Raw genomic sequence first — 288,358 nt, 5'->3', positions numbered from 1 at the left:
TTCAAATAGCAACATCAGGGTTTTTTTACCCTTACACCAGTGTAGTGTGGTCAAAGCAACCGGATGCAACTTTCTCTGTGTATTCAATACTTATCATCACAATGTATGTATCATTTTCAATTATTTGTGTTCTTTCTTTTTTTATCCTGTGCCCCTTTCCTCTGTTTCCCCTGGCTGTTATTGAGAGCAATACAGGGTTAAGCCTCTGTCCCAGCGCAGACGTCTTATATTCCACTGTTTGTTGTATCTGCAATATACTGTTAGGTCATTAGGAGCTACCAGTAGCATGTGACTATTGCCACCCAGACATTTACCCACAAAGTCTAATTGTCCTAAAAAAACATATTTGTATGTACTTAGATATTAGTTTAAAAAAAACATGTATTAATGATATATACTTTACATTGCCTACATATCTTGCCGGTAAATTACAATTCAATAGATGCCAGTGAGTTGTTCTAATGTTTTCCATGACCCATTTAGTCATTATATCCAATTTATTGATGATTATTTATCAAAAACAACAGCAGTTAACACTTCAATATCATCAAAATACGGATTATTTTGGTTAAAAATAAAGTGAAATGTGACTGCAGTGCCCTGCTTTTATTCATTTCTCCCCTCATCCCTACTGTTACTACCTTGCTACAAGACTAGGTGCATAGCCTTTATAGAAACAGCTGATGTCAGCACTGTGAAACAGGGTGTTGACCATCTCTGAGCATCTGTTGAAATGGAGGAAACCAACACTACCACAGTTTCAGCAAACCACAGCCTGTCCCAGCTACCTAAAAGACCCTTATCTCAAAATGAGGGTCAGCTCAGGGGTCAAAAGAAGGGAACAGGTCCGTATTGTCAGGTTGATTAGGACTTGTTCTCTTTCACAAAACCCTGTCCCCAGCAGCCCCCTCGCCTCATCCCGGGCCTGGGTGGAATGCAGGGGAATCTGATGGCAGACAGGAAGTCCTTATTGTACTAGTGCAGAGATCCCGGAGCCAGACAGCAAACGGGAGCGATGTCATCCCTGGCCGGGCCATGCATATCTTTGTGCTTGTCCACCGCGTAACAATGACGTAAATAAACACTGTTACCCCCACCGGTCTTCAACTGTCATTTCAATTAGGCAGAGTAGTGATCGAAAGCCACTGCCTGTGTTTTTCCCAGCCATGCCGTTACCTCTGACCCCTGCGGCTCGTGCCTGAGGTGATTTTCTTTATTAGTCCATGGGGTCAGTATTTAGCCCCATAGCCATCAGTAGCTGGCTTAAATCTGCAGAGTCAACACTCTGCCTTCCTGGCTGTTAGCTGCATTAGCACACTGAAGCCCAACATCCCTCCCACTCCCACTCCCCAAACATCCTCCCTAAGGCCAGATAACATCTCTGTCCTGTGCATTCATGAGCCTGCCAAAAGCCCCTGCTCTGAAGCTGGGGTTCTGCACATGTTGATGCATAGAGGCTTTCTAGGAAGTCCATTCAATTAAAATATGCAACACTAGACACAATTTCTACCAACAGTAACTTGTTTAAAGTTGGGAAAGATAAGAAAATGCTATGGTTAGCTTGTAAAAAAGTGATTGACTGTTTGAAACTGGTCTGACTCTCTGGTTTTTCTGATTGATTTTCTTACCTTGAATTGTTTATTTGATACTCACACTAAGAGGTCAACAGCTTGCCTAGATTCAATAATCTGTCTCATAGTAGTTGTTCCCCCTAAAATGGGCCATATAATATTGGAGGTCTTGACTTTATGAAACCCACAGTTCTAACTAGAACTGAGGCGAAGAAGTTAACAGAACTGTGTGACCAAATGATATTTTCCAGGAAACCAAGCCTTTGGAAATGAAACAGTAAATGTTTTGTTACTGTCAATAAATCATGACATTGTTTAATTAGCATCCTCTAAATTCTCATTCATTGTGGTCTGCCTCTGAGATGTTTCCCTCGTTGGCTTTTACTCACATATTTCCCAAGATATTCCACCCATCAATTTTGCCACGGATTGAAAGATAGAGGCAAACGGTAATTACACAGGAGGGATATCTGGTGAGGAATAAAATGGGCCATTGTGATAATCCTCTCGAAGGGATTTACTATCGCTATCAGATAGAGAAACAGCCATTTGCTTATCGGGCTTCTTCCTCATTACACACATTTTTCTTTTACAAGAACCTGATTACAACTCCTGTTGCAGATAAAACTCTAAATCTATCATTTAAACAAAACAACTCTCACCAAACCGTCTGCTGCTTTACGACAACGTCCTAAAACACTGTTTAAATAACGTTCCTCCCCCTCTCTTCTGATCCTGGGCTTCACCTGAACCTAATCTCACGGGGCATCTCCGCTATACAAAACCCTGTCAACCTGAGTAAGACGATGCCTTGTTGGTGGTGGTCTCTAAAGACCAGTGGGGACAATGGATCAAATACAAACCCAGATGCTTTGAACCATTGTTGTAACTCTCTCTCCCTCCATTGCTCATGCCCACGATGACCCTCTGCTTCTGATATCTCGCTTACGATCTGCCTGAGTGAAAGTGCCTTATTCTAGAAGAGGAGGAAATGAATTGGCCTATCTCGACTACCTGTGACCTAGATAGCGGTTAATACTTAAGGTATACATGTTGCTTTAAAAGCTCTCGTAGTGGCTAAGTAGTGTTTTTAATCAGATAAAATCGACTTGGAATTTCCCTACATCCATCCGTCTGCAGGGTCATAAAACAAACGCACTTCGGAAACCATGGGTGTGTAAGTAGATCACATTCGCTCCGAAGGAGAGAGCGGGATTTGGGAATAACAGATGACATGACACAGGATTACATGTAATCTAAATGATTATCAGTTACAATGTAGGAAAAAGCCTATACATTTCAAATTCTTGTCATGCATGTCTTTTGTAGGTCAATTGTCTTTCCCCCCCCGCCTTTACTCGCCCATCAAAAATGAGCAGTGAAACATAAGTCATCCACAAAGCGCTTAAACACAATTGTGCCCAGGAGGGAGGCTTGGCCAATATCATTGCAATATTTAACAATAACAGCCTCATAACTGCATGGTTGCAAAAAAGTCATAACAATTTCATTATGCATTTTCAGAAATAAGCCATGCACTGACAAACGGTTTGAAAAGAAAGGCGGGTGTCTGGATATTGCAGAGCGCTGCCAGCTTTCATGAATAACACAATAAAACAGTCAAACAGCGCTACAGAAATCTTTCAGGTTTCCAAATGTTTGAAAAATGGGACTTTCTTTCGCAAGAGGAATCCCGAGGAATCTGATCCTTGGAAATCAATCTCTGTCTGTGTGATAAAGACACTGATGACAGAGGAGTTGATCACTAGCCTAGGGTGGGGTCCATGCATATTTGTCTGCAGTTCTACAGTAAATGCTGCTGTCTCCACCCAAACTCAAACCACTCCACAGACTTGTCTCTCTTCCCGAGCTGTCTGCAGACATCAAGTCTAACATATTGTACACTCCGCTTTCACCTTCATTCCATCAAGCATTTCCATAAGACAGGGCTAGAGGAGCCTTGGCTAATGAGGACACAACATGTATGTAATCAGTTTGAGGGAAAAAAGGGGATTTCTGTAAAACTCGCTGGCAGAGGCTGCTCATGATACAGGCTTGTCCGTTCCTGCCAGCTGGCACAGGCGCCCTGGCAAAACCATGCCTGTTGGTTAATGGATCATAAAGGTTTGCTGGGAGCCGCTTCACAGCTCGAGTTGATTTAGCAATGTAACACAACCCCATTAGTGCAGCTTTTCTGTGTAAGCAAGCATGGCATTCAGACTCCGTGCACCATGCAGGCTCTTTGCAGCAAAACACAGACTTATAGTAAATCATCAGGTCCGAGCAACTTGCACAAAAATGCAACTACACGTTTCATCAAAAGAAATGATACAGCTTATCACATAATAACCGTAAAATGATTGGCATGGCCGAGGCAATTATTCTCAACTGTTTCATGTTAAATTGTAGGAGCAATTTCCTAACCATTCTGTCCACAAAAAACAATCTATTAAATGCAAATGTGATGCCAGTGTTTGAATCTTATTATAAGGAGAAGTCCTCTGCCTCCTTGTAAAAAATGGCTGCATTGTTTGTGATTCATATTGTAGCACTCTACACACATTCTTGATTTAAAGGTCAATAAGAAGGTTTACTCTTACCTTTTATGCAAAAAGCCCCCAGAGCATCATGATTCCACTAGTGAGCAGTTAAACTGAAGACATTATTCCACGCTCACTTTCTCTGTTTGAAGATACGTGACACACTGTAGACAGTGCTTTGGCATGAGGACAAGCCTGGCTGGCTGACAGAAAGGGATTAAACAGTATTAAGAGTGTCCAGATGCAGGGCCACACGCACACTCGTTCAATCTAATACTTCGACATACTGGCACACTGCACTGGAGGATAAACAATGATCAAAACCATTATCATTCTCTCATCACTCAGAACCAATAACAATCGTTCTACTGTTTCATATAAATGTTTGAACATTGGATCTTTGCAAATCAAAGTGTTTAAATAGAGATAGTTAGATGCTAGCTACTGGAGCTAACAGTTGTCTGTTTTCACACATGCGCTTTGTTATGACTCACTGTCAGTAGATCTGTTGTTCAAAGCTGATTAGAGACTGGCAGATGGACCCCATGCTTATGTCACAAGCCCCCCCTCCCCCAACCCCTCCACAGTAGGATACACATCTGGGTCATGGGATTTGGTGAGTACAGTATTTGTTTTTCAAATGTCTGCATCATGCAATTATTAGTATCATTGCAGATTAATCAAAGCCTGACATAAGGACACCTATACGATTATTTTCTCCCCTCTGTGGCCCATTACAATTTCTACATTTCCTCTGAGGTCACTGTAAGAAAGCAGAGTTTATGAACCTGTAGTGCAGTCATAAAGGCCATAAATGCCCCAGCCGCAGCCCTTGGGCCGGCTCTGCTCCCTGGACGGCTCCCCTGGAAGTCTCCTGTGACCCCTCAGTCTTTCCATAACTCTGCTGAGTGATTGCGGTGGTCAATTAACACTTTATGAATTGCTCCCGGCGGAGAGAACGGTCACATCCGTAACAGCAAGAAACCAAAGCCGCGGGTTCACTCCGAGTTCTGCAATTATAGCACAGTGGACCTGGTACAATGAAAAATGGGTTGAGGGCCCAAAACACCATAATAGCAGCTATTGTACTGGCGGTCACACAGCCATTCAAGTGCAATATTCAGGAAGGCCATTTCATTACATCCAATATAGAGCCTCAATCATGTGTAACATTTGCAGTTTGAATGGGCTCGCTATCATATCCATCATCAGCGGCTGCATTGAAGGCTAATGGAGCTCCTTTCTTCCGGCTCACTCTTTTGGCTTAATTTAGTCGTTTTTAATCAAGACAGGCCTTTGAGTGATTATTGTTGTGCTGAACCAGTGTGCTTACACCAATATGTTTCCTGAAGATTAGAAGGGGGAAAAAAGAGTTTGTTATGCTGGAGGAAAGGAATCAGTCAAAATGAGGTTGTTGCAAATAATTTGTTTAATTTTCACATCCTGTGGTGGGCAACAATGGTTTGCCCTACCAAAGACTGTAACAACAGAAATTAGGATGGAAAACCATCTGCTAGCTTTGATTTTGGGGCTCGACACCATTTTAACAAGTTTAACTCCTTCATGGCTGATTATCAAAATAAAAAACATAACTTCCTATCAGTGTTGTACTCTATGTATAGTGCTAATCTAAGGGTCCTACACTAGGATAACATATGCAACTATACTGTATGACAACAATGCAATTCAAAATTAACTTTTCTGTCTGTCGCACAAATGGCCAGTGAATGTTCCAAATTTGACAAGCCACTCAATAGCCGTAGTCAGATTTTGGCTTGTGTCTGATAAAGACACAAGATTCATCTTATTTTTTAAAACACTCTTTTTCTTTTAAGAAATGCTTACGCATGATCATATAAAAATCTACACATTGAGTGTGCTTACAAATTATTTTATATAATGTATCCTCTGATCACTTCTAAATGGCAACATTCAAAGCCTTTCCCCTTTGCCTAGCTGTCCTCTCTGTAAAGTGGGACTGTTTTACAGATTGACAGTTTTGGAGAGTAACAATATTTTGAAAAACACTACCCCCAAGTTCTGACATTGGAAAGGTGTGAGCCTAAACAGATTCAGACCCTGATTGACAGTCGGACAAGTACTTTTGAAGCACTGAGGCATGTCTCATGCTCATCTGTCCATCATGACCCATCACACGTAAACGGGTGACACTTTTATGAATGCATACATGGGGAAGTCTACAGAAGAAGTTTGAGGTTGACTCAGCAGCTGCAGGAAGCAGAGGAAGCCCCGAAAGGGAAGTGATGCAGTGGACATAACCACATTGATGATTCACAAAAGCTATAAAAAAAATACCCAAATATTTCATCATCCCTGAGAAATAGTTTTTATTCAACTGTGGACATTTTTCTCTAATGGTTTTTGCCACTCCTTGTGATGACTTTACAAAAAAGAATGAACTCTTCCAATTAAGAAACATGCGTCTAATAGAAAAAGTTTAATATTGGCTGTACTTTGAAGTTGAATGAATGTTATTTTGGATTCTGACGTTTAGTTTATTATGCCAACAGCACATGAAAACAATGAGCAACCTCCATCTTTCATTAAATGCACAGCTTTTCTTCCCTCAGCTCCAAATGCTCATTACTCTTAAATTACATCATTTGCGGTCACACTTAGGGGTGTGTGTTGTCGGCTGAACACATGTACTTTATTTACAGATGTTGTGACTTGGAGTGTGGAAAATAGGTGGTCAGTATACCCCCACAAACCCCTTAATTTGCACTTAGTCGGCCTTGTTTTTTATGACTCTGCGAACAATTATGTATACAAGGAACATCCCATAAAAGACATTTTTATAAACATTTTATGACTGCAGACAATCTTTTTCCCCAGCACAAAGAAGTTCAAAGATGTAAACACATGACTTAATCATCTATATTTTATCTGGGGTGTTAAGATATACACCATGCAAGGTGCTTGGCATGAAATCAAGAGCTAAGACTTGCGTTATTCTGACATTTAGTTCAGTGTTTTTTGGCCGGTCAAAAAGTTGTCCAGCTTTGCAGATCCCAGCTGTGGCTTTTGGTGCCTTGTAAAATGTTTTTATGTCTAGACATCACACCGAAATAGAAACAATGAATGGATTTAGCTGAGAATCAACGCTGTCCTTCCCACAGGATCAGTGTACTTTCTCATGAGAGGGAAAATCACTCTCCCGTTATTTCTGTTATTTGACCTCACAGTTCAATAGACCTGTCAGCTGCAATAGTAATGTTGATACAGCAATGAGAACGGGTGAGATAACAATGATATCTGATCTATATATGAAGGCGTGCATGGGACACTGAACTGAGGATAATAGAGTCATTCTAAACACTCATGTTTAGGCAAAGTAAAAGCTGACATAAACTGAAAATAAAATCGTCATATTATTAACTGAAAATATGCCTGTGACTATTAAGCATTGTGGTATTTGGTATAAGCAAATCATTATGTTGAGTTGCCACTTTTTTTTTTTACTTGTATGTAATATTTGCCCCTTAAAAAACATGAGAAATGAGCAGACTTGGATATGCATTCTCTTTTGCCCTTAGATTAAAAGCAAGTACATGCTGGAAAACCTTTTTATTTTATTGGCCCTTCGATGGTCTATTTCTTTTAACTGCTGACACAATGTTTGCCCAAATGCCTTTGCCTTTTGAAAAGAATATAAATAAGTGTTATATTAGTCTGCAAATTATATTTCCAGTGGGCTTTTTCTTGCTAAAATGTATATGAAAGGTGCTTGCCCAGGGAGCTTATGAGTCAGGGTTCAGGAATCCCCTCATTCACTAACTCTAATGCACAGTGACAAACAGCGAGGATGGATCGGGATCTCCAAACATTCTCCACAGGCTTCATAGCACAATCAATTTATCACAGGCCTGGTAGAGCAGTGCCAAGGCTTTTAACTGCAACACAAGACGCGGGCCGCGCTGCTAACAGGGGGAGAGCATAAAGATTGATGGCCAGATGAAGCTCTATTATGACTAACCCCACTTGGTGGTTTTCGGATGGTGCCGCCGGGCTGCTTCAGGAGTGCCAGTGGTGCTGGTGGAGCAGCGGGGCCCTGCCAGTGAGAGTGACAGGGAAGAGTGGCACAGCTACATACTGTGGATGTTTTGTGGAGTCTGAATGCTGTGATGTGCATTGTGTTGATGTGCAGTCAATAGACAGTGGCGCGGATCTGGCAGTGTTCCACACTAACAAACACCAGCTTGAGGAGAACAGATAGTCTCCACTCTTATTCTGAGTAATGTCTGCCTCTCATTCATTTGGGTGGCGCATGAAAAGTTTTCAGACACCAAGGCCATGCCAGGGGTGACATCACACCACATTTTCTGCTCATATGAGGCAGTCTGCAGCGGGATGTTAAGAAGGGTGACATGACAAAACCACCTCTGCTTACCAACGTGTACGTGTCAACGCCCTTTAAATGTGTGCGGTGGGAGAGCGTGTGTGCCAGCGTGTGCCTGCCATTACTTGTGCCAGATTGAACGTGTTTATGATCATGTGTGTTCGCCGTTTGATGATGGTGCACGTCTGTAAAGTCGTTTTTCCTCTACAGCGAAGTTAAATGGGGTAGGGGAGAATTGCTTGAATAAAAAATAGATTTATTGGACCACTGAGACATTATTCTATTTTCTCTGAACTTTTTTAAGGAGGTAGGATAACTCATATTTCTGAAACCTACGTCCAAGAGGGAGCCGTTGATTACTAGCCTCATGCCTTATGTGCTGGCAAATTACATACATTCTACATTTGAGGATAAGATTTCCCCTATTGAGGATAAATTCCTGCCCACTTTTAAGTTGGAATTAGCTGGCTTGTGATTGCCTCACATTTAGCCTTACAGTCTTGATTCAATTAAAAGACAAATGTGTACCTTGTTCAACTTCACATGCCTTGTGACTGGCTACCCAATTCATCTTGTTAGAAATGAAGAACGCTCTAGGCCATTAAGGCATACTATTATATCCTTATCGTTTTTTAAGGCCCTTGTATGTTTACTTAACTCTCTATTGGCAGTGAATGTGATTATTCACTTTTATGTTCCATCCTATGTAAGTCCAATTTTGCTCAGGCAACTCCGCAGAGTAATTTATATTTCAGCGCTGACTGCAGATAAAGACAAGAGCCTTTGTGTCTGTGACAGATGGAATGTAACCAGGAATTAACCGAGCTTCAAATGGCCTAATACAGCTAAATAATTACCCACGATGATTGCAGTTTGTTTAAGCACAAGATAGAGAGTGCTTCAGAGGTCTCATGTTACAAAACACTGTTTTGCATCACGTGTCCTTGTTCAGATCATCACTTAGGCTAGACTTGTGGTAGTCTCTGCGGTGGATATATGGAAACATAAAACAGGCATCACACCTCCGACTTCCCCCCGTGCAATCAGGACTTGTCTCTGTGGTCTTCACGGTGGTTGACTTTCAAGTTCATTGTTTTAAATGCCCCTCCTCACTGCACATCATTTAGTTATTAGACTGAGGAAGGAGAAAGTCATGTGGGAAGAGAGAGGATGGGGAAGGAGGAGTATGTTAGCAAGTTTTTTTCCCCCTCAACATAGCCTCTCTTCCTTGCCTTTCTGCAGCATTCCCTTTTCTTCACTCGGCAGTCTCTAACAGAAGAGGGCTTCAAGGAGAGGCTAGTTGCAGTCAGACAGGGATGGGCCTGAAAGAGGCGTATTGTGAGGTCACATTCTTCCCAAAGGCGGACAGGAGCCAAGTCAGTAGCAGGCGGAATTACCCCCATGAATCATGCCCATTGTGATGCCTACCCAGGATGAGAACATGGAAAGGAATTAGGTATGGCAGGGCCTTATCGGCTTCCCATTCGGAACCGGTGGCTCGCTCGGTGCAAAAGCCGGACAGCCTTTCCCATCCCTGCTCATGTAGAGTGTCCGCGAATGTGGAATTCCTCCACTGCCATGTGTTGTTACTTAAGGGTGTGCTACAGCCAAGTTACTGCGCACTTTTCCATCCACGCCCGTCCTCCTGTCTGTGCACTTCCTTCCCTCCCATTTACCCAGAGATCTTTGTGGTAGGTCCTGGAGTTCAGGCAATATTAGGTTGCACCTCTTAAAACATGTCAGGCTTTGTGGGGAAAATTAAAGAATGGAAAAATGATGAAATGTAACATTTTGCTAAGGGCTTTTTGACATTCAAGGGAGAAGATGAGACGGATGGAAACACATTTGAAAACTTTTATCATACTAGGTTTATTTTCCATGTACAGTCCCATTTGTTTCCTCTTAAACAGCTCTCTGCAGAGTCCATGCTGAGTGGTATGTCTTGGGTGGCATCTTTGGTTTGAAGTTGTCTCGCCAGTAAATTGAGAAAGACGTGAGAAACACAATGTTTTTACAGCACTATTTCAGGGGATTTAATATATAATTATTTCACATCAACTTTCCATTGGAAACCATTCATAAGTTGCTGTGTTCAAAGACCATAAATCCCCCTTGACTCTGCTTTTTGTGTCTTCTTCCATGATATGGCAAATTAAGTGAATTTCATGGTGAACAAAGAAATGTGTTTGTCATTTTTGTGTGAAAATGAAAGGGATTGAGTAATGTAATATAAAACACTCCAGAGCGAAGGCATGCATTCTCACTTAAAATAACCCTCTGGTGATTTGAATAAAGAAAAAGCCAACGGAGGATAAATGAGTGCTGCATGATAAACTGTGCTATGCAGCTATCGGGCCCAACATGACTTCAGCTGAAGGTTTTAGCCCTCCAGGACTTAGTGATGGATGGTAAACAATCGTGAACTGTACTGAGGCTCGTATGAATGAGGTAATAGCAGTGAGACAGGAAAATGGACTGTGGCAGGAAGTCTCAAGTCAGCATTTTTAAACTGTCTATGAGGACGTAAGAGAAAAAAATAAAATAAATGTTGCCGGTCGAATCTAGCTATCCCATATCAGTTTATGGGGTTGTGTGTGTGAAATGTCCATCAACGCCAGGCAGGACAGGACAGGGTGTGTGCAGGAGTCACCCCCTCCACCCCCTTCACCAGCCCCCCCTCCTCCTCCTCCTCCTCAGCGCTCTCTGCCTGGGAAGGGCAAGGCGGGTGGGGCTGGCAAAGCTGTGAGGGCCCCCATACCTCATAAGGGCATGACACAAGCACTGACTGCATACATCCGGGGACTGAAGTCTTTGTCATAACAAAGCTCACCACAAAATAAAATAAACACATGTGAGGGAGAAAGGAGAGGGTTGGGAGAGATAAGGACGGGCGGGAGCAGGTAGGAGGGGAAAAAGTGGAGAGAAAAGTTGTTCGAGACCAAAAAAAATGGGAATGCTGGAGAAAGGTGGCACATGAAACAAAACGACAAGCCCCCCCAAGTTGATTACTATTGAGTAAGCCCCGAGTCCATTAGCCCAAATAGCATCCAGGTGCTGCTGTGGCTATGGTGGCTTTTTTTCACTGGGGTGTAAACGACCTGCTCCTTTTCATGCTCCAACACGGGAGGCCGGGAAACAGGCCAGACAAGCGCCATGTCTCCTTGGGCTATTCCTCTCTCCTTCTCTCCTCCATCACCTGAGTCCCATCAGGGGTCCCGCTGCTCCTTCAGCCTGGTTATCTGCTGCCTTTGACATCACCCGAGAAACATTGTAGCTCTCTGATCTGTGTGTGTGTTGAATGTGGGTGTCTTCTCTCCCTGGGCGAGACCTCCCTCCATTAACCGTTACAGTTCCCTTCCCACAACTGAGCCGGGGGGCCCCCCGATCTCGCACTGAAACACGCTTTCTTTTTCACGACTTTAATGAGCAATAGGAGAATGAGAGGGAGAAAGAATGTTTGGCAGAAAAAAAGGTGGAGGGATTCAAAACAGCCACAGAGGATTTATTTGACAGAGGGAGAAAGGAGAGAGAGAGAGGGAGAGTCAAGAGGCATTCTGGATGTGGAGACAAATATGTGCACATGGAGCCACATTACACCCATGTTACCTCTCATTACCTCCAGATAAGCAGCACTACACCACAGCTGGCTGCTGTCTCTCAGTAATGACCACTATAGTACAAATGTGTGGCTGTAGCCAAACCCAGGCTCTTTGGCTATTAGGCTGCACTCTGCATCCTCTGGGTCTGTGTTTCACAACTGAGCAACAAGCCTAAGTGTCATTATATCCCACTTGAGGCTGCTAGTCACTCAGGTCATAAAGTCCCCTTTGTTCTTATTTTCAAATTGTGAAGTTAACGAAACTGGATTACAGTAATCTGGTTACAAAATATAACAAGTAAAATCCATTAGAGGCAGAATCACTTGTATTTGCCAAATACACAATTACAAGCAATGTGACACACACACACACGCACGCACGCACGCACACACACACACACACACACATAAAGTAGTACACCATTAGTTTCAAGAGTGAAGTGCAGTTTATACAGTAATATGTAAAGTATTTTGATTTAAAAATTGTAATGTATAACCTGTTTGTGAGGAAGCATAAAAAAGTATACTTACACTCTTTCATTTAATAAACATAATAAATGTTGAGGTATTTACAGTTACAGTTTGTTACATACTGAGTAACAGTCAGTTCTCAATTATTTGTAAGAAAAATAAAAACATCATAATTCCCCATAACATGTTTGCATTTGAACAGTCTTACAATATACAAATGATTTCTTAGTCTTTGTAGAAATGTCCGTCTTTCCATCTTATGGATCTGATGATTTCTAGTCAAATATTTCTTGTAGCTTGAATATCCTGCACAGTCAACATATCAGAATACCTTTGTTACATGCAATACAATACATATAATAACAATTTATATGTATGATGGGCCATACAGTAGATGATCATATCATCATAATAGGTCATGTTTTAAGATAAGGGATTAAGTGTCCTTGTCAAAACTGCTCTTCCAATATGTTCATATGATATTCTTCAGCAGTTGGAGGCACTTCATTGTGATACAATTGTTTCTTCTGAGCTCTTTAAGGAAAGTTGAGTTTAAAAGGTCATTTTGTTGCCCTTAAAAACAGCAGTTGACAAAACAATCTCACCTCAAGCTCAACATAGTAGCTGTTATATAGCTTTGGCTGTCTTTTCATGGTTCATGAACATAGTCAGAAGAAAAACTTAAATCTGATCTCTTTTTGCGTGTTCTTGAACTTGTATGTCACCACTAAGTAAAAGGCAGACAAAAGGCAGTAAATAGATGGCTGCTGCGTGCTCTATACTCTTGCGTGTGGACTCAGGTGACTGTATATTGTATGGAGGTGCTCAATCACCCCAGCCTTCACCATTGCCCTCATGTCTCCAGTATTTTTTCCCGGGTATGTGTTTTACATGTCAAAACAAGAAGTTCAATACTTGCAGGTAATGGTCTTGCAAGCCACCTATCCCTATTACTGAGTATTTGCACTGTGAGCTGCTGCTTTGTGTCCCCTATTTACCCCTCTTCCTCTCAGCAGCGCTTCACCTCCGGGTCGCCCTTGGTTGTAAAACAGTTTGGGTTGTGGTGTCATCCTGTGTCAACTCCCTATGAGGATGTCTGTAAAGCATTCACTCAGCGAGGATACAAGCAGTTACACAAGGCTGCATTGGGGACAAACCAGGCAGAAAATCCACTCACCTCTGGGGTGAACATTAGATGTGGTATGTTGACATGATATGGGAATGGGTAGTGCTTGAGGTGAGGAGGCCTTGTCGGAAGACACAGCCCACAGTCCCAAGGATCTCAGCCTTATAACACCATGACAAGGGAACAAAGCCAGAGCTCTGATCCTTAAGCTCCATAATGACTGGCTACATGTCATCCATAGGGACTGATCTCATTCAAGTTTGCAGTGTTTGGGTCTGTGATCCTCATGCTCTCCACTGCTCTCTATAGTACGGCTGAGTACAATATAAAGCATTGTGGAAGAGTGTCTGGAAACCATCCAGCTTCATTATTGCTACAATACAGATATGTGAAGGAGGGTGCGTCTAGATTTGTGAACACATTGAGTGAAATACGCAAGCACAGTGTTACTGTATGTGGAGAGCACACAGGTGAATGGAAAGTTGTGTGTGTAAATAACATATTTGTTTGTTAATAACTGTGTTTGTACATGCCACTGCTTCAAAGTAGGGCTGCTCGATTATGGAAAAAATCATAATCTCGATTATTTGGGTCAATAATTGATATCACGATTATTAAAAACGATTATCCGTTTACTTTGAAAACATCCATTTATTGAAAAAAGGGTTAGTAGACAGTATGTTTTTAACAGTTGATTACCCTGAACTTTAAGTATAATTCAACTGAAAAACCAATTTAATTTTTTTTTAATTTAAAATAAAAAAATATATATTTTATAATAATATTTTATTTCGATTATGTTGTTTTCATAATCGTTGCAAGCCAAAATCGTAATTGTGATTCAAATACGATTAATTGAGCAGCCCTACTTCAAAGTTGTGTTTGTTTATGGTATTTATCTTCTACTGGAAGCCACCAGGTTTCAACACTGAATAAATGTTATTTATGGTCACTTTGACAGATGCTCATACAGGAACTGTGCACACAGAAGCCAAATTCAAGTACTTGGCATAAACATACCAAGAGGATAAATCCTAGTTCAAAAAGCTGCTTCACAGAGAGAGGATTTTTCTTTTGCAGGGAATAAGAAACATGGCTTGGACTATTTTAAGGAACACTTAATATTTCGCTTTGTACAGACAGTTTGTGAATGAGCAGTGTGTTTAAAACATGCAGTAATGGGAAAAGCAGTCCGAAAGTTGAAAAATACAGTATGTGCGGTGGCAATCAAACACCCCCGTAATTTTCAGGGTTTCAGTGCCCTGGTTAAATATAATGGCTTGAACATAAATGTTTCCATCATCAGGGCTTGTTCCGCCAACCTGCTGCCAATGATGCATTGATTCAGTGGAAAATCAAGCATGCAGTGACAGGTCAAAAATGATTGCTGATCAACTACTGCCAAAACCAAGAGTCACAACTGGCATGGCAATATCACCCCAGGGATGGGACTGAGTAACAGATGATCATCATATAGTGTGATTAATTTCCTTTTGAATATTGAGTCATATTTTCAGTGCTTAACTTGAGACGTCGGCATTTTTCGAGAAGGGCCATTTGCTTTCACAAGACAAGATTTCATCATAGATGCATCTTGATGGGAATTTGTACATGCTCATGTTTAGGCAAAGTAACACCTACGCAAGTGGATTTTTGCTGTATGAGTTACCAATTACATTTTGTTGGCTCTTCTGGCCATTGTATGCCCTGCTCTGATGCACTCTGGTCTACTTCAATGCTCTACTCTTGTATTAACCCATTTTATTATACTGTTTTATGTTTGATTTGTAAACCACACAGTTACCATGGTAATGGTGAGGCTGTATAGTTAAAGCCTTATTTGTTTGCTGGATGGTTTCCTCGCCCAAACTGCTTCACTGCGTTGGGTTGGACTTACATGTTTGGTGGTTCACTGCGTTTTGGAAACATTTCATTTCTGACCCAGTACTCTGCTCTAAAGTGTGAGCTAAATTGCCACATTAAAAACAACATACTGTAGCTTGTGTGGCAGTGTCATTAAAGAGGTTTTCGGCGTTCGAGTGGATTCCAATTACTTTCAAAAAGTTCAAAATTGCCTAGCCTTGAGCACATGGCAATAATAGCTACAGTACTGTAATGTACTACATTGATGCATGCTTTTAGTACCAGGTCACCTATAATTAAATCCATGTGTGCCATCCTGCTCTGTGTTTTTTTAAGAAAATGTAAGACAAGGTATCAGGTCATGTCACTGAAAGATATGCTGCAATCCATGACAGAGCATATTCACCGATGGATTTACACAGTGAAAGAAAATGCATTGTCCTGTTTAACTGCTCTGGAAGACTACAACATCATTAGCTTGAGGTTCCCAAACAAAATACAGGGCATTTTTACAGCGGGACTTTCTGAATAAATCAGCTCTCACGGAGTTCTCAATCTAAGTAGGTTTTACTTGTCCTCTTTGATCTCTGCAGAGCACCTGCATCCGATGTCTCAGGGAAAATCCTTTAAAAGTCAGAGGCATGTTTATGTGGCTGCCACAGAGACCTGCTTTCTCATCACTTTATTATCAAGTCTTTTAATTCTGTAAGGAACCAGACTGTAGCTCCTGAGTGGCACAAAAGCATAAGGAAATACCTAAAGACATAATAATCATTAAATGATTAAAACAGGAAAGCGGGCATTGAGTCATCTCATGTGTATTCAGTGTAAGTGCTGCAACTCTCAGGAGGCACCTGTGTTCCATCAGGATTCCATTAGAGTCTAAAAAGATCACATCCAGGATCCTGCTAACATCCTGTTTCTATTGTGTGTGTGTGTGTGTGTGTGTGTGTGTGTGTGTGTGTGTGTGTGTGTGTGTGTGTGTGTGTGTGTGCGTGTGCGCGTGTGCGTGTGTGTGTGTGTGTGTGTCGCAGTCCATGTGTACTGTCAATGTGTGGAAGGGTGGAGGGAGGTGAGGGGGGCTACTAGGCTAAGTTGTTTTGTTTTAATCAGTTTCGCCTGTAATCACACTACCCAGAGTTGGCTGGCGATGAGACTGGAGATGGGCCCGATGCGGGTAAAATGACTTCCTGTCTCTCGCTCTGCCTCCCACTCTCTCCCTCTCCGTCCGCTGACTCATAGCTGGGGAGCGGCCGTGCATGTGAGTGTGAAGACGAGGGGAAGTGAGCTCACTCGTGGGCCGACCTGGTCCTCTTGGGGCCAAATCACTGCCCACTAATTAACCGCAGGGCGACCCATCAGGGAAGTCACCACGGCACTGAGCTTTTGGAGTGAGCGGTCACTATATGCAATGTTGCAGTGCTTCCTAACAGGAAGATAGGACTGTGCACGTGTTGATCCTGTCAATCATCTAACTCGTGCAGCAGGCTTCTCTGTTCCACACTTTGAGTGACATCAGTTATTTTCTTTGAGCTTCGACCTCAATGATCTGGTGGCTTGGACCATGTTGCCCCATGTTGCCATGACAGTGTGTACCTTGTGTTGTGTAATGCATTCCAGATGGATAGGTAAAGCCAAACATACTACATTACACCAGCGTCTGGTAGAATAATCCCCCATCAGCCCCAAAATGCTTTCATTGGATTCAGAAAGGAAGTGATGATCACGATTTACAACAATCTGCTTTGATTTCTGGAAATCTAGACCACCACCTTGTGTTGGCTGGCTGTGACTTATAAACTGGCAGGATCAGCCTCTGGATTGGGGCTAATAGTCTGAAGGAAAGCCAAGCCCACCCACACCTGACAACCCAGTGTAATATCTAATAAAAAGGGAGGCACTGAGTGAACAGGGATTTGCTTTTCTGATTTTTACTCACTCTTGAAAATCAGGATAACCTTTGTACTCACCGCAGAGCAAGAGAGCTATTTTTGCTCTAACAATAGTAAACAATGTATGGCGGTCTGGCGCAAAAGGCTGACAGTTTCCAGGACATTCAATCCAACAAGGAGGCAGAGATGATTAATGAGGTCAAGTCAATAGAATAATCTTATTTCAGCATAGTTGTTGAAGAAGACCTTAAATAAACTCTCTTCAAGATTGCATTGCAGATGTGTAGTTACTGTACTCAAATGGAACTTGAATAGAGGGTTTTTCAGCTTGGTTTTAGGACTAATGTATCGTTAAATGTAATAATTGCTGTGTCGCCAGGCATGATCTTTTCCTCATTTCAGTTTTATATTTAGTATATTTAGTCATAGACTATTACTCCTAATTCAGTTTGGGATGCAGCAACAGCTTTCTTCCTGTCTGAAATGATGAATGAAAAGTCTGCAGCAAAATACAAATTCTCTCCAAAGGATCATGGGTGTCTGTTTAGATAAATGTAAAAACATTTTGTGTCTCTCGTTACTGGTTTCTTTTTCATTTTGGACCACACATGAGGTGAATTGATATATTGACAGTGTCGTAGGAAAATTATTAGTCTGACCTATTCATTTTAAGTCATGCTTTAATAAAGACATATCAAATAGACACGTAATCTATACTAATGTCTCCATAATCCCTTTGGACCTTCCTCTGAGCACTTGAAAATAGACTCATTGTTTAACTATCTGTTACAACACCGCTTGAGAAAAAACACGTATTGAGAGCCGTATGACAACTATTGACGGGAAGTGCATTAAGCCTTTGCATCATGGGATGTGTAATCAGTTGAGCAGTTGGCATGGCACTATGTTGATGTAATATGGCAGTCATTATCTTGCACAGTCCCTGCCAAAGGAGGAATACCCTCTCGAATGTCAAGTCGGATCAGCCCTGTGGAAAGCCGCACTACAAGAGCCAATTTGTCACATTTGCTGCATGTGGCACCCCACCAGCTCCACTAACATACATTATTGCCCCGATTGTCCCTCATTAAGAGAGCAATAAAGTGAACCTACTCCCTACAATCCCACTAATCATACAGATATTGCATTTTATAATTCAATTGTTGGCCGGAGCCTTGATTCCATTTTTGGCCTGCGCCACATTGACTACGACTTTCTGAATAAAGGAGACACTTTAATTGCCAAGAAAAATAAATGTACAGGAATTTGTGTTGGCACTATTAGTGCAGAAGTATAGACAATAAACAAAGTTTAACAGAACATACTGACAGACATACAGTAGAATAAGGACCTCACAGACTGTGTGCAGGGATATGGAAGACATATTGTAGAAACCACACATAAAAAACGTTTTAAAAAATAATACTTTTCAGTATAAACTGTCTGCACTAGAGTTTGTTTTTCATTTGTAGGTTCCTTTGAATAGAGATGGCATGACCTTCTTCCATGTGTGCCGGTTTCAAACCCCTCTGCAATACAAAACATTGTGTACATTGTTTTCTTTGACATGAAGTAGCTAACCCTTTGCCATATGGATACTTTTTCCATTGTAAACCATACCTCCTCTTATTTCAATTTCTCATCTTTGTGTTCTAAACAACTTCAATGTTCTGTTTTGTGTGTGTGTGTTTTTGTTCTGGCGCGGGGTGCTGGTGATTATGCCGTCCCGTGTCGAACAATGCTATTATTGCATTGGCATGTGAGAATATAACTGGTCTTCTATACCCAGAGGGCAGGGATGGAATGACTCCTAAAAGCATCCGGAACATACCTTTCTGTTGTGATTGGGCTGAGATTAAACTACTGAGGCTACAAACTCAAATGTGGACCACATATGAATTAATGCAAACTGCAACCATATGAAGCTGATGGCAGACAAATGAAAGAAAGGGAAAATAGACAATGACTGCAAGGTCTATTGTAATTAGAAGCAGTGGGCTTGCTGGAAATACCCCACTGAAATGATGAGATAGATTTTGTCTCCGTCTGCACACACACATCTATAAGTACGCACTTAGGCTTGTGCAAACGTACATGCACGTGCTTGTATGTGCATGCAAAGAGCTCCGGAGGATTTACTTTTCCTGGCATGACTAACATACTAATACTTTTATACACTGAAGAGAAAAAAGAGCTTGTAGTCAGGCTTGTTTGCCAATAGCTGTTGCAATACTTTCTCTCATGCAGAGTGAACATTTGGGGTTTGGAATATGAATCCACAGTCTTACATATATACACTAAGTAGGCAAGCCAGAAACCTTTTCTGCAAAACCACCTCTGCATTTCTGGTCCTATTCACTGAACAGCTTTAAGTGCTAATGCATGTTCTGTGGAAAAACAGTTGGAGGTTGTTTTTTTATATATATGGCAAAACTGCTTGGATTAATTGAAATCAAATTCAGTTATGTGTCTCCTGTGAATACTTCAAAAGCCTGTGCTCTGTTAGACTACATTTACCATAATTCCTCCCATAACATACATATCTAAATCATCTCAATTGTGGATCATTTTCACTACTAAGATAAGGAAAGGAAAGAGTATGGGAAAGCAGAACATGGGTTGTAAGGAAAGCATGTTTCTGGGGGAGAGCCCAGCCTTGATTCGCCTTCAGAAAATAATAAACCAAGCCATTTTGGTGCTCTTGCTCAGGTTTGTACATACAGCTTAGCTTTCAGTCTGCTTTCAATATTGTTCCTCAGCTGCTGGCAAGCAACAACACACACCTGGGTAAACACACTATGCTGTAGCTCTTGTCCTGTTCGCTCTCTGTGTAACCCATGAAGATCATTGGCCGTTGCTGGGGCCTCGGTTTGTCTTCATGCTGCTCACTGTCAGGCCCGCGGGGCTCGGCTGCGACCGCAGATCAATCTCACCTCGCCAGCACTGTCCATCCAGACACCAGGGGGACGCCTAGTTGAAAAAATCCCACCCAAAATCCCCCCAAATCCTCCGGCTGCAGAGCAAGCAGGACTCGCAGCCGTGTGCATTACCTCAGGAGGCTGACATAGCCCAGCCCCTCCGCTCTGGACTGCCGCGCTCGTTTACAACCAGAACTTTGATTGTATCAGCTCTGGTGATGTCAGCCTGCTAACAGCTTTCTGCCAGTCTCTCCAAACTCTCCCTCTCACTCTGTATGTCAGTCCCGCCAGCAGATTAATCCAAGGCTCCCCACCTCACACTCATCACTCTGCCTACAACTGGCACAACCTCATTCTGCCAAGCGCAGGATATAGGCTATTAACGTCACACCTGACTGACATTTACATTGTGCAAGCTGCCCTAACCCACTCCAACATTTCTATCTGGTTCAGCAATTTATTTCACAGTATTGAAAAAGCCTGCTCCTGAGCTGACCTTCCCTCAATTCCAGAATGGGCCTCCAGATGCTGGTGACTTAACCCCTCGCCTGTAAAACAAGAGTAAGAAAAACACCCTGGTTATGATGACTATATTGGTGGCCCTGTTCTCCCAGGGAGCAGAGGCTTGGCTGAGGCTCTGTGTGACTAGAGAGGGCCAGTGGGTATTAGTGGTTACTGTAAAGTTTTTTTGGGAGTAATTTAGTTAGGTATCAGACCAGAACGCCTCCGCTGACCCTTTACTCTGTCGTACCCCTTGCGGTCCCCCCCTTAGACTGGGGAACTCCATGTTAGGGGTTTGTAGATCTCACCGTTATTTATTTATGAGTGTTTAAATGCCACAGCACCCTGGCAAGGACTTTAATGGAGGTGAGACACTCCCATGTCGCACTACTCCCCTCAGTAAAGTTTTACAGCGTCCAACCACACTCTCCAGAGAGGCCAGGGGAAAGTGACGCCATAGCCTAGGAAAATACGCTGTACTCATGCCTGGCCTGACACTCTGGTCCAGTAGAGTCGGGGGCTGTGACGTATACTGAAACTGTGAAAGTGTGGTTTTGGGTTTTTCTTTCAAATTGATCCAGAAGTTACTGTCGTCAAATATCACACTTTAAAAGCAGTAATAAGCCACTAAAGTCCAGTCAAAACAAAGGATTGTGCCACATTGTATAACAATTATCACAACATAATGTCCCTCATGTAGCGTTGCCCTCTCGAATGCTCTAATCAGCCCACAAGCTGTCAGGCTTCAGCACCACTGCGGCTAATGGATCCGTACTTTATCACATTGATTCTCCCTGTAAAGCCAGCCCCTCTGTCAACCCACCCACCTTTCTCCCTTTCCTCATATGGCCTTGATGAGATCCAGACTCTGTGTGGAAGCATATTAAAGTGGCCCAACAGTGTCAGCAGGAGAGCTAAATGGAAGGTAGTGAAATCTTTTGAACCTCTGTTACATTATAACAGTTCTAAACACATCCAGCTGGGTCCAAAGTTCAGGGAAGACATAAAAGCAGCATTGCACGTTACCTTGGAGGATGATAATAGCCGAGCACGACTAAAACTACTGAGACAGTCCACAATCAAAGGGCTCAGAGGAAGGACTCCCCGCACTTCTTACTGGCTGCTAATGGCCTGTGTGTCAGAGACAACCTATCTGACAGTCGTTATATCTCCTATAACAAACACTCCATGCGTTTTAAAGACAGGGAACTTTTTTGGTGTTAGTGATTAAACTCCATTAACTTTGGGTTAATTAAAAATACAAAAGACTTAGAATAGCAGTAATTACCCGGTACCAGCCTGGTGGGTCACCCTTTAAGCAAGTTACAGCACACTGATCTTGATGGGAGGTGGCTCATATCGTGACTTCATGGCTGCCAGATTTGTTTTACAGGAGTTGAACTGCTGGCATCGACAATATTGCTGATTCTGTCTATATTACAGAGGAGATGAGCTGGACAGACATCGCAGAGCGAGGCCAGACAGCATACAACATGTGTGTGTATGTGTGTGTGTGTTCCTTGAGCTATGTGTCGGCTGTGGGCTCCTCTGTGGCGTTTCAACCGCACACGATAAATATGAGCTTGTGGCGAGGCCGTGGTGCCCCAGGAATGCTCACATGTGGTGGAGCGGCTCTCACCACCATTGACAAGAGAGTTAGATGGCTTTTGGTCATCAAGATTCCTGGTGTGGGGAAAGCTACATAGGAGGCCATTCGACTTCAAGACATGAGGCCGTGGTTGCAGATGCCAGTTTCCTTTCTGGCTCAAGTCTCTTACTAAAGCGTGTTATTTGTTTACTCCAGACTCTGACGAAGCAACCAATCACACTATTGTTGAAAAATGTACTTAATCACTACTTAGCAGCATCTGAAACAAACATGGAAGGGCATGGTCGACGGCAATGTTTCCCAGATCAAGTGTAATTCTGTGAAGGTCTTTCTATATTTATTTGAACAACTTAGAAATGCTCTCACAGCCTCCGTGGGGCCAAAGCTAACTTCAGCACTGCTAGTTTGGCCGACAATCTTGGAATTGGCCAAAAACTGAACAAGCAAGAGGTTTAGGAATCTGTGCAAGATGCCAAACTAAATATGAGCCACGATAAGATCATTCTTATCTTTAAGGACATTCATCAATAAACGTTTACAAGAACAAGCCATACTAACCACACCCATAGACACATAATGCCCAGCAGCAATATGTGCACACTCCTCAGTACTTGGCTGTCTTGTGGTATTTTGATGTAGCTGCACATGACATGACCTGTCCCTCCCAAGCCATAACAGACTTTAACATGTCCAAACGTATCTAATCCATCAAACTGAGTCAGAAGCAGAGAGCAATATCTATGATTTGTAAATTGATGAACAGCAGAAACTGTTTTAGAGCAGCCTCCCTAACAAAAAGAAAAACATTCATCCTGATTGATGTCGCAGTGATTGGGCTGTTATTATAATATCAATAGTCTAGAAAGATAGAGCCAAAGTAATTTGTTACCCTAAGCAATTGTGCCAAAATATTTCTGTGGATCTATTATTCATACTGTAACATTCTCAAAATGAGGACTGTTCCTAAAATAGCTTTTTCAAACAGAGCTCATTAGACGCAGGCAGAAATTATACCCTACAAGGGATTTGAAAATTGTTTCACGAGCAACAACAAGAAAACAATCCCTAAAGTGATTTAATTTGGGTCAATTATACTGCGGTCAAGCTATTCAATTCATTTTCTACCAAACATCAGTAGAATTAAGTAGAAGTCAGTGTAAATCATGGGACTATGAAATGCTCTCCTTCCACACATCCGTCATCGGAGACCAATCTGTTGTCTCCCATAACTTTATGGCTGACAAGGGTCATTCGCCCTGAGGCCCTGACGGAGACTATATCCTCTCTCTGGACAGATGCAGTGGCATAAGGGGGGCCCGGATGCCCCCCTCTCCTCCTGCTGACCTCTCCCTCTCTTCCAGAGTCTGAGAAAGGGTCTCGAGGTTGAGAAGGTCCTGGGGACTGGACACATTGCGGCATTAATTACACACTCAGTTACCATTGAGCCTAATGTTTGCCCCCCTCCCTCCCTGGGGTTAACTCCTTCCTGACAAGCAGGGAAAGTAATGGGGCCTCTGTGGCTCGTTTGCCAGCAGTCAGCCAAGACAGCTCCTCCATGTCCTCTTCCGCAGCCCTGTTCTCACTAACTGACAGCAGCTAAATGCTTCAGTCCCGCGTCGCTTTGCACGGGGATCCCATGCAGGGAGGCGGAGACGGAGATAATGGGAGGTGTGAGGCGGTGGGTGACAGGCGGGACACTTCATCCCATCAAAGGCTTTCTATGCTGATTGTCTTGTGCAAACAAAGAGGCATTTTTGGAGCGTCATCTGTCAGAGTCTTCTGCTTCCGACATCCTCAGTGCGCCCGCGACTGCAATTGGCTGAGACGGCACCGAAAGAAGAAAGAGATCGTGCATAGACAGGATATCCCCCCTGGTTAACAGTAAAGTAAACACAGTAGAAAGGGACAGAAGGAAGTCTACCTCTGTCACACAGACTCGAGGTGAGATGCTTGCAGATGTCCTTGGATGTATTAAAGATGAGTTCCTGATCATTTGCAGGGCTGGCGTTCTCCTCTGAAGCGCTGCTGGCTGTAACTTTAATCACAAGTGTCTCTGCCTATTTCTGAAGTAAACTGAATTCTGTTGACAGGGGCTGTAGTCTGTAATCTGATAGGAGAGTACTTACAATATCAAGGCTTGTGTTTCGTTTGATTAATTCATAGCCTACAGGGTCTGTGAGATAGAAGGAGAGCGCAGCATGAGATCATGACCCTGGAATTCTAAACAATAACCATCTGTGGTGAACCGTGTTGAGCTCAATTCGACTCTTGCTTTTCCTCTCTCACTTCCTTTTTCTTTTCCTCCCTTGCAAGATAACACGTTCAAACACACCCACACACGGAACACACACACACTCACACACCTGCAACAACCCTTTTGCATACAACCAACCAACAAAGTACCAGAAATATGTCATGACATGCACACTGTTGAAAATAGCACACTTTAGAGCCTGAGGCACATATCACCATAACACCTGAGCTAAAACAGAGCGCCTGTGAAAACTCACAACTGCGTGCACAAGCCTCTGCCTGAGTTATCCTAAAAGAGAGTTGAGGACAAAAATGCTCCTGATTCACATTCCCTTTTAGAGTATCATGTAATTTAACAGTTACTTAAATATAATTAGCTTGGCACAGTTGCTTTACCTTACAAGCTGTAAGTGTTAACAGCAAAGGAAAATAATCCCAAGTTCCATGCTGGATTGAAGGAATTAGTCCACGGAACTGCGCTGCATAAACAGTGCTGCTATGTTCGACATGCTTCACTTTGACAGATTAAAAGAGGGATTGTCTGAGTTAAAAGCTTTAAAGAAATGCTTTCCTTTACTCCACAAAAAAGAAAACAACATCCCTGTAAATGTCAGAGCTCTTCCAGCATCTCTTTCATTGTTGAGAAAAAAGTGACATGGTTTGTTCTCTTTCAGCCGGTTGCCACAGGCCCGAGAAAAGATAGATGAAGTGTTACTTTGTGGACTATTTTTAACTTTTCCAAGCCAATGTTCAGACGTCCCATCTGGACAGGGTCAGGGGCAAGGCAGCGCAAGTTTCTTACCATTAGTTACAGTAACAGACACCGAGAGCTCTCCTCAGCGGTCAGAAAACAACACGTTACTTGTTTATGTGCTATGGCATGGCGGAGATGATGAGTGCAGCCTGTCTAACAGTTTGCCAGAGGTGATGCGTGACTGTTTATTAAGAACAAGTGTTACACAAAGAGGATGGTTTCAACAATTCATACAGCCTTTTCTGAACACAAGAATGTACTATAGTTGAGCTATTAGAGAATACATCTAGCATGTTTCTCTGTTTAATAGTAATATATTTGAAAGGGAGTCATGGTCTTGTAAATGATACACGGTGTTGAGCTGTAGTGTACTTCAATATGTGTCTTGAGGGCACAGTTGAATGCCTGTGCTCTAAGTCAGGTACATTAAAAGGTATATTACTTTGTACAGGATCATGTTAGTCTGTGAGAGGGGGGCAGTTAAGCTGGGTTTGGGTTATTTGGAAATGCACGTCTATGTGAAACAGGAAGTCCCTCAAATCATTTCTTAAAGAAAACAAACATACAGTTACATATGTAGAGTTGGATGATGCATATTTTAAAGTGTGCCACTGTGTTTGAAAATGCCTTTGGAAAATATATTTGGAAAGATTGGTAACGCTTTAGGAACATGTTTTCTTTCTCTTTTTCCCTTGATTAGGTCACATTTTTGTAAAGTTCTTACATATTTTACAAAATCAAGATTTCCGTTCATAGTTGTATCGTGATGTATTTGACTTGTAAAATACCATCTATAGTCATGGGAATCTAAATATGCAACCTAATCATTCAGATTTATTTTTTTTACAATTCGTTTTTTCTCTCCCAGCCAGATTTCTAAAATTACACAACCTGCAATCGGCGTCCTCAGGCTGTGCTTTAACCTTTGACTGAACAGGATGAATGACCTGTGACGGATGGCCTTTCCAGAGAAGGACCTTCTAGCTATCAGCCTGGAATCTCGTAATGTTTATGCTTTGAGAGGTGTGTCAGGATGAGAGTGTTCGGCTGAGATTCTTTGAGAGAAAGGGAGGTACACACTACTTCACGGCTCGAGTTGAATGTCAAGTGTAGATACGCTGCAGAACAATGCAGCAACAACACTGTGTCAAATGAAAAATGTCCTCCTGTCTACATCTGGAGAACAAGCAGAGCTCTATTACACCATATTTCCACTTTGTTTTTTCCTAAGACTAACCACAAATGGCCCACAAATAACTATACATTGCCCATAATGTATTTTATCAGCAGAGGACTCACTTCATACCCCTATTTTTGACTTTATAGTGAGAAAGGGTGTTCCCTTGATTATGGTTATACAGCGAACAATAACTGGAGTTAAGTTTCCCTCTGTGCCCTGTGAGTTTCAAATAGCGTGTCCACCACAGAGAGGGCCCAAGGTTTTCAATTACACTCTCAAAGTGGTCCCTGATCGCTCCCCCTGTCACAGGTGGTGGGATGTAAGTGTAGGGGCGAAACCTGGTGTTCCATTTAAGAAATATGTGGGAAAAAGTGACTCTGAGCCCTATTTGTTTGGAATGTTTTATGGTTACAGATGTAAACCCTACTACTGCGCCAACGTCCCTCCAAACTAACACTGTCTCTGCTCGGCTTCTAACCACTAATTACAGCAACACAAGAGGGACTAATTAACACATAGCATAAGCAAAGAATACACTTGGCTGTCATTATATTGCACTTCACACATTCAAATGTAAATATAGAACTGCAAAGACTGATGCTAATTTTCATGATGTTTACACGTTAAAAGTTAATAGTAATCTCACCTAAACTGGATTCTAAACACTTTCCCTGTCAGTTTCTCTCCCCCTGAGGTTGGCTTCTGCCCGGGTGGGCCCATATTGCTTTGGGGGGTCTTGAGGTACACAATATCATTAAGTCCCACCCACCTTCACTCATCTGTATTACATGTGTTCTTTTCTGGGGGAGGGGCTCAGCCACCAAAGTAGAACACAAACGTTTGTCTCAAGAAGTGTGTTGTGAGAAAAAGAGTAAGAGACAAAGAGAGACAGCATTGTGTCTGAACTCCTAAACCAGAGAACCACGGTGCTTCACCAGAGGAATCTTAAGGGGAAGCCCACACAGCAGGAACAACAGTACAGTACAGCATGATGGGAAAACATCCACAGATTGATTTTCCTCAGATATAACCCAGAGAAAAAAGAAGCAAAACAGCTGACGTGCATATCATGCTCCAATCTGGCCGGCTCCCTTTAAGATATGTCATGTGTTTAGCTTTATCCTGTGGTTCTGCCTGGTGGTCAGGCGGAGTGTCTCCCGGGGCCCCAAGTCCCTCACCAGGACTTTGAAGCAAACTGCAAGCTTTACCTTTGGACTAGCAAAGGTCAACGGAAAGAGACGAGATCATCCATTTGGCTGAAAGATTGTTCCCATACTTCATCTCCAAGCCGTGATACTTTAAACAACATGAGGGGATGCGTGAAGACTTCGATGTGCCGTGTGGGGCCACAAACAGTGACCATCTACTCAATGAACATTCTTATTTGTGGGCAAGTCATGCTAGTTGTTTCATCCAGTTTCTAGTCTTTATGCTAAGCTAAGCTAATTTGTCAAAGAGTAAACGCGTGATCGAATTAAGCATATTTTCCAAAATGGTAACTTGGTAAATCAGGTAAGTAGACAAAGTAGATAATTTATCGTGGGGTTATAGTCATCATAAAATGTACCCCATCACATCACTCCTGTTCTGAAGTCTTTACACTGGCTTCCTGTGTGTCAAAGAATTGATTTCAAAATACTGCTGCTGGTTTATAAAGCACTGAATGGTTTAGGCCCAAAATACATTTCTGACCTCCTGCTAAATTATGAACCATCCAGATCTCTCAGGTCTTCAGGGACTGGTCAGCTTTCTGTCCCCAGAGTCAGAACTAAACATGGTAAAGCAGCGTTCAGTTTTTATTCATGTACTTTTTCTTTGAATGTTTCTTTTATTATCTTTTCTTTTTAATGACTGCTTTTAAATGCCTTTGTCTGAATGTCTTTCATTTTTGTAAAGCACCTTGAATTGCCTTGTGTTGAAAGGTGCTATATAAATAAACTTGCCTTGCCTTACCCCGTTTGGAGGTACAAGTGTGATCTTATACATTTGTGTTCAGGGATAACCCTAAAAATCTCACTTCTTTGGCTTTGGTCAGATGAGCAGAGGAGAGCATTACATCTGAGAAAAATGTCTCTGAAACTGACCTCTTAAAAGGCAGCAGTACCCTTTGACCCCTTCCATCCTTCCTCACAGGAACACACTTCTAGACACACGGAAAAACACACACTTCTTACCCTCACAAGTAGTTAGAATTCATTAGAAATTGGAAATTAAATCAGCGGTTTCAGTTTGTCATCGTTTAGCAGAAGGCCAACCACACAGGCAGAGTGGTGTGTAACGCCTTTTAGCAAAAAGCAGTTTGAAATGGAAATACTGTTGTGGCCGTCCTCCCCACCCTACTATCATTTGTCTTTACCAAACCCGCCCAGAAATAAAATCACTACATGCAAGGGGATTTTCAATAATTTGTTCTCCCTCCTTGCTCTCTTACACTTCTTTCTTGCAAGTGGAAAAGCAGCACGCTTTGCGGAATTCAGTCGCCCACGCACTCTGTCAGGACACTTGATTCCAATTAGATATTTTTCTTTGCTTTCTTGTTCTAGCCTGTCTGGGCCTCCTGCTTTTATCCCTCCCTCTGCCCTCCCCACTAACTCCCTCACTGTTGAACTCTCCCCTCCTCTCTCTCCCATTTCCTCGCTCGTGTCCTCATTCTCTCAATCTCTATCACAATATGTAGTTGTGTGAACCACAGTGCCCTGCTTGGCTTTCATGTATTCACTCATACACAGATTTCTCACAGTTCGACATCCTGTGACTGATTTTAAACTTTGACACAGTCACATACAACACATCGGGGCTATAAAACACTGTGGCCGAACTATAACAGCAGACACAACCCAACATATCCATAATGATAAAGCAGGCAGTTAGAGGAAGCTTTAGAAGTTAGCAAACCACTTTTGTTTTCCCTCCTTGGCAGTGAATATTTATTAACCTATGGATACATTTGATTACAGTGTGAGGTCAACTTCATGCTGTGAAGGTCCTCCCACACATTCACTAATGACAGCCTAGCCATGGAGTGCATACAATACATTTCACCCAGAGTGCAGTAGCCACATGTAATTCCTCATCTAAATTACTGTAATTAAAACATTCCTCCACTCTTTATATGTTATTTCTTTCTTCATGTGCTGTTGTTTCTTGTTTCAGCTCTCTTTTAATCCCCAAAAATCAAATACAGGCTATCAATCTCACGGTAGATGAGATTTGCATACTGTGTTGTGAAATCCTTGCGACATTTATAGTTCTTCTGACTCATGCAGACTACACAGAGCCCGGAAAGAAAGATCTCTCTGTGTTGTTATTATTAGCTTAAGAAAGAAAGACGGTAACCTATGTGCAAAGAGAAGAGGGTTAGCACACCGAAAGGCCGCCGTTGCTGACGTTGAGTCCATTCTTCTTTTGTTGTGGGCCACAGACAGAAGATAAAGAGTGCACCTCTTCACGTCTAATTGTATCCAAGCAGGGGGTTCCTCTGCAGCGTCCACCCCTTCACCAACGACGGAGGTCTCAAGTTTCTGCTCCATGTTGAAGTTTCCAAGAGTCCATCTATTGTATTTGTCAGACACATTTATCATGTAGTTGTTCAACTCTGGAAAAATCTGTGTTACGGTTTTCATGGCTAACCACAATAAAATAGAGTTATAAGAATATCCAGCAGATTTGATATTTGAGTTGTTTCATTAGAGTGTGGGGATGGAAAGCTTGCAATTGAATTTGTTATTGAGCTGGAAAGGTTGTGTTTCTTTTTATGCAATTGCTTGATGGTGGGCTAAATGAATTTCTATTGGAAAAGCTGAGCTTTAGAGTCACCTCTGGTCGCCCACCTTCAATTAGCCGTAATTCTGGATGGGATTATGTTACTGATGGGCCAGCTGAGGTAGGGAGCTCTAATTAGGCCTCATACTCAGGGGAGAGATTAGTTCTGAGATTGCGTGAGGGGGGAGGTACATGCCCGCTTGTTTATCCATCACCTTCAGTTGAACATACAGACTGCAGAATAGCCTGCGTAGAGCAATAACAGCTACACTTGGCTGCAGGCATCGTGCACTGCCTTCAGCAATGAAAAGGACTTACTGCTCACTTGGGGCCAAACCATTCATCACAGGGAGAAGAGGTACGGATGGAAACTTACCCCCTGGTCAAGGAGAGAATATATTCAGTAAATCAGAAAATCATCAGATTGCCTCCAAACCCCAAACAGATCCACCTCATCCGGAAGATAATATCTAATGTTGTGCACGGGCTGGATGTAGATAGCAGATGGACCTGCAGATGCACCTCTAATATGTACTTTCCAGATGACAAGCTTTACCCACAGATTTAAAAAAAACTTCCAATTACACTTTAAGCAACGTCTGCTCAGCAAAGTTAGTTAGAGAGATGGAAAGAGATATCAAACCAATGAATTTCAATCGAAGATAGTACAAAAAGATTCTGTGGACAGATTGATGCTGAAACCATGCATGGCAGAAAATGCAGTGGAAATAAAAGACAGTTGTGTTATATGAAATATTTAGCAGATTTATCTTTTCTTTCAATTTGCTAATCAAATATGAAATTCATTACCAAATAAAACTAGGTATGGTCAAGTAATAATGTTCACTGTTAAATATAAATGTTGTCCTGCATCCCTTTATGCAAATATCTGAAGCTAGGGAGGAAATAAGAATGTTTCCAAGGCCCTCTGTGAAATCTTTCAGACTTTAGGAAGTGCCAGCAGGTTGGAGTTGAATCACTGAATATCATTTAATCTAGATTCGGAACATGTGCTCTTAGCAAACCGCTTATTTAAATGTGTCTGCCTTAACAATCCTGTCCCGCTGCATTTCAAGGAACCGGGACAATAAGTTGCACTGACAGACGTGTCATCAGAGAAAGTTTGGACCACACAGAATCTTCCTTCGTGACTCTTCAAGGACGGAGCCATGCAGGCATGAAAGATCTACAACTGGACTAGAAGCCTAGCCTTGCATCCTGCCTTTTAAAAGTACTCGCTCTCCTTGAGTGTCTCCAGAGTGGGACAGATGCAACAAGGCAAGGCGACCCCTTGGAGGGGTCAAGGAAAAAACACAGGGACGCTCGGAGGGGGAGTGTTGACCTTACTGGAGGTATCTATCATTCACTGAAGATGTTGGCACCTCAGCAGACATATGCACATGCCTGAACATGCACACAGGAATCACCCGTACACACAATTGTCTATCCGCTTTTCATGACAGGAGGTCTCTAATGAATGTGGTACTCAGAAGACCCTTGAGAGGAAGCAAGGCCGCTCTCACTCCTACCTCTGACTCTGCAGGGCACAGAGAGGCCTCGCAAGTCTGCATTTCACAAGATAACCAGATTGAAAAGAGGTCTCCAGACAAGTGTGGTCTGTCAGGGGCTAAAGGGCCATTTGAATGTTTCCATGTTGCTGTCTGACGAAGAGGCGGAAGGTCGGCTCTGAAGGAGTGCTTGTTCACGGCCAGTACAGTCACTGGTACAGTGATGGGGCCTTTCGACTCGACAATACCCACATTATCCCTCTCTCTCTTTATCTGCCTCTACTGATGTGCGCCAGGCACTCTATCTTGATACCCAACACACCCTGTCAGCGTGTTATGGTCCCACTCAAGTGACTGTATAAATTCAGATTATAGAAGAATTATTCTGGTCTGTCTGGCAATTAAATACGCTCATGTGTGGCTTGCCAGGGCAACCGGCCAAGCTCTCATCGGCACCAGTCCCAGTCCGATCTAATTCTACCAAGCGCCTCCCTTTGTCTGTGGTAATGCACTTTTATCAGAAGGGAATGTGTCTCATAGGACTGAAATATCTCTTTCCACTCACGCTTCCTGAAACCTTCAGTTCAACAGCAAAGGATTTGAGGATCTCTGGATGTGTGGCTGTGTTGGTAAATTCAAACAAGATGAGTCTGTGTCACAGTCATCTGAAGTTTGTTTGATATCCAATTCATTTAATTGTTATTTAATACTCACACTGGCTTATTCCCATGAGAGAAAAAACATTCCTCATCTTGAGTCCTCCGTTGCAGAACTGGATAGTGTAATGAGCGGCTGGCGGTGGATAAAAAGCAGTAAAAATCCATTAGACGGCCAAGTGGATATTTTAACATGGTGCAGGTTACCCGTGGTTTCTGGGTGTGTAGGAGATACATGTTTATTTTGGAGTAGAGCGACAGTGAACACTAGTGCGATGGCCCAGACTTCAGGGACAGGAGACATCACGTCAGAGCTCTCTACACCACAGTGGAAGCCACAAACGAAGGCTCGCTCCACACAACATGCTCGTAACGCACACACACTCATACAACATCACCTTCAGAGGGGACCCACCACCCTGCAGCAGCCTGGCACCTCGCCAGCCGAGAGAGGAGAGAAGGTTTTAAATGCAGAGCCGTGGCTTCACCTCATCCAAAACGCAGAGACCACTTAAAACACATTCTTGCCGCTTTTTAACAAAGCGACTCAACAAAGCTCAACAGCTGAGGTCTTCTAAACTCTGAGAGCAGTTGAACTGGTTGGGTTAGGGCTGCAGAAGGCTGATACAGTATGGGGGGTTGTGGGATTGAATTATTACTTTAACCACAGGAAGTAGATGAAACATAATACCTTCTAACTCCACCAAACCTCTCGTTGAGCTGGGTGTTCCTGAACAGGTCTTAACTTTTATCGTACTTTATGTTTTACCAGACACCATGATTTATCACTGTCATCTCATTACTAAGGCTCGCAAAGAATCATGAGATGAGGAAATATTGAGAGCCACTTATAATAAGTAGTACACTTTGATTACAAAGATAGAAGCGGTCCCTTTGGCACAAAATGTCCTTTACCTTAGAATTGAAAAGGTAAGCAAAACATTGATGTCCATGACAAGTACAAGCTTGTCACAATTGGATCTGTCTGTACTCACCTTGCAGCTATATACATTGACACACCTATAGATAAACATCATGATTCACAAGCTTTAATAGGAGTGCTTCTTTTGCACGTGATATTTAGCGTTGCTTTGTAATAATGAACGGTTTAGAAAGGCATCCATTTCACAATGAAAGAATAGAGGATCATGCTCTGTAATACCACAGATTAACAGTTACCTTGGGAAAGCTATGTGGAGTCTTATTAATAAGCAGATTGTTCTTGTTAAGAAGTGTTCACATGCATGGTAACATTTTCTGGTTAATAATAAACAACAGTCGATGCTGATGATGGTCTTAGTTTTGCTTGTTTTTGGTTATAAACCAAATTATTTCAGCGCCAGAGAAAGAAATCCCCAGAACATCAAAATCTGAAAATGTGTCTCATGGACATCTGTACAACATTTTATAGCAATCTAAAGAGTAGTCAAAGTACAGTACCAATCAAAAGTTTGGACACACCTTCTCATTCAATGGTTTTTGTTTATTTTAATTTTGTTCTACTTTGTAGATTAATACTGAAGATATCAAAACTATGAAAGAACACATATGGAATTATCTAGTAAACATAAAAGTGCTAAAATATACAGAATATGATTTATATTTTATATTCTTCAAAGTAGCCCCCTTTTGCCTTGATGACAGCTTTGCACACTCTTGGCTTCTCTCAGTCAGCTTCATGAGGTTGTCACCTGGAATGGTTTTGAATTAACACGTGTGCCTTGTCAAGAGTCCATTTGTGGAATTACTTCCCTTCTTAATGTGTTTGAGACCATCAGTTGTGTTGTGCAGAGGTAGGGTTAGTGCACAGTGGAGAGCCCTATTTGACTACTGTTGTAATCCATAATATGGCAAGAACCACTCAACTCAGTGAGAAACAACCGTCCATCATTACTTTAAGAAATTATTATTATTAATTAAACAGTCGATCGATCTACAATGTCGAAAATTATTAAAATAAATAAAACCTTTGAATGAGAAGGTGTGTCCAAACGTTTGGTAATGTAGTTCTGAAGATATGTGACTTTAAATTAAAAGTTTCAACTTTATGGTGGTGCTAGATTGTATCAAATATATCTATCAGCATGTTTTCCACTGTGGACCATGAATCTCTGGCAATCCATCCATTAGGTTTTATGATATATTTTAGTTGTGTTCAAGAGTTGGACGATGTACCAACACTGCCATCCCTAGAACCATGCCCCTAGTTAAACATAAGACACAATAACTCTAAACAGCATCTTGTTGTGTTTCTTTTGCTGTGATTAAGATTTTAGTTTCAATCTAAAGAGCTATTCATTTTGGCCAAAAGACACATCAATGCAACATTTCTCCCAGGAACACTTTGAATAAAACTGAATTATACACAGCTCGTTGAGCTTAAGAAATGTTTTTATTCCTCTGCCGATGCATGACGACTTCAGAATAAATGAATCCAAGGTACACACAGTTAAACGAAGTTGAGACAACCAATGATTGTAATTATAGATGGAAGCGTGAATCATGAAGGACTTAAATAGGACATTCCAGTGAAACACCTCGATGGGCACTTTTGTTTTACTTCCCTATAAAACATCTGGTCTCACTTTGCAGTTGATTATTATAAAGAGTCACATGTAGCGTCAAGTATTAGGTCGCATGAGGACACATCAGAGCACAGCACATCATCTCCATCCTGTTATGGAAACCAATATAATGATTTAAGGTGAACAATGGGATGAATTAGCCTCTGCTATTGCCCGCATTAACTCAAGCTGCATTAAGTTCATGAAAGAGAAAGCATAAGAACGATTCTACCTTGATGTTTGAATAAAATGATTAACTGAGGTCGCTATCTTGAATGAAAAGGAAGAGGGAGAAAGTCCCTCTGGTTAATCTGACAGAGGTGGTTATTATGAGGAGGACAGATAACACAGTGGAGCATGTGGAAAGAATCACAATCACAGACCTTAACACACGCAAGAGCAGGCACACAAACTTCCTGTCACAAACACTTGTTCCACACATGCGCTATGAAATTCAACCCATCCAAACACGTCCATTGACACCAGCCCTACTATGTCCTGTTTTACCCCAGAACTCCCCTCTTGCATAAACAAACTCTCAACTCTTGCTGTAAGATGCCTTGTAACATTACTGTATGGTCATTTGCACACACACACACACACACACACACACACACACACACACACACACACACACACACACACACACACACACACACACACACACACACACACACACACACACACGTGAACACACTGGCCTCCCTTCGTCCTGCACTAGAGCATGGTCAGGCCAAAGCTCACTTTTCAAGAGGGGATGCTTTGAGTTCCAGAGGGGTGCACATGAAAGAGCAGCAGAATATAAAGGAGTGCCCAAGGATACACTGCAGCGCTCAATGTGAGGACAATTTAGCCCTGATGGAAAACCCGGATCAAAGGCCTGGCCTCCATAATTGCACATTCCCCAACAAACACTGTGCCATTTGAAGAGTGGGCCAGACCTCCGGACTCCTGAGACCTGTTCCTGTGCACAGACACAGGCAGCCCCATTCCTTTCACCTTGCTATGTTCTCTATCTCAATGTCTCGCTAAAAGATTAGAGAAATGCTTTCATTCCAAAAGTGCTCACGATTTCTCTTTTGAATGTCAAGATACTGCCCGAGGCTAAGCCAAACAGCCCTCACATTTTCTCTCTCTCTTAAAGGTCGCCAAGTCATTGTTACCGGCATGATGAGTCATTGTTCATAATGACAGCTCCAATACTTACAGATTCATTAGATACTTTTTTTTTGTAGTACTATCTCTTTGCTCTTTTGTGAGTGTACAACGTTAAGTTGTAGTGTGCTACTGTAGCATTACTAATAAGGACACCTAAGTGTTTTGGTTATATAAGAAGCTCACAAATTAATGACTGCACCCCTCTACTGAGAATCTAAAATGAGTTCCTGCTTCACAGACTAATGATATTAGGATGATCTGTTTAAACTCGTGGGTTTATCTTATAAGAGAATCTGTTGTCTGGTGTATATGGCTCTCTGTGTACTTGCCTGTAGGAGATGTGGGACAGGAAATTGTTTTAAAACTAAATGTTACTAACTCCCCTGAGCCCTGCCCGCGGGTTTATTTTCTCCTGCATGCAGGTTCAACCACCAGAATGCAGTTACAGAGCTTGTAAATCTTGGATATCTTCACTGTGCTGCAGGTGGGAGCACTGTGGCTATTGTGGAATGTCTTGGCTCTGTTGGAGGAGTATCAGTAAAAAAAAACAACAACTATCTGTTAGAGTTGTAAGTATTACAAATGAACATGGGTAATCTTAAACAAAAAAAGGACTTATGCTTCTGAGTCTGTATTCCGTCCACTTCGATGTCCACTTTATTTTGTATGTAAAATCCTTATCTTGTAAACCATTGGCTTTTTATGACCACAGCTCATAAACTGGTGGATAAGAGAATGACCAAGGTGTTGTTTGTGTTCTGGTTGTCCTACTACTGTATGCTGTTTTGTTCTGTCACCATCCATTGCAATCTATGCACTGATGTTTTCACTAAATCTCTTCAAACTGCACAGACAGCGGCAGAAAACCAACGTGGTTGAGCAGACACTGACGTTTCTGTCCACGAGAGCCTGTGAGTGCTTACTATAGGACTTCTGATGGTTTTATGTTGCGTCTAGACTTTAATAAGTGGTTGTGTTTTCCTGAAAGCACACCCCAAATCTCCCCTGAAAGTCCTATGGCGATGCTTTAGTAATAAAATACTACATGCACGTGTTGTTGAGCCGGACTCAAATAAACATGCCCCTAGTGTGGCAAACCTACAGAAAGTGCCTAGTCATCAGAATTAATATCTCTGTGTGTGTGTGTGTGTGTGTGTGTGTGTGTGTGTGTGTGTGTGTGTGTGTGTGTGTGTGTGTGTGGTGTGTGTGTGTGTGTGTGTGTGTGTGTGTGTGTGTGTGTGTGTGTGTGTGTGTGTGTGTGTGTGTGTGTGTGTACATTCTTTGAAGAGGTTTTTATGAAGTAGACGTAACATATGGAAAAAAGACATCATAGCAAAAAAATTACTTAATTCAAAACTTTGAATCTTTTTAGTTCATTTTTGGAGCATGGGGATTCATAAGAAAACCTTCTTATAATCTTGAGCAACTGAACTGCAACCTCTGATATATTGTTTTGAAACTTAACTGTAAAGAAGAACTGATACATTCCTCCTCTTTCAGATGAAAAGCTTAATTATTAATAATAAATAAGCAGCTTTGGAAGCATATTCATATATTTCTATATACAGTGAAAAGTGGTAAAACATGTTTTTTTCTAAAAACAGGCACTGAAAAATTGAGATAAATACCTCAGAAATAGTTGCGGCATACTGTAAGCTCACAGTTAAAAAATAAATAACGCTACGGCCTACTGACAGTAGTTTATTGGGGCCATTATGATCTCGACAGACAAACATCGACCATCTGTGGCTCACCTGTGACCCGGTCCTATTATACCTTCTAACCAGATGCAACATCAGATAGCCCCTCTCCCGAGACTCTGTGAATGTATAGATCCAAGTCCCCCTCTCAGGGCTGACCTATCATTAACCTGGGGGGATTTTCTTGAGCTGTCAATGAAAAGTATTTGAGCGAGTCAGATTGAATTTCCCCTTTTCGGACATTAAAGCTCAAAGCAATCTTGTGGAGAAGGAAGGTCAAATAAAACAATTTGAAATCAAGAGCTGGTTTGAAAATGTTTCAAACAAACGTTGAGATAAAGATGAAACATTATGATCATTTCATGGCACTTTGAGAAGAAAAGAAAGAAAAGGCAACCGAGCCCGACCACGTTGTATTCCTTCTTGGCTTCGGTAAACCTGTTGAGGTGCTAATAACAAGATGCAGACTGTCCACAGACTCGGTTTTGACAAGTCCACAGTCTCCATTTCACTCAGAGGGTAAGTCACTGTGGAGATGAAAGTGTGGAGGGAAGAAGGAAGGCCTTTGGTGTTAATCAGGTGCTGATTGGCAGCTTGGGAGCCTTTAAGAGTTAGGAGAACCTGTAGAGAAAAGAGTTATTATCCCTTAACACCACCGCATTTCCTCCTCATTGTTGTCAGTGTCAGCACTGAGAACAGGTGAAAGACGTAATTATATCTTAGTTTCTTAGAAAGAAAATATGCTCCCGTTTCTTTAAATTCTCATCTGGTGCTAAGAAATGTGTATATTTGTATTCATGGTTTGTTGCGACTCATGTACTTCAGTCAAAAGTACTTTGAGCCTCTTTTATTAGTGGAAATGTGCCTGATCTATTGGTTATGACTTTGAACAGACATGGAAGTCGACAAAGATTGCAGTTGCTCAGCCCCTTCTGTGGTTTAACCGCACAATGGAATATAGAAACTGCTGAAGTTACAGGAAACTATGAAAACAAAAGAGAAGCTGTTAATGATTCAGAAGATATTGGAATAATACAAAGGATTATTAAGAAATAGTTGGCATTAGTGTGGACTCACTAGCTTTCATTTTGCAAGTGGAATATTAATTTAAACTTAAAGGAATGTGCAAAAGTGACACTCATCTTAGATGGCGTGTTGCTTAAATCAGCATTTGTAGGATATACATGACATAAGCACAGGCGTTGACAGCGTGTTTCCTATGAGTACCGGCCCCTACATGTCAGTCAACCATTGCCATGAGAAACGCCCACTCAGAAGCTTGAAGCATATGCTATTTCAAAAAAATGTATTCTCAAAATCTTTTTTTTACCAGCCTAAACCTAAGGACTAAATCTAAACAAAACTTAACTCCAATTAATATGTTCGTGAGATCTTTTAGGAAATGGGAAACAAGTTGGCTAATTGGAGGGGTGGTCGGGGTTAAACACTTCCCTCAACGTTTCAATTTGTCACTCCACACCGCTGTATGCTGGGACTAAAGCCCGGACCCAAACGTGGGAGTCCATCTGGGCCTTACCAAGGACACTCATCTGTAGACACCCCCGAGAGGCTGCCGCTGCCCCCTCAGGAGAAACACACGAACCAGCTGTGTGCAACACACACCCAATCCATCACCTCCGTCTTCACCCTGCTCACTGATGCCTTTTGAATTCATCATGCCATTACTATAGTAAAGTCTCAAGTAAAAATGTGACTTCTCAATCAAAAACCCCACTCTCTGCAACTAACACATTTTCTTAATAAAAGCTGTTCCATTTTCGTCTAAACTAATGTCATTCATGATGGACTGCCAGCAGAGAATTCTCCTCTTTATGCTGTTGGGGCCTCACACTGATTGAAGTCTCGCTCTTGTAGCTAAAGTCTGTCTGTTTAACCCCAGGCCCTTGCAGGATATGGCCTGAATTACATGCACGCACCGCACTGCTTAGATTGTAATCTTTTGATAATATACAGCCAATTTCCACCCTGTTATACACAGCTGATTGGTGCAGAGTTGGTAAAGCAATCGAGCCTTCCCTCAGTATCGTACTACTTTATGAAAAATATGTGACAAGTCCCAGTGGTACAGTATAAACAATTAATTCTCATTAAGATGCTCTACATATTTTTCTCCCACCCATTCCTTTGTCTCACAGAGTAATCATTGTTTGTTTTTTGATTAGGCAACACAGTCCTTTGTATACACAATTATACATTTGTCAATTACAGTTTGATTAGTTTTCCATTTAGATGTTGTAAGAAAGCAATGAAGATGGCTGAGGAGGGAGGGGGCTGTTACATATTTGCTGCTGTCTTTCAACACTGAATGAGGGGTGTTTTCTGTCTTTGGCAGTTTGCTTAACCACTTATATGATTGGATTGCTCATTAATTCACATTCTGTCACATCCCAGCGTTAATCATTTTTTAACCGAGCCTTTAAACTGCCATCCTCAACATCTGTCTGATGATTTAATGCTGACATATTACACAGTGAGTTGTTTTTCTGCCACTGATATATTCTGATGCTTTGATGCAATGAAGCGTTGTAATTCATTTTAAACCAAATTATTGCTCTGCGTCATATTAAACTTGATATGGCAAGACCCGGGTACATTCTGTTAGTGTCTGTCAGTCCACAAAAGTATGTATTGCCCATTGGAACAGAGTGTGTTTTGAATTACCAAAACTGGTAAAATAATGTACCGAAGCAGCCATAGCAAAGTCCTCCATTTGTAGGAAACACAATGAAAAGCCAGACTGCAAAATATCCAAGATTCTTATCATTATTATCATTAGCTATCCCCTCCCCCCTCCAACCGCAAAGCACAACTTATCTTGATAAGCTGTCAACTTTGAATTAGCATTCAGCATGAGTCTGAGGTAGAGAAATGTCAATCTTTGCTGTTTTTGTGCTTCCCACTGCTTTCTGCCTTTGTTATTGTGCTACGATTTCCAAACTCTGCGGCCACTAGCCTCAATAGCCACAACCCAGCTGACTGCTGGTCACCACACCTATAGGAAACACACCCACAGGACATGCTTTATGCCCCAACATATTGAAAACATTATCCACATCCATGTTGGGTAAACAAATATTTGACTGGCCAAAAGAATCCATTGACTGATGTAAACATTCAAAGGCTCTTGCAACACAACTCCCACTGACTTTGCTGGTGAAACAAGAGAGTGAAGGTCTCTGAAGAAATATTTGTTTTTACAAGTTTACCTTTTCTTTAATATGCAAATATTATTTCCACAAGCTCTTACCTATATAAAGGTGTCAGCAATAAATCAACAAACAAGTCTTTACTCAACTCATCCGATTTTTTGCAAGTTCACTCTTCTTTAATATGCAAACTTTTTCTCCTCACTCCAAGACTAGCAATTCCAGACATGTTTTCTAACACAGATTTTAAAAAGCTCATAAAACATGTGGAAAATCACTCCGTTTTATGGCCGACAGGGGAGTTGAAATGAACACACACAGTCAACGAGGCACAGCACGTTAATGTCAACTTCGTCTCCTGAAAATTACGTTCATAATCAACCTATTTGCTTGGCCATTTTGTAGGAAATATGCCGTGATAACATGTTTTATTGTCAATTCAAATTCTCTATGGTTTAGGAATGTTACACTTCCCGCATTGGGAAAAACATAGCCAATGAACATAAATTAAATGGTGAATACATGTCTTCGCACAGATATTTGGCAATGGTTGATAATGGTTTGTAAAGGCTGTTCATTTGCGCTAAAACGTGTGTTCCAGCTTTTAGACCAGTATGGTTTGACACAGTGGAAGGACGTAGGCCAGCTGTGGTTCTGATCCAGCCGTACACTTGTGTGGGTCCAGACAGATCAGTGTGAGGGAGGGTTTGCTGCTGTGAGGCTGCTCCACCTAATCCCAGGCTGCATTACTCAACCAGTCCAGTCCAACAGCTCACAGACGCGGGGACTTCCCCTTCCCTCCAAAGACGTAGAGGAATACTGTATTGCCTCATGCACCACTGAGGTAATATCATTACTTCAGCGCAGTCTAACCTGAATATCGTCTGAAGTGTCCAAGAGTATATGCAAACACCAATTTATCCTCAGAAATGTAAAAGCAAGGACATTTGCGCAACCCTTGGATTATTATTGCATCTAAATAGATCTCACGGTGCTCTGTAGCAAGGTTTTCTCTGCTTGTAACTTTAGTCGGCTGAGAGTTTTTCTACAAAGCATTACCTTGACTCACGCCAAGAGTATCGAACAATGCTTTTAGTCATATTCATGTTTTACCGATAGATATAAATCAAACCTTCTTAAGGGGAAGTCCATCACATGGATGTACAGCCGCTCCATGAGGTATAGTCTCTTGAATGCAACTCTAAACTGCAAACCAAATGACTGCTATCCACTGTTTCTGGCATCGTTTCAACACCTTCAGGCTGTGGAGGGGTGTCGGTTCTAAATGGCCCAGAACACTGTGGGTAACAATGTTCATATCTGTTGCAACACGGCTCATAAAACCCACCACCTCTCATCAAATGCAGTTCACAGGAGCATAATTGTGTGTAAGTGCGGTTCTATTTTAATCCTGTGTAGTAAGAGGTGAGATGTCTGAACAGTCGGATATATAATCCTTTCCATTAAGAAACTTTCAAATCGGATGTTACTGTGTGTAATAAGCACATCAGTAATTCCTCTTCAGTAGCATAATTAGGGGAAGAGACTGTGTAAGAGAGTACAAACTGGATCTGCACTGACATATTTCCCTCGATAGATCAATATGAACTTGAAGCAAAGCGTCGGGTCTATCTCTGAAAACAAACAGGGCCATATATTTCACTTGGAATAACAGAGATCAGCTGTATCAACACTGGTCCTCCTACTGCAGCCAGCCACCTCAAGTGAGAAACCATCGAGTCTGAGAACCGTCCTCTGAGTGCGTTTCAGAAGACATCAGGCAAAACCATTGCCATTCAGTTGAGTTGGACAACTGTGGTTCAACAACTAACATCAACTCAATACTGCTCTCAAAAAATGTTTTGACATAACAAAAGAATCCACAGACAGATACAGCTGAAGAGCACTTAGGGCTGTAATGATTGGATGGCAGCATTATGTTCCCCTCAAAAATAATCTGACTGCTGTTTGCACTGGCACAGCTGTTTGCATTGCCTTTGTTCAGCTGTCTGTGCACTCCCTCCCCTTTTTCCCAGTTTGATAACATAATACTCTGAGTATGTTTCTAAAGGGTAATAAAATGAGAGGGAGCCGCTATCTGCTCTTTGATTGAGCAACAGCAGATTTAAACACATCCCGTGAACCTGGAACGTTTTACCGTCCAGTGTTTTCCCTCTTTCATACATCCTGAAGAGGGTGCAGCAAGTTGAAAGGCTGAAATTATTTTTCTTTTTATGGCAGAATCCACCCTCAAAGAGACTCAGATTGGTTCTGCCTTTGATGTTGAACATTTGTCATTTAATAAACAGTAAATAATACACTGCAATCCTAAAAGCTACAATTGTCATCTGTGATGCCTTTAAGAAACACCAAATAAACCTTCAAATACATTTTGTTGGGTCCGCAATGCCGCCAAGATAATAATTAGCAACATAAGTGCACAACAGAGGCATTGATATAATAAACATGTGTGCACACTGTTCACGTCCAACATATTTCACAATCTCAGTAGCTGTTATTGTGTCTTATTGCTACCTTCAATGCCCTAAAAGTGTACAAAAAACGGTGGCAGTAACATGCTTTTTTCTGTAGGCAACATTATGATTTTGCAACCCAACTTCACATAAAGAATATTCAACCCTTCAACTGAGTAAGCTAGATCCTTATCGTTACTATCATTACTACTCCCCCTTCCACCCCAACACACCACTTATCTTGATGAGCTGTCAACTTGGAATCAGCAGCGACTGTGAGGCCGGGGGTAGAGGCATGCTAATCTTTGCTTCTCATTTTTTTTTTCTTCGTACTGCTTTCTGCATTTGTTATTGTCTTAACATTTCCAAACATTGTAGCCTCAAAAGCCACAACCCAGCTGTCTGCTGGTCGCCACACCTACAGTATAGGAAACCCACCCACAGGACGTGCTTTATGCCTCAAAATATTGGAAATATTATCCACATCCGCGTGTTTGGTAAACAAATATTTCACTGGCCAAAATATCCATCAGCTATACTGTTTGGGAGTTACAGAAGAGCATTTCCAAACTTTCTCTAACTCTGGGAAATCGTGACAATCTGTTGCTGTTTCCCACATGTCTATGTGACTTTTAATGAATTAAGTGACACTGACAAATGATTTCATACTCCCATTAGGGGTTGTTGATTCTACAGAACTTAAATGTATGCCTGCAGAATGTATTTCCTTTATTTCACCTTCAATACCTGGTCCTGGCTACTAAAGCATTATTCACTGTTTAATAATAATGTTTAGGCACTCATGGTCAAAATTAAATAAAGAAACGCCCAATGCTGATTGAAAGCGTGAGTAACCTTGAACTTTGGTGTTTTCGGTGTCTAAAATAAACAACACATGGGTTAAAGGACCCGAGGATACAAGTGCCATTATTTGTACCACCTCCCTACACATTTTGTGCAATATGAAAACATCACTCCTCCTGCATTGTAAAAACATATTGAATGTAGTACAAGTTCAGCAGAGTGAATTATAGTTTACTTTCTGAGACAGAGCTGCTTACTGATGTGCTGTCCGGTGTGAATGGAGGAGATGAAGCTGATAGAAAAAAATTGCTTTTTATTTCATAGAAGGTCAAAGTTTTGTGACCCAGTGATCCACCTTTGACCTCACCAAATCACTGCCATTGTCAAGACTGCGTGCCATCAGTGAAGCTGCTGCTACATGTGTTGATTGATGATAATGGATTATATATTAGGGACTTGTTTGTAGCTTTGGTGTTGAGTTATTATTATACAAACATGTATAGTAACACATACAGAAAAAAAGGCACAAAAGCGGGAAATGTGGTAGCTGATACTCATACAAGCATGACGGTGTGCATAGTCACAAACCTGCAGGCTATAGTCTGGGGGGACTGTGTTTTGTTTCAATCATCAAAGCTATTGGGTTTAGGGTCTCCTCTCTGTGCCTATCACTCAGCAACACTCATGGCCACTCAGCCCCTGAAATGTTACTCCGGGCTGCTGAGAGGAGCGGGCGGTGGGGCTGAAGAAACGTCTCCCTGGCCTTGCTCTGCACGGCCGGGGGTCACTCTGCCATTCTTCTGTTACACAAAAGACTTCTTCAAGTGCCTGTGTGACAATGGCCTTTAGATCACTGGAGCGTAATGATTGCTGGTTAACGTGAATGCACTCCATATTAATTGAGCCAGAATTAATATGATGTTTCTGGGTTTTTTTTATGAGTTGGCAAGGAAACCTTTTACAAGTTGACCATGAGTAAATGTTCACGTTGTCCTTCGTTCATTAATTGTCTTTGCATAGCAGACATTATTGCGGTGGATGACGGGACATACTGGTGACAGACTGGGACTCGTTCTGAGCCTGTTAATGAGCACAACATCTCACTTTCAACCCCAAAGAGCTAACATAATGTCACTCGCTAGCTGCTCATAATGAAGTGCACGAACCACAAGTCCACAATAGCAGTGGAGCATGATTTCACAAGACAAGCCTTTAACTTAGCACAAAGGAATGTCAGATGTGCTGACACAAAAGATCTCCTTTTTTCCCTCCCTTGATTTACATAGAGCATAATGCACTAAGGGAGATGAGACTCACGAGCATTTGCGCACCACATGAAAACACTCTGGGATTCTGATTAGGTCAGAATGAAAAACATTATCAAATGAAAATAATTAAAACAAGGTTTGGAGTCTATGGTTTCCAGACTGTTTTTGTTTAGCCATCATCATAAACAGAGTTAGCTGTGTCTGTCAGTGAATTAAGAAAACACTGGGCCCCTTCTGCTGTGCCGACCTCGATTCACAGATCCTGTGAGACGTGCCAGCGGTTCGCTCTCATTCAGCACAAGTGGACTCAGCCAGTGACAGACAGGCACCTTCATGTCAAAACACTGTCTGCTGCTGCCAGCCTATAGGCAGCCCCAGATAACACAGCAAGGCCCAGTAACACTCACCCTAAACATCACTAACATATTTTTGTATACAGCATGCTCTTCTGTATGACAACATATGCAACACATTAGAAGAGCAGTGTGTCTTATCATTGTAAGGCAGCAGCCAACAGTCATATATTACTTCTTTTACATGCTTTGGCTCCCTCTGATCTACAGCCGTTATTCTTGAGCTCCTCTCTCCAAAAGTCATTCCATTCCCATGTGCCGCCTTATCACGTTTTTGCGTTTTCCCATCAATAATTAAATAGGATTTTTTTTTTGTCTCTTTTCCTCTTGTGCTGCTAATTGTAACACTTTGCTTGTGTGTTTTGGACCATTTAGTATGGAGCACCCACAAGAGGAAAGAGCCAAGCAGAGATGCCAGTATGTTGCAAACCGACACCTCTTCAAAGGGCCGCGGGTCTGCCAAGCATGCAGAGGTATCCTCTTTCTGACCCGAGTTCAAAAGGCAAGACTCGCTCTCACACTTTAAGCTGATTGGATGTTTAGCTTGACAACGCTATAAAGGAATATATAGCAACATGTTTTAGAATTTTTAAAACGTTTACGCGTCTGACCAAATTCAAGATACATTTATAGAGCACAACACTGGAGTACATTTCCAGTCTTAATTTATTGTGTTGTACCTGTCTACTCTGAAGGCAGCCAAATGAATGCACCACTTTTCCTGGGTGTGTATTTATTCCTACTTTAAGCACTAGAATGCTCTTCGGTACAGGAAGAAGGAAATTATGAGCGTAGACATTCACATTTCTCTCTCTTCGTGGTGTCTTGGATGCAGTGCTGTTGTGCACAGTATTTCCCTGCCTTCACAGGATTTAGGAAAGATTATGTGGCCAACATGTTCAGCTACGCTACCTTGTCATTTTTCATCTCAAACAGTGACAGTTGAACTCATTTTAAGGTCAGCAAAAAAAAGAATTCACAAAATATACATAGAATTTTAAAAAGATTACTCAAACTAGAAGAACTTATGAATATGTATATGTCTTTACCCAGTTATGTTAACATATAATTAGCTCGTTAACTCTATGACTTTGGAATTGTACTTGAATAAGTAACTTATAACCTTGGACTCACTGTAGGTTTAGCTCAGCCAATAACATTGCTAAGAATAAGCAACACCAAGAAATGGCAGTAATGCAGTACTCCAGATAGTCTAACCAGATAGTTATCTGTTATTTTCCCACAGCAACAACATAAGCAGCCTGCAGACTACAACCCGATCAGACAAACTGATCATTTGGAAACAAATATTACACATTAGTACAGTATGTTGTCTGTATTACACCCACACATGCATTGCCTACATGCTATTTATCATTATGCTGTGTGGAAAATATTGCTTTCACTGACAGCTTTATGACTACTTCACACAGCATTTTAAGAGTCATGGCCAATAAAAAAAAGAGATGGCAATAAAACCCTCCTGTTGCCTATTAAGCTTTAGTGAAATTTAACCATACTGAGGTTTACCATTGATCGAGTGTCACAGCTCCTATTGTACAGGCTAAACAGAAGCATAACATTTCTTTGTCTTCACAAACTATCTGAAAAAGATCTAATTTGTCTATATAGTACTAAGATAAAAGGTCTAAGTCTGTCAGCTTGTGCAGTTTCATAACTTGGCAGAGGCTGCACATTACTCAATTGCAAGTTTGTTTAATGTTAAGTTTGTTGCCTGCCTGGACATACTGTTTAAAATAAAGTGCTTCCTTAATGGCCTGAGTAGTTTTATCAATACATTGGAAAAATAGCACTTAGTGGGGAAACACCAAGGTACACACTGAGCTTAAGATAGGATCCAACAAAGCATTAGTAAATCCAGTTTTGTGCAAAATAATCAATATGTTTTTTATTAACAATGGATCCCATGTTTGTTAAAGGTGTTACTTGTTGTAACAAACCCACTCCATATCAAGATATAATTGACAAATTAGGATTTTATTGTGGAAAGGTTTGTGTTAAATACACTTAGGATCCACATGCAGCAACAGTTTGCATATTTCTACCAGTACACTTGTACATTGTGTGTCAGAGCTTTTAAACTAGCAGCACATTCACAATGGGAATGAAAGTAGGCTCATTAGTTTAACATTAACAGGTATTTGACATGCTCCAGTGAAGTGGGCCGTCGTATATTCAGCTCTGCCATGGCTCTTGTAATGGAGCTGTTCCCACATTTTTCCATGTTCTTTGTGACTGCTCCACTTCTCCTGCAGCGCAGCCAGACACACGTATATAAACAAACTGAATATTGTCCTTCCCTTGTTAGTTGACACTGTATAATCTAATTGTCAGTATATTGACTCACTAACTGTTAGCATTGGGTCTTAGCCCAGCACTTTATCTATGACTAGAAATATGTTTATTGTTACATAAGATTAACAGAGTACACTTGGACTAAATTGTAATTAATTACTGTGAGGAAAAGTGCAAAGTAAACATTCTGACAGGCTTCTTCTATTGCATTTAAATCTCATATTGGTCACATTTTAACTTCCTAACACCACGTATTACTTTTTAATGCCTTACATCCAGTTTCCTGAAATAACATTGTGGCTTTCAAGCTGCGAACATACAAAAACAACATCAATTTGAACCGCCTTAGGAGTGAGAAGATTGAACATGAAAACATACATCAGCTATAGCGAATGCCTGTTCTATCTCAGGACTCATTCCTGGTGTGTGATCACATGTTCTGTATGGTGTGTGTGCATTTGTGTGTGTGTGTCTGTGGGAGAGCCGTTGGGTTTTGTTTACTTTAGAGGAAAGTGAAATGCCGGGGTCGCCTATATTAAAACTGACAGGCCCATTTGGAAGCAATCATCAAATGTGTCATGGAAAAAGTGCTACGTCATGCTGCAAGGGATGTCAAGACTTTGCCAGCATCAATATTTTCCTTCAAGGCTGGCAATGGAGGTCGTTTTGACTGGGCTCATGTACATCAAGTTCCTCTGGACGTGTCTGCAGGTTTTCTCAGCAATAGGAGGAATAATTGTCTCTCTCTTTCCCCCTACACACGATCTAAAGTGCTACATAATCGACAAGCAGAGACAAAAGATAGGAAGAGTTTTATCAGTGTCACCTCCTCCAGATAGGAAGTTCAGGTAATTAGCTGCAGTCACCTAAAGCACAGCCAATATCCTGTTTGAAGAGAGCACTGTTCTGACTCACTGATCCTAGGGGAAACACACACACAGGCCCTCCGAACTCTGAGGGGACCACCTTGGATGGTGTGATGGGTAAAGGATCTAATCTTCCTGCCTGAATAGGTGCATCCTCCCACCTGAGACGTTGTCATGTTGATCAATGATTTAAGCCGTAAACATTCCTTGGCATAACAGCTTGTTATTTTTTCCACTGCAGCGGCAAATCTAATCGAACACACTCTGACTCTCCACAGTGAAGCAACTGTGCAATGACATATCAGGCACTCACACACAAATACCTTAATCACATGATCACAAGGGTCAGCTCAGCAGTATGAGACCTGGTATTGTCAGCCAGGTGGAAATGCTAGGCTGGTGAGTAGTAAATACTAGCCTAAGCAGGGATAATCTGATTTGTCTCACTGACTGTGGCCCTCTGGCCTCCACTCCCCTCTCAGGATCAAACACCTCTGGGCATTATGGATGTGCGAGGACACACACAGTATGATGATCCATTAACAGGTTATTAACGGAGCATGCTGATCCGATCCCCTGTAGTTCCCCAGTGCCATTGACATACTCTATGAGCAAGCAAAAAAAAAGACAACTAGAATAAACTTCACATAAATGACTCACCTGCAGCATCAAGCACAGTTTGAAACAAATGACATAAAAACCAATGCTCTCAACCTAACCCTCTATAATCCAATTTGAACTGAACCTCCACATAGCAGCTGGGCTCTAACCGCATCGAGGTACTCACCACAAACACACTCAGACATCAAAATACCATCACCTCACAGGACAGGCTCTCGAATAAACTTTGAAAATAACAAAGTGGCCACCTTTAACAGTGGAAAATAATATTTATCTGACCGCCGATTGCTGATACCATCTGTAACACGTTCTGTAAAAGCGGCTCCCATAAACACACCATGTAAACACTGATTCTTTTAACTGGGACGGACACTAAACTACACAGAGATCCTCCCTTTCTGTCCTCTTCAGATGTGCTTCTTCACCTCGCACATTTTTCACTCACACGCAGAAAGTCTGACTTTACTGGGTGAATCCACTAATTTAATTTAACTATTTATGCCTCCACGAGTCTAGGTTTTCCACAATGATTTTGCAGCTGTGTATTAAATTATTTTTGGAGATTTGGGCCGTTGATCGTCATAGCAGTACCACAACACCAGATGGATGAGTCAAACATTAATAGGATATGTTATGCATTCAACTTTCAACTTCAAGTAATTGTGTTGACAGTACATTCCTACATTCACTTGGGAGTGGCATACGTGGTGAAGATGGAGTTTCAATGGACGACTTTAATAGCAGCATAACTTACAGTGGTGGAAGATGGATTTTTTTTTGTACCAACAATACATTGCAAAAATACTTGATAACTAAAATATCTTTTTAAAATCCTAATCAAGTAAAAGTATGCCTAAGCAGCCTTTTACTGTTGTAGCCAGTCCTGTTGGAGCCAGTTTTAACTGCTGTATATACAATAAGTTAGCTTAATCCACTTACCTACATGGCACCACTGAATTACTGTAAAGGACTTTAGACCACTAAGCAGATCCCCTCAAGAAATGTTTCGTAACATCTTAAAATGCTTTAAATAATTAAATTACCCTGATAACAATTCTTAATTCTCATCAAAGATGATTTAAATACTGCTGGACGCTATTTGTACTACTTTACTTTCCACATCAAACTTTCTTTCTCCTTCTTTATGTAATCCCTACTCCTACATCATCCTGCACAGTGAAGCTCAAACATCTACTGTATAAGTAAAAAAAAGAAAAACACATGTTTGCGTTGAAGGACTTGCTCCACATTGTGTTCACCCTCAACAGTCTCGTGTAGAAGCATATGAAGAGGTGTGACTGTTGACATTCACGTCACTTTCCCCGCGTCGTGATGCTGAAATGTGAATCTGCCTTTACACTGTCAGGCGGTACTTTCCTATTTCTCACTGTTGACTGTCCACAATGAGATACCTTGTTGATGCAACATAGCCAACTCACTTTTGCATAAAATAATTCAAGAGAAAAGATATTTGGTTCTGTGTCTTTGAGAGCCAGCCGATGTCATGAAAATAAATGGAATAACATGTAAGTAAAAGGCTGGTAGTTGTAAATCTTTTTAGGAGAGAGTGCACCATAGATGTTAGTAAAGGTAGAGGGGGAAGGGAATGCTCACTAAGCACCTAATCCACCACATTCTTGTTAGGGGTCCGAGTCTGAATTCAGGCTTCAATGCCATGCACTGCGATAGGAGGGGTTGCAAAAGGCTGAGGTAATTGGATTGGAATACGGCATTGAGTGTCAGACAACAAAAGATATCCATCTCTCTCATGGCTGTTCAGCTCTTTTGTTCCTGGCTGGAATTTATTTGGTCATTCACTCTCCTCTTCCAAGCCCGGCGAGGACAGAAGAACAGGGGCAGGCCACCAGGACGGGCTCTGTCTGGTGGTCTCGTATGCGGGCCAGTGGAGTCACAGCGCCTGTGCAGCCGCCGTGTGAGGATGTGTGAACCACGGATCCCCCAAAGCCCAGGGGTCATTTGTGTGATCATTACCATAATCACATTAAGGCTGCAGGAGATTAGCACCATGGCCTCAGAGGAGAAACCCTGTCTGTGCTCCATGACTACGACAGACCATGCTTACAGGGAACACTGACCATGGTGCATAGATACCTATAGCTGTAAAATGGACGGGCAAGCTGGTATTCCAATGGAAGAGCTGGTTAAAGCAAGGAGGCAACCTTCATGGCTGTACAAAATGGAAACATCTGTTTAAAAAAGCAAATGTTTTGAATGATGTATGTAATTTTTGGTTAATGTCTAAACATGGGAAAATACTTTATGAATAGTCAATTTGAAATGTATCTTTATATGTATTTATTATTATTTGTTTTTACCCACTAAGTCATTATATGCGCAATCATTACTGAGGTCAACCGACAATACGATATTGTCCAGATGTTTAAAAATACCTGAATATCTGATTTTCTCCATATCGCCCAATATACGTATATCGCATGGTTACTTTTCACTGACATTTAGTAACACCACCACTGTTTCCCACCACTGTCGTCATCACAACACAAGCATCACCTCTGGGCAGGTCACGGGGGCACATCCCCCCCCTCAAACCATCTACAATCTCTAGACTCAATTTTGTCTTTTGCGATCAAGGAAAAGAAAGCTCCCTAGGGTTAAAAACTTCCCAATTAACCCTAATTACCCAGAGAGAGCATTTCAATGAGGCCTGTAACCTGAGATGTGTATCAGTTGAGCGCCGGGAGGAAGTCATACCTTTCATCTTGAAGTTCACCCAAAGAAAAGGTGACATTGTAATATTGAACGCATTGATTTAACACGCTGGAAATAACACTTACAAACTTCCCTTTTTTGAATAAAAATACATTTTAGCCCAACAATACTTCACCTACTACTACTAATGCCTTGTGTCATTTGAAAACCAATTCTTAATGACAAATGGGGCTTTCCCTGCAGAAGCTAACGTACAAATCTTCGAAGCATCTCAAATAAAAAGATAAGCTATTTCACTCTTTGGTGCCTTTGGTGAAAACAATTAACTAGACCTTGGTTCCTTGTATGTTTTCTAACACAAATCCAGAGAAAATACCAGACCTTTCTGCTTATCAGTTCCAAACGCAGCTATAAACAGCTATAAAGTGTGATGGTGAAACATTACGTAGTTACTGATTGATTCGCTCCTCTCTCTGCAATGCTACAGTTCCCAACTGTGTTTCCTAGATTGTGACCCATTGCATGACCTGTGTAATTGGTCCACACAAACCAGTAACCACAGGGGCAGAGGGGGTTCCCATCCTCTCATATAAGTGTTTGTGTGTGTGTGGCTATGTGTGTGTGTTTTAATGTGTAGTCACTGATCCAGTTCACAGATTACCTTCTTGCAGAGGTACACCTGGTCGCTATTGCCCTTCGACACCAAAAGGATACTGGGGAAATAATATCTTTGTATATCATATCCATGTTCAAGCAGTAGATCTGGTCAGCATCGGTTTCAATCAGACTAATATCCATCCTGAAATACATTTTGTGTGGCTATAAACTACAAGTTGATTATTTGAAACATTAAGTCATTTATTACTTGATGTAGAGTGGCAAAAAAAAAGCAAAAAAGCTGCAGGTCTGCCACTCTGGGGCACTGTTGTGATAATAACATGTTAAAACGTTCAGAATGAATTCAAATTGAAAAAATGTTTGTCAAGTATCTGAAACTACGCTGAAAATGTGCAGTTATTTAAAAAAAAAAAAATGGAATTCAATGGTCTTCATCCAAGGCTTGCATTTCATGAGGAAATATTTCAAACATACCATGCATTTAACAAAATGCCCTTGACTCAGCCACCGGCCTTGATGCAATCTTATTCTGCAGTCCACATGATTTCACATTACGTTACCTAATGTCTCAAATGTAGGGGAGAGTAAAACCAGCTAAAGTCAGTCTACCCACCTTTTAAATTGACATAAATCTCACAGAGGTAAAACAAATAGTGTATGTGGGGAGTATGCAACTAATGCAGCCATGATGTAGGAAGATAAAGGGTCAATTGATGCTTTTCTGAAAATCTAATTCATTTATTTAGGTTTGTGGTCGAGATGAATTGTGATTATCAATATGACTGCAGGTCATAGTTAATTTCTTTCTTTTTTTCCCACCACCTTACTGCCAAAGAGTGTATGATTATGCTCATGATGTGAGAGGGGCGGGCTCACTGGGCCCTGCTCATGAATATGGAGGCTCGCAGCTCGGGAACCTCCCTCCCTGCTGAACTTGTGTAGCCAGCTCCAGCTCGGGCCAGCAGTCAGTCAGTCAGTCAGTCAGTCAGCAGTGGGCTCGGCTGCCGCATGGCCACTGTGTTAAACTTTCTTCAACAACAAGGGCAAAGTGTCGGATAACGAAGAAGAGTAGACTCACGGAGTGGTTCAGGGACATACGAGGAAGAGGTCTTCTATGAACCGGGAACCTGTGCTCCGCTGACCAAAGTGTTGTTTCCCACTCGTGCATGTTTAAACCAGAGGAGAGCTCTGGTGCCGTGTGTCGGCCAGACGACTACTAACAAGCGAGTGGCAACAGCAGTCCGGAGGCATGATTTTGAGACGGGGCTCAGTCGTTGCTGCCTTTTTACTCTGCTTTCTGGCCAAGGTATGTGGACTTCTTCAGGGTAAAACAGCGGGAAGGGTCACTCAGTTCAGTTGTTTGCATATACTTTGATTGTCGCCTTTTTATGCGCACGGCTATGCTAACATTACATGTCACCATGTCTCATGCAAAGTTAGCTTGCTGCAAGTGCAAATGTCTGGTAACTATCGGCAGAACGTCCCGTTTTGAATCACAATTTGTTTTTTAAAATAATGGGGTCAAAGTTTTCCATTGCACTCACTCTTCTGTCCTCAACAGGTGTCAGAAGGATTGGGACAATTCGAGTTGCAAATCTTATCGATGCACAATGCAAACGGAGAGCTGCTGAACGGCATGTGTTGTGATGGCACACGGACCACGGCGGATAGAAAATGCACACGGGACCAGTGCAATACGTTTTTCAGAGTTTGCCTGAAGGAATACCAGTCCAGAGTTTCTGTTGCAGGGCCCTGCAGCTTCGGAATGGGATCTACGCCTGTCCTCGGAGGAAATACCTTTTCTTTCAAGAGTTCTGTCAGGAATGACAAATCCAGGATTGTTTTGGCCTTCAGTTTTGCCTGGCCGGTGAGTTGGAGACTTTAAAAACACTTCTGAATTTCCTGACGTGCTTCTTTCTCTCCCATTTCTTCTTCTTGGAGAGAACATGTTTGTTTGCAGGGCAGTTATGTGCAATTACTGTCCGTCACTCATTCTCACTCTCCCGAAAAGTGGATTTCTTTGGTAGTTAGCTCTCTGTGAATTATCCTTTTGAGGAAAGACCCCCCTGGTCTCCTCATTATCTGCGCCAATTAACCAGGTGCAGGTATTTTTCGCAATTTGGCCTAGGCCTGTCTGTGTTATGGTGTTTAAAGAACTTTGCATGTTGAATCATCATAAAACCTAAAGTGGTCACAATCCATGGGGAATTCTAAAAAAGATGGTCTAATTATGACCCAAGGTTAAAAACCATCAAATATTTCAAGATAATCTATTTTAGTTTATTGCCTCCACCATGGATGTGGTTGGATTCTTCTTTGTACAATGTATTCTTGAAATGTTCCTCGTAAATGTTTTTTTTACTTGTCTGGCTTGAGTTCAACAAGTAAAAAGTTGAGGTATAAAGGTGGGTTAGCTGCATTCTCCCAGAATTCCCTGGCAGCTGCTCATGTTGCACAGTTCAGTAACTCCAGAGTGAAAGCCCACTTTCTGGTTTCCTCAAGTGTCAGCTCTTCTTCATAGAGTAAATAAATGGGCCTGACAGGCCTGTGGGAGAGTTGTAGCTCTGTGCAAGATATGATTTGCCATGCTGGAGCACATTTCGATGTAGTGAAAAAAGTAGGACTGTTCACAGACTGACTGGCCCCACAGCTTGGCCCGCAAACTCCTTCTCTGTGCCTGATGGGTGAAAGGCACAGTCCACTGGTATGTGTGTGTCCAATTACATCAAGGCTATTTTTACCACAATCTTGATGGAAGTTCTTGTCATTTCAAGCGGTGATTGCCTCACACTGCACAGATAAGTGATAGAACTGGAAAATCTCATGTGAAAGACTTTTGAGTACAACATTTTTACAAGTGTGTTACCTTTGGGGTAGAATGGATCATTGAGATTTGTGTGTTTTCCTTATGTTAAAGCCAGTTAAACAATGTTCTCAGCAGGGTAGCATGCCATTTGATATGGTCTGTATTTTTTATTTGCTCTCCACTTAGACACTGGCGCCTCGCACCTTTTTTAAAAGACAAAGGTTTCTGTTTATGTTCACGCCATGGCATTACTAACTTGGCAAGAACCCTCAGTTCCAGATTAGTTTCATCTTACTGGTTATAAACCCTTTCCTTTAGAAAACGGCACTTGTTGACATTGAAATGGAACCTGTGCCATTTCATGTTTAAGCACTCTGCTTGCTTTGCTCATTTATTTTTATATATTGGTGATAAAAAGTAAACTATGGCCTACATGACTTAGACCTTATGGCTGATGTCCTTGTCATTAAAGTCATACATCCATTGATTTAGGTAGAAAATGATTATATGTGGTGTAGTCAATGTATCATTTAAGAAATGTCGTGTCTATATACATTAATTGTATTCAACTCTATTGGAGAAAACTGTTTTTGGAGCAGCTAGGTTGAGATTTGGAAAATAACAGAGCGGCTCGTTAGATTCTCTCATCCTTCACTTCAAGTGCTTTACTTCAGTGCACATTAACAATTGTCAGGTTAGGTATGATATCACTCTTTGTCCTTTTCATCAGTTGATTGGCTGTTGTGGACAGATGGCAGTGTGGTGCAATTGGGTTGTTGGGTACTCCGAGTTCATGAAGCTTTTTCCCCCCCTTCATCCTCTCTTGTGAGCTGCATGAAGTTGGCCTCTTGTCCAGGCCAAGGGCTTTGTTTAAGTCACGCTCGGTTGGACCCCAGGCATTTCATCCCTTTAACCTTGCCACCCACAGTAACTGCTGCACTTAATGAGGCTACACACATGTGCTTAGATCAGGTAGAGCCAGGCATCTGTCTGAGTGCTGTTGGCTGAACATCCTTAACATTAGCACATCGTTGTTTTAGTGCCCTGTATGGATTCGCCAATGTCTGCTCTGTGCTTTTATTCCACAGAGAAGTGAGGTCCCTCACAGTGTATCAAGCAGGGACAATGGTGTGCCCTCAGTGACTACAGTGAGGATTATAGAGCATAATAGAGGCAGTGCAGCTGTAATGCCAGTGCAGGGCAAGCAACAGGAAGCAGATGTAGTAGACTCAGCAGTGATGAAGTTTGCTCTCGGAGCAAACTGTGACCGTGCCGCTGTGGCCACCTCAGCAGATTTGCCCATGTTGCACCTATACAAGAATGGAAGACATAAGTTAGACTGAACTTTTATTAGCACTTATTTGCTCACGTCCCAACTATAGTGTATATTCTTACTCTCTAATATAAGTAATATCTTGCCTTACATCTCAAGCCCTAGTTGATCTGGCACCCCGCATTCTGCTCAAATTTGATTTAATTATTCCCCTCATTTAATAGCTAATTTTTCCTTCATCTTTCATGATGCTGGCATATTTTGTCAGAACTGAGACATACAGGCATCACTGTGATTGATTTGTTGACAAGCCGGAGCCATCTGAGAACTGGGAAGAGGTGAGTCTCAGAACAATAGTCAGCACAGCCTGGAGGGTAAGCGCTGCCGGCTGCTGTTTGGGTAATGACATGTTTGTTTTATATAGTCTGCTCTGATGTGGCAGTTAAGTGCAAATTACTCAAGTGAAAGAGGGAAGAGAAACGTGTTCTTTCTCTTCTTTTTTTTTTTCTCCCTCCTACCTAACCCCATCTTTCACTTTAGGACTTTCTCAGTGAACTTGCAGTATTGTGTTAGTGTGAAGTTACATAATGCCCTCTGAAGCTTTGCTGCTTATCGAAGTTGTTTCACGCTGTATGGGAGCGTGACATCCAATGAAAATGCCTTTTTTAATTGGAGTTTACCTGTGCCTTGTTTTTGTTTCCATTAATGGCCAGTGACCATTGCAAAAGATGGATGACTGGCTGTTTGTTTAGTTAAATGCTTTATATTGACTTTTATTCCTAGGGTTCATTGGTTTGGATCTTGTTCGCCTTGTGAGAGATGCTAAATCTGTTTGCATCTGTTTCTTTTGGCAAAAGTTGAGATTCTTTCCTCTGGGTGAGGTTGTATCGTGTCCCCGGGGTTAACGAACCTCTACAGGTTATTTAATAAGCTGTTGATTGTACGGTCTCTCTGCAACTCTTGTTTTGATGAAAATCTTTTTGCAAAACAATGCATTCCTTCCTTCCCACCCATTCCATCAGTGCAGTCATTGGCTTTGAATGTGATTATGATAGCTGTCTTTTCATGACTGGGTTTTATGTGAAACAAGGGTGTGTTACCTAGCAGTCCCAAATCATTGGTTACAGTAGATCTCAGTCTGATGCTATTGAAGTGATTGACTCAGGGAAACTGATACAGAAGGTCAACATCCCTTTGACTGGACTGTTGACATTTCCTGTGTGCTGAGTGTAGGCTCAGACCAGTCTAATCTGTTGTGCCATGCCTTTTTTTTTTTTTTTTAGACCTTTGGCTTATGCCTGTTTTTCCGTGAGCCATGCCTCACTTTGTATTTTGTTAGATTACCTTGCAATGGTTCATCAAATGGCTCCATTTTCATTGTAGGGCAGGATGAGAGGCCTGTGTGTGTGTGTGTGTGTGTGTGTGTGTGTGTGTGTGTGTGTGTGTGTGTGTGTGTGTGTGTGTGTGGTGTGTGTGTGTGTGTGTGTGTGTGTGGTGTGTGTGTGTGTGTGTGTGTGTGTGTGTGTGTGTGTGTGTGTGTGTGTGTGTGTGTGTGTGTGTGTGTGTGTGTGTGTGTGTGTGTGTGTGTGTGTGTGTGTGTGTGTGTGTGTGGTGTGTGTGTGTGTGGTGTGTGTGTGTGTGTGTGTGTGTGTGTGTGTGTGTGTGTGTGTGTGTGTGTGTGTGTGTGTGTGTGTGTGTGTGTTCCCCTACTGAGAGGATCCAGTAGTGTTCTCTGGCAAGTCATTGTGTTTCAAACTGGAGTGATCTTTATCTCTTATGTTACTTATCTGTTGGACAGTGCCTGCTTGGCCAGGAAAGATAAGAAGACATATGGCCGCACTTATTGCACTTGGACGTATGTGTGTGTGTGTGCGCTCTGTAGTTCAAAGAGAAATTGTGAGTCAGCTGGGTGCCTGGGAAAAGTGAACCTGGCAGTGGCAGACAGTTCAAAGCTGATAACCGCAGAGAAGTTATGGAGTGTTAGTGAATGAGAAGTTGGGCAGTATCTCACTGTTATTTGGTCTGGAACCAAATATCTCAATAATGGCAATGCTACTTGTTAGATCAAACCACTAAAACATTATTGTTTCATTGATAAGCCTGGGGATGTTCAGATGTAGTTTACTTAATGCGAACACCAATTTTCAGACGATAAGAGAATTGAAAACATTGTTATCTAATGCCACAGGGTTATAGGGTTTTGATTTGATTGGGTTGTCAATCATGTTATTGTGGTACTAACACGTCATCAGTGTGTGGTGATGATGATGCTGCAACAGCTTCCATGTTGAGACAAGTCCAAATCATGCAGTTTTTGGGTGTGTTATGTTGTTGGACTGCTCTGTAAAGGAATCAGCCAATAACCCATTAAAATGTGTGCCTCTTGACAGCAGTTCACCACAAAGTGATTTAAGGATTTTACTTCCACCCGTCAGAATGTGAAGTTTCTTTGTGTAGCAGGTGAATCAGGCTTGTTTTACTTTTCAGTTGGCAGGGATACATTGTTGCTAATGCCTGTAAGCTGATAACATATTGATCAAATATGCTTGTATTGTTTGAGAGGTTACTGAAGGGTCACTGAAGGGACTTAACTGTAGTAGATTACAAATTCTAGTCAAGTTTTGTATCACTTCTCCTACTTCTCAGGTTAGTCACAACCACCCCAATTCAATGTTGCAATAATGACTAATATTAAAAGGTTGAGGGTGTCAGACAATATACTTCAGACAGTTCAGTGTCGTTGTGATGCATTTCAGTTCCCGTTCGAAGGATGAACTCACAATGCGCCCAATGCGTCATATGTGGGATTTGTTTTGGGTAGCTTTCTCAAATACATTTTTCCCATCCCCAATTAATTCAAAGATGTAGGTGGACATGCAGGTGGGAGTGCAAGTACTTTAAGGATGCATTCAAGTACAGTTATACAGACGGAGAAAATGGCCACAATATGAAATTAACACCAAAGATATTTTGCAACAGATTGTTTAAAACATGAGGTGAACACCGACTCTTGTTCGGGGTGTTGTTATAACTAGCTTTAGGTTGGTGGTAGGTATCACATTACCTCTGACCAGTGTTTCCGCCAGACCAGGGCTGAGAGGGCGTCCTTTTTCCTTTTCGTCATTTCAAGCGATAAAAACTCGATCTTCTCTCGAATTATTTTATTTTTCTACCTATCAAATGACGGCAAGACGCCCCCCTGGCGGAAACGCTGCCTCACTCACTTGAGTTCTGTGTCAAGTGATTGCAGCCAATTGTGAGTCAGGATATACCGTAAAGTCTGCGTTGCTGATGAGCACTGCATTTCAAATAATAGCTGCCCTTTTGATTGCAGTGAAACTCTGGCACATGATCAGACAAATGTCTCCTGGTAAGATTGAAAGTTGAATGGCTTACAAAACAAGGTAAAGCCATGGAAATCGGTCCAGAAGTGAGTCATACCTTGTTCTTTTTTTCTCCCTTTGGAAAGTGAACAGGGGGTTTCCTTCAAGCAAAGGTTTGTTTGCCATGAAGTCACTGCAGCAAAGAGGGCCATAGTAGCAATGCAGAATTTCTGAAATGCCTTCAGGCAGCGCTGCTAGGGGCGAGCATGTGTGTGAATATAACAAGTAGGTGTTTTCTAGTGGATGCTTGAGCACTTAAGTGGATTACACTTTCTCACAATCGCATACTTTCTCTCTGACTCTGTCATGCGCGTTCACAGGCACATTGTTCGCTCTCTCAAGACTGTGGCACAGGGCAGCGCGAATGTGTAAGCTGATATTGGTGTGAGCGCTACCGACCCTGAATCGGACAAAGCGTTTTTGGGAGTGCTGAAATCAAGACAGGCCCTGCAGAGTGTAGCACTCATTCAGTCTCTCTCTCGGTGCCTGTCCTCCCCACCATCAGTCACAAACACCTTTTATGTCAATTCATTCTTGACTTAATTCTTGCAGACAACAGTTTGCTTTAGCACTTTAGACTTCATTTTTTTTTTTTACACCAATCATAGCACAGGTCACTATAGTTTTATAAAACAGAACTGACTTGGACATCATCAACTGACTATAAAAATGTGAAATCCTGTTTCTATTGGGAGCAATGTTATCATTTCCAATGTACCATTTTATCCCCTTTTTTATTTGGACTTATAATAGCAATTGGTCCAGTGCAGCGCTGTTATATCTGGCTGGTTTCAAGTGCATCAGACAGACGCACCCTCCTGCTGGGTGGATGTCCAGTTCAACCAGACCCCACTGCCCATTTGTCTCATCCTAATCGTTAAGATGCAGAGACCTCTGCACCACCGCCAGCTTATCCTCTCTTAATCAGATCAACAGGACCATTGTGATAAGCTAATAGTTAGCAGTTTGCTTCTGTCCTGGGTCCTGTTGTAAGCTAACTCAATGAGAGGGAGAAGTAAGCTTCATTAGCAAGGCTGGTGAGGTCGTTAGAAACTTGGAAAAGTAAATTGGTGGTAAAGGCTCTACACTGTTCTGTGGCTCTCTTCACAATACCCGTCTGACATAATTATCACGTTATCTTGAAAGGGGAATGTTTATACTCATTCATAATACAATGATTGCTTTATGATCCTGCTCTTGGCTAACACTCCTTGTTTCTCCCTTTGTCTTCCAGAGGTCCTACACTTTGATAGTGGAAGCCTTGGACTTAAAAAATGAAACCGGTGGTGAGTATTTGTCCTTGTCTGGCATCTCCATCTTGCCTTCCCCTCTTTTTTCTGTCTTCCCCCCCGCTACCCTCATGGCAACGTCTGGGAGGAGTCGTGTTGAAGGTCGGAGAAGGAAGTTTATTCTTCCTGAACCCCCTGGCCTCTTCCACATGGTCCACTGGGTGTGCGTGTGTGTCTGTGTTAGGACAGTGTGTTGACAGCTGCCTGTAAGGCGGGAGAGCAGGACAGGGAAGCGAGGGGGAAGAGGAGGAAGAAGAAGAAGCGGGGACCGGGCAAACCGGGGGTAGTGAGGTGGGGGTGCAGACAGAGAGAAGCAAGTGTGGCGAAGTAGAGGAGGGGAGGAGAACCGAGGGGACCACGCTAACCCCCTATGAAAATGTTTTCATTTGGCCGATGACTGATGGCAGGTGCTGCCAGCCAGGGTCGGGGTCACACTGTGTTTCACGCCTCAGTGACAGTGAGACTGAGTTCATCCGGCCGCCCAGCACGGCGCTGGGACTAGCCTACAGTCACAATGCGTGGGGGGGGTGGCAAGGCCTCAGAGTTATCCTGCCTTGTGGGTTAAAGTTACCTTACCTGGGTTGCACGCTGAGCTCACAGCGGAAGACTTTACAGTGTAGTACTCGAACACCGTGGGTGTTCTTCCCATGAACTGAAGTGGTGTTAACATGCTGAATCCAAATTCTGGATGGCGGGTTTGGTTTTCTGTCGTTAACTGTGCTGGGATTCCTGCTGGTTAGCGGTCAGATTGGCGACAGCGCAGTGATCCCAGCTGAGGGAGGGCCCTCTCCCATGCTTGTTTATGCAGGTCCGTTCGAGGTCAACAAGGTTTCGGTCTTTTCTGCTGTATTTGCCGCTCCCCAGAGAGCTATTAGGGCATTGGTGTGAAAAGCCCCCTGAATGTACACAGTCAATGCTGGTTAAGCCCCTCTGAGCTCCACTGGGCTAGCTCGCAGCTCCGATAGCTTCATATGTTGTGACCATCCTAACTGATGTTTGAATGCAGACTGATTCATAAACACCGTTAATAGTTTCATTTAAGTTTTAAAGTGATTTTTCTTTGTTTCCCTTTTTGTCCAGATTACTTTTCTATGACTTTATATCCAGTGTGTGAGAAAATAAGTCCCCTTTTTACAGCTTAAACATTTAGATTTTCTCGATATTAAATTGAATATGATGCTCAAACACGACCGCTCTAAGCTTTATAAAGAGCGTCTGATTTATGTTTAGCTCCGTGCCAGGCAGCAGGTAGTAAGGATGTGTGACTCCTGACACTGCAGGTCAGCAGTCGGTAGAGAAATGCCTCACAGCTGAGCTCTGGATTCCAGACCACTGTGAAATGTTACTGGGCAATGTGATTCTAGTATGCCCCCAAGCCCCTGATACACACCACAGCACAGTAAATAAATGACAGCGAACCGTCCTGCACTGCATTGCATCATACTACACAGAGAAGCGACTCACCCGGCGGTCAGCCACCTCTGCTCATGTGAGGGCAGTAAATAACGGCTTTGACATATTTTTCATTCTCTCCCAGGTGGAAGATTTAGATATCTAGTAGCGAGTGCTCCCTGTGTGAGTGAATGAGAGGTGTTAAGGCGCAGGTCTTGTATGTATGTGTACAGTGTAGTGTCTGGAGTCTAGGCTAAGCATGTTTGCTCAGTTTGAGTGTGTTTACTCTGTGTGTGAGGCTCATTACAGCCCTGGGCTCCCAGGTCAGTCCTTGCCCGTTTGAAAGGGCCGTGACCTCCTCATGTTTGACAGGAAAATAAGTCTCTTTCTGGGTCAGGTCTGTGTGTTTTTAAGTCGCCTTTGGTTGTTGCACAATCACAACATAACCTGGGCCTTTGCTCCCTGTTTGAAGTTTAGCTGGATACTTTTAAGAGTGTAAAAAAGAGTTGACTAAAGTCCTTTTTGACTGCTGTTGAGTACACGAATGAATGTGATGGGGGGGGGGGGGGGAAAAGTGCTGATGGCACTCTGGCAGGCGTCCCAGCAGTGACTGTGGCATCAGTGTCCTCGCGCTGTAATTTATGGCGGCTGCGGTTCTGTCTTAGCCTGAGCCGATGCAGAGGACAGCATCTGAGACCAGTAATATCCTCAAGCTGTAAACCTGAGAATCAGAAACCCAACCATGGAGAGTTGGAGAGGGAGCGTGAGAAAAAAGCAGTTAAGAGTGCTCATTACAGGCAGCCTTTCCCTTTTTTCTGTATTTCCTCCTTGTACTTTTCTTCCTCTCCAGCACACATAGTTGGTTTAATTACATATAATCTGCTATCTCGGAGATCTTCTGCAATTTGTGTCCGAATTTTTGGGTTCCCACTTCCCACTATATGATCACGCATAACATTGCAACTCCCAAATGCATAAAGTAGAATGCTGCATTCCACTATCCTGTCCCTGGCTCAAACATTTGATGACTATTAACATAGCTGAGGAAAGCATTTAATGATGTTATGCTAATCATGTCTCAATGGATGTTTTAGGTGCAGATGGGAAGTTGATAGAGAAAGCCTCTCATTCAGGCATGATCAACCCCAGCCCGCATTGGCAAAAGCTGACTCACAACGGCCATGTGGCCCAGTTTGAGTACCAGATCCGGGTCAGCTGTGACGAGCACTACTACGGCTTCGGCTGCAACAAGTTCTGTCGGCCGAGGGATGAGTTCTTCGGGCATTACACATGCGACTACAATGGAAACAAGACATGTCTGGAAGGCTGGTCCGGACCTGACTGCAACACAGGTAAGAAGTGATGAAATGTCAGCATGATGAGATGGGTGGGTGAGGGTGACATCACTTCAAAATGGAAATGCTGATCAGACCAGCAGCTTGAGACAGTCAGATTGGTATTTATGACTCTGAATGGGTCTTCTTAAACTATCAGCCAGACTGTAATCTGTGAATCATGCCGATACACTGTCTGCTGTGTGGTTTGCATTGAATGGAAGCCTTTGTTTCTGAACTCTCACATCATTTCTCTTTCCTCTTCCAATCAAATAAAGCTTTTCATTGCCCGTATGACCAGGAATAAACTTCTATCCCTAGGAAATCAGCCTGGACTGCAGTCTATTCCTCAATAAATATTTTACTGTGTTACATGGCAGAGCATGCCTCGTTGTTTGTCGACAGCAATATGTGTTCTCTCATGTTGAGATGTGATAGTGTAGTAATTAAATAATTTACTGCTATAATTTATATGTGCTTTAAAATGGAGCTACATTTGAACCTAGTTCACCTCAGAACTAAACATGGAGAAGCAGCATTCAGTTATTATGCTCCAAATATCTGGAACAAACTCCCAGAAACCTGCAGGTCCGCTGCAACTCTTACTACTTTTAAATCCAGGCTGAAGACTTTTCTTTTTGCCGCTGCTTTTAATTGAACTATTCACATCTTAAACTGCACTGTAACTTTTAACTTTTATCCATGTATTTTTTCTTTTAATGTTTATTTTATTATCTTTTCTTTTTAATGACTGATTTTAAATGCCATTTTCATAATGTCTTCCATTTTTGTAAAGCACTTTGAATTGCCTTGTGTTGAAAGGTGCTATATAAATAAACTTGCCTTGCCTTGCCTAGTTACCAGACAGTACTTTTTTTTTTTTCCTCCTCTAGCTATATGTCGACAAGGCTGCAGCACTGAACATGGATCATGTAAGGAGCCAGGTGGATGCAAGTAAGTGACCAAGGCCGTTTTGTATGATTTATTAGTCTGTTATCAAGGATTTATTGCTTTTGTACTGTATAAAATGTCAAACACGGTTGATTTGACTTCTTACGGAGGCCGCTGCCAGAGGCCTGTGGTGTGGATCAATCCGATGTGTAGGGATTGTGTCCAAGCACCAGTTCAGTCATGGCATGGATCTTTCCCTGTACGTGCTCTGTTTTCTAGCCAAGAGACTATCAGTACCAGGGCTTTAACAGAGATGCTGGCTGAGCTACTTGTAAATCTCTCGTGGAGCTTTGGACCGGAGCTGCCAGTCAGAGAAAAGGGAGAGGCTCAACTGCCAAGTCTCCATGTTGGAAATGTAATGTGTTTCCCTCTAATGAGGCGAGTGTTATCAGGCAAATCGCATGTAACGTTCGGATGAGCGTTAAAGTGTATTGTTTGTGTAGCTAATGGCTTTCCTAATGCTGTTTATGCACACAGCCAGAGGAAAAACCCGGCGCAGATGGATATCAGAGCTGGGGCATTGTGTGCAGTTGTATCTCATCCTGGCGGAGGCCCTGCTCTGCCCTAACTCTTCCCACAGTTCAGGCATTGGCTGCTTTCTTAGTTGTCTGATTTGGCCATAAATCAAGCACAAGGACGATCAGGTTTGATCGTATTGTGCGAGCAGTGATGTTGTTTTTCCCAAGCTTTTGACATCATCAGGTTTCTTGTAAATGCTTGTGTGGCCACCGGCAGAACAAGAGAGTTGAATTGCTTTAGTCTCTCTGCACAGGTGTGGCTATATTTAAAGCTCTGGGTTTAACTCTGTTTATGTTCCGCGTGCCAAAAAACTCTCCAAGCAAGCTCTTCTACTGTTGTAGTCAGTGAGCAGTTTCCCATCGTTACGCTGCTGCACAGCGTTAAACAAAAGCTCAACACAACAACATGAGCTGCAGGCGAGGGCAGTCACCTTGTCGCTAAGTGCCACTGCTAATTACGCTCCATGGGAACTTAATTTAGTCTGGTGTATTTATTTATACCTCAGATTTGAATATTTCTATGACAGTAATAACAGTGCACCTGTGGACTAAGATTTATGGCTTAAAAATCATTAACTGCTCAACAACAACACTCTGTTTTCATGTCAGGAGTTAAAACAGTTATATGCGTCAGCAGAGCGAGACAATGTAATTTCACTCCCCAGTATTTTGTCTGCGTAATAACTGTAAATGATTTGGGATCCTGCTGGGGAATCCTGCTCTGCTTCTCATGGAGAGGATTAGCACACTTTTAAGAATAGCCTCTTTAATCACAGGCCGAGGTTTACTTAACCACCGCGTTTATTTTTACAGTCCGTCCGTTTCTCGGGCTAATCAGCGCGCCGCTCCCCCCAGAGGGACAAGGTTTCCTGTCGCTAGGCTCCACAGCAGCAACTGTATCGCCACCTCGCCACCTTTTAAAAAAAGACACTTATCAGTCAGGCTGGATTGCCTTCTTAATTATGGAGCCCAGGAAGAAAAGGGCAGCGTTATCAGTGTAATTATGGACCTGGACATTTCAGTGGTCAGAAGGCTGAGCTCCCCCTCCTCGTCCTTGGGGCACGAGCTTGACTCCTGACTCATGGGAACCAGGATGAGCAGCAGCGAAAGCAGCCGAACACTCCTCTCTGTCTCTACTGCCAAGCCACAGGCAGGGTGTTGTTAAAGGGAGCGTCTGGCCGCATGCTAATGTTAGCTGTGCTACAGGTCCCATTGGAACTGTAATTTAGTGTGTTTTTTCTTTTCTGTTTGGTAAAATTATAAATGCTCTTCTGTTTTCTTGTCCCCAAGTATTGTTTCAAAGCTGTTGCATAAACACCCTGCTACTTGGGATTTATTTATGGTCTTTTAAGACACAGCACAGTTGTTGTGAGGGCAAGCATAGTGGCCCTTTGTTTGTTTCATTTGTGCAGCGCCATGTTGCATCCACTATTGTGGTGTTCATTAAATTCAGATTATTACTGTATTGCTTTGAGTCATTTTAAATAAACAGAACAATAAGCTATTCATATTTTCAGACACCATAAGGGATTATTTGACCTCACTGTGATTGTTGTGAATTTTCCTGAATGTTCTGCATGTTTTTTCTTCTGGCGTGTGTGTCTGTATGTGCTTATGTTTTTTTGTTTGACTTAATATCACACTTCTGAGGCTAATGAAATGACTCTGTGTCTTGCAGGTGTCTGTATGGCTGGCAGGGCCAGTACTGTGACAAGTGCATCCCCCACCCCGGCTGTGTACACGGCACCTGTGTAGAGCCGTGGCAGTGCCTGTGCGACACCAACTGGGGCGGCCACCTTTGCGATAAAGGTTAATTCCCATCTATCATTTCAGTTGCAGGTCACCGTAAGAGCAGCCCATGTTGTGTAAAAACAAACTAAAGGTGTGGTTACCTCTCCCTTTTCAGATCTGAACTATTGTGGCACTCACCAGCCATGCATGAATGGAGGGACGTGTATCAACACAGGGCCTGACAAGTACCAGTGTACCTGTGTTGAAGGCTACTCTGGGGCAAACTGTGAGAGAGGTGAGTGTCAATTTGAGTCTTTTTATTGCTAGCAAGCTTTGGCATTAGCTTTTTAAGAGACTAGAAAACTCACCCCGTTTACTTGTCTCTCGTAATGAGAGAGAGAGAGCTCTGTTAGGAGAATTAGGACAACAATGTCATCATGGAGAATCTGATCAAAAGATACTCCAAAGTTGCATGGACATTTGGGAACCAATCTTTGTAGAGGTTGGTAAGTGGACTCAAAGTCAGAATGTCCTGTCCTCCGCTGCTTAGATTTTTCTTTGTATTTTGGCAAAAAACTGATAAACAGACTCCAAGATTCACCTAAACCCCCTTATTTTCGGTGTTGCTTATTAAACGATACACTTGTGCAACCCAAGTTTAAATAGAAGATTGAATCTCATGGGGTCTCATCCTTATGCTTGCAGTTAGAGTAAGTGGGTAGGTTCTGGGCTTTCTTAGCTTGCAGACAAAAGGTCAGAGGTGCCTTGAGTTTGTAATCAGAGGAGGTGGTAACTCGGCAATAATCTTGTTTCCACTCCAGCATGAGTGGCCCCCAAGTCAGGTAATCCACCGGTTTGATCTTCAGGGGCCGGTCATCCCTCTGCTCCTCAGGCCCTCCAGACAGATGGGTGTGGTGCTAAGGTTCAGCTGCTGCAAACACTTACCATGGAGATGATGGTTTTTCCTCATTAAATCTGAGCCTCGCGGGGTGCTGACAGCTTAACTGCGGAGATGTCAGGAAACCGTGCCCTTCGTAACAGGAGGTCCTCAGAGCAGGGGATACGTCAGCCTATTGTAACATAGAGGCCCCCGGGTGCAGGGCCGCATCCTCACCCCTCCCCACGGCATACCACTGATCACCTCCAACTGCCTAGTTATTCTCAGAGTGAATCATTCATTTTTGATTCATTTGGGACCCACTCATCCTTAACTCGTCCATAAAGGAGAAACTCCAGGGGCAGATCCTCCCCCCCCCCTCTCTCCCCGCGCCCCCTCCCGCCACTCTCTCATCTTGTGCCCCTTCTCAGAAGAAGAATGGCGGGGAGTCAGAGGGAAGTCACGGTGCGTTGGTCGGGTCAACTTAGCATGAAAGATGATTTCCTGGTGGTGTGTTCTGCCGGGCGGGTAATGAGAGTGAGATGGGGGGGGGGGGATTTTTGAGCGCGCTTTTGGGCCAGGGGGGGAGGCAAGGAGTTAGGTGATGGGTGAGGGAAGTCGACCCCTGGGTGTGTTCTGCTGACAGCGGGCAGAGGCGTGCACTTTTCCAGGAATGAGTCAGAAGCTGAATGGATTTTTGCATCTGATTTATTTTTCTTTTGAATATAGTACACCATATGATGTCAGAGTGAATTGGTGTCATGGCAGCTACAACATCAGAAAAACATCAATTTAAATATCAGCTTATCGGCCAGAAAGGATAAAATCACACATATATCAAATAGTGGATTTTCTATCTTTTTTTAAGTGATTGGCAGGAGTGATTTCAAAATGTTTCTCTTTCTAGCGGAACATGCCTGTCTATCCAATCCATGCTCTAACGGAGGGAGCTGTTCAGAGACCAGTCAAGGCTACGAATGTCAGTGTGCACCAGGCTGGAGCGGCCCCTCCTGCACCACCAGTAAGATTCCACTCAACCTGCAGCCATTAAGTGTCAGTACCCTCATCAAAAAAGGAATCGCGTTGAATAACCACAAGTGACTTCCTCTTTTTAGATGTTGACGACTGCTCTCCAAACCCCTGCAATCACGCGGGAACGTGCCAGGATCAGGTGAACGGTTTCAAGTGTCACTGTCCTTCACAGTGGTCGGGGAAGACGTGTCTGATAGGTGAGCCTCTTTTCCTCCTTCCACCACGCCACACCTGTCAACTGCACATGCAAATGCCACTAACCCCTTCTCTCCCTCTGTAGATGCCAACGAATGCGACAGCAAGCCCTGTGTCAATGCCAACTCGTGCCGCAACCTGATTGGTGGATACTTCTGCGAGTGCGTCCCTGGTTGGACGGGGCAGAACTGCGACACCAGTGAGTTGAAGGCTGTCTGCTGCACCTGTCCAGCTCCTTTTTTAAATGTATTGAATGATTTAGTCTGTCGAGTGTGGCCTTTTCCTGCAGTGTAAATGAGTGTGCTATAATGTTATAAGCCCTGTGTGTGCGTGCTGTGGTGACAATCCCAGGACCAGTTTCACTTGGCAGCAGGCAGGATTGCTCAATACTCTGTGTTGCATGGATTCTGCACACCACTATTCAACTCTCTCTCGCTCTGCCAATGTTTTCAAAGGCCTCTAGCATGGGAGACATAAAGCACAGACTTGTTTTCAAAGACAGACAATTCTCTCAAGCTGTTCAAGTATTAATCCTCATATTTGTTTTCCCGTGCAGACATTAACGACTGCAAGGACCAGTGCCAGAATGGGGGAACTTGCAAGGTACGTGTCGCGTCAAAAAGCATTATTAGCTTTATCTGGCATCGCTACTTCGTTTGCCAGCTTGTTTGTTTGCTTTATTGCGTTTCTTTGTCGAAAACCAGGGACATTTACAGCGGTTGCATAAATAGCTGCTGTAAACGGTGCTCTCCAAAACCGACAGTGGAATTGCTGTGGAATTCCTCTATGAAATCAAATCTGAGGGGAGTGGGTTCAGAGGGGTTTCTAAGGGAGGGACACACAAGGTCCTTGACCACACTGGCTAGAATTACCATAAACATTATTGTGTTGAGCCCGTGCCAGGAAAATGTGTTGAAATGATTGCTGAGCTGTGATAATGTCCCCTCAAAAGTTGGCGCAGCCCCCCCTCTCAGCTATAGCTATTCATTTTGTTCCCTGGTTTAACAGTTATTGTTTGCACCCCGCCCTGTCAAAGCACTTCATCAAGTGTGTGCCTGCATTAGGTTAACCCTTGTGTCTCTCTTGCTCTCTCAGGACTTGGTTAACGGCTATCGTTGCGCGTGCCCCCCTGGCTTCGCCGGCGATCATTGTGAGAGGGACATCGACGAGTGTGCGAGCGCGCCGTGTCTGAACGGCGGCCGCTGTCAGGACGAAGTCAACGGCTTCCAGTGCCTGTGTCTGGCAGGCTTCTCAGGAAACCTCTGCCAGGTAATACACAACTCCCACCACTATCATACCTGCTATCGTTTAGCATCTTAAGCCTTCTCGGCCCCCTATCTGCCAGCATTGCTGTATCTTTGGGTTCGTTTTCCTGCCCCACCCTCTTAAATGGCCGTTGTTCCACAATCCTCCTTTTTTAAAAGGGAGTGCTTTGTTGAAGCTGCTCCTGGCTACAGCGGGATACATTCCTCAGTGCTGAAGCCCAGACTCAGAGGACGGCTCCTATGTCTCTGCCTTGTTTTTCCCCTTCCTCCAAGTGCTGTGCGTGTGTTGTTTCCTGGCACAGCCTGCAGGGAGGATGCTGTGGGTTTTGCTCTGTTCAGTGTAGCAGAAACCATGTGAGCTATCAGGTTCACCACTCTCTATTCCATACCTTTTTGCCATAGCTGGATATCGATTACTGCTCGCCCAACCCGTGTCAGAACGGAGCGCCCTGCTTCAACCTGGCCACAGACTACTACTGCTCCTGCCCCGAGGACTACGAGGGCAAGAACTGCTCCCACCTCAAAGACCACTGTCGCACCACCACGTGTAAAGGTACGTCTCCTGCCTGCAGTAACCACAACCTTTTCACGCGTTGTCTTCTTCCAGAACATTTCTGTAAGTTGATCTGCATAAACTGCTGTAGTAAGATGCTGACTAAGGCCAGGTCTTCAGCATTTGTCAAAAAATGTCCCATGAGCGCAAAACCTATACATCAGTCTTAAGCATTGCAGGTTTTTTGGCCTAGATGAGAAGGTTTTTTTGTGTAACCCCCCTCCATCTTCTCAGCAAAGCTTTTCCAATGATTCTCCCCTCCTCTGAGTTCTTTGAGAATCTGGCAAAAGGCTGATAGCACTGTGTGTGTTCTTGGTAATGACTTGGTGGGCTACTTTTTTTTTTCTCATTGAGTGTGCACAACTTTTTTGTGTGTGCATGTGTGTAATTGAGTGGACCAACCACGGAGTCAGATACCAGACGGTGAGATTCTCTTTGCTCTTGGCAAGAATTAAGTGATTACAGGAGAGAAAATCCACCCGCTCCTCTAACCTGATCAGACAGGGGGAAAGGAAGGGATTTCAGCGCAGAGTGAAACAGATCACTCTGAATTGCTTATGAAAGCATAACAGCTTATGGCTGTTTCTCCCGTCATGAATTCTTTTCACATTCTCACTGATACAGTTTTTCTCAGGGGATTTTAAGGCCTGTACTTGTAGATATTTCCTAATCTTGTAATCTCTCATGCTCACTCCTGCTTTCTTTGTCACTTTTTGGCTCTCATCTCCATTTTTTATGATGGACTCAGATCAGATGGATGCTCTCATGTGAATATCAGCAATAAAATACATTCTTATCACTTGGAAGACATAAACCCTATTTTATGATTTGGAACAAGTTTCTGTTCAAACATGGTATGTCAGCTGTTTTACTGTCTCTTCTCTTCGCAGTGATTGACAGCTGCACCGTGTCCGTGCCGTCTAACAGCACGCCGGGAGGGGAGCGTTACATTTCATCTAATGTGTGTGGACCTCACGGGCGCTGCCGGAGCCAGGCCGCGGGCCAGTTCAGCTGCGAGTGCCAAGAGGGCTTCAGAGGCACCTACTGCCACGAGAGTAAGACCAGACCCCACACACTCACAGTGCAGAACACAAGGCACCACCGATTGTGCTATATCAGATTGACCTCACACTCACAATCTCACATTTGTCTTGTTTATTTCAGACATCAACGACTGCGAGAGTAACCCATGTCGCAACGGAGGCACCTGCATCGACAAAGTCAGCGTGTACCAGTGCATCTGCGGCGACGGTTGGGAAGGCGACCACTGCGAGATCAGTGAGTAGTACTGCTCGTGCCGTGCCCTCCACACAAACACACCTCCTTCATGGGACCGTGCAATCCATGCTTCAACATAAAAACTGTGTTTGAAATGCCGCCCATTAATCACACTCCCGCCCATTGTCTCCACCAGACATCGATGACTGCAGCACCAACCCCTGTCATAATGGAGGGACATGTCGAGACCTGGTGACTGATTTCTTTTGCGAATGCAAGAATGGCTGGAAGGGAAAGACCTGCCACTCCCGTAAGAGCACTCTTTTTGTTCTTTTTTTGTGTGTGTTCTTTCTTCCACACCCGTGTAGTCTGCCTGTGCAGGCTCTTGGTATGTGCTTATGGCTGTATGTAATTACTCAATCTTCTATACCGTGTGTGTTCTTTCTGAACGTATTTGAGTGCACAGCTAAAGCGATGGTTGTAAATGATCCCCTCAGGTGAAAGCCAGTGCGATGAAGCCACATGTAACAACGGTGGCACCTGCCATGACGAGGGCGACACGTTCCAGTGCAAGTGTTCCCCAGGGTGGGAGGGTACCACATGTAACATAGGTGAGTCACCACTTGGTTTACATTTTCATATTAAGACACACACACACACACACACACACACACGTAAGACTGCTTTGTGGGAGAGCTCCGTCTTGTCTCCAATATTAATCAGATCTGTCCGATCCCCAAGGTCTACAAACAGTTTTTATCCCTTCACTCTGTCAACACTCCCTCCCATCTTTTGCTTGCACATTTCTCCCCTCTCCCGTGAGTGCTGACAGACATCCGCTTAAAATTCCCTGATTGCAGAGACAATACACTTCAAAGTCCTGGAATGCAGATTCCCTCAGAGAAAACGGAAACCCCACAGTACAAAAAGCCAAACCAACATCAGACATTTGTGTTTTCTTAAGGTTCATGATCACTGATTTCACTGATAACATCTTTTTAAAAGTAAGAGGAAACTGACAAAACAACTTTCTCTCTCTCAGCCAAAAACTCAAGTTGCCTTCCCAACCCGTGTGAGAATGGAGGAACCTGCGTGGTGACTGGGGAATCGTTCGCCTGCGTCTGCAAGGAAGGCTGGGAGGGCCCCACGTGCACCCAGAGTGAGTACTCTTTAAAGTGTGCATGGGACAAAGGTGGACAGTTATTGCTATTAAATGATGATAAACCTCCTGCTACCTAGTCAAGGCAAACCTGCATCTGATTAAACCCCACTCCCATCCCCTCTTGATCTGTACCTTTTTTGTTTCTTTTTTATCTCTCTCCTCTCTCTGGCTGCTGCCGGCCAAGAGAGGAGAAAGATTTGGAAAGTGGAGACAGATGTTTCTCCCCCCTCTCCTCCCCCTCCTCGTCTAACACACACCCGTCTCTCCCCTCTCGTCGTTGCATTCCTGTCCAAAACAGTGACATGTCGGCTTGTTCTACAGCCTTCCTTTCCCTGTCCTCGTACGCATGTTCTCTAAAACATAAATTCCCCCGACTTTTGTAAGGGAGGGAGAACTGGGCGGGAATATCGGTGTGAATGTGTGTGGTGTAAAGGGGGGGGGGGGGGGCTAGAATGTACTTTTGAGTGTGAGAGTGGATTGTTTGCTCCGATGGTAATAAGGCAGAGTAATCAGGCGCTGCGGAGTCCAGCCCAACACGCAGGCTCAGACGTGCTCTTAGCTGTCATGTGCGCTGAACACTCATACACACATGAGAAAAAACACACACACTCACTGCTTTCTGTCTCTCTCTCCCTCCCTATTTTCTCAGATACCAACGACTGCAGTCCCCACCCATGGTAAGTGGAAGCCAAACATTTCCTGTAGATTTAGACAGATGTAAACAGGGAGCTCCTCCTGCGTGGTAGATTCTCACCTGCAGGCTTTCTCTCTCTCTCGCTGAGAAACTGGCATACACCCTTCCCTGTCCTTCCTGAGAAGCAATCAGCTATCTCTGTTTCTGGAACTCCCTGCCAGGACTCTTTTTATAACCACATACCACTGGAGCTCACTCCCAAACACATGCACATGTCAAAGACAAAGTCTGATTGCATCAATTACCTTTTGAGAGATCATTATAGTCGAGTGATGAGAACATTCCAGCCCAGAAATGTGTTGATGCAAAATGAGTGTCGATTGATGTTAGTCTGTAAAACAAATCCAGATTAAAAAACTGACGCCCCATTGCCTCCTTTTTTTCTCTCTGCAGCTACAACAGCGGGACCTGTGTGGACGGGGATAACTGGTACCGCTGCGAGTGTGCTGCAGGCTTCGCTGGTCCAGACTGCCGGATCAGTAAGTATTAGCCCGGCTTCCCTACCCATCCCTGATCCCCAATAAGTTAGAGCAGGCCCGGGACCATCACAGCCGCTCCAAATGGAAGGTCTAGCCGGCCAATTATCTGTGCGTTGGGCTGCAGGCCAGACCGAGCCATTTTGGTGTCCCTCCACCGGGCTCTGCTGCTGTCCCCGGGGGAAACCGGCTTAGCGGGCCAACAGCTAATCAGCCATGCTCTCTGACACTGATTACACAGATTGTTTTCCCTCTTAAAGGCTTTCAGATGGCCACATTCTTTCCCATTGCAAACCCTTTGTTCTGCTAAGTCCAGCCCTCAGCTCCTGCATACCTGCTAATGATGCTGCCTTTTTAATAAAGCTGCATGGGGCAACAAAAAAACCGTCCAGGACTGATTCAAAGCATGTTTGCTTGTTTTTTTATGAACTGCCGTGTATGTGTACGCACTGTTCAAATGACACATGACCTCCAGGAATTAGATTTGTGTGCCGACTGCTTAACCTAATATTTGTGCGCTGTCTGGCTGTTCTCTTTATTCCCAAACAGAGCCACTTCTTACCTCTCGCTCTTCCCCTCCTGTGACAGATATTAATGAGTGCCAGTCCTCTCCCTGTGCCTTTGGCTCCAACTGTGTGGATGAGATCAACGGCTATCGCTGCCTGTGTCCCCCGGACAGGACGGGACCCCACTGTCATGAAGGTACAAGTCTTCACGACACAATAAAGGACAAATTACACACATCACAAACACCTTCCCAGATCTAATACTGTGATTCTTTTTAACAGAGACGAAAAAACATTGCTCTGTTAATGGACGTGTCGTCCTCGATGGTCTCGGATGGGACGAAGACTGCAACACCTGCCACTGTTCGAACGGGAAAGTTGTGTGCACAAAGGTAGGTCTCTCCCTATGTGAAATAATGTAAAAGTGAAGTATTTGGTATAAATGGTTGCGTGGGTGGATGTATCTCAGGCTCTTCTGTCTTCAGAGATCTCAGGTAGGGCCTACAACAACACTGTGTGTCACAGGGTGGAGCTGGCGTGGGAATATCACATTCTGTACAGAGATGATGCCATTGTGTTTTGAAAGCAACACAATGGCAGTGTTGGAAATACTGGTGTCAGGTGCCAGCTCTGAATTTCCCAAAGTCTCACCGGGTGAAGATTGGGTGATATACAGTAGAGGCCCGAAGTAGTGCTATCATTATCACGCTCATTTAACTGCCAGATTAACAATGGCGCCTCACTGACACTGCTCCCTTCAGGAGAGAAATGCATCATGGGGTGAACACGATCTGGGGATGTGAGATACAAACTTCCATGGTAAATATAGTCTGATATGGGAACACAGTGACGTGTGGGTTTTACCGCACTTTAGCGGATTACAGAAGCGTATCCCTTGACATGAATGGGAGAGAAATTAATCTTTACAGAGCCATTTGATCTGTGACTGGGAACAACTGTAAACTCCAACCTGGGATTTCATCTCTGGTGTTCAATATTTATTTAGATATTAGATATATTTGTATTAATTCAGTGGTAAACAGATTAAACCACGACAACGATATTATTGGAAAATGGAAATGATGGAATTATGCTATTTGTCATTTTCATCTTTAACTAATTATGCATTTTGTCTTTTATCTTGGCAAATTAATTCCACTGTTTGGGGAGGGAGACGAAGTAAAAACTGAAAGAAACTGAGATTATTAAAGAGGTGCTGGATTTTTTTTAATTATCGTCAATACTATTAATATCCCAACGCTCCTGCTACAGACCTTGCAATCCCTAGAGCCACACCACTAGCTGGGATTAAAGAAACGGTATCATCAGCCCTATAGCCTTATATTTGTTGAATTATAAGGAAAAAGTCTTAACATAGTTTCCCTGTGTTTCTCTCCAGATGTCATGTGGCCCTATGTCCTGCCACATAGGGGCCAAAGGTCGCGGCGGGTGTCCCTCCGGTCGGAGCTGCGTCCCCATCAGGGAGGACCACTGCTTTGTGAAGCCCTGCGTCGGCCTGGGGGAGTGCTGGCGCTCCAACCCTCCCCCACGTCCCACCGAATGCCACCCCAGCTCCAGTTACCAGGACAACAGCTGCGCCAACATCACCTTCACCTTCAACAAGGAGACCATGCCTCAAGTGAGTTACCTAGGCACCAGGGAGGGAGAAATTGAATTGTAGGGGTTTTGGGGTCATTTTTCATGCCCCCCCCCGTCCCCCCGTCCCCCGTCCCCCTCACCACCACCTCTATAACATGAATGGGAGCAGCAAACTGTGAAAGATCAGGTTTTCAAAAGTGCTCAACCATCCCTCCTGGGCAAAAGGATTTCTCGTCTAAGACTCCTGAACAATCGGGCCATGTATTTAAATTCGCTCCAGGAAGAAAAAATGCCGGGATATTTCCTTCTTTTTTGTCCCCTTTCTTTTTGTTGACTGCATCCAAGTTCCTGAGAATCAGGCATTCACGACTTCATGCCAATCCACTCTTAACCCTGACCGCACTGCGAGATTAATTTCAGGATCAGATGGATTTGAGCTAAACAGGACCACTGGCGACTCTGTCACCACACAGCATCATCACTCGCCAGCTGCCTAACAAGCATGACAGCAGACAGTGACAAGCATATGAGCCTGTGGTCTTTAATCTAAATGAGGTGGATCCCCACCATGTTGACCCCACTGCCAAAAGTGCAGGCCGAGCTCTTTCTTCTCTTCTTGTATTTGTTTCCATTTGTGTTGTAACATTTGCTTTACTTCTTCTCCATGTCCAGAGCCTGACCGTGGAGGATGTGTGTAAGCAGCTGAGGCGCCTGTACGTGGTGAAGAATTTCTCCTTGGAGCATTCTGTGTCCATAACCTGTGACCCCTCATTCTCAGCCAGCAACGAAATCCACGTCTGCATCGTAAGTACCTCCTCCCACTCCCTGTCTGCCATATGCCTGCCTGCCTCTATTAATGTATGCTCAGAAAAATCCCCTTTGATTTATAGCCTGCAGCGTGCATTCTTAGCAGCATTAATGGGATAGTTTGTGGATTTAGGTTGGGTTGTTTTGTGTCCGGTGAACACAATTAATGAAAAATAGAACATAAACCTAAAGCCACAGATTTTAAATGTTACTTTCTTTTTCACTCTTCTAGGCTATGGAGGACCATCGGTTGGACAGTAGTCCTATTAAAGAGCTCACAGACAGGATAATCGACCTGGTTAGCAAGGGCAACGGGAACAACAACAACAACACCATCATCGCCGCCATCATAGAAGTGCGTGTGCCAAGCCCCAGCAAAACGGGTAAGAACCGCCTCCAAACTCTGGCTGTTTCCCAGACTTTCACTCGGTGTGTGGGAGCATTCTGTTTTTTAATGATAAGATCAGATGAGATAGAGCCAAGGCCCTTAAATGACAGTGATGCCTAGTACCAAAGAAAAGTCATGCACGTGTGAAAAGTAATTCCTAATCCTCCCACATACGTTGGTCGGCCAGGTCCTGCCATCTCATGGCAGTTGTACGGGAGCTTAAAAAGATTTTGGTCAGAATGGAAGAGCAGAGCTGCCAGGCTACGTGGTTTTAGATTGTCTCACTGCGACTGGCTGGACTCGTAGTAAGACCCCCGCATGTGTCCACCATTCATCAACACAGTGACAGCAGACTGCCGCCACAGCCAAATAGAAGCAGCCTCCTTCCTTGTCCAGGGCTCAGAGGTCAGGTTGCACTGGCAAAGCATGCTAACTATTTAGCAAGCTTGACATTGCAATACAATAAAACCTTTTGTGTATTGTTTAACTGGGACTCCTTTCACTCTTTATATTTGGGGCATCTCTTTGACCGGTCTTCTTCTCTTCCCTCAGACTACCTAGTGCCCCTCCTCAGCTCCGTCTTCATTGTCATCTGGGTCCTCGTCCTCGTCTCTGTGTTGCTGTGGTGCATGCGGCGCCGGCGGAAACAGAGCAACCACAACGGGCCGCCGGCCACCAGCGCCGAGGACAACACGACCAACAACGTGAGGGAGCAGCTCAACCAGATCAAGAACCCTATAGAGAAGCACTCGGGCCTCACGGTGGCAATCAAAGACTACGAAAACAAGAACTCCGTCATTGCCAAAATAAGGACAAATCATCCCGAGGGGAATGAGGACGACAAGGAGAGGCACTTACAGAAGGGCCGCTTCGCCAAACAGCCAGCATACACACTGGTGGAGCGGGACGAGAAGACGCCGGTTTCCAACTCCACATCCAAAAACCCTAATTGGACTAATAAACAGGACAACAGAGACTTGGAGACAGCAAACAGCATAAACAGGATGGACTACATTGTATAGCAGACAGCTGTGTTGCTGTGCAACCAAGCCTTATGCCTTCACACCCCGGTGGTGGGTGAGACGGGGGAGCTTTGGCATGTGTAGTTAGCAAACTGTCGTGTCAGTCGTGACCCCACAGTATTTTCAGATATTCCCCGTGTTAATTTAAGTTTTGACAAGCTGGCTTACACTGGCAGTGACAGTTGCTTTGGTTGGCTGGAAACACAAGGCACTGGTATACATTTCACTGTAGAACTAGCTGCAAGTGTCCTCCTCTGCATTTCAGTTCCCTTGTTGTTATTTTAGTGGACACATGTTAGGGGTTCCTGGTGTAATTGTTGTACAATGACTAAAACGACCCGACATGTTTAATTCTAGAGATAATTATTTTTAGTATGTTTTTGAATTATTTTTAGTTCTGTTTGGAGAAAGTGCCTTTTCAGCTTTTAGACTTCAGCAACTGTCAAATGAGAAAAAATATCAACTTTATTATTTATTTTTATTTTTTGGGGGGGAGGGAGGGGAAGGTTTCAATGTCAGCAGTTGCTGCCAATATGAAGAATTGATGTCGATTTAGAACATGTAGATATGTACATTTTTTTATTAATCATTGTGTATATTTGATTTATTAACTTAATAATCAAGAGCCTTAAGATATCATTCCTTTTTATTTATATGTTCTGTCTAGTTTGAAGGTTTTGATAGCTGTGGAAGTCTACCATTTCTTTCAATGACTTCATTTTTCAACGCATTTTATAAAAAAAGCCACATTTCAAAGAAGACAAAGGATGGGCACGTTTGGCCTGAAACACTTTTATTGTCGTTTTTCCACACATTTGACATTTCATTACTTGTTGCCAGGACCTTGATTGAAGGCAGTGAGGTTAGGACAACGACAGATCAGCTGCTGCGAGGGATGGACATGGTGGCAGACATATTGCTTGCCACTAATGGATAAACACTTAAGGGAACAAAAGTCCTTCTGCAGCTTCAGTTTAAACCATCGAAACATTTCAAAGGCAAGTCACGTCATTATGACACGCCACTATTCCCATCTGCTTTAGTCAGCGTAATATCAAAAGCTAGACAGAGTACTTGAAGAGTAGGGGAGGGGCCGGGGGGGGGGGGGCAGCAATGGGAACACTGTAGAATCCAATAGAATACACTGCCTCTGCTTTGTTTCTGTGCAAATTAGTTTATTTTCTTTTTTTAAATGAGGCTCTTAAAGACAAACATGTTTTATCTCATTTGTTAACCCTTTGAGATCATGGCAACATTTTGTTCTATTTTTGACTTTGTGTTATGAACTTGAGAATAATGTGTTGATCTGGCAATATATTTTTGAAAGTCATATTTATTAAATATTTTGTATGAAAAGAGAATTAAAGTTGTCTTTTGTTCTGGAGCGCGAGTGAAGAGTCTGTCTGTGATGCATCAAGACAAACATGTCAGAGCATATGAGAGCTTTCTCATGCCGCTGCCGTGGGAACCGCTGCCGGAGACGCATCGGAGACTCTGTCCAAATGTGTTTACAGCTAATTATGTTGGAGCAAGTCATGCTCGCATTAGGTCGATCCTGGAGACAAAAATACCCCAGCTCCTCATGCTCCTCATACAATGTGGCCCTTGTTGGTGTGGTTAGAGCAGCGGACTTAACTAAAACCTTTTTAAACTAGCAGGCCTGTGAAGTCAAACTGATTCCATTTTTCTGCAGAATCGCTTTTAAAAGGATTAAATCTAAAGTGAGAGATTATCAACACCTCTAGAGAACAACGTTAAACCATGTAAGGAGTTAAAACAGACGGGTCACTTTCACTAATCCACCATGTTGTCTGTCTTGATAAGAACAGATTTGGCTCTTGAGAAAGAACTCATCTCAGGTTACACCCCCTGATCCAGAGAAACACTGGTTTGTTAGGAACATCACTGCGGATCAGCCAGTCTGCACAGGGTGGGAAGGAAAGAACGTGCAGAAATCTTCATGTTGTTTCTCGCTGCTTCCAGTAAAGTAGTGACTTGTTTGCATATTTATTTAACGCAAAATGTCTTTCCAGGAAACTCCAAATAAATCAGGATTAAGGGGTGTTGACAGCAGCTAAAAATGTAACCTGCATTACCAGAGATGACCTGCTACTCCCAAATAAAACCACTAATATTACTAATATACCCACACTTATTTGGTTCAATATAAAAGCTACATAATACCCTCACATTTAGAGATACATTTCAGGTGCTTAGCAACTAATAACTGTAAATTGTGTATGAATGCAATCTAACTACATAAGTGATTTTTGAGAATGAGGTGATGAAATAAATCTGGAAACAGCCATCCATCACAGCAGAGCTTCAGCGGGGAAAGTGGACAGTTTTCAGACACGTAGGAGCCAGCGTTCGAGACGGAGAGCCATGACGTACTGCATGGCTCCTGCCTGTCTGAAATCCCCAATCTTTAACACAAAACCAAATCTAAACTCCAATTAAAGGTTTTTTTGACTTTCATTTGCAAGCCTTACTTGACCACCACTACTTATGGGTGGAGAGAAAAAAGTCTGTTTCAAGTATTTGACAAAGTGTAACTCAAATGCTCATGTAACAAATGCCTTAATGTCTTCAGCATTTGTGTGTGTGTGTGTGTGTGTGCGCGCACGAAACCAATATGTATTGTGGTGAAAATGTGACACGTGTACAAATGCACATCATGTGAGGTAAACATGTAGCCTGACACAATATCATCTCTATCTCCGTGGCGTCAGGCATCTTTACTGTATTCGTCCCCGTCCCCCTCAGGACCTCTTCAGTCGCCGTAATCTCGAGGTTCTGGGCACATTTTCATTCCCCTCCGCTGCGAGTGTGGATCTGGAACTAATAGAGGAGCACGAGGATGCAGGCTTGACAGATAGGCCCCTCAGACTTGCGGCCAGCCTGTTTTGGTTTGTCTGTGCCGTGTTATTGCTTGTGAGGGGGGGCCTCTGGGCCCGTTTCCCTGGAGTAAGCAGCTCTACTTCCACTGTGGTTTTGGTGCGCCCGGAGACTGGGAAAGCCTTGGACTCTGCGTTGGCTTCGGCAGGAGGAAGGGGCGGCAGCAGAGGAGGAAGGTCATGCCTGGATGTTTGTGTGGAGCACTCGTGAGGAGTTGTGGCTGGAGGTCTTTCAAGGCACGTCCTCTTGGCCCTCTGTGGGTGAGGGTCTTCCCCTGAGTCGCTTGGCTTGCTCCTCTTGCTCTTTCTCGTCTCCTGACTGATTTCAGAGGCTCCGGTTGGGTTAATGCCGTCTGGAGGACTGTTCCCGGTCTGCTGATCCTGGGTCAGGCCCCGGTCTTGAGTTGTCCCAATCTGAGCCTCAGCTTCATTTAAGGCACTGGGGCAAGGCACCATGTGGTCTGCCTCTGGGAGGGTCTTCTGACCACAGCTGGTCTCTTTTGGGCTTGATTCTGAGTCTCCAGCTTTAATCTCCCCTCTTGGGTTTTGGGGACAGTCTCCCTGGTCAACCTGCTGTCCCCCCCCCGCACTGGAAGCATGGAGCTCTCGCTGGACACCAGCTTGTTTGGCTCTGAGGAATGAAAGGACAAGAGGATATTAAAGTGTCCTCTCTGACTGCCGGGGTTGGAAAGTTTTGCATTAGATCATACTCACATCTTTTGAAGCACAGTCTTCTTTGTTTTCGTGGGGATGTTTGAAGGCTCTAGGGTTTCTCCCACTCTGGAAAAATACTCCGAGTGGCTTTGTTCGCTCAGCTCAGTCTAGAGAGGACAAACAGAAACGGTGTAAACAGAAAATATTATTCCTGGCATCCCCTGGAAATGTTTGGCTCCACAGCTGACTGCTGTCATCATCTGGGATTGTCGGACATACAAAAACATTCACTCACTGCTGTAAAACTATAATAATTACAATTAACAAAAATAATCCAATATCATAAACAGATATTTCATATAAATCGATCCTCTTCTGACTGAATTCCAAATAGTGCGGCCACTTTAGTTCTTGACCTATGATACAGTACAACAGGAATGTTTTCTGTGATGCCTTTAAAGACACTTCGTAACCGCCCAGCTGGCACAAATAATTAGCCCCCACGTAACACTGTCCAAAGAAACCACCTTCAAGGCTTTGGGAAATAATCACTGGCTTGTCGTGGAGTGACGTGTGTTTCATGGTCTGCTGTCTGTGTTTGGAATGATGCTCTCAGCCTGAGGCAGGGTTACAAAACGGTGAAACCATTTTGAAAGGTTAAAACATCGATCACAGAAAGGATGATGGAATTGAGACGTTTAAAAGTAAAAAGCCACTATGAGGACAGAAAATCAAAAAGTAGGGAACATTGCCTTGTGGTTAGTAGACTGTAGCAGCACTTTGAGTTGCAGGTTCAAAGTTCAATACACCCACTTACGGAGGGGACCCTCTGAGGCAGAACAGAGAACTGGCCAGAGATTGCATCTCACTAACGTGTGCCCTCAACAGGTCGCTAATGAAGGTTAATCACAGGTCCTCTCCTTGGCTGACCCAGAACAGACTCTGGTTTTATGAGGGAACGAGAGAGGCTGGTGGGAAATTGAGCAGAACTTAAAGGCTGAGAGCACGCACATTTATTATGAAATAATTGCATTAAAATTGGAGGGAGAATATCAGAGTAGATTTGGTTTGGACTACATTTGTTTAACTTGGATAAGCAGCATACAGCTGAAAGGCGAAATGATCAGAGTGACACTTGATAAACTATCTCCATCAGACTGCAATAAGGCACAGCAGTGCTTCGAGCTAAGTGTTGAATTAGGACTGGGCAATATATCGATTTCATATTGATATCTCGATGTGAGACTAGATAAGTAAGTGTTTTCCTGGTTTTAAAGACTTCATCAGAGCAAAGTTATGTACATATTAGATTTTTTAACAAAAGCTCATTGTGTATATAAACTGCATGTTATGCAACTACTAATAGTCAATCCTACAAAATCGATCGAGTCATCTTTTCAAAGGTATTGTGATATTTGTTACTACTACTACCTAGTCCCAATTGACAATGCTTTATGCTGATGTTTAGCAGGCATGATATTTACCATGTTTAACAAATGCTAATCAGCAATAGGCACCTGTTATTTTTAAGGCTGATAGAAATGCAATTGTTGCAGGTATTTGGTCATAAACCAAAGTAATGGACACATTTGGACATGATGATCACATTAGCTGATAAATAAAGTGATAACCACAGCTATCACAATTCATCCTGAGGGAGGAATGAACTCATGAGCATGTTTCAAGGCAATCTATCCCATAGTTGTCGAGATATTTCACTCTATAACACAAATGTGAACCTCATTGTGAAGCTAGAGAAAGCAAGGGGATGAGATAAGTCAGTACAATCCATCCTCTTGGAACCACGAATGTCTTTGAGCCAATCCATACAGTTTGAGGTATTTCACTTGAATGAAAGATTTGACCTGCTGGTGCACTTGATGAAAGGTCAGTCATTACGATTCATCCTCTCATCACTATGGATGCCCGCACCAAATTAAATAACAATCCTTCAGTAGTTGTTAAAATATTTCAGTATGGGCCTGACAGACAGATTGCCGTCCATGGAGCGGGGCTAAAAAGACTCAGTCGACTTTTGCATTGGGAAAATACAACCAAAAACTTCTGTCTGATTCTACCAAGGTTATGTTCACTATGTTTATGTAATATCAGCCATTCTTTCAAATCATTACTATTCCATAAACTGGTTGGTAAAATGATCAATGTGCACTAGTCTGTACGTCGAGGGAATTTGGCAAACTCTGTCCTCCACCAGCTGCCTTAAAAAAATCCTTAATGTCTACTTCCTCATGTCACGATACCAATGACAACGAGGAAGTAGTAATCGTCCCAAGCTGTACGGGCAGGCTGGGGCGTTGTGGCTTTGCTCGGGGTGTTGAGACGTAGCTACACTCTGGTCTGTGGTGCGGCGGATGGAATAAGAGGCCAGAGGGAGGGAGGAGGGGGAGTGGATAAGGAGGCTGGGCAACAGGGAGGTAGGCGGGGACGAGAAAGAACAGGGGACAAGATACTACAGAAGGAATTAGAGAAAGGGAGAGTTTATAGGGGAGTGCAACAAAAGGAGAGGCACCCCCAGGAGTCATATCGTCTGACCCCAACAGTCTCTCCAGCATGCCCACAAACTCAAGAATCCTCTCACAGGAAGTCCTCCACAGGCTGCTCTTTGTGCAGAGACAGAGTGTGCTACAGAGTGTGGGCAGAGCCTCTTTACGCTCCCTTATATCCAAATGCAGCTCGCCTTGGATTTGGGACAGTGACACATAAAAACGTGCCTTTGCTTGCGTGCACACACACCCACCCCGACAACAATTGTGAGAAAGACGTGGGTGCCATCATTTGCATTGCAAGGCCTTGATATGTATTTCCGTCGGTTTAATATGAATAAATGCCGTTTGAAAATGAACTTGAAAGAAAAATCAACAAAAACCAAGGGGAGGTTCTCTGGGAAAGTTCTGTGCCTGTTCTGTTCCTGTCGGCACGACTTCAAACGAGCAGAGAGAGAAAGACAGAGAGAGAGGACAGAGTGATGGAGAGGAAGAAGCATGAAGAGAGGAAGAGGTGGGTTAGACATGGAAGGAGAAAGATGAAAAGCGAGACAGAGAGAAATGATGCATGAATTATTATCACCAGGGGTCGGATATTCTGTGTATAGCAACTACAGAAGAAAGTAGAGGGATTAAATATGGAGAGAAGGAGGGAGGAGAGAGGGGGAGTAATCCGGTGCATGAACAACATTATAATTATCACAAGCTCTGTGGATAAAACAGTAAGTATTGTGTGGGAACCGAGGTGGCCTAATCTGGTACGGAATGATGCAGACTCCCAATAGCTGGAGCGCGGCCCGTGAAAAGGGAGGGGGAGGGATGGTGGTAAATAACAACTTCTACCACCACTTCTCCCTCAGCAACCAGGGTGTAACCCCCCCGACCGCCAGCCCGTCTGCTCGCCCCCACACGAGGCTGCAAAACACTCGTGATGCAACACATAGAGCGGACCGACGATGCCCCCCCCCCCCCCCCGGCCCCGGAGCCTCCAGAACAACACGGCTCCACCACGGGAGCTGCAGCGAGACGGCACATCTGGATGTCAGATCAGACGGAGATAAGCCTGGCAAAAAGGGCAAGGGGGGGGCAGGGAGAGTGAATCATTAGGTTTTAAAAAGGATACCAGGACTGATTCTCAGAGCTCTCCCCAACTCTGGACGACTCCTGGAAACAACTTCAAAAAGATAACCGGCTACAGGCTCCATAAAACACAGGGAATGAACAGTTTCTCCTCAACCATCCAAGATAAGGAGGAACACAGATCGGACGATTAAGCTGGCTATCTTCTAAGGCAGCTGCACTTGAAAGTAATGACCTGATATGGCTAAATAGTCTAAAATACTTCACTGCTGCATAGGATGACAAAACCCCTCTTGGTATCCAAAGACATCACTTATTCGGTATCTTAAGCTACTCTGACATACATAGAGGTTCGCTCTGTATAATCAGTAAAGACTTTTTTCAGCTTGACAACCGTGCATTTTTTTACTTTATCCAATGGGTTTTGCAAAGAGGTCCCGCTGTTCAAATGTCAAACATGGGAACTACCAGAGGAAAAAAACAAGATCAAAAGTCAGAAAGCAGCTCAGCATGAAAAGGTCCGATGAACCATCAACTCACATTTGCTTGTGATCTGCCACAGGGGATTGTTTGTTTTTGGATTACTCTAATGTGTGTGTGTCTGATCTCACCCAACACACACAAAGCCAGCGAGATGCCTTCCTATAAAGGCAGTTATTCACTCGTCTGTCAAGAATATGATTCTCACCACTTGAAATGTTTGAATCCCTAAAGGAATCGAGATGTAAAAACGGAATTCTTCCTTTCACAGAAAAGCCTCTGCACAGCTGTATGATGGCACAACTAAGTATACAAAATCCTTAAACTGGCACCAAGAAACAACAACACTATTGAACTTCCGGGGACGATATACCTCCTGCAGAGATGTTCGTGAATCCCCCCCCCCCCCCCTCCTCCCACCCTGCTCCCACTGAGGGAAACATGCCCTGTTTGTCTAAGCTCACCACATCTTCCCTGAAACAAAGTCAACAAACATGCATGAGCACATACTTGACTAAAAAAAGAGCACGGTTCTTATCCCTGTACAATGACAGACGTTTTTTGGATCCACCCATGTTTAAGGATTAAGACAAGCTGTTAACTCTTCAATTAATCAATCAATGAAAGCAGCCTAAGACAGGGAGGAATGAAGGGACTGTGTAAAGAGATCCCAGCCGTGTGTTGGGCCTTGAGAAGAGAGACAGTGGAGGCTTGGGAACGCTCTGCTGCTAGCTGTTGAAGAACAGAGACGTGCTGAGGTCATGAGTAAACACACAGGCTCGTCCACGGCTCAGAAGAGGGGGGGACTGGAAACACATCTGCTCTGCCTTTGATCCAAACTTCTGCGGCACAGCACGCCACTCACCTCGGCTGCCCACTCTGTGCCTGACTACAAAACATCGGCCACAATCCTAAACACTAGCTCTTCCTTCCCATGCTGCCCTCCTCGCTGTTGGTGCTGACTCACAATAGGAGCAAGATTATTATGAGGGATTAGAATCTTAACATGTCAAGAAGAAGACAAACGTTGTCTATGAGATTTTGTTTGCTTCCCATGAAAATATAGTTGTTTTAAAAAGGCCCTACCTCTGCAGAGGAACAGTGAGTTCTAGGTGTAGGATGTTTAAGTGTTATAGTAATCTCTTAATATTTTAAATAACAATTACTGGCAACACTGTATGAGGTGACTCAACATCTCCAGACATGATAGTCATGAATTACAGGTGTACACATGCTTAAACTGAAGTGCGTCCAACAATTTCTTCAACTTTCCAACCTGACATTCACACCGTCTTCATCGTGATTGGCCAGGTGCCTGAAGTTTAGAAAATAAACAGGGATTGAATTCTTCTCTTAAACAGTTTTTTGTTTTGTTTCATTGTTTATACAACTAATTCTTTAATTTGTTCTTGTGTGCTTAGTGTAGCACTGTAAATGCCTTCCAGTACAGACTGTCAGAGAACTGTTCACACCAGGTTCAGGTGTGGCAGTTTGGAACAGCTTTACATGTTCATGCCTTCAGACGAGGTTGTGCGACATGTCGCAAGAACGAGCTTGTTCCGAGCATACCTCAAGCTGAACTTGATCACTTGGGGCAGCAAAAACAATTGACATACTATCAATATTTAAATTGATGTTTAGCATTTTAGCAAGTTAGCAATCTTAAACGTGATTCCCCTTTTAGATCTGTTGCTTTTCCCACAAGCTCCTGCTACTACATGTTCGAATAAGATAACCTGCTAGTCACTAAATGTGTCTGTTTGGTGCTTGGTGTGTATGTTTGGTGTGGTTATCAGAGCTTTTTGTTGAATAAAGATGCCTGAGCCTGCTGGACATGTTGTTGATGAGAGCTGTGAGATTTAATCTAAAAGTAAAGTTGATGTCAAACCAAACAGATGAGCTAACACTTTGTAGAGTTGTTGGGAACGGCACATTTGGGTGAAAATTGTCACTATGAGCAAGCCCATTCACATTTATTGAGATGTGGTTAATCAGCACACAATATTTACATTTTTTGTATTTTGGTTTTGACTCTAAGTTTTGGAAATCTATAATACATCTTCCCCCCCCTACGCTAATGGAAATGACTAAATATCACCATTTCCTCTTCTAACAGATCCACCGCTGAAAACATGACTAATAACAGCCCACAGGACTACAGTATGATGAAGTGTGTGACTGAGATGTTGGTTTTGACAGGACAAAGGGTCATCCATCATGTCACCTTGGTTCCCTCACAACATAACCCCCTGACCCTATGAGAAGTGCTAATTTCATGAGGCTACATTTCCACTGTGGTTAAGGATTTTTGTTCAGCAAGTCACACAAAATGAATCCTCACAACAAAACCGAAACACAGCTAAATACAGGGAATGCGGCATATTTTTGGGACTAGCAGGTTAGTGCTGTCAGAAGTTGTGGAATAAAATGTATTTTTTTACACATTGACACTTTGACATAGAACTCCAAAGGCTCCATTATTTTTAGATGGCAACATTATTAAGCCTTACATCAGTCGTGACCATAGACTGTATATATAAAGGTCGTGACTCACTGCATACATTCTTCTTTTTTTTTTACTTTCTTGGCAACACTGAAAATGCCAAGACTGAAGTTTCTGACAAATTGGAACGGAGCAAACGATGTAAACAAATGATTGTTTTTGTCATGTGAAAACCGTTCGCCCTGCTGTCTGGTATCTTTCCCTTTACAAACCACATTCGAAGCTGGGCTAGTGAGAGCTCCACCACAGGACTCCCACCCTCCAATTCCCTCTGCTCGTACTGTATGAGCCCGGAGAACCACATCCTGAGGAGAGGAACGCAATCGACAGCAATGCCTCCTTGAACTGGAAAATTGGTTACACAATCTGAACTTTTCACTGACGACTGCTGCTCCACTAAAAATATTACAATCACTGCTTTCATTGGAAGCCAAACTGTGGATAGTGCAGAGACCTATCAAAGGGAAACAATAGCAAAAGAAAAACAGCAGGCCGCTGATCATGGGATGTGATGGGAGAGATGTCTGTCCTTGATGTGAGTGCCAAGGTGAGAGGCTCCTCCACCATTTCCCATAATAATCCTGGGAGTTTGAGATCAAGTGAGCACTGGCCAAAGGAGAGTTGTCCATAATATGAATGGACCAAAAGGAACTCATGTACAATAAAAGGTCTTATGACAGTACATCAAAATATATACAGTGTGAATTCCTACATGAAAATGACCAACTGAACCCACCTTCATCTGAAACTAATCGATCAAGGCACATGAGAGTCAACTGCACACAATCACATGACCTGAATCTACTGTAAAAATGTACATTTATTTAAAAATGAAGAGTGTTTACTCGAGCCATGAGTGATATGCTTTAAAACGGGTTAAATCATGTGTTAATGATGCACTATATTTAGTGTATATCAAACTATGTGTTTAAAAACGTCCTGTGGTTAAAGGGTAGACAAAATTCAGATTTCTTTAAAATATAAATTACATGTTCTGACAATGTAAACATTGACTGCATTTTGCAACAATGAGGTTGGATAAAAGTTGTAGATCTGTCTTGATTTTCCCAAGAGCTAAATTAGTTTTGGCTATATTTTTGACGACCCATTAATGTTGAGGTTTGCAACAACCCACATTTGCGCTTGACAAAAAAAACAACCCAAATTGTACTGCTCGGGTGAATTGGCAGAATTTGAGAGCAGTGACTTTTTGAAGAAGTGATGACTCTGCATCGTTGGACCCCACCTCACTTTTTCCATCCCCCTGCCATCATCTCCTTCCTCCGCACTATAGCCCCCCCCCCCTCCCTCCACGCCTCACGTAACGAGGATCAGCAGCACATGTTAAATAGAGAGCACAATTTGGCAACACATCCCTATAATAACACACAGGCCCATGCAGGACTTTTCGCCAGGCGACTGGAAGAGGAAATAGAGGAGTATAAACAGCACTCACCGCGGCCAGGCTCGGGTTTCCATGGTGCGCTGAGGTATCCTCCGGGCAGCTCACACACACTACATAGCGTTCAGGAAACACACGCATATCTGAAGGCAGGCAAAGAAACAACACAGACCATGCTAGTTAATAACATGGGCTCACCTCTAATTATGAGTCAAAGTCAGACGGAGGGAATTGTGGTGAAGGTTTAAATGTACATCTACAAACACCAAGTATTCAGCTCAGACCAAGGAGAGAATGGCAGCTCAGAGATAACTGTTGAGCTTTATTAGCCGCGTAAGCAGCATGAAATATCACAAAATGTTATGTTAACAACGGCTCTTGGGAGTTATAAGACTATTCCATCGGCTTCAAAGGCAGAGACCATTTACATCAACAATACTATTACACGCAGTATATCATGATAATAAATCAAACTGTCCGTAAGCAATCCAGAACGTTTGTAACATTACTCTGTCTTCTGCATCACCATGTGTTTCTCGCGGGCTCAATAAAAAAGAATATTGACAAAAAAGTAACTTCCTGCTAGAACAAATAACAGGAGCGTTGGCACAATCTTACAATATTCTCCATTTGCATTCTTGATCCACAGAGCTTACCACCCTCTGTTCAAAGAGTTTACAGCTGTGGGGTATTAGTCCGTAAAAGCTCATATTCCTCCTCAGTGGCCATTATTTAATACATTGGTCTTGTTTCACTTGTGTGGATCAGCCGTTAATAAACACAGCCAAGACACAAACGTTGGTTAATAAGCAGGCTATAAACTTGCATACAAACACCTGTATAATGTAAACACAACTGGTGTGCAGTATTTGAAAAGGATGACTTTGTTGGTGGGAGGTTTGGATGTCAATTATTACTATAACTTGCCAGATTACCAAACAAAAAATAGTAGGAACAAATCTTGGCCTCTGAAGATGAATTCCATGTCCACTATCAGGCCACACATCTACACATGTAAACTGTAAAATAAATATTTGAAAGACCTACAACTCTCAGAAAAAGACATTTACTGAGCAAATGTGTGCTCAGAGGATATTCCACAAGCATTTCTTTAGACTTACACTAGTGAAAGTTTAGAAAGTACTCAATTGATATCTCATAAAACAACAGGCAGATTGCCACGACATTTACTAAGAATATTATGTCCCCGAATGGAATAAATGACCTTCTGGCTGCTCCCCTAATGGACAGCTTGGGACAGATTTTGCTCAACTAAGAGTAGAAACATTGTTGGAATGTTTGTGTTGTAGGGTGAAATAAAAAAAAGTAGTTAATCAGAAAATACCACTGCATTCTGACCGGCTAATTATAGTATTAGATTGTGTTTTAACCAAGTAGTCTTCCTAACCTGATTCAAAGCATACCATTTTGCCATGTATAACTATCAGAATAAAACCTTTTTAACCATCTGTATAATATATGATGGCCTGACCACTCTGTACAGCTAACTCAGAGGACTGAATTACACAACCTTTGACCCCAGGAGACGGGATCTAATTCGATGCGTAACGGACCTGCTGAGAGAAGCCGTCATCTCAGTCTGCAGCAGGTCAGTGCTGCCTCAACATTCAGGCCCCCAGGGAACAGATATTAACTTTACTGACAGGAAGGGAGCCATGTTGGTCCCATGAAAAGGTGGCCAAGGGTCACAGGCACTAGATGGGCCATGCAGATAGATTCTCACTGCCCTCCATAGACAGCCCTCCAATCGTTCTCTCTCTCCCACTCTCAGTAGCCTCTCGAGGGAACCACTTAATGGCTGCCTGTTCTCAACAACACCCCGAGCAGGTAGGGACAGGACATAAAAACAAGTGAGGGGGAGAAAAATCAACATGTAAACCACTGATGACTTACTCGTTCTGTGGGAAATGTGGCTGAGTATGTGCCTTTGAGACGTCTATTTCTGATTCATATAACTGGGAGTTGATACTTTAAAACATGGAACATGTAGGTTACATACCCCCATAGAGCTGCTTCACGATACATCTGAGGTTGAAGTGCCGTTTCAGAAAATTTGCAACCAGGTGGAAACTTTTTCCTATAAAAAAACAAAACAGAAACACAGTTAAGAGTAAAAACTAGCAGAAAGACACATTAGAAAAACTCCTGTGCATGTGACAGTGTTTCCAAGGCTTAAATATAAAGTAGTTTAAGGAGTAAATCAAAGGACACACTATGTAAATATTTGAATTCCGATTGAAAGCACTTTATATGATGAGATTGGGCTCTTGGGCTGCAAAAATGTCAGACTCAAACTTAGGTCAACACTTCAGGGATAAAGCAGTTCTACTGCTTTAACACAAAAACCTATGCTCATTATTACACATTATTGTACTATAAACTCTATATACTTAAAGGTCCCATGACATGCTTTTCCGGTTATTACCCGTCCCCTTGTGTGTTATGTAGCTTTTTATGCATGTAAACGGTCTGCAAAGTCACAAACCCTCAAAGTACACCCTGTAGTGAGTAAAACTCTAACACAGAAAAGACCTGTCTATGCTGCCCCAGAACGCCTCGTTGGAGATTTTTCTTTTTCCATTTTCACTGTGTCTCGCTGTCTCGCAGACCCCACGCAGCAACCAGGAAACGACACCAGTAATACAGCTCACTCTGTCCGCTCCTCGAGCCTCAAAGGGCGGAGCAGCGAGCCCCGCAACGTCCCGCCAACACGGCACCCAGACCCCACGCAGCATTCTCATCTGTTTGTCATTACTGGTGTCACTTTCTGGTTGCTAACAAACGCCATTGTAACACATAAACACTGATGTTCAGCTGTAACGGTGGTGGACTCATCAGAACAGAGTGGGCGAGCTGACCAATCAGAGCACAGTGGGGGGCAGGAGCTCCAACAAGCCGTTTAGGACAGAGAGTGAATACACATGCTATACAGAGATGCTGTATGAGAAAACCAATGTGATTTTGGAACATTGAACAATGTAAATCTATTCTAGTAGACCTCAACAATGGAATTATGATCAGTAGAAATGGCCATGTCATGGGACCTTTAAAATATGTTCTTCTAATGTCCTGCCAATCTTAATCTCATGCTCAATCTAAGGGCCATACTTTTGAAGCATCTGACTCATCCCTACAGTAAGAAAATATTTACTCTGTGTTAATCCAGCTGACCTCCCAGTTTGGGACAAACAGAGAAACCACCTCTGCTCCATTTGTCATGGAATGTTTGTCATGGTATGTAAGAAGTGCGAGGCAGAATCACAGGCCTGTTGCCTCATCTGGTAAGGATTTGTTGATTTAAAGCGAGGGTCGAGCAAACACGCTATGCAGTTGTTCCTTGTAAACAGAACAACAGTTCTGGGAAACTGACAGTGGCTGCCTACCCTTTTGTACCTTCTTGGTACCATTTCCTTCTTCTCCTTAAAATAATTGTAATGTTTTATCCTCTTTGATTCGAGCATTACTGCTCTCGTGTTTATTTGTCTGGCTTTGTTATGTAGCTGTTGCTGTGTGGAAACCTCCCTAAGTGCTAACTATGGGGATTTTCGGTATTTTAAGGTCAATTAAAGGATTACACATCTTCCATAGTTAGAGAAAAATCCTGACCTCCTGCACTCGAGGCTCTTTCAGAACTCCCTGGATAATGTCAAATATGAACTGTCATTGAGCAAAAAACGAGGCTTTGAAAGGCTGACATTTTGTAATTGGGGAGGTTTTCACCCGTCTGCAAAAACACTGACAGAAACTCGTAAATAAAATGACAAATACTGTATGTCCCACACGTATTGTTACTGTACAACACTCAGGGCAGACTGCAGGGTAACAGCGTTGTGTGAGGGGGTCTTCATTAACATTCCTCCTGGCCCGCTGGCTGATGTCATCTCAGCACCAATTCAAAGCATTTCATTATCGTCTTCAAAAAGAAACCGTCTTGGGATTCTTTGGATAATGACATGTAATTACAGAGACAGTGTGTCACAAAACTGCCACAGGTATACGCTGGACAGTGATTTAACGGCCCACCATGGCTTTCTTTTTCATAGTGTTTGTGGATGAATCAGGAACTAGGATCATTTCACTAGCAAACACATCTTAGAGTAGCGAATAAAACAATAATACATAAATGAATACATCAGTAATTCGATTCAACAAACCGAGCTCCATCTTTCAAGTAGGAATAAATCCTTATAATTAAAGTTAATACCAGTTGAAATAAAACTAAATCGAGAGATCAAAGTGCCTTTGAAATATGGATACCGGTTTGTTACTATGATACTAAGCAATTACGATCAATATTTTTCCAAAACTATTAAATTCAATTGGAACCTAGGTGACAGGCTACACCTATGGGAACACATCTGATCCTCAAAAGCTCTTAAGTAAAGATTCAGCCTTCAGCTAAATCCACAAGTTGGACAGCTTAGTCAAGATGTGTGAACATATAAAGTCCCTCAAGAGACGGAACAAAATCTAATCCATCAAATTAAAGGTCAGTGTTAGATTCCTTCTCTGCTCCATTATTTTTCATTCTAGCAAAAATAATCAGGGACTGATTTATACGCCAGGGCACGCCAAGTCAAAGCATTCACTCAGCTTTGAAGAGACAAATAAGTAATGAGACATATTTTGGTGAATAATAGATATTTATAGGAATCATTGATTGTACATTTCCGTTATCAGGATAATCGTGACTATTCGAACATGGCAGTGAAGTTGATACAGTTCAAGATAATTGCATAGCAAGAATAGAGACAGAGTTCTGACTTAGCTTTAAATGGGCCGTATTATATTTTGTTGGGTTTACCCTTTCCTGTAGTGTGTTGTGTTTTTGTGGTCTGCAAAGGCTGACATCCTAAACACCCCCCCCCCCGCCTGAAACGCCTCGATTGTAGTCCTTTGTTTACTTCTGTAAAAGCATGACATCAATATGTAACACTCCAGCTTATAGTGGCTAACGCTCCAACACATTGTACGTGACAGGCTAAGGGGCGGGAACTCTGTTAGCAGTTGACCAATCAAGACAGAGCTGGCCAGCTGACCAATCAGAGCAGACTGGGCTCTGGTTTCAGACAGAGGGTGAAAAGAGGTGCTGCAGCACAGGCAGTATGAGACAAATAAAGAGCTTTTTGAACATTAAAGCATGGAAACATGTCCCAGAGGCATAAACATTTATGAACCTGAAAATTAGCATAATAGGGCCCCTTTAATTTCAGCGGGTTCATCAATGTATAATTGATAGTAGTTGTCTTTTTGTCCATAGAGCAAATAAACATAAAACATACCACTAAAACAGTATTTGGGTTGCAAATATTTTGCATAAGCCGCTGACATATTGGTTATTTTACTAGTGGAGGTCTTCCAGACTTCTTATGCAGACGTCTTTAGTTTTTGTTTGTTTGGGGGGCTTTGGGGGCTTAAGTCAGATCTTCGGCAAGTAAAAAATATGTTGGATTGAAATCAGTAGATTTACATGGCCAAACAACCAAAAGATGAGTCATTCTTGTGGACTATACAGTACAAAGTGGACGTTTTGAACCAGGAGACACATGGTTGTCGTTTGTTTGATTCATGTGTATAAATGCTATTGGAGTAGCTCTCACTAAATTGTCTTTAGAGTTAGGGTCTTTGGAAGTCTGTCCCTTAATAAGTGATGTTCACAAATTATGTAGGATAAGTCAACAAGCTTTAAATAGAATGGTTAATTGATCCCAAAGGAAAATTGCATAAACACGCTGTATGCTATGCTGAACATGTTTGTAGTTAACAATAGCAGCATTCCTTTATTGGAAAGAACTTCAGATATTCTATTATTCTTAAAATAGGGAAGCAGTCCTCATCTATCGCCAGTTCTGGATGTCTAACCAGAGAGGAATGCAGATCTGAATCTCTGTTGTGTTTTCTCTGCCCATTCTTGGTTCAGAAGGGAAGCATCATTCATTGAACAATCATGGCTTTCTATATTTTCAGAAGCTTAGATCTTTGTTCCTTAGACTCTTTGACTTCATGTTTGGCTTTACAAGTATTCCCCTTGGTTTCCCTGGTGGGCCAAGCTAGCCAATTCCCAGGACAAGTCTGACAGGGACGTCTGGACACAGAGTTGGGAACCAGTGCAACGCCATGGCCCGAGACATCAGCTGTTGCTCCAACTTAATAACGTCCTGCACAGCGCAGAGTTGCTCTTGGCCCTCTGCCCGGGTCCTCTCGTGCTAAGCTTGCATTCATGTTTCTCTCTCACAAACAGTTTGCTAGTGCCTCCTCTGGGAATGAGTGGCCCCTTTCTGTGGCAACTGTGGCCCACAGTGGTGCAATACTCAAATCTGCAGAGTGGAGACTTTAAAGGATTTCTTTTGTACTTCCTGCAAGAGAAGATGGCCATGCTTAATTGTTTTGAAACCCGATGAACAACAATATTATGACAAGGTCAAATCAAACAGTAAACAAGCCAGCACGCCATGTTTTCAGAAATGTGGTAGATAATATCGAAACCACTTGTATTGAGATAGTTATACCATCTTGTAATATACCACAGAACAACTGCGGAAAAAAGACAGACTCCACAGTGCTGGTGCCAAGGCTAGAATACTGTACTATCGAGACACACACACACATATGCACACACACATCCCTGCAGCTTTCACCGCTTCCTGGGAAAACAATGAGAGGAAAGAAAAGTCAACAAACCAAAAGGCATCCAGAGTGACGAGGACTGTAAAAGGGAACAGAAAGGGGTGAGAAACTCTCAGAGCAGGGTCAAAGGTAAGCCCCCATGGAACAGACTTCATTAACTTCAGTTATATCCTGAGGAGATCATTAAAAACAGCCATAGCAAACACAGCCTTCTTCTTCTCGCCATCCGCATTCCAACAGCCCATGCTGTTGTGACTCCTGCAGGACTCCATGAGAATTTCAGGAGATCATTAAACGTTCTGTCCGTGCATTAGGCTGACCACAGCTAGTTTATCAATTACTCACTCCATGTTAGCTATCATTTATGGAAGACATGTGCTTATTACATGCCCCCAAGGTGAACAAAGAATCTAAAAATGGCTGCAAGGACAGGTGATTTGGAAGTCATTTAAATAGTGAGGATTTCGCAAAAACGTATGTGTCCTGGAAGTAATGGGCATAGGACAGGAGAATGAGATTTGGTTTGTAACCATCCAAGTTTTTTTTAGAGTATGTGAAAGGGTGTTTCAACAGTTAAGGAAACCCATTTATTTGCCGTGCATGATGGGACTTTTTACATCAATATAATCATGGCACAGCGGCATGACCAAATATGGAGGGAAAGATAATAACATGTCTAAAACTAACTTAAATTAAACTAAATTAATACAAAATGCTAAATAAGATGGTTCAAATGGATGTTTATGTGCATAGGGAAAAGTTACTCTAATGTTTCCACCAAAGAAAAAATAACTCTTCAGGCTGCAACTACTATCAATTGTGCACCATCTTATTAATACACTTAAATTCTGCCAAAACTGCTTCAAAGAGGGCAATGAGAAGGAAATACATCTGAGTATCCACTAGCTTCATGTAAAAGCAGGTTTTACAGTAACCTGGTTATTGCAGTGCATGTAAAGACCTTCTCGGTTTTCCAGCGGTAACCTGATTCCTCCTATTAACCACGTTTTTAGCATGCATGTAAATGTAGTGGCTGTGTGTCAGGCGAACTGCAATTCCCACGCAAACCCCTTTATGAACAGGAGTTGAATCAGCAGGACAGTCAGACATCAGTGCCTGAAAATCCTGCTCTTTTGACATCTCCGCTTTGATGTGGACCCCCTCCCTCTGTCCTCAAGTGTGGGTGGAGAGTCGGGGCTTAGAGCGAGAGAGAGAGGTGGAGTGGAGGAGGATGAGAGAGCTTGAGGAAGTTACCCATATGCAAGTGGGGGCTTTCCTGGAAGGACATCACTCTCTGTGTGTAACTGTAACTACGGCCGTAGCGGAGCACTGTGCCTTATCATCCTGCACAACGTCCACCTGAAACAATATTTGCACATGAGTGTTCAATTTAACACTTGGGTGACCCCTTCATCGCAGTTACAAAATACGCCGCAGCATGGTAGCTCAGGCCAACCCATAATGCAGCATGTGACTAAAGTGGTGGGGAGCATTTTGGAGCACAGAGCAATTATCGAGGGAAAGAATCCATTTCTCAGAAACATAATCTGATGAGAGAGATGCAGTCACAATACAAAATGTCATATTTAATCATCATTATATCTTAATTAGCCCAAGAGGCCACAAATCTCTATAAGTGCTGCCACTGTTTATATTTAAGAGCATTCAGAATGAGGAGGATGCAAACTGCTTATTTTAAAATGTGCTCCTCTAGTTTAATGTTGTGCAGATCAGTTTTTGGACTGCACTGTGACTTTAAAATCCAAGATCAGGGTCTCATTGGAACCAGGCTGCTGGGCTTTTGCAAATCTGCTAGCCTATGTTTATAACTCCAAATAGGTGAACTAGGCACACATGGCAATTCTATCTGAGGTTTTGCTACCGGGGACTGATGATACAAAGCAGGTAAGGCCATGCAAATAAAAGATGTGTTGAATTGACTTGAGTTCTGCAAGGCAATAGATCTTGTGCGAGCAAAGGCCCTGAACAAATAAAACTGTGTTGCTTTTGTTAAATGCTATTTTAGGGTGACCTTTTCCTGACCACACAAGGCATATACGGTATGGCAGCAGTCCTATAACATCTGTCCACAGGAAAAACCACAAAGCTCATAGGAGCACATGACATGGGTCCATTCCTCTAAAGTGGAAGCAAAGAGCAGAGGGGAAACAACGACATCCACTGAAACCTTTAAGTAATTGCTAGAACTAGGCATTCTGGTCATGCAGAACACACAGCATGAGTTCAAGAAAGTGTGTGCCATCTCCCGACCAGAATGTGGTGAATGGGAACAGTCACTTGAATGTGATCCGTGCTCAGGCTCAGACTCAGGCCCTAATTATATGGGAAAAGAGTGTGGTGTGACAGCTATGGCTGGGATTGCGGTTGTGTCCTAGGAGAGTGCAGCTGACCCTGCGGAGAGGGAGAAGGAGAGAAAGAAGGAAACATTCGAAGGCGACAAGAGAAGAGCTGAGCAGAGTGGACAAGGAAGGCACCGATGGCACCGGCTAGGAGAGGAGGGAGTGATAGAGGTGCGAAAATGCCAAGGACAAAGAAAAAGAGCGAAAGTGTGATTGTAGTGTGCAATAATAGGGAAGGGGAGGTTAACATTGGAGTCAGACTGTGCAATGTATTGCTGCTGAGTAAGGCCAGGGGCTTACAGGAAGGATTTAAAGAGCCACAGCAACACCACAAAGCACCAGGAGAAAGGGGGTTGCCCAGCAGGGGCCAGGGGAGGGAGGGCGAGCAGGGAGAGGGGCAGACTGGCTGGAGTGGCTACTCTGATCAGGATCCATTTCCAGCCTGGGCCTTGGAATTCCTTTGTTCCTGTCACAGGTCTCCGTTTCCCCCTCGCCTTAATCCCAGCCTGCCTCACGCCCAGTAACACAGAGCGGGGCAGGTAACTCTGCCACATGCATGCCTCTCTATTTACAGAGCAGACCCCACATAACAGCCCCTCACAGAAATAGTAATGGCTGTGGAAGCACTGAGGAGACACAAGGTGGGTTAATACAGGTTATCACTTTAAAAGTATTTTCTGCGTCTTCAGAAAGTGATGGAACTGTTGCAGTGCGAGCCCAAAAGGATGACATGTTTCACCGAAAAACACCGATACAACTGTTTTTCTAACACTCACAATTTGACTAAATAGCTCTTCAAAATGTGATAAACTGTTTGGGCCTTCAAAGAGCCCGAGAAGTCAAACAAAGCACAACCTATGACATGGCGGTGCAAAAATTAACCATCTTCCTTTTAGTCTCTACTCATCCTCCGCATTCTTCACTGGGAGGGAGATGGTCATTCGTAAACACATTCTCCAACCGTAAAGCTATCCAGCAACACTTGTGCTTTTTCCCGCATTGGCTGTGGCCAGGCTGCCTTAAGCCCCCTTCATAGGGCTGCCAAGAGGAGTCAGTGGTACACTGTGCAGCACTCGCAAAGCCCTCTCCCACGGCTATTAGTGACCATTCATCTGGGGAGCCTGGGAAAATGCCTCTCCAGCCTGCCGTGGCCATGGGGAAAGAGGCTGGCAGGTGTTCCCTCCCCCTAAGCCCTGGCACCTGTGCAGGGAGAGGAAGAAGGAACCAGCTCTGCCATGGGGTAAAATGGACTCAAGGTGCCACTTTGCCAGGACTCCTCTAACTCCGACTGGTAGGAAGCGCTTCAAACTCCCGGGCTACGATATACCCGAGCGTGGCCTGGCTTGGAGGGTTCAATGCGGCTGAATCGATAATAATAGTAAACGCAAGACATCTGGTAATGTGCTTTGGCAGTTTTAAATCGCATGTTAACTAAATCCGTGTAAAATGGGCCTTCTCAGTTTACACTCTACACACATACACCAATATATACACCATTAAATAAAAAAAAATCTATATCCCCTTGAGGTAAAACAATACTAGTACAAGAGCAAACGGAAATCAAGCACACAATCTAATCTACAGTGAGTATATCGGTAATGTCTGACAAATACTTGCTTGCGCAGTATGTACAGTGTTGTGCCATGTCTGAAGTAAATTCTTTCTGGCTTCTTTTTCTGCTGAGCAGTGGCATCTCTAGGAGGACAACTGTGACACTCGTGCACCAGCTTCCTTCCTCGAATATCATTTTAAATGACAAAAATGTATTCCTCAAAGCACAGAGAACCTATTATCCACTCATTTTCAATCTGTAATTACCCTGAGAAATGTGGGTGTGTTCAACACGGTCTACCAGGGAGAATGCGACAGGCCTCTCCCAAGCTCTCCTTCCCTGGGCTTCTAAAGTCTAGCATGTCCATTTCTGCCTGTCCAGAGCCAAGATGTTTGGTGGGAAAAGTTCCCCCTGTTCATCTCTCTGAAAACATAAATAAATCACATCACTATGAGCTAATCATGAAGTCTCAAGTAGCCTGGGTATAAAAAAAGAGGGGGGGCTGGGATTTGACAGTTGGAAATTGGCCTCTGCAGCTGAGATAAGAAAAAAAGGATGGATTTATGTTGGGCAGAAGACGTGAGATAAGCCCCACTCTGACATGTTCAGTGGGTGCAATACACACAGACACATATGCACCCACACACATACATAAATACAATAACCCATAGAGATAACTCGGATACAAGCATTTGCACTGAAGGGCCTTGGAATGCAAAAAGCTGTTGATGGCTCATTTGAAGTGCCAACAGCTGAGGCTGTTACGCTTCTCTTACTGCTGTCTGTTGGCGGAAGCCCCTGTGATTTCACACTGGCACCAGCTCAAACACCGCCTCATACAGGACCCACAATCCCCCTCCCATACCATCCCACACATAGCACCACACACCATCCGCCTATTCTTGGCCCAGACATCAGTGCCACCACGCCTGACACCTTTCTCTATGTGTAACAACATGCATGAGCACATGATCCAGCACATACACATGTCCCACTTCAGGGTCTCTAGCCTAATTCTGCTCTCAAATGTCATAATGTTGCACACAGATGTTAAAAAAGGTCTTCTGCTGAAACAGATACATGCAGAAAACCCGCTTCCACTTCCCGCTATGGACGGGGCTAAAAGTTCTGTTAGGATTAGCATGTTAGCGTTTGACCTGCCTGCAGAAAGGACGACCCCAATACTTAATACCTACCCTGAGGTTTGCTGGGCTTCCCTCCCTAAGCCTATAGTCTATCCTTCCCTTTTTATGGCTCCTGCCTGCCTGCTAACTTCTCACAGTCACAGTCTCCACCTTTACTGCTCTGCCGCCTCCCTCACATGGGACAATGAAAATACCAAGAATGTGATTACACTCACTTAAGACCTTTAATAGGACTAGAGCACATGAACTGTGTGGGCCTGTTTGAGGCGCGATACCTTTTCATGTTCTGAGGGGGGGGGGGGAATTCTACAGTATGGTATGGAGTCATGTTCCACTGGTTACATTCTTTTTGGCAACGCTGCAAGGAGCTTAATCATTTTTACATGCATATTTCCTGCTGAAATACTGATAGTCCCCTTGTTCACACAGGGAAATGAATGTGTGTGCATAAGTGTGTGTGTGTGTGTGTGTGTGTGTGTAGCCTCAGCCTGTGATCTCCATCATTACAGATGTCTGTCTCTCCTCAGTCTGTCATGGGAAATATGACACATGCTATTCTGTAACCGTACACTGTCAGCCTGTTCACACCTAGCCCAGGGGGAGGATATATCTCTCCAACGCACTGTCGCTCCTTTTGATTCTCAATGTTCCTGGCGAGTATCAGCGCCTCTGTGCATGTAAGCATCCACATGCATGCTACAAGTATGCAAATGCTGCCTGTGACGACAATACTTTCAATTTAAAAAAACAACAAAAGTCGAATAATGTACGCATGCATCTGTGTTTGAAAACAAATGCACATGTGAACGCAGGGTTTGAGTGGGTGGGGAGTAGCGTGAGAGGCAGAGCTGCAGCCACGGGAGAAACTTTATGGAGCCAACTGCCCTGTAATCCCACTCTCTCTGCCCTGCTGAGTGAGCGTGGTTTAACTGCCCTTAACTGCTACCTGTGACAAACCTGTCTGCCTTACAACCACGCAGCCGGGGGTTCCTCTGAAGCAGGGCTTACAGTGCTTCAAAGGCATGTGCGTGGGTGGCTGAAGGAATGTACTTGCATTGGATAAATAGGGATGAATTGAATTGGCCTAGTCATATTGAAACATCATTTATATGGGAACATATGTGTCAGGGCAACTGTTTTTAGGTGTCAGGCTAACCACGAGTACAGATAAACACAGGTGTGCCAACCCCCACGAAGGGTTACAAACATTAGCCATTTTTAATGGACTTACATTATGTGCTTAAGTTAAACAGTGCTGCACAATATAAGAACTCATATCAGCTCTCACCTCCTGGTCACACCCTGGGCGTAGAAAGCCACCGTGTCCCAACTAGTTCTGTTGTCTTTTCTCCCACACTTTTAAAAAAAGGTAGCCATGACATTACTTTTTAATGTGCTTTATAACTCCATTCCCATCCTTCTCAGGGCTCAGTGGCTCACACCCATGCACGCAGCGATATCTCTGCTCTGAGGGCCAAGTGAATAAATAATGGATTGAGTTCAAAGCCAAAGTAAAGCATTTTTCCTATTCAAGACTTGATGATAGACACACCTAAGACATGGCAAGGGAAGACAAAGATGACTGCATTCCTGAGATGTGAGCAACAGGGAAATCAAAACATTGCTCTCATTACATAATAACAATTCAGACTCACTTACCAGTAAACACATGAAGAAGCAATGTCACTCATATTATGGATTGTTAAAAGGCAATAATAAGCATATGTAATACTGGATTATTTTGCTCTGGGGCAGTGTATTGAGGGTCAAAAGACGGTGTTTTACCTTTTACCAAAAAGGCTGGAGCAGATGGCAGCTCCTTTTTCTGTTTGGGCTGTCTTCTGTGGTGGAGGGACTCTGCGTACTGCTTCACCCTGCGGTCCACAGCATCTCGTACCAGGGCTGTAACTTCCTACAGTGTGAAGATATTTCATCTTTCTCAACTTACAACACAGAAGTTCTTTTGTTTGACTTTACAAGTTAGATTTATGAAATGCAAAGGCAGACAACAGGAGAGTAGGAGTCTCATTTTGAAGGTCGGTAAGGTAATTCAACAAGTGGCGATGAGAACAATTATGCGACAATGAAAACCACTAACAAGATCAGACAGAAGGCTCAGAGTCATTTTAGTTTCCACGCTGCTGCAGACTTTTGAAAAGGCCCCAAGCAGAACAGAAGCCTTACATTCACGCACACACTTTATTCACACGCACGCCCTTCTGCCTGTGTCTGTACCTCGATGTGGTGCGCAGTAAACCAGCTGGTGTCCTCAAGGCCGGCCAGGGGCAGAACGTGGAGATCCACCAGCACAGCAAAGTTCCCACACTGTAACACAAAGAGGAAGGACAGCCACAGGTTGCTGAGGGGCATTGAGCTTACAGACAACAAAGGAAATCAGAGTGCGGGTGATTGACAGCGAGACAAACCACAACGACCCCCCAATGTCCTCAAACATCGCCCCAGGCCTCTCACCGCACTGCCCTCCCTCCAGTTCCTCTGTCTAGCCATCTCTTTACCAATCTCTTTACAAGTAAACGATGGCCCTGTCTGTCTAATCATATTTCTCCTCTTTAAGCGTATATTCTTGTTCTGTAGGCTTTACCAATAAAGCCACTGCCTCACGTCCCATAAGGCTGCACAAAAAAGTCTGACGATGTACCACATCAATTAGGATTATCCAACTATGTATCCAAGTGGTTGTAAAACCCCACAATCTAACCTAAAGCACTTCTGCACTACCATTTCTGAGTGCTGTAGAAAGCTGAGTAGAGGGGCTGCAGAGTGGATTCCTGAAGCGCTACGTCACCGTGTCAATGACAATAAGCTACAAGGGACATGGAGGCCAGAAATGCCGCGGCTGGTTAAGTTGCCGTTACATCTTTCTCAGGCTAGCCTGATTATGGTTTACACACGAGTGCAAAAGCTGCCCGCTGCAGAGAGCAAATGGATGTGGGTCTCGTGTGAACTTCGCCTCTGCCTGGACAAGGAAGTAATGGATGGACTGAGACCACCCACAACCTGACACAGAGGAGCAACAACTGCCCAAAGACCCACAGTGGTCATGCAGCAAATAAGCATCGAACTGAATGGGGTAGCAAAAACAAAGTAATATAAAGACAAAACCAGACACAGATTTCAAGCTCTGCAGCGCAGAACTGGCAGAGAGTGTGTACAAACAGAAGAGGTTATTCATTTAGTAACAGGGGATACATATGCACACTCAAAGCTTTGTTTTGGGCCAGGCGATTCCCACTGGGTGAAAGTATTGCAGACAGAATGACTAAACTTCACAAACCAGACTGAGGGATGTTCTTACAGCCCCGCTCGGTGGATGACGCGGGAGAAAGAATGAACAGGGTGTGTGCGGGAAGGCCCCGCTACTTAGGTCCTAATTCTAGACACAAGCCTACACTTCACTACTCCATCCAGCTGCCCCCTCCTCTTAAAAGGATTCAGGTTAGCTCCTTCGTCAAAGAAGAAGATTGAGGGTGCTTTATTGACTACATCTGATCCAATTACATTAAATGTCTGAATAACGCCTCTGAGCAAATCAAGCTCACAATTGTTTTTAGCATTTTCCTTTCTCAGGGACTTTTTTCCCAGTAATAATTGAAGTGAAGCTGCTTCCTTACTTCTCCTAACAGGTTAACCAGAGGAGAGGGCGCCCCCATATGACTGATCAGGGAACTCGATTCAATTTCAGTCATAGCTTGCACTATTTTACACGGTTCTTTTGCAAGATATGGCAAGTCCTAAAGCCCTGATGTGTTCCAACTTGTTCTTAAGTATGTCTAATTGGCACCGGTGTCACCTAGACTAATGGGAAAATGAAGTTATTATAATTCCCTTAGAAATGCAATGCATTCATCTGTGATACTGGCTCATATCTTTAAATATGTCCAAACATCAGGATGTGATAGTCCCAAATACAAAACTGTTAAATACTTAATATTCTCTGTACAAACGGAAATATAAACTAAAGTCTCTATAAAAAAGAAAAATGCTTTCACAAAGACAAAAATGCCATGGACCAGAACAGAGCCCCCCTTATGTGCAAGCTCGTCTTGTATAAAATGTATGCATGTTGCCTGTCAGAATGAGCTCGTCCCCACAGATCTTCAGCTCTTTGTCTCACAGCGGCCCACGGATGACTGGTGGCTTCAGCTCACTGCCTTCAACAAGCACCAGTGTGTGGGAAAGCCTAGCAACAGAGGGTCAGACCTTGTCAATCAAAACACAGGGAGCGACTAACGGGTGAGCCCCACCCTGGTGTCTTGGGGTTGGACTTGACACACGTTGGAGGGGTCCTGGAATCCTGATCGCAGTCTTTGACTTTGGAGACTGAAGGAAGGCCTTTGGGATGAGGAAAGCAACGCTGCCACTATGCATGAGTTAGCAATTTAATATAGTAGTATAATGGCCTTACAATCAATCTTGTGAAACTTAAATATTGACTATGTGTCAGAGAAATTGTAAATGACTTCAATGGAAATGTTGAGGTTTTAGTTAAATGTTTGTGGCATTGGACTGCTCTGTAATATAGATTTTTCAAATATTTTGACCCCTGCACGTATGTTAATCCTTATAGGGGCCACAAGATCACATGGCTCACAAGCTAATGTGGGCTCAAAAGAGCGACACAAGGTTCATTTGATGACTATCATGGAAAGAAGAGCGCAGTGTAGGGAGTGCAGCACTGATGGAGACGCGGCAGGGTGAATCCCCTCAACTGGTTTCTAAACTTCTGATTGAGTCTATGTTTTGGGCAAGAAGCCAGACATCTAGCAAGCGTTAGACTAACTTCCTTTTATCACATTAGAGCAGCAGACAAGACCCAACTGGGAACTGTGACTTTAATGATAAACATTGGTCTGTCCCCCACACAAAAACAGCATGTGATTCCCTGGGTTTCTCAGAAATGGGGGATTTTTTGTCAGGAAAGCAGCAAACTAATGCAATAAGCCTAATAAGAGCAAAATAATTTGCTCATGGAATCTGGCCCGAATTTCCTGCAGAAGTGTCAAGCTCTGAGTCAAGGCTCCACTGTTGAGGTGCAGCTATCAGAGCCTTTACAAAGGGAGGTTGTGTTGAGTGTGGCAGATAAGACAAAAAAAGACGCAGAATCTAATTTAACACAAAAGCTCCGACTACAATCACATCATGTGGTCTAAATGTGTCCAAAGAGTGACCAGTGGATCTCTAAGATGAACTCTGCCATGAACTATGACCCCCGCTACGGCCCCTCTTTGGTGAGATCACTGCGAAGGGCCTAATACTTTGTGAGATAATGCAGTAATCTGGACCACAAGAACCTTGTCTTCCTTGAGAAAGGTTATTTGAAAGTGCCTGAAAAGATCCAGTGAAAGAGTGAAATACAGCGGGATTAGCAACTTCAAAAACGGTCTGTCTGCAAATCCCACCATCATTGCCTTTCTCTACAACACCATCTTTAAAGAACAATCAGCAGAACCCTGAAGGATTAATTAACCTTACATGTTTGTTTATAAAATTCATGAGCGCTCTTATTTTGTGTCATTTGAAGCAATACTCTGTGCAACTGTTGGAAAGACAGGTTTGATAAAGGGCCAAATTCTAGAGGAAGTTAGTCCTTTCATACACACTAAAGTGGGCCAGCAGTGCTTTGTTCCCTGTCTTGCTTTTTAGAGAGATGAACAGAGGCTGAAAGCTGAATGAGAGGCGGCAAGGAGTGCTACTTAATACCAAATCCTTTATTGTGCCATCTTTTGTGCGCTGTCACACGGTGAATGAATAGGACGGAATCTTCCTGCAGGCTAAGCTCAACTTCTCTATCCTAATTCTCCCCACTGCCAATCTGATAGTCATGAGCTGTGAGGAGGAAAAAGGGAAATCATTAGAAGACCCAAGCTGCTCACAGGTCAACATCAGAAAATTCCTTCATATTTTCTGTCTGCAAATAAACACTCAAACCCATCGACAGCTCCTTTTGGTTTTTGGAGCTCTGGTCTATATCACTCTCAGTTCCCAAAACACTCTCTACCTTCCCTTATCTCTCTCCCAGACCCGGCTCTTCATCCTCCCGTCTGTTCTGCTCCATGTTGGGCACGGGGCCCAAACCCTGCGAGCAGCTTCACCCGCCTCCCCACCTCGCTGCCCTTTGCCATTACTATCGCGCTGTATAAGAACCAGACCTTCTCGGACTGCACTTAGCTCAGAGGCTAACACTAACCAGCCGCAGATGTTTACATTGGGAGAGAAGGGGCAGCAGATGCGGTCTCACTCAATAAAACTTGCATCTCTCCCTTTGTCTCTCTCTTTTTCTGACGTTCTCTCCCTTTTTCTGCAAGTCTGCAAAGAGCCCAGGGGAGCTCTTTAGATCTGTGGGTGTGACAATCTTGCTCTCCGGCTTTATTTGTCTCATTCCCAGCACTCTCGCTTTGCTGTGAGTCACCTGGGTTTCCCCTTTTGATATAAAAAAAAGAAAAAGACAGTTCACTTTCCAATTTTTCCAACTGCCAGATACTGAGCGGTGAAGCTTGAGACTTGATTATTTTAAAAGCGAAGGTTATTTACAGATAGTTTCGGGAAGTGTTTTGTCTGCCAAGCTGCCTTTATTCAGGTGAATGTTAGCACACCTGAGTCCTCTTTATTTGAAAATAAAAAGAGACACAACCCAGGAGAGGAATTCCGGCAGCAAGAACAGACAGGAATATCTCCAGGTAACACACAGCAAACAAAACTCAGGAAGACACACCCTTAAGAAATTGATAGATTGAGAGAAATAGCAGGCTGAGAAGTGTTTGGCCTCATTATGAAAAATGAATTATGTACAGCAATGTAGGGCAGTGCTGAGATGAAAGGGAGTTTCTTTTTTAAATCCTTGTCACATTCTTTTGTGAAAGATTCCCCAAGTTGGAAAGTGTCAAAATGTTTCTGCGATGATTTTGTACAGAGGCAGGATGTGTGGTCCGATATGAGCTCATCTACAGAGTGACAACAACACTAAACAGCACGTAAACCTCTGACATTAAACTGCTCTGTGATACCTCCATTTTTATATTCTTAAAAACACTTTTGTCTCAACCTACTGCATTAGATGGTTAGAAAGTCAGCAGTGCATATTGCTAATAGAAGGCAGATTGCAGGGCTCTGCTTCAGTAATGTCCTGGCAGACAGCGAGCGCTTCAGTGGATCAGGGCTTTAGCCTGTAGGCCCTTTTCGGGAGGTCTGAGAAGTGGCAGGTCACTATATCGTCTAAGCCTACTTAAGAAGGAGCATACCACCACCTCCTGCAGTTTCACAGACCAGGGAGAGAGCTGCTTTGAAAACATTCTAGGAAAAAGAATCAAAAAACACACTGCTTAACATCCGACTAAACATGGCATGGCGAATCCAAGAACATAACCCATAACTGCTCCAACGATACTTGCTCTCTGTGCAAGCCAGATAACAACGATTTCAATATGAGCAAAACAAATCTCTGTGCAGTTTTATTTGATTAAAAAACATGGTGGTATTGGTGTTTGTTCTGCGATAGAGGAGCTTAGGGTAGCGTCTTGAATGCTTTTGTTTTAGACTGATCCCTACTTGTTTGTGGTCAGTTGGTTAAGCGTGGTCGAGGCTGTGTGCATTTTCTCAGGCAGAGTAACACAACAGTATCATTATGTGCCCAGTGGGAAGGAACCCTCCGTGAACCTCAGGGGGTTTTACTCTCCCACAACCAGCTGAGGGGGGTGGTGGGGCAGCCTGTATGCAGGCATGCATATGAAACAAATAAAGGGAGTGAATGCAATATCTGGTCAACTAGGCACACATGGCATTACGGAGGATGTTAGAGATCAGTGCAAATGTCTGCAGCCCTCATCCAAAACTCTCAATAAATGAAACATCAACAAAAGAGAGACCAGCGGCTTTTCCTGCACTTAACAAAAACATCTGATGTGCATTATTCCTGACAGAGCCTCAGACTGAGGATGAACAGCTTGGCTTTTTAATAGAATGAGGTTCCTCTGCTCTGCATGGCTGGTCCATTAACAAAACGCACTGAGGGAGGCAGTCAGTTGAGATTCGCAAAAGGTGACCAGAAACTCTGAATAACGTGTTCTAAACGGATGAATAACAACATCAGAATGTGGAGGCCACACAGTTATACCGTGTATCTGTACTTCCCTCTAGTGGCCAAAGAATTGGCTACTGAGAAGATCAAAACAAAGAATAATGGCAACATGCAAGGCGTTGGAAAAAAATAATGTTAATGTTAGAGAAGCACGCAATTATCCCTGTGTTTCATTTTCCCCGACTGCACAACAGCTGGTTTAAAATAGACCATAATAGCTTACACCACTTTAGAACAAGTGTCTGTAGTTATTTATAGTATAGTAATTCCAACTAAAAATGTTGTTTGTGACTGCTGGCAAAACAAGCTGGAAAGCTTTAATCAAATGCACGTTCATTTTTGTTTTTCTTGTGTGCATTTTGTGGAGAAACTTTATGTTATCCCACGAGTTATTATGAAACTATGTGATCCATGAAAATATCTTAAATGCTTCTTTGCTTAGAAATAACAGATTTCCAAATATGAAATAAGAAATATACATGTTCCCAAGATACTAAAGAATATGATTCACTTGTGCTTATAACATAAAAATAAAAACTTCTCAACTTGAAAGTTATACAGAACTTCAAACTCAAAAAAATAAATGTTAAGTCAAACACAGCAGGCTCAAAAAACAAATGTAAAGCATTGCATTTTATACAGTATATTACTTAAAGACAACACTACAGCACAAGCGATTGTATGCTGAATATATTTGTTTCACTTACCTTAATAACAAATTTGAGGGGAGCCATTGCAGTGAACACAGCAGCCAGCTTGTTACACCTGAAACAAGTGTATAAAGCCATACATTACACATAGTAGCCTAAAAACAACACAACATACAATACTGGTAGGCTGGTTTTAGTACATTCCTCAATAGAAAATAATTGTAACTGCATGATCATAGACAGACACTCATGGTATGTTGGTACTCCACAATCAACCTACCTTACTTCACACTCTACACTGAAAAAACTGTAACGTTGACTTTAATTAAATGTAAATGATGTCCACAGATTTCACAGAACTGAATTAAGTTAGTTGAAAGCAATATTATTAAGTTTAAATAAAAAAATATGAATATTATTGCTTTCAACTTAACTATTACAGTTCTGTGAAATCTGTTAACATAATACATTTAATTAAAGTCAACGTTTCAGTTGTTTCAGTGTATGATGTAATTCATGTTTTGCAAAGATAACTTGTAGGTTTGTTATAATAGTAACTACAGCATGATAAGGGTTCTCTAAAACACAATACACTGCCATGTTTCTAACAGTAACCTAAACAGGTTGCTTATTTTAATTAATTGAAGCTTTTATGTAAAGCTTAAGTGTCCTTATTTGTTGGATAATAAGGACACATATGATAATGTACATATAAGCACATTAACATAACAATCAACATAATCATTTTGTATTAAATAATGCATCCCATATATCCTGATATTTGAAGTTTAATAAAAAAGGCACATAGTTCCTTTTTTTATTTAACAAATTATCTCAGACGTGTTCATATCTTTCCTGTCTTGTTATTTACCATATTTATCATCAAGTATGCGCATTATCCAGCCATCAGTTCAAACCAGTCAGTTGTGAATAATATTTCCAGCAGCAGTGATAGCCAGATTCTGCTTTAGATAGTTCTAGTGTTAAGGATAATCTCCCAGTAGACAACATTGGGGACATGCTGGTGAGGATCTATAAAACAATTCACCAAATATTCAAAAAATCTCTTTCCAGAAAGGAAAAATCCAGAATATTAGCAATTATTAGCTAACACTGCTGGTTTACATTTTTTACCTTCATTTTTCTAATATTATTTATTTATACCTTAAGTTAGAATACAAAGTTTCGTCCAATTTATCTGAGCTAAAGCACTTAAGCCTCAGAATGATTGGAAGTTACAGGGTTAGTTAGTGGAAACGTAACGTAAAGATCTATAGAGTTAATTCACTCCGTACGGTCGCACAGCTGCAATACAAGAACAATCATTATTTACGTTACTAAGTAACACCTTAATGCTTCCAACCAATGCTAGTATTAACAAGTGTAAAGTTAATGCAAAAACAAAGATGGAATCAAACACATTTCCTTGGTAATACATTCTGTAAATTAATCAAAATTAGGAAAAGATCATTTTCATACCGCCACCAATTTTGAATGTTTGTCAAACGATGATGACGTCACACCATCGTTTGTGGTCCAACTACTGCAAAGCCAGTCGGACTTGGACCTTGACTTTTGGTTATGAATACACCGTGAAATGTAAGTAAGGTAGCAAGGCAACTATATGTTCTCTTTTATAAAGTAGTTTAGTGTAAATGTATAAAGTTAAGGTTTATGTTCTGCGGTGTAAACAATTTCCAAACTGACGGGAGAATGCGACTAGGACCCTTTTAGGACCCCACGCTCTGTGCGCTACCATGGTAACAAGTTGCGTATTGAGAGGGCCTGTATGAAACTTTTGATTCTAGATTGTCAAACGTGTATCTGAATAGTATTTTCTTTTACATATTATAGTCCCTTTATCATGTAATACACATTTGATATTGCTTTAGTGTGCTATATAAAAGGTGTATTTCCTAATGTGTCTAGTTTAGGGCAGGCAATACAAATAGCTTCACTATACCGAAGCAAATGTGATTCTGTAATATTACGTTGTCGAGGATGTTCATAATGTTAGCCTGCTCTGATTGAGAATTTGCAGCTAGGTCATGTCTCGACTCTCCAAGAAATCTCCATCTCTGTGTACGGATCTACCTCTGGACAACGCGGATATTTGTAAAAAGCTTGATTTGCTGAGGCAGCTCCTGAGATCTTGTTTTGGTCCGACAGGTAGACTAAAACAAGTCCACAACAACATCGGGGGGCACGTAGTAACCACCTCAACCTCCTCAGTTCTCCTTCCAGCCATTTCCTCCTCACAGCCTTTTATCAATCTGATAAAAACCTCCATTCTCAACCACGTTTCTCGTTTCAGTGACTGTGGTTTGTTCGCTGCCATTCTTTGTTTGTCTCTTATTGAGCAGGCAAAGCAGTCTGGTCTCAGAGGAAATGTGGCCATCAGAGTGAACAATCACTTGCTGGGTCTGTGCACCAGTTATCTACAAGGAGAAGACTGTGGTTGTAAAGTGAAGCTCGACTTCTGCAGCAGCCAGAGCTTGATCACATTGGCCCGCAGTGTTATCTCCAGCAAACCAACATGTGTGCTAACAGAGCCAGAGACCCTTCACATCAGCAGGTTGGCTGTACAGGCTTTTTTGCTGACTGTTCCCTGCAGCAGCCCAGGTATAGTCAGTCTTGGCAAAATAGTGACTGTGTCTGTTGAAGGCCATGGTGTGCTCAACTCAGCAGTGTTTCCAGGTTTATTGCTGGACATGCCTGATGTCTTTACTATAGATAAAGTAGAGAACCTGCCTTCAGATGCACTGCGCGTGGTGTTGTTCAGTGCTTCCCTTGCTGGGGACCTTTCTGAACTGGGAGATGGGATAATCGAGGTGCATCCAGGTGTAGACACTGACTCACAGATACTGGATCAGCTCCTGGAGCTCGGCAAACAGGTGGTTAAAGATGAGGTGAAGCTTTTTGTGTGCCAGAAGGTCATTCACCCAGTTCTGCAGCAATACCTGAGGAGTCATGGTAGCATAGTGATAGAAAGACTGGGAATCACTCTCATGGAGCCCCTTACTCAGCTCACAGGTAGGTGCCATACTTTATTTGAAAGGAATATCATTTTTAGAGCTGAAACTATTTGTAGAAAAACACATTTATAGTCATAATATATATTCAATAGATGGATGCTTTAATTAAGCACTTGAACAAGTAGATGCATTATTTTATATGCGTATTTGAAAATATTTTATCTAAATTTGAAACTTCTTAAATGCTACTTAATGTTATGAGATTCCTGCATTCCTTCGGGTGTGAAATTGTGGATGAACATATGTAAAGTGTACTGTCCAGGCAGGTATATATTCTACTGTTACTTTGGAGTGTTTGAGGTCCTCTTTACATTTTGTCCACTTTAACCAACAGGGGCTCAACCCGTGGCCACATTGCACACCACCATCCCAGCCAAGGCCTACGGGAGGGTGAGGGATCTAAGGATCAGGACATTTGGATCCAAGACAATGCTGCATTTACATCCTCCTGGAGAGTGTGCGATCTGCACAATGATCCTCTGCCACAGGAACGAGACCATGCTCAGTGAGCTGAAGGTAAGATACAGTGAGAAGTATGGATTGTAGAGAGAGAGAGAACTTTTCAGTCATTAACGCACAAGAATAGCAAACCAACTGTCTGTTATATTACTCCTAACATCAGATGGATCTCACGCCCACTAAGACTTGCAATCTCCTCTAGATATTATTCCGTAAATCAAAAATATGATTTATCCAATACAGCCCCATAAAGCCCATTGATGTGGAGTGTTTTCCTACCACAGCCAGGGGGAATGATTGAATTCTTCCACAGCACTATTGTGAAAAGCATCCATCAACTAGGAGCATAGATTATTTTTATAGGGTAATTTAAAAACAAATAATAATTGCATTTACGACATTGGCTTGGAATAATAATATGGTAATAACAATACAATTTGTCTATATAGCACTTATTAAAACCATCATTACAAAGTGTTTTACAGCGACCACATAAAACACAACAATAAAATGCAAAATACTGTCGTAAAATACTAAAAGAAACAGGGAAAGGAAGAGCAAACGAAAAACCAACGGATGATAACACAAACAGTGTTACTCAATAATTCAGAATAAAACATAAACCTAAAAATGGTAAGAAAGCGTTTCAATAAAAATAGGTATTTGAAAGAAAATATGTCTATTAATATGAAGCAAGTTTAACCAATGAACTGATGTGTTAATTTCCATGCGTCTGTCAAAGGTGGTGTGCCAGAAAACAGAGCATGTGTTGAGGCTCACCCTCAGAGAACCATCTGCTTTACTTGGGGGTGGGTGTACAGAGACCCACTTAGCTGCTTACATCAGACACAAGGTAAGAACCAAACTTGTATTTAATCTAATTACAAATTGTCACTGAGTTCTGATTCAAACATGTCTTGATAATTACATATTTTCATCTCAGAGCATGAATGAAATCCCAGAGACAGTATCTGCGCTAGGCTGCTCACAGACGGAGTGTCTCCTCGGCGTGGAGGGATTCTGTCGCTCTCTGGAGGCTGTTGCCGCGGCGCTGGAGCACGATGGTGGGAGTTCTTTAATGGATCTGACTCATGCCCACCACTGGTCTCACCCTGCAGATGTCCTGACAGAACACATGGGGGATAGCTTGGGCTCCTGTGGCTGTGGACTTGTGGAAAGTAGCCCAAATCAGAAGTGGACTTATTTCAACTCTAAATACCCACAGTTCTCACCTGCACCTCTGTCTGAAGACGCTTCTGTGCAGCCACATGTGCTTGACTCCTTCACGGCTAAACTCAATGCATTGCAAGTTGCTGTAGAAACTGCTAATCTTGCACTGGATGTGCGATATCTAATTCAGGATGTGAACTAGCAGAACAAGTATATTATCCATTGTGCAATTCTGGTTTCTGATGATCATGAGGAATGAATGGTGTTTTATATTTAAATATATATATATATACATTGTGAGTGACACTAGATGTAAGCATTGCCTTGAGTGAAAATCTGATTGAAACCAGGCATCAGTTAATGTGTTGCATCATCTGTGGACTTTTTATCCTACTTGTCAGCAATATCAATAATAAACACTGATTTCTACTATTAATGTGAAACGAAAACGGTAATGATTCTGGATTTTCGTAAGAACGCAGCCCCACACGTCCCCATCACCCTGTGTGACTCTTCAGTCGGTCTTATTGTTGCATCAGGTGAAGAAGTACAAACTGCCAAAGTAATTGATGGTGAACTCCAACACTGCCATCAAGTCCATTCTCATCTATTTCATTATAGTTTGTCAGTGTTATTGTATTTCCTTTTTTGTTTATTTATATTTCCTGTTTACATTTCTTCTCCTTTTTTAAAATGTTTTTTAAATGGTTCTATATTTGCTCCTATCTTAAAAATGTCTTCCTCTTACTGTTTATTTATGGACCATTATACCAAAGCAAATTACTTGTATTTGAAAGATACTTGGCAATAAAACTGATCCTGGTTAGTTTAAGCTGACACATACATTTGCCTTATTTCTATACATAGCATATGATATGCAATACTATCTGGTGTTTTTTTTTTTATTATTTAGATGGAGGTACAATGTGTTCATTTTACTATTCCCTCAACCATCTGGCTCTCTCTGGTGGTGACTTTTCTAACTGTCTCCACACTAAATGGACACACGAAACATAGTGAATATCTACATGAGAAGTAGTATATGTAGCACAGCACTGTAAATGTACTATCATCCAACGTTAAAAACTGCAGTTTACACGCTAACTAACCCTCAACACTTTATCTGCTGTAGAGCTATCAATAGAAGACTGAAGAGGCTACTAATCCATTGCGACTTCGGATAGATAATAAAAAATAAAATGCATGGAAAGGTTAGTACTGTAAATACTTGAAGAACAAGACACCAGAGCAGAAATGCTTTTCAGTACATTTTACTTGTTTTGTAACATGAATCCAAGGCCTTATCTGAAGAGCCTTTTGGGATGCTTTGTCAGTGGAACCTGAGATCAAAAAACTCCACGTAGGGAGTACTTAAGTAGTATATTTTAGGTTGGTGACGTGTAAGATCCCATTCTCTAAGCAAGAAAAACCATTATACAAAAAAACATTCCTAAAAGACAAACAAATATCCATAAACAGAAAATAAACAGTGTTGAGGTTCAGCCTTTTGTCTCTACGGGAATGAGGTGAGTTGGAGAACAGAAACAACACTCCCTGCTGGAGAAAAAAGATAACAGCTGGTGCCATTTTAGACCAACAGATGGGGGGGGGGGCAGGTCACACGCACTCCTGGAGTGCCAAGCGGGTTATCTGGAGATATTGTTGGGCACGAGGCAGGGGTACATGTAGAAGAACAAAAAACTCAAAGTACACCTACTACAATAAGACTAAAAGTGAGAATACACTTTATATGTTTACAACAGTGATAAAAGGCACAATAGCACAGTGTGTCATGCTTTACTAGTTTCCCTTAAATTAGCGTCAGAAGTTAAGTGAGTGAGCATTTCATCTTTCAGTCTGTGCCCACTTGGTTCAACAAGACATTGTAGCTTAATGCGTCAGAGATAATCAAATATCCATATCATATTGTCATTAAAGCCTATATTGGCTCTGGATCATGAGGTTTTTGCATTCAGAATATGTATGCGAAAATATTTGAGCATTTTATATTAAAAAGGAAACATATTTTCTTTTTTTGTTAATAATTGTTATCATTTTGTAAATTAAATATATTTTTTTTATCTAGGAGCAATGTGTGTCTCTTTCTAGGTTATGTTAAACCTTGTAGCAAAGTATGCTAATGCTATGCTATGCGCTAATCTTGAAACTGGGCCACCCATTGCTCGTCATAGCCAACCTTGTCTATGTGATGCTGGAAAGCAAACATAAATAAGGATGGCTTATATATTCTCAATAACGTTTGGCATTCTTAGATCAAAACGTTTTAACAAAGAGTTGTAAATGAATACCAAATGAACCGATCTTTTACATTTTCAAACTATTCAAGCAGATCATCGAGTCCTTAACCACTTTGGTCGGGGTAAAGCATAAGTGTAGCTGCTCTCACAGAATGGCATGTGTAACAAAGGACATTTTCTAGATACCTAGCTAAAAAATAAAACTAACACTTGAGTCTTCTGACAGTTCAATAACAACAGAGATTCAAGGTGGCAGTGTAAACAAAGAGTAGAGGTGTCAGTGTGTCTTAGATTAGATTTCTGTAGCACAACTGGAGTCTGGCCCCTGAAAAACATATCTATAATGCTACAGGTATAGAATTGGAATCTGGAAGCAGTGTTGCACACAATAATTTATTGGGCAAGCCATATACGAGCCTAAGTAACAACACTGCTTTTGTTCAAATCTACACACTACTCGAGTAAATACGTTCACGTCTAATGAAAATATAAAAGGTAGGGAGAAATAAAAGGAATAAAATATGAGTAAAGAAAAAAATTATAAAAGAGTAATAAATGTTTTTGGTTTGTACAGTAGGGAGTTAGCAAAATTTGGTGGGTGCAGCCCTTTGTTAAAAACTACAACATATGTTAAGGATTGGTAGTAATTACCAATGAAGTGTCATGTGTCTTGCAGCAGTCAGTCAAAACACCCATTTATTTTTTATCCGGCAAAATTGCAATATGCTCTGTTAAGATCTGCCGTTTTATTTTCATTCCTTTCTGGAGGCAAATTACATATGCACAGATCGAGAGCCAAAATGTAAAGATTGCATTATTACAACTCACTTCGAAACCCAAGTAAGATTTCCCCTTCCCAACGCTAACTCTGAGCCAAAATATTACGCTCTCTCCCATTTCCACCAACCAATTTGGCCTACATAATCTCAAAACTGCACTTCAAGGAGATAGGCGGAGGAGAGGGAGAGACAGAGAAAGAAGACTGTATTGGCTTTGAGTGTCTAGGTCCTTCCTGCAAAGGGGTGGGCGTAACTGGGGTTGGGGTGAGAGGGAGGGTATCTGGGTCAGATTATGGCGATAGATAGTAAGGGGCAGGGCGACAACGCTGCGGTGGCCCCTGCAGAAGTCGACCTCAATGAGCGATGAGGGCCCCGGCAGCGTAACTCACGGAGCTGTCCTGCCAGTTCCTGCACTCGCTGGATTGGGCGTAGTTCAGGAAAGAGAAGTTCATTTCCGAGCCAGACTTCCTCAGCTCAGCAACAGCCTGCAAAACAGCAACATTAGCACGTCAGGCAATAAGGATACAATGCGTCATTCTCTTGATAAACAATCATTTCGTTATTTAACAGTTCTCCAGGGCCAAATGACTGATAACTAACGCACTGACCCAAATATTTATTGTCCAATCCTTTCAAGATTTGATTCAAATACCTACATAATGTTAAATAGTGATACACCTGTTAAGGCTCTTCTTCTGTGGTACTTACATTTAGAAGCACTCCAATCGGGTGCCGCCCACAGATGGTGTTCCGGTACTTCTTCAAGTAGTTGGTGAAAGACATTGGATCCAGCGTTTCTATAATGCCCATCCCCTTCACAAGCACAGAAAAAAGGTCATCTTTTGATTTGTTTTGTTGTTAATGAATCATGTATACAATACTGTATCATTTTTGTTCTGTGTGCTGTGTGTTCAAGAAAACACACTTCATGATCGAGAGAAAACAAAACAGAAGTCTATGTCCATGTACCTTCTGACCTTCTGTGTAATGACTTTTTTTATTTGTAATCATCACATTTGAATTGAATATGGCTTAGTGGTTACCATTTTATCAAGATGCTCAATGGACCTGTGGATCTCTCCTTGAGATTCATCATAGTATGTGTAGCGGAACCGTTGACCTAAAAAAACAAACATAGTATCAGGAGAGACATGTCACAGCTATGACATTTAGGCAGAATTATCTTCAGATGACAAACCATACTCCTTTAAATGCAGAATAATATATGATAATATAAAATGAATGTATATTTCAGTGCTTAAATTTGTCGGCACCTACCCCAGTGGCAGAAGTCTGATGAGATAATGAAAAGGTTGGAAGGGTCTGCCAGGTACTTGCTGAGCAGTTTCCCATATTCCTGCTCCTTGGATTCACTCAGGGCTCCCACGAGCACAGGCACGATGCTAAACTCATCTTTGTGGCTGCAACATCACAATATTGAATTAAAAACTTGTCAACAATATCTGCACCTCACTGTCAAAGGTCTCTCCCATGGCCATGGGTAGAAATCAAATCTGCATTAATACAGGTTTATTTTTCATCCATTATTGAGACTAATGACAAAATTCTAATCATTTTGCAACTACTGCTTTAGTAAACCAAGAAAATGCCTCCTGCCAGCCCTGACAGAAGGCTGTATCAATTATGCACATCACACTTTCCAGGTGTCCCTGAACCAATGTGATTCTGAATGCCAGTACGTTTTGAATGACAATGAAAGAATGAACAGAACTACACAATGGTCTCAGTCTTTCGACTGATCCAGGTGACACAAACATGACAAAATATGCTGCAATGCGCTAGCAAAGACAAGAAAGGAGACTGCAGGCAAGTTAACATGGATGTAAATAATGCAAGATTTAAAAACTGGCTTTGCAAATATGACAGCTAATTAGGGCAATTGTAGGCACAAAAAAACAATTACAGAGTCACACAAGGAGGGTGATATTCTGGGGGAAAAAACTATAAATGTACCACTTCTTTTTGTAATTCTGCAAGGGGAAAAAAACACCAAGACTAGTAGAAAAAAAGAAATATTCTCTTAAGTTATAAAGGGAAAACAATTAAGTTAATTTCCAAAAGTTGGATCCATCTCATCATTCTACAGATTCAGACGGTATATAGGGATGGCATACGCCCACATAAGTGAAGAGGTGTAACAGTATGGAACATTATGGACAAAATCATTTTATCCAAATTAATATGTTGTTTTTTTCTAAATGGGCCTAATTCACAGTCATGTATTTTCAAAGTCTCCGTAATTATTCTTGATTGTACCTACAATGGCCCAAATTACACCTTAGTATAGCAAATGATTTAGGAGGAAGTAAATGCATTCAAATCATTTGTTAGAGCTCAAGAATACACCCAATGTGTTTTGTTGAGAAACACTGAATGTAAATGTAAAAGTGTTTGTTTAAGAAAAAAACGTGACCCTTGTCTCTGCAAATGCAGTGTCGATTATTTGGTTTCAATGAATGCCACTCCTATGTGCATTACCTCTCCATGGCTTTAGCAGTGTAAGGCAAGTGCATTTCAATACTGTGCTCATCTTCATCTGTCTGCAGACTCATCCGCTCAAACAACCCAGTTTTCCAGAGGTCAGCATAAACTGTAAAACAGAGGTGAGTTTCACTTTAATTTGTGCATGTTATAACGACCATGTCTACTGATCAAGTCATTGTTTTGAGCCGCACACAAAATTACCTCAGGTATAAGAGTCTAGCTTAAAAAAAAACGGATTATTGAAACCCTTTATCTTAATAGTGAGGGAACTGCCTGGATGATCAAAAAAGATGTTCACCTCCAAAGGTCTGCACTTTGCTCAGGTCAGCTTGACTACATTCTACACTTGACAAACCTGAACTGTGTCTATTCTTCCTACTACATGACCTTATAAATACCTTCCTATATAATGAACCTGTTAGCATGTGTTAAAATCTGAGGTTGAGCAACAAACACGCACACAAAAAACAGTCACAGTTACAAATTCATGAGTGAAAACGTTGAATACCCTTCTGGTCGATTCTCAGGTCATAGAGAGGTGTTCTATAGATCTCTGCCGGTGACAGGGCACAGCGGGAGAGGGGCACATGGTGTGAAGGTCCCAGGATGAACACCCTACGACTGAAGGGCAACAGGATTTTATCTCACTCACTCTATTCACAAAAGGCACACCACCAGCACTATATTTTCTTCTGTCTAAACTCAAATCTGTTCACTCTTCCGAGGGAAATGTAAGATAAGACAAAGCCTTTTTTAAATGCAAGGAGAAAAAGAGATGAAAACCGAATGACTTACGTAACAGAGGGATCAACCTGCTTGTAGGCATATGCTGCACAAGCACCACAGTAGGTATACCCTGCATGCCTGCAAAGAAAAGCATGTACAATTCAAAGAAGACATCAAAGATTTATTTTTGACATATGTTATTCAATGTTTGCTTACGGTGCTATGATGGCTCTAGCAGGTCTGGTGGAGGACTCTGCTTTAGACAGCCAGCCTTCTAGTTGTGCATTCAACTGGGATCCTGAAAAGGTAGAAAATACAAAATAATTGTATTTCAGACCAATAAAAAATAACTACATTTAAGGGACAGCATCAAAAACAAAAATTGTATACAATCAAAATGAGATTTTATTGACAGAGTAAAGATGAAGGGATAGCTCCCTGGGAAATTAAGGTAATATGTCACAGTAATAATCCCTGATGGATAAAAGTGTTGCAAAAGTGGTTGGTGTGATATTTAAAAAACAAGTGTTATTTTATTGTTAGTGGAAAACTGTAGAACATTGCAATCATACACTGGACCCTTAAGGAAATTGTAGTCAAAAAGCATAAGTTAATGTGTTCTTGCACAGTTAAACAACAAAAATAAGCTTGTCAACACTCTCTACTGGAAAACACTACAATTGTTAGTCTATAGAAGGTTTCATGTTATTACAACATGAATTAGTCATAGCTTACTAACGTATATAACTAAATCTGCAGGAAAAACCAACAACTACTATCATTGTTTTGTATAAATCGAAAAAAGATAGTTGTGATGTGGGAAGATAATGTTATCTATGTTTTCAGATGTATTGTATGGAAATATCATTGTTCATTTGTAACAGAAACATATGTACGAAACATCTGTCGAATACTGTTATTACAAACAATGCAGTACCGCAAGCTTAAAAGGGATAAACAGGCAGACTTTCGACGTCAAATACCTATAAACAAGCAGATAGCTAGTGAAATGGGGGAAGGGGTGCAACATGAACCTTCAATTTTCTGCCCTGCCCTTCCAAGTCCTTTGTTTCACAACAGCGAACATTTTGCTCCCAAATTCAGAGTAAGAGACTAACCAGACCACAATACCAGAAGCTCAAGTTAAATTGTAGCTATTTCGGGGAATCTCTTACTATAACCAGATGGCAGCTAGGCCAGGAAGTTCTGCAAAATTAGCCAAGTTAGCTTTTGTTATGTAGAGAATATTTAATTTATTGTCAAAATGCTGAACAGCTGATGTGTCTGATTGTTTTGGAAGATTTCCATCGACCATCCGAGGAGGAGAAGTGCTGAATAGGCTTAAACCAACCGTGCACTAAACGGGATAACAGAGAAGGGGCAGTCAATAGCAGCTAATGTTAGCTACTCGACTTTTCATCAAATGGATTAGCGTTACATTTATTACATTAACAGTCATCGTCTGCTGTGACAAGCGTTTCATTAGACAGTTTTTGATCTTAAGATAATGAAGGCAATGCAAAATAGAGCCGACAAAACCAATAAACCATACTACCATGAAAAAAAAAAAAAAAAAAAAGCTAGCACACAGCCTGCTAACACGGACGGTGCTTTATTGACAGTTACCCGATGCAGAGTACCAGCTCCCGGCGTGACTTGCTTCTCTGCACACCACTCGGTTCGACATCTTGGTTCCCAAGCTGCCTATCTTGGTTTGCTTAACTTTTGTCAGGCGAAAAAAAGTGAAATTGCAAAAGCCGATGTCTACTAACCAAGAGGAAAAACAATGCCAGCTAGCAGACTTGCTTGTAAAGACAAAGGGCAGTTCGACTGGAAAGACAGCTAGCTGGCTAACAAGCTCAGTTTCCGTCAGCTGGCCGTGGTGTTGTAACCGGTTGATAAGTTTGCCGGAGAGAGCAGCTAACGTCACCTTTTAGACAGTCTGTCGTTATTATTATGCAAACCGAAAAGGCACGAAATACAAAACCTGTATATTGTGCAAATATTGTACAGCCAGAAAAGCAGTGACAGAAAAAGCGGCTGTCACAGACGGAATCAGAGGATTCCTTGTTTGTCTGTGTGAAGCCAGGTGAGGGGCGTCGCTGAAACTGTTATGGCAGTGACGTCAGAATATCTTGATTGGTTAATATATTATGCAACAGACAGTGATTGGTGAAAAAACAAAGAGGCGTAGCCGTTACTAAGATGGATGTTTGGTTACGAAATTGCACTGCCCGTAAAGTGAGCGGGTCCAGTGGTATTGTACCCGTTCACCTCACAGGCATTGAGGCATTTATTATGTGCGGAATGCTTTGTTTTTGATGTGGTCCTACCAATAAAGATCCTTTGTATTGTATTGTATTGCATTAGTATTGTATTATAATGTATGTATGTTTGTATACTATTGCAGGACTGTGAACCGTGTATCAATTAAAATACTCCCTTTAAAGGTTATGAAATGCATTTAAATAACGACTGCAGAGAGAGGCTTTCATATCCTCTCAGAGTTTTGAGCAATTATTACGGTAGTAGGCTAGTTATTTGCGATAAGAGGTTAAATGTGTATTTAGTTTCCATTTTTCATATAGTAATTCCTGTAAATTACTTTGGAAATGGTAGTTTTATTATGTATCCAGTAGGAGGCGGTAATGCAACGTCTGGATGCCAATCGCCTCAAAAAAACAAAAAGAAGGAGAAGAAGACATCTAGGTACACAAGGGAAAGCGGAAGTTAGGTTTGGATATGTTTTTGTTGCAATGAGACCGATGAGCATTGGACTTACTGGTACATATGTTGCATATGGCTTGTTTTATAAAACCAAGACTTCGGATTGACCGAATTATAAATGCTATTTGACCCTGCCCTCATTTAAAAGTGGCTAACGTGGAGTTACAACTGGCGAGAACGTGATAGTGATATCGGCCAAAACAATGGCAAGTAAAAGCAAAGACAGCGGCGAAGTTATTAAAAACTACCATAAACAGGCGTTTGAGTATGTATCGAAGGCATTGAGGATCGACGAAGATGATTCAGGTCTGTTCAGTGTGTATGAGTTATTGTGTGATGTGTTGTGTCATGTGACAGCTTGTAACAAAACAACCGCTTTCTGTTATGACAGGAGCGAAAGAGGAGGCTGTGCAGTGGTACAAAAAGGGGATTTCTGAGCTTGAAAGGGGGATTGCTGTAGAGATCACGGGACAGGGTGTGTTAAAACAAACATAACTCTCAGATGTCCACAGTGTGCAGTGTTGACATGATTTAGCATTATATTCCCATGTGTTTTCAGCAGGAGAGCAATATGACAGAGCAAAGAGACTTCAAGATAAAATGGTCACAAATCTCAACATGGCAAAAGAAAGGCTCACTCTGTTAGGTAAGCTCTATTGTTCTTGTTGACATCCTAAATTCTTGACTTACTTTTTTTTTAGCAAATTGATTTGGTTATCTGAGCTGATACTGAAGTTCAATGCTGTTCTTGCTTCACAGAAGCAACAATGGCATCTAAAAGGAGGAGCGATCCACTGAAGTTCTCCAATCATGGTCTTCCACAACCAAATCCTGTGCCTAAAAGCCAGCCTGCAGTGCGAGGTAACATCAGACCCTCCACTGTAGTTCGCCCACCATCCAGACCCACCGATCCAAAGGTTTCAAATTACATTTAGTCGTCGAGTTGTGTGTTACTTCAATACGTCTAATTCTGATGAAGTGTGTAATGTTGTTGTCCCTTCAAAGGTGACCCCACGGGTGGGAAGACATCAAAATGGAAAACCCACAACTGTGAAGCAGCCGGCAAAAAGGGATATGAAAAACTTCAAAAATGTTGACAGCAAACTGGCGTCCCTAATCATGAATGAAATTGTTGAAAGGTATTTGCAAGCAATGATAGAACAACACCTGCCATTTCAGCTGTCCGTATAAAATGTCCTCCTAAAAAAGCTTTCTGTGTTCATTGCAGTGCGGCATCAGTATCTTTTAAAGACATTGCAGGACAGGTACTGGCCAAGCAAGCACTCCAAGAGATTGTCATCCTCCCTGCCTTAAGACCAGAGGTGATCACTTGTGAAAATGTATCCTCTGCTTACACTGATCCTAATCATTTGAGATTTACTAACAACGCTTTGTCACATTTTGCCATCTAGCTCTTTACTGGCCTGAGATCTCCGGCACGTGGTTTGCTTTTATTCGGCCCACCTGGAAATGGGAAAACAATGCTGGTAAGCACTCGATTAGAAGCTGTGTTATAATGATATGTTGTTGATGGTGTTGCCTCGGTTTTATCAGATAAATCACTGCCTTTTGCTTCCTCTCACAAGGCCAAAGCAGTCGCAGCAGAGTCAAACGCCACATTCTTCAACATCAGCGCTGCCAGTCTGACCTCTAAATATGTAAGAAAGCTCAATATGCCTGGAGTACGTTTCCAGACTTACCTTAATGCAGCCTAGGATTTATTTTAACCTTTTCTTTCCTCACCATTACAGGTGGGAGAGGGTGAGAAGCTTGTTCGAGCCCTGTTTGCAGTTGCCAGAGAATTGCAGCCCTCTGTCATCTTTATTGGTTTGTATTAGTCTATTTATTGACCAAATGTGCTCCGGGTTATCCCCCCCCATCTGCTGGTCATAAATAAACCTCTATTTTTGTTTTTCCATTCAGATGAAATTGACAGCTTGCTGAGTGAAAGGAGGGAGGGAGAACACGAAGCGTCTCGTCGCTTAAAAACAGAGTTCCTCGTTCAGTTTGATGGGGTAAGAGCCACATGTCAAAGTGAACCGGCTCCAGAGAGTTTCCAGTGGAGTTAAGCAAAACAGTGCTTCTCTGTTTCAGGTGCAGTCAGGAGGGGACGACAGGGTGCTCGTAATGGGAGCGACCAACAGGCCTCAGGAGCTCGATGAAGCAGTGCTGAGGTAAATGATGAAACTCCACACCCTGCTCAATTATTCAGTTTTCATCGGTTACAAGCTCAATAACAATATTCCTCTTGTGTAAATATTACAGGCGCTTTGCAAAAAGGGTTTATGTGGCATTGCCGGATGCAGAGGTAAACACATTTGAACATTCATCACAGTTCATTACTATGATCAGTGTCATCTTTAATATTGCAACATATTTGAAAGTGAATGAACTTATAGGATTTAACTGTCGTCCCTCTAGACAAGATTAACACTGCTGGAGAACCTTTTGGCAAAGCATGGGAATCCACTGAGCAAAACTGAGCTGTCCAATCTCGCAAAGTGAGTTTTTCATATTACCGTACCCTTGCAACCTTTCATTTATGTGTGTCCATGTGCATTCATGTATTCAAAATTCCTGGATTTGTAACGTGACAGAAAGAGCGACGGATATTCAGGAAGTGATCTCACGTCATTAGCCAAAGACGCTGCGCTCGGACCGATTAGAGGTAACGCGTTGCATATTTGTACTGCTCATATATATTTCAGGCTCTACATCAACTCGGATTCTATTTCATGTATAATTATCTTCTCTTACAGAGTTGGGACCAGACGAAGTCCGAAGAATGGCTGCTAGTGAGGTAATGATACAGTTCTCACAACACAAAAGACGTTTCTGAAGTGTCATTATGTAGCAGTATTTATAGTAATTATATATTGCTTGTATCCACAGATGCGTAACATCAAACTCAAAGACTTTGAGGACTCCCTGAAGCGCATTAAGCCCAGTGTTAGCCCGGGGACTCTTGGCATGTACGCCAAATGGAACAAGGATTTTGGGGACACGACAGCTTTTTGAACTTTCTTTTGGTTTTCACTTGTTTGAAAAACTGTTAATAAAATAGCAGTTGATTGCGCAAGGGTACAAAACATCATAAATGAACTTATAAACAACAATTAAACTCTTTGCAGGGGGATAAATCTATAATGTGTAAATATTATGACATTTGGAAACCCTTCCTGTTTTATGGGAACACTTTGCTAGCAGGTTTCTGTACTTTGTCCTTAAACACTCTACACGCTAGAACTTGAAATTTCATTATTTATTCCCAAGAATGTCCTGCAAAGTTACAAGTGGTCTTTCTCTTGCCTCAGGAGGGCAGCAACTTACTGTAAACCCTGATATAACTACCGATTTAAATAATGTTACCCCCCCCCCCCCATTAGTAACATGATGTACATCATATTGTACATACATGTTGATGGTTTAATCTCTCCGTGCACACTCATGAGTGATAACAGTCGAGGGAAGATTTGGGGTGCATTTGTAATATAACTTTTCTTTCCACTTGCACTTATAGTTTGAAGAGAAAAATAAATAAATTGTATTTGAAAGTATGAGACCCTAAGGAATCAGAGTTATGGCAACGGCTTCCTGCTTTCCCCATGCATCAATAAATTCATTTGTGGAAATATCCTCGGCTTTATTATTTCATTTTATTTCCTTCTTGCTCTGTTTTTATTTCCCATCTCTCCATTCGAATACATTTTCTTCTACACATCCTCTCACCTGAAGGTAGATGGTGCTGCCGCTCCACCTGTTACACGACTCCTTCCTTTTGCTCAGCTTGCATCTATAGGCAGTCGATATTTTGCCTGCAACCACAGGTTTGTGGAATGCAGTAAACTTCTATGAATGAAAATAAACTCCATGTTCTGCTGTGTTGAAGAACACACCGTCCAGCATGAGTGTTGGATTTGATTTAGTGTGAAGTTTGCGTCAGATAGTTAACACTTGTAGAAGCGCCTGCATGTTGTGTTCATGTACTTACATGTAAGTGCTTCGGAGAAAATCTCAGGGTTGACAAGTGAAGCTACATTATGCTGCACTGATTAATAAGAAGACTGAAGTTTGGATGGGTTACCAGCTGGTATTGCATGGCTGAGTAAATGCTTGTGGTCAGTCATGGAGATTTTATTTCAGTGCACTCCAAACCTTTCCACTGAAAAACTCAACTTCAATCCCACCTCTCTCCCAAAGGCCCTTCCTATGGTCAGCCGGTGGTGTTGCCTGTGGTTAATGTGGCACGGCAGCTGCATCATCCCTCCCTGCAGATGTTTACAGACTGCAAATGCAAACTATTTCTGCGATTAATAAAACACATCTCTGAGTTTTATTTCCACACAATTAGACGGAATTAAAAAAAAAGGGGGGTTAACATTCAAACCACTGCTGCAACCACACCTACGACTATTTCTTTCCTCAGGGGAAAGATGTTAGGTGGAGTGGGTTTTTAAAACTTGTCATGACTGAAGAGCTTCTTTCACGATGCCAAACAGGAATTGAGAGTGTTAGGGATTATGGTTTAGTCATCACCTTTTCCCCCCTCCGTTTACTCTTCCCTGAGAACATCCTGCACAGTAAACAAATGGTCTTTATGAGAGACTTGTTGCATGAACTTTCATCATTTTATTCTCACAGCTTCCATGTCGGGATATGAAATCAATGCCTGCAGGTGGTAGAATGAGTTTATCACCTCATATCAACATTCTTACAAGTTATTACTTTTAATATCACCTGTAATTACAGTAAAGAGCAGTTATATGTACAAGACAGAATTTCATATTTCAAGCTGACAGAAGACAGAGCATTATTGGTGGTTTTAAACCTTGGAGATGATTGACAGCTTCCCTTTTTGGGTGCGTGTCAGAGGCCCACACCTCCACAGTGGCTCATTGATGCTTCGACCACGACATCCACTCAAGGGAAAACAGAATAGGTGATCATTTGATACCTCCAGTGAAATAGCCCACCCTGTAGAGAGTAGAATAATAGTCAACACAGTGAGGACCTCTGACTGACTGAGCAAACAGTAAGAGTGTTTCTTCAAGTGGCCCATTATGAAAACAGCATGTGGATGGGAGGGTTTTGTTATAGTGAATGCATGTGTCTCACTTCAATGCTGCTGGGATCTTTACGTTTATGTAGGTAGCAATTAGAAACAGGACATGTACTATCAATGGTCCTGCCTTACAGTAATATATGATTGAATACAGTACGCTGGCTGTGTGCAGCAGCATTGTCGGAGAAGGGCTTTGAGCTTGGCTCTTTTTTAAGAAAAGCCTGGTTGTAAATTGTTGAGCTGCTGGAAAGGTACTTCCTTCAACATTTTGGATTTGGCCCCTTTATCACCCTTATTTTGAAGATGTGGTTGAGGGCTCACAGTGGAAAGCCTTCAGGGCTGAGTGTGTCCACTCTCCAGCACTGGCTGCTACTGTTCCCCCGGCCTCAAAACACCCAATACATAACTTTATTTACCATGCAAGTGTTATCTTTCTCCCTCAGGGGAAGCTACATGCCGAGTCTAATCTTGTATCCAATGGCAACATCTGTCTTTTATGAGCAAATTCATTTAATTTAGCTCTCTGTTTATTTATGGTGGGTGTGTTGGTGAGTGTGTGAAAGTGGAATAAATGGGCTGCATAAATATGAACATATATGTGAAAATGGGTATATTTATACTAGGTCAGCCTTAGCCTGGGGCAATAAGGAAACTGTGCAATCAAGATCATGTGAAGTTGACACTTTGGATGGAATGGATATTTTAACATTTTGGGAAATTTGATTATTCACTTTCTTGCATAGATTTTCCTTACTTCTTAAGATTGTAGCCCTGAGAATATATCATCATGGGTGGTTTTTACCAGAGTGACATATGTGTAAACCTAAATGATGGTTAGATATGACACATGGGAGCATTGGGAATAGCTTCAATAAGGGGACATATATAACAATTGTGAAAGAATGTCATCCACAAAATGTAGCAAAGCTAAAATGAGAGGAGTTTGTTTTTGCTGCCTGATTTGTGTTCATGGAAAGTGTTTAGAGTAACCAATGTTCACTCTCGCAGAGGGATAGGTCTGTGGTAAGGTCTGAAATAGCTAGTCTTACACTATCTAATTTGGGATGCTGGCACCTTTTTACTAGAAAAAAAGCCTGTGGAAAATAAACTTTTTATAAAGTGTTGTAGCAATTTATGGAGATGATTGATCCATAGTGAAAGGAGATTATTTTCAGTCACTCAGACTGTTGTGATAAAAAGAAAACTCAGAATGTATCAGTGTCTGCATGCTTTAGTTTAGAGTGAACCCAGTTAAGCTCATGTTTTATTTTCTCTTCCACTGCAGCCTGCAGCCACAAAGCTGTAAAGCTTTAAAGTGTGAGGTGGACAGAGTAGAGCGAACGCTCTGTCTTGCCCGCACATGACCCTAAAAGCCATTAATTTCAGAGAGGTGATCAGGAGCCAAACTTTTGTCTTTGACTTCAAAGAAAGTATGCAGATGTTTGAGACTTCATATCAGTCAGTGCAGCTTGTCAACACAAAAAAAACGATGTTTGTTATTACTCTCACATCCAGGTGGCCATCCAAACAAATAAGTGATGACGTTAGTGTGGACAAACACCCTTGCCAGATGATGCTCAGGATACATATTGGCCTTGGACCGAGGTGGACATGTTGGGACGTGGGGTTAGACGCAGGGAGGGCGGGGAGACGATGCTGAGGGGAAGGGTGCACTCACTGTCAAGGTTAGCTGCAGGCTGCCCTGCGGTGCATTCCTTCAGCTCGTGTGCAGCCAAAACACTTGATGAAAAGTGAAAGTGCAGAGAGGACTGAGCATTTTCAAAAGAAAAATGCCCTTTCTGACAGTCATTCTGCTTTTCTTACTCCCTCTTGTCCTCCCCTTTTTATCCCTTTGTTGCCCTTCCCTCGGGTCATTCATGTGAGGACAGAGTCAGCTGCACCTCTGACCCTGGTCAGGTTCACTGTGCAGCAACCAGCCCATTCCCATATCATAATGTATAAGTTAGTATCAACTACCTACCATCAGAGTCAATCATTTAAAATCACTTTTTGTATCTGAAGATTATCATTGTATATCATGTTGTACTAAAGGGAGTATTACAATATAATATTATGGCAAATGGCTTTTATTGACAGTAATGAACTTCAAAGGTGCTCCTAGTGAACTCACACAGGACAGTGTTACTTTATCACCTTTTTACAGCTACAACCACTTGAAGCACAAGAAAGCCTGTGTGCTTTTTGGGTGAATATTGGTATCTGAGCCTATAATGTGAAGTTGGTCAGTCATAGGTTGTGGCAAATGTCACTCCCTATCAATTCTTGTTTAACTTCATTTACAGTCCATTATATTATTTGAGTGTTGACATTTTGAATGTTAATATGTCTACTATTACCCTAAAAAGTTCCACAATTGGATGAAAATGTAGTATCAATTGCACTTCTTTCTGCTAAGAAACACAATGTGCCACATTTAATAGATGCAAGAATTTCCAATGCATTACTCTACAAAACTATAGATTATGGGTGAGTATCCAACATTTCAGATTACTGCTTAGATTCGACTAATATATGAAATATATTAAATACTTAAAAAGACTTAAAAACAAGTACATTTATGTAACTTCAGGTAGATCTCAGTCTCAAAAGTGACCCCTGCCATAGGTTAAACTGTTGAGAGTCCATTATTATAGAGGGAGTAATGAATGAGTGAACAAGGGGGTGATTATGGTGACACAGCCATAAACTACGCTTGAACATGAGTCTACAGCCATGCTAATAGCTCTGTCCGGCTGTAGCCCTGTTTCACACTGTGGTTCCTTAAGCAAAATGCATATTTAAACATGCTAACAAGCTCACAATGCCAACATGCTAAGCATTAATGTTTAGCACGAATAATGTTTACCATGTTTGCCATGTTAGTTTAGTTTGTCAGCATGCTAACGTATGCTAATTAGCACAAAACACGTAAGCCTACAGCTGATGCTGATATGATGATTGACATGAGAAGTCAGAGGACTATCATAATCATTATAATTCATCATGAAGGAACCTTAAATGCCTTGAAAATTAGTTGCCTAAATATTTCACTCAAAACCAAAAGTTTGAACCTTGTGATGGGGTAATAGGAAAAGTCAGGGGATGACCAAAGTATTTATGAGTCGTCTTCTTGGGGCCATTGATGCTTTCAGGAAAAAGTGATGGACCACCAATATTTGCCAACCTTAAAAAATAAGCTATAAAATAGCTATACTCTAGCACAACACAAAATTGACTGAGTGAACTCAGAGAAGGTTGTTTTTTCTTCCTCGTGATAAATTAATATCTTAATAATCTTAATTACTTTAAAAACAGGATCATAAAGCACGCAAGCCCTTTTGTATGGGTTTTGTTTTGTTTGTGCAAAGATTAAAGCAATTAAATGAAGGCCTTTTGGATATCATTTGCTTTGGCAGGTATTGAGATCAAAACACACATTCCTGTGTTGGCATTAGTGAAAGAGCCAAAAAGGACTGTAGCAGAGTCAGAGATGTGCAGATCTGAACATGTTGGCATGCCTACTGTAAGTCTCCTTAAGCGATCTTAATAAATCTTTGAAATAAAAGTTATTTATAGATACGAAATATGACAGTATGAACAAAACCAAAGAGCAAAAAAACCACAACATATCTCTGTAGATCCTCAGACTTTTTAATGTGTACACTCCCTTACTATAGAAGCCACTTTTTATGTCATGTATACCTGTTTAAAATGATGTATTCAGCATACTGTGTTCTTAAGCATTTGGTCACACATTAGTGGCCATTTGTGCTGGACATCACAATCCATCAAAGACGTCCTGTTGAAACGAGCCCATGGAGAGGTTTGGTTTCATCAGGATGTTTTAAAACGGGCAGTCTGGCCTCGTGCCCGGGATCAGGCCTGGAGCTCTTTCATCTCCCTGTATCCTACAGCATCTCACACTGTCTCACAACACAGCAGACACATCACACATCTTGTGGTATTTTTAATTCTTTACTTTGTGGTACACCGTGACACTGTGGCTCTGTGGTGGTAATTTAAAATGATAAGATTGATATATTCATACTAACATATTTAGATTTGGTTTGTGGGACTAACTCTGTAGTTTGTGTTACCAGAAATGGCTGCCATGATACAAAACAAAAGTCTTGAGGTGTCTGCTTGGTGATGGATGTTCTGCTATCACAATGTCTTTCACTGTGATTCTAAATTGGACTTTGTGGCAGAGTCACCCCCCCCCCCCCTACACATTTACATTACATACAGGGTGTTCGGGGCTAACAATAGTGTGGAAATTGTAGGTCCTGTGCACCCGTCTGGGCCTTCTGTGTGTGTGTGTGTGTGTGTGTGTGTGTGTGTGTGTGTGTGTGTGTGTGTGTGTGTGTGTGTGTGTGTGTGTGTGTGTGTGTGTGTGTGTGTGTGTGTGTGTGTGTGTGTGTGTGTGTGTGTGTGACTTTTGTGTTTCTGCCCCTGCCATTCCCGCACAAGGTTGCAACATTGTTGATAAATTCAAGCACGGACACCTGTCTGCTCTCACATTCCTCGATTGTGTCTTGCGGGAACCAATCTTTATTTTTTTCACACTCTATCCAAGCTGCAAATTTGGGGCAAGACACAATAAATAAAGCTTTGCCAGTTTGGGTCCTCATCACAACTGATCAAGATGGCCAAAATATTCTCTGCTCAGAGGGCCTTGCAAATTATTCTGGCAGAGAGAGAACCATTTCATGATAAAAGGGCAAATATTAACCATATTTGCCGTTTATATTGCTTGTAATTGAGATGAAGTAAACATCTGTTGAGTATCTTAACATAAAATAGTTTGATTGTGTTGAATTGAAGCCCAAAAAGGCAGCGGGTCCACCAGACCCACGAACACTGGCTGAGTAACAAAAATATGAACACCATACAAGGGTTAAACTGATGCCACCTCATATGGAACAGGAAGAAAACCTGGAGCTAGTAAATGACTGCAGTGATCATTAGATGTTTTAGGTGGGGATTTTGATATATCATAGGGTAGCGCAACACCAAGGGTTATAAAGTTTAATGTGTACCATTGCAGCATCCTGTGTAAATCACTATATAATTAAAGTAAAGTGTGAATTAACCTCCGCAATGTGCCCAGTGGTACTACTGATAACTGGCATCATCTTGCATATAGCCACCCAAGCCTGGCAGCCACAGAGCTTGTTCCCACAGTGTGAGGTGTATTTAAACACCTTGAAAGAGCATTAATAAGCAAGGAAGAGCAATTGCGTCAAACCTGGCAGTTTCCTGTGATTATGAGGCTATTCAGAAGCATTGAACCACAATTTCTTAATTTGAATAGCGTTGTTTGTAGTAAACAACTAACTGAGAATTATTATCTGAATGTAGTTCATTGTGCTTTATAATTTTTTTAAGTTACTTGCCTTTTATTTAATATTCAGGACGGATCATTGTGCCTTTAAAGGTGATGATATGTCCTTGCTGCGTTCACAACTTGTTTCTGCTGCCCTCAAATGGCCAAATAATAATTTTTTGAAGCAACTATATCGACCCAAGATCTAGCACTCTTTAATATGTGTCATGCTGGCAGGAAAGGATTAAGTTACTAACTGCGATCACATTGCTAACTTGGCTGATGTAACACCAGGAGGCGTCGTTTACGGTACATATGCCACATGGATCCTCAAAAGATGAGCACATTTTATATATCTTCCTCACTTGGATTTATGGCTTATAAGACATTTGAAGTCAATTTCAAAACTAATTGTTATGAGAAACGGTTTAGCAGATTTGAATTGAGATAGTGAAGATCAGAGGAGTAAATATCTGATCGGTTGTCTCATCTGTTCTATCAGAAACAGACACTGTTAATATACAATACCATGTGGTTGCTATTTTAAGTGGAAGCCCAGATCTTGCCAGGTGTTCTACAGCTGGGCATTGAACGCTTAAGTGAGGCACCATTCAAACCGTCTGGTATGTGTCCAGGTGGTCAGGGAAGCATGTCCTCTAAAGTGAGACTATAGGTTCTTGAAGGTTTCATCTTAAAACATTTAGAAATGAACTAACTGAAAATAATTTGGATCCCTACATCTACAATGTACTCCACACAACAATACATATTTGTCAGCATACACATTAGTTACCTGTCCCCAGTGCACCTCATCTGTAAACATTTTATAATAGATCATTATTGAATAAGCTGTGTATTTCAGAACAGGGCCGAACTTAATCTGTTCAACATCCTGTGTTCCTGTAAATACCCGCCTAACCCTCTCCTCCTTTGTCTCTAACTTTATAGCTCTTCTTTCTCCCACAATCTTACCTCATCTCCTTCGTCTCTGTGGGGTCCTGAGAGGGTCGGATGCACCCATAGTGTCCAACACTATTACTGCGATGACCTATTTTCTCAGCATGGATCAGTAGACCTTCGTGTGATCAATAAAACTCCAAATGTATTGGGTTTTCCATGACGCAATACAATGGCCCCATAGTTTGCCTGTTCTCAAATGTATTTGTTTCTAGCCACTGTAAATAGAAGTTTAATACCTTGGAAAATGCACTTATTCACTGTTTTATTATTTCTTGCCAAGAGCTAATGAGAAGATTGATAGCACTCTCATGTCTCATGAGTGATGTGGATCTTGTCATCTTACCTCCAGCAACACAGTGAGCAAACATGTTTGATTTTGCAAATGACATGTAGTCATAAATTCAAACTATTTCAGGAGCATTTCGCTGCCTTCCATCCCCTGCTGGTGAATACTTTGTGACCCTAAATGCGAGAAATAACCATTGTTTTAATAAATTGACTTTCTAACAACACGAAAAGGGTGATTCACTTGGTTCGTTTATATTTATACAATTGACTCCACCAATGCCAAATATCCAATCGTGCAATTTGAATGAAAGGTAAACTTCATTTGTTTATCTGCACTGTGACTCTGATCTTGGATACTTGGCCAATGCTACAACCTTTCACAACGTTTTATAAAAACTTGCATCAGGAGTTTTTCTTTTCTCGTGCTGATAGACAAAAAGACAAAGGGAATTAAAAACAGGACTTCCTTGGCGGAGGCAACTACTTCTGGAAAATTCAGTAATTGATATCCAAAGACCCTTTAACAGCCAGCGCCACCATTTGGTAGAGCACATTTTGTGTCTTGATATCTTGTTGAACTTTTTTTTTTTAAGTTTTACTCCATCTGATTCAGCCAGCTCTACCATTTGGTTGACATGTTATGCACAAAACAACCTCTAGATGTCGCTGTGGTTCGAACAGAATGCCCTTCAGCTAGCTTCCACTGAGAAAGTTGGCATGCTAAAAATCACTGCTGAAGAAATCACTCTTTTTGGTCAACTTTTGTAAGGTAACCATGTCATTTTTGACATATTTTAGTGTCAGAGCACTGACTGAACATAATTAGATAACTTGATGCACAAAAAAAGTTTTAACAAGGGTGTGGCCTTTTATGGTAAACTAGCAATATGACTTTTTCAGAGTTTCAGAGATGTTTTCCAATAAAATATGGTAAATAAATAGCTAGATTCATGGTAATAATACTAAATCTAGTTCTGCCTTATGAGTCTCAGAGTGAAAGAGTGATAATAATGTATATAGCACCTATCATGCATGAAATGCAGCCCAAAGTTGCACACAGATGAGCAAGTTAGGCCAACACAGGATATAGACATTTGCTGTTAGGCCAGTGGTTTCTTGATAGGCCAATTCAGCATATACAGTAAGATGAGCAAGTCTTTTATTTATTATGAAAAACACTTAACATTACTTTTTTCCATTTTTACTTTTTTACAATTATAATTTATTATCTTTTATGAATATATCTGGTTGTATATATTGCTCATTTTCCATAAAAGAAAAACATGTATTTGAGTTTGTGTTTTATTTGAGTTTGATGCATACAAATACTGTACTGTATATGATGATTGTTGAAAATGCACTTTTACCATAAAAGACCAGCTCGACCAATTGGTAGAGGCTCATAAAAACAAAACTGTGTGGTCAGTAAAAAAAAAAAATTGTTTGTGGTTATTTGTGTCCCATTTGATAAAGAAATGCAAACAAATAATTTGTCCATAGCTTTTTTCTTGGTCTGGTAGTTAAAGGGTTAAAGGGGCCTTGAAGGGGCCACATTCACCAAGCGGTCAGCAGGTCAGTCTAAAAACAGTTTTGCTCCTTCTTAAGTAGGCTCGAACAGGCAGGTGTCATGGTTCATCAGAGTGTCATCTTTAAGAATAACAAGTTCTTGCTGAGGGAGAGGATAAGGGTCTGGCCCACCAGCCTCCTGTCACACAGGGGTCAACTCAGCGACCCTAATGGTGGTTCAGGACAACTGAGAACATCCATGTTGTTAACGGGGTCACGCTTTTTTAAGGAGATTTGAAATGCTTGTTTGATGCGACTTTGATCCTGACTGACAGTTTCAAGATTGTTTACGCCTTTCTGCCATCCACAGAGGCGCCAATGTGTTACAACACATCAAGTTGGGGGACAGGTGGGCTCCAAAGAGATCCACGGTGTGATAGGTTGTCAGTTTCTGGAGGCTCCTGCAGACGTAGCTCCTCAGTGGAGGTCACTAATCTCCTCAATCCCCAGAAGGCCAGAGGACGGTCTCCAGAGTCCAGTCTCTGGGCACAAACCTTTCACTCAGACCTTGGTCTGAGTGAAAGGTTAACTGGGGGCTAATTCAAGAGAAAACCAAACTTTCTCAGAGCAACGATCTGCATTTATGGAAGCAGAAGCCACAGTCAGTCAGACATCAAACCGTCCATATCCCGGAAGTACAGTTTTATTTGCAGATTTATATTTCCAATATATCCCCTCGTGTCAAAACTGATGTGCAGACCCCTTCGGGAATGGGGTGTATTCAACCCTCAATGAGCCCTACTTACATAAGTTACCTGCTTAAACAAACAGACTCTGGAGGAGAAATTGCAAACTCGACGCAGTGCCCAAGTAAATGTTTGCATGTGGTTCAGAGCCAAAGATTTTGAGCCACAAAACCAATCCACACATCGCTCCACTGGGCTTGACACAGAGCCTGTGTTCAGTTTTAAATGCATACTGAACCATTCATCTATTATTTCCCCACGGATTTTATTATGGGGTATTGTGCAAAAAGCATATCAGGCAACAGTTTAGCCCCTTTTCTCCTGAATATAGTTTTGTAGATAAATCCAACAATACAAAGTGTTATTTTCCTGTGTTAAAGTTCAACAGGACAGCAAAACAAAAGCTCTGTAAGAGGAAGCGCTATTTAAAAATATATATATTTGAAGCAGCAACTTCTGCTAATGCCTTGTAGGGCAGAAAACTGTTTTGGTGCAGGGGGAAGAGTTAGTGAGAAACACAGAACACTCTTTGTACCTGTGGTAACTGCATAAACTGTGTGCTTCACTGAGGGGTTTCACAAACTTTTGACTAAACTAGCAAATCACAAATCTCAAAGCTCTACCATGAATCTCTAGGATGGGGTCACACCTTTCCAGGTCTTACCTCACGTGCAAAGCCTAATATCCATATTATTCAAATTATTCTTACTTAATAACTCAAAGAAATGTAGACTTTCTAGGGTAACATGAAGAGTTGTGAAAGACTAACAAGTGTGCCCATTTCTAAAAACGGATATTACTCCTAAGAGATTCAAGCACTTATAAGAAGGAGGTGTGGACATGCTGTGGGCAGGCAGAAGTGGTTTATATGGTTTTGTTACTGGACCTATGCCATCTTCACCTGTAGGCCAGCTTGATGTTTCTTTCAATGGGTTGTTCTATATCTGAGAATATGCCGAAAGGGAAAAGAGAAATATTTTAAAAATGTTCCATTCAATCATCTATTTTTGCATTCAGATTTGATCTGATATTAAGTCACAGGTCCTAAAAAGGGCTACATTTAAACGAAGCTCCTTTAGCAAACTTTCTCACCAATTTGCTCTTGACAACTGGAGGCCATGTTGGCCAAAATCTTTAAATAGCTATGCAGAAAAAGGAAGTATAGATTTTGTTATACTGCTGTGAGGACATAGACCAAAAAATGACAGGCAAGCCATTTACCTCCATATTGTGGGGAGCCTTCATACAAGCAGTCCCTGTGCCCCTCCTGTAGTGACATGGAGAGAGAAAGTGTGTAGACCTTTTAGGCAGATCCTGTATTGGGTCTCTTGACCTGGTGTATGTCCTCTGTGAAGAGAGGCTTTGTTGCACTCAGACAGCTCGTAGCCTTTAACACACACCTCCATAATAGTATCTGTGTCTGTGATTTTCCGTTTGGAAAATTGTGAGCTTTTAACCTCACATTCAGGCTCTGCTCGACACACAGAGGGAGAGGGAGAGTAATGATCATAAGCCTAATGATACAGTGGTCCACTGTGGCTGCACTGGGATTGCCAAGCTACACACACACACACACACACACACACACACACACACACACACACACACACACACACACACACACACACACACACACACACACACACACACACACACACACACACACACACACACACACACACACACACACACACACACACACACACACACACACACACACAGTTATGCTGATCTTGAGGTCTCCCTCTGACATACTAACACCTGAGCATTGTACACTGACTGTACAGTAAGTGTCACAGCTCAGGCTGTTTGTCAGAACAGGGCATTAATGTCTCAACTATGAACTCATTGCAAGATCCTGCCTTCAGAAACTTGTCTTATGTCTTTTGTTGACTGTCAGTTTTGTTGTCCTTAGCACCTGACTGCAGGTTCCTCCTTGGTCTTTGACCTGCTAGCTTAGCAGCAGCGTAATCTTAGCAGCAGCTGTCCTCCACACTGACAGCACGAGACGTGCCGCTCTCTTTCAGCCAGACAGTCTAATCTCCTCACTTTCTCTGTAAGAGGATGGCCTTCTTACAGCCATAGGTGTGATGATCAATTGTTTGTTTAAGGTATACTTCAAAACATCCCTTCACCAACTCTCACTCACTCAAATTTTTTCCAGTCATATGCTCACCAAAACATTTCATTTTTGAATTTTAAAAAGACATCTGCATAAACACTCTCATGCTTGCGCAGGTCATCCAGACGACTTTAAACGAGTTAGACTTGTTTAAGAAAGCGATATTTTAGTGGAAATGTGTGGTGGTGGTGAGCATACGACCAGATAACGGACATTTCAATTGAACTGCAGAGACAGTTTTAAAAAGATCTTTCGAAATAGTTTAGCAGTTGTTTGTCTCGGCCCTCTCATACTTAAATTCCTCCGGGCTTTTCTTGTCCCATAGAGGCATGCAAGAATAATTCAAAGACACACGTGTGTAATTGATATTTAAATGATAATTTTTGGGTCAAGTATGGAACAATGATCCTTCCTTAAACAACAAAACTTGTTATGCAGTTAAAGGTAGGGTAGGTAAGTTTGAGAAACCGGCTCGAGATCACTAGAATTTGAAAATACACAACCGGAGAAAATCTGCCACTTCCTTATAGAGCCCCTCCTCCAACACACACGAACGCGCACATGACCAATGAGGGCACGAGATAAGTTTGTGCACAGATGGAAGGCTGACAGGCAGGTAGGCCATCCAGTTATTTTAGCCGGGCCGGCTAAAATGATTGGTCGTGCTTTTTACAGTTCTACGGCTTCCACAGATGACATTTTTTTATGGATTTTTTGTCAAAGCACTGAAGATATTCATTGCTATCGGGATGTTAAGAGCATTCCATGGAATATAACAAAAAGTGTATCTCGAGCCGGTTTCTCAAACTTACCTACCCTACCTTTAAGACTAGCACTAGAATATCTGGCTGCGAGTGACTACGTTGTGCTGTGAGGTTTCTGAACGATGCCTATACCGCAGCCGTTATCACATTATCCACTTGAACAAGAAGACTCACACCACAGAGGCATCAGAAAACCTTGCGCTCTCTGGGCTGCAAACACAGGGATCACTGCAGAGCTGAAGCTATGTCGTGGGGCGTCTTTAGGTGGAGGTGGGGCCGAGCAATGACTGTGTTCAGTGTTTGCTGCTGGACGGGTGACAGTTGGGGTCAGAGGTTTACTTTCCCTCAGCTCCGTCACTCTCCCCGGACTGGCTTTCGAAAGGCTCAAAGAAGAGGTTTGATGAGGAGGACTCGGAAGCACCGAGGCATCTGGCAGCAGCGCCCTTCCCTCCACATCCTGAGGGCCAGCAGAGCTGCTCTGTGGCGGCTAGAGGAGGAAAACAAGGTGCACACTGTGATCTAAACACAGGCCGAGGGGGGGCGGTTTAGGTTACCCCTTCGCTAGGTGTGTTGCCACAGAGCAGCTCACTGTGAAGAGCAGCAAGGTGGAGGAGGGGAGATGTGGTGCAATTGTAAGTTTATACATAACAAAGGGTTTTAATCAATAAAATAGGAACATGTGTTAGTGAAATCCCCAAACTCTCTTAATAAATATTGTTTCTGATGGTTGTACTGAAAGTGGGTTCCAGATGCTCTCACACTAACATCAGAGCTCAGGGAATTTGTCAGGGCCCACATTAGCTCACACTGACTTCATTACTCGTATGATTCTTCTGGCCTCAGTGTACATTAAGATAAATGTGCTTTACATTATAGTTAAGTAAAGTCTCGCTGGCATGACAAAAGTCATCGTCTGTATGACCCTTTTCTTAATGGCGGTGATTAGTGAAAACTAGAACATGTCTCTGGAGAGGAGGTGTCAGTTAGTAATCATTGGCGCAACTCATTTTCAAAGAACAAAGGGATTTCTCTGAATGGGTAAGATGCTGTTAATTGCTGCCAGACTATACAGCTTGTAAAACATTGCTCTTACACACTAGCTCCAGACAATATGAAGTGACAAGATGTTTCCCCATGTCGTTCCGTAGGGCCCTATTTGAACAAACAGTATTGGCAAAGTTTGGAATAGACATTTTGGGAAATACGCTTATTGGCTTTCTTGCAAATAGTTGGATGAGAAGACTGATATCACTAAAATATCTGTACAGTAATTATGAAGCTGTTTTCTAGCTAAGCTAAACAAATGGGCTGTTGGCAATGGCTTTATATTTTCATATCCTTTCAAATAATTTGAGGAACCAAAGCATATCAATACAAAAGAAAAAGGGCACTCAAATAAACACAGAGTATAAATGGTCATGTAGTTATAGCCAAACACCACCTCAATCTCAAGGTTGAAAGGAATTCCACCATTATCACTATGTGTTCAAAGACACTCCACGTACAATATTGTATGTATAGTTTCTAGCCCTAAGCACATTACGTTATACACACACTACAACTTCTAACTAAACGGGAGAGGGCTCGTCCGGGATTTGAACCCGGGACCTCTCGCACCCTAAGCGAGAATCATACCCCTAGAGTCCTAGACCAACAAGCCACATATAGATATGCTGTGCACTCAGATACTTTGGTTTGGCAGTTGTGAGCAGTAGCGAGGTGGTTTCCAAAGTGAAAAAGAATGCTCATACCCAGACTGTTATCCGGATCTACTCCAAAATGTATTGGATTCTTTTTTGGCCCATGCTTTACCCTTCCACCAAGTTTCATGAAAACCTACCCAGTATTTTTCCCTTCTGTCAGACAGACAAACAAACCAGCGAAACCAAACCTAAACATAAAACCGTTGGCTGAGATAATTAGTGCTGAATAAACTGAGCTAAACTAAAATGAGAATATATGCTACAAATTATGTAATCATTCACTGTGAGTTGTTTAGTTAGAAATACAGATTAGAATACAAAAGTTTAGTTTTCTCCATTTCAGAATGATACTAATGGATTGGGCTGATTGTTTGACATATTGTATAACATTAATCCTTATTCTGTTTGGATGTCTTCAAGTTCAATCACCATCTTTTGAGTTGGCTGCTAAACAAGACTGCAATCAGATAGATTTTTATTTTTTCAGCAAGAAAATTAACAGTTTACAAAAATCAGCAATGGCAAAGGAGGCAATTTGAATTTAGAATAATAGTTCAGCATTAGTAGGTGTAGCCTCCACTGATGGCCTTTAAGTGTCTTTGTGTGAGATGAGTCTATAGGACTTTAATAAATTAAAATAAATGAAACCCCTACAGAAGCAATTTCCATTAGTAGAACAGCTGACCAGACATTTCCCTGTTGGCTTGGATTTTCACCCAAAATCTCTGCTTAGTTGCTAATAAATAGAGAGGATTACAGGTGCAATCATTTGGACAGTGAGTGGTGAGGTATTAGCGACCGGGATAAGCTGGATTTAAAATGAAATAACCGGGCAGGCCTACTGTAACACAGTTGTATATAGAGCAGAGGGGAGCAGAGCTACTGGAGAGGACAGCAAGGATCCATGCCTTGCCATCAAAACAGAGGCCATGGAAATTACATTGAAGGGTTTTCCTATGAAGGTGGTAAATATTCCTTGGAGGAATAATAACCTCAGTACTATGAATACAGAGCCACCCCTGTCCGAACAAGGAGAAACTATCATTGGAATATATCTGTTAGTGTTGGGTAAGTCAAACATCATACACTGAATTTAATGTGACTTGAAATGTCTTTTTTTGCATACTCATTCAAATGCAAATCAAAAACATTGCAAGCACCCTAGATTAATGTCTATGAAGCTGATATGTGAAGTAATGACAAACTTCTTGAAATATATCCTCTTAGTTTCAAATTGTTCTGCCTTCCATAACTCTGTAGTGCAAGAAAAAACCCAAAATAGTTGTATCCTTTTAACCCCTCAGGACAAACACTAGCAAGAAAGAGTAACACAAGAGTCCAAACAAAAACAACTGTTGTTCCTCATGTTTCCAAGAGTCCCGCTGTCACAGACAGTCTGGCACTGTCCACGTCCACTAATGCAGGCCAGGGATTTTGTGTTATTTAGACTGAGCTATAAAAAGAAATGCAATTATCTTTGGTTCTTGCCACTTTTACTAAAATACAGAATAGTCATGCTTTCTGAATCTCTGTTCCATATCTACTTTAAGTTATCCTACTCCACTAAGTTAGACTTTTTTGACTGTACTTCAGAATCATCTTTAATGGTCAGGTATGTGTACATATGCAAGAACTTTTTGTAGTCAACGTACTTTCACAGAAATAGACATAAAAGCTAGGTCAAGGAGAACAAAGCTGGCACTTTCTTATACTCCATTGTTACCATACTCTCCAGCATTATACTATTCCATAATATACAGTACTATAACATACAATAATACTATAATATATAATATAAAACAACACACTATACAACACTTTAACATAATATACTCACCACATTGCATGATTAAATTGAATTGTATTATTGTGTCATGCATATAACTAGGTTGTGCTGATCCTGACACCCAGCCCATGCCTGCCTGAATTGCCAGAATGGGAGCAAATCTTTGATGCATCAAACATCGTGTAGCTCTTTTCTGTATGCTGTCTACAATTTTACATTCTTTCAAGCACCATATCACTGCAGCATTGGTTACTCACTACACCCTAAGACACTGTACACTCTCTACTTTGTTCTACTTTACTTAAGTATACAATGAAATTATGTGGTCCTTTACTAAACTATAATACTATACTATACTATAATGTACTATACTATATTATAGTATACTGCACACTACTATACTACAGTATCCTATACTATCCTATACTATCCTATACTATTCTATACAATACCATCCTATACTATACTATAGTATACTGTACACTACTATTCTATCCTATACTACACTGTAACATACTATACTATACTATACTATACAATACAATACTATACTTTATAAGAATAAACTATAAAGGACTGCACTATACCACAATATACTATACTATAATGTACACTACCATACTATACTATAAAGGAGTAAACTATATAGGACTATACTAAACTATAGGAATAAACTATATAGGACTAAACTATATAGCACTATACTATTCTATACTATAAAATACACTTTTTTTATATTATAAACTAGTATCTCATGATCTTTAAAAAAACGTTTACTATTCCAAGTACTAAAATGTACTATACTATACTAAACAGTTTAGTGATGTTTGTACACTCCAATACATTTCACAAATATATTACTTTAAAGTAGTATTATAGTAACTGTACCAAACAATATGTGTGCCAAAATATTCACTGACATGCTGTTTGTTTGTCTGTCTGTAGGATGGCTGTCCTGGTTTGGAAACAGTTTAGTGATGTTTGTCCTGTACAGGCAGCGGGCCTCACTACAGTCCACCGACTTCCTCACCTTAAATCTTGCCATCTCTGATGCCAGCATCTCCATATTCGGCTACTCCAGAGGGATCCTACAAATATTCAATGTCTTTAGGGACGATGGGTATTTGATCACCTGGATCTGGACGTGCCAGGTAAAAGCAACACCAACACAACACTTAATTTAAACGGGTTACATTGAAAATAATCACTTCATATTTATATGCTATAAATATATCTTCCACCAAATCTTTAATCATAATGCAATTTGCAGCATTAACACCAATCAGAAACCTTGATTTGAAATGACTTGAAAGTAATGACTATGCAGAGTTCTAAAAAACAAATGCATCTGCTTTCTTGGGCAAATCCCAATTAATAAAGTTCATTAAAATAATCTGTGCTAGTCTTACAGTAAAGTGAGTATGTGAGTTTGTGTGTCTGTGAGTGCAAAGGATTATGCTAGTAGCCATGTGGGCTGGAGGTTAAATCTGTAATAAGATTACCGCTACGGGGGCCTTTAAATGGGGAAACTCTTCAAGCAGCATGGCACCTGTCAACAACCAAACAGGAAATAAATAAGAGACATGATTGCTGGGTTAAATCAAATGTTCTTATATTGCTGGATTTTGACTTATCATTTGTATTAAATGAATGAAAGAGTTGTCCTCAAATGCTAAGAATGTCTATGTTCCTTCCACCCACAGCCTCAGCTTGAAATTAAATAGTTGTCATACTTTAGCCTGGAATTCATTCCAGGGTATTTTTCTTGCTCAAGGCTGGCTGTGGAAACGTTGATATCCGTGAGTGAACGAAAACAAGCTGCTGCAACCAAAACACTTTGAGTCCCAGGAGTGTAAACCCCCGAAATCTGATAGAGAGACATATTTTTTAATTGTGGTCTGCTGCTCTTATGAGCTTCAGTAGAGCCATTGAGATGATCTCATCTCTCAGGCATCCAATATCAGGTTTTCAGGTGGAAAATAAATATTGGCATAGCAGCGGCAGTACGCCCCTCTTATTTCACCTTCCCCTGGGAGAGGTGGGCTAAGAGAGAGCGAGAGTCAGAAGTAAATAGGTAAGAGGGGACAGAAATAGAGGAGGGTAGGAACAGAAAGGTGAAGGAGACAGGCATGTGAGAAGCATTAGCAGATTACTGCATGGAGCATGATGGGACATGAACGGTTGCAAGCTAGGCCAGATCCCTATGGGACAGAACGTTATTGAATATGATAGAGCCTTATAGGGCGCTTTGAAGTTGCAAAGGGGATACAGGGAAAGGATTGTCGAAACAATTTACAAGGTGAACAAAAATACTTTGAATTTAAGTCATTACTTTTCTTATGTTTGTTTCAAATTAACATCTTTTCTCATGAGCCAGGGCAGAAACACTAGACTGTGAGTTTATCAGAGAAGATCAAATCACATAAGTTCGAGAAGCCACCGTCCTTATGTCCCAGTCCTTCATTATTGTAAAAATAGGGAAGGTGCTGAATGACAATCATGCTGGACCAGACGTTTGCAGTCCAGTAATCTGGCGAATGTGAGGGGTGAACAAACGTGATGACTGACAGTAATAGGATTAGCACTAAGGAAGATCAAGAGAGTAATCAGAGACCTTAACTGATCCATGTCACCTGAAAATGGCACAATAGGGAGCCGGTTGTTGCACAGTTGGAGCCAGACTGAAACAAAGTCGCATAATTCCCTTTAAGGAGAGCTGTGATTAAAAGATAATCATCCCTAACAATGGACTGATGCTTAGAAAAGCTTCATTGTTGAATGCATTAAGCAGTCATTGAACTGACGGCTCACATCAGAGGAAATGCTCCAGGTCTGCAGCATATTTTTCAAAAAGCAGGAAGTGCCCTTGAGCTGCAGCGTCCCTATCTGATTAAGTCGAAAGCTAAATAAATTCAACAGACAAAGATGTGAAACAATTAGGCATGCAATGGATCCACACCCCGAGGCTTCGAGGAGCACTCAAAGACATTTCAGAGATGTCATGATTCACCAAGCCCTCTCGCTGTGTCTCCTCCAGGTAGATGGCTTCTTTACCCTACTCTTCGGCCTTGCAAGCATCAACACCTTGACCGTTATCAGCGTCACCAGATACATCAAGGGATGCCACCCAAACAAAGGTCAGATTTACCCTCCTTGAATTTAAGTGAGAGTATATAAACAAAGCTTAAGGCCGGAGTCTCTGCCCACTTCACATTCCTGCAGTTCTTATCTGACAGAAAAGTGTGTTTTTTGCTGCTAATGAAGCCTCATTACCGACTTCAGCTGTGGAAATTACTACCACTTGTCTCAAGCAATTTCATTTACATTTCGCAAACGTATCATTAAGTTATCTTGAGGTGGCATTTTCTATTTTCGGGTGTAACTGATGCTGAAGAATGTCTTAATTATATGGAAATTAGGTTTAGCAACTGCCTCTGTTGTGAGAAAATGAGTTTTTACTGTGTGACTGTGACTGTTCGTAAAACACAACAATATAAAACCTTTGTATATTGGTATCACATTACATGTTTTATATGCTAGAGTACAGCTGCATCTACTGCAAACAGCAACAGATAAGGATACAAATCTGAAAATCAGATAAAAACAACTTAATTTTAGGTCGAAATGAAAGGAGGCCAGGTAAACTAGAAAGGATCTTAGAAACAACATGAGGTAATTCAGCCTAACAAAGATGAGTAACCCATGGCAACAAAGTACATTGCCAATCCTAAAGATTATATCCCTGGCCAATCCCGTCACAAACTGTACTGCACTTTTCATGTGTTATATTGAGATTAGATATGGGAACGCTGCACAGACATATATTTTCTTTCTTCTCCTGAACACAACGCTATGTGTACTTTGTCAACAGAGGTTCTTTTCAGTCGCAGATGTTTGCAAAGGCTGTTAATATAAGAAAAGGCAGCATTGTTCAAATAAATGTCACACTCTTCACATTCATAACAAGTCAAGAATGCTGCATCTTGAAGTGCCTCTCACTCTGTCCTGTTTTCTAACCTTTTCCAACTCCTACAATCTGTTCCATAACGTGGGAATATTATATTGTAATGTTCCTGTTGTATTTTTGGCAGCTTACTGTATCAGTGTGAACACCATTGCCGTATCGCTGATCTGCATTTGGACCGGAGCGATGTTTTGGTCTGCTGCTCCACTGCTAGGCTGGGGCAACTACACAGGTCTGTTCTCACACACTATCACAATGGAAGAAATGAGAATTCAACTTTTGAAAGCTTGGATGTGACCTTGGTGTCTTGTTCTTCTTAGATCAAGGATACGGTACCTGTGAGGTGGACTGGGCCAAAGCCAATTACTCCACCATCCACAAATCCTACATCATCTCCATCCTCATCTTCTGCTTTTTCATCCCTGTGATGATAATGCTCTTCTGCTACACCTCCATTATCAACACAGTGAAAAACACCAACGCCATGACCGCAGATGGTTTCCTTACATCCCACCAAAGGAAGGTGGAGAGAGATGTCACAAGGGTAAGGGGAAAACAAGTTGATATCTGTATTTTATTGGAGGGAATTGATTCGAAAAGTAAAATAAGACTCTTTAAAGAGCTCTTTAAAAGGGCCCTTTCTGTAATACAGCTCCTCTCACGTTATACTTACAATTATTCCCTCATGTTCCTCTCCAGATTTCCATTGTGATCTGCACAGCTTTCATCATGGCCTGGTCCCCATATGCAGTCGTGTCTATGTGGTCAGCCTGGGGCTTCCATGTGCCAAGCACAACCAGCATCATGACACGTCTCTTTGCCAAGTCTGCCAGCTTCTACAACCCGCTCATCTACTTTGGCATGAGCTCCAAGTTTCGCAATGACATCTCTGTGCTGCTGCCCTGCACACGGGAACGCAGGGAGGTGGTGCGCCTGCAGCATTTTAAAAACTTCAAACCTAATGCTGAGGCCCCGCCCCCAGCTGCATTACTTCCTGTCCAGAATCCGGAGGCAAAATACGCCGCAGCCATTCCTGAAAGTGACTCAGGGGTCAACAGCCCTCCCCACACGCCTCCATTTGTCATCACCAATGACCTGCCCTCACACATCGAAACATCAGAGTACTGGTGTGACAGGCTCTGAAGACATTTCACCAAATGCTTGGGGAGATTAAGAATACTTTTATATATTTGTTTCTTACCCGTGTTAACAGAATGTACTTGTAATCTGTGTTAATAAATTATTTTCTGAATCTCAAGTGGGATTTCACACTTGTTGAAGCAAGGGTTTTCATTTCCAGCTCTTACAATGGCTTTATTTTGCCAAAGCATCAAGGTAAGATTAAACACTACAATACAACAATAGTAATATTAGCAATAACACAACATACTGCAGATAAAATACAACAAAATGAAGACTGTCCAAATATGTGTGTGTGTACGTTTTTGACATACTGTCCGGTTGCAGTGCAGCTAAATATACTAAATGTCCATCTCCTTATACGATCTTTTGTTTCTGTTTGAAATTAACATGACATTTCTTTAAGGTTTTCCATTCTGATATTATTATATTTGTCACATTTCCACCTGTTTTACAGTGACCACAGAGTCTTCCCTCTGCCGGTAGCCGGGCCTTCTTGCGATTGTTGTTTTATTCAATCCACATTGGTAACAGCTATGTATAAATCGGACATAAAACTGATTTACCTGAACGAAGTACTCCACCCCACAAAAAAAAGTGCAGCCAGTAATGTAGTGAAACAGATGCAGGATAACATCTGGAAACATTGAACTGTACTCACTGTAGTAGCTTCAGAATCATTCCCTGATAGATGCCATAGGCTACTACACTTTGTCCCCTGTAGAAATGTAATTTAACATTTCCATTCACTGAATCATCATATCAAAGGGATGTCTTTGGAGTGTCTAAAAACAAAAAAACTCAAACTCTACTTTTCTATGGGTGTGGTGAATTTTATAAAAATGTTCTGCCTTCAAGCTTTCAATACCCTGTTTAAACAAAACTGAGTTGCCCTGAAATAGCAGCAGTTTTTTTTTTCAATCAACATCAACCGGCAATTATCTACTTGAGCCATGAAGGTTTAATCTTTAAAAAGTTCCTGAGGTGGTTTCTGTGAATACACGCACAATGAGCTCTTTTACAACAGCTCTTAAGACCTTTAAATCAAAATGCCAATCAGCTTCTGCATAACCATCCATATAATGCATAACTGCTGCAGCCTTAGTGCAAATCTGCATAAAGCAACAGGCTCACCCTGCATAGACCACAGCAGCAGAAAAAAGCCCCAAACTCCAGACTCAGAGTAAAGTGATTTAAAGAGTCTGTTTCTCAAACAGGTGTTAATTAGCTGCTTGCTGGAGGAGGGGTGATGACTCTCATTTCATTTCATTTCAAACCTTTATTTAACCAGATTGGTCCCATTGAGATCATAGATATCTTTTTCAAGGGAGACCTGCAGCATATAGGTTCCACATGAAACATAAAACAATAAAGGACATCATACATTATAAGACTCTGATGAGAGTTTATACCCTGCTTTTACTTTATTTATTTCTCAGTCAGAAGATTTTTGCAGAACAGTAAATCAGAAGCTCATTCTTCCCCCCTTACATAAGAGTCACCATGCAGCTTACAGCCGAATTAAGCAAATTCTTTCCTTGGGCATGCTAAAACTTTGTATTTAGCCTACGTGGTAGATTCTCCTGTTTAAACACCATGTCAACCGAACAAAAGGATGCTGGCACCTCTGTGCCGCGGAGTGCCAAGTCTCTGCATCCTCTCGTGATGGCCCCGGGACACTGATCTGCTTCTGCCTGGGTGAAGAGCTGGGTGCCTGAAGTGGGACGGGCAAAGAGGGGAAGCTCTGGCCCCGTCCCGTCCTCCACTTTTAATGAGCTCTCCGATCATGCAGGAGTAAAAGTCCAGGTGGAACAGTTCAGCGCTCGCTCACACGCCTGCTGGTCCTAATTTGCTTTTTCAATGAACGCGTAAAAGGAAAAGTGCGCAGGGAATTACTTTACGCCTTCAGGACTATTTTATCTTCCCAGGTAAGTTAACCTTTATTGCTTTACAGAGATGAGAACTTTTAACAGAAAGCTACAATTATTTTCCATATGAACAGGGGAGTTTGTGTTTGCTGCGTGGCGTGAATTAATTTAATTATTATTTAAAAAATCGCGCGTAATTGATATGCATTGCGTCTAATGACATCTTATGTTTGGATAATCAAGTCTGTAAGGAATGTTAAACAACACCACACGGATTACTTGCGTATTTAGTTCATCCTTTTTTTGAAAAACAATTTATGACTCTGTTCAGCCGGGCTTGTGGGGTTTGACAGGCTGCCCAAGCGTGCTTAAAGTCAGTGCTTGTTACTCTCTGTTTATTTGTCTTAACCTTTTTTTAGTAAACACCTCTTCCTCTTTACTCAAGTGGGGGTTTTAGCTGAATGAATTCAGCCATTTCATGGTCATTCATACTGTAGCAGCCTACTATAAAATATGTGTAAAATGATCCAGCTATTATGTATTTACATTTCTATCCGGCTGGCCCAAGCCTTTATTTTGAAATGACTCATTTTGCAAGTATTATAATCAACAAACCCCAAGAGTGCGCTCTTCAGATTTTATTTTTATTTCTTGCACATTATGTTTGACATTTCTCTTTGTATTCCTTCTGACATGTCTGATTAAGCACAGGTGGTCTTGATACATCATGTCCAGCAGCAGACAGGCTGTGGCTTGCACTCAAGCCTGTGCCAAGAATTAAAGTAATTCAGCCTGTTCTGTGCTTAATAAACAAATATTGTCCCAGCAGCAGCCCACAAGTCCACAGAGATGACTTTGTAGAGACATGTTGGTTAGTTGGCTTGTTGCTACAACACTTGGCACACCTAATATGCTTACAGTACACTTTTGACACCTGTGAATGCTGGGATTGAACACTCCCTGGCACTAGGTGTGTGTAAATACTGTCTCATGCCATCACTCAGAAACACTGTGAAACCAAGTTGTTGGCGGGTCATGATACTCAAATAAGCCCCAGTCCCCTTGTTGCCTTCAGACCGGCCAACACAGGCTGGGAGTGCTGCTAAAACAGGAACAGATTTAAATACAGTCCATGTGTTTGGCATGGAGCTGTGTGGCCCTAAAGTTCACTGTAAAGGTGCATTATCAGGGCTTATCAAAAACACTTTTAAGACATGTGTGTGGTCTGCCCAAGCTTTGAGAACCCATTGTGAGCCGGCGTTTTTAATGGCTACCGTACATCCTGTTTGCATTAAAGCCATTGTATACCTGTTATACAGCTGCCAGGTGTGATTTTCATCCTGCATCATTATTTGCCTGCAGGAGCTGAAAATGCAATTTTCACTGCAACGGCTTGGCCTTGTAATCTTAGTGTTTTCTGCATGTAATCCACATTGTAGAATGTTATTTTGCAGTGAATTGCGCTTTAATTCCTCAAAATATGTGACCCGTCTGAGCTCCTGGGTTTGAAAGGGACTGAGGCCCCTAGACAGAAGCTTTCATCTCTTGCAGTGGCTTGGGAAATTACTTTGCTTACTTTTTGGATGGCTTCTCATAGTTTGTTTGATGTGTGTCCCCGCCTAGCACAAAGGAGATCTGCAGTAGATCTGTTTGGTGAAAGGCCAGCAGAAGCTGTGCTCAACCAACGCCTTATCTGAAGTTCAGGACAGGTGTATGCAAGATATACAACCCGACACAATATGTAACCCACCCTGTTGGTGATTTATGGGGGTGGTAAGCGGTGGTCTGAAAGCCCTCACATGCAGTCTCCAAAGCTGTCTGAGCAGATCTCGTGCTTTATTAGTTGTTTATATCCTTTAGTTGAACTTGTGTTAGTGTGTGTGTGTGTGTGTGTGTGTGTGTGTGTGTGTGTGTGTGTGTGTGTGTGTGTGTGTGTGTGTGTGTGTGTGTGTGTGTGTGTGTGTGTGTGTGTGTGTGTGTGGGTGTGTGTGTGTGTGTGTGTGTGTGTGTGTGTGTGTGTGTGTGTGTGTGTGTGTGTGTGTGTGTGTGTGTGTGTGTGTGTGTGTGTGTGTGTGTGTGTGAGATTGTGTCTCCCCAGGATCTATTATCTACTCTGTACAGGAAACTCCCTGCGGTGTTTGTCAAAGGATATCATTTGCCCCACGTTTCACTGTTTGGAGAAGGAGGCATTTAGAGGCTCACACTGAGAACACACATTAAGAGGTCTCAAATCATTGTCATTTTTTCATTTTGTCCTACAATGATGTCATCAAAGGACTTTTCAAAGGAACAAGTCACTGAACAGAAATCTTCTTTAGGAGCAGCTCTACATTGGGGAAGAGGTGTTGACGGTCTAGGTTTCGGCGCAGGTGTATGACAGACCAGTTTTGTATTTTTCATTTTCCAGTGAAGCGCGCTGACTCACCTCTATGCTGCAGGTCTGTCTCCTTAACTGTAGATGAAGCATATCTGTCCCAGCTTGTTCCCGGCCTCAGCTATCTTTCCCCGCGAGGACAAATTGTAGTCCTGACTGTGCAGCAAGGTTCCATCTGCCTGTCAAAGCACAACACTGTGGAAAAATCATGTCAGTGCTCATGAATGTCAGATAAAAATGTAGAGCTGCATCAGGGAAATTCCTATCACTGCCAACTGCAGCTGGATTCATTTGAATTTAACATGATATGTTATGTTACCTCATTACACTGCTCACTCATGTTTACTTCAAACCAATGAAATGAAAATCCAGCACTAAATGCGTTTGGGCGACAGTTGGTGATTCACGCTCGAGTTTTGAATGTATTTTTCAGTATTTATGGAAATGCACTTATTCACTTTCTTGCAGAGAGTAAAATAAAGAGATTAATATTAAGCTGAGTTACAGCTACAGTTACAATAGTAAAAGCAGCCAACAGCTAACCTGGCTGCGTCTCAAGGTTATAAATCATAAAGGTTAATACTTTTAAAAAAAACGTGTTTTAATTAGTATACAAAGTGTAAACCCAACATGTTGTAGTATTATGAGGGTTACATCGCAGAATTTCTTGGCTAGAAATGGTGAATTCCTGAGGTCCTGTAGTTTGCAGTAAGTCAAGGGTAAACTCTAGTCACTCTCATCTTTATCTCTTTATCCTTGGCCTATGTTAAAATAAAACCGGTCTACATTTGTTGGCACATGGCTAATTCAAATGCAGAATGACGTCACTTGACCTGCCTAATGCTTTTTATGGCAAAAGCATGAACCAAACTCTGCCTCTGATTGGCTACTACTTCTTGGCTTAGTTATTTGTGTTAGTTAAGTTTGGGTATGAGGACTAAGATTAGTTAGGATTAGAGTCAAAATATCAGAATGCCAATTTAAAGCAGAGTAGGGTGCGGAATTACCTATGCCATATGCCAAAAATGTTGCTAGCAAGATCCAATATGGTGGTTAGCCATGCAGTAATGTTTGTTGCTGTGGGACTTAATGTTTCCGGAGAACATAGACGTAGGTCATGACTCACGTAGGTCATTGGGCCAGGCCAAGTGACAGCTCAGCACTTAAAACTTACTATTTTACATCTCAGAACTATTAAAATTAGATATAAAGTTTTTTTTTGTAAGAATAAGAGAAGCAGTTCCCAGTCTTGCTAGGCTAATTGGTTGCTAGCTTTAGCTTTATTTTTAGCATTCAGACAGTGTTTTGCAGAATTGAATATTGAAAAATTATAAAATGTTTCTGTCAAAGCCTACTTTGTGCTCTAATGAGTGATTGACTGATATTATTTGATGAATTACATATGGGAATACTATGTACAACTCTGAACTCGAGTAGATACAATCATCATGGATACAAAAAATCAATAAAGCCAATGACGTTTTGCCTTTAAAAAAATAAAAATCGTACTTATCTAGGCATAACTTTGCTAGAGTGACAGGTGAATCTTAACACTGCGTTTTCCGCAGTAATACTTTGTTTTGCTAACAGTTTGAACTGCATCACAGCTGACCCTGCTTCAGAGGTCGCTGTATGATTACATGTTCACCACTTGATCAGATTGAACCTGCCGGTGTGTGGCGGCAGTGACAGACGGGAGGTTCAGCATTCCTCTTGTACCACCGAGCGTCAGTCATCACTTCTCCAAGGGGAGCTCCATCCCATCACTGTGGTGCGGAGCATGGACTGGTGTTCTAATGATAGTTAATCTGCCAGCCAGTGTAAGACTTTCTCTGACCCTGTGTCTTTGTTCAGACTATCTGTTGTATCACTATTATTACTACAACATTCCAACTCCTGTTTTTGCCTTCTAATTTCATCATACCTTTTGATTTGGAATGACAGACCTTTTCTGTGTCTGCTGTAAACATACTGTAGTTCAGACTGGGACCCAGCTTCATGTGGTTGTTAGAGTCAAACAAAGAAGCCATCTGATTGAACACAGCTCTCCATTCCTTATACATTAAATTGGGTCTGTGTGTGCTCTCTAATTGAGTCTGACTCCATAGATAGAGATCTTGCTTACTGCTTTGTCTCAGCCCAGATGTTCGCTGTGAAGCTTCTGACTGGCAAATACTTTCAGCCTTTTGTAACCCAGATAATTAGAACAAGAGGTTTTGCTGAAATATAATCCATATTTGATTTATGTGAGTTACAATAAATGTTTTCAAAATTCTTTACGGATGCTGGATGACTCATTCAGCTCTGTGTGTAGTTACAGTCTGAAGTCTGTCTGCTATATATCAACAAATCTCTGGAAAGTATACCACAGTGGCACAAGTTGACTCTGTCTAGTTTCCAGCTGACACTACAACGCTTTCACATTCAGACATGTTGAGCAAAGTGTCAAAAGTTACTTTTAGTGAGAAAGCAGGAAATGAGTTTGAGGGGTGAACAGTGAAATTCTGCAGCTTCTCCTCTCTCTCCAAGGTTGGGAGGTTAGAAGAGGACATCTGGTAGACCTGCTGAACCGGCACACCACCCATCATGATCAGAGCATCCCTCACTGCCATCTGCCTGGGTGAGCAACCTGGCTCTCTCTCTGCAGGAGTACAGCTGGTTTTGAATGTATCATCCTCCATTATAATGTTTCATATTTCCCAAAAAACTCCCTTATCTTTCCGCACATTCACATCATCAAACAGCACCACCCCCTGAGAGGTCTTGTGTGTACAGTAAACACACAGATAATTATGATACTTTGTCTGCTATTATGTGAAACTCCCTCTGCCTCACCCGCAGCGCTCCTGCTGTCCTGTGCTTGCTGGGCCAAGCCTAACGGATCAAAGAACAAGAAGCCAAAGCAAGGTAGACATGATCAACAAGTATTCCTGTAATCTCCGTCAGTGCCAGTGTTATTGTCTCCACTGCTGTCTCTTTACTAACTAACTAATTCTTCAAATAACTTCAATGTATTATAGACATACAGTAACTATCCCATAATTCAAATAAATGATGAACAAAGTGTTACAAATTTAAATCTCCAAATGTCTGACTTAAAAATCTCAGAGAATATTCTATTTTTCTTGTTGATTAACCGCTCTACACTTTTCCTAAACGTACAAATTAACTCAATTTATTATCCTGAATATTACTTTCCTCACCTGAAAAAAAAATCTATATTTGTTTCCTACAATGGCCCAATAGACCTTTATATGGTTCATATTTTAGCTTGAAGAATTATTTGATTACCAACACAGTGTCAGATATGCTTCTGGCAATTCAATAATCAATGAATTGACCAATTATTTTAGATCTAATTACATTTTGGTCAAAACAATCGTATATGTTACCTCAACAATTATGACCCATCTTATAGTTTGTCCTCAACCATCTTCTTCTACTTCCTCCACAGTTGTTCCAGACATAGAGTGCGATGTCAGAGCGGGAAAGATCAATCTCCCAGAGTTCATAGCCAAATGTCCTGCTCACTGTAAGGAGACAAAGCAGCAAGTCTATGGGACCGGCGTGTTCGCCTCCATCTCCAGCATCTGCAATGCAGCCATCCACAGGTTAACAGCAGATTTATAATAGTGAAGCAATAAAGATACCTTTATGTTTTTTGTTACATCTGATAACTAGTTTTGTGTCTACAGTGGCGTCATCACTAACACAGGAGGGAAGGTGATAGTGAGGAAGATGGCCGGGCAGAACCTCTACAAAGGCAGCAACTCCAATGGGGTTCGCTCTCTGTCTCTACCTAAGTGGAGGGAGTCGTTCGTGGTCTCAGGTATTATTGGTGAAGCAAACAATGTCAAACACATTTCTTTTTCACTCAAACCCACAGCTGACTTGATTGTGTTTCAGTGGGGAAGCCCAAGAAAGGAGTGATCTACCCATCTACTCTGGACTACGTGCCCTCAAGACCGACCTACGTGAAAACAAGTGAGAGAAGGGTTATTTTTACACTTGCAACAAGATTCTCTTACAAGAATAGGTGCAAAACATTTCGCTTGTTATTGAGTGGATTAATTGTTCGCTGGTGTTTTACAATGACATTTTTAATAGGACAAAGTTAATCTCTTAAGGGAACTTGACAAGATTTCTGTATCGGCAGAGTTTGAAGTATGAGTTGTACTGACCAATAAAATATGAGCAGGCTTTGGTTGCATGCATGTGAACAGTCTGTGTGTAGTCAAAAAGGGCACAATGCATAGGCAGAAATGCAATTTGGAAACCTTTCTGTTAGGGCTGTGCAATTAATCGTATTTTAATCGCAATTACGATTTTGGCCTGCCACAATTACGAAAACAACATCATCGAAAAAAACGATTATTTTGCATTTGCGTATTTTATTTATTTTTGTATTGGTTTTTCAGTTGAATTATACGTTCAGGGTAATCAACAGTTAAAAAGATACTGTTCAAATTATTATTTGTATTTGTTTTAAAGTTCAATAAATGGATGTTTTCAAAGTCAATGAATAATCGTATTTAATAATCGTGATATCAATTATTGACAAAAATAATCGTGATTATGATTTTTGCCATAATCGCACAGCCCTACTATCTGTCATGCAATGATTTAGCTTCACGTGGCAAAATATGTCTAGATATGTTTGTTAAAACTAAGAGAAATATAGATAAAATGTCTGAGGGTTTCTAGATTAGATTTAGATGACATATAACCACTATGAAGTGTCAAACGACATTTAAAATATTTCACTTTTCAAACAGTTTTTGCCCAGTTTTGAACACGATTATGTCTTAGATTTAAAATAAGTGCGTTCCGGAGAGCAAAGTTTATGACGCAGACATCCCTGCTTTCGAGTCTGACATGTTGAACTTCGCTCTTGTTGAATGAGTAGTTGGAGTCCATTGAAAAATGTCAAGAATGCTTTACGACAAAGTTGTGACTGTCCTCCTCCCTATCCATCAGTCTTGTACAGGACCGCCTTCATAATCTATAGTCTCCTTTCAGGTCAAAAGGAGGCCAAATCGCCTGCGGTCACCACAGTGCTTCCTACAACAACAACACCTGAACCCACCACAACTACAACACCTGAACCCACCACCACCACTCTGGCTCCCACCACCACCACAACTGTGCCTCCACCACCACCCACTACTTCCAAGCCTCGGGCTGCTGTCCATAAAGTCAGGGATGCAGGTGATTTAACTGCACTTACATCATTGTTTTAACGCTTTTTGTTGCATACATACATGTACAAAAAGTGAATTCATTCACCTAAATCAATGGATCTATGTATGCTATGTGCAGGATTGTGTATTTACTTGGATGCAGGATGCTGTTAATGATCCAATAATACCGGTCCGCACAGACGATCCACTGCAGCAGCGCCCCGCCTAGCTGACGTCTCCCTAACATTAGCTGCTTGTAGCTAGAAATGCTTGTTTGCAAGAACAAGCTTTCATTTGTGTGAAAGTGAATGATGAAGACAAATGATTGCAGCGGGTAATTACAAGTCACAACTGCAATCATGACAAATTGCAGCTGGTCTGTAAAAGTAGCACGCTGCAGCTCCGTTGCTTGACTGACTTCACTGTACACTTGATCATTGGAGCCTTCATTGCTCTTATTATATTAAAACATTATCAGAGAGTAATCACTGCGAGTCATCCGCCCTGTTTTGGATAGAAATGCGGCTAAAGAGAGCAGACAATACTGCAATATCTTAAGGTATGTGTGTAAATTAGATGGGCGGTGTGCCAGACAACCTCCCGACCGTCTCTTTCTCCTTCATTTTCTGTAACATTATCTCTCTGCTCTCCATTATTGGGACCCCATTTGTCTTTGTTCTATCCAGGCAGCAGTCACCCATACCTTGCCTCTGTGGCAACCGCAGGTTCAAGTAAGTGGAGCAAAGCACAGAAGGGTGGCACGGGGTGTTGTAAGGGTTGTTTATTTACACTGGGATGTATGCCGAAATATGTGTTATCTCATGAAGCATGCAGTCATCGGGGAATAGTGTAATCTTAAAAGTGCACTTAAACTTTAGCTAAATCACTTTAGCTTTCTTTTGTCAAGACATGTATTGCAGCACAGATGGGACACACCTTTTTTTAGTGATCATCTTTTTCAGGGGAAAACTAAATGTCTTATATAAGCTAATAATGAGGATATTAATTATCATCCCGATAATGGAAAATGACCACGATGAACTGAGTGCAAGCTTTTTTTTATTTTGATCCGCAATTTATCCAATATCGTCCCATCCCTATTGTGTACTAAGGGTATCAGTGGTCTTGCTTTCAAAACAAGTTTGTCATTATCTAAGGTCCAACTTGTGTATTTAAAATTGGAAATCGTTTCAGTTGACTTTCAAGCCATAAAAGTGTAAACAGGCCTGGGTGATAAAGATATGCTTAACCCTAAACTATGTTGTATTTACATTACAATTGTGTTGTCTAAATTCGCCCATGCTCATCACTGGGATAGGACAGTCACAGAATGCTCAAGGAAAGATTCCCAGCCAAGGTATGTTGATACTCACTTCTCTTGGAAAGTCCTTTACACCAGCTATAATACTTGAACTAAACCGTGGCATTTCTCCAAAGTATTCAGAGGAGCTGCCTATCCCAATAGATTCCCACAACGTACCAGTGCAGGTAAAAACAACTTTAATCATCATGATGTGTCTTTTTTCATTCTACCTTCACCAGGGATTGTCTTCACTCCACTCCTCCAGTGGCTCTTTGCTCTATCTTTGTGCTGATATCTGTAAACCCTGCATGGCATCTCTGTTCTGTATTTAAACAGATGCTTTTAAATACTTGTACTAGTCTTTTAACCCTGGGCTGGACCAGATGTTCAGAAGAAGCCCAACTTCCATTCTAATTATATTAAGGTTCATGTAATAAGGGTAAAACAGCTCTCAAGATTCTTTTTAAGATGCTAAGTAACATTATTATCTTTTGATAATGTTAAAAAGCATTTAAAACCTATTATAACTGTTTATTGTTCAATTATAAATCATTGATAAGCACTTAAAGACTGCTTAAGAACATTAATACAATGAAATACAAGTTTCATATAATAGTTAATAATAGCAATACAAACACATGTATTACCTTATGTGATTATTACACCTTTACTTATTTATTTTTTAATTATGCATTTATTAGCAGTTAACCATGCACTTATTCAACTGTGCTTTTTGCAACTACCCAACTAAAACACTAGATGTGGTAAGATAGATAAATGTGAATATAAATATTACATATAAATACAATAGTTTTGCTATGAAGCACAATGTTCGCTATAGTCAATAAATGTGTTTGTAATGCTTTGTAATGCATAATAATGTTACAAGGCATAATTACCTTATTACAAGGAACCTTATGTAAAGCATTACCCTGTTCTGTTGTGTTTCAAAGTCGAGATGTTTAACCTTTACCATGTTCAATAGCAATGCGCATAGAAAAGTAAGAATGTGTTTTCATGTTGTCTCGTAACACAGTTGTCTCACCCTCTCGGCCCCAGGTCTGCGCAGACCAGACGCAGGTTCAGCTATCAGGAGACAACCCTCCTCTCCAGTTGGCCCAGGTCTGCCTCTTCATTAACACACACACACACACACACACACACACACACACACACACACACACACACACACACACACACACACACACACACACACACACACACACACACACACACACACACACACACACACACACACACACACACACACACACACACACACACACACACATTCAACAAGACATGGCGGGAATGTGGGCCAAGGGCAGCACAGGGGACAGATGTCTTTTTGCGAACAAGAATCCAGGAGACGTGGGCCGCTGTAAGTCTGACCCTCGTATCCACACCCATAAGCCCCTGTGATCTTCACCCCGGGGTCAACACTAATCCACTCCATCAGGCATCTCAGCTAACATTCCTTCCACGATAACTGCTGTTCTCTGTCATCGGGTACATCCTCTTATACGTGTTTTCATTTTCCAAGATGAAAAGAGGCAAATGAAGGCCTGTAAACGCACCCAGCATATATCCTTTCGTTTTTGATATCATGCTGCGAGAAAATGCTTTCACTTGAAGAGAAACAGCTGTGCTGCATTTGTGGATGGAGCCACCCGAACTGAAGTTTTCTTCTGCCCCCCCCCCCTCTCCCTTCTTTTCCTCTTTTATTCTATCTGCCTGTTTTTCATTGCTACAAACAGCTTTTAACAGGGTTCAGCCGGCTCCACCCGAGCGGACTCCAACCATGAGCCAGTCAAACCCCGGTAAGTCTCTCCAGACGCTGAGCGGGAGTTCACGCAATGCACCATTAGACACACTCACTGATATAAAGTATCAAGAGGTTTGATCAAACAGGGAAACACCTAGAACAACAAAACCTCAGACAAAATATTGCATAAAGCAGCACTAATGTTTTCCCTCTGCGATGCTGTGGTTCAATGGGCGGCCCATGGACGGATTTATGAGGGGTACTACCAAGGACAGGTCCTGTGGGCCGCCTTGCAAAGTATCACTGAAAGAGAAAGAGACATGCACAAAACAGGAAGTTACTAAAAATGACCACAAAGAGACACAAGTCAGATGTTTTATCACTGTCCTGATTTCATCCTGTGTCGAATCCCCACTGTCCTGAGCAAACGCTTCAATAAAACAACAATGAGAATGGTGATCTGTCAGTACAGTAATAACATCTTATGACAGATCCCATCTGGAATGGTCTTTTCCCTTAGCTTTTTAAAGCCTGCAGAGAGGAAGAGAGAGGTGAAAGCAGCAGCATCCAGTGGCCCGGTGCTTCTCCCAGAGAGGCACATGAACCCATCCACCGTGCTGCAGGATCTGGATCCTCTCTCCAGCCTGTCAGGAATAGAAAGCTCTAGACGGTCAAACCAGCCTGGGTTTGGCTCCCTGAAGAATGCTCTTCTGTTTTGGCTTCTGTGGAATGCAAAACCATAGATCCCTAAAATTAGATGGAGCCATATCCGTTTAAATTGTGCTTGATTGTATGATATGATTCCTAAAATGCAGTGTGAGCTGTTTTAAGCCGGGCATCATTGTCTGTTTATGCTGAGAGAGAGTGTCTGACCGGTGCACAGAGCAGCTATTCAGATAGGTAGCTTGTGGATAACTAGTGATACTTTATTTAACCCCTTAGGGAAATTCTTTAAGCTCAAGGTCAGAAGTCAGAGGTAAGGATCAGCTACACAGCGCCCCTGGAGCCAGAAGGGATTCAGACTCTTTCTCAAGGACACTCCAGCAGGGTGGATGTTTGCCGGCTTTGGAGTTTATGAGTTTAACGGTTTACTCCCGAGTCGATTTGCCAACCGGCTGCTCTACACAGATGTTTGCATTTATTGCTTAGCATTCTGGATACATTACGACGCAGTTAAGACTCACACTTGTAATGAGATATGCCCACTTGACAGCCAAAATAATTAATGAAAAAACCTCTGTAAAACATCTCAAGACTCTGGTTGTTGGTGTTAAAATGCAACACTTTCCATGACCCCGTGTTTATAAATTGTTATAAAAATGCACTGTATAATTATAGTAAAAAGCATTAAAAAAAAATGATAATGCTTTATAACAAAATGATTACAAATGATGACACATTTTATTATTACTTATAAGGTTAAGTATTACGGCTGTTACCTCATTGTCATTGTTATGCCTTCACACAGCGATGGCCATGGTGGGGGAATTATGTTTTTGGGTTGTACCTACGTCACATTCAAATAATTGCGGCCTTTACATTTTGGCACAAACAAAACAAAAGACAAAGGTGAGAAGTTAAGATCACAGCAACCTCACAAAACACATTTTTGTTTAAATTTCACGTTGTATACACTAGGACCATTTCACACTAATGTCTAACACGATAAAACGTTTTGGACAGACATGGTTGTAAAGTGCAACCTCGCTGGTTGTTTGAGGCCTACAGCCTCACAATAGTAATGCTAGTTTTTTGCAATATTTACAGTGGATTCTTTACAGTAGGTGAATTGAACTAAACATTTACATTTCTGAAATGACAATGAGCGTTATGAATATTGCTTATAACTGAGCAACAACCTGAGGTGAGGGTCAGTATCCCGATCCCAGGGCCGCCCCTCCCTACAGGCCGATCACGCAGATTGCGTGGGGCCTCACCTCGCGGAGGGGGCCTCATCTTGCGGAGGGTTCTTCATTTTGCGGAGGGAGCATCATCTGAAGCGCAAATGGGGCGCACCTACAGTGTAAGCGCGCCACAGTTTCATCGCTGCGAGGCTCCACTAGCACCATCCCGTCCCGTCGACGCTCGCGACACAGAGGGCCTCATCATATAACTTTGCGTGGGGCCACAAGTTGGCCAGGGGCGGCCCTGCCCGATCCTCCTCTGAACTTCTGACCGCAGTGACCACTGAAGTGGCCATGATCAGAAGAGATTTAAACTCAATCCTTTTAAAGCACCTGTTTCATTAGAAAAAACAACACCACTGTCTGCTGTAGAGCGCTCAGCCTTTGACCAGCCACAGATTAGGCTAATCTCTGCGTCCCCACTATCTACACTGTCCCTAGTTTGACACCAACTTTAGAATAATACTCCCACGCTTCGCTGGGCTCTTTCTAGCTGCTATTGGATGGGAACCTCAGAACCCAGGCCGTGTGTTTGTGTAAGGTACCCATCCACCGCAGGGAGGGGTTTACTGAAGTGTGTGTCATGGCTCGGCCAGTTTAGATAGATGCATGCAGTGTTTTTGTTTCGCTCAGCGGTTAGGGCTTCTAGTGTTCAATCATATTTGATTAATCTCAGGCCATGCAAGAGTCAGGTCAAGTATACTCCCTGATGCTTTTGCCATGTAACAATTGTGTCTGTCGACCAATTGTCATGCCAAAAGCAGCAGGTACAAAACTGAAAAATTAGAAACACATGGGGCTTCCTGTGTCTTTCAGGAAGAGTATGTCTTCACTAAAACATCCTTTAGCCGCTCAGTCACTGTCTGTCTAAGGGACTAATGTATGATTAGTGTCTGACTCAAGGCTGAACATCTTGTGCATACCCCACGAATAACGTTAGTGGAGGTCACAAGTATGCTCCTCCTTGCTGCTTGTCCTACAGTTTTCTAATCTTCCTCTGCACAGCTTTTCCCAAAAGGGATTGGGCACCTCCCTCCTTTCCTCGTCCTGATTGGTTCCCTGCAGCTCGACGACCAGCAGGTACCAAATACAAAATAGATCATCCTTCTTTGAACATTTCATTTGTTTATTCTTATACAAATGTAAACGTTTTATTTCTTTTTAAACTGACTAAAGTAATGGTATGGCTGCAATCTTTAAGATTAACTTAGGTTTTAATTTATGAATCTGGTGCTAACTATGTGGCCTTTGAAAATTGATTGATAAAGCTCCCAATAAAGTCAAGAACAATTTTGGAAGAATTTGTATTGTCTCACAGCCTACTCTATGGTGAGTAGGCTGTGAAATAAACTGGAATCGAGCTACTTTAAGTCAATTGTATTCAGACAATAGCCAATGGGTACTGATCATTTTGGCCAATGTGTTTAGCCTCTTTTGCTCTCCACACAACCTGCTCCACATGGACTGTTTCAATGTATGCAACCCAAAGCCTACTAAAATGTTATAGGGTTATACTACTCAGACTACAGAGGGCAACCAGAACGACCAACGCTACCAAAATATTGTCCTTTGTACATGCTAGCTACTCTTTCTAAATGCTACCGTCAGCATGCTAACATGTTCACAACATGAATGTATTAAGAAAAAGAGAAGATTTTCTCATTGTAATACATCCATCTTTTACAAGGACATTGCTAACATGTAGGTAAAATGTTAACCATGTTCACCATACCAGTTTACCATGCTAACATTTGCTAAAACGCACTAAATACAATGCAGCAGAGGCTAATTGGTGTATCATTAGTGTTACCATTGTAGTTGCTGATACCAGCACCTTCTCTGCTGTACATTCAGATGTTAGTTATGCAGCTCCAGACTCAGGATACACATGGAGTGAGACGGATACACCTGAGATTACAGGTAAGATCAAGTCTAACATTACGGTTTGATGTGTAGCCTACTGCCCCCCTTCATAGTGGCAGGCCACTACACCTTGTAACCGTTTATGTTGCATGTGCAAACATGGCATGCTAGTGTGACTGATAGAGGGAGGTATCTGCTGACCATGTATGTGTTGAATTGGCTCCAGCTGTAAGTACATGCAATGTGTCTCTCAGGACATTGTGTTTGCCATCTGCCTGCCATATGAGAGATTCCTGTGAAGTGTGGAAAATAAGATCATAGGGCAGGTTTATTCTTAGTGCATGTGAGAATGAGACGCTGTGAGTGATAATTCTGCACAAAGCCGATGTTTTCAATGGTATGGGATTGGTTGGGGAAACTATGACCAATCTCAACCATGGAAATGTGTGCTTTTCCCTCTGAAGTTTTTTGTGGGAATACTAACGGGTTTCACAACATCCTCCTCTAGCTCGGGATCACAGGCCTGATTTCTCAGAATATGAACGCTGGTTTTATAACTTTGGACCGTACCGTAAGTGTTTTTCTATTCTAATTTGGAACTAACAATTCTTTGGGTTCAGGTTTTTACATTGTTATATGTTTGGATGGTGTTTTTCTAAGTCTCTCTCATCATGTTCCATTTTATTTTTCTCAGGACTTCTACATAAGCCATGTGAGAAAAACACAAATTCTGGGGATCCATTTTTATCAGTCAGATCTAAATGGTTTTCTCACCTGTTTATGACTTAAAAACAGGTGAAAAAAAGGTTTTGTCATAATAATCGTTGTAGTTTCCAGAATTAATCTTCCATCTCAAAATAAATAGGGGGTACAACCAGATGATCTAGATCATTTTTTGGCCACAATGGGCTAAAGTGAGCAATGTACGTATATGTGTATTAACAATTGTGTGCAACACTCCCACCCCCACCTGTTTCACAGATTATATATTTTTACCCATTCTTAAGTCATAACCAAAGGTGAAAATGATTTACATCAGACTTGGAAAATGGATCACCAGATTGTTTTTCTCTCACTTGCTTCTCATTACTTCGATATATGTATTTGTTGTTCCATTTAGTGTTTATATAAAATGTCTTCTGTTATTGCCTTTTTTACTCATCTAACTGTCACAGGAGCAAGAAAGTGAATTATGTAATGCAAAATGCAAAAACTATTCCTTTAAGTTCTTAGAAAGGTAAGCACATTTGATTTGTTTTTAGTCACAGTCTTAACACTACAAAACGTGAAACCACTTACAATATGGCACATTGACAAGACACAAGAAAGCATGCAGAAAGCCCTCACTTTCAGATTATAGGCCATGGTTCCATCTGTTTGATGATACAGCAGACGTCCAAATCTAAATAAGTAGAAGGGACATGGTTTTGGAAAACTGAGTGGCACCACAATCCAACCAAATGAAACCTGGGGCTGATAGGCGCAGGCTGTAACACTTTGGTGTGTTTACATGTGTTTGTTTCACAGTCTGTCAGCACTAACATAACATGTCTTTACTTTTAGTGCCTCGCACCCCAGAATCAGATGGCAACCGTAGAGTGCCATTGGATACAACCCATACTAGAGGTGAGCATTGGTTAATGTGGCGTCAAAACAGCTGTTTGTATCCAGGAAAAATTGTATAACTCATGTTGTATCTATAAAGCAATACTAATTCCTAACTGCTGCTGCTATAGCCTTCTAATAATGAGTAGAGCTTTAAAAAAAATTCAATATTTTCCATTTCATGGGAAATAAATCAACTTTTTTCTGTAGCTATCATGGTGAGTGTTTTTGTGGTAGAGTGCTAATGCTGAGCTTCTATGATATCATCTGTGCAGTGGAGCCAGTGGATGCCTGGAAGCCTGATGCTAATCCTTATGAATCAGGTGAGATAGCTTGCACTTTTCCCCCAAAAGAGTCATCTTGCCAGTAAATACTCGTTTGGACTGTAAGTACAAACCAAACCGAGGCTATCCAAGGAAATATAGGTTTCTGCACAGCCTGTAATTTAAAGGTTTTGGATTTGGAGTCAATGGCACGGTTGCTTGAGGATAAAACCAGTTCCTGTTTGGCATAACTCTTGCCACCGCAAATACTGGATAACTTTTGGGTTCTCTCAAAAGAGAATGGCTGCAATTTTGCCGCATTCAATGAAAATGCAACAAACAAACCTTCATGCTAATTCTGCAAAAGCTTTGTATTGCAAAAGAAAAGATCAAAAAGTAGATCACTGCTTTTAAAATGTGTGTTTCTTGGATTTGCAGGCTTTACCGTGAGGGAACAGGAACCTGTACCTAGAGCACCTGAGCCTGTGCCTGTGTCACAAGGAGATCCAGGTATGTACCTCAAATTATTATTCTGCCACCAGTGGTAAAAAATGTCACAAGGTGCCTCTAATGTCTGTCACATTGACTGTTTTGCTAGCGTTGCTTTTGCGTCCAAGTTTCAAATGTCAAACATTTACCTAAAAGGAAAAGTATTACCAAACACAATATTGTGTTTACTGTTGCAACCCTGAGATGTGTCCTCTTTTCGTAGATTGTAAAGTGGACCTGGTCTTCCTGATGGATGGAAGCTGGAGTATTGGGAAGAGGCGCTTTAAGATCCAGAAGGACTTCCTGTCTGAGGTGGCTCAGACCATCAACGTGGGTGTGGCCGGACCCATGATGGGCCTCATCCAATACGGGTAACCTCACTGTTCCTGTTGTGATGCTATCGGCCATTTTTTCGTTAAGAAAACATTATGCTAATGATTTTTCTTTGTCTAAAGGGATGACCCTGTGACAGAGATCAGTCTGAAGTCTTACTCCAACTCCAGAGAGGTGAAGTCTGCCATAGCAAAGATTGGGCAGAAGGGAGGCCTCTCCAATGTAGGTGAGCGACCCGCTGCTGGCTGCCAGATACATTAAATGCCTATAAACTAAAGTGTGAAAGTGAAAAGAGGCTCAATTATCGCATGGTTAACAAGCGAGGTACACTTTCACATGCAAGGATATAATTAAATCTAAATCTGCTGCAAGACACTGCTGGGTAAATTATAGTCCTTCTTCCTGTAAGTCGTGTTTCCCCCCCCGCTCTGACCAGAAAGCAGTTGGTTTTACCAGCACATAGGGGTCAGTTTTAAGAGGAAACGTGCTGTTTTTCTGCCGGGTTAGTGCGTCAGCATGCATCCAATACCACATGTGTCTTTATGACTTGCTAAATGTTGCATTGACGTACAATAGTGTTGTTTGTGTTTGCCCAAAAGTGCTCTCTAATCATACAACAGTGCGAGTGGTTGTAAAAGCTTCTCCCCAATAGTGCCTCTCCTGTTTTGCCATCGTTTAGACCACCAAGACTAAATGATAGGATATCACTATTTTTGTGACGGTATACCGTTAAAGCTATGCAATTGTACCTAATCTACTTTGTAAAGTCTTTATGTGGCATGCAGCAGAGTCTGCCCATATTGGTTAGGAGAGAACTAGATCTTCCAAAAATCTCAGTCCACTAAATCTATATAATAAGCACTTTGAAAGGTCTATATTTATTTTTCAAAATGTGTCAATTTTATTTACTTTCATACTCAGTAATCTATATGTTTTTAGTTTTTTTTACCTCTTTAGCTTGTCTTCTCCCAAATACATTTCTTTATTTTAAACACTATAGACAGTTGCATGATCTAACGTGTCCATGCTGCCCCCTGGTGCACCGACAGGAAAGGCCCTCTCCTACATCAACAAGCACTTCTTCAGTGATGCCAACGGAAACCGTGGAGGGGCTCCTAATGTGGCTGTGGTGCTGGTGGATGGCTGGCCCACAGACAAGGTGGAGGAGGCGTCTCGGCTCGCTCGGGAGTCTGGCATCAACATATTTTTTGTCACCATCGAGGGGGCGGATGATAATGAGAAACAAAACCTGGTTGAGACCAACTTTGTTGACAAGGTGGAGTATTTTCATACAGGTATGTCAGTGCTTTATAGGGGACATATCCTGAAAACTCACTTTTCCAGTGCTTGTACACGTAAAGTTGCTTTTATAGAGTGCCTACCGACCCACAATGTGCGAAAACGAGGGTTTAAACAAGCCAATCAGATTTGGCTCAACTTGGCTTTACCCAAACTTGAGAACTACCTTTGTAAAGTTCTGGCATATTTTTCCCGGATGTTTTCGGGAGGCAAGCTTAAAGGGACAGGTGCTAAAACAGAGCGTTTCGGACAGAGGGTGAATACAGGTATATTCAGACAGCCACTATTAGAAAAATAATAAAAATGTTTTTTTTGAACAGTTAGGAATATAAACATGTTCTAGTAGAAACCCATAATACAAGTATGAACCATAATATGTCCTCTTTAATAACAAAGTGTGGCCTTCATCCAACAGGCTGTGTGTCGGACAAACGGCTTCTACTCCCTGCCTGTGTCCAGCTGGTTTGCTCTGAGGAAGGCCGTGCAGCCCCTGGTGAAGAGAGTGTGTGACACCGACCGCCTACTGTGCAGTAAAACTTGCCTCAATGCCAATGATATTGCCTTTGTGATCGACGGCTCCAGCAGCGTGGGAACCGGCAACTTCCGCACAGTGCTTCAGTTTGTGGCCAACATCACACGGGAGTTTGAGATCTCTGACACCGACACGCGGGTCGGGGCTGTGCAGTACACGTACGAGCAGAGGCTGGAGTTTGGTTTCGGCCAGTACAACAACAAGGTCGAGCTACTGAACGCCATCAAACGCGTCGACTACTGGAGCGGCGGGACCAGCACCGGCGCTGCCATCACCTTCGCCGCAGATCAGCTTTTCAGCAAATCCAAACCCAACAAACGCAAGATCATGATTGTCATTACAGATGGGCGCTCCTACGATGATGTCAGGGCGCCTTCACTGGCTGTCCATAGCCAAGGTGAGAGGTCAACCAAAATACAATCTGAAAAAGAAGGAGATTTTAGGGAAATAAGATCAGGTCACGAAGTGTTTATGTCCTTCCATCTATGAAACATTTTTTAAGTGCACTGAACAAAAATGTAAAAGCATGATAAGAATAATTAAATCAGTTTTTTCCCAATTAAAGGGACATTAACCCCAAATACATTTTCCTCTAACTTCTGCTTGTATTTTTATGTCTACATTTGTTTTGCCAAGTTTGTGTTGTCAGGTGGTTGATGGCCATGTGGATATCTGCCTGGATATATTCTCTCAAATACAATGAGGAACTATTGTTTCTCTGTGAACAGGGATACAGTTTGCGGGTTACACTTTGGAGGAAATAGGCTTCAACCCAGTATAAACAATATAATTATCCAAAACGTACTTTCCTCTGGTGTGTGTCAGTCCACAGTGAGGTGTCAAACAGTGTGGGTTTGATGTGACAAACACATGTGAGGCCTGTGTGTGTAACCTGCTGTCCCTCCCTGTGATCTAGGTGTGATTGCATACTCCATCGGCATCGCCTGGGCAGCCCACGATGAGCTGGAGTACATCGCCACAGACCCCGACAAGGAGCACTCCTTCTTCGTGGACGAGTTCGACAACCTCTACAAATTTGTTCCCAAGATCATCAACAACATCTGCCAGGAGTTCAACTCCCAGCCTAGAAACTGAGGATGCACGGGTGGAGGGGAGGAGGAGTACAGACGGACATCTTGATCCTGGGCCGTCTTAACGGAACACTGATAGTAAATGTACTCACTCTGGTGCCCAGATGGCGGTGCTGGATTGGCTGCAGCGCCCCCATATTTAAACAGGGAGGTGATTCGAAATTTAGGTGAGGATTGTGGACAAAAAACAAATCTCAAAGTGAAATACTATTCGGTCCCAAATATACAGATGGTGCTAATGGTAAAGGGTTTACATTAACAGTGACATCTCATGCACACTGTGGTACCATTTGTTCTCTGTTGGTGTTGTAAAGAGACCAGAGTATTCCTATTCATTTTATCCACAAACTTAAAGAGTCATCCTTTATAAATGGTTTATAAGTTGTAACTAGGGGTTTACCAAGAATGGCACTTGAAGATCGCCGACAAGGCCATTCTAACAAGTTTCATAAATATAGGGCAAGTCGTTTTTCCGTAATCCTACTAACTGTGTTGCTAAGATAAACTAAGCAACACACAAACAACCAAAACCTGACAGAGGTAGTAAATCATTGAATTAGAAGGCACTAATCAGAAACAATTTAGGGTTGTGACATTTCCCCTTACAGGCACTGGTGTTTATCCTCCTCTGGCACGATTATGTATTTATAGTTCTTGTGTACACCTCTCTAATGCATAGTTACACCTCAGACATACGGTGGCCGACAGGTCCCAACGGCCCAAAACATTTCCATTAGAAGAAACACGCTGCAGTTTCAAAAACGATGCACTGTTACTGGAAACGTACTAAAATGCATGTTTTATTGTCTTATCTTAACAATGTAATTGCATGATTCCTTCCGATACTATTGCAGATCAGTTGCTAGCTAGCTAACTTAGCTAACCTAGTCATTTCAATAATAATGGCAAAACACTTACAATTATGAAACAGACTAACTTTGCCAACAGTGACAGTGGGCCAACTTTATAATCCCCGAACATCAACAAGCGTCACACGCTGTATGCTTCACTTTTTAGTGTCCCTGTTTCCGTTGTGTTTTGCTTCGTTTTTCATTTGCAACGTTTTGTTAAAGGTCACCTAGTATGCAAAATCCACTTTTTCATGTCTTTTATACATAAACATGTGTCTCCTCTGTGGAAAGAGATTCTGAAAGTTTCAGGAAAAAAGATTCGCTCACTTTTTGTCCTGGTCCATCTTTATAAAAACCTGTCTGAAAATGAGCTGATCAGATATTGGCCACTTTATGATGTCATTGGCTTGTGTAACCATTAGCCAATCACCACCAAGGTAACCCCCACCTTATCACCTGAATCTCCTCACCAGCACCATTGTGTTTCTTTTTAACCAAATATCTCTCAGAGGGGCATGGGGAGTGGCACCTTATTTTCATCTAAAGTAAAAGACAGAGAATCAGCACTTTTGAAACAGGGCTGAAACAGAGGGGATTATGGGATGCGACAATGCATGATCTGTTTGGTATTTGGAGCCAAACACTTCAGAGACATGTTTTCTATATATCTGAGACCTATAATATATAGTTGAAAAACAGTATAATAGGGGACCTTTAATGCAGCACTTTTAGTAAACCCTGCGCATGTTTCGTCAATTTGGTGAATGTTTTCTGAATGCTGCGCATATGTTGTCATATTGTAAAAGATGTTTCTTCCTTTGCATGTGTTTTGGCACATTTGTATTTTTTTATTTGCATCGTTTTTTGAAAGTGCAGTGTGTTTCTCCTTATGCAAGTGTTTGGCGCGTTTGCACCTGTTCGGCCACCGTACTGCTCTTCTGGAAAAGAGCTGCGGAGCATCAAGCATAACATTCATTTGTTAGCAACCAGTGTTTGTAACGACAAGCTTGTTAAAGCATGTAGCATGCTAGGAGAACATACTGTATTTTGGCAAGCCAAAATTGAAAGTCCGCCAGTACACCAGCACCTTTATAAGAAGGAGCCTTATTATAAACTGGTACCACCACAATGATAAACAAACATTAAGTTAACTTACTAGGACATGGTGCTTACAGAGAAATATAGATTTAAAGCTTGCCTAGCACTTCCTCTTATGGCTTAACATTCTTCATAAACTTCATAATATGGTGCTTTTTAAACAATTCTCTGTTAAGAGGATCAACTTTCTTAGAATTGGTGCATTTTAATCTTCCTAATAGGAGAGATTTGATAATGGGGACATAGTTAAAGTTCCTCTCAAAGACTATGGTGCTGATATTGCTGTTGGTATGAGTGTTAGTTGAATTGAGGCTTATGTGAAAGTCAGAAAAATCAACAACACGGAACAAGGACTTGTGTGAGAAGTGAGGAACGAGGAGATTGTATATCTTTGTATAGGTGATCTCTGGAATGACCCATTCGTCTCCTCGCTTCTGTTTTTAACAGTGTGGTAGCTTCTAACTTCGCAGGCATTTCTCCGTTTTGTTGAAAGAGTATTTATGATTTTCTTCCCGTTATGTCCTGTTTGTACATAAGCATATTAAAAGCCTTTCGCTAATAATGTTCATAATTGATCAATATTTTTTTTTGTTGCAATTTTTAATAAAATAAAGAAAATGAAGAGAATGTAAAGTGGCTGTTTTTCATGTTTCTTCTTGGATGTTATTATTGTCAAAATCGCACTCCTTTCGTATTTTTAACTAAATCAGAACACACAAAAATACACATGATTTAAAAAGCAAAGTGATTAACACTTATCGTTATCTCTCATGTCAATGCGAAGATTTGTCCCCAATTCCACTTGGAAATCTTAGGGAAAAAGTAAACTGTTATAACTGAAGCAGTAGCCCCAGAATCACTGAGCTTCTAAGTTTTCTTATGTATCAGTAATCCAGTGTGTGTGTGTTCGTCCATAGATATACAGCAAATAGAAGCTGCTAATGACTAATTCGGTATAAGTTCAATTAGTCAAAATGTATCAAAAAACAGGATCAAGCTGTATCTCATAACGAAACACACAGAATCCATTGAACGTTTGCCAAATGACCAACATCAGAGCCCAGTAAACATTTTACAGCAGGTTTTATTTTGAACATACTTTCATATACAAACCAGTGACTGAGAAAATGGCTCATTTGAAGCTGCACTCTACACGTACAACATCTTGATTGACTTGTCTTTTTTTAAACCCAGGATAGCTTTGTCCTCCAGTAAACTAGAGACATTTCTTTGTCTTCCCTCAGTGTTGGATGGTGAACTCATTATTTCCAAGTAGTCCCACAGTACTGCACTAATTTCTGCTAAACATTGGACTACTGTAAATATCCGGACATGATACATCACATTGTAGTCGAGCATGTCCGCACAATTGGGGAAAACTACATACAGTACAAGCCATTCAATTCACACAAGAGCAAACTGGCCAAAATTAGTTAGTTATTCCTAAAATGGACATCTAGAAGTTTGAATTGTAATTATTTAACCAAGATGGTTTACTTTGGACACATATGCTTGCAATCTTACTTCTGAAGTGTACAGTTACTTGAATCTAACAAACAGGCATTATATTTAATGGTCTGTATCACTCTACCAGCTTTGAAATGCACAAAATTGATTCCCCAACCACACTTATCAAAAAGGAGCACTCAAACTCACGCTGCACAGTAAATTTTAAGACTGAATATATATTTTTGTTTATTATAAGCATTTGTAATTTTACATCCAATGTTAAAATTGACAACATTGTGACCATCCAGCTCCGTTTCTCCGCCGTCCCCTCCCTCCCTGTTCCCCAAAACAAGCTTGTTAAAATAACATTTTTCAAGACCTTTTTAAAGCAAAGGCACATTTGTCAATACGTGTTTTTAAAAAGGAAAAAATAAAGGCAGGCCAGCAAGCAGAGTCAGTCTGGGAAGCAGAGAAGAAGAAGAAGAAGAAGAAGTGAGAGGCTGCCACGACAGCTCCAGTGAGCCTTCAGTACCCCACATTTCTGGAACAACACAACACAAAACCTGACTTGGAGTAAAAGAGCCCGGACCTGGTATGTGAGAGGGTTGAGGGGTCAGGGGGATTTGGGATGAGCGTGAAGTCACGGGGCAGAAGACCGGCTTGAAACCTAATTTATCCACTCCTCGCTCTAACACTTGTCCTGAGCCTGCTAGTTACAGAGGTGAGTCTGTCTGAGGAGGGGGGGTGCTGTGGCGGGTCACACCCAGGCCTGCCTGGATGGTAGAGGGTGGGGGGGGGGGGTCAAGAGAGCAGATTTCCTCCTGACTGCCCTCCCTGCCGACCCTCGTCATGGAGAGTCACGGTCCGTTTTGAGGCTACATAGTCTGCCAGTGGGACAAGAAACCAGTGGGCTGTGAGAGGTGGGACTGGACCCCTGCCTGAAGGTCCTCCCCCCCCCTGTGTCTCTATTGGTCCCTGATCATGGGAGGCTGAGTCCGAGAGCGGGGCTGCAGGGGGACACGCAGCTCCGCGTCATACGAACACTTTGGCGAGAGCGTCGGCCCCGGCGCTGGCGATGTAGCATTTAGTTGGATGGAACGCCACGTCGTGGATCGACTCGTCAAACTTCTTTCTGTGAGCCGTGAACTCCTGGATGCAGGTTTTACTATCCAGGTTCCACAGACGGATAGAGCAGTCATGACCTGCGAAACGACATGACCAGTTATATAACATTCATTTGTTTTCTCTATGGATGAGTGTTAAACTGATTACAAGAGATCAGACTGTAAAAGTATAGACATTTTTATAAAGGCACACTCCGGATCCACTTTACATTATAGTGACTGAATCATCTCTGTTTATTCAGCAGGTAGGTAAAAAATGATATACAAAGTGTAACATCAATCAATCAATCAATAGGATACGGCTGTAATAGGCCTAAGGCCTTTTAGTTGCTCATAAATAAGTAGATCACTGTTCTTTATATACTATGTATACATATAACATGTATATGTTCTGGTACTTACTGCCTGACATGAGGTACAGTCCGTTGGGGTCTACAGCTAAGCTTGTGACAGCGTCCAGGTGAGCCACCATGGAGTGAATCATTTTCCCACTGTTGTTGTCAAAGAACTTGATGTGTCTGTCCTCCTCCGCGGTGATGGTGATGGGAAGAGTCGGGTGGCTGAGGACCTTATTGATCTGACAGGGAGTGCCTGGTGGAAACAGATAAGCACGTTAGACGTCACACAGCAGGAGAGGGAACTCAGGGGGGGGGCAGTCCATCTGGATGAGATCAGTAGCTGAAACTGTCTGAAAGCATTATCTCCAAAGGCCATCTGATCAGTCTCATATTTATATAACCGATTTATATTTTTTTGCTGGTCAAATACATTATTCATATGACGCATACGCAGCATTGGTGTGTTCAAGTCAACGTTTTGAAGAACATTTATATAGCCAATGTTATCTCATGAAACATTACAATTTTCCATGAGATAAAAGTCACAAAGATGTTTGGGTATTCTGTACATTTTTTTTCTTAAAAAAAAGTTATAATGGACAGGTCAATAATGTTGGGAATCGCAATGCATTTCGAGTAAAGTGAGTAAAACTACAAATACAATAAACATTGTTATATTATGCACAATTAGGTCTTACTGTATTATCTTTTTTGGTCAAAACACAGAAACACATTTTAGGTCAGTAGATGTGTCTGCTTATGATTTCCTTTCCTATAGCTGCCACTAGATGTTACTCAAGAGCCATATTTTCTGACTCTACTTCCTCTTCATTGCTGAATTCAACACGTGGTATATAGTTTATAGTATAGGGTGTTTTTTATTATTATTGTAAGATTAGAAACCAATGTAAAATGGTACTGATCGAGGTCTAAATGCTGCAGCCTTTAACTTGGCAAACCTACCCGGCTCCAAGTTGGACTCGAGACTGAGGACCAGCTGGCGGGTCTCCATGTTGAAGAGTCCGATCTCTCCGTTAGTGAAGGATGAGACCAGGTGGGCCGGGTCACTGGATACCAGGTCTACTGAGGAGGGGATCCCCAGCTCTGGGACACAGAAAGACAGATACATTAATGTTGACTATTCAACTTAAGCGAACATTAGGAAAAATAAGGTCATAATACACGTTTGAAGTACTTTTGTCTTCGTTGAATACTGCGAGGGCGGGGGAGGTGGTGTTGGCGTCCCACAGTCTCACAGTCCCGTCTGCAGAGCAGGAGAGGAGGCGCTGGTGTGCGCTGCTGTACACCAGACCCCACACGGAGTCGGTGTGTCCGCACAGCGCCCCCCGCAGCATGGACGGGTCTGAGGCAGAGAGACAGTCAGTGACAGTGATCAGATTGATCAATCCTCTGATTCAAACCAAACACACGGCGCTGTTACCGTAGGAGTCGTAGGGGTCGATGTTGGGGTTGGGGGTGTTCCAGCACTGAATAGTCCCGTCCACCCCTCCGCTGAAACACTGCTCCCCTGTGCTGCTCATCACCACACTCAGCACAGCCCCCCTGTGGTTTCAAATGATAATCAATTAGCAAAACGACTCTTCTAATGCTTTGATGGATAAACATGTATTTTATGTATGCGCAGTGTTTTTACCTGTGAGCCCTGAAAGTGTAGATTGGTTCCACATCTAAAGATGCACTCCTGCGGACAAACAATGTGTTCATTAATGGAACAGAAAGAACATGAAAAACAACAATGCCAGCTTTAAAAGAATAATGTTTAACGTTGTTGCAGTAAAATTGATTTTTTTAAAAGACTAGCTTTACGGCGTATCTTTTATTGAGGTGTGTTCTTAAATTACCCTTAAATGTTTTCAAAAATGTTCAAACTCTGGGAAATTCTATTCAAGGTAACCGTCCATTTCAATTGGTCCCCTTACATGACGTCCTATCCCCCCTTTATGCATGCGACAGCAATGTGGTTGTCTTTCAGAAAGTGTCATAAATGTACTTCTTTATCGAATTGAAAACTACACTTTTAAAAAAGGTACGATCTTGTTACATTTAAATAATAATAATTATAACTATATACGTATTTATATATAAAGCTAGGAGCCTATTCTAGCAGTCTGCCTAACAGTGTAGGATTTAGACTGATTTCTAACATGAAACTACTATCTAGTATCTTTTACTAGTTTAATGCAAAGTGTCTTTGCTTTGGAGACCTCTGTAGATATTCGGCTCCCGTCGAAAATCCTCTGAACAATTAAAAAAGAAGAAATCCTATGTGTCCTACAATGATGAGAAAAAAACATAGTGTGTGTCGAAGATCAGATTCAAAATGAAAGTTGGTGAATTATTTCAAGACATCACTGCTTGTTCAATTTCCTGCTATTGTATCATGCTGTTTCATTGAACTAATACCCCTGAAACAACATCAGACTGTGTGTGGGCAGCAGAGCTGTGACTTGATGTAATGAGTCTTGTGTCAGTTCTTTGTCACATGGGGACCGTTTCCTCCAGCTGAATGGTGTCATAGAGCAGATACAAAGACAAGCTTTCCTCCTTATGGGACTGTAGAGTTTCCCTCTAATGATGTTCTCTCTGCTGCTGCAGGTTTAAAGACACTGAATCAAACACACTGATGCTGAGTACGAGTGTCTCTAACTGAGCTGATGAGGAAGGAATGGACAGATACTGTAGATTTCAAGCTGTGTGTTGTCTTCTCCACCAACAGCAGGAATCACTAAATGGTTGTATTCAACTTGTGTGCTTACTTTTTGGCAGGAGCGGTCTTTTGAAGGTTCCACATCTTGAGTGTGTGATCCTCGGAGGCGGTGACCAGGACGGGCTCCACCGGGTGAAAGGCCAGAGCGCGAATCCCGTCAAAATGGCTCCGCAGAGTGAATTTGGGGTTCCATGTTTTTCTCATGGCATCTTTATTGTTGCCAATCTGAGAGGGAGAGATCAAATCAGGAACCCAACAACAAATTATATGTGTTTTTATTTATAATGAGAACTCCTAAAATAATCCATAGCTGCACATTTTTGTCAATGTGATATAGCTTTTCAGCCTTTGGCCATATTATATAACACAAAAATTGAACATAACATTTTCTTTACAAATTTAGATGAAAGGAAGGCATTTCCCAAAAAGTGATTTCCTGAAGTCTTATGTAGAAGGTGATCTTTCGATTACAAAGATTTCATAAAAAATACAAGACATTTTTATGTGACAGCTTTTATAGCTACACTCATACTACACTCAATATTCCAAATAAGTGTTTTGCTTAATGTTTTTGTGTATTGAATGTGTAAGCCTTAAAATGGACATTGCACTAATACTTGACTTCCCTGCCGCTGTCTATAAAAATAGCAGTTTGACACACAGATGGAACGTTTTCAGCATGTGATGTGACTTCGCAAATTTTCCACAGGTCACAGGCAAGAGGTGGGACAGCTGTTTTACATGAGAACATAAACATACATTGTTTTTCCCCAGATAAATTGTCTATTGGCTCTTAACTCCATTCTGCCTCTTCCTACTCACATCGTACGCCAGACTGTCGGCCTCGTTGGCCACGGTGAGTCCAGCCAGCTCCCCCAGGCCCAGCTCGCTCTCCATGGCCTCGTCTGCGCCCATAATGAAGGACTTCCCCGAGGTGGGCGGGAAGGTCAGCGCCTCAACTGGGGAAAGAACAAACGAATAAATACATAAACCATTGCTGATAAGACTGATGGAGGGGATTTAAGCACATCTTACAAAAACATAACACTTAATCACAAAACGTTCTTTCTGGAGTACCTTCATCCGGTCGGTTCCCCTCATGCTCGTTGAACCGGACCGCGTTGGGTCGGGATTGGGGGCTGGATGGTGGGGGCTGCATGTGGGACAGGTCCTCGGCATCCCTCAGGTTAGCCAGCATGTCCTGCAGCTTGGACCGGTTTGGTCCTGTTTAACGAAGCAGGTCAACAGTGTTAGCAAACAGACACACAGTGATGGAGAGCGGAGAGAGAGCGAAAAAAAAATATGAAAACAATACAATATTTCATTACAAAGCTGTGAGTGCAAGCTGAAAAAGAAAATGAATATGGGAGGAAAAGAAGCACTGCAAGGGAAGAAAACAACTTCATAAATGATAGTTTGTAAAAGAAGAGAAAATGAAGGAGTCAGCACCAGAGTTCTTGTTAGATGAGTGGAAAAGGTAGAAAAAGTGTTGAGATATGTTTATCTTCAAGTGTGGCAGAAGCATTTAGTGACATAAGTCTTTCTGGGCCTTTAGAATCAAACCTGAGGCAATGAAATACAGTATACCAAAAGAACAACTGCTCAAAAAACTCACACATGAAAGTGATAAAAGTACCAACACGGTGTGAAGATCAAAAATAGACTCCTGCCTACACCAGAGGAGGAGAAAGCCAGGTGTAAAAAGGTGGTGTTGAGATTAAATACAAAAGTGAGATGAACCGAGGTATTGGATCTCATGATTCAATCATAGTTAAATAAAAAGAACAAAAACCCCGAAATGCAGAGCTTGGTGTGAAATCTAAGAGCTCTCTAACTGAATGAGGCTGAAGTGAGGCTTCATTCTGAGCGCAGTAGTATTCAGCCGAGTGACTTCACGGAGAAAAAGCTTGTAATTGCCATCAAATTACAACAGCAGAAACATTACTGTCGTATCAACATGGCTGACAGATGAAGATGAATATGGTGTATTATTATGATTTGAGGACATACTGATGTAGGAAACAGATGATTGTGGAGATTAGCTCTAGCCCAGATTAGGGCTGAACGATTAATCGTTTTTAAATCGAAATCGCGATTTTAAATGATGCAATAAAAAAAATCGCAAAGCCTGCGATATTTTTTTCTTTTTTCTTTTGTGTCAGTCATCCACACCAATCAGAAGTGCTGTGCTCCACATGTACGAGCCATTGTTAACCAATCAGAAGTGGCCCATGATAGAAGGTGATAGACAGATTGATCCAATCACCTGCCAAGTATTTTTGAAAGTGCCTGCCCTTTTCCAAATGGCTTCCAATGGAGCTTTCCTCGATGGTTTGGTGAAACAAACCACCTGAGTCAGGTTAGTAATGCTCCATCACATGTATTACATCTATTACAGGGTGAATCTTAAACTGAAGCTTGACTTTAAAGCAACCCAACGGAAGTTTCATGTAAGTTTAGTTCTTTCACTCGTAGCTCGGGCTGTGGGGGTGCTAGAGACGGGAGCACGTTGATACGACCTTCCTAGCCGGAGATATGGCCGCATTTTACAATAAACTTCTGTTGGGTCGCTTAAAAACAAAATCGCAAATCGAATCGCAATCGCAATATCTGTCAGAAAAACCGCAATTAGATTATTTCCCCAAATCGTGCAGCCCTAGCCCAGATAAGACAGGGATGGACATGTCAGCATGACTAACTCACATAAATGTCTGACATTTGACAGCGTGAAGAAGATGATGAATAGAAAACAAAACAATTAAACAGGACAGAGAATCATGCATCAGGGGGTTTGGGTAGGGACATAAAGGGTGACAGATTTTGTACATTCACAAGAAGACAGAGGGGACATTCAGTGTGAAATGATAGACAAAAGGACAGAGCAATGCTGAGTAGAAGGCATAATAAGGAGCAGCTCAAGAAGGAGATGAGAATAAAGCAGCCAAGATGTTTTTGTTTTTGATTCGAGGCTTTTTTGGCTGAAAGTCTACAGAGAGAGGAGGAGGAGGGAGGCAGCGGCGCCCCACAGGACTTACTCTTCACCCCCTTTTTCCCCTTGCGCTCCTTTCTGTACTCCTCCTTGAGTTTGGTTATCATGCCCGGGTCCACGTCCCAGGCCTCAGAAATGGGACCTTGCTCGTCCTTCTCTACACAGGGGGAACAAAACCAGACCGAGAGGCTGTTGAGGAACTGCTCTGGTCGAGGCCCGAGTGGAGGGGCCGGGGGGTGAGGTGCAGAGACCTTTTCTGTAAGCAGGCCACTACCACCTCAGTTATATCAGACTCATAACTATTTAGTGTAATCTTTTTACTTTTTTCTTTAGTGCTTGGAGGGAAGTGGATGTCATGTTTAGAATTCTTTCATTTGAACATGTCATGATATATCTAAGGAATTGTAGGGGAAACATACAATTATCTGTTATTTCTCTGCTTTAATTCCCCTTTTTTGGTCAAATACCAAAAGACTAAATATAGGGCTGATGGCATTTTCAATCCCAGTTGAAAACTAAACCGTTGGCATCACCCTTTAAAATATCCTATCAGTTAAGTCCCAGATTCCCTACTCTCCTCTGTCAAGTCTCCATTGTAATCCCCAACTTCCCCATAAGTCATCACACCCAAATTGAGTAATTATGTCCAATCATAAAATCCTCAGTGTGAAATCTTTGTGAAACCAAATTGTTGTACACAACTGAAATGCTCAAACCCACGTTCAAATACAAAGAAACTCCTCTGCATGACATCAACCCCATTTTGTGGCTTTGGGTCTAAGGACCAATGAGACTCAAAGTGAATCATGTTGATTTGCTGACAGGGGAGTGGAAGAGACATAGTGGTCACGGGCTGGCTATGGGAACACACAGTGGAAGAGATCACAAACTATGGGTTAAACAGAGACACATCAAAACATCATGATTTATGACCACAGCATGATATGTGAATGACAGGAACTCCATGAACAGTCACCAAACTATAAAAAGAAGAAGAGAATTAGCAAGGAATGTATAACTAGGAATAGGAACTATAACTAAACCTGTGATAGTGCTTTTCATAGGATCCCAACTCTCCTCTTTCATTGAAAGACTCCTGACTCACCCCAGTCTGTTCCGTCCCCGTTGCCTCTGGACTCCGGTGAGGTGTCCATCTCGTCAGGACTGGACAGGAAGTCAAAGCCCTTCATAGCCTCCTCTGTGTCAGGGTCCTCGCTCGTGTCCATACTGGCCGGCGTTATTGACGACGTGGGCTTCTTTCTCAGGATCTTGGGGAAATAATAATGCTTACCGTTATTAAAAGCATAGCAACAATTCCTGAGTGCACAAGTTGAGGGCAGACCGTTTCCTTACCGTCCTGGACTCCACATTAGGCCTGTCCCTCCCGTCGCTGTCCTCATCATCATCATCATCGCTGAACTCTGCTGCAGCATTCTCGATGAACTTGAAGGCCTCCAGGACAGCGCTGGTGTCAGAGAGCTCAGCTTTCCTGTGGAGGAACAATAATGCATACAATCAGAATAATATGCTACAGTGATAATACAAAGTAGTTACATATGAACTGATTCACCCAATCAGTCTTAAGTGCAACACACATGTAGCAAACATTGGTATGTGGAACTTTATGGCCACGGTGCGACTTTGGGCTGTCCTTAACAAAACTTCAAAATCAATCAAAAAATGTGGACTTCAAAAACGACAGAAGACACAAAAACTCATGTTCGATTTGAGGCTTCACAACCTCCACAGTGACTCAGCATGATGATCAATGCTTGTTTAAAGTTTCACTACATTTAAGACATGAGCCACACTATGTTGAATATGATGGACTTGTAACTATTGTTGTAGTAGCCGAGTCTATAGATAGCTTTAGGGGAGCGTACTTACCCTCTGCCGCCCTTTGTTGATGCGTCTGTCCCGTTGACTAAAGGCTCAGTACTGGTCCGTTCCCCCGTCCTCCCGCCTCCGTCCCCGGCTAGTCCTAGCAGCGCTCGGACCCGCTGGGACTTCACATCTAAGATGGTGTCTGTGTAGCCCACCTCCTGCAGGTACCTGGAACAAGGTTAATGAACTTGGTTACCAATGCTATAGCCCAGATTATTGTGAAATGAATACAAGCATATCTATGTAAAGTGTGGAGAAGAAGTTTGGATGAGAAGATGCAAAAACATTGAAGTTAGTCTTTCATAATGCTGCAATAGCCAATAAATTAACAATTTGATAACAATAATGAATACTTTATTTACTCTGAAGACAACAACATGGTTAGAGATGAGGAATAGTCGAGTACTTGTGACTGTCTAAAGTGTTATGTCCTCTGGCAGTAGTCTAGCTGATGGTATCAGCTTTTTTGTAGTATTACAGTATTACACCGATGTAATATACAGAAGCTCTAAATTTGAGCGGGCATCTGACTGAAAGGGAACGGTGTCTCAGCACATAATTGATCTGTCCCTTGACACAGAATCGAGAATGAATTGGCTGCATCATCAGCCGGCATGTTAGGGCAGATGATGTGTGAGGCTGCCCGATGGCGTCTGGTTTATTTACACACACTGACTGTAGAGTTGGCTGACATGATAACTAAACTTCCCTTAGCCTGCTGGGTATACCAGAGAAAACAAAACACAGAGCATGTAATGACAGCTGCAGCCCATGTGGGGGAGCTCATACACATTCTTTTTGGGCCATAGCACTTCTGACCCAGTAGTATAATTAATGAAAGCCTAGTCCAACACAAATGAGAATCCTTTTGCAGAGAAATGTATCTTGGGGTCTTGATACAGGTCATTTGCAGAGCAGGGATTACATTTTCTGGGTCGAGGACTGTTTCAGAAAGATCAAAGCATGTGCTCTTACTGTCTGAGGAGCTGACGGCCTTGTTTCCAGGACAGCTGATTGTTGAGCGATCCAGAAGACTCATTCTCGTTGGTTTCATCTGCAGATGAGGAGGACACAAATCAGGGCTCCACAAACAGCACGGCCTTTCACATCATTTCCACTCTGTAAACACGACCAAAACATCCCTGCCTCGCAGCATCCTTGCAACTACACTCAGCACGGGTGCTATTAACAAGTCAACAGTGGACTAGAGTTAAGGGGAAGAGGATCTTGAGTCATTTTTGATGTGTCTGTGAATCAATACAAAAATAATGAAACATTTTCGAAACACTTGGGCAGTATAAGGAGTATTTACATTGTTGCCCATTCACCTATTTTGTTCTTTATTGGATTTGGACCATAGTTATCATCAGTCAACATGTGCAAAATAAATTGCTATCCTTAATCCATGTATTTACATCCCAGTTGATAAATATTGCCGAGCTTAAGCTGTGTACACAGCACTGGCAGTAAAGACAGAGAAAAGTCTCATTAGCAACGGCTTTCTCTTAATGCTACAACAAGATATTGGATATTTATTGATGCATTCTGACACCTTCAAAATGGCTGTTCCAACTACATCCCATGACATACTGCGAAGAGCAACGATGTGTGTGTGCGCCTGCAGCGACCAGAACAACAACACAGTGTTTATGACAGACTACGGCCCTGACTAAGCAACGGTGGGATTCAAAGCTCTCTTTGATATTAAACAGCATCAGCGCTCTTTCTGCAAGTCTGCTGGGAATTTTGCAATGGGCAGAGAGACGTGTTAATAAGATTTAGACAGTGTGTGTGTGTGTGTGTGTGTGTGTGTGTGTGTGTGTGTGTGTGTGTGTCGAGGATGTTGACTTGGCGGGGCAGAAACGAGGGTGACTCAAAAAGTGGGTCATGCCCAATTCAGGAGGGCGAGGATCGGGCAGGTGCATCACCAACACCTCCCACCCCTCGTCTCACCCCTCTTCCCTCCCCTCCGCCTAACACCTCTCCCCTTCATCAACACTTCAAGGGCTCGTGTGCTTTGAACAGCCCTCCTCTCATGAATAGAGATGAGGGGAGAGGAGAGGAAATGTCGCAATTCGACTTAATGATGGCACTTGAACATGCAAGGCCAATTCAACTACGATAATATAACAAGGATCAGGTAGCGCAGTGACACAGGGACAATACCGAGGCAAAACTGGGTACTGCAAAGGAAAGAGGGAACACTTAAAAGTGAGAGAAGCATTTCAGACATTCTAAGTCCTTTTTTAAAGTATTTTAACCTTCATGTTATCTGCGTGCTTTCTTACTTGCATGAGGTGGTGAGGGTTTAGCTTTTGTTTTGTATTTCGTTTCTAAGATGATGAACAGGCATTAAGATTGACTCAGCTTACAACAATCTCAGCACAAGATCAATTTTGTAGCAGTCCAGAAGCCTTTTAATGGCTTTAGGATCAAGTTTCTAATATATCCAAGCACTTAAAGCTATCTAATTTGTGGTAATAATTCTTTCACAATGCAGTCTTAAGAATTGTTAGGTGTGAAAATTGTCAAAGAAAGTTTGAAAATGCAATTACGTACATTTTGAGTTCCTTCAACAATTCAAAGAGGTTCAGTTTATCTACAATCACAAAGTAGAAAAGCAGCAAATGCCCTTTTCTTCAAGAAATTAAGAATGTAAAAATAAGTAAAGTATTTATAATCTTATAATTTGATTAATTGTTACAGCTCTATTTACATTTGAAAAAACAATATATATCTCTCCAGTTATTTTGTATAATCCACATAACATACTGTTTTGTTGGGACTACTTTCTGCAAAATAAAATGAATAACTGTAGGCAGCTCTGTGGATTATGTAAATTAGGAGAAACACTGTTTCTGGATACGGGCCGTTTTGTTTCCTTAAATGCAAATGTTTAATGTTTTGAGCACCATATATTTGGGTGGATTTAGAAATATCCAAAGCAGATATCCTCAAACCGAGGCTAATAACATCCTAAATATTATCATGTCTGGAAATATTAGACAGAGATACCACGAGAGTAACATAAATGTTTTAGTAGTTTGGGAAAACTAGCACACTGACAGGTTTATAGTTTGTGTCTTTTTCAATTCTAAGTATGGTTGTTCTTTCATGTGAATAAGGCCCTTAGCCTGTAAACATCTCTTAGTCAGTTTGAGCACAACTGGTTTGTATACATTGCCAGATTGCCTCTTTCAGCAGTTCAATATTTGTTCAGAAGTATATCCGTTACAACAACAACAATGGTACTCTTCATTCAGGAAAGGACACTAAAAGGAACTCCATCAAGGAAAACAAGCTTCAACTTGAACGCAGCATCCACATGCGTACCAGTCCTGTCACCCGAGGTATGTGAACGTAACATCAAAGTGATTTAGTACGAGGAGGTGGAGTTGGTTGTTTGAGACTTACCTGAGTCGTAGGTCGGAGGCTTCATGTCACCTTGATTTAACTCGGTCCCATATTTTAACTTGTGGTACTTTGCTCTGTAAGGAGAGAAAAAAAAAGAAGGTTGGAGGCAGACAAATAAGCAAACGGGGGCTGATAAAAAAAAGAAACGGTCTGAAAAGAAGCTATTTAAAAAAACTCATTATGCATGACATCTGCATAATAAGCTTTGAACGTCATCCCAACACCAACTTGCTCTACTTTTCCCAGACGCGTTCTCTTATCAGACAGCTTCACAGCAATTTCACAACATTAAAGTGAATATTTTGAAGATAGCAATATGTGTCATTATATAGGAAACAGGGTTGCAACAGACTACTCTTATCTTTTAATAATGTTACCCATTAGGAAGTAGTGAAACATGTCCATTTCCTGGCTTCCTGGTCCTCAGTTCACATAGATGTATATTCAGATAATACCTTACATTTACTATCATGGAAGAGTAAGACTATGACAAATATAAAATGTTAACAGTTTAGAAGCCGTCACAAGTATACGCTTTTTTTGTTATGTTGATTAATCGGCTTAATAGTTTCAGCAGTCTTTGTATTTGTATGCAAAATCACATATACAGTATGATGATCATGCAATAAACATTTATTATTAGACTCTACACATGTGAAACAAAAACTTAAAAAACGTTGTAGTCATTTGTTTGGCATCCAAATTAGTAATTTTGACACAAATGGTGTGAAACGGTAATACGAAATATCATCACAATATGATTACCTAGAACGGTTGTTCACAAACATGTCCCCTGCATTTAGAAACTACTATAAAATGGCATTTTATATAAAAGAGCAATGGGAGTCTTTGGTTGTATTCAGCCTTTGCATTACTGAGATTTCTTCGAGTGCCTGCACACACACCCTCAGTCCCCGTTTACATGGAGACGGTTCGGGTTGTATCTGCTACTTTTTTCTATCGTATAGACGGTTCTTTCACACAAGGCCGTAACGGAACCGCGGAAACGGACCCCTCGATAACGGGTCCCAAGGTGGGTAGATCTGCGGACGGAACTCTCTGGGGGGTCAAACGGCTCCGTGTGTACGCCCTATACACCATATCCCGCCTCTCCCCACCTCTCCTGCTCACCCCCGTGTCACCCGCGGCATTGCTGATGTGTTTCGCCAACAACAACAACCGAGTGTTTCGAGCCAGGTCCCGGTATCTCACAGGACAGTGCACCCAGCAGGAGCCTCCAGCTAGATTTGATCGATATGGACATAAACACGAGTGAAGTCTAATCAGCCAGGAGAGAGAGATCAGAGATCAGCTGCTGCTGACGGAGACACGCAGGATAGGGGGAGGAAAAGAGAGGCTCTGTGTATTATTCTTATATTATTATATAGAGTCATTATTCATTTGTTTTAAAGCTCAATAAATAACAAAGAAGACCTTTGACCGGCACTTTTCTAATTTTGTCCGGAAGATTTCAACTTTAACGGACATGTTGACCGCCACTTACAGGCCCGGCATATGTACTACAGCGTCTCCAGCGGTCTCGTGTGAACGGACACGTTTATTGAGCCGATTGCGTGTGAACGGAATACTTTTTTGATATCGAATTCGGTTCATTTTCGTTTCCGTTTCCATGTAAATGGGGCCTCAGGCCCCGGCTCCACGGGAACGCATACGGCAAAACGCATCGGAGTAACGCAAACGCAACCGCAAAAAACCTTCCGCCCACACGCAATATACACCGGATTGGGTCAAGCTCCACGAGACGGCTCCGTTTACATCCAACCGCTGGAAAAGCTGCAGTACATATGCCGAACCTGTACGTGGCGCTGTAACTTCCTCCACAAAAAGCAGCAACTTCCTCCACAAAAGCAGCGAAGAAGAATGGTTGTCATGGCTGCACTTCTGTTTATTCTCCGCGGTGGGGACCGACGGAACGTCAACGTGTGTTAATGTTTAAATCTTCCGGACAAAATTATAAAAGTGCCAGTCAAAGGTCTTCATTGTTATTTATTGAGCTTTAAAACAAATGAATAACGACGATATAATGATATATAATCATAAAATACACGGAGCCCGTCTCTTTTTCCTCTCTTCTGACAGCGTCAGTGTCTGTCTCATGCAGCAGCTGATCCAGTAATGATGACCCGACAGTAAAAATAAACATATTTATAACTAGTTTAGGTAGTTTGAGAGGTAATTAAAATAGCTAAGGGTGATGATCTGACTTGAAGTGTGTGTTTTGCTCCCGCTGCATCACAGCGAGAGGAGCTGCGTGTCTCCGTCCTGTCAGATTAGACTTCACTCGCGTTTATGTCCATATCGAGATAAAGATAAATAATCTGAATTCAGTGTGCAGTGTACTTTTGCGGGGGTGAGCAGCAGAGGCGGGGAGAGGCGGGGCTATTGCGTCGTCATTATCAGAAACGGATGACCGTATAGGCTACCACACGGCCCCGTTGGACCCCCCAGAGCGCTCCGTTCCCAGATCTATCCACCTTTGGACCCGTTGTCGTTTGCAGGGTCTGTTTCTAAGTTTCCGTTACGGCGTCGTCGAGCTTAAAGGGCTATACGCATGAGAAATATGCGGATTCAACCCGTTTTCGTTCCCGTGGAGCCTAGGCCTCAGTGTAGAGAGTCAACACTGGGAGAGCTCTCACACCTTTCACTTCACACAGCCCCCGCCTCACCACTCACCCTGAGATCCAGAGGAAGCAACCCCCATCCAAATCAAATTCATTTTAAATTGGGTACATCCCACATTCAGAAAGCCATTCTGAAATTGCGTTCAGGTACTCTTGTAGACATGACCTGTTGCTAAGCAACCGGGTACAAGTGTTAGTAATTCTGGGTTACACTGCTCCTGAGGCTCCAGTATGCGATGATCTCACCGGAGAAAAGTAGATAAATATACACTACAAACAGCCAGAGGACAATTCCATACCTATCAGACCTAATGATGAGTTACTCAAAGAGCACAGGTCGGCAAAATGTAACAAACCACTGAGCCCTGTCCACCTGAGACGTGTTAATGCTCTCATTACCCTAAAAGTAGACAATCAAATTCAGATACCTGCAGTCAGGCGTTTTCATCTGTTACCCGTCTCAGTTTTCAATTTTGTAACCTTTACTTATCCAGCAAAGAAATTGCAGATTAGTCACTTTTATTTCTGCAATACTCTGCTTTGCATTCATAGAATTCCACACATTCCCAGCTTGAGGTTGTCCAACAAACCTAGACAAATCCCTTATTCTTATACACAGGAAACTGTGGGAACACACAATTACAGTAAGTAAACTGTGTCAAAGTTGGATCACGATGTCAGTCTGTAACATGTAAAGGATGTTACTGACATGTTGATAACATCATTTTACTTTTTGCTTTCTGTTCTGTTCCAAATAAATTTTTCAAATTCCATTTAAAATGTATTATCTCAATAAGTGACTGCTACTGTTTAACATGTTCGAGGGTTTTTTCCAGCAGTTACTTTGATTATTATGTGTTATCATCAATGGGAGTGAAGGCCGAAACTACTAAGTGTTATAATCTGGAATCATCCTTTAAGAGGACTATTTCTTTAGCTGGTGTAGAGGTCCACTGCTACAGAGTCTGTGACTGAATGACATACTCGATGGTTCAAAGTCACCAATACATCTCTCGTTCCAGGATGCAGCCATGCGACGAGGAGAAAGGGAAATGCAAAGTGTATCACCACCGTTACCACAGAGAGCTTTTGTGAGGTGGCGACGGGCCAATGCACAGCCGAATGAAAACAATGTAATTCTTCTGGTTTACTAGAGGAACAAAGCTGCGACAGTGACCTCATCTTGGGTGGTAGGAGGATTCCTCGGTCCTATTTTCACCGTCTGGTCCTTATATGTAGGATGCTGAAGCGTCATCAGCATCCGACGGCAAACAACGCTTTCATGCCAACACACGCTCTTGTCCAGAGACATCACACCACCAGGACTCGGGGGGGATTCTCTCCAGCACTCTCACTCCAATACTGTTTCTGCTGACGCCAGCTGAGACATCAGACTGGTACGAGTTGAATGTTAACAGGAGGAAGCTAACTTTCTTAACAAAAAACTTTAACTCATTATCAAAGTGTTGAACTCTGGCGTGTGCTAGCTCTGTGCAGGTGCAGCAGACTTGTTGACCAGAAGAATTCTCACATAGCCATGTTCTTCTTTTCTATATTTCTCAGAAGCAGGACTTTATTTTTAGAGTGTGAAAAAACATGGAAATACTGCTTTTGTTCACTGCTGTATTTGTGTGTATTGTGGGTGGGCTGAGGCAGCAGTGGGTGGTAAGGAACTCACCTCTCTTGCTTCAGCGCATACTCCAGCATTTTGATCCTCCTCACAAGGTCTTTCTTCAAGTTCTCTTGACCTTTCCTCTCCCCTTGCAGGAATGCGATTTGGGCCTGAAACATATAAATAGGAATGTCAGGTCTCATTTTAAAAGTAGTAAAAGATGTACAGTGATTCCTTTTATAAATAGAGTCAATGTTTCCGATGTTCTGGCATCTTAGATATGAGCCAGCTTGCAACAAAGACTTCAAAAACAACCTCCACGAGGCAGCATCTGAGAACAACTACTTCTGTTGAGACTGAAATAGGACGATGTCAAATCAATATGTGTGGCATGATGGGAATTAAAAAGCCAATCTGTACTATTCTATTTTGATCTAACCTACTCACTCTCCCACACACTAAGCGCCCCCCTCCCTCCTTGAATATCCCCTCCTTCTGCACACCACTGTCTCTCTTCAGTAACAGGCAGCAGCTGTCGACGCACTCAGTCTGAGTCAGCATTACATTACATTGCATTGCTGCGTACCACACACAATCACACGTGTGTGTGTGTGTGTGTGCACGCACTTTTGAAATGAGAGTGGTCGTGGCCAGCTCACAGTGAAGCATGCAGGGCATGAGCTGCAGCAGTAAATCAAACAGAGCAGATCTCACATTGCGCAAAACTGTATCTTACAGCAGCACCCGACATTGAACCATTGTAATCACCTAAATATATTTATGTCAAAATGATTCAGTCTTACAAATGTACAAAACATCAAGACAGATACAATTCCTCACTCAAGGGCAACGACGATACATTACTGAGCTTTCAGCAGGATTACTTTATCTTCGGTTATTATTATAAGTGGAAAACCTTTGTCCATCTCACACTTCAGATTCTCCGTGTCACAATTCAGTTCAGAATCTATTTCACTCCTGTACAAAAACATCGACCCTGTACTTGGCCTGAGCTGCAAATGAAACATAAATGACTGTAAGCTTACTTACAGTTTCATGAGTCATTATCTGACTAAGAGGAACAAATAGGAAAAAGGTTGTCATTATTTAAGTCATTAATCAAAGTGAACTGTATTAACTTAGGAAGCATCTTCTATGCTTCTTCCGGTATGTAAATAATGCAATTACAGTGTAATGCACAGACCACCATGGATGCTTTTTGTGAAGAAAATAAGTTGATTTGTTTGTTCTTGTTTGTGCATGTGTGTTTATTGCGAGAGCATAGCTGTTCATTTTCTGTCTCCAGAAGTGCAGGCCTTTAAATGAAAATAACAAAATAAATTACTAAGATGCTGAAGCTTTTACATTCTTCAACAGTCATTTTCAACATTTAGTCTGAGAAGCAGACAGAAACCATAACAAAAACACACTAAATCTGTTCATACAGTCTGTCCTGTATTTAAGAGGTTACAGCAGGGTGAGCACATGCTGCTAATAATCTCTAAAGGCTGCGCTGTTCACAGAAAGGAGGAGAAGTATGCCATCGTTTCCATTTCTCCAACACTCTTCTTTAGCGTCCGTCAGTTGTTGAAAATTACCAGCAAGACAATGAGCACAAGAGGTATATCTCAGTGCCACCATGTAATTATGGGAAGACTATTTGGAAACTTATTTTGGATTACCTAAAACTTCAATAAAATCTGAAACCGAGTAAACCATAAGCACAGAAGAGCGGTAAGGATTTAGAAAAGCACCCAGACTTCACCTGTCTTAGTTCAAAAGGAGAGCGCTCGGGAAAGATTCAGTTTATAAAACCAGACGTTAGCATCTAACAGAGAATGGATATGGACTTGATTCCCTGCATGTCACTCTACATGCAGAGGATGGTGCGAGTTTGAGTGGGCTGGATCACAGTTTCACACGGATAGCAAGTAACGCTGCTGCTGCCTGCAGTAATTAGTCATGACAGCACTTCAATCTGCCTCGTATTATTACGAGCATTTCTCTCTATCCACAGTTCAGAAGAATTCATAACAACCTTCCAGCGACAGTCCCTTAAAGGTTGGGGTTGGGGTACTCAGTTTGACAATGTGTAAACAGCACCAAGTCACATGCTAGCAGTCTACACAGAGGCCAACAATTGATCCTCGTGAAAAGGTGTGTCAGCACAGCACATACATCACTCTACCTATTACCTCTACACCGTCTCCAATGTCTCACTCATCCAGTTTTATGTGCATCAGCTGGATCCATACTAATGCATTCAGGATTGACAACAATGTTAACAACGTTTAGTACTCTTCTGTCTTTCCACATCCTAGAGGCAGAATCATCGAGCAATAACCGGGAAGGCATAACAAGAAAGAAAGGTGGCTCATCAACATAGTGCAGACTAGACAAGTCATAGTGGAGTAAGCCATTCATTTTCATTACCTGATGAGAAATATAGATTTGTAGCTGGATTGAAAAGTAGGTTTTTAAGTAATGCACAACTTGCTTAAGAGACAAGAAACAGAAAAGGGACACAAATAGACATAAGGAAAATGTTGCATATGGAAAATGATCCCCGTTTGGATTGTGCTAGACTGTGTGACTCCCAAAATAACTAACTCTAAAGTGGCTCCAATCCAAATATGAGGACCACTAGCCCATTGCTTTAGAACTGTGTCACTGGGCTGCAGAACCAACAAATCATTAGGCAAATTGCAAAACAATTTTACATGGGGCTCTGAGGTTCATAACCAACTGTAAACCCCTCACACACCATTGCACGCTGTACTCTTTAGTCAACTGGACATCATTATCAATGCGCAGATCACTGCACTGGTACAAATTCATCTATACCGCTATGCTTGGACTGCTGCCCCTCTACATATCCACTTACATATCACACAAACAGTACAGCTATAGCCTACGATCTCAACATTACATCACTCTGTCCGTCCCCTCAGTTCGCACGGTGCTTGGAAAAAAAGCCATATCATACTCTGCCCCCTCGACCTGGAACACACTTCAGCAGGAACTTAAGCTGACCAGTTTGATACCCATCACGGATTTTAAACTAATTTAAAAAAAGCTGGAGAAATCATCTGTGGGTGTTTGCACCTGCTATATCTGAATACTTTCTATGGATTTCAATGGCTACTTTTTTTACGATGTTGTATTTTATTGTTGCCTCTGTGTTTAGTGTCCTGTCTGTCTGTAACTTTGTGTGGTAGTGTTACCACTGACAGGTCTCTCTTGGAAATGAGACCTTGTGTCTCAATGAGATTTTACACCTGTATAAATAAAGGCTAAATAAAAAAAACAAAACATGAAATGTCTCTTGATGTCCAGCTGAACACAGTCAATATGTCTGGCTCAAATGCTCAGCAGAGAGGCAAAAAAACTATAAATTACCTATAAAAAGTGCCTAGATTTCTCTTTAACGCCCTACATCAAAAATGCCAAGGATGACAAAGTGGATGAACAGCTTGATAGACTGTTAATCTGGACGCACATTGACTCCTGGTTCACTGTGATAAAACTGTACATCTGCGTTGATTGATTTAGCGAGCATCTATTCACTTCCGTATCCACATGAAGCGTTGGCCCAGGGACCCCTGGCGTCCTGCGATGCCAGAGACAGAGAAGAGTGCGGCTCTGTGAATCTCTGGCTCGCCATCTCTCCGCCATCAAACATTAACCTTGGGAGGAATGCAATGAGTCGACTCGGGCCATAGAGAGACACAGGAAGCATTTAATTCCAGGCCTCACACTGCCTGCATTATTGGGTCGCTGGATAAGGGCTCCTTAGTCTGTCTGAGTGAGAGACATGGAGAGCGGGGCGTCCATCCACAGCGCAGGGCTTTTCAGAGACAGGAAAAGGACGCACAAGAGAGAGGCTTAAAGCTAGGGAGGGAAATAAACACCAGTCGCTGGCTAAATACTGGTAAGCTCAGCTAAGAAAGTTGGTCACAATACCTTCTACTTTGGCATGCAGTCAACCTACTTTGGATGTCAATTTCTTCTCTTAATTAAATCAGTAAAACAGACAGAAACACATAAAACTTCAAATACAAAATGGATATAAAGGAATATAGTTCAGCTCTTTGCAATTATGGTAGCTATTAAAAAGAAGTAAACATTTGATATCCCTTTTTAACACCATTTAGGTCGGGATAGGTTAGTCAAATGTGGCTGTTGCACCACTATAATTAAAGCTGAAAGGAAAAACTGTTTTATTTCTTAATTTGTACAGGTCTCACAATAGCATGAGATTAACAGTAAACGTATAGGGTATTTAGGGCCACATTGTTGGAAAGGAATTACACAGACAGCAGGAGTAAGACGAAAACAAAGCCACGAAATGCGGTCATGATGACTATAAATGATATCCTAGAGAAGGCCTCAAAGTCGGAGATTTGTGAATTCCAGACATGTTTTCTTCCAGACTTGTTCCAAAATGGTCACACATGCTGGCCCTTTGGTCAGGGCTAAAGAAGAAGGGCTGTTGTAAATCCCACATTTACAAAGCAAACAACCTTTCTTCTAGTTAACACCGGATTTACTCTCACAGTTACCGCAAACCAATGAGCACCATGATGGCCGACCTGATGACTATCCAAGTACATTCCACACATGCCATTACACTAGCAAGGGGGGGGAAAGGCAGGAAAAGGAGACAGAAGTGCCAGGGACTGACATGGCTACAGCTGAGTATCTTGTATTTGTTTACCACATTTACAGCAACATTGCCTCTTAAAACAGATCCCTTTAAGTAGGTTAATATCATCACTTACAGTCCAATTGGATAACAAAAAGAGACAGACTGGAGATTAATAAAATCACTGATTTCTGAAATTAAAGAGTTGAGTTTAGATGGATTATCAATTTAACTTCCTGGAGCATTTTCAGTCATTTATAACCCAGGTTTCACATCCAGCTGTCTCTTCACCTTCTCTGCTCAGAGGGTCATTTTAGTCTCTGCAATAGAACTGGTAATCTTTGCACATTGTGTCTCTGAGAGCAACTGAAAAAGGCCACATAATGACTACTGTATGCAAAAGTATAACAAAACCATCTAATTGACTGTCAGGTGTGAATATCACACAAACTGCTAAGGGTAATCCACTGTCCTGTTGACACAGAAGCACTGAGCGACATGGTGAAATACTGAAGGCCTGTGATGGTGGCTGGAGCTCACCCCCTTCAAATGCAGACACTGCACATCGATCCAGCAGCTCATGTCCACAGGCACAGATTAAGGATTGCTCTGAGGGGCCAGGGTGAGACAGTGAGCTGCTCAAACTGGGATTTAATAAAGATTTTCTGCTCAGTTATCTGGAATGAACCAACTGTGCCATTCATCTCTGTACAAAAGCCAATAAACTAAATAAAATCTTTACACTGCCAGAGATGTCTCACAGTCAAAAACGACATCTTCTTTCTTTTCCTAAACCCTCAGAGACACAGCTCTTTCGTTTCCATCCCATCACGAGTTTCCACTTGAGCTTCATTTTACACGTTGCCGTCACACAGCTCATGTCAAGTTGACACTGCAGTGCTACTTTACAGAGGGTGCGAACAAAGACAGTATGCTGGGCTCCTTGAGGACAAGGGTGCATCCCTGCATGAATATAACATGAGGCTCTTTGCTAACATGCACACGCTCAGAAACTGTATGCAGGCAAAGAGCTACATTTCTCCACATCAGCATTTTCTCTGACTAATAGGTAGTGTAACTAAGGTGTGGTCGTGGCAGAAGTATGTTGAAAACAACATTTACAAAAGCCTTGCTACCTAGTGGGTAAAGATGCAGTGCAGGGCAAAGAAGAAGAAAATAAAGTCTAAAAATCTGTCCTGTTAAAGTTCCCCATTTCAGAAGATCAATTGAGAGAAAAAAGCACAGTCACACACAAAGGCAGAATTTTTCCAAATAAAAGCAGGGCGCATTTGAACAGGTGGCATTGTTCTTTATGTCACCTTAACTCCTATGTTGAATGTGGCTTAATTCTGGGTATTTTGAGGTCCCAAGTTTGCATACTATGAGGCAAGGAAAAGGGTCCAGACAAATATGATTGAACCTTTGCCAATACTTCAGTAATGGATGTTAAAAAAAAAGGAAATCCAGTCATTTTTGGGTAGAAATGTACTCGAACATGTAGACCTAGATGACACTCACTTTAAAAAGGAGCGAAACACTGTTTGGACCTTCAATAGTGTGAAAACAACAACAGCAATGTGAGCTGGTGAGTACAGCAATTTACAACTCTGACAGACTGGCGACCTCAGATTGGCTGTAAAACTGGGGGAGGCAGGCGACTTGGTGGCACAAGCAGGCAGCTGTCCCACACAAGTAGACAGATGAAGGCTGTAAGTGTGAACGCAGGAAGGAGAGGGGAATTAACAGGCCGCTCTGCAGCATAGAGAAAGGCTCTGGTGGGAGTCCAACAGGGACAGTAGAGCAACGCTCAGAGGACCAGGCTTCGGTTAATAAACAAGAGTCCCTTCAGCCCCAGTCTGTTTAAAATCTCTCACCATTATATGTACAGTGAGTATTCATATGGACTACAATGACTGTTTGTGGTGAATATTACTGTGTTCTGTCTCAAACCTATGACTGGTGATGGAGATATTTATCTGTGGTTTACAGCCTGGAGAGAAAGTATGTGAGCAGTTTTGTAGCATTAGCTTCTATGGTAAAAAAATGTTGTGGAGCTTCCTCTCTCTGTCACTATATGAGAGCAACAACCTACCTACGCTGTAAAACGTATTATCTCTTCGATTTACACACAGCATCTATTGCACGTCTGTCCGTCCTGGGAGAGGGATCCCTCCTCTGTTGCTCTCCCCGAGGTTTCTCCCATTTTTTCCCTTTAAACTGTGGGTTTTTCTCCGGAAGTCTTTCCTTGTACGATGTGAGGGTCTAAGGACAGAGGGTGTCGTTTTTTTCTCATACTGATATTCTGAACAAACTGTGCTGTTGTATTAGCTGTAAATGTCTTTACTGTAGGGTATTTTTACTATATGTACAGCACTTTGGCTCGACCAAAAATCGTTTATAAATGTGCTATATAAATAAAACTTGATTTGATTTGATCAACATTGGGGATACTGTATATATATTTTTGGTTAGGACACATGTTCTGTTTTGTACTTTCCCACTCTGAAGCACACACTGGGAGGGCAAACAAAAATAACTGCAGCTTGGGGGTGGACGTAGTATCAACTGAGGAATGGCGGTGACACCCATATTTGAATTTCTGAATGCCACTGTGCATGCATGTGTATGATTGTGCATTGGTTCAGTCCTTTTTATCATCGTGCCATTGAACTAAATATGCCTCAGGGTTTGTCATTAGTCAAAGTAAACATGAGATCACAGTAATAAGTCATCTAACTGAGGCAGGCTAATTCTAGGCTGCTCCAGCGTAGGCTGCCGTCCTCTAAGACATGAAGACAACTGGAATAACATGAGATACAAAACAATTGTGCTCCTGTTAAAAGCCTTTTCTTTAGACATACAAGAAAACCTCTTTCCCAAGAAAGATAAGTGTCCACATTTCAGTCTACACCCGCATAGATGCCACCTTACACCCTGAGTCACCTTCAACCTTCTCCTCGTGTCAGATTATGGCTGCTGACAGATACTTCTGGCAAAGAGATACCGTAGGAGCAGGGATTTCCCCATAACTGGAGAGCAGATGGAGCACAGAGAAGCACTGGCTGGCCTGACCAGGGCGTAACTTGACTCAATATCAGTCATCCGGTCTGAAAAAGATCTGTGCTGATCGGTACGGCAGGGGATTCAAATCAATATCACAATATAAACTACAGTTCAAAAGTTATTATTATTATATACATTTGAAATAGATTTGAGAATAATTTCATGATTTAAACCTCTATTTAGCTAATGTCTGCACTGTGTCGCACAGCGGGGGAGAATACTGTTGTAATCATTTTTTCCCCCAAATAAATACCCTTTGATTTTTAATTTGTTTTCCAGTGCAGAAAAGCGTCAGTGACCCGAGCAATAGGACTCTAATGGCGCATTTCCATTGCAGCGCGTAGCTCGCTTTAAGCGTGCCGTGTCGTGCCGTCCCCTTTTTTGGTTGTGCTTCCACTAGGCCTCGTTCCGGCGCGGCACGGCGCGGGGCCACTTTTTCCCCTCTTTTCTGGCCCTAGAAAATTGTGGTTCTATCGGGGCCAACAAACAGGGCTGAGTCGGGCTGAGTATGCTAAACTAGAGAGAGGAGCGCTGGCAAGAGGGCTAGAACTACAACAAGATGGACATATTTGACCGTGATTTAATTGTAATACACGTTTCAAAATGATGCCGAAGTAACAACATACTGATACCGGTTAGTAAAAACCATGAATTAATGCTTTGTCAAGTCTGCAGACAGACGGCAGGCGAAAAACCTTTTAAAATTCGTGTTTTTCTAGATGGAGATTGGCTAAGCTAACGCAGTATATGCCCCGACCGTCCACACTCACAACAACGGCCTATACAGACATAAATAAAGCAGCGACTGTATTCACCATGACACAGACAGTCTGTGGTTTGTACTTGTTTAACTTTTGTCTAGTTTCTGAACATATATAAGGAGCTGTGAGCTCTGAGTGCTAATAGCTAACGGCTGTGTTGTGTTTCTGGATTTCTCATTGAAGATGACGTCACGGCTCCGCCTACACTGCGTTACTATAGTAACTACCCCAGTTCCTAAACTGTAATGGAAGCGCAGCATGAAGTGAGTCGGCCCTGTTAAGGCCCAACGCGGCCAAGCCGTACCGAGCCGTACCGAGTGTGGCCGAGGCCGACCGTGTACTGGAAATGCGCCATAAATAGTCTGTGTAGCCGTTTTTCTTTGGGCTCTCTGCAGTCTGTGCAGTGGTTAGACCGTAAGTGTGACTCCACAGTATGTTTAGCTGATATTTCCAGATCCATTTCCAATAGTGCCAGCTGACCTTTTATTTCTGTAGAAGTTTGATAATAGCATTGCTAAAGCATTTCAATCGGAACACATTTTCACGCTAAGCTTAATGTTTATTTTTACAATGACTTGTGATTGTTCAGTTTAATAGAGTTATATGTATCGCTTTTAATAGAGTTTGATTTAACCATCATACATTGCTTGTTCTAAATGTACAAAAGATTAATTTATTTGCAAACAAAATATCATCTATTTGCAAAGAGTATGGCTGTCCTTGACTTAAAAAATGATTTGTTGACTAACACTCATATGATTTTGTTGATTTATCTATTAGTATATTTAATAGACAGGTCTGTAAAACTGAGTAACCCAACAAAGAATCATGTCAAAGCAACACTTTAGATCTTGTGTTTACCAGGGATGTGCTCATAAGTTACTGTCATTCAGCATGAGAAAGCATTAGAAAAAACAACTAATTGACTAAATAAATCTGTAACCTATGAGTAGCGAAGCAGATCAGCTTGATTGAGTCAATCCATTGATTAACAATGACCACTCGACTATAGTCTAATTATAATTGACAGCAGTCTATGCGCTTCCCAGAGAGGGCACAGCAGCAGGAGAAGTCGGCATGTACAGTACAGTTTCTGTGCTGCTCCAGCAGAGAGGAGTGGCTCTGACTGAGCATGACCTAACAGGCTGGCTGGACGACATTCCTACAAGCCCTGGGGTTTGCCTTCCTCCCAAACAGCTACGTAAGACACAGCTTCAACTGTCTTCCATTCAATGTCTACGCAACCAAGGAAGAAAATCCTGTGAGGAGGCGATTCACTTGGTTGTGGAGCCGCTCTATGTATGTTCTTAATGGTGTTTGATCTAAAACCATGTAAGATAACATGTATTTTTGATTCTGTGATTAAAACATTAGTGTGCAGACATGACGATGAGCACTAAGAGCAGCATGTTGCAGAGGGAAGTGGACCAAAAGGAACATACGGTACAGTAAATGCTGCATGGCATCTTCCATCAAGGCTCTTTGCCCATTAGAACTTTTCATTATTCATACATGTCTATTTATGTTCATCTAAAAAAAGAATATATGTATTTTCTTCCACACTGTGTGGTCTTTTTACTGAAGGTTAATCCAATACCTTCTATGGGTAAAAGTACTGTATATGTTTGCAATATGTACATATCCCTCAAGGACACAGCAAGGTTACATCCACTGTGGATTTGAACAGCTCTGGCACAGAAACATATTTATATGAGAAACAACAGTAATGGTCACAGCTGACAACATAGAGAATTCATTATTGAAACCTCTTATACAGATTGGTACTGTGCTACAGTGATTTGGAGTACAATTGTGAGTAAGCCAGACGTTTGAATGCAGGTCCAATTATGTTCAAAACCTCAAGCAGCCTTATACTCTGGGTTAGTTGCAATAAAAACAAGAACTCAAATTCAGAGCACACTATTTTGCCGCCACAAACAAACCACCCAATGAGCCATTTAGCAACCTCACTGTGCTTTGCCGCAGTTGCTGCTGCTCCACTGATAAGCTTGCTTCATGGCAGCAGACAGGAAGCTTATTTCAAGAGCCAGATGAGTCAAAACCCTACTACACTGAGCAGGGCATATGTCACCAATCTAAAAACAATGCAGTGTCTCCCTCTGGTCTCTTTGTTAGGTGAGGTCATTGTGTCCATGTAGCTGCCTGATGCTGGTCACAGAATGCATGAGTTGTCTCTTTTCTGTGATCCAACAACTATGGCCACATAAGTAGGTCAAATGAAGGGAAGAAAAAAAGCATCTTCATCCAAACTTTTGGAAGGGAGATTAAGTTAGATAGTAATAAGCCACAACAATTCAACTCAATTGCTGGATAACCAAATGAGGCACATGGTGACCAACATCATTTTCCTTATTGTAGAGACGATGATGACAGTTTCTAAAGGCCAGTATGGCAACTTTATAGACAATATTCCTGTCAGCCCATTCACCTGCAAAGATATGGCGAGATGTCTGGTGCAGTATTTGGTACTGCCAAATAATGCAATTAAAAATTGGAAAAGTCTACTATAGCTGGAAAACAAAACAAAGATTTCACAGTGGATTTGGGTATTTGCAAGACATTATCTTCTAGTTTAACCAAACATCAACTCAAAATGCCACCTACTTATTAATAGCTGCATAACTGAGTTGTGTGACCATCAAGTAAGAGTGAAATATACTTTTGAATAGTGCACCAATTTATAATAGCAATATATAACACTTTGGCCTTTAATCAAAAGACAGGGAGTTGTATTTAATTTCTCTTCAGAAGAGCCAGTATCATGGTAGGTAGCTTTTGATAAGATACATAAACAAGGCAAACTAAGTCCATGGTCTTACGTTGTAAGCTGTCCGTCTGTACTGACAGCTCTTAAGTGATCAAAACACTTAACAAACCTACTATCAATCCCTCCACATTTGTTTTTGTTGGTTTAGATGTAAAATGCAATACAAATCAAGGCGGGGTGCTTTACGATTAGCTATAAGTAGGCAGGTAGCAGTTGCTTGTTTCTATGCAACGTCTTAGCATTACACATTCACTACTTTGCAAGTAAATGTAGCTCTCAGTCGGTCATTTATTTAAAACTATGCACCTATAACGCTACTCTAATCGCCTGTCCTACAATTAGTTAAAGAAGCGAGCAAGTTTAGTAGCTTAAGTCATAGTAAAGAGGTCGCAAACAGTCGTCGTGCAGTCGGGTCGGGGGGGCGCTGCAGCTTCTTTAGCTCCTGAGCTAAAGCTAACAAGCTAGCCTAGTAACCATTACAATCAAACACAGAAACTCTACGCGAGTTACTAGAAGGTAGCAGCGCTGTTCCCCGACAATGCCACTAATATATAACCGTGTATACATAAGATGTAGTGGTTTTTACCTGTAATTCGGCGCGCTCCACCTCCCATTGTGCTCTCTCTACTTCGAAACGGGCCCATTCGTGCTGCAGGAAGTGCAGGATCCCCGGGATACTGTACTGCGCCCTGGCCGCCTCCCCAGCGTCGCCATCAGGCAGCGGTCCTTTCCCACCGCCGCCTAAAACAGAGTTGTTATTGTTGTTGAAGAACACGCCGGGCCCCGCCTGTTCGTCCATGGCCGGGCTCGGTGTAAAGGTCTGTCCGTTGTCTCGCTTGTTCGTGGTGCTTGATATCAACGGAAGGGCAAAAACCTAACGACTGCGCTCGGTCTCCTCGGCTCGAGGGAATGAACTCACTTTCTGACAGCTAGCTGTCATTGAATGACGTCAGCAACGACGGCCACGCCCACAGCATGTTGGATGGGAGCGCTCGTTTCACTTACCGAGACTCCCAGATTAATTTAACCAATTTTTATCAAAAAGGTAATATGATTCATTGACATTCTGTGACAAATCCTGCAGCGGAATTAATTCAAAAACTGCGTTAAACTATTGGCTAAAATGTGAATGCATGTACAGGCATCATCACAGTGAGGTCAAAGCAACTTTAATCACATTTAAAATAAATACATTTGGAATGTAACATAGGACAATTTCAACTAATCTGCCAAATTATAATGGTAACAGATGCTCGACCATTTAGGTAGCTATTAGCCTACTTATTGACAGAAATTGATCAAAGTTATAAGCAATACAACAGTCTTGATGATATGCAGCACATATTAAAGTATGTAGTACTAACTCCCCCCATTAAATCAGCAGACCGATTAAGTGTCTCTAAGAATTACAATTTCTGCCCAAAAACTATTCAAAAGTGTGATGCATTTAATATTCAAAGGGCTCTCATAAAATCTGATTCAAATCTCAATGATATGCAGTAAATTCTCAGCTTTGTTTAAAAACCATGTAGCAGTAATGTTCACAACATAATTTAAGAAACAAAAACAAAAATAAGAAAACAAACAAACAGCGGACCCTAAGGTCATATTCTAAAACCACCCCAATTAAACATGCATGATTGGAAAAATAAATACTGCCAAGCTTATGGTGATGCAAAATCACAGCAAAAATGACACAGTAAACATTATATTTTGGATAGTGATAACATAATGACCAGACATAAAAGCATTGATCAGGAAAAAAGATGTGGATAAAAAAAGTAAATTGTGTCCCTTCATAAATGTGCAGTAATGATACATTCAGACAATCAACCTTTCCTGCAGATTTTAAAGTGATTTTTTTTTTAAGTCAACATTCAAATGCTTATTAATGATATTTACACACTTTCCTTCATACCTTTAAGAACAGTTCTCAAACATCAAATCCAAATGAGATGATGAATCAATAAATACACTTAGGAAACTGCAGTGTATACTCCGTTGACAGAAAACAAAACAGACCTACAAAAGACAACATCAATTTAGGCTGTGAGAGTGTACAGAGCATTTTAAATGGGGTTCAGAAGAAGTTGGTCTTGAGTTTGATGGTGGGGGCAGCCTGCACTTGGGGCTGAGCTAGCCTGGCTGCAGCTTTGGCTCTGCTGCTGGCCTGGTTGGCCAGTATAGCCGATTCCAAACGGATTTTAAGCTCAGGTGCGGCACCAATTACTGTCTTGAAGGCAGCGGGATAGAGGGGGCCAATCCGCATTAAGTTCTGAAGGGCAAATTCATGCAGGCCTCTGGAAACTTGAGGCGCTGAGGAAATGGCATGTTCATCCAAAAGGTAGGAGATGAGGGTTGGCACAAGAAGAGCCAGCAACTGCACCCCTGTTAAACACATAATTACAATGACACATTAAAAAAGGTAATTGCTAACAGAAAAAACTAACAGTGAAAAACAGAAAAGGGCTGGGAGAGTTTAACTGCACTGTTTACAAATTGAAGTGAGGCGAGAAATCCAATTCAACTCTACTAGGCGTAAACTGACCTATGCATTGGGTGGACTTGACGTATTAATTGGAAACTAAAAATGTTACTTTTTGGAAATTAAATGTTCGTTTGAGTAACTTATCAAGCCAATTTACGAACTCTATGGTCAGTTTCACCAGTGTGACGATCAATGCTGAATATCCTTGTTCGTTTTCCTTACAATACAGCAATGATATTATTTCTCGGACAAAAAAAGCCTTCTGTAGAGGCAACCAGGTTTTATGGGCAACTGCTATAAAAACAAATGAATACATTGATCAATCAAGTAAGTCATCCGTAGATCTGTATCAATCAACCAATCTGTCATGCAATGCATCTGTGGTTGCAGCTCTAAATACGTGATGCACAATCTATATCTCCAATAAAAACAGTTTGAACACAAAACATGGAATAAGCTGCAACACACCATAGCTAAATATAACACATAAAGGAAATCAATCATCTCTTTGTAGATTTCCATGCAGTGCAGTGCAGTTTGCTTTAATATGGAAAAGAGAAAATAGAGATATCATTGGGGAAACAAAAACAAAAATAATATAAAATCTACAGTATAGCATAATGTGGAAATCACTAGACAAATTGACAGCAAACCAGTGCAGGGATTCTAAATTCAGCATCGAATGTTCTATACGTCTCCTCTTTGATAACACACATCAAAAGACACTGAGCTAAGACCTTCTTTAATGCAGCTGAACACTTTAATGGAACAAACACAGATCTTCAGTGGTCCATTAGGCGGAGGCATACTTACGGTTTTGCTCTTCCCCCATGCCGACGAGATTCTCCAGCACCCTGATGCCCTCCTGCACCGCCTGCAGCTCGGCAGCAGTCCCCGGGCGACTGCGCTCCACCGCCTTCAGCTTTTCCACCATGAGCGGGGCCAGAGCGTGGATGTACGGCGTAGACAGGGCACGGCTAGAGTGCTGAAACACTGACAACAGCAGCTGGTAACACCGTGCCTGAACCTGTGGCAAAAAGAACGATATCCCTCACTTAAACATGGTTAAACACACCAGGGATGCATCTTTTGATCAGGCATTAGATATTATCATATTTGAGCTGGGTTTGTATGGTGCTTACCCAGGGATCACTAGAGTTGAGGGCGTTTCGGAAGCGGTCCATGCAGCCCTTCTGCAGGACGATTACTCCTACAAGTTCATTGCTGGCAGACAGCAGGAAGAGTGTGATCGCTGTTAACATGCTCACCTCATCCATGTCAGGCCTGGACTCCTCTACAGAAATACACAAACAAGCATGAATACTGTACATTTTTTCCTTACACCTTCTTCAGTAAGTTCAAAATCAAACATCTGTGTTTGTTTGTGTGCGTTTGCTTACCTGGCTGTGAGTTCTCTAGGACAGACGCCAGGCCGCTCCTCACCAGGCCGCTCCACTGTGTCTGCATGCCCTCCACCCGGGCCAGAGGGGAGGTGATGATGGTCTTGATGCCCTGCAGGGCCGCTGTCACAGTCACAGGCACAGAGTTATCAGCGGTCTTAAGTGCCGTTTCCCTCAGCACCCCCGTGATTAGGAAGAGCACCGTGGGGAGGATGGTCATGCTCCCTGTAGAGCAAAAAGAAACTGTGAGCATGGGAGATCGTTTGACAGTGAACACCACATTGCTAGACTTAAACGATATGCTTAATGTAAGGCACAAGAAACCATTGCATGAACAGCCTTTATCATCAGCATACATAAACCTGAAAAAGGCAGGCTAAGCAGGCTAATCATTCTAAATAAATCATCCATGTTGGAACAGAGATTTGCCATCACTGTGTGCTGTGTTGTTGTAGTTTGCTTCGGGCCTCACCGGCAGGAGAGCAGAGCGAGGGCAGTTCTGCCAGGATGGAAACTGTGTTTGCTACCAGACGGGCGCTTTCCTCAGGGAGCCGCTGAGGCCTGAGTGGCACGTGGCTGGGTGATTCCTTCACACGTGCATTAAGCTGCGGCAAGTGGCGAACCAGGATGAAGACGAGCAGCTCCATGGCTGCGAACACCAGAGACTTGCCCGGGACGAGCTCCCCCGTGTCTGCTCCTTCCCCGAGGCTGGGCTGAGAGTCTTTCTCGCCTTCTTCCTCTTTGCCTGAGCAAAATCACAGTGACCAAAATAACTCATACAGCCACATCATTGAAACAACTCGACTTTAAAGCTTAATGGACTTAATAAATGGTGAGGCAATACAGCATGTTGAGTATGGCATTTTCCGAATATAACAGTGTAATGTAATGTAAAATGTGTTAGTGTCTAACCCTTGCCAGCCTTCTGTCGCTGCAGATGGTCCTGTGCGGCCCTGATGGTCTCCTGTACGACAGCAGTGACCTGGAGTTGTACTGCAGGAGGATCCCGAGTCAACAGCAGCCTGTGGAGCACGTTCAGGAGCTCCACTGCCAACAGCTACAACAGAAATAACTATTACAGTAGTTTCTCTGTGAAACACTGAGGATGTAAACATTGATATTCTACTCATTGTTCCTGGTTCATTGCCAAAAGGCCCACAAGCTGTTGAGTAGAAAAGGGGCTTTTTATAAAAGTTTTATACAGCAAAGAGACACATGAACCAATATAAGGGGATGTATCACCACACGTCTTATTTCAAAGGCTCTAACCAATGCAACCGAGAATAAACAACCTGCTTTTTTTGTGAATTTATACACAATCTGTGTATCCTTTGAAGCCCTCAGCATCTCAATTATGCATTGCGTGGCAGTCAAATGTTTAGAGGAGCATTGGGGTGATCCTTGTCACCTCATAAAGTCAGTAAATATCACGTGACCCTGTGGTATTCACCAGATATTTACACTAAGGTGATGATCAGGCACTGGTAAATATATCACTGCTGCAAAGTGTAAATAAAAAAGGCCATGGATAAAATACATTGTTGCTTATTTGCTACTTAAAGTTCATCTGCAATCAACAAAGCCAGCCACTGGAACTTGACAGTTTGATTTCTATTGACATAGGATAGTAATGCTGCGTAAAATTCAAATAATCATATACAAATGCTGTTTACCGAAACACATTTCAAGTTTAAATATCTATATATGTATATATTCTTTTTCAAATGTGTATTCACAACAAATTCTAGGAAAGTAGGACAAATCTTCCACCAAATATCTCCCCTTATATAATAAGATAAGTCTTTCTGCACCACGACTTGTGTCTTTACCTGGTCCTCTGCGATATGGATCTTAGCACATGGAGATGCTAGCAGAGTGAACAGGGCGTGCAGGCAGGACATCACATTGTGAATGGGCTCCTCGGGCCGGGGGAAGCAAAGAAACTCTATACTGACACCTGAGAGACAGAACACAGAAATGTACTTAGGGAGTGTTCATGCTATTCTCTTTTTCTATCCAATGCTACTTCTTTCACTGTGGGAGGAAGCAAGGTGTGTCCATGGCTGTAAGGTTAACAAAAGCAGTCGCTATGTAAAACTATTTTTTGAAAAATACATGTAGTGGTAGGGTATTGAGTGTCTGTGAGGAACAAAGCCAAACAGTTTTAAACAACTACATTTGTGGTTACAGTATATGCCTCTTCCAACAATTCAGGTTGCAGTTAACATGCATGTCACTTGATCATTTTATCCTCTTAAAAGTCGGTGTGAAACTGTCACAGTTAAGTTATGGACCTTGACCTTTTTCCACCACATTTTAAACAGTTAATAATTGAGTTCAAGTATATCTTTACTGCCAAGTTTTAAAAGAAATCCCTTAAGGTTTCCCTGAGACATTACGAGACATATCATGAACATTATATAGCACAAATGACTCGGTCTTTTTACCCAACATCAGATGCATCCTGTCTTTGACCGACTCCTCAAAGCTCTTTGTGGTGGAGGAGGCTGCTTGAGAGATGGCCGGAGCCTTGGAGAGAGCTGAGGGGACGTCTTCTTTCTCTTCAGCAGCCCCGAACTCGGTGCTGCTCAGCCAAAGGGCCACGGCATGCAGGACGGGGGCCCACGAACTGCGATAGTGGAGCCTTGCTGTGTCTATAGTCTCTGGTGTGTAAAACGCTCCGCCTGAACACAGACACGCAAAGAAGGGAAAGGACTTGTTTGGAACATATTACTGAAAGGTGATTCTAATTGTGAAAAAATAAAAACATCCATTTATATGCTCCTGAACCATATCTTTCTGTTTACAGTTGACCACCTCAAATGTTCATTATGTTTTACTCATCGGTAAAGAAATGACAAATTCTATCTGAAGAACTAGTCCCTCAACACAGTCATAGCAATGTGGTGGAACATCTTAAACTTTCAACGGCTTTTTGACAATAATAGGTTTGTCGATATGTTTTTCAAAAAGTGTCCAAAACACAATTAAGGTTTTTGGAAAAATCAGAAGAATGAAATCACAATTTGAATGGGACCAGAACTCAAACAAAGAACTTGTGCTATGTGCGTTTAATCGTGCATATGAAGTTATCTGATTAGGATTTATTTAGTGGGTAAGAATTAGTCTTGTACCGTCAGGGGGCAGCTGACTGGAGAACTCCGCAGGCAGGGTGAGCAGAGCGTAGTCTCGCAGCATGGCCAGCCACAGGCGGCTGAGCGACGGCAGCTCGGGCTGCACCAGAGTGATGAGGCTGTCGGGAGGAAGCACGTCTGCACCCATATCATCCTCATCGTCGTCATCCTCTCCACTTTGGACTGGCTTGGCAGGCTTAGACTCTGCATCTTTCTTGATGTTCATCGCCACCACATACACCTGGGAAAGAAGGTTGGTGTGAATTGTCAGTTACAGTATAGACATAACTTGCATATGGGACTGTGTGGTTGGAGTCTTTAGTCTCACCTCAGCCCAAGCCTTAAGCACGGCCAGTTTCTCCATGGTGGTGGCACTCTCACTGTACAGCTGACTGGATGAGCCTTTCCCAGCCTGCACCTTGTCCAGCGATGACACCAGCAGGTTGTGGACCCGTCGCAGGTCATTGAGGTCACTGACCACGCCACTGCCAATCCACGTGCTACACACCTGTAGTCAAATATAGAGAGGTCAATGTAACAAATGTTTATTAGAACGGATGTTTCATTACAAACAGAGTGGGCTAGGTGCATCTCTACATTTCTGAAATAACCAATTAAGCTTTTAAATGTTTATTAAGAAAGCAGAGGGTCTTACCTGGCATGCCTTAGCTGTTATGTCAGACGGAGTATCAGGGGAAAAGGCAGGTCTTAGGGCAGCTCCGACCTAAACGCATACATGAATACATGTTTACAATTTGTTTCCCTTTGCTGTGTTGCTATTTATTTTTGAATTGTATGTATTTCTGACTCACATTGGCCTGGTATTGTTCCAGGATAACATGGCCTGGGAACTCGGGCTCTGGTACAGAGGCAAACTTTTTAATGATGTCCTCCAGGGCCTGCAGGCCGGCCATCCTCAGCTGGTTGCTGTGGTCTGTGGCCGCCATGAAGGCCATGCGGATGAGGTCTGACAAATGGAGCACTAACTGATCTCCTGGATGGAACAACAAGGATCGTGTGAGGAATAGAAACATATTTCAACACCACATTAATCAACCAATCATTATAATTAACAACAGAATGATCTACCCATTCTGTATTGTTTGTTACATATTCAGCTCCAATTCACCATTAAGACGTAGAGCTGAATATAAGCAATGACAGTTTTGAGGTTTATGTTCATTTACATTTTAGCCAGTCATTGTTCCATATGTGCTTTTATGGTCCTTTGATGCTGCTACCCTGTTTCTGTGTAGCTTTATAAACTTCATCCTTTACTGGGAACTTAAGATAACATACAGAAGCACACAACAAATACACTATTAGAAGTTGACACAAAGAATCTGTATATTGAGATAGAAGCTGAGATTTAATTGAGTTAAAAGTGCAACATTCAAGGGATTAATTTTAAACACTGCGACCCACAATAAAAACGCCTTTTTGTAGCTGCTGGTTCCAAAGCAGCTAAAATCACTACACTGTGCCATGACTTAGACAAAAAACAGCACTATTTCGGATAACCTTATAACCAATGGCTGTTTGGTCCCACTTTTGCTTACTTTTCTGTCTTTGTTCCATCTTTACATGAACTATCTTTATTCAGCAGCTTCCTGAAGGTCGCAAAACATATATATAAACTGAACAACCAAACAAACAGCTGAACCATTGGTTAGTAGAAAATATGTTTTACACAGACCAAAGGAGGCATCAATCAATCAAAAAGCCTCAAAGTGATCTGAGCTGTTCTGTTCTGGCAACATGCGGAATACCTTTGGGGTTCTTGGCTTGTGCAGAGCGGGCAGCAGCCAGGTCAAAGTGCGCTTTGTCATTCTCACACAGCAGGATGATGCGACACAGGCAGTCCGCGGCAAATACCCGCGTCACCCAGCGGGGCGCCACAGAGGGCTTGGACTTGTCATCTTCGCCCAGGCCTGTGAACATGCTGTCATCGTCCATCTCGTCCTTTTTCTCGGAGTCCTCCTCATCCTTTTCAACCTCGAAAACAACAGGTGCTCCTACGTCTGCAAGAGGGGACAGACACATTCATGATAAACAGATTTAAAAGAGAGGATTTGGTCTACCAGGTCACTTCAATGACAGATAATAAATGCATTGCTATACTATGCTGGTATCAGGAAACATTTAAACTGCTTTTGGGATGTAGAATAAACCTGACGTGGCTTCTGTGTGAAACTTAATTTGTTCTATATTCCATCTTTATTTTCTTTAAAAGACACAAAGTGGTAATTTGTCATATTTGTTGTTTTAAACTCTACCTTTACCTGTAGTTGCTGCAAGGACATCTTTGCAGAGTTTCAGCCAATGAGAAAGCTTCTCTACAGCGAGAGACGACAGCATGTGGCCCAGTGTATCATGGATATCAGAACACAGCTTCCTGTCCGTCTCCCGATCCAGCATGCCAAACAGAACGCCCTCCAGACCGGTCTCCGTAATGTTCAGATCTAAACCAGGCGCAAAGCAAACACAAATGTAACCTTTTTCAGTGCAGCGCAGTGTGTTTTGCAATGAAGCTCATTGATATAATAAGGGAGAAGTTTTGACCCAGATGTATACTTATTCCCTAATTAAACGTTGGCAATAGTTGAGGAGCACAGATTTGCTCATTTCTTAGGAGCACAGTTAAGAGAGCATCTCAACCTTTTGCCGTATTGAGAATTATACTGTTCCGTTTTGTTTTATTTGTGCAGGCTTAGCAGCCGCAAAAGCTGAACAATCCTCTAACTGCTGGTCAGCTTCCCGATGTGTACTCACGGATTGTATTGTTGTCTCCCCCTCTCTTGGCCAGGCTCATGGCATACTCGCAGACCTCTGCAGCCTCTCTCTGAGCGAGCTGCCTCAGACAGGCCACGGCAGCGCGGCGCAGCAACAGGTGAGGGCTGCACAGGTGCACCTGCAGGGATCCCACAGTACAGTAGGAATTTAAGATCAAGAAATACTAAAACTTCTATCATATAAAAACTCAATATATCTCTTCATGTCTTACACAGAGACAAGGCACCAGGCTGGACAGGTTGACATGGCGTGGAGCAAACATGTGCAGCTGCTGCAAACAGGAGATGGCTGCTGCCTGCACCAGGGAGTCCGAGTGGTCCTGCATTATGGCACAACCAACCAGGCAGGACGAGCGGATGGTGGAGATAGTGGCTCCATTTCCTGGCAAAAACACAGAATAGGAAGAGCAATTTTAGCAGTTAGAATCACAGTATGTGTAATGGCAATTTGAATGTTCCAATGTCCTATATCCGTATGTCTTCTGGTTAGAGGCTTGGAGTGTGATTACGCTGCCACCTGCGGGCCGGGAAAGTGCATATTATATCTACAAAATTGAAAGGTTCAAATGAGAGTTATACAGTACTTACTTACTGCCACAGTAAGTAAGTACTGCAAATCTGCCACAATTACCCTGTAATTCTGGTCCCACAGTGGTGATGAGCGCTCCCAGGCAGCGGCCCAAACACTGGTGCACCTCTATGTGGGACGGGGGCACAGTGAGGAGCAGGGTGAGCACCAGGGACAGCGTGGGCTCCACGTAGCCTCTATACATGGGGCCACTAGAATCCACAATCAGAGCCAGAGAGTGCAGAGCCCATGTCTGTTAACAAGAGAGCAACATAATAAGTAAGCTGTAAAGCACAAAGGATAAAAATAACCATTGGTTTGGGGTCAGTTTAGAAAGAAAAGTGGGAAAAATCAACACACTTTGATCCAGGTAAACAAATATATAATCCAGTCCAGATGGGAAAAAAGGATAATGCACCGTACCTGGACCTCATGAGAGGACCCATCCTGGGCCAGAGCCAATAGGATGCTGACACTGGTCTTTAAGTGCTGGCCTGAGCCAATTCCTCCAACATATCGATGCAGACAGCCAAGAGCCAGTGAATGGCCCGTCCTTGATACTACATCACGGGCAGACTTCAGTCTGGGAATAGAGGAAGAGGAGAGATATGCATCACAAGATTAAAGCCAAGGATGGAGAGGAAAGACAGATTCAGTCCAAGATAGATAATGAGGACAATTGAAGACTGAAATTGACCTACAATAAAATGTGAAACAAACTTCTCTGTAACTCATTATAATGGTGGGGTGCTCTCCTTTTATTTTAACACGGGAAATAACGGAATAAAGAGAAAATAGAGGCAAAATACAGATATGAAATGCTTACTTATCAAAGCTGGTCTGTGCCATTCTGGCGATGAAGGTTGCCTCTCCCACCACCTGAGCCATCCTGCCCAGGGCCTCTCCAGCAGCACAGCGCAGGATGGGGTTGGGATTGTCCAACGCTCCCATCACCAGAGCCAGGGCCGACTTACGCACCTCCTCAGGACCCAGAGTACTCTTGTTCTCAGCCAAACCCTTCAGTCAGGAAAGAGATTATTTCTCATTACCTAAATAATCAAACATGATATTCCTGTCTAAAGAGGATATGAAACAGGTATTCTCACCTTAAGGGCACTAAGCACTGCAGTAAAGATGTTTAGTTGGACTGCCTGCTGTCGAACTCCTTTAGCCTGCTTTATGCACTCTGCAAAGTGGTCCAGCATCTGCAGCCTGAATCATAGCGGGTGTGAAACAACAGTGAGAATTAATGTGTATGAATCAAAAAGAGAACACATGTATCACAAAACGATGCAAAGATGTTGCAAATATGTCCAAATCTCCACAGCAACAACATCATTTCTCACCTGTGTTTGAAGGAGACGTGGGGAAAAACAACACCGAAAAGAGCCACTGAGGCATCGATGACGGACACACCCAAAGGGAGAGGGCCCGGGATGGCCTCGCCTACAGGAACACGCAGGTAGATCGAGGAGGGGTCGTGCTCCAGAGCTCCACTGCCAGACGCACTGTTGGGCTGCAGCTGTATGATGATCACACCAGATAATAATGGATCATTTTGAGTATAGATATTTATTTTAAACCAAGTTACAATGACACTTTTTTTTTAGAATATGTATTATATTTGGGATTTTTCATGTCATTGTTGATTTTACTAACCTGATCCTCTATGCACTTGTGGTCCGTCTCCTGTAGCCAGGAACCCATGAGCACACTGTCGTCATAGTGACAGAGAGAGCGAAGCAGGGAGGTGGTTGTGTTGGCCGAGTTGTCAGTCAAAGTGAACTCTGCCACCAGCTCCCTCAGCAGGGCGTTGAAGCTGCCTACAAAAGAAAAACACTGCTTTTTAAAAACACCTCCAAAAATGTTATTGGGGGGAAATAAAATGCAGAAATGGCCGAGTTACCTTCATAGGTCTTGGGGGGCAATAGAGCCAGGATGTCGTACAAGCGGAGCCTCACCATCGCTGCGCTTGCTTTCAGGTGAGCACCATGGACCTTAATGATGGCAGGGACACTGAAAACACATTAAAATGTTTAGAAATATAACCTTGAATTAATTAAATAAATGCAGGAATAGTTAACAAACACAATGAATGGACTGTGTCACACTCACTGAGACATCATGGTCATGGCACATTCAATGGGAGTCATCAGTCTACGGATCACATCTTCTGTCAGCAGCTCGGGACAGTGGGCCACAAAGCTCCGCATGGCTACAGAGGGGAGGAACAGGCGTGTTGGTCAATTGTGTCAGCTAACAATACAGAGCATTGTCTCCGGGGGGGGGGTATGTGTGTGTTTCTTTACCACACAGTGCTCCAGCTCGGCCCTCCAGGGTGACCTGCCAGGTGAAGGCGTCTCCTCTGGCCTTTTCTGCTTCCAGCTCCTTCTGCGAGCGAGGAAACACGTTCCTCCACAGCAGCAGCATCTTGGGAAGGTGATAGCGCACGAGGGAGGGACCTGGGCACAAACACAATGTGGTTTTCAGATTGAGAGGGAGGGACACAGTATTGTTGACAAATCAAAGGTAACAGACATTGGAGGTGTGTCACGGGGGCTCACCGAGAGTCATGAGGGCCCCCAGCAGCAGCCATCCTGCCTGTGTGCGCTGCAGGGACAGACGACTGTTCTGAGCAGCTGTCCTCAGGAGGTCTTCAGCTATACTCACCACCAACTACAAGACAAGAACACTTATATAAAATAATATATCAGGTATAGGTTCTTTATAAAAAAAACTGTGGTAGTATCAAAATGCCTTATTCGTGGAGAAATGCCATGGAATGGAATATCTCGATTTAAGAAACATTGCCTCTACTTGACAAGCTGTCATGACATCTTTGAGGTTGTAACTATAGAGTCACCTGTAGAAGTGCCACTTATTCTGTGTAGTTGACATAAAAAGTGACCCCTGGTTACGGTATTATTATGAAGAAGGCGACAGCGCAAGGAAGGAAGACCGAAAACTCACATCAGATGGGTGTTTTGAAAGCAGGGCTTAAAGAGACAGGCGCCAGGCAGAAAATAGGAGAAAGATTAAGTATTTTTCAACTTTAAAGCATGTAAATATGTCCTAGTATAACCCCAAAATACCAGTATAAACCTGAAAAAGATATATACCCCTTTAAATCTATATAGGCCAACCAAAATGGCCGGTAAGATTACATTCTGAGGCCACACACCTTGCCCTTAGAGTGGGGGATACCGAGCGGACACTGGTGCACGCCTCCCAGCAGAGCAGCCATCGCAAAGCTGTATCCGCTCACAGCCTCCGGGGAACTCTTCAGGCTGTTGATTCTCTCCGCACAGCGGTCCAGCAGCGGGGTCAGCTGATACGGCAGCGCCACGGCAACACAGCGCAAACACCAGGCAGCGGCCAAACGAGCCGCCATGCTTGGGTGCAGCAGCACTGAGGTGACGGTTTCAAGGAGTCCTGGGGAAGAGGACATGGAGTTGTAAACAAATCAATCGAAATCTGAATGGAGCTTATTATGTATTTGATTCACTTTAAGAGCTATATGCAACAATTGCATTTACGGTTACATTTTATGTATTTTCAGTCATGGATGTAGATTAACATAGGTTTTAGCAGCTTTATTCTGTTTTAGGGATGGTGAAAATGTTAAAACCCATAAACAAAGTTACAGAAGAGGCTGGCCAATGACATATAAATTGGCAAATTCCAGTTAGGAGTATTATCAACTATATATTCCCAGCTTGTGAGGAACTTAAAGAGACATTGAATGAAATGGTGTGTGTCTCACCTATAGAAGGTTCCTGTATGAGCGGGGAAGCCGTGGCACTCAGGCTCTGCACCAGGCTGCCCAGCTCTTTGAGGGCACACACCATGACATGCTGACTGGCAGAGACGTCAGCTGCCCCGGCCTTGTTCTCTCCACTGATGTCATTCACAACCGCCTCTGGAAAAACACGAGGCAGAGAAAGAGAAACAAAAAAGAAGTGCTTTTCTTTACAAAATGCAATAATTATCAAGTTGAACAATTTCAAAGATCCTTAGAAAATATGATTAATGTTACAAATTAAGAATGTGTGCAGCACTGCTGGATAAGGTGACCTTCACTGGAGGATTGTAACTTGAATAGATTTCTTTCTTCCGTTTTGTCAGATTTACACATTTTAGAAGTTATTTATAATCATCTTATATGCTACAAAAAATGATGTTTAGTAATAACATAATTCACTGGCCACATTAGCCTATGTACTGCTTTCACACATTATGAATCTGAATATATTTTCCCACAAAATACTGAGAAGCACGCTGCTACATGTCACAAACACAGAGCTCTGAGTATTCTTTTCAAACGGTACAAACAGGACACACTGGCTATAGCTGTATTAATGGATGACGTGACAAAGGAAAAACAGTACATCTAAATTCAGGTAAATCATGGATTCGAATTTTTGAATGTCATTTATCAAGAACTTAAAATCCTCAGAGCTCTGTATAGGCAACAGTCAAGAGGGATCAGACAGAAAAGGAATTAAATAGCTTTAGAAAGAGGAAGGCTGCTTCTTGAACTGTGCTAGTCATGTTATTCCAAACAGTTTAGGAAACCAATAACTAAGTATAGAATAAAGAGGGGAACATATGTCTCCACTCCAGGAAATATTTTTCAAGATACTTTTCACATAGATATTTCAAAATACAATTTCAAGAAGTCTCACAGATCCAGATGGTTGGAAAAGCAGCAAAGATATAAGAGCCCAGGACCAATTTTCAAGAGAAACTGACATTCAACATAGTTATCATCAGCAATCAATCAATATGAACAAGAGTGTACATTTCTGATAGTTGACATCAGTTTAAAGGTTGCAAAGCAAATCAGAGTAAGAATCATCCTTTTTGAATGAGATAAAGGTGATTGAAAAAATGATTAATGTGTTGCTATATCCCAACAAAAACAAATGTTGAGGCACTGAGATCAATAAAACGTAATGATGGAAAAACATGCAAATATGAAGTCTTGTTGCTGGGGACAGGTGGCTTGTTTCTACACTGTGTCTGTGAATTTAGTGGCACATGCAGTTTTTTCTGCTGGTGTAAGCCAGATGTCTACACTCAGAAAGAGTTATGTCATGCTCCTAAGGGATTGCAATACAATAACAGAATGGCAAACAGCCAGTGGAGGCTATGCAATAATGCAAGCATGAGTAACTCAAATGCTGAGCTGGCAGCGTTTGATGTTACTGACATTATAATGCTGCTTGTGGTTAAAAAGAAAAAGTAAAGAAAGAGGAGAGTGATCCCAAAGAGCAAAAGCAGGAAGAAAAGCAGATATGAAAGCCATCTCCACACACAACAAGAAGGAAAAGAAAAACACCACCTCTGTAGACAACACAAGCGCAAACCATGCAAGAGATGAGAAACTAAATGAATTAAAAGTGATAATAATGGATGAGTACTTACTCTGTAATGCTCTGAACCGTGATATTTCCCCCCCATCCTCCTTACCCACAGCCCTCATTTGCTTGCTGATGGCTTGGCAGATTTCTTTGCCGGCTGCAATTTGTGCTTTCTCTCCGAGTAACCCCCCCAGGGTGGCGCGCAGCATGAAGGAAACACAGCGGCGTGAGTACACAGCCTCAACGTGTGTCTGCGTGGCCCGTGGGTGGGACACTAGGTCCAACACGTGGGACAGGAACGTGGCGAAGTTGCGCTCCAGCCACTGACCACCCAGTGTAGTCACAAACACGACGTAGGCCTGGAGAAGAATATAGAAAAGGATCACGTGAGAAGTGTATTGATCAGAAAATGCAGGCTCATGTTCTGATGTTTGAGATTTCACCTCACCTGTGTGATGCCCACCCGCACCTCCCTGCTCACAGAGCCTCCCCCCTTCAACATCTCCCCTCCGCTCTTCAGGAAGCCCGATCCACCACGTAGAAAGCCCGTGGCCATGAGCTCCAGCACTTCCTCCAGAGTGGCCCGCTTCACGTTCTGGCGCATCACTGAGGAAGAACATATTGAGCTCATGAAATACACTACTGGTGAGCTGGACTTATAACTAGACATAAACCACACAAATCAGCCCTTTAACCTACCTGATGCATGTTTGGGCAACAGGGCGGTGGCCATGACTGTCCCCAGCAGTTTGGCCACTTCTACCCGTACACCATAGTTGGATCCTTCCAATGCTTTGTAACACAAAGTGGCCACGTTCTCCAGTTCTGTGGTCCACATGAATACTGCCTCGTTCTGCAGCTCCAACAGGCACTGATCAGAGAAGAAGAATAAAGATGGGGTCCTGTTATTAACCTCTACGTCATGCATGTGCAGTAACAATCTCAATATAGACATATGGATGATGCATACAAACAATTCCAATGCTTATACATATCTTTGCAATATACTAGCCACTAGTTGGAAAGTAACTACGTTTATTTGGTCAAGTCCTTACTGAAGTATTATTTTGAGGTATAATATTTGTATATAATACTTAAGTATTTGTATTTTGTAATAAAGAGAGAAATATTGTACTATTTACTTAATGACTTATATATAAGTTATATAATTAATACAAAATACAAATATACTCATAAATGATTATGTAACATTATAGGTTAAGGGGAACTTTACTATATAAAGTAATTAGAAATAGCCCCACCTTTACCCGCTGCAACATTAAGTGAGTGGCACATCAATGCATCAGTTATACAAAATATGATTCTGAAATAGACCATTGTGCAAATTAAAGTACTTTTACTATTTGTAAATCAAATAAAAAGTAGGAACAAATATCAGTATAAGTGTTGTATTGCTAGAACTACTTTAGTAAGATATGTGAATGTTTATTCCACAACTGCTAGTAACACAACTTGTACAATGTGCAGTACAACCGTCATGTTTTCTAAACAGGAAATTGTCTTTCGAAATAGGGAGGAGTTTTGCATTTTCACATGAGTTGATTCAACATAAATGACATAGCAAAATATGTGTGATTTGAAGCACACAATTCCATTATCTTTCTGAGACTAACCTTTGCAACTGCACAGCGCACGGCCATGGACCTGTCTGTGAGCAGAGAGCGGGCGTTCTTGTAGATATCTCTGTGACATGAAGCTGCAGCTCCTCCCAGACCACAGAGCACCTTCTGCAGGCTGAGAAGGATCTCTCCTCGGCCTTGGGACTACATCAGCAAAACAATTTTGAAAACAGGACAATTCAAATACATTTCACATCTATTTCTGAAAAATACATCTCTTTTAGTTATCAATCTCTGTTCTTATTTTCCAGTTTAAAATTGGACCAAGCACATTCTTGCTGAAAGAAAATGGAAAGCTGCATTCCATTGAGAAATATACGTACCTCTGCACTCTTTAATGCCTTCAACATATTATTAATGGTGTCGGGAAATGAGCTTCCGAGCATCCTGCCCATCTTGTCATAAAAAGCTCCAACGCATGCCACTGCAGCACTGCAAAAAACACAATAATTAAATGAAATTAAAATTCTGTTTAAATATATATAAATAAATGAGTTCACGTTTATAACTTAAATCTCCTATTAAAACATTCAAACTCTCCACAGTGTCAAGGAGGTATGAAAGATTGATAGATAAAAGCCTACAGTACAAGTGGAATATGTTAGATTCCACTAATATCAGCAAGAAAACACAGCATAATATCTGCTAATGTACACTTAATCCCCCCTTTAAACATGAAATGTCATTCTGCAGATTAACATTTGGCTTAACTGCTAATACCCTTGAAGGTGAGCCTACAGTATATAGCTGCTTTTATCCTAATGCAAATATGTAGAGTGAGTGTATTTCTAAAAAATATATAAAAATAAAAGGGATCCTACAGTTTTGTTGGCAAGTACGCAGGTGTGTCATCCTTGCTTTTGATAATCTCATTGCATTTATCCAGAGTCTGGAAAACAGTGAAGGTGTCGCCGATGCTGTAAAGCGTGGCCAGGTTTTTGGCCAGCAGTTTTCTTGTTGGTGGTCCAGGGGCGCTGCTGATCAGTCCTGTCAGCTGTTCCACCAGTTTCTTCTGCTTCTCCTTCACATCCACCTGCCATTTGAATGCAGAACAATGGTCACAAACTGCCTCTAATGAAAACCACTAAGAAAAACAAAGCTGAAATCTCAATTGTCACCCTATTTGCTGTCACGAGCACTTTATCCAAGAAGCGGAGCCATTCGAAGATGAAGACAGGCCTCTTTGCTTCAGTGATCTGGGCCAAGGCTTCTTCGTTGAGCAGCAGACTGTGAGCCAGCTCCATGGCGAGGACCTTTCAAAACACTGCTGCACACCGTAGCCTCTGCAATGTTATATTTGCTTTGTCAGTAAACGTTTCTTTTCTAATATATGCCATTCCTTCCAATCACCTAAAAAGTAAATAAGCACCACCTACGTCACTAAATATCTGTTGACATTTTTGCCATCCTTGCAATGGCTGTATCAGGTGGATGCAAGACACAGAAGTAATAATAAAGACATAGCAGCTGTCAATGCTTTAGAAGTCGTTAAACTCGTGTTTGTTTTTACGCAGAATGTGTACAAATCTGAACTGTCAAAGCTGTGTATCGTTAACACTTTGCTGCTCAGTTCTGACAGCTGCCTGCCTCCAGCTGTTGATGGCTAGCTGGTTAGCAACCTAAGCTAGCTGGTTACTACGAGGAACAAGCTATACTCTAAAGCTACACACACCCACCTAAACTGAGTGTAAGCTATCTTTTATCATCTTTTAAAACATTTAGCATTGCAATAACACTTCCACAACAACACCTTCTCTGAAATATGGTATACATGCTGTTAAATTGTTCATCTTACCTGTTTTGGACAACCTAGCGATGAATGACGACGAGAATCGGCCGTGTCGCGTTAAAATCAGCCCGAAGTGAAACTGAGGAAACGATGTGCACAAAAATAAACTACCGCAACATGAGCAGTACAAAAATATTTCAAAGTATGTATAAGCTTTGTCCAATTTGTCTCCTTGCATTTGAAATTAAAAGAGGTGGTGGAAATATTTGTCAAAACTGCCGGAACTGTATAATCGTTGCCTCACTTGTAGCTACTCGGAATTTGTATTTGAACGAACCAAACATCAGTGAAGCAAATACAAATGCACAACCGGATTATTTTTAAAGTGCTGTAGCTCTAATTTACTACATTTTTTCTCTTTTGCGTGGTCAAAATGTCTGATGAGGAAGAGGACTATATGTCCGATGCATTTCTCAGTAAAATGTAAGCCTTGTGGAGATTTCTAATTAAGCTACTACATTAACGTTTACTGTTACATGATTAACATTACTGCCCTGTGGTATCAGCCCTGAAAAACGAAAATTGGGTATTTTCAGAGTTTTTAAAATATAGAAGTGCGAGTTTACAGCCATGCTGACAGTGTTGTACCATCCCAATAACTGTTTCTATGTCCCTCTGTCTTTCAGACCAGATGTGAAGCCAGGTGTCAGCATGGTGAGGCGGTTAAAAGAAGAAATAAAGAAGGAGACACAGATCAAGGAGACAAACATCAAGAACCGCCAGAAGACCTATAAAGAGCAAGAGAATGAAAGCAGAGAGGCAGCTTTACAGAACTCAATTTGCAATGAGAACAAGGGATTTGCAATTCTGCAGAAAATGGGTTACAAAGCTGGTCAAGGCCTAGGGAAGGCAGGCAAGTTTCTTCTTTATTAATCTAATTGTATTCTGTTTTGCATTTGTAGTGTGTGTGTATTAATTTACATACATGTTGCCTCTTCAGGAGCAGGAAGGGTTGATCCAATTCCTTTAAACATCAAAACCGGTAGGCAATACCTTTGTGACACAATTACATTTGGTTTGGTAAAAGTATGTGAAATCCAACTGCTGGCTTACAGTGTTTGATTATGTGTCTTTGAATGCTAAACCAGACAGAGGTGGAATTGGAATGGAAGAGGTGAAGAAAAGAAAAGCTGAGGAGGAACTTCAACATTATCGTCAGAAAACACGAGCCAAACAACACAATGAGACAAAGTCTCTGGAAGACTTTAGGTGAAGTTTGTAGCCCTCCATGAGATGCACTTTGGCTCTGAATATCTCCCATCTTATAATTCAAATGTTTCAAAATGTGTGTGTGTGACGGTGTGCTTTTTTACATCAGGTCGAGAGTAAGGACAGAGAGAGAGGAGCGGAAGATTGAAGGAGATCTCAGAAAGAGTCAGCGAGCCTGTGAGCAGCTTGACAGTCAGAAGGTTAGAGGAATTAAGTTTAAAATATAAGCTCATCACTATAATACAGTGCTGCTATTGTTAAAGAACTAAATTCTCTTCACTGAGAATAAATACAAATGTGCCATGAGAATGACCATGATTTTTTTAATTTAATCGATGTAGTAACAGCCCTTGTGTAAATCTTTTGGCTATATTGTCTTTGCAGGGCATCACTGTCCCAAGGGAAGACTGGTACTGGCCTAAAATAGAAACTAATGACGAGGAGGATGATGTTGAGGAGAAGGAGGAAGAAGAAAAAGAAGAAGAAGAAGAAGAAGATGAAGAGGAGATTGTTGAATTAAGCGTCAGTATTGAGTTTACCTTGTTAACAGTGCTGTAATGTGTAATTTTAATACATTAACCCAAATCAATTCTGTTGTCAAATGCATTTTTGGTAATAATAGTTCAAAGAGTTGTTGCCAAAAAGCATACATAGGAAATGTATCTCACATTCTGCCAGTGTATAGTACACTATTGTTGTCCTGGCATAAGGTAAATAATTCTGAGTAAAATGAATGTATTTGATATGTGTCTCTCTTTGTTACAGTCTTTTGACAAACTGCCAATTTTGACGTCCTATTTGAGAGGAATCCATTTTTACTGCATATGGTGTGGGACCACCTACAATGGTAAGAGTGATGACAACATGGCTGTGGGTTTTTATTGTTGTTGCCTTTGCAGATATTTTTATATATATATATATTTTTTCTTACAGATGAAGACGACTTGTGCTCTAACTGTCCCGGGGACACAGAAGCAGACCACGATTAAACTCGAAAATATGAACAGTAGTTCCTAGTGAAAAAGCAGTTGAAAATGTTTAACCTGCCAAACATAATGTTAAAAGGGGGTGCAGAGAGCATTTTACGCTGTGAAACAGGCTCGTCAGCCCTGGTTCTTAAGCAGTTAAGGAAACAGTCGATTAGCAGTACAGAAATATGTATTTATTGTTCGCATTTGAATCTGTTTCCATCTCTGGAAGAACATCACTGTTTATAATGTTTGTACGGCGGTCTTGGTTTTATGAAATCTGCATTAAGTCAGTGGGAAATTCAGGATGCCTTTTTTATTTACCTTTTTTAAATGTTTAAGACATGTTTCAGGAGCAATTGAAATCCTATGTTTTCATTAAATGTTTGAAGATGTATACCTTGTCATCTTAATTTGTATTTAAGCAACCTAATAATACAATAATAAATCACATTACTTTAGGTTTAATAGAATGTAATTGTGCCTTTGTTTGTGTGTGACCATTAGTTGTGAGTGTATATAGGTCCTCTATTTGCTGGGTAAAAACCCTCTTCAACGATTAAAAAAAAAACGGTACCATCACCAACTCCAGCTCCCATGAATTTTAGCACTTGGCTCTTACCTAAACCTTCTTGGGATCTGTAGTTTTTGAATGCTTACAGCGTTTTGTCAAGGTAGGCACATATTTTATTGAAGCTACAAACATTTCAACAACAAAACATAACAAACGTTTAAAAAATCAAGACAAATTATATATAATATCGTAGAAAGCCGCAAAGAAAACATAACAGTGGTCTACCTAATTGCTATTAAAACAAAAACATCACGTTCACTACTTAAACTTTTCCCATAAACTTCCCAGGGTTATTATAACCTTAAACTTTATATAGCATACAACTGTTTCACGGTTATAGCTTTCAATTGGTTCCTGTTTGCTAAAGGCTGCCACGATGTGTGACGTTGTCGTTTACCGAGAAAACGAAACTTAATTCGGTCAGGCGGAATCGAGCTACGTAGAACACGGGGCAGTACAGTTGTGATGAAAACTGAAACATTTAGCTTATAGCTAATATCGTGAATGTTGCATTTTGAAATGACATTCCGACTGTAGGGATATGCATAATGGACGTAGCTAAGCTAAACGAGTATGCTCAGAAGGAGCGGTTGTCGCTGAGATATGTGGACGTTGGATCTGTTGGCCCGGATCACATTAAAACGTGAGTTGCATTCATAATGATGATTCACCATCTTTTAAAGTCATGCATGCAGGATTCTAAGTTACTGAGACTTTATTAGCCTGACACACTCCTATCGTATGTGTTGAGAGTATTTTCACATGGTGTTTGTTTGTAGAAGATAAGGAAATGGGTCTAGGCATGGGCGCCTAGTTATAGCAGAAACGGTATAGGCCTACATTGTTATATTAGTTTGTTTATTAGAAGTTCATATTAGTTCGTTGTATTGTAGTGTAGGAGTGTCGTTGGTTATAGTTTAGAGTAGGGGAGAACGATTAGTGCAGTAAGGGTTGGCACGGACTGCACAGGGGGTGAATAAATATCCTCTGTGGCACAGACGATTATTTATACCAGTATGTCCTTGTTTTTGCATGTTTACAGACGCCCCCATCAATTTGAGGCATTTAGTTTTAAACATAAAGTTAAAAGGCACAAGCTCACTTGCTGGCAGTGATTTCATTCATTTTTGACAAGGGCTTAGTGTGCATGAGTGACATACGTGCAGAGGTGGAAGAAGTACTCAAATCTTGTACTTTAAGTAAAAGTAGAAGAACCACAGTGTAGGAATATTCTGTTGACAAGTAAACGTCCTGCATTCAAGATAAAAGTACAAAAGTATTAGGATCAAAAATATTCTTAAAGTACCAAAAGTAAAAGTACTCATTATGCAGTTTGGCCCATTTCAGAATAATATATACTGTATGATATGTTTTGATTATAATAATTGATGCATTAAAGGGTTTATCAAAGCTGGTAAAGGTGCAGCTAGTTTTAATGACTGTGTATACTGCAGGGTAGCTGGTGAATTTACTCCAGGTGTAACTAAAGTGTTATTTAAGTGTTGATTATATTTCACATCTTTAATCCAAATCTGCAAAGTAAAAGTGGAGTAAAAGTACATAATTTACTTCTGAATTGTAGTGGAATAGAAGTACAAAGTAGCAAAACATTTAAATACTCAAGTAAAGTAAAAGTACCTCAACATTGTACTTAAGGTACTTACTCTACAGGTTCCACATTTACTGATGCTTATTTTTCATTGGCTTTTTATAATAGATCTGTGTATCTTACATACAGGCATAAATATCATTTTCTTAAGGTATTTAACAACATCATTTTAAAAAAATATATTTACTGTTTCTTTACCAATATGTGTGGTATTTACATCATAAAATTACAATTTTCAAATTGCATTGTAGTTTACAAAATCTTGATGACAGCTATAATTCTTAATCTTTTGATTTGCATTTAAATCATTTTGAGATGCCTTGCTGTTTGAATCATGCAACATATATTAAAGTTATATTTTTATGAACTATTTTCATGCAGTCTCTGAGATAAAACGTAGTTTATATTATCGTAAATATTGACTAATTACTTATACTTATATGGGTTTCTCTGTAAATATACAAAATAACACAAATATGTACAATAAGTGGGTCATCATGACATACATATCCTCTGGGTCACATTCATAACCTATACACTTTGGCATCTCATCAGCAACAGTGGCAGTTGCATAGTTTACCGATGAGGGCCTAAGTGGTCCAACAATGTACGTTTATAACTTCAACTGTGGGGATGTTAAGTAAATGCCGATTCATGTCTTTGTAACACAACCCCCATCACATTATTTCATCATCTTGCATTTCAACAAAGTTTTACCATTTCTTCTCAGGTTTACAGTCAGAGCAGTCGTGAATGGTAATGTGTATCCTGATGGTGTGGGAAATAACAAGAAGGAAGCCAAACAAAACGCAGCTACACATGCCCTGAGGTGCTTGTTGGAGAAACCACCTGACCCTGTAAGATTATTTTACCTCTTTATTGACATACTGCATGTGTGAGTATTTGTATTTCAAAGTATATTAGACCAAATCACTATCTTCATATCTTCTTTATGTATATTTCTTATTTTCTTGACAGACCGAGAAGGTAGCTGAAGCTTCTACTGCATCAGTTCTACAAACAAGTTTCACTCAGCCCAAATATATAAGTTGGCTAAATGAATATGGTCAAAAGAAACGGCTTAGTATAAGGGCATCGGAGTCAACAAGACTGGGACCAAATAATGCTGCTCCGTAAGTCTCTTAATTTTCTCTTTAATTTCCAGCTATTTTGTCACAGTTTTAAAAAGCAATCAATACGTTATTTTTCTGATATTAGATGCTGTTGCTTCATTGTTGGTGAGAAAGAGTATCCAACTGCCACTGGGAGAACGAAAAAAGAAGCTAAAGAGGAAGCAGCCAAGCTTGCATATCATGAGATATGTGACAGTAAAACTACGGAGGTAAGTAGTAATACTCACTAGTTTCTCCAGGCTTAATGAAAAGCCTATAACAAATGATGTTGTTTTCAAGTCTAGAGGGGAGAAATATTGTGGTGCATTAAGCCAAGAGGAAGAGGAAGGAAAGGTATGTTCATTACTTTGTGTTCCTCTGTGTTTTTTAGGCATCTTTGTGCTCAGCTGCGTCTGATGACGGGGCGCTTGCCAGGGTGTCCACGCCACCGAGCCCACCGTAAGGCACCGACTAAGGATTACGCCATATGTTAACATTCCATGTTGAGAATCTTTTACTATAATGTCTCATTTTATTCTCCAAGGGAGTTCCTTAATCCCAAACCTAAAACTCTGCCCAAGACTTCAACTGACTCAGCTGTTTTCTTAGATTCATCCAATCTTCCTGAGGACAAGGTCTGTTATTTCCTGTGCTATCCTCTTAATGCTTTTCATACATTGAAATACAAATGATGTACAATATATATATATATATATATGCCGTTAATAACTGTGCAATATATACCTGGCTGCTATATCTTCAGAACTGTTACAGATTGTGTAAATTGTGTCATTTTGTTAAAATGTTGTATCTTTAATTTATTTGTTATGCATGCTTCTTAGTTAACATTAAGCTTTCTTTGGCTCTTTCTGCTGTAACAAATGTAAATTCTGATTCTGATACTTCTTCAGTTGGTACTGCTCAGTCTATTACAAAGGTTGGATTATTAACCTTTAATGTTTTACGTAACTGGTCATGTATTTAATTGCCTTCTGCTATTGGAAAAATAGCAGCAAGTGATTTAATCAATTAGGAGGATGCTTTTTAGGGTTACACATTTTTGGTGTGAGCAAATCAGAATCAGAATACCTTTATTAGTCCCACAGAGGGGACATTTACAAGTTGGCAAAACCAAGAGTGTGTCAATAATTGCTGCCATATTAGTGTAGTTCACAGCATTGAAATTTGAGTAGTAAATACAGACTTCTTTAGGACATTAAGTAATGGATTTTGCACCGGACAATCCCCCCCACTCCCATTGCTCCCCGGGCGCTGTACAATAGCTGCCCACTGCTCCTAGTAATAGACTCCTGGTACTAGGATGAGTTAAAAGCAGAGAACACATTTCACTGTGTGTGCTGTGTGCTCTGCATGTGTGACCATTAAAGAGGGTTTCATCCCTCCCAATTCCTCTTCTTCTTATATATATATATATATATATATATACCCTCAAGTATAATTGGCTGTGTTTTATTTCTTTTTGAAAAGATTCAAAGTCCAGACGTGAAGCCAAAAATAAGGTAAAGCATCTTCTCCGGTTCACGCTAAAGCCACGGTACATCATATTTCACCTGATGTTATTTCTGATTGTTCTTTTTCTTTGCTAGAATTGCAGCAAATTTCAAAAATTCCCCCAGAAGCAACAAAGATGTAAGAAAATATCAATCGTGCTGGATTCGTTTGTTGTTTTTTGTCTGTCTTTTTAACTGTCCTTATATCATTTATAAAGGATGTGATAAATGTCAATGACAAGAAGACAGGAAGTAGTCCAAGTAAGAAAACTACAAAGCAGTCAGTGAATTCAAGGTATGGAAAATAAAAAAGGTTTCATCCTAATCGTACACTGCTGTGGCCTTTACCTTCTGTATCTATGTATGTATATTTATTTTGTTTTGTCACAATTTTTCCCTCAACAGGTTCACATCTGAATTTGACTCCATTGTGTCCCTCGGCAGCGGAAGCTTCGGTCGTGTTTATAAGGCACAACAAAAACTGGTAACGAAGGATTATGCTATAAAGATTGTCCCTTGCAAAGAGTAAGTAACGTATGAAAGATGCTTCCTTTTGTTTCCGTTTTAAATGAGCGCTGTATTCCTTTACATTTTTTGTTTTGCATAATCAAAGGTAGGTTTCATTAACTGATCCATGTTCTTGTTCTCATCAGGATCAAAAAAGTTCTACGAGAAGTGACAGCATTGTCAGACCTCCATCACAGCAACATCGTGCGATACTACACCTGTTGGTTGGAGGATTCAGGATACCAATGGGACAGCAAAGATGACAGTGGCAGTTCCTCACAGTAAGCCACACACAGTTTATAAATATCTTTACTTAAAGGGGACCTATCATGCAAAATGCACTTTTGCACGTCTTTTATACATGAATATGTGCCCGAGGCAAGCGTTTGCTCCCGCTGCTTTAATTCAATGCAATCCCTCCCCGTCGAGGCAAGCACTGTAATTATCTCCGGTTAGTCCACCAGCAGATGACAAACACCCACCTCTCCGCCTCTTCCAAGGAACGAGGGGACCGTGCGGCAGAGTTTCAGTTTCAGTTTCTTTCGCCGGTCAAGATGTCCGTTAAAGTTTAAATCTTCCGGACAAAATTAGAAAAGTGCCGGTCAAAGGTCTTCTTTGTTATTTATTGAGCTTTAAAACAAATGAATAACGACTCTATATAATAAAACACGGAGGACGGAGATCTCTTTTCCTCCCCCTCTTCTGACAGCCCAGCAGCTGATCAGAGCACGGCTCCCCTCTCCTGCAGGGGGGCGTGGTCAGCTGAATCAGACCCGTAGACAGCAAACAGCACATAGAGCGAAATGAGGCATGGCTAAAATGCATGATCTGTTTGGTATTTTGAAAACAGAAACGTATAAATATACCTTATATAGGTATGGCCCTACAATATATCATTTAAATATAGCATGATAGGTCTACTTTAACTGTTCACTCTGGCAGATTTAGATCTAGGCTTGGCCTTAAACTAAAGTTTAAGTCATTTTTATCATATATAGTTTTAGTCAACAACATTTTATTACGTTTTACTTCAATACTGGTCAATGAATGTTTCCTCTTTTATTTTGTCAGCCATCTTGTTTTTTTTTCCTGTGTCAAATTACCTTTTTAGTAATCAGATTATACTAAACTAAATTACATTTTCTGAATCAAAATCTCAAACTTGATAGTGCATGTCAATCGTCACAGTTGGTGTTCGATGACATCGGTGTCCTCTTGTCATCGTCTCGTGTTATTCATTAAAATAATTGACAAACATATTTGAGCATAGTTTTAGTTATATTTAAAGAGGCCATATTCTGCTCATTTTCAAATGAGTATTTTGTGCCTCTACTGCGACATGTTTCCATGCTTCAATGTTCAAAAAGCTCTTTATTTTTATCATACTGCCTGTGCTGCAGCACCTCTTTTCACCCTCTGTCTGAAACCAGAGCCCAGTCTGCTCTGATTGGTTAGCTGGCCGGATCTGTTGTGATTGGTCAACCGCTTAGAGATGTCCCGCCCCTTCGCCTATCAAGCACAATGAAAGACTTGGCCAATAGAAGCGAGTGTTACATTGTGTAGTCACTATGTTACTGAAGTAAACAAAGGGGTCCGATGGAGGCGTTTCAGGCAGAGGGGGGGAGTGTGTGGGAGAGAAACTCCCTGTGGAGTTTACTTGCACACAAACCTATATAACAACACTACAGGAAAAGGGACAACTCAAAAAAGCTAAAAGGGCCTCTTTAAGAAACCAGTGTTTTCTCTTTTTCTAGGTCAACCGGTAATTCGTCGGTTAAGTTCTTTTATATTCAGATGGAGTTGTGTGACACTACACTCAGAGTGTGGATAGACCAGAAGAATATTCAGAATGTGAAGAAATCACTGCGAGACTCCAAGAGAAGAGAAGACGGTCTAACTATTGCTCAGCAAATAGTCAGCGGAGTCGAGTACATTCACTCCAAGATGCTCATACACAGGGACCTGAAGGTGAGAGAAAGTGAAAAAAAAACATTGTTTAGTACGCCATGTCGATCATGAAGCTACAGGTTTTTTTTTGTATTTTCCATGGTTAGCCTGCCAACATCATGTTTGGGCAAGATAGAGAAGTGAAGATCGGAGACTTTGGTCTGGTCACGGATGAGAACGACGACGATGCTGACAACCTGAGGGAGAGAACGGTGTACAAAGGAACCCCGGGATACATGGCTCCAGAGCAGGTGAGATGTTCTGTGTTATTAAACATGTATGCAGATTTTAACCACTAATGATGCTGTCGAGCTAACTAACATTATTATTTTGCTCTTATTTATAACAGAAAAACAGGCGCACGAGTTATGATCGAAAAGTGGACGTATTTGCTTTGGGGTTGATCTTTTTTGAAGTCTTTTGGAAGATCTTACTTGATGAAAGGAAACCGGTGAGTTATTGAGATTCCTAAATGATTTCCAGTTGATATTAACTGTTTATTATACAAATATTTAGCTAACTGATAGAAAATAGGTGTTATGCAATTGATATTCATATTTCAACAGTCATTGGTAGGGTTAGGATTAGATTTGCTCCATTTTACAATGAAATACCAACAAAATAATATATATTTATTAATATAGAGGAGTCAAATAATAAATGTGCACATTGTACTACAACTTATACCAACAATAATTATGTACAAATTACAAAATATGCCAAAGTGATGTGAATATTACACAGTTGAATAATGCATGTAAGTTATATAGTCTGTTTTGTACAGTTATATACGGTATAAATGTATGCTATAATAACAATAACAATGGCTCTGTTGTATTTTCAAGTGTCTTAGTAAGTCATGACAGTGAGTCAGCATGCACAAAAGCAGGAACTTGAAGTTGAAACAGCCAAATGGATTTTGGGCACCAGTGCTCTTCTGGCTGTGACATCTCAAGACGCCTTCTGGGAAATGTTGGGCAGCTTATCGATTTCTAACACACTAACAACATGTTCGTTTTTTTCTCCCTTTTTTTGTATCACATGAATTTTAGATTTGGGATGATGCCAGAGACCAGACGTTACCTCAAGGGTTTCAACAACATTTTCCACTGGAGGTACATCAGCATTCTTTGATTTGCTTGACACATAAAACCATTTTTTTCACAGGATGGAAGCCATTTGTCAAGGCCTCCAACAGGGCACTGGTTATGTTGGTGTAAAGGGGTTTGAACTGTTAAAACATATTTGAAGCTTCATGGAATTAGTAGCCCAACAAGGCCTGTTGTATGTTGTATGTATATTTTAGTCAAATGTTTAATAGCTAGTAAAACAGATGTCTTTACTTGGTAGGTTGCCCAAGTAAAGTCAGCGGAGTATATGGAGCAATGGCAGCATCCATGTAAATGATGGAGATCACACTCTTTTTGTTTTGCAGAGCAAAATCATCGTGTCAATGCTGTGCGAGAAGCCCCAAGGCCGACCTGAAGCAAGTAAACTAAAGACAGACTTTGAAGAGTGCACTCGTAGATTTACATCTCTTAAAGATATGTGCCTCAACAGTCAGACGTTTTGATTATTTCAAGAAAATGATTAAACAACAGGCAAAAGCATCAGTCATCACATGCATGACTATTCAGCATCATATTCCATAACACTGAGAGTTTTTATTTCCTAAAAGGGGTATCTGTTTAAATGACTGATGTTTTCATGAACTAAAGGCATCTGATTAATTTAGAATAATGGAGCAGAGTTGTTTTTTCAAAACTCTGCTGAACTTTTCATGGAATTCTGATAAAATCATATTAATATTTTTCTCCAGCGAGTGCATTATGCTTTATGACGAATCAGACAAAGGTTTTGTTTACATTTTTAATTTTGCTCAAACATTAAATATGTATGGCCCAGATTTGTTAAAAGCAGGCGGGAAGTCGAAGTTCAGTTCAGACTGGCAAACACAGAGATGTCTTTTTTAGGGCTGCCCTGTACTGTAAAGGTACAGATAATTACTAGAGGCAATACACTCATCCGCATTTCCCTCACCGGTAATGTAATACCGGTGAAGGACAGGCCTGCTACTTTGTAAAAGAAAACATACCCCCATAGAGACAACCCATAGTGGCCATTTGCAGACATGGTTGTGCTGTGGTGGGGATTTTGATGCACGTCTATTTGCACTTTACGGCTTCTACAGAACGGCTTATCCAAAGGACCTCACGCGCTGCACTCCACTCCCTCTGGTCCACAGCAATACATGGCAACCATGAAGTGGATCGGTCCTCACATATATACACCGAGGCGTCTGTCATTATAGTAGTATATTATGCCATTTGAGACTAAAGAAATGTTGTTTGTAAAATATGTTTTTTGGCCCCTGGGTCTTCAGTCATATTCCTACCAATACCTTCTTGGTCTTCAATACCTTCAAATAAACCTTGACATAACTCGTGAAGCCTTAAATGTGGTAGAGGCATAAAAAAGACTGTACACACTGGATCAAAATGATGAAAGTGAACAAGCAGATGTCATGCATTTCATTACCGGCCCTTGAAATTGGAAAAAAGCCAAATATGTGGATTTGGGTCCCCAGGCAGTATGCACCCCCAAAGTATATACATATGGACATCTCTATATTTCCTGTGTTGGATTAATGTTGTGACACATTTCAAGGGCTCTAACATCATCAGAATTTTGAGATGTGGCAAGATTGGTAATGTGGACTCATTGCTAGAACCTTGAAAATGTGTGTGAAAAGGGGTCTTTATGTGGGTATTTTGTGCGTTAAGTAACAAGTTCCTTCCATGTAGTCTACATGTTCAAATTGAGCAAACAGAGGCTTTAAGCACAATCAGCTACCATCGAGGTCCCGGTGACCTTTTTTCAGTGCTAAGTAAACTGTATTGAGTTGTTGTGTTAGCTGCATGTGTTGACATTTTCTCCAGACACATGGTTGGAGACAGCTCACTAATATAATGCCATTGGATTTATAAGAAAGATCCACCAGATGCTATCTTTGTGGGGCCAACTTGACATGCTACATGTTACATGCTCCATTGAAGTGGCTTTTGAGCGCTTCCTTTATGCAAATAATGTGTATTGAGATACATTTTGAGCGCATTTCTTTACTTGTAGGTTGGATTAATCCCACCCTCACTTGCCAAATGCAGGTCTATACATGGGTACTCGGTTTATAGATGCCGCATCTTGTTACATTTAAACGTGAAGAAAACATGTAAGGCACTTGAAACTTTACACACAGACTGCGCACTTATAGACTCTTTTTCACACACATTTTCAGGGTTGCAGGAATGATTCCACATCACCATTTTGGCTGCTCAAAAAGGCAACAAATTACAACTTTGACATGTCAAGTTGCAACAAGTCAGATTATGTTTATGTTAGAGCCCCTGAAATTTGGTATAACATCAATCAATTACTGTAATGCTATGGGGATGTATGAAAATGTCCATATGTGTAAACTTAGGGGGACTGCCTGTGGCCCCAAAAGCACCAATTATGCACTTTTTCTTATTTCAAGGGCCAGTAATACAAATATGACATCTGCTTGTGCCTTTTAACGATTTTTATTTTGTGGTTAACATTTTATCTGTGTTTCTACCAAATGTCAAGGCTCTAGGAGTTGTATTTATTAAGATTCTGAACGCTGAAAAGGGCTTCTTGCCTGACACATTTTTAGTGGGTGAAAATGACAAAATTCCCGGGGGGAAACTAGTCGGCAAGTCTCGTAAGTTCTGCAAAAATATAAAACAACATTTATTTTTTGGTTTTAATTAACATATATATATATATATATATAATGTTTTGACAAAATGTATGATATAAATAAGAACCTCCGTCTGATTTGACATATTGCAATTTTAACTTTTAACAAATAATTAAGTCATGGTTACGTTATCAACTAATTGAAACAATGTATTCCACGCTGCATGTCTAGGTTCAAGTTGTCAAATGAAACCCATTGCTTTTAATGACTGAATAAAATGTTGGCAACAAGGGTGTGATGGTCATCAGTCCTCTGTAAAGTTTTACATAATTTCTGCTGCATGACGTGAATTCCTCTGCTTATAATATGCTTTGTTTACATTCAAATTAGTCTGTACGGGTATTTGATCACCTCTGAATAAGGGAATGTGCCCTTGTTCCAGAAAAATTCAAACACTTGATGATAACGACTTTAAATGCCGAATCTTCAACATTTAGCATTTCTGACATAAAGGAATAACACTCAATATGTGAGTGTTTTTCTTTCTAAATCAAGTTTTTTAAATGTTCAGGTCGAATAAACATTTAAAGGTTAAGATAATAGGAGGTATAACTGGTCAACCACTGCCAGGTGTAATCCAGCTTTGTGGTAGGTATTAGCAGAGAGTGAAAGTGCCGTGCAGAAATTAGCAGAAAGCTCTCTTTACCCATGATATGTCTTAAGGAGACACTTGTATGTCTCAGTTTTGTCATTTAAATGTCCATCCCGTATGATTGGCCAAAGTTGTCCTGTGACTACTTTAAGTCCCAGTGTGACAGACAAGCAGTATTCCTACTGTCTTCAACCAAAGCCAAATTGGGTGCGCCCTCTGTGGCTGCAGCTACATGGCTATTGCTATGACTTTAATATTAGTGGTGTCTGTGATTGTGACTGGAATGCCTTTCTTTTTTAGCAATCACAATAAGATGGTAATATCGACCAACTCATCATTGTAATATCAGGAGTGTCATTAAGGTAGGTGTGTTAGTTTGACTCATCAGAAACCTGTCACATGCTAACAAAGACAGAGCCAAACACTTTCAGTTCTTACCTCTGTTTTCACATATTAGATCAGATTACATTATATTCCTTAATTGTCACTACACAGAGTACAGCGATCCTGTATGTATTGTTGTTAAATATGTTACATTATAGTAATACAATGCACTAATTTTAATAATACTTATTTCTTTTTATAAATGTATATTCAAGAATGGGACAAAAAAACAATTTAGCCCAATTCCCAGTTTGATCAATAAAGTTTTCTTATTGTGACTGTCTAGCTTACTTGAAAGCATTAATATCAAATTCATTTGGCTGACACGTGACAAGTGTCACAACACATTTACTGGAAACTTCCCAAACCTGCTTAACCTTAACCTTAACCTAACAGCCAGGTAGCACCAGGCAGGCCCTGGGTAAGCATGCAAACTTTTGTCTGACTATGGCAACAGTGTAGCTCTGATTAAACATGGTGTGACCTTATAAAATAAACACTATACCTTGTAAGGGGTGTCCCTTGTGAAAAGTGTTGCCCCCACCCTGAGACATTGTGTGCACTCCACTGGACAGATTAACTTTTTGCCAAATGACACATTTCTGCATTTTTGCCAGCAGTAGTACGTAAATATTGACTGTTGGTCTCTTTCACAGCACGTTTATGGACATATTATAATAATATAATAAACCCTGGAATAATATCATATTCCAGTGTCAAACATTTTTTTCAATTTTAATTCAATTAGATGCAGACAGTTAAATATAAAATACAATAAGGCATCGATCTAAACATTGCCTAAAACGATAACATTCAAAGGGTTGAACTCGAATCATGGACTATACTTTATTTAAAGCGAAACAATATTACTATTTGTTGTCTGTCATCACCAGTAATGAATCAAACACGAGTCGAGCAGCGTAACCTTACGTGAATGACGTTGAAAACGAGGAAATCGAAACTTACTTGTATCAAGAGTCAGCTGAATCGAAAGAGAGCACAGATAGCGCAGGACTGCAGAAGGGACAAGGCTGGAATGAGACATAAACAAGTATTGTGAGATTGAACTTTGTTCTCACAGTTTTATGTAATTAAAGATCAAAGTTCGACGGTTAAATAATTTAAGATGGAAAGTGAGAATTCTGTCGCAAGACTCAACGAGTACGCACATAAAAAAAGATGTACTCTGGACTACAGGGAGTCTCCACCTGATGGCCCAGACCACTGCAAAACGTAAGTAATTTAACATTTGTTACCGGTGGGTTATGCAAATCGGTATAGCTACAGTACATTACATTGCAGCAGTGGGAGTGGTTATGTATCAACGTTATTGAGCTACTGTACTCATGGGAAATCAGAAATTGACTTCCTTATTATCAAATAATCGTAAAGTAATATACGTTGTTTTTTCTTTAACGAGCTCCTTAAGGGGTACATGTTTTCTTTCCATGGCCCCAGTGCTTCTACACAAACAATAAGCCCATAAAATACTAAAAATGGTCTAGGAACAACTATAGTTGTTTTAATTATTGTTATGGTGACTTACTTACTGTTTCCCTGAAGTAAGTTTTCTCTCTGTTAATTAGTTCCATGCAAATTCAATTGACATTATTTTCAGGAAGTGACATAATAGATTTGAATGGAAGTCAAGTAGGTTGAGCATAAACTTTCACTTTTTGTCCTCTATGTTTCATGATGTTGATCTGTTTGGCTAAATAACAGAATATAGGTTGTCTTACCAAACTGGTTTAGGTCCAATTGGGCTACAGGTCCCATTTATTCTGATCCAGACCTGCTAAGACCTGTATTCTGCAATATCTTAAAAAAAAATAGTATATTGTGGTGAGGTAAATGCAATAGAGGAGTGGTAAAAAGTTACATAGAATAGGATCCTCAAAAATAAGTATGAGTTTGTAAATGTACTGTGTTAAATGTACGCTTATTAATACAATCACCATTGAAGAGGGCTTTAGCACCTACTACTTGGGGGAGTAGAGGCTTAATAATAGTGTGCAGATGTAACTTAATTCACCCCAACCCCACCAACATTATTTCAAGTCTGCCTGAATAACAGAAACATGACAATTCCACTACAGATTCACCCAGAGGGTAGTCCTGAATGGTAAAGACTATCCTGAAGGTGTGGGGAAGACGAAAAAGGAAGCCAAGAAAGATGCTGCTAAAAATGCCCTGAGAGTCTTGTCAGAGGGCACACATCAGGTATGAGTTGAGACAGTAATATTTGTTGTCCTCTATTTTTAACAACCCCCTATTATTAAAGGTAGTCACTTACTCAGCAGGACATAGTCCTCTGGGTGAATATCTCAATATGTATTTTTTTATTGTCAAGACTGCAGATGATAATTACAACCCTACATCAGCTCAACAAAAAAAGGAACTAAACCAAAATGATTCTGATATCTGGTGAGTAAATCGCAAAGCCAGTGCAATGTTTTATTTTCATGTCTTCATCTGTGTTAAATATCTCTTGTTTATTACAGTAATAAGACAAGAAGCCTCAGTGTCAACTCTCAGGACAACAGCTCTAAACATAATTTCATTGGATTGGTTAACCACTACTGTCAGACAAAAAAACTCTGCCATTCATTCGTTGAAGTGAAGAGAGACGGTCCAGCTCATATTCCTCAGTGAGTATGAACCAGAACCACTGTTACCTGAATAGACACTACAGACACTCTATGGTAACTCTTAAAGGTCACCTATTATGCAAAATCTACTTTTTCATGTCTTTTATACATAAACATGTATAAAAGGGGGGCGGGGCCAGCAGCTACTGACCCAGAATCAGCAATTCTCTAACAGGGCTGAAACAGAGGGATATGAGGGATGTCTAAAATGCATGATCTGTTTGGTATTTTGAGCAAAACACATCATAGACATGTTTTTTTATATATTTGTATATATCTGAGACCCATAATATATGCCTAAAAATAGTATGATAAGAGATATTTAAACAACATTAACATTTTAACATTCTGATCTAAATTATTTCCATCTTTTAAAAAAAACACAGATTCTTCTACAGATTAATAATAGACGACAAGGAGTACCCTGTGGCTGAGGGTAGGAGTGCCAAAGAAGCCCGACAAAATGCAGCTCGACTTACCTGGTCTGCTCTTAAAGAACAGACAGATTGGGACAGCAAGGTATTTATATTGATGTACTTCACCATGAAATATACACTCAATTGCCAGTTTATTAAACTGGCACTCAAGGGTAGTTTATATTTCCTGGTGCTTTCAGCCGCTGTACAGCTTTTATTTTGAAAAAACCTTTGCATAAAACAATCAAGCAAGACATTTTTTTTCTGCTAGAGGAAATACATTTTATTATTTTTATTCAAGGCAATGGCCTTTTTCCCCCAAGATGATGTTTAACACACCTTTTCCTTGCATTTCAGGTGTCTGTCAGATCAACACTGTCGGAGGATGGTGCACCGCCATCATCATCATCATCATCATCATCAACTCCACTGTAAGGCACTTTGACTTCTCAGCATGGAGAGACAAAGTGGGGCCTTTGTCCTGCAATGTCTGAAAAAGATTTAAGTTTGGAATAGTTGAACTTTTTGCGGCGAAACACAGCTAGAAAGTACCCGCAGCGCATCCTCTGATGTGTCGTTCTAAATGACTAAGAATGTATTCTCGCCTGAATCACGTGAAATGGAAATAAACAAAGAAAAAATGAAGGATACATGTTGGAATTTGGCGGTATTGTGATTAGAGCGGAACATGATATAACAGAGAAAAAGCTGTACTCATGTCTATCCTTGTATTCCCCTAGGGAGTCCCATGAGGCATCATCACAAAGAACGTCAGCGAGTACAAGTTGTTCAATACAATTCACAGATACATCCAACCCTTCCAGAGCTCAGGTATGTTTTCTCAGAATTGTAAAAGCAAATCAGACAGTTGGGAAAATCACATTAAATAATTTGATGTGATCTTTCAACAGGGCTTCAAATATATCATCTTATAGAACATGCTACATTCTAACAATTAACTGCTTTTTTTGTGTAGATGCCCTTAGGGTCTGAAAATGGTGCACCATCCAGGTTGTCGACTTCACTGTAAGGCACTTATTTAGCCTATTATTGAATCACTATTGAGTGTATAGCTTATTGCTTAAAAAAGCTGTACCTGCCTCTCATTATGTTCCTCTAGGAAGTCTCTTGAATCATCACAAAGCATGTCCTCGGGCTCTGAAATATTCACAGATTCATCAAACTCTTCCAATGATCAGGTATTATTAGCTATATTCAAATACTCTATATGCGGAGAGGGCAACAGAATGTTTGTGTAATTATTAAAGAGAATACAACGTCATAATCAGAGCACAGTTCAAAATGTTGAATCTATGTGTTTATCTTATCCTTTAAGCATGCTGTCAAAAAGAAGACATCCACCCCGTCAAGGTATATATACTGTAAAAATAAATCTCTGCCAATTATTGATCTACCATCAAGAACCCTTTTTTCCTAAATAATAGTGGTGATCTCGACAGGTTTACTTCAGACTTTGATCCCATTGAGTATCTTGGCAGTGGAGCCTACGGTTCGGTTTACAAAGCAAGGCGTAAACTAGAGGAGAAGTATTATGCTGTAAAGATTGTACGCAGTGACAAGTAAGTATGCAGTAAGTTTCAACTGTGCATTATGCAGTATGTATGTAAATATGTTGTTTACTGATTCCATGGTTCTTCTCCTTTGGATCAGGAAAGCTTTTCGAGAGGTGGGGACATTATCAGACCTCCTCCACCATAATGTCATAAGATACTTCAATTGTTGGATCGAGGATACAAGATACGAAGACGGCACCTCAGCTGGAAGCTCAGCTGGCGGTTACAGCGATGCCCAGTAATGTCCACGTCCTAACCTTAAACAGGCGATATATATATATATATAGCATTTAAAGCATATCTTTCATTCAGAGTCAGGGCCAGGAATACCTGAACACAGCTCTCGACATGGGGATGGTTGAGCAGACGGCTAGCTGCTAATGGTGCTAACATCATTAGCAGTACATACTACGGCAAAGGAGCTGACAGAGCTAACAAAGAGGGAAAGTGGAGGGTGGGTGTAACGCTTCCATGTTGGGACTGTACACTGTATACAGTCTATGGTTGGGAAACCTTTATCAGAGATAACGTAAGTCCATAGATAACAGGTACTAACAGGCACTCGTAGCTATCCCAGCAATAAACCAAAGAACAGAGAAGCTCGGATTACAACACACAGAGAAGAGACATTACATTACATGTTAGACGCTTTTATCCAAAGCGACTTACATACTCAATACTGTGGGCAATCCCCACAGGAGCAATTTGGGGTGAAGTGTCTTGCCCAGGGACACAACGACATGCTGACTGCAGTGGGGTTTGAACCTGTGCTCCCCTGATCCGAACACCAACGCACTACTCCACTGCGCCACACACCTCCCCTTATATTACCTTATATTGCTCATTACTATATCTTATCATTTCAAATAGTATTTTACTGCTATATTCAATATTCTGAATTGTGTATAGGCCTATATAACATTCAAGTCTACCTTTTAAGTCAGAGGAGAGTATTTTTATAAAAAAATTTCTTCTGTCTTTCTAGGTCTACAGATGATCCATCTGTAAAGTACCTCTATATTCAGATGGAGTTATGCAAAAGGAAAACACTTAAGGAATGGATTAATGAGAAGAACACTCAGTCTCCGCAAGACACAAAGAGAAGACAAGAAAGTCTAACCATTGCTCAGCAAATAGTCAGTGGAGTTGAATATATTCACTCAAGGCGGCACATCCACAGAGACCTAAAGGTGAGACCAGACTGCAGTGTAACAAAATAATTGGTAGAATAACAAGCCATTGTTAGGTGACCAACATTTTAGAATAAGCCAGGCCTAAAGCATATGCTGCTGCAAATGGCATCATAATTTACTAAATGAACATCATTCTGTGTTGAAGAAGACTTAAAACTAGCAATCTAATCCATAAAGTCATCAGGAATATATTTACTGAGGTAGTACATCAATGCGAAGCAGGCTAATTTTTCTATGAACTTCTATACAATCAGACCTCTCTTGGAAACCAGTGATCCTTGTGCAGTCCAGTCATAAAGATGCTAGGGTACTAGGTTTGCCTCTCAACAACAATAACACCATGATTATTTTTAAAACTATTAGGCAAGATCCTGCCCCAAAATGCTCGAAGCACAAGACATTATTTTTGCTAGAAGCTTCAGTTCACCTAATATTACATGTGAATAGTCATTTAAATTAGAATGAGAATAAAAGTAATACAATCTTTTACTCCCTGCTTTGATCGTCTAAAGGGAAAAATCTATCAGACAGAAAAATGCAACAAGAATGATAAAGAATGTTGGGAGGATCATTCGTGATTAGCAGAAGCCTAAAGATATCTTATCAGATTGAACACTCTTCTGAATGTGACCCACATGTGGTTAAAGATAGAATGCTGGTTTAGCCCTTAAGTACTGTTTTTCAAGCTTCTAATTTTCTTCCTTATGTGTTAATTTGTTTCAATTGTTTTTCTTTCTGTGAAGCCTGACAACATCCTGTTTGGACTGGATGATAAAGAAGTGAAGATTGGTGACTTTGGTCTGGTCACCAGAGATGATGACGCTTTGATGGACAGAACAGAGAACAGAGGAACCAGATCGTACATGGCCCCTGAACAAGTGAGATGATCTATTCTGGCAAAAACTCTTAATTCTTCTGTATTCATTTGAACAAATATGTCCTTCGACTGGTTTTAATTAGGTGGACTAATTATTTTCAACTATACCTTTAGTAACTATTACTATATATGCCTAGCACAATAGAGCGGTGCAGGAAAGACTCCTAAAACCTGCAAATTAGTTTGCTTTTTACCATTTCCGGTTCCCTCGCCTCGAAGTAAAAAAATGTTGAACATGTCAAAGATTCCTGAAATCAGGTCTGTGGTTAACACAAACTGAAAATATGTTTACGTTTTGTTCTACGACAGAAAATACATCAGTAAATTCCCCACTGGTGAAGGTTGAAAGCTTGTACTGTATGTGTCATAGAGATGGTGGTTGCTAACAAGTAACTAGACTTTATCACGAGTCCTCCTTCAGCTGAGCGGAGGTGACACTAAGCAAAAATCACATTGCTTTTGTTGAGGAAGCCCTTGCGATGCTCACATTTGGATGGGCCTACGGAAATACAACATCACTGCACCACTCTATGCTCTATTGTTTATTTAGCGCAGCCAAACCTTTTCTTACTGTTGGCAGTGAGAGCTGTACAATGAAATATCAGAATCAGAATACCTTTATTCATCCAACAGAGGGGAAATGTACATTTGTTACAGCAGGTAAAGAGCCAAAGGTAGCTGAATATGAATTAAGAAGTAATTCATAAAAATATGAAAGATAAAGTAGAAATTACACATCTTACTAAATACGAATCCAGTACCAGTTACAGTTTTGAGATAACAGCCAGTTGATTGATAGTATTAAAGGTGAAAGTAAAATATGTAAGAACTTTATTGCCAATAGAACAAACTGTGAATTAAGTGTATCTACAAACATAAGCCATGAAACAGAACTTGAAGCCAAAACTTCATTTACTTAATTAGCATGACTTGCTAATCTTTCCCTATGAGTTATATTAGTATAACATCAGGCAATTCTGTGTTTTTATTATTTCACAAAAGGTGGGGAAGACATATGATCGAAAAGTGGACATATTTGCTCTGGGGTTGATATACTTGGAACTCCTGTGGAAAGTCTCTTCTGGCCATGAAAGAGGAGAGGTGAAGTATACAGACAAAGACTTGCCGCAAGAATGTTACAATCATTTGTCGGCTTTTCTCTTCTTGTGTGCAACATTCAACTCAATTGTTGTTGAATCATTCGTTTGATTCAGGCTAACTAACATGTTCTTTCATCCTTTTATCACTGCATGAATACCAGGTTTTACAACATGCAAGAAAACAGATTCTCCCGACAGACTTTTCACGGGCCTTCCAAGAAGAGGTATATTACAATGTTCTTATTATCAATTATTATCTGCAGTAAATTAGTTCCCACATGAGGCAGTACTTTTTTACACAGTTTTGCCCCGTTACAACAGCTGTCCATCTCTATAGCTGGGGGAGTTAAACAGAACTGCTGCTGTTTATACTAATAACAAGCAGAACAAATACAAGTATTTTACAAGATATCAATCTCAGTTGTTTTGTTTGAAACGTTGTAGCATGGCAACACAATAGTGTTTGTAGACAGATCTCAGTTAAAGGTGTTGTTTTTTGCAGAACCTAATCATCAAGAAAATGCTGCATGAGAAGCCAGAGGTGCGACCTCAAGCAAGTGATCTGAAGGAACAGCTGGACAAGTTGGCTCAGACAGAAAATGAGCCTCAGAAAAGGGCAACTGTGTGATTATCACAACGAATTGTGACAAGTCTTATGAGGGTAATGAGATCTGTCTGTCATCTGATGAACATATTTGATATACTGTTTAGGTGATGTTATTAATATTTATTGACGGATGGTTAATGTACTGCACTTAAACAGTGATTTATCTGAACTTCAACTTAGCACTGTCCTGTATGCACTTACAGGAGTTCAAATCATTTACCATGCAAATTAAAAATGATGGGTCTAATAATCAAAGATTGGAATGGGAAATCCAATTGTATCATCATTTTAGTAACTCACATATTTCACATCTGTCCAGCTGTTTTAAATAATCATGTGCTGGTTATTTCTGTGTCAACAGTTGACATTGTATTCAATGCTGGGATGGTCAAATGTATGTATTACATCTTTTGTTTTGTACTAAATATGTTAAGTTTGAGAATAAAATAATGGTAAAAAATATGGGTGACAAATATCATGCATGAGTTAGCCAAAACAAACAGCAGCTTTTTTGTATTACTATATCTTATAATCTCTCACGAAAGACTTCCCTTCTGTTTTTAAATTAGATTTGACATGTATTTAGTTTTAACAAATAATCATGTCCTGGCTAATTACTTTGGCAGTATGCATTCCAAAAGTATATACATATAGACATCTCTATTTCTCTCCACGTGTTTGATTGTTGTGACACATTTCAAGGGCTCTAATATCATCATGATTTGAGATGTAGCAGGAATGGTAATGTGGACTCATTCCTAGGACCAATGTGTGTGAAAGGGGTCTTTATGTGGGTATTTCGTGCAATAAGTAGCACGTTCCTTTTATGTAGTTTACATGTTAAACTTGAACGTCATAGGTCAGAGGCTTTTAGCACAATCAACTACCTAGCATACTATCGAGGTTCCGGTGACCTTTTTTCAGTGCTCAGTAAACTGTACTGAGTTGTTGTGTTAGCTGCATCATGTACTGAAATGTTCTCCATGGTTGGAGAATTGCCACTACTACCAAGATGGTAACTTGGTCAAGTCAGCATTGTAAAGCTCCCACCAGGATTTGAACCTGGCATTTCTATAATTTGTTACAATTACACACATATTAGTTTAGGAAAAGCTGCACCTACATGCTCCACCAGCTCCACCAAATCATTTCACACTGGCCTAAGTAGGTTCCTTAGTGTTGCACATTAAAAATCAAAGCCTTGCCAATAAAAGTGTTAACATCACAATCGCACACACACATTTAACCACCATCTATATATGTGTCATTTGGCTGACATGACAACATTCATGTAACAACAACAAACTTTCCAAACCTGCCTAACCTGTGCCCAACCCCACAGCCAGGTACTGGGCATGGCCGTTGTGGCTATGGCAAGAGTCATACTGAGACAGTGGGTGCATAAACCAACAATAAACCCTGTGTGTAAGGGATTGTGTCAGCAGTCTTGTGTAAGTTAGGTTAACATTTATTGTGTAAGATAGGGTGTGTAAGTTAGGTTAAAAGGTCTTGTGTAAGATAGGGTGTGTAAATTAGGTTCAAATGTCTTGTGTAAGTTAGGTTAAAACATCTTTTACGAGTGGTGCCAAGTTTGGGGTTTTTGGTGTATTTATAAAGCAGTGACATTCAATAAATCAATGGACATTAATTTAAGAGTAAAGTATGTACAGTAGGAAAGCAGATGTCAGGTTAGAATAAATGCAATGAGATGTATAATGAAATAAAATATCTAAACGTAATAAACAAACGATCAAATCCAAAACGTCAATGTACCTAAATCAGGTGCCACACATTTAATATATAATAAATATACATATAACAGTGTAGGTTTTGTTGTTTGTCTGGATTCATGTATCCGTATTGTCAAGCCACGTAACGTTATGACGTTTACTGTAAAACGAGGAAATCGAAACTCAGCTGTATCCAAAGTCAGCTGAATCGAAGCATCAAGGATATTATGCAGGATACATACTGCAGCAAAAATAGAACAAAATGGGAAACCAAAGAGCTGCTGTGAGAGGTGTACTTCGATCTTATCGTTTTATGTAATTTAGGATCGAATTCTGACGTAATTTAAGATGGAAAGTGTAAGTGCTGTTTCCAGACTGAATGAGTACGCACAGAAAAAAAAGTTTTTACTTCAATATGAGGACCTTGGCTTTGGTGGCCCAAACCGTGATAAACAGTAAGTTTAATAACATTTCTGGTACCCGTGAGTTATGCTTAAGTCTTCCTGTGTAGCTACAGTATATTATTCTGTCGGAACGGTAGTGGTTCAATATCAAGGTTATTGGACTTCTCAAAGAAAAAAAACTCCTTAAAGAATCATTAAACTACGTTTGGGTTGGTCTACATTGGTAAGATCAGCGCCGTATAGATAGAATAACATCTTGAGACTTTTGAAAGTGCCATACAGTATGTTTATCCGGGGCCGTTTGGAAGTAAATCTGTGTATCATCGGCATATGTGTGGAAGTTGATGTTATGGCTCCTCAGTATTTGTCCCAGGGGCAACATGTAAATTAAAAAGAGCAGTATATAAGGACGTATACAGTATACATAATATGTTTTTTAGTGATTCTACAATTTAGGGTACATTCCATGTCCATTGATGTCCATTGATGATAATTATAATTATTCCAACTATTTTCTTCAAAAATATCATATTTTGCCTATTATTGGAAAGCATGTTATAATATCACACAAACATTATGTGCATCCTATGCTTTATTTACCTTGAAATGTGTCATGATGTTCTTAAATTGTCAGTTTTTGCTCTGTCCGTTTTTCAGTTGAGGGTGTCTTGGTTTCAAAATAATGAATAAAAACCATTAAAGTAAATAAAAAAAAGTATTCATTTATTTCAAAAGTCTAAATACTAAAGAATAATAACATATTTTTAATTGATTTCCTCCTTTAAATAATTTAAATATCTTAATATATGAATGTCCGCAAAAGTTCTGTCAACTATGTTACTAACAGAACTTCCCCATTTAACTCAAAAATGGTTTGTCCCAATACCATGTCACCAGCATCACATGATGCCATGTTCCTCTTTGGCAGACATTTTGAACACACTGTGGTGATTGTCCTCTAATTTTTTACAATATTTTATGTATAATAGCACATGGTCAATTAATATACTCATTGACAATCAACAATGTTACGTACATTGTTATGGTTTACAATTGTTTAATGATTTTAATTCAATTATATGTTCAAATGTGATGTTAACCTGTTCAAGAAAATGACATGTGGTCATCCAAGCAAGGCCTACCATTGAAATGATGGGTCAAAATAGGGAAATTGTCAACTAGGTTACCTGTCAACTAAGTTACCCAGTACTGTAATAACTGTAGTAACAGTTATTACATTTATATAAAATAAAATAAAAAAATGTTTAAGCTTTGCAACCAGTGGATATGTTACACTGAGGAATATACTAACTTGAACCACTGATTGTTCTATTGAGAAAGAACACTTTCTTTGTACTGTTTTGTTGATGTGAAATGCACCCTAAATTATAGAATCACATATATATATATTTGTAATTGACTGTATTTCCCTGAAGTAATTTTCCTGATAGTAGCCAATTCAATTGAGATCATTTTAAAGCAGTCGCCCATATTTTTTATGGGGCTTAAAGGAGTAGAGTAAATTAGGCATAAATGATTGCTCACAATTTACAACATGGATGGTTACTAGTGTGCAGAATCAACTGATTTAATGCACCCCAACCCCACAAACATTATTTAAATAAATGAATAACATAATGTTTGACAATTGCTCTACAGATTCACCCAGAGGGTAGTCCTGAATGGTAAAGTCTATCCTGAAGGTGTGGGGAAGACGAAAAAGGAAGCCAAGCAAGATGCTGCTAAAAATGCCCTGAGAGACTTGTCAGAGTGCACACATCAGGTATGAGTTGCGACAGTAAGATTTTCCGTCCTCTATTTTTAACAAGCCCCTATTATTAAAGGTAAAATACCAATCATAGGCCTAAACATCTGCTGTAGGGTGTGACATAGCATTTTTGTTCTCCAGACTGCAGTTGAGAATTACAACCCAGCTCAACAAAAGCAGGAACCAAATCAAAATTATTCTGATATCTGGTGAGTAAATCACAAAGCCAGTGCAATGTTTTATTTTCATGTCTTCATCTGTGTTAAATGTCTCTTGTTTATTACAGTAATAAGACAAGAAGCCTCAGTGTCAACTCTCAGGACAACAGCTCTGAACATAATTTCATTGGATTAGTTGACCACTACTGTCAGAAAAAAAACCACCACTATACATTCATCGAAGACAAAAGATTGGGACCAGCCCATGAGCCTCAGTAAGAACCTGAACTTCTGTAACCTGAATAGACACTAAAGTCATTCAATGCTAACTCTTCATTGATTTCCTGTTCTAAACAACATTTTTTCAAAAAAACACAGATATTCCTACAAATTAACAATCAACGGCAAGAAGTATCCTGTGGCTGAGGGAAGGACTAAAAAGGAAGCCAAACAAAATGCAGCTAAACTCGCCTGGTTTGACCTTCAAGAGCAGTCAGACTGGGACAGCAAGGTATTTTATATTGTGTACTTCTTTAAATCCTCAAAAATCCTCAATTGAAGTTTAATAGGTCCACTCCACAATATAATATTATATATATTATAAAATAGTTTAATACAACGGTGATAGCAAGGTGTACTTAACTGGAAGCTAAGGGTAGTTAAGCAGAAAAGTAGTGGTTTAATTTCCCTAAAGCTGCATTCACATGGTACACAATTTTCTCTTTGCTCACCGCGAAGTTGGGCACAGATCTTTGCAGTGAAAACTGTTAGTTAAGTTTATTTTATACGGCTGTCATCAGGTTGGTTGTGTGTCAAACGGTTAGCAGTAAATTAGGTTATAGTTGAAATCATTTTAACTTTGAGCGCATCGCTGAAAACTATTTACGGGTGGTGCCCGATGCCGAGGGGAGCACTTCCTCCTGGTGGGGCGGCACTGCCTTTTCCATAGAAACACAACGGCAACATCAGTGCAAAGCCTTTTTACTGCTGGTGCTGTGAAAGCAGCTTAATGCTCTCAGAGACCATATACAAGTCAGCCCTTTAAATTAAACATACAAGCAAGGCATTTCATTTGTTCTGTTTGATGGATTTAATGTATTGTATAGCCTCTTTTCTTCTGATAATGTCTAATGTTATGTCAAACCCCTTCTCTTTCATTTTAGGTGTCCATCAGATCAACAGTGTCTGAAGGTGGTGCACTGCCTGTGTTGTCAACGCCATCAACTCCCCTGTAAAGCACTTACTCTGAATTCACACCTGGGAGTGGTAAAGTGCTGACTGTGGCAAGCATTCATGCGTAAAGCTGCGCGTGCCGCTCCAACCTCAGCTTTTGAGAATTTGCAGCAAAGTTGGGGATAGTTTAACTTTTTGCGGGCTAGTGTGGCTGGAATGTTCAGGCAGCAAACCCTAATGCATTGATCTAAAACAAAATGGAGGATGCATTTTCAGTTCACATTGGAATGATTTGTCCGCCAGTGGCTCAGTCAGTAGGGGCTTGGACTGTGGAGAGGGTCCCAGTTCCCCTCCTGAGCCATGCTGTGGTCCCCTTGAGCAAGACACCGGACTTCCCCCCCACTCCCCATTGCTCCCCGGGCGCTGTACAATCCTAGTTCTTAGATGGGTTAAATGCAGAGGTGAAATGTCACTTTGTGTGCTGTGTGCATGTATGTGTGACTATTACATATGGTTTCATCCTCCTCTTCTATATTTATTAGTGACACATAGTGACAGAAATAAATAGCCTCACACCCGCAGAAACATTTAGTTATTGCTGCAAGAGGCACTTCGCTGCTCCCCTGTATGAATTTTGCATTATTGCCATTGGTATGAAAGCAGAACATGGAGTGAAATACTAAGAAGGCTTTACTCATGTCTGTCCTTGTATTCCCCTAGGGGTTCGTATGAGGCATCGTCACAAAGAACGTCAACAAGTACAAGTCCCTCAATAACATTCGAAGATTCAACAAACCCTTCCCAAGCTCAGGTCTGTTTTTCCAGCATCTGACCGTGGTGACATTCAATAATAAACATGATGTTGAAAAGGGCTCCAAGAGGTACATTATTTGATTTGGAACATGCTACATTCTAACAATTATCTTTTTTTTTGTATAGATGCCCTTAGAGTCTGAAAGTGATACCCCAACCAGGTTGTCAAATTCACTGTAAGGCACTTATTTATCCTATTATTGAAACAGATTGTATAGCTTAACGCTGGAAAGCTGTAACAATGCCTCTCATTATGTTCTTTAGAGAGTCTATTTCATCGTCACAAAGCATGTCCACGAGTACAAGTGGCTCTGGAATATTCACAGATTCATCAAACTCTTCCAAGGATCAGGTATGTTCTTTATACCACAATCTTTTTTGATTAGATTTTATTATATGTCTTACAAGACAGATATAACAAGTTAAACAGCCTATGCTGGAACACATGCATGCACATGGCCTTGCATCAGTACATGGTTTTAATCCAAAACATATATATTTTGTTGTTATTATTTATTTTGTTTAATTTTTTAACACTGTTTAGCTGGAGTTAGAGCTACATCTATGTTCAATATCTCAGACTGTATTTCCAAGTACATCCCAGTGGGCCTTAACAGCTGAGAATAGAGGACCATACCGAATTTACAAGGGTGCACACCTCCCCTCAAAACTATGGCAGCATAAGCCTGAGAGGGTTTGATTCATCTTTTTAAGTGTAAAGTGGGTGATGTATACTCTGCAGTATTTTATAACACATTTGGACAGTGATACTGAGTTCCAAAGGTTTTCCCGCTTGCTTCTTTGTACTTCTACCCCACTACATCCAGAGGTGTCAGGGTTGGGGGTTATCAGGACCCAAATGCAGAATGAGGAGAAGAGGTGCAAAGTATAACAAAAAGCTAGCTTTATTTAACAAAAGCTGTTGACAATGAACAAACAAGAAAAAACCTAAAATCCATAAACCAGTAGCACGAGGAAGCATCCAGACAAAAACCGACAGGGACAAACATGGAGGTGCAAGGAAGACAACGACCGAACATGGAGCAAAGGGGAAAACAAGACTAAATACACAGAAGGGTAATCACAGGACAAGACACAGCTGGGCAGGGGAGGCAGAAACACAAGGGCAACAGGTGAACACAATGAGGCAATCAGACACAGGAGGGCAAACACAGGAAGGAAGACCAGACACAGGGAGAACAGAAATTCAAAATAAGACCGGAAACTAAACACACAAAACTAAAATCATGACAAGAGGTAAAAGTGTACTTCTACATTTATGTATTACCTTTAGTTACTTTACATATTTGAATTAATAATGTGAAATGTAAACAACACTTAAATAAGACTTTAGTTACACCTGGAGTAAATTCACAAGCTACCCTGCAGTATACAAAGTCATTAAAAATAGCTTTTACCAGCTTTGATAACACTAATCAGAATCATCAGAATAATCAGAATCAGAATGCAGCAATGATTATAATTAAAACATATAATATATACTATTCTGAAATGGGCCAATGTGCACAATGAGTACTTTTACTTTAGGTACTTTAAGTATATGTTCATGCTAATACTTTAGTACTTTTACTTGAGTAACATTTTGAATGCAGGACTTTTACTTGTAACAGAGTACTCCTACACTTTGGTACTTTTACTTAGGTACAAGTTCATAGTACTTCTCCCACCTCTGTCAGAATCTGTGAAAAACTGTGAAAGCTGCTTACTCTGTAGAGGGCAAAATAATAATAGTGTTATTATTAAAGAGTATACAACAATGAGAGCAGGGCACCAAATGTTGACTCTATGTTATTCTTTTGTCCTCTAAGCATCCTGTCAAAGACAAGATCATAGGAAATACTGAAAATCAGACATCCACCCTTTCAAGGTATGAAAAGAACCCTCCTAAATATCTCTCCCAACAATTGCTGTACAATCAAGAACCCTTTTGCCTAAACAAAAGTGTTGATCTCGACAGGTTTACTTCAGAATTTGATATCACTGAGTGTCTTGGAAAAGGGGCCTACGGTTGTGTTTACGCAGCAAGAGACAAACGGCTGAAACAGGGTTATGCTGTAAAGATTGTCCGCAGTAACGAGTAAGTATGCAGTAGTACAGATCAACTGTGCATTATGCTGTATGTATGCAAATACTTTGATTACTGATTCCATTGTTGTTCTCATTTGGATCAGGAAAGCTCTTCGAGAGGTGGGGACATTGTCAAAGCTTCTCCACTGTAACATCGTCAGATACTACACATTTTGGATGGAGGATTCAATATACCAAGATCACACTACAGCTGGAAACTCAGCTGGCAGTTTCAGCTCTTCCCAGTAAGTCCAATACACTAACCTGGATCAGGCTATAGACAGCATGCAAAGCATAACTTTGATTCAAGGCTGGGCCACGACTACCTGCACATGGCTCATAAAGCATAAACACAAGCAAAACATAAAAAGAAGAAGTGTCTTTATCAAAAAGAGAGTCATATTATCATGTTTCTCTCTCTTTTCTTAGGTCTATAGAGGATCCATCAGCAAAGTACCTCTATATTCAGATGGAGTTATGCAAAACAAAAACCCTTAAGAAGTGGATAAATGAGAAGAACGCTCAGTCTCTGCAAGACTCCAAGAGAAGACAAGAAAGTGTAGCCATTGCTCAGCAAATAGTCAGTGGAGTCGAATATATTCACCGCAAGGGGCACATCCACAGAGACCTAAAGGTGAGACTCTGCCGTGTATATCTGAGGCAAATGTTGATATAGACTCTACCTATATGGTACATAGGGTTTTCTCTTTGTGCCTTGAAATCAACTACACAAACATTAGGCTATTAATTGATCAATACAGACCAATTTATTGACCCAATACAAGCAAGCACTGCTTAGATATGTAATGCTGGTTTGAACCTTACCTACCTTTTCAAATCCATTTTGAACTCTTAGGTTCACTTTATAATGTGTTAATGCCTTTTGTGTGGGCTAGGTTTAAATTATTTTACTCCTGTTTTTCTTAATAATGGTAAGCCTGAAAACATCCTGTTTGGAGTGGATGGAGAAGTGAAGATCGGCGACTTTGGTATGGTCACCAAAGATGATGATGATGATGATGACACCGCTTTAATGGAGAGAACTGGACTCAGAGGAACATCGACTTACATGGCTCCTGAGCAAGTGAGATGGACTGATAATAACTTTTAATTATTCTTTATTGTTGTCTTAACAAATGTGTTCTTCTCTTTGGCTAAGGTAGGCTACCTTTATGCCTACCACCGTTAACGATGCTCCCAAATTTCTCATCTTCATCTGTCTTTACTATTTGCAATTCTTATCACAGATAACGGGGAAGACCTATGACCGAAAAGTGGACATATTTGCTCTGGGGTTGATATACTTTGAACTCCTTTGGAAACTCTCTACTGGCCACGAAAGAGGAGTGGTGAGTCTTTCCTGTGTGTGTTGTGTGTTACATTTTTCCAATTTGATAAATAACTTGCCACAACAATTTCACCATATTGTGTAGGATAATGTTTATCATGTACAAATAAATGAATATGAAATACCAGTAGATTACTTATCAGTGTGTAGCAAAATCAGTGTACTATAGATAGCAGATAGGATGGAACGATATCATTTATCTTCTAATACATCTTGTTAAATGTTTTATTGTATTGATTTGTTCTTTGTTATTTATCCTTGTATCACTTTATGAATACCAGGTTTGGAATGATGCCAGAAGTCAGAAGCTCCCTGAAGAGTTTTCACTGACTTTTGCCAAAGAGGTAAATTAACATATTGTTATTACAGGCCTACTGTACTTCAAGTCATGAGGCTTTTAACTTTAATATTTGGTTGCAGCTTCTCAAACATAAGGATTTGCTGATGTTTATATTAATAATTGGAATTGATTTATTTTTATATATACAATTTTGAGGTTGTGAAAATTGGTTGAACCAAACCAATGATTTAAAGGTCTCACTTTAGAAAATAAAAAATCTGTCCATCAATGGTGAAAATAATCAGCAGATCAATTAATAATGAAAATACCAATTAGCCGCGTTCCTTCAAAAAACATTTACTTAAATAAGAGTTTCAATGCAGAACTTGAGTAATATACTTAATGGACTGCTTTAACAGTGTGGTATTATTATTCTTTCTTTAGTAAAGGATCTGAATAGTTCCTCCCCCACTCATTAGGAGTCACAACAGAACGGCCGCTGTCTGTATGTAACAGATAACTGGTTCTAGAAAATATCATTCTCTATGTCAGAAATACTGTTGAGTAGTGCTTCAACAATAATGTAGACAACATAACATTATTGGTTCAAAGATCTCAGTAGAATTGTCTTTTGCAGAACGAAATCATCAAGTTAATGCTGCGTGAGAAGCCAGAAGACCGTCCTGAAGCAAGTAAACTAACGGCAGAGCTGAAAAAATGGGCTCAGACACAAAATATGGATCAGGAAAGGGCTACAGTCTAATCATCTGGAGATCTCTCTGTTCGATGTCTGTCATAGGATAAAATGATTTTATTTGTTATAAATATATGTAGAGAAATGGTTAAGGGATTGACTGCACTTCTCTGGCACTTTATCTGAACTTTAATTAAAAAAGGGACACTATATGCTCATTTTCAGGTTTCATATTTGTATTTTGTGCCTTTATGTGTTAACATGCTTTAATCTTGAAAAATATATTTATTTTTCTCATACTGCCTGCGTTGCAGCACCTCTTTTCACCCTCTGTCTGAAACCAGAGCCCAGTCTGCTCTGATTGGTTAGCTGGCCGCTGTTGTGAATGGTCAACCGCTTTGAGATGTCCCGCCCCTCAGCCTAAAGCGTACAATGTGTTGGCGTGTTAGTCAATAGAACTGCGAGTGTTACATAGTGATGTCATTATGTTACGGAAGTAAACAAAGGGGGTCCAATCAAGGCGTGTGTTGGAGAGAAACTCCCTCAGATCATTTACATGCACATACAGTACCAGTCAAAAGTTTGGACACACCTTCTCATTCGAAGGTTTTTATTTATTTTAATTTGTTTACATTGTAAATGAATACTGAAGACATCAAAACTATGAAAGAACACATATGGAATGTGAATATGTTTTATATTTTTTGATTATTCAAAGTAGCTCCCTTTTGCCTTGATGACAGCTTTGCACACTCTTGGCTTCTCTCAGTCAGATTCATGAAGTCGTCACATGGAATGGTTTTCCAACCGTCTTGAAGGACTTCCCAGAGGTGCTGAGCACTTGTTGGCTGCTTTTCCAGCACTCAGCGGTCCAACTGATCCCAAACCATCTCAATTGGGTTACGGTTTGGTGATTGTGGAGGCCAGGTCATCTGACGCAGCACACATTACTTTCCTTCTTAATCAAACAGCCCTCACATAGCCTGGAGGTGTGTTTGGGGTCATTGAGTTGTTCAAAAACAAATGATGGTCCCAGTAAGCGCAAACCAGATGGGATGGCATGGTGCTGCAGAATGCTGTGGTAGCCATGCTGGTTAACTGTGCCTTGAATTCTGAATAAATCACCAACAGTGACACCAGCAAACCCCCCCCCCCCCCCCATCACACTTCCTCCTCCATGCTTCACGGTGGAACCACACATGCAGAAACCATCCGCTCACCTTCTCTGCATCTCACAAAGACACAGCGGTTGGAACCAAAAATCTCAAATTTGGGGTCTGATGTCCATTCTTTGTGTTTCTTGGCCCAAACAATTCTCTTCTTCTTGTTGTTCATCCTCAGTAGTGGCTTCTTTGCAGCAATTGGACCATGAAGGCCTGATTCACGCAGTCTCCTTTGAACAGTGAATGTTGAGATTTGTCTGCGACTTGAGCTCTGGAAAGAATTTATGTGGGCTCTAATCTGAGGTGCTTTAATGTGTGGTTTCTGAGGCTGGTAACTCTGATGTATTTATCCTCTGCAGCAGTGGTAACTCTTGCTCTTCCTTTCCCGGGGGGGTCCTCATGAGAGCCAGTTTCATCATAGTGTTCGATGGTTTTTGCGACTGCATGTGAGGATACATTCAAAGTTCTTGAAATGTTACGGATCGACTGACCTTCATTTCTAGGAGGGTAATGATGGACGGTCGTTTCTCTTTACTGAGTTGAGTGGTCTTGCCATATTATGGATTACAACAGTAGTCAAATAGGGCTCTCCACTGTGCACTAACCCTACTGTACCTCTGCACAACACAACTGATGGTCTCAAACACATAGGCCCCGCTCACACGGGAATGTTTGCGTTTATGCACAGTATGCGTATTCAAAAAAGTCTTCCGTTCACATGCATTCGTTTCATTTAACGTGTCTGTTCAAACGAGGCCGCTGGAAACGCTGTAGTACATATGCCGGGACTGTAAGTGGCGCTGTAACTTCTGCCAAAATACACCAAAAGCAGCGAAGAAGGGCAGCCCAGCAGCCCCGCCGCAATGTTGCCATGGCTACCCTTCTGTTCATGCCCCGCGGTGTATTTAGCAACATGTAGTTCATGTAATTCTCCATGTCCACTTGTTGCTGATGGTTGTGGTAGAGGAGCTGTATATTTTTGCACTAATATCTGTAGCATGGTCAGTAGCAGTAGCACTAGCAGTAGCTACTGACAGGAGGAAGTGTGTGTGGCGATTGCTGGTATTCAGCGGGATATAGTAATTTCCTCAGCATATGGATAAATGCAACGGGGAAGTTAACTGAAAGAAACCGAATCTGTGGATATTGCATCGACCGACCAAGAAGCACGTCTCCGTGGAGAGGACCCGCTCAGAAAGAGAGATATTCTCTACAAACACCGGGTGAGATCCTCCTTTGTCAATATAATGGATCAATGCATGAAATCTGACTCTGTTTATTTTGTTTAAGGAGTATATTGGGCGTTAACAATTCTGGTTTGCCTTTTATAATATTATTTCATTCAAGAACCCCTTGTGCGTTTAATTAACACAGCTATTTTTGATAGTTGCTACAGCAGTGAGCAGGAGAGGTGGGGCTATCGTTATTTTTTCAGGAAATATTCGTATCGAGGTGATTACACGGACTCGGTTGACCCCCCAGAGCGTTTCGTTTGCAAATCTATCCACCTTGGGACCCGTTATCGTTTGTGGGGTCAGTTTCTATCGGCCTCGTGTAAATAATAGGGCTATACGCACGCGAAACTATGCAGATACAAGCCGTTTTCTCCTCGTGTAAACGGCGCCTAAGAAGGGAAGTAATTCCACAAATGAACTCTTGACAAGGCACACGTGTTAATTGAAAACCATTCCAGGTGACAACCTCACCAAGAGTGTGCAAAGCTGTCATCAAGGCAAAAGGGGGCTACTTTGAAGAATATAAAATATAAATCATATTCTGGATTGTTTAACACTTTTTTGTTTACTATCACATCTTTCATAGTTTTGATGTCTTCGGTATTAATTAATGTAAAAAATAATTGGTGTGAGAAGGTGTGTCTAAACTTTTGACTGGTAGGCCTACTGTAAACCTATACAGTAGTATAAAACTACAGGAAAGGGAAAAACCCCCAAAGCAGAATATTGCCCCCTTACCTAATATTGTGGGTTTTACAAATGAAATGTGAAATTCAATATTACCATTATTTTAAAAAGTAACTCACATATTATTCACATTTTTCCAACTGTTCTAAATAATCATGTGCTTGTCACTTTCTGTGTCTACTGTTTACATTTTATTAAATGCTGGAGATAGTCACATGTTTTGTACTGAATATGTAACGTTTCGAAATAAAAGAAAATGTATTTGGGTAAGAATGGTCATGCATCTACATTGAAATGTACAAGCACACACACTGTACTGTAGTAGTATTTTTCAATTATTCATGCACTGTCGTAGATAGAATCAAAGAAGATGACTTTTGAAATACAAAGGCAAAATTAAAACATTTTGGAAAAGGCAGTATATTAATTATCCAGTAGTAGGCGGTAATGCAATACTCGGATGCCAACCGCCTCTAAAAATCCCAAAAGAAGAAGAACAAGGAAATGGATGCAGCCAATGGCTAGGTTCGGGAGAAAAGGGCGGAGGTTTAAATCTCTGAGTTGAGGATCATGTTAGTCAGTGGTCGTTTGGCAGAAGACTACGTGCATCGGTGATTGTATTGTGCACCAAGGGTTTAAAAATGGGGAAAACGAAAAACTTCGTAGCACAACTGAAGAAACAAGCACGGAAAGCACGCTGGGAGTTAAAATATGAAGACGAGTGCTCTGAGGAACCTGAGCCCAATAAAAGGTGACTTAAGCTAAAACTGCTATGCTTGCTAGCTTCTTCGAAAGTTCTCGAAGCTACTGGGAGCTTCTGTTATGGAAAGTGTAGCATTTACCCAACATGGTCTTGCCAAACCAACTTCAACGTGTTGTTTACATGTAAAGTGTTTACTCTCGATGTAAGGGCATACTTCTGGATGTACTGTCACGTGTAAGAGGTTTTATCCTATGGGTATGGACTGCGATCAACTCAGTCGTCTCTCGCATTTGCTTGGTCAAATGAGCAGCTCTTCATTTTTGAGTGCGCGATTAATAGCGTCTTTACGGTAATCGCCGAGAAGCGGCACTGACGGTAGTAAAAGAGTAAAAGAACGCATGTTTTTTCTGCTTTTATTTGCGATACAAATAATTGTTACCATAAGTTCTTTAAAAAACTGACACTGTTTGACTCAGTCCTAGTTTGACTGCTACCAACAATAAAATGAAGTACTTTTTACTGTGGGGTTTTTCTGGGTAATACTCTCTCAAAGTCCCCTCCTGAGAACAAAATCATGCCACTTCTGCTATATTTGATGAGAGATAAAATACAATTGGTACTGTTGGACTCGGTACTTGTTAGACTACTACCACAAATAGAATTAAGTACTTTTACTGTGTACTTTTTAAGTAATATTCGTTTAAACTCCTGAGTACACAAATTAATGTTTTCTGCAATCTTTGATGAGAGATAAAATGATTTCTTGCAATAAGTTCTTAATAAAATTGGTACTGTTGGAATCAGTACTACTTGGACTACTACCACAAGTACAATCAAGTACTTTTACTGTGTACTTTTTTAGTAATACTCTGTCCAACTTCCCTCCCGAGTACAATAATTCATGTATTTGCTATATTTGATGAGGGATAAAATGATTTCTAGCCATAAGGTACTGTTGTACCGTGTACTTTGAGTAATCCTTTGTCAAACTCCCCTCCTGAGTAGTCCAAGTAGTACTTAGTCCAACAGTATCAATTTCACTAATAGTCCAGCAGATATGTGAAATATCTGAAAGAATTGTGCTTTTGATGATAAAAACATGAAATTTGGCACACTGTTAGAACATGCCCTAAGGAAGATTTTTGGCTATAGGGCCTTTGCAAATTTGTCCAATGGCGGCCATTTTGAAAATGGCCGCCATTGGACAAATTTGCAATGGGGGCCGTTTCTCAATCTCGAGTAAAGCTGCTCCAGAGCAACTATTTCAAGCATACTACGTCATCGAGTGCCGACGAAGTACTGTTCCAATGTCCAGCATACTTTCGAGGCTGCACATGTGTAGACTCCGCGGTCTTAAAATCCCCACAATGCTTTGCGCACGGACCAATTTCCCCAAATCTGTGGCGGAAAATGTAAGGCGGGGCCTCTCATATGATGCACACTTGCTCGCCTGTTCCACTCTTCGTTTTCCGAATGCCAGGAAGTATTCTTGCCTCGCTTCTGAAGCAAGATGCTCGGCAGACATGTGCTACCAAGCAAGCGTACTCGAGATTGAGAAACACCCATGGTCTAGCTGCAGCCGCAGCAAGTACACGACACGCCCCCTACACGACACGCCCACCTGACATGACACTACGGTGGCTGAGAGACATTGATACCGTACATGGCAGATTAAAAACGAATTGCAAATGTTATTGTAGCATTTTAAGCAACTATTAGGCAAATTAATTAATAATCTAGTCTATCCGTTTGAGACGCAACAGTATATGACTTTAAGCACAAATCATTTTGTCTAATTAATAAATTAAAACAAGGGGGCTTAGTAAACTTTATTTTTTAGTACACATAAAATAGGTAATGAGATCTATTAATTATGTATGTCTAACTGCTACACATGCATTTCTACATAAATGTAGATATTTATGAACATCTAAATATAGTTGTTAAAGGTTTTAAGATATAAATAATCACATCATGGGGTCATTAAGGTTTCAAACAGGTTCATGTAAGGTAGGCCTACTATAACATGAGCCTGTAGTTTGGTATGTTATTGATATGGGCTGGACACCCCTTCACAATGATCATCATTGACTTTTTTTTAGACCAAATTAGGAGGGCCAGTCAGGCCACTAATGAGCTCAATAATTCACATGTATTATTACTTTATAAATTAAGAGTACTAGGGGTCTATTTCAAAACCTTTGAAGGAATCGTCATGCATTCTGAATGTTTCTGTACTTTAAAAACATCATGGCTCAAGATCCTGTTTAAGATTATTCATACTAATTTGTGAATTTAACATCCATATTCACTCCTCAAAACTGAAACACCAACTTTTTTTTTTTAAAGCATTGCAGGCCTAAAGCTCCACGTCAGTGACCTATATTTAATTTCTTCCATCAAACTTTAAAAATGGCAAACAGCATGTTTTTAAAGATTTAATCTTTTAAGAAACAATATTAACTTTGAACAGAAGGGTTTAAAAACACGTTTTGAATGCAAATAAACTTGAAACATAAACCTATTTGTCATTTCAAAATTCACTTGTATTGTCTGCGTGAAAGGCACAGTAGGCTATGAGCGAATACATATCAACATTCAAAAATTATAAAGTCGTACAATATATAGGCTACCATGTGCTACTGTCTAGGATCAAGTATGGTGAGACTTTTCAGCCCGCGACCCCCAAAATAACAGTGCCAGAGACTGGCGACCCGACGGGATAGTGATCTCCAGTGTGCTGGGCAGTGTGGCGGCGGAGGGAGCCGAGGGCAACACCGGAGGAGAGGCAAGCGATGACCACAGCATCACCGTGGTGCAGATAGGGCAGAACGGGGAGTACCTGGGCACGGCCCGCCCCCCCCCCGCACAGACTGATGCCCCTTTCACACCGGCGCTTTTCCAGCTCCTGCTGGGAGCTAGAGCCTGAAAAGCGCCGGTTTTTCCTGTTCACACCGCAGCGGCGGCGCGTCATAGCTCCGGAATGCGGTTCACTTCCAGCTCCAAAAAGTTGTCGGTCCAGAGGCAAGAGCTTTGGAGCTATGACGCGGCGTCGCTTACGTCGCTTACGTCGAGGCGTGCAGGAAACCTTACTTTGACCATCCGTTCGCTGTTATTGATCATTGTGGAGAGCAGGCAGACGTTTTGTTTGTTATTATAGCAGCTATCGGATGGAATCAATACATGGGCTGTACAGGTTGTCATGTCCGACTATCACAAGTAGAATCATAATGAAAAATACGCCGGTAAAATGTGCCTGTAGAAAACGGCTTAGCAAGTAGTCAGTTTAGCTTCGGTTGCTATGCTAACATCACCCATGTTATACCAGAGAAACTTTCATAACAGCGTTGTGATGCCATACAGCGTCAATTCAGACTGACACCAAACAGCGTCAATTCAGACTGACACACATTCACTTAAGGGGAACTGGGGATATGTATCAGCTGCTTGTGTGACAGTCAGACAGTGAATACTTTAGAGCCGTGTGAGCTAACGGGAGAATAAACTCCCGTTGAAGAGCAGCCAGCACTGCAGCGGTCGGTAAATGCAGCTGAAACACATTAATAAACAATGAACCACGGCACTCTGGAGAAAAGTATAAGGTTGGAGAAGTCGTTATTTAATTTAATCTGGCTTCGTATGATTAAAAGCAACACGATCGTCGACCCGACGCAGTCCCCGGCCCGTTGTTGTTGTGGGAGAAAATCTCTCGGCAGCTCTGGGCGGTGTGAACAGAGCGGGAGCTGAAAAGGGAAACCGGAGCTGAACCAGAAAAGCTCTCGCTAGGAGCTAGAAAGGGAAAAGCGCTGGTGTGAAAGCCGCATATGGGGACTTGTTACACGGAGCCCATCACCGGGGAAGCTGCCGGACCGAGAGTTTGATCCTGCCTGCGGCGGCAGAAGGCGGTCTGCTCGGCCTGCCCTTGGCTCTGGGGTCCCTCCTTAAACAAATAAATAAAAACCTTTTAAATGAAACGTTCATCTTAACAGATAAGATTTGATCATTTATTTTAAACGTCAGGCCTACAGCATGGCCACAAACCCCATCTACAAACAGGCTCTGTCCTAATTACCTGATTGCATCCACCTGGGTTACTTGGCTCAACCAAATAACTTTATATAAGTTTACTTTAAACCACACTTAAAATAATAATATAATTATACATATGTAGGCCTACATGTCTACAGTATAGCAACTAATAAATGTTTTAAATAAATAAACATTCAAATGTGAAAGACTCCTTCAATGAATATTTAAAACTTACACAAAATCAGATTCTTGTAAAAATTAGAGTACATGCATTGTTCCATCTGTCAAGCTAAGATATACATATATCTTAGCTAAGATATATGTATCTTAGCTAAGATATACATATATCTTAGCTAAGATGTATATCTTAGCTCTTAGCTTGACATGCTCATCCAGTTAGCATGTATGCTAATAGGACATGCTCGCTCAGTTAGCATACACATATATTATTTATGTATTCCATTCCTTTAACTTGAATATTTAAAATACAAATTAGCAAAATAAACACAATTATACTGCGCTGAACAGCCAAATCGACAAACAACCGAGAACCTAAATAGAATGTAATTATATCTAAATCCACAAGACGTTAATTACCTGTACTCGGTGCGCCATATTGTCTGTTCTCTGTAAACCTCCATGTCTGATTAAATATCCTTGCGTCAGCGTCTCACGTGTTGGGCGCGCTCTCTGACCATATTTGGAAGTACAACTTCCTACAGGTTCAACCTCCACTGGCCGCAGCTGGACCCTTCTCCAAATTTGCGATGGCCCTATAGCCAAAAATCTTCCTTAGGGCATGTTCTAACAGTGTGCCAAATTTCATGTTTTTATCATCGAAAGCACAATTCTTTCACATATCTGCTGGACTATAAGAATTTATTGCAAAAAATCATTTTATCTCTCATCAAAGATGGCAGAAAACATGCATTATTGTACTCAGGGAGGGAGTTTGACAGGGGATTACTCAACAAGTACGCAGTAAAAACACTTAATTGTATTTGTGGTAGTAGTCTGAGTCCAACAGTACCAATTTTATTAAGAATTTATGGTAAAACATATTTTTATCGAAAAATATAGCACAAAAACATGCATTATTTTATTCTTGTACCGCGATTACCGTAAATACGCTATTAATCGCGCACTCAAACATGAAGAGCTGCTCATTTGACCAAGCAAATGCGAGAGACGGCTGAGTTGACCGCAGTGGGTATGGGCATAGCCAGTGACACTAAAAGACTAATTATATCCAGACTATAAGTACATGTGATGAATAAAGATGTGCAAGCTAGAACAAAAAAATACATCTGAACTAAATATAACACTGAACACAGCTATCATAGGAAATAAAGGGGATGACTGGTCTGACAAATATTACACTATATGAAAAGCAGTACATCCAAGACCACAACACTGAGGCAGTCATGTCAAAGCATTCACTTACATTATACCTACCTTGGGTCAATGTGCAGATATTATCCAATCTCTCCACATTTCAGTTAGACATGACGAATGGAACAACTTGTAATACAACAACATTGCATTCAACTTATTTTGTTTTAAAACCAACATTTGTTTTTGTTTTTATTCTCATACTACAATGAAAATAAACTGCACCCTTGGGTTTCTTGAGACATACGGACAAGCCAAAAAGATGCAACTTATAGGCTATGTTGATACAAATAATGAAAGGATCACTATTACTTTGTAGTATATTTGTAATTTCATATGTTAAGATCTGAATCTATCTATCAACCTGTTACGGCCCCCGTTATTTAAATAAAATAATCTATGATGAAAACATAGCATAAGCATTAAATAAAATCATCTTATATATATAAACACACATACACATTGCTAATTAATTGTGTATTTTTTATTGTGCAACACTGTCACAAGGCATCTTGACTATAACTATATGTTTTACCACTCTTCATTAGATTCTTCACGAGGGCTGTGGTCAATGGTCAATCCTTTCCCTTTTGTGTGGGAAATAACCCAATGGAAGCCAAGCAGAATGCAGCTAAAAGTGCCCTGAGAGGTTTGAGAGAGAAGGAGAATCCCAAACCAGTGGTAGGATGCTTGTTTGTAAAATGTTTTTTTTAAATGGTCTGCGTATAAGATAATTCTCGCATGAACATACATTTGATTAATTACTTTCTAACCTTACATTTTTTTTTGATGAAGAGCTTGACACTATACATGAGATAGTAGTTTATTATTGATGTATGTTAATGGCAGTATTTTCTTGTGTACGTTATTTGTTTTTGTTCTTCTTTCCATCATCTTGCATTTATTGTCCGGATGTGCCTACTTTGTTAATATTGTTTGTGAAATGTAGCTCTTCGGATTTATTCTTTTTTTTTTTTTGACTTTCAGACAGAAAAAGCTGCAAAAGTTCCTCAGAAAACGGCCACTAAAGTTTTAGGCGTGCTAAATGAAAATGTTCCGAAGGACAGGGTGAATATAAAAGCTGGGCAATCAACCAGACGGGAACCACATGATGCTCCCCAGTAAGTCTCCACATGGCACCCAAACATAATTTGTGGCTGTTAATTCAAAATCTTAAAATGCATCAAATCCTGTTTGTGTAACAATAGATGCTCTAGCTTTGTGGTTGGTGATAAGGGGCATCCAGCTGTTCCAGGAAAACCAATGAAGGAAGCTAAGGAGGAAGCAGCCAAGTTGGAAAGATATGCAACCTTTTTCAGTAGAACTACAGAGGTAAGTTATACACATGCACACTAGGTCTCCTCAATCAATTAAAGCACTTTAAAATGCATAAGTCTAGGTCATTAATCATTTAAATTGGATTATGATATTCAAAGGATCTAGGTGGCTCTTACAAAATAAAACTGTACTGAATTCTACTTATAAAATGTCAACATTTGATTTTTAGATGTAGTTATTAGGCTAAAAAAGTGCTCCTCGGCTGACCTTGGGCCTCACTTATGAAACTGTGTAGGGTCGCATTCACACCTAATAGTCCGCTTCTTTACCAGACGCGAGATGGTTACATTGTTTTATTTTTTTAAAGGTTCGGTATGCGTTCACACAGGCAAACCTCAAACGTACTTTAAACTATCAACAAAGTCATGTGCACGGAAATGCTGTTCAACAATTGGTCAGACATTAAGGGGGTAAAAATGCAAATCCCTGCAATTTCTACCGTAGCCTCCACCATGGAGCATTTGCAGTTTATTTTCATGCTGCTGTTGGAGAGCATATCAACAGACTTTAGCGGACGGCGCTCACACCGACCCAAACGAACCGCACCAAGGGGTTAATTTTGTATTCGATTCAACTGTACTAAACAAGACTGGTGTGAACGCGACCTAGGATTCAAGTCGAAAGCTTGCGAATGAACGAAACTCAAGTGGTTTCGCTCAAAAAATTATCTACGCATGCAATTATTCAACCCAGTCTCACGGCATTTCGTGTTATAGTTAGAGATGTCCCGATCCGATCACGTGATCGGGGATCGGAGCCGATCACGTGATTTTCAAAAGATCGGAATCGGGAGAAAAAAATCGGGGATCGGGATTTTTTTTTTTTTTTTTTTATAAAATATTTTTATTTTATTTAATGTTACAAAACAAAAATGACCATGTTCACGTCTTAAAGTCATCCTGAGGCCTTAGTTTTGGTTTAAAATTACACAACATCATGTATGTGTTGCTTCTTTTGGGCTTGTTTTCATAGACCTGGTTGCTTATTTCTCTCAAATCTGGCAACAGAGTGGGCAGGGCGCAGTGTCTAATAGTAGCAGTAAGCTAACAAGAGGCTACGTTCAGCTGGTGACTCGGGAGTCGGGACAGAGAAAATGTCAGGAGTTTGGAAGTATTATAAAATTGAAAGCGAAGGCAGTGTAACAGCCAGATGCAATGTTTGCAAGGCGGAGGTTCCGCGTGGTGGAAAGAACAGAGCTACGTTCAACACGACCAATCTAATACGCCACCTGAGAAACAAACACCAACAACAACACGACGAGTACACAGCGGCCACTCAGGTAACGGCACTGAAACAACCGACACTTTCAGAGACTTTTAAAAGGAAAGAGAAACTGCCCCAGAACAGTGAAAAGGCCAAAAAAATAACCGCCAAGATAGCTGAATTCATCGCGTTGGATGACCAACCTTTTTTTTCTCTTAATGCATTGCATAAAGATCGGATCGGGAAAAATCGGTATCGGCAGATTGTCAAAATCAAATGATCGGAATCGGATCGGGAGCAAAAAAAGGTGATCGGGACATCCCTAGTTATAGTCATGACATTTAATCTATTGATTCGTGTTCACCAACACGATTTTCCCCTTTTTTTTCGTGTCACACAGAACGATATTAAAAGCAATGTATTTCTATTGGTAGTGTGTTTCGTGCCTGCACCACGTCTTTTTGTCTGGTCGGGTCTTGGCAGACCGGAAGCTGTGGGGTTCATAAAAACATGTTCTTTATACAGTCTATGGTTCTTACTCAATATCAAGCCACGATTATTGTTTTTAATTTTAAATCTTATAATGTCTGACTTTTTTTGCCATCAGTGAGGAAAAGAAATGGGGCTCAGAGCCTCAGAATACGGAAATCTGTATTTTTTTTTTAAATCTTTTTTTCCTTCTAATTTGTTATTCTTTTCTAAATAACACACTGTTATTTACTCAACAATAACACACAATTATCCTTGTTTTTATTTATTTGTTTAATTCTATAATCTCTGGCTTTTTTGGCGTCCGTCAGGAACTGAATTTCAAAATAAAATAACCGGAAACGGATACACAGCCACTGAACTGATTACCCAAGATCCTCAGCTATGGTTTAAGCTCGCTGATTGGATTGTTTAGCCGCAATGCACGTTGGGATATGGTGTTTATGCAATATGAAATCAAAAAAGCATTTTAAAAAAAGAAAATAATACTTAAAACCGAGTGTGCTTGCTTTTCTCTTTGAAAGTCATCACATAACGGCATTGTAATACACGGTTCGTCTGCATTAAATATTACACATCTGCCGTAGTTCTTTATTTATAGAGCCCTGATGAGAAGACTTCTAGACAAACTGGAAAAACTGCCACAGAAACTGAATACGTGACGTGGATCATAAATATATCAGCAATTAAATAACATCTTCAATTTCTCTTCCCACAATACGTCTCCTTGCAGTATCAATACTAAATCGGCTGACTTTTATATTTGATCCAATTCGTAGATAGGTTATATTTACACCATAACGGTGCACAGCTGATATAAAAGGACTTGTAGTTTTTAAAGATATTACTGATTTTCTTTGAATATAAGAATGTAAATACTGAGTTGAAAGAATAGTCAGGGGTTTTGGGTGATGGGAGACACATCTATGGATTCAGAATTTCAATAGCTTACCATTAAATGATGGATATTTATTTTATATTAATGTGTAGAAGTAAAACATGTGAAATAATATAGCAATATGCTGTAAAATTACACATCTTGAGATGTTATACATACATAAGTGTCCTACACTAATAATACAAAGTTATTATGGCTGTGTGTACCTTGTGTGCACCGCCTAGTGGTTAAAGCACGTTATTGAATTATTGTTTTAATGTGTTATATTTGATGAAAAAAATATTAAGAGTACATACTTTCATAGGGGGAAAGTAGGAGGTCAATGATAGAAATATAGAATATAAAAAATCAAGAAGATACTGTAAGTGATCTCTACAATAAAACAGTTTAGTGCAGGATGTACAAAGATATTAACAGGAGGATGTGCAAAACAGAAAAACTAATTAACCTTTATTTAAACATTAAATAATACTTTAGATTAAGGTCTTTTAAATTAGAAAAAAGCTTTGGGGGTATCTACAGATAAATATTAAGCCTGACAAAGTACTTATTTTAACTGATATTATACATATGAGTTATACTCTTATGTATGTAGATAGTATAAGAAATGTGCAGAATATGACAGTTTAATGGTGGAGGTATACACACATATTGATAGATGTCTTGAGGAACCTGCGACCCAAGTTTTTCATTCATTGCATAACTACACCGTAGTTGTGTATATGATATGTCAATAAACCTTTGAAAATCTTGAAATCTTGAAAGGGATATGCAAAATAGCCATTATATACAGTCTTTAATTAACTATTAGTAGAGAATAACGAGTAATGAATATACTTTATAGGGATCTGCAGATAAATGTTTAGTCTTCTGGGGGGGGGCTGGTCCCGTTCGAATCCAGTTTTGGTTAGTCTGCCGTGGTTTCGTTCCATTTCAAAGAGCTGTTTGACGCTCGGCGTAACCTTGGCGCACTGCCACTCCAACATCCAATCCCAGAGCTTGAAGATTAATCACGGTAGCTGGGGATTATGGGTAGTGTAGTGTCTTGGGCCATCGTAAACTCCGAAATGTTTTTCGGATTTCATATTGCGTTAACACCATATCCCAACGTGCATTGCGGCTAAAACATCCAATCACCGAGCTTAAACCATAGCTGAGGATCTTGGGTAATCAGTTCAGTGGGTGTGTATCGCAATGATGCTCGAAATGTTCCATATAGGCCTACGTCTGTTTCCGGTTATTTTTATTTTGAAATTCAGTTCCTGACGGACGCCAAAAAAGCCAGAGATTATGGAATTAAACAAATAAATAAAAACAAGGATAATTGTGTGTTATTGTTGAGTAAATAACAGTGTGTTATTTAGAAAAGAATAACAAATTTAGAAGGAAAAATAGATTTAAAAAATACAGATTTCAGTATTCTGAGGCTCTGAGCCACATTTATTTTCCTCACAGACGACAAAAAAAGTCCGACATTATACGATTTAAAATAAAAACAATAATCGTGGCTTGGTATTGAGTAAGAACATGTTTTTATGAACCCCACAGCTTCCGGTCTGCCAAGACCTGACCGGACAAAAAGACGTGTTGCAGGCACGAAACACACTACCTATAGAAATACATTGCTTTTAAAATCGTTCTGTGTGGGGAAAATCGTGTTGGTGAGCACGAATCAATAGATTAAATGTTGTGACTATAACACGAAATGCCTTGAGACTGGGTTGAATTCTAACATTGGCTTCCCCTTTTAAAATATCACAATCGACTCAAAATGTGATACCCATTTGGGCTCCAAACACAACTCCCACGACTGCGCATAAATATCTATTACTGCATGAAGGCGATCATGGCCTAAAAAGCTAATTTCACATTCTGTGTAATGTGGAAATTCCACAACATAATCACCTTCTGCTGAGAAATTACCAAATATAGAAGCAAAAATGAAGTTGTGTTATTTGATCAAGTCTAAAAGCATTTAACGGATCAATTTCTGCTGAAAGGACAGATCCCCGCCCCACCGTGTGCTACTGGGATCTGATCATGAGTACAAAGAAACACAGGGCATTTATAAAGGAATCAGGAAACTAAATACACATTACATTTTTTCATTTCAAACCTTTATTTATCCAGGAGTATCCCATTGAGATCATTGATCTCTTTTTCAAGGGAGACCTGCTCAAGTAGGTTCCACATGAAACATTAAAACATAAACAGAACAACAAAAAGGACATCATACAGCATCATTACAGGGATTACAATTTACATAACTATCCACATGAACAAGTACCAACAGCTTCCGATTGAGTAGCATCCAACCGAGCTTTAAAAACATTTAGTGGCACCAGATTTCTCAGTTTCCATTTAAATTGCTGACTATTCCAAGACAGTGGAGCTGCGCATCTAAATGCTATCTTCCCTAAGACAGTCCTAGCAGTTGGCACATTTCATAAAACCACAGCATGCGATCTCAGGCAGTAGCCACTTACAATTTTACGAAACCGGACAATGGTCACAGTAGCTCCCTACTGCCTGTCAAATGCTAACGTACACAGGAACAACAGACGTGTTACACAAGGGAAGAAACCTCAGGGTCACAGCAAAAAAGAGGCCAGCATGACAACTTTGAGACAAATTATAACTTAAAGAGACTATGCCTTTCTATTTTCTTTTTAGACCTCCTCCGGGAATGATGACGTTGCTGCAGCCAGACCACCAACTACACTGCAAGTCACTGACTAATGATAACATTGAATTTAATTAATCAAAACACGATACGTTACTAATGTCTCTGTCTGTATTCTCCAAGGGCCTCCTGTGATGCAAAATCAAAAGGCGTGCCAATGACTGACTTCACCAATTCATCAAGACCTACCGAGGATGAGGTCAGTCATTCTTTCATCCTTAATCTCTAGGGTTCTGGAAGGGAAAATCAATAATATAGTTCTCAGATTATCTTCAGAGAACCTGAGTTGAGTCAAGGCTCCAAAAGGGTTCATATCTGTACAAAGACATGGAATACTGGTAAACTGTAAGAACACCCTTTTTTCTGTAACTAGAAAGAGCTGCCAACTTAACTTGATGTTTTAGACACTCCTTTTTATTCAAGGATGTATTATCATGTGGTCCTGGCCCGTTATCGGTGGAAATAATCCCCAAAAAATGAAACACAAAATGTACGTCTTGGGTAATTCTTATCAGTAAGTTAACTTTCTATTTACCCTAGCAAGATGTTAAACAATTTGATACGTCTATGTAAATGCTGCTTTAATTTGACTGGCATCAACATCTATATTTCCTTTTTTTTTTTTTTTAAAGGAACAAGATCCTGTTGTGAGGCCCAAAACACGGTAAATCACCTTGAAGGCTGCAGTACATATGGTTTCACAAAATTATAATATTGGTGCTTTTCATTTGATTTATATCTTGTTAGAATCGCAAAAGGTTTCCAAGATGACTAGCAAAGCAGCACTGGGGTATAGTGAGCCTGTTGGAGATTTAAACCATTTTAAAGATTAATGAACCGTTTTTTTCTATGATCTAAGTTCTAAATCAGAGAATCAGGAAGTGAAAACAGGAAACTGTCCCAATGATAAGACATCAACCAAATCAGAAATGTCAAGGTATGGAAAATTCAAACATTAAGGTATAGTTTTGTTTGGCTGTTTTATACAATTAAAGGTGGGGTATGTAATTTATTTCAGAAACACTTTGTTATATTCCCGATATCTTAACTCTTAACATCCCGATCGCAATGAATATCTTAAGTGCTTTGACAATAAATACATAAAAAATTTCATCTGTGGAAGCTTCAGCGCTGTAAAAAGCACGACCAATCATTTTAGCCGGCCCGGCTAAAATAACTGGATGGCCTACCTGCCTGTCAGCCTTCCATCTGTGCACGTTCGTGTGTGTTGGAGGAGGGGCTCTGTAAGGAAGTCTGAAGGAAGAGGCAGATTTTCTCCGGTTGTGTACTTTGAAATTCTAGCGCACTCGAGCTGGTTTCTCCAAAATGACATACCCCACCTTTAATATACAATAATAAATACTTTTTTTTTCTTTCACTAGGTTTACATCAGACTTTGACTGCATAGAGAATATGGGCGAAGGAACCTATGGTCAAGTTTTTAAGGCAATAGAAAAACTGACTGGGAAGAATCATGCAATAAAGATTGTACAATGTGGAGAGTAAGTCAAACATTATAATTACGTTGCATGTTTTTTATTAGACTTTTCCCAGTGCAATATAACATTTAAAGATGATGTGCAAAAAAAGTAAAGTTAAAGTAAAGCTATTTTCTTCTCCTTAGTATTGAAAAAGCTCTGCCAGAGGTGAAGACATTGATAAAACTCCTTCACGAGAACATTGTGCGATACTTCACCTGTTGGTTGGAGGATTCAGGATACAGTCCAGATGAGAGTGGCAGCTCTACACAGTAAGCGACAATCCGATATCCAATAAAGATACGTATTTGAGGTATGCACTTCTTCATTTGTCTTTTCTTTCTCCTCCAGGCGTTCTATCAATCCATCGATAAGGTACCTATATATTCAGCTGGAGTTGTGTGATTACACACTCAGAGTGTGGATAGACGAGAAGAATGAAGAGAAATCTCTGCGAGACTCCAAGAGAAGAGAAGAGGCTCTAACTAAGTTTCAGCAAATAGTCAGAGGAGTCGAGTACATTCACTCTAAGATGCTCATCCACAGGGACCTGAAGGTAAGAGAAAGTGGAGGGAAATGATCATGAAAACTGCTTGTTCTCAATTAAGACACTTACTTTAGTAAACTGCTATGTCGTATAATGTGAAAACTGCAAACGGCTGCTGTGCCCTCAGAGAAAGTGTAAATTCTCGCCGTCTAGCAATGTTGTCGTTTTTGCAGTCAGTCTGCTGTATTAACCCAATAATATTACTGGTGGCTGCTTTGAGAAGTGTAGAGGTGCATATATAAGATAGTGTAATAAGCCCACATGTATAACTTTTATTTTTATTATGCTGTGTTGTTGAGGTTGCCCCATCCTGGTTCTCGTAGTGCACTGCATTTTTCCATACTTCTCAGTTTTAACCCATTCATGTATTAAAAAAAGCAAGTGTAAATCCAAAAGTACGCATATTGAGACACAACATACACGTTTGTTTATTTATTTCCCGTGTTTAGCCTGCCAACATCATGATTGGGCAAGATGGACAAGTGAAAATCGTAGACTTTGGTATGGTCACATATGACAACGATGCTGAGAACCTGAGGGAGAGATTGTACAAAGGAACCCGTTCATACATGGCTCCTGAGCAGGTGAGATGTTCTGTACTGACACATGTCAAAGGGAGAGCTGGGAAGGTTTTACCAAATTTAAAATGTGGGTTATAGCCAGTTTTGTAGGACCATTGAAGAAAAATATGCTGAGAATTTCTTGCAGTGCTGGCATATTAAATGGCAAGTGGTGATGTCTGTAGTCTGACTAGGTTGATACAACTTTGCAAATTTGATGATGTGGTTGCTTGACAATTAAAACCCCCCTATCACTAATTTAAGATTTCTCGCAGATTTTAAATGTTTTAATCTCAGCCACTTTAATATCTTAAAAATATCAGACTGGTTTCAATAACCATTGGATTAGATTCATGCATTGACTTTAATACATATATACTTCATACATGTGGATATTAAACATAAACTTAAGATATATATACTGTACAGCTGCATCTTGCCTTCTTGTCAATATTGTGTTTGTATTGTATCAAAACAGAAAAGGCAAAAGACTTATGACCGAAAAGTTGATATCTTTCCTTTGGGGTTGATATACTTTGAACTCCTCTGGAAAATGCCCACGGGTCATGAAAGGGCCGTGGTGAGTTTTCTCGCTACGATTCAAAATTCTGCTAACTGTGTAAACTATTTCAGTTCATCAGAACATGATGGAGCAGATTTTTCAGTTCTTTCATTACAGTAACACATCCTTTCACTGCACAGGTTCTGACCGACCTCAGAGAGCAGACATTTCCCAAAGAGTTTCAACACAATTTCTACCAAGAGGTCTGTTATTTTTGTACATTTTGTCAATGTACATGCAAATTAGTTGTTTAGTATGTTAACATGCTCTTAACCCTCTTGTGTAACTAGGGACATGTTACGCTTTTAAACTTTTCAATCATTTTAGCTGTGTTAATGCATAGGACATTAGCAAGGCTGTGAGATTTTCTATTTTATGTTGGAAGTTCAACCGTGTCTCTTATAATAAATCTATCTTAAAGTTTACAAAAAATGTAACACTCAGACCCTTAAGGAAACAAAAAAATTACTATAATACATTAAAACCAATCTATTTAATTAGTCTTTCAATCTAGAGCCCTGACTTTAAAATTGTAGTTTTTACTATTTTCCACCAATTTCAGCCATGATTGCCATACGCTGCAAAAATATTTGTTTATTGCACAAACAATTATATTTTCAATCTGCATTTAAAATTAAACTTTGTCTGTTTTCCCGGTGATTTCAATATGTATGAAATACGGCTGAGTGCAGTAATACTGCAGTTTCATTACATTTCTTAATGCCAGTGTTGGAACGTAACCAAGTGTGATTACTCAAGTACTCTACAAAAGTACATTTGGAGGAGCTTGTTATTTATATTTTATGCTAATTTATACTTCTACTCCACTACAATTTGGATGCAAATATTGTACTTTTACTCATACTTTTAATTTATGGCTTTTGCTGCTTTAATTTATCACTACAGGTCAAGTGACCCAGCAGCACATGAAGTAATTCAAATAAACTTTATCTTTATCAAGGATAACATTTAAAATGATGAACACATTAATTAATTAATCATTATTATACAATAATTTAATAGATATTATTCTGAAATGGGTCATCCTGCATAAGGATTTTTAATTCTTGTACTTAAAGTATATTGTGATACCTAATACTCTTGTACTTTTACTTGAATTTTGAATGCAGTACCGAGTATGTTAACACTGTATTAGTGCTAATTTAAATTAAGTAAAACATCCGAGTACTTCTTCCACCTCTGCTTGATGCAACAGAGATCTAAGTACCTGTTATTTTTTTCTTTTTAGTACTTAGTAATAAAGCCAATGCTGTGTGAGAAGCCAGAACAGCGACCTGAAGCAAGTCAGCTCAACGCCGTCTTGAAAAAGATCTCCGATAGCTTCGACATTGAAGAAATGCAACGTCGCGGAAGCAGGAGTATCTGATCCTATGATCCTGTTGCCACACTGCCTCCCTAACTTCCAGAATGACACCCCCCCCCCCCCCCCCCCCCCCCCCCTTCTCCACTCTCTGTGTTTTAATATCCTATGCAAACTGTACTCCTGCCTACAGCCTGCTCTCTGTATGATTGACTGAACTATTTTCCAAGAAATACAATATGACAGACAGCTGAATGGTTTGATTATTTATTCACCTTTGATGAATAAAAATGGTATTGCAAAAAAACAAGATGCATGCATATCTAACAGAGATAAATTACCAAAAATTCATGTCTAGAGCATTGCAACTTTAGAAATAAATAAATACATTTTATATATAACTGCCATTATCTTTAAATTATGCAAAATCCACTTTGTCATGTCTTTTATACATAAACATGTGTCCCCTCTGTGTAAAGAGATTCTGAAAGTTTCAGGAAAAAAGATTTCCATTTATATAAAAACCTGTCTGAAAATGAGATCAGATTTTGGCAGCTTTATGATGTCATAACGATTTTTTGGCTTGTGTAACCATTAGCCAATCACCAACCAAGGTAAATATCTCTCAGAGGGGCGTGGGGAGTGGCACCTTATTTTCATCTAAAGTAAAAGACAGAGAATCAGCACTTTTAAAACGGCTGAAACAGAGGGGATTATGGGATGCTACAATGCATGATCTGTTTGGTGTTTTGAGCCAAACATTTCAGAGACATGTTTTGTATATATCTGAGACCTATAATATATTGATGAAAAACAGTATAATAGGTGACCTTTAAGTTGTGCTTTTCCTTAACATTTAAGTCAAATATTGCCGACTGTTTGACATGTTTGCACCTTTTTTGTCTTTGTTATGTACTTGTATTGTTCTTCACACCTTGTTGGCCCATGTCTATTGCCTTTGGGTGCTTGTATATTCAGGATGTTTTTTTAAATGTAGAGGGGGTTTTTCTAAGCTTACTATAAAATTATAAACCTTATTGTGTTTCCGTTTTTTCCTTTTTAATTACAGTTTCATACATTTAAAAAGTGCTTCATACCTTAATATCACTAATGGCAGTCTGCAAAATATAAAATGTCTACTGGTAAAACAACTTGAACTTAAATCAAGTGTCACAAAGCCAATGTGGTTTATAGGAAGATAATAAAAACAATTGCTAGTATACTGAAAAGTAAGATTGTAATACTTTTCATAGTATAGCTACAGCCATGAATCAGTTTGTTTGGTAACTTTATTTTTGAGTATAGTTCACAAGGAGATGCATATATTGTGCAGCCACTTAAAACAGATGCCGAAGTGTCACATTGCTGAGTTTCACAATGATCAAGGAGTCCGTATAATTTAGAGATCAATAAACCACATGGCTGTCTTGGCTTCTTATCTTTTTCCCCATCTCTATCACTCAATTATTTCCAAATACTTATTTGTTTTAATAAATGGCCCATTATGCAATATGCAACTACAACATAACTACTACATGGTCATGTGTTTAGGTATAAGTGGGAAACAAATCCATATCTATTCCCAAACACATGGTTAACATTTTTTAAACTCATGTGCATAATGGCTCAGTAATGCAATGAAGAAAAAACAACCTTTGCACACTGTCCTGATTGTAGTTGTGTTTGGCAGTGCAAGCTGTAGGGGGAGCTGTGGCTCTGCTGCGTGGGCCACACTCCTCGGCCTGTGGGTGAGAAGGGTTTATTCACAGTGAGGGGGCCACAACCGAAGGAGCTGTGTGACATTTATAATCATGCCTCTGGCGCATGCTTGATGATTAGCATCTCTGTGGAAAACAACAGTAACAAGTGCCAAATGCAGGATCCCACACAATCACCTGGCCGTGGTGCACACAATAGGCCACGGGAATCAGCACAAATCAGCTCCTGCGGCTCAGTGTGTTCACTCAACCTGCACCGCACTGCAAAGCTAAAATGAGCTCAGAGCCTGTGAAGAGATGCCCTAGGTGGATCATCTGCTTTCATGAAAATTGGATAACCTAGTTAATTTCTGTTTATCGACTCACTCTAAATATCTGCTGGTGTATGGGAGGAAAACATTTTTGAAATAGATTTTTTTTGTATCTGTTACCTTATCCTCCTTGTGAGAGGCCTGTAGAAAAACATAGAACATTTTTGCTGATATTCCTCTCAAATCTGGAAGTTTGTTGACCACTAGGGGCCAGCACAACCAACAGAAAACACAACATTGATATTACTGATAGTCTTTTGATCGTTTTTTCTTTATTACATAAAATATGTATTTAAAGTTTGTCCCTTTACCCTTCTGCTCGACCATTATGGTCGAGCACACTTTAAGTCACTATATCTTACGGAAATATCCGTTTTACTTAATTTTTTTATTTAAAAAAAAAAAAATTCTCTGTCAGCAAGCTCTACCACTCGGTTGACATATGTAATGCTAAGAAAATCCACTAGATGTCACTGTGTTTCAATAGCACAGATAGCAAGTTAGCCTGTTCACAGGAAGTTAGCAACAACAAAATCACCTGACACGAGGCGGGATTTTCAAAGGTAAGCGCATTTTAAAAAAGATTAAAAAGGGCCTAAAATGTCTTGAAGACATGCTCTACCGAACGGTTGATTTGATGCTTTATGGTTAAGATAGTGAAGCTAAGCTTAAGTAATTAAAACTGACTATTTGCAAAAAAAATTATCAAACCTCTGACCATTTATTGTTGTTAATTTGACATATTTATTCAAGTATATAATTGAATTACATTAAATCAACAGTAAATGTGTTTTAATGTCATAACAATTGTAAATGTATCATCTTAGCATCGATACCTTTACCACTACAATTCTTTGGTAAAGGTATCGATGCTAAGATGATACATTTACAATTGTTATGACATTAAAACACATTTACTGTTGATTTAATGTAATTCAATTATATACTTGATGAAATATATCAGTATGATATTTCACCCTTTTCTCTTTCTTTTGTATAAATACAAACCATTTTATGGTGCTAGGTCATGCAGCTCTCTGGTGTTGTACCAGAAAATTCTCAAAAATTTGATTTGGATTTAAGTGATGATTATGATTATATAGAGGAAGCAAGTCTGATTTATTCTGGCAATAGTCTGCACTTTGTTTTTAATTTGCTTGCATTTTCCACATTTGTAAATGTATTTTGATACATTGGCTATTATAAGTTTTCAATTTTGAATGTATGTTTTAATTTTCAGGTTGCATCTTTTGACAAAAGCTGTGGGGTCCTTTGTTAAATATTATGTTGTTATTGCCCAAAGGAAATACAAAATTGAAAGAAAAACATTTTTTCATAGCTTTTTTCTTGGTGAGGACTTTAAAGTGTTATGCCAGGATGTAGAACCATTTAAAAATTCAAGCCAAACCTAATTTAAGTTTTCCCAGTTTGGTTTCTTTATGTGATTGTCAAATTTCTACCCAAATTCTAAATGTCATTTCACTTCCTCAATAAACAACAGTTGCCAGTATTTTCCTATTTTTTATTTGAAGATGATATCAACTGCATGAAAAGACTTTGAATCATTCCTCTCTTGACATTTACAACACCAAAACAATGACAACTCTCTCATTGTGGCTTTATCTAAGATAAGAAACCTGGCATGTTTCCAATCTTCCACAGCTGTCGCGCTTGTGTGAGCAGGGTTATTGGATGTATTGAGGTCACTTCCTCTGAGGGCAGTGTGTGCACTGAAGCAGTGCTCTAGTCAGTGGCCTGGACCATGTAGCCCGGGGTAAAATGGACTCACCAGTCAGGAGCACAGCAGCCGCGTGTCTTCCCAAAAAGTCCCAGGGGTTTGAGCAACCGATTACTCTGTGTGTAGTAGCAAACTGAGAGGTTTCTGCTCTGTGTGTTTAAGGAACCTGCAAAGACAAAACTATCCCCCAACAGCAGACATCAAATTCAAAATGACAGTGGAGGATACCGTGAGTTGTCAGATTGTGTTGTGATCTTCCCCGGTCTCCATTTATTTCAGAAGTTACTGTTAAGTTATAGCCAACCTAACCTCTGCTGAACTCCTGTGAACTGGAGCAGCACACTGCCTCTCCTCGCCTGAGGTCCCACTTGGCTTTTACTCTGGGCTTTCCACCTCTGCAGAACCACATCCTGCTACTGTCCAACCCACTTAACTGCCACTGCTGTTTAAAGGGCCATAACAGTGATTTTTCATGTTTTGACTTATTTACCACAACTCGTGGAAACTTGACATCATTACTGACATTTCAGAGTTTCAGATCTCGTTTCATCTCATTTTTGATATGTTTTGCGGCACATAACTCTCCTGTTTTGTTCACACTTAATGCTGGTTTAATTAACCTATTATTCTCTAGAATCGCAGCTGACATTTACCCTAGATATTTTCATTATAATAATAACTTATATTTTACACTAAAATCTACATTATGGTAAGACTCTGAAATAATAATTGTTTGATTTTATTCAATATGTGCTTCTCACAGGCTATGCGAGGTTAAGCTACATCAGAATATTATTGCAGTGTTTTTCTTCCCCAAAGAGATTATTTTTAAATATAGGACAAAAAGATCTGCTGTCACTTTTTCTTTCAAGCCGTTACAATCACGTTGGAGCTGTGTCTCTGAGCTCCCAGTTAAAAGAAAAAACACCTTGTGTTCACGCTCATCCTCCTGATTCAGCTCCAGTCAGCAAAGGAGATCAGATCCTCTTCACACCTACAGTACATCCTCCCCCAAGCTCCTGTATTGTTATTACATACAACTCATTTCATGTGAGAACTCCCAACTGGTCGACATTAAATGCACTGTAAATCAGAGAGAAAATACTTTGCTTCAGCTAAATATTCCTCCATATATCACAATATTCATTTTCAATATTTGTATTTACTCTTCAAAAATATCACCCCACCATCTCCTGAGAGTTAGCTTTTAAAGAATAAATAATATTTCAACATCACAGGAATTCTTTGGTTAGCAGGTGAGGTTTATCTCTGTTGGAGAGACTGCCTCTGTGCTTCGTTTCTTCTTTGTCCCGGTTTGTCTTGTCAATCTATCTGATGTGCTTTCTACTGTAAGATATGTTTACTCTAATCTGTCGAAAATCCATCCTTAATGACATTTTCAGGAAGATGAAGCATCTGATGCAAGAGAATAGTGATTTGAGAAACACATAGAATCATTACAAGTACTTTTTCCACCTTCAAGAAAATATGACTTATAAGCTTGGTCAAATATTGCAAAGAAATAATTTGTGGAATATTTTGTTCTTATTGTATCTGGTACATACTTTGGGTAACGACAGGACACCTTTGATATTTTTAGATCGCATGAAAAATCACACACTGTTCAATTTTTCGTGTAAGGATTTAAAAACAATTGATGAAACAGAATTTGTGTTGATTCAATGTTTTCACATTAAATATGAATTACACTCCATATGTGAACAATTATTTGATATTAAACTTAAGAGTTCATATAGATACCAAATACTTCACTGTGCTTGTAGTTTAGTTTCTAAGGTACAGTCACTTTCTTATAATATTTGTTATCAATATCTTTTGTTGTTCTAAAGTATCATGAAACATATTTTGAAAACACCAGTCCCATGTGAACAAAGACCAAGTAAAGTTTTATTAAAAAAAAAACACCTTTAAGACAAATTGTTTAACAAATAGTGCCATTTTTTTAGATGTGGGCCCTAGACCATTGCATAAACTCTTCAGAAAACATTTTCAGCCACAAATAGGTAAAGGTCCCCATCTTTTTGTTCTATAAAGAAATATTCTGTTAAATTCCCATAACTGCTTATTTCCAAATAGCATTCTGACGGTCTTGTATTAAGATTCCTGTTTCTCTATGTTGGTGTGTGTTTTGTTTTGTTAGTTTTATTGGTGCATGTGGGTAAAAGCGTGGAACGTGTCTGAGTGTGTGGTGCAGTTGTCTTGGCAGATGTGTGCGCTGCGTGGCAGCTGAAGGAGCTGTCAGAACAACTTGACTTACGCTGCCTTGTGTCACTTTGTGTGGGCTGGTAATTTACTACAAATGATATTGCATTCTCTCTGTTGACAGCCTGCCAACGCTGTCAACGGGCAAAGCCAGAAAAGTCGTTTGTCAACTTCCTGCCCCCTCGAGTCCTCAAAGCGCTCACCATCTTTGTGCAGTTGCTGCCACTCCTCGCTCGCTTAAAGGTCAAGGACATGACGGCAGACTCACCTGGTAAATCTTTAATAAGTCAAAGAGTCAGCCCCATCTGGAGTTCAGCAGAGCAGCAGGGGGGGCGGCGAGGTGTCAGGAGTATCCTCTGAAAGCTTCTGCAGCCAATTCTTCCCCTGTTTTCGTTGCAAAAAAATATGACACCTTCTGACAGCCCAGCTGTTGTGCTGATTTCATCCCCACAGGAAAGACATGTGATGCAATCATGATGTTAGGATGGATATCTCTGGAAGAGAATATGGAAAACCTTGCACTTAAACTTGGCTACCACCTCTGAAGAAACATAAACTGCACACTTTAGTGTCAGAGTGTTTGCCTTTATCTGTGACGGGTGTTAGAGCTGAAGGTGACAATATGAACCCACTGCCACCACCAACGATAATGTTGTTTACTGCCATGGGATCATTCCAAATCAAGGGCAGAGACATCCTCCTCATTGCTATCATAAATATAACACCATTGTGGCAAATACTACAGGCAGTCTGCGGAATCACATTTTATTGGCTGTTAAATGATTCAAAAGGAAGCGTCTACTCCTGCACGTGCAGACTGAAGCTATGAGATAGGATTCATGTTCCATTAAAGGCTTAATAGTGGAGTGTTTATTTAGTCTAGAAAAGAGAGTATTCAGCCCAGGCAGTATCAAGCAAGGTGACTTCATTGCATAATTTAAATGCTAAGTGACGGTAAATTCGGGTAGTGCGATGGCAGGTGATTAACTGAGCCCAAAGCACTCAGGCTTTTTAACAAGGTTGCAGAGAAATAAGACGAAAAAAGGCAAGCTCATCAAACTGGGAGAGAAATTAAGCGATGGAGTGAATAGACAGGAAGGAATCACTTTAGTAATGTTTGTGGATTCACGTTTGCCTCTTCCTCTTTGTGTCAGGAGTAATTACACAGGCACCTATGGGAGAGGCAGGGAGAAAGATGAAAGCGCTGTGAAACCAGGACATGAACAAAGCCAGGAACAGAAAGAGGGGGCCAATCTCTTGAACACCATGCCATGACAGACAGCCTTTGGGGCTGTTTTATTCAGCTGCCAGGAGATTTTTAGGATTCGTTTTATCTGCTCTGCCTTCCCACCCACCCGCACGCCCACCCCTCTGGATGGTGCTCCAGATGATTTGTGTCCAGTTTGGCTTCACTCGAGCCAACACAGCCTCTAAAAGCAGACACACTCTGCCTCCTTCTCTGCCATCAGCACGCCTGTCTTGTACTGGAGAGCTGTTAAACCTCTTTTCTGACTGAGTGGGTTTGTTCCCATTTAAGTGAAAGGTCAATTGGGGCTTTCAAATGTGAATTTGAAATATATTTTAATACTTTACAATTGTATCTCTTTGTCTGTATTCTCCTTTGAGGTGACTGGCGAGAGCAGCAAATAATGTCTTGCTTAAACTTGTTAGGCCAATCATTGTTCATGAATGAAAGAGCTCACCACAATAGGTGGAATTAGATGGATGTGGCAAAACCACCAGCTATTCACATCGTACTTTTACAAATAAAGTTACTATCTCTGTTCTCTCTTGTTCTCATTAATCCCAGTTTAGTGTTGTAAATATTATTGTTAGGAGTCTATTCATAATAGCAGCCAGAGGTTGGGTCATTGTTTTGCAAGTCACAACTAATCCTAGACTTTGAGTTTATCAAGTCATGATGCGCGGTGCATTTATTTCCATTTTTTGCATATTGCAATTAGTTTTTATTGACCACCACATAGTTTTGTTTTTAAATGAAGTTATCTTTAGTATCTGGTGCTGAGTAACTATCAATATATGTTAAATGTTAACCATCTCACTTTAGCGTGTTAGCATGCTAACATGTGCTTTTAGTCAGCCTCAGATGTAGTATTTAGTCATGAAGTATTAGAGTAGTTGACACATTGATTGATGATGGAGTTAAAAGTGATTAAAGTGATCAGTAAGGAGGACATGAATGGGTGGTCCAAATTGCATTGCAATCAAGTTGTCAATATTTATCGTGATAAAACATTTGGATTTCTCTTTTTGGGACCAAAAATATATTTTACACATTTATTGGCAATCCATGTCTTAGTTGTTGAAATATTTCAGTCTAGACAAAATAGATAGTTAGCATTCATTTACACATTGTAATTCACCATGGTTGTGGTGTTGGGGTGGTTCACACCCCCATTCATAGACACTGTCCTAGACTCCTATATTGATCCTTATTGTTCTGTCTGGTACCTCCAAAAAATCAATGGCAGTCAAAGTCAGTGAACCCTTTGTAAGGCAACATTCAGTGTATCAGCCGTTAACAGCGGGGCAGGTATAGGGTCTGATTAGAAACTGGGTTTCCATTCTTTACCAGTGGCGGAAGATATATCTTTAAGTAAAGGTAGCTAAACCACAGCATGGAAATAATGAAAGTACCAAAAATAAAAGTAATTATTATGCAGAATGGCCCATTTTACATAAATAATAGTGGATTCTTGGATTATAATGACGGTTATATTATTTTGTACATCACTTTAATGTTACCACTGGTAACGGTGAGGTTAATTTAGATTAGTTTATAAATGCTGGGTAGCTTGTATATTTTCCCCTGGGGATCAATAAAGTCTTATCTTTAACTATAAGAATACATCATATTCATAATAGATTAAGTAGAAAGTATAATCACCTCGTACTGAAGTATAAGTATAAATGAGCAAGAAATGGAAATAGTCAAGTAAAGTTAATGTTTGTAATAAAGTACTTCAGTAAATATCCTTAGTTACTTACCACGACTGTAGCTACTGAACTAATGTATTGCCAGTGTGGGATTCAATAGTGCTGTTTTCAAAGCTTGTAATCATGCTGCTGGTGCACTGATACAGTACCATTACTACAAACAATTTAGTTTGATATAAAACTCTGCATATTACTTGATAAGACATCCTTCTAAAAGGATGAACAGTTGAATCAAATTCAATGCACGGCACATCTGGGCTCTCAAAAATCCTTTTAGGGCTGGATGAAAGTCCCCGTCGCTGGCACTCGTCTCCCGTGTTCTTCATCAGACCCAAATTAGTGGCATTACACTCAGAGAGCCATCTCATAAATGGATTTCTTGTTGTGTGTGGAGCCTCATAGGGGAACCAGTGCACCATGTGGCCATCTGTCTTTGTATTTCCAACCTCCTGAGCCACTTTCCCAGAAATCAACACCCTGTGGTCTAAATCACCTTTGCCATCCTGTCGTCTGCGTTTGTTTACCCTATGAGCACATGCTGTGCGCTGTCATTACAGGCAATACATTCTGCACAGAACAGATAATGCCATCCCTAAGAGCTTTTCCCATGCTGTAAATTATCTAAAGTGAAGTACATAGCAACATGGGGGGGGAAACGCAGATTTGGAGATGCTGTTGCCAATGATGCCCTTCTGACATCACCTCCATTTGTTTATATTATTTCAAGGACCAATGCATCCCTTGCTTTCCTTTAGCGCCTTACCTCAGGGTCTTTATGACAGCTTTGTGCATGATGACATTTCAAGGCTCTTGTGGGTGGCAGATGTACAGTAGGTGGCTAAGGCTGTCGAAATACTGATGATGCTCTCTTCTTTGGAGAGGTGAAGCGCTTCTCTTATTAGTTTCATTACTACAAGCCAAATTATTTGTGTGTGCTGATGAAACAAAATGAAATTAAAGCCCAAGTAGAAGGAACAGTTAGACATTTTAGGAAACACTCTTTATTTCTGAGAGGTACATTTGAAGATACTAATAAATATGTGGCCAGAGCTTAGCTTAGCATGAAGACATGAATAAACAACTAGCTTTGTTCTGTCGAATCCTTGGTCTATCTTGTATATTTATCAAAACTATAGCTTACCTTTCATATTGATACGTATATATGTTTTCTTTTGCAGTCCCTTTGTGAGACAGTTGGAGTCTTATCAAAAAAGTAAATGTGACATACCTTTACAAAGACATGTCACAAAAATATGAGCCTGACGGGTCCACTGCAGAGCTCTAGTGATGAATCAGATGTTTCAATATCCAATCATGAATAAATAGTAATTATGATATTATCGCTCCATCTCTGAGGCTTTTTCAGCACCTGGGCACATTTCTGCCGGCTGCCTGCAGGGACAATGACTGGCCAGTGACGCCAAATTGGCCGACACAGAGTTGGCTTCCCTGTGGAGTGGCACTTGGATATTTGGTGTGCCCACTGTTCAGCTGCTAATTGTGTGGCAGCAAAGGCCGCTCTGGCAAATGAGTCCCTCCATCACCCCATTGTGTTCTCCTGTGATGCCAGTGACAGTGCCAGCCCGGTGGGACAAGACCAGGCCACGCAAAAGCCTATTTGGACCGCACAGTTACTATTTTGTGCTTTTTTTCCCCCCGCTTGGTTATATGTCATTTTGACACATTAAGCACTCAGTGCAGCATCTGGTAATTAGAAAAATGTTCAATTGAGTGCACCATGATAATTACATCACATTAACATTATATTCTGAGTAATTCTCACTCTGTAAAAACAACTGGATTCGCCCCTGGTTGCTCTGAGTTCACAGAGACGTGTCCTGTAGGGGGCACTGTTGTATCAGGCTACATCCCACAGTAAGAGCTGAAGGAGTAGGGAAGTGGCATGGATGTCTACCACCCCATCTATGTTTGTGTTCTCACTTTGTAAGACAATGGCACTATATTCTTATCCAATCTAACCTCCACCTGGAGAGAGAGGCGGATTGCACGGCTCTTTTGCTCCTGCAGCAAATTAAAACTGAATCCCATTATAGAAAAACAGATAACACTCCCACAATTCAATACCACCATTGTATGACCAAGACAGGACATATGGTACATGTTGACTGCAGGTTATATATCATTTCAGAGTAGAATAATTGAACAGTTCACAATGAGGAGAGTCTAGTAATCGATACCATGCGTGATTCTGAATCATAGCCGCTCTGCTAATAGAGCTGACAAACTCATTTGAATTACGGCTGAATAACTGGAGGAATGTTAATCCCAGCGAGAACAATAGGCCTGATCCCGGTCCAGGGAACAGAGCAGTTTTATAAGCATATGTAATTAGTTAGAGGTCACATGATGTCTATGTTTTATAGAAGCATTCAGATAATGCATAATGTGCTGCATAATTTCTTCGACCTTGCCCTGACTATTTTATTGCATCGCTCTCCTCAAAATCTTTGATTGGCCTGCCCCTCACATCTCACCTCCACTCTCCTCACTAGCAGTTAAACCCACTCGCTCCTCAGTTATTTGAATATGGATACCATCTTTCACTGTGTTATTGGCCTCCTTCTCCCCTCCTGTCCTTCATTACAAATGATCTCTCAGCACTAATGAGTACATGTCTAAAAATACCCTCCTTGTCCAGAGAGCTGGATGTGTTGTGGTGCGCATTGGGCTTTAACAGATGTTAATGGTTATGGAACATCAGAGTGGTGTAATGGATGGAGGCACGGCTACTCCGACTTCATTTTAAGAGAATATTTTAATATTCAACATGCATCCGCACCCACCCACTGAAATTCCGCAGCCATGGATTCAGCTCAGGCACCCCTTTCACCCCTCCTAGCTACCTTTTTAACATACCGGTGGTGTTCTCTGTTGCCTTGGTAACACCGCATGACCTTTCCTGGGAGGTCGAGCTCTTGTCAGTGTGTTGCTCGAAAGATTTCATTCCAGCTCTCAGTCTCCACCCATTGGTGGTCTTT

General features: G+C 41.2%; 14 protein-coding genes across 24 annotated transcripts; 10 read left to right on the top strand and 4 right to left on the bottom strand.

The window, feature by feature from the left end:
- The first annotated feature begins 54,101 nt into the window (after nt 1-54,101).
- On the top strand, nt 54,102-81,017 carry jag1b (jagged canonical Notch ligand 1b). Its single transcript, XM_034152689.1, has 26 exons — nt 54,102-54,468; nt 54,724-55,029; nt 61,859-61,910; nt 64,400-64,657; nt 65,533-65,593; nt 67,787-67,917; nt 68,015-68,134; nt 69,624-69,737; nt 69,832-69,945; nt 70,029-70,142; nt 70,500-70,546; nt 71,039-71,212; nt 71,611-71,761; nt 72,652-72,816; nt 72,926-73,039; nt 73,176-73,289; nt 73,477-73,590; nt 74,022-74,138; nt 74,791-74,818; nt 75,229-75,314; nt 75,900-76,013; nt 76,100-76,209; nt 77,217-77,456; nt 78,089-78,220; nt 78,456-78,606; nt 79,164-81,017. The coding sequence occupies exons 1-26, from the start codon at nt 54,412-54,414 to the stop codon at nt 79,631-79,633; spliced, it is 3,654 nt and encodes a 1,217-aa protein (XP_034008580.1). The 5' UTR covers nt 54,102-54,411; the 3' UTR covers nt 79,634-81,017.
- Nucleotides 81,018-81,120: 103 nt separating this feature from the next.
- Nucleotides 81,121-113,156, bottom strand: slx4ip (SLX4 interacting protein). 3 transcript variants are annotated; one of them, XM_034152692.1, is made up of 8 exons: nt 113,083-113,156; nt 111,661-111,718; nt 105,094-105,183; nt 104,644-104,770; nt 93,174-93,251; nt 91,208-91,296; nt 83,245-83,351; nt 81,121-83,161 (listed from the first exon to the last, which is right to left on the bottom strand). In XM_034152692.1, the coding sequence occupies exons 2-8, from the start codon at nt 111,685-111,687 to the stop codon at nt 82,396-82,398; spliced, it is 1,284 nt and encodes a 427-aa protein (XP_034008583.1). In that variant the 5' UTR covers nt 111,688-111,718; nt 113,083-113,156; the 3' UTR covers nt 81,121-82,395. The 3 variants fall into 3 exon arrangements, with proteins under 3 accessions (XP_034008583.1, XP_034008584.1, XP_034008585.1); XM_034152693.1 differs by lacking the exon at nt 113,083-113,156 and adding an exon at nt 112,475-112,538; XM_034152694.1 differs by lacking the exons at nt 104,644-104,770; nt 105,094-105,183; nt 111,661-111,718; nt 113,083-113,156 and adding an exon at nt 97,856-97,999.
- A 449-nt stretch (nt 113,157-113,605) lies between these two features.
- Nucleotides 113,606-117,104, top strand: mkks (McKusick-Kaufman syndrome). Its single transcript, XM_034152691.1, has 4 exons — nt 113,606-114,636; nt 114,973-115,154; nt 115,840-115,950; nt 116,041-117,104. The coding sequence occupies exons 1-4, from the start codon at nt 113,652-113,654 to the stop codon at nt 116,467-116,469; spliced, it is 1,707 nt and encodes a 568-aa protein (XP_034008582.1). The 5' UTR covers nt 113,606-113,651; the 3' UTR covers nt 116,470-117,104.
- Nucleotides 117,105-117,522: 418 nt separating this feature from the next.
- On the bottom strand, nt 117,523-124,617 carry memo1 (mediator of cell motility 1). The gene is made up of 9 exons (XM_034152695.1): nt 124,162-124,617; nt 122,752-122,833; nt 122,605-122,673; nt 122,318-122,430; nt 121,804-121,915; nt 120,583-120,725; nt 120,348-120,424; nt 120,013-120,117; nt 117,523-119,789 (listed from the first exon to the last, which is right to left on the bottom strand). Exons 1-9 carry the CDS (start codon nt 124,220-124,222, stop codon nt 119,658-119,660), a joined length of 894 nt encoding a protein of 297 aa, XP_034008586.1. The 5' UTR covers nt 124,223-124,617; the 3' UTR covers nt 117,523-119,657.
- Nucleotides 124,618-125,237: 620 nt separating this feature from the next.
- Nucleotides 125,238-128,898, top strand: spast (spastin). 2 transcript variants are annotated; one of them, XM_034152588.1, is made up of 16 exons: nt 125,238-125,568; nt 125,654-125,737; nt 125,825-125,908; nt 126,022-126,179; nt 126,268-126,401; nt 126,491-126,584; nt 126,675-126,749; nt 126,849-126,920; nt 127,014-127,089; nt 127,186-127,277; nt 127,357-127,436; nt 127,528-127,570; nt 127,684-127,763; nt 127,860-127,930; nt 128,022-128,062; nt 128,155-128,898. In XM_034152588.1, the coding sequence occupies exons 1-16, from the start codon at nt 125,466-125,468 to the stop codon at nt 128,278-128,280; spliced, it is 1,413 nt and encodes a 470-aa protein (XP_034008479.1). In that variant the 5' UTR covers nt 125,238-125,465; the 3' UTR covers nt 128,281-128,898. The 2 variants fall into 2 exon arrangements, with proteins under 2 accessions (XP_034008479.1, XP_034008478.1); XM_034152587.1 differs by having other exon boundaries at nt 125,822-125,908.
- Nucleotides 128,899-144,668: 15,770 nt separating this feature from the next.
- On the top strand, nt 144,669-150,632 carry opn6a (opsin 6, group member a). The gene is made up of 6 exons (XM_034151762.1): nt 144,669-144,807; nt 146,471-146,676; nt 148,563-148,662; nt 149,617-149,721; nt 149,810-150,033; nt 150,189-150,632. Exons 1-6 carry the CDS (start codon nt 144,669-144,671, stop codon nt 150,630-150,632), a joined length of 1,218 nt encoding a protein of 405 aa, XP_034007653.1.
- Nucleotides 150,633-152,279: 1,647 nt separating this feature from the next.
- Nucleotides 152,280-173,639, top strand: vit (vitrin). Of its 4 annotated transcripts, none has more exons than XM_034152393.1 (23): nt 152,280-152,557; nt 157,401-157,491; nt 157,713-157,778; nt 158,326-158,482; nt 158,567-158,700; nt 158,778-158,855; nt 159,891-160,079; nt 160,738-160,782; nt 161,370-161,408; nt 161,489-161,539; nt 162,414-162,476; nt 163,112-163,174; nt 166,029-166,103; nt 166,878-166,943; nt 167,395-167,457; nt 168,450-168,512; nt 168,767-168,814; nt 169,193-169,264; nt 169,467-169,614; nt 169,699-169,802; nt 170,626-170,852; nt 171,291-171,804; nt 172,324-173,639. In XM_034152393.1, the coding sequence occupies exons 2-23, from the start codon at nt 157,458-157,460 to the stop codon at nt 172,500-172,502; spliced, it is 2,478 nt and encodes an 825-aa protein (XP_034008284.1). In that variant the 5' UTR covers nt 152,280-152,557; nt 157,401-157,457; the 3' UTR covers nt 172,503-173,639. The 4 variants fall into 4 exon arrangements, with proteins under 4 accessions (XP_034008284.1, XP_034008285.1, XP_034008287.1 ...); XM_034152394.1 differs by having other exon boundaries at nt 157,382-157,491; XM_034152395.1 differs by lacking the exon at nt 167,395-167,457 and having other exon boundaries at nt 152,281-152,557.
- Nucleotides 173,640-175,511: 1,872 nt separating this feature from the next.
- LOC117499643 (striatin-like) lies at nt 175,512-204,806 on the bottom strand. Its single transcript, XM_034152171.1, has 17 exons — nt 204,471-204,806; nt 192,694-192,797; nt 188,374-188,447; nt 185,935-186,013; nt 184,963-185,127; nt 184,429-184,564; nt 184,181-184,343; nt 183,122-183,232; nt 181,164-181,310; nt 180,909-181,045; nt 180,136-180,311; nt 179,013-179,060; nt 178,800-178,921; nt 178,554-178,721; nt 178,322-178,462; nt 177,423-177,611; nt 175,512-177,098 (listed from the first exon to the last, which is right to left on the bottom strand). The coding sequence occupies exons 1-17, from the start codon at nt 204,681-204,683 to the stop codon at nt 176,929-176,931; spliced, it is 2,343 nt and encodes a 780-aa protein (XP_034008062.1). The 5' UTR covers nt 204,684-204,806; the 3' UTR covers nt 175,512-176,928.
- A 231-nt stretch (nt 204,807-205,037) lies between these two features.
- Nucleotides 205,038-223,145, bottom strand: heatr5b (HEAT repeat containing 5B). 4 transcript variants are annotated; one of them, XM_034152013.1, is made up of 36 exons: nt 223,065-223,145; nt 222,388-222,552; nt 222,091-222,302; nt 221,593-221,701; nt 221,264-221,413; nt 220,329-220,500; nt 220,078-220,235; nt 219,694-219,988; nt 218,030-218,185; nt 217,448-217,698; nt 216,831-216,942; nt 216,576-216,728; nt 216,382-216,481; nt 216,173-216,282; nt 215,926-216,089; nt 215,613-215,788; nt 215,373-215,478; nt 215,093-215,283; nt 214,690-214,849; nt 214,330-214,519; nt 213,911-214,080; nt 213,679-213,817; nt 213,183-213,368; nt 212,676-212,927; nt 211,719-211,900; nt 211,562-211,630; nt 211,235-211,414; nt 210,907-211,147; nt 210,220-210,456; nt 209,602-209,729; nt 208,685-208,829; nt 208,245-208,517; nt 207,773-207,997; nt 207,515-207,666; nt 207,186-207,399; nt 205,038-206,272 (listed from the first exon to the last, which is right to left on the bottom strand). In XM_034152013.1, exons 2-36 carry the CDS (start codon nt 222,511-222,513, stop codon nt 205,965-205,967), a joined length of 6,192 nt encoding a protein of 2,063 aa, XP_034007904.1. In that variant the 5' UTR covers nt 222,514-222,552; nt 223,065-223,145; the 3' UTR covers nt 205,038-205,964. The 4 variants fall into 4 exon arrangements, with proteins under 4 accessions (XP_034007904.1, XP_034007907.1, XP_034007908.1 ...); XM_034152016.1 differs by having other exon boundaries at nt 219,739-219,988; XM_034152017.1 differs by having other exon boundaries at nt 213,189-213,368; nt 219,739-219,988.
- A 170-nt stretch (nt 223,146-223,315) lies between these two features.
- Nucleotides 223,316-225,708, top strand: gpatch11 (G patch domain containing 11). The gene is made up of 8 exons (XM_034152018.1): nt 223,316-223,481; nt 223,685-223,911; nt 223,999-224,040; nt 224,147-224,267; nt 224,377-224,467; nt 224,652-224,789; nt 225,033-225,114; nt 225,201-225,708. Exons 1-8 carry the CDS (start codon nt 223,432-223,434, stop codon nt 225,254-225,256), a joined length of 807 nt encoding a protein of 268 aa, XP_034007909.1. The 5' UTR covers nt 223,316-223,431; the 3' UTR covers nt 225,257-225,708.
- Nucleotides 225,709-226,207: 499 nt separating this feature from the next.
- On the top strand, nt 226,208-236,507 carry LOC117499829 (interferon-induced, double-stranded RNA-activated protein kinase-like). The gene is made up of 16 exons (XM_034152470.1): nt 226,208-226,452; nt 228,149-228,275; nt 228,397-228,551; nt 228,637-228,760; nt 228,922-228,989; nt 229,075-229,165; nt 230,019-230,050; nt 230,138-230,180; nt 230,260-230,336; nt 230,447-230,566; nt 230,695-230,829; nt 232,303-232,516; nt 232,603-232,746; nt 232,845-232,946; nt 233,548-233,610; nt 233,931-236,507. Exons 1-16 carry the CDS (start codon nt 226,358-226,360, stop codon nt 234,066-234,068), a joined length of 1,728 nt encoding a protein of 575 aa, XP_034008361.1. The 5' UTR covers nt 226,208-226,357; the 3' UTR covers nt 234,069-236,507.
- Nucleotides 236,508-238,230: 1,723 nt separating this feature from the next.
- On the top strand, nt 238,231-246,129 carry LOC117499828 (interferon-induced, double-stranded RNA-activated protein kinase-like). Its single transcript, XM_034152469.1, has 17 exons — nt 238,231-238,485; nt 239,349-239,472; nt 239,603-239,676; nt 239,754-239,900; nt 240,287-240,419; nt 240,674-240,747; nt 241,057-241,147; nt 241,293-241,342; nt 241,437-241,515; nt 241,653-241,687; nt 241,777-241,896; nt 241,988-242,128; nt 242,876-243,080; nt 243,827-243,961; nt 244,963-245,061; nt 245,222-245,284; nt 245,563-246,129. The coding sequence occupies exons 1-17, from the start codon at nt 238,379-238,381 to the stop codon at nt 245,686-245,688; spliced, it is 1,803 nt and encodes a 600-aa protein (XP_034008360.1). The 5' UTR covers nt 238,231-238,378; the 3' UTR covers nt 245,689-246,129.
- A 1,426-nt stretch (nt 246,130-247,555) lies between these two features.
- LOC117499827 (interferon-induced, double-stranded RNA-activated protein kinase-like) lies at nt 247,556-256,410 on the top strand. The gene is made up of 17 exons (XM_034152468.1): nt 247,556-247,852; nt 249,461-249,584; nt 249,711-249,778; nt 249,856-250,002; nt 250,106-250,238; nt 250,891-250,958; nt 251,621-251,711; nt 251,840-251,889; nt 251,978-252,065; nt 253,543-253,601; nt 253,692-253,811; nt 253,906-254,046; nt 254,231-254,435; nt 254,739-254,885; nt 255,049-255,150; nt 255,431-255,493; nt 256,067-256,410. Exons 1-17 carry the CDS (start codon nt 247,746-247,748, stop codon nt 256,190-256,192), a joined length of 1,839 nt encoding a protein of 612 aa, XP_034008359.1. The 5' UTR covers nt 247,556-247,745; the 3' UTR covers nt 256,193-256,410.
- Nucleotides 256,411-259,803: 3,393 nt separating this feature from the next.
- On the top strand, nt 259,804-276,545 carry LOC117499830 (interferon-induced, double-stranded RNA-activated protein kinase-like). Of its 2 annotated transcripts, XM_034152471.1 has the most exons (15): nt 259,804-259,959; nt 265,881-266,013; nt 266,320-266,453; nt 266,541-266,664; nt 271,934-271,983; nt 272,067-272,142; nt 272,576-272,607; nt 272,803-272,880; nt 273,326-273,445; nt 273,568-273,693; nt 273,773-273,977; nt 274,418-274,552; nt 275,007-275,108; nt 275,231-275,293; nt 276,340-276,545. In XM_034152471.1, exons 1-15 carry the CDS (start codon nt 259,850-259,852, stop codon nt 276,475-276,477), a joined length of 1,626 nt encoding a protein of 541 aa, XP_034008362.1. In that variant the 5' UTR covers nt 259,804-259,849; the 3' UTR covers nt 276,478-276,545. The 2 variants fall into 2 exon arrangements, with proteins under 2 accessions (XP_034008362.1, XP_034008363.1); XM_034152472.1 differs by lacking the exon at nt 272,803-272,880.
- Nucleotides 276,546-288,358: the final 11,813 nt, after the last annotated feature.

Source organism: Trematomus bernacchii, unplaced genomic scaffold (genome assembly GCF_902827165.1).
Source record: "Trematomus bernacchii unplaced genomic scaffold, fTreBer1.1, whole genome shotgun sequence".
NCBI classification, from domain to species: domain Eukaryota; kingdom Metazoa; phylum Chordata; class Actinopteri; order Perciformes; family Nototheniidae; genus Trematomus; species Trematomus bernacchii.
The sequence above is the reverse complement of the archived record's forward strand: the minus strand, read 5'-3'. Positions and strand labels throughout refer to the sequence as shown.

Coding starts and splice junctions, on each gene's coding strand:
- LOC117499827 (XM_034152468.1), top strand. CDS start 247,746: ATGGAAAGTGTAAGTGCTGTTTCCAGACTGAATGAGTACGCACAGAAA. Junction 250,239..250,890: donor AGTCAGACTGGGACAGCAAG/GTATTTTATATT, acceptor CTTTCATTTTAG/GTGTCCATCAGATCAACAGT. Junction 253,602..253,691: donor CAGACATCCACCCTTTCAAG/GTATGAAAAGAA, acceptor TGATCTCGACAG/GTTTACTTCAGAATTTGATA.
- LOC117499828 (XM_034152469.1), top strand. CDS start 238,379: ATGGAAAGTGAGAATTCTGTCGCAAGACTCAACGAGTACGCACATAAA. Junction 240,420..240,673: donor AGACAGATTGGGACAGCAAG/GTATTTATATTG, acceptor CTTGCATTTCAG/GTGTCTGTCAGATCAACACT. Junction 241,688..241,776: donor AAGACATCCACCCCGTCAAG/GTATATATACTG, acceptor TGATCTCGACAG/GTTTACTTCAGACTTTGATC.
- heatr5b (XM_034152013.1), bottom strand. CDS start 222,513: ATGGAGCTGGCTCACAGTCTGCTGCTCAACGAAGAAGCCTTGGCCCAG. Junction 221,702..222,090: donor GCGTACTTGCCAACAAAACT/GTAGGATCCCTT, acceptor TGTTTTTTGCAG/TGCTGCAGTGGCATGCGTTG. Junction 212,928..213,182: donor TGCAGCAACTACAGGTAAAG/GTAGAGTTTAAA, acceptor CCCCTCTTGCAG/ACGTAGGAGCACCTGTTGTT.
- gpatch11 (XM_034152018.1), top strand. CDS start 223,432: ATGTCTGATGAGGAAGAGGACTATATGTCCGATGCATTTCTCAGTAAA. Junction 223,482..223,684: donor GATGCATTTCTCAGTAAAAT/GTAAGCCTTGTG, acceptor TCTGTCTTTCAG/ACCAGATGTGAAGCCAGGTG. Junction 225,115..225,200: donor GTGTGGGACCACCTACAATG/GTAAGAGTGATG, acceptor TTTTTCTTACAG/ATGAAGACGACTTGTGCTCT.
- LOC117499830 (XM_034152471.1), top strand. CDS start 259,850: ATGGGGAAAACGAAAAACTTCGTAGCACAACTGAAGAAACAAGCACGG. Junction 272,143..272,575: donor CAAGACCTACCGAGGATGAG/GTCAGTCATTCT, acceptor TTTTTTTTAAAG/GAACAAGATCCTGTTGTGAG. Junction 273,446..273,567: donor AAGATTGTACAATGTGGAGA/GTAAGTCAAACA, acceptor TCTTCTCCTTAG/TATTGAAAAAGCTCTGCCAG.
- spast (XM_034152587.1), top strand. CDS start 125,466: ATGGCAAGTAAAAGCAAAGACAGCGGCGAAGTTATTAAAAACTACCAT. Junction 125,569..125,653: donor GATCGACGAAGATGATTCAG/GTCTGTTCAGTG, acceptor CTGTTATGACAG/GAGCGAAAGAGGAGGCTGTG. Junction 128,063..128,154: donor GAAGAATGGCTGCTAGTGAG/GTAATGATACAG, acceptor TTGTATCCACAG/ATGCGTAACATCAAACTCAA.
- opn6a (XM_034151762.1), top strand. CDS start 144,669: ATGGAAATTACATTGAAGGGTTTTCCTATGAAGGTGGTAAATATTCCT. Junction 146,677..148,562: donor CCTGGATCTGGACGTGCCAG/GTAAAAGCAACA, acceptor TGTCTCCTCCAG/GTAGATGGCTTCTTTACCCT. Junction 150,034..150,188: donor TGGAGAGAGATGTCACAAGG/GTAAGGGGAAAA, acceptor GTTCCTCTCCAG/ATTTCCATTGTGATCTGCAC.
- vit (XM_034152393.1), top strand. CDS start 157,458: ATGATCAGAGCATCCCTCACTGCCATCTGCCTGG. Junction 157,492..157,712: donor CCTCACTGCCATCTGCCTGG/GTGAGCAACCTG, acceptor CCTCACCCGCAG/CGCTCCTGCTGTCCTGTGCT. Junction 168,513..168,766: donor GGATACAACCCATACTAGAG/GTGAGCATTGGT, acceptor TCATCTGTGCAG/TGGAGCCAGTGGATGCCTGG.
- slx4ip (XM_034152692.1), bottom strand. CDS start 111,687: ATGGCTCCCCTCAAATTTGTTATTAAG. Junction 105,184..111,660: donor CCCTCAAATTTGTTATTAAG/GTAAGTGAAACA, acceptor TTTGTGTTACAG/TGTGGGAACTTTGCTGTGCT. Junction 83,352..91,207: donor GAAACCCGAGCCTGGCCGCG/GTGAGTGCTGTT, acceptor TGTCCTCTCTAG/ACTGAGCTGAGCGAACAAAG.
- jag1b (XM_034152689.1), top strand. CDS start 54,412: ATGATTTTGAGACGGGGCTCAGTCGTTGCTGCCTTTTTACTCTGCTTT. Junction 72,817..72,925: donor AGGCACCTACTGCCACGAGA/GTAAGACCAGAC, acceptor TGTTTATTTCAG/ACATCAACGACTGCGAGAGT. Junction 73,290..73,476: donor GGGAAAGACCTGCCACTCCC/GTAAGAGCACTC, acceptor TGATCCCCTCAG/GTGAAAGCCAGTGCGATGAA.
- LOC117499829 (XM_034152470.1), top strand. CDS start 226,358: ATGGACGTAGCTAAGCTAAACGAGTATGCTCAGAAGGAGCGGTTGTCG. Junction 229,166..230,018: donor CCAATCTTCCTGAGGACAAG/GTCTGTTATTTC, acceptor CTTTTTGAAAAG/ATTCAAAGTCCAGACGTGAA. Junction 230,830..232,302: donor GACAGTGGCAGTTCCTCACA/GTAAGCCACACA, acceptor CTCTTTTTCTAG/GTCAACCGGTAATTCGTCGG.
- LOC117499643 (XM_034152171.1), bottom strand. CDS start 204,683: ATGGACGAACAGGCGGGGCCCGGCGTGTTCTTCAACAACAATAACAAC. Junction 188,448..192,693: donor TATGCGCTGAAGCAAGAGAG/GTGAGTTCCTTA, acceptor CTCTCCTTACAG/AGCAAAGTACCACAAGTTAA. Junction 181,311..183,121: donor GGGGAAAAAGGGGGTGAAGA/GTAAGTCCTGTG, acceptor TTCGTTAAACAG/GACCAAACCGGTCCAAGCTG.
- memo1 (XM_034152695.1), bottom strand. CDS start 124,222: ATGTCGAACCGAGTGGTGTGCAGAGAAGCAAGTCACGCCGGGAGCTGG. Junction 122,834..124,161: donor GAGCTGGTACTCTGCATCGG/GTAACTGTCAAT, acceptor CTACCTTTTCAG/GATCCCAGTTGAATGCACAA. Junction 122,431..122,604: donor CAGGTTGATCCCTCTGTTAC/GTAAGTCATTCG, acceptor GTTGCCCTTCAG/TCGTAGGGTGTTCATCCTGG.
- mkks (XM_034152691.1), top strand. CDS start 113,652: ATGTCTCGACTCTCCAAGAAATCTCCATCTCTGTGTACGGATCTACCT. Junction 115,155..115,839: donor CCATGCTCAGTGAGCTGAAG/GTAAGATACAGT, acceptor CGTCTGTCAAAG/GTGGTGTGCCAGAAAACAGA. Junction 115,951..116,040: donor CTGCTTACATCAGACACAAG/GTAAGAACCAAA, acceptor TTTTCATCTCAG/AGCATGAATGAAATCCCAGA.